General features: G+C 43.2%; 1 protein-coding gene across 1 annotated transcript; it reads left to right on the top strand.

Annotated features, from left to right (window-relative positions):
- Positions 1-10384: 10384 nt before the first annotated feature.
- TMEM135 (transmembrane protein 135) lies at positions 10385-183542 on the top strand. The gene is made up of 15 exons (XM_081002220.1): positions 10385-10710; positions 16260-16387; positions 19502-19594; positions 43791-43824; positions 75467-75532; positions 122725-122771; positions 159682-159723; positions 160347-160493; positions 163537-163606; positions 175341-175508; positions 177441-177504; positions 177972-178048; positions 179636-179734; positions 180254-180321; positions 181656-183542. The coding sequence occupies exons 1-15, from the start codon at positions 10570-10572 to the stop codon at positions 181789-181791; spliced, it is 1380 nt and encodes a 459-aa protein (XP_080858346.1). The 5' UTR covers positions 10385-10569; the 3' UTR covers positions 181792-183542.
- The last annotated feature ends 104816 nt before the right edge of the window (positions 183543-288358 follow it).

The following is a 288358-nucleotide window of genomic DNA, read 5'->3' on the forward strand; positions in this document are numbered from 1 at the left end:
TCTTACATGTGAAGAGTTGCCAACGTTTTAATGATTTTGCTCTTGTTTCTTCAACAGCGACCTGTGCCTTGAGCAGTAGAAAGTGCAAAACCATAGGAAAATGTTTCCCCTCTCCTAATCCCCCCCCCCTTCTGTTAGGTTATAGTTAAAGCCACAGGTACCAGGCCAGTTTTTAAAAGCTGGTAATCCCATGTGTCGATTTAACCAATTGAGTTCCATGCCCACAGGGAGCGAAATGCTTCCCAGGAGAATGGAAAAAACCACCTGCTTGCGTTACAGGAATCAGAGCTCCTCGTCTTTCCATAGAAGAGTTAATATAAACCATGCTCCAACTGAGCATAGCATACCAGTCCACAACGCTTTCGCTGCAGGATGCAGCGAGTGTGTTTAAAGAGCTTGCTTTTAATTCACAGATACGCTCCAATCATTTTAATGAAACAAAGCCGCCTTTACAGCCTGCGCAACCGGCTCGTTTAGCTGGGATTTTATGGTCGCTCTGCATCAGTGGAGCAGTGAAAATCACCTGGAGCACAACAACGAACGTTTACAGTTCCTTCCCTCTGAGGTTTGCTCATATAGTGTGTACCAAGGGGTTGGTACCAAAGGCCACTTGCTTTAAGTCCCAATGCAGCTTGAGTGACACTCCTGGTTTTCAGCTGTACTTGGGGTTTTGGCTGACAAACAGTGCTTGGCATATAGGGCCATAGCCTTTGAGATGAAGGGTCCAAAGAAGCTGTCTTAAACAGAGTATTGGTCTACTCCAGGGGTCAGCAACCTAAGGCCCATGGGCCACAAGCAGCCCATGGGGGTCGTTTAACTGGCCCACAAGCCGTCCCCGAACTGCACTAAACTGGCACAGTGCGGCACGGAGACTTGCTTCCGCGGTGCCGGAAATCACATCTGCGCAGACGCAAAGTCTCCGTGCCGCACTGTGCCAGATGGAAAGAAGTTATGAGCACACGAAGTTCTGTGGACCATTTGGATTTTTGTTGTTGCTGCTGCTGCTGCTGGAAGAGATGAAGCAAATGAAAAAGGATTATATGAAGCAAATACTACTACCATGAATCTGGTTATTCAATATGAATATGGCTGCAATGTGTACTTGAGGTAACTAATGGTGGAAGATGGTAGAAGAATGGTAGAGGAAGGAGAAGATGGAGAAATGTCTGTTGAGGTGGGTGTATTGAAACATGGGTGGGTGTATTGAAACACAGACGCCGGAAATTGCAGGTGCACGCAAGCACACACACACACACACACACACACACACACAATCTGGCCCACGGAGGAATCTCCGCTGGAATGAATCAGCCCAGGCGAGGTAAACCTTGCTCACCCCTGGTCTACTCTATCTAGTCCAGTACTTCCTGCTCTGAACGGCAGCGGCTCCCCAGGGACTTGAGGCAGAGAGGGCATTGCTTTATTTTTCAGGGATTTCTGACCACTGTTCAGATCACACTGCCGCCACAAAGAAGCTTACACAAATTTTAAAACAAGGCAGAACAACCATCAGTTTGAAAACATAAAAGGAAAAAAGCAGCCGCTAAAAAGCAATGCACAATAATAAATGAAACGCAGTGTTCTCTTCCTAGCAGGCCAGAAAGCTGAGCCGCTGTGCCGGACTGGAGGGGGCATTTGCTCTACTGGTAGATCATAGAATGGTGGAGTTGGAAGGGACCCCCGAGGGTCATCTAGTCCAACCCCCTGCAATGCAGGAATCCTAGCTAAAGCATACAAGGCAGATGGCCATCCAACCTTTGCTTAAAAATCTCCAAGGAAGGATGCTGACACGTATATTTGCTAATGCTGGAAATGTGCATAGATGGAAATACGTTAAGTTCAGGGTGGTTTCACTACTGTTTCCAATTGTTGACTTCTCTCTGCTAATAAAAGGAGCCTTTACAGAGCTAGCCGGCAGCTTGTTTGGAGCATGCTTGCCAGCGTGCTTCTGCACTGCTCACCTGCATTCAACCTCCCGTCGATTCCGTTATTCCTACAGAAGGAGAGTCCACAACCTCCAGAGGGAGAGACCGTTCCACTGTCGAACAGTGGAATAATGGTTCCTCCCCAAAAGATGTACAAGCAGTGCTATAAGGAAGTGGGGAGGGGCAAAAGGGGGCATGTGCCCCAGGTGGCAGGCTGGGGGGCATGGCAAAATTAAAGGTAAAGGGACCCCTGACCATTAGGTCCAGTTGTGGCCTACTCTGGGGTTGCAGCGCTCATCTCGCTTTATTGGCCGAGGGAGCCGGTGTACAGCTTCCGGGTCATGTGACCAGCATGACCTAGGTGCTTCTGGCAAAGCAGAGCAGCACACGGACTGGAGTGGTACCTATTTATCTACTTGCACTTTGACGTGCTTTCGAACTGCTAGGTTGGCAGGAGCTGGGACCAAGCAACGGGAGCTCACCCCGTCGCGGGGATTCGAACCGCCGACCTTCTGATTGGCAAGCCCTAGGCTCTGTGGTATAACCCACAGCGCCACCCGCGTCCCTTAAATCCACATAGGTGGTCCTTAAGAATCTCCAGCTGATTCTGCAGCAACAAGAAAAGGGCAGCCCTTTATAGAGCCCAGTACAGTAATCTAGCCTGGTGGTTACCAGCACATGGACTGCAGTGGGAACAATCATTTGTTTAAGGTGCTGAGGTTTGTTAGGATACCCCCGATTCCCCTCACAGAGCTACAGTTAAGGGATGGGTGTCTTCTAACACTCCCAGGATCCTCTGAAGGAAGCCAAGACTGTTTAACGTGGTATGACACTGCTTTACATGTACAGTGCAGACAGAGCCAATGTATAACCTTTCCACAAACAAATCAGAACGAATGTTCAGCCAACAGCAGATGTCATATAACCTTCCCCACAAACTTTGTGCAGACAAATGTCTGGAAAGAACCCATATGGTTTAATCCCATGGCTTTCACATACCAGCCGAAGACGTTTTCATGGAGCCGTTCAAAGCAAGGTTTCGAACTCTCTGCAAAACGTTTTAACAGAAAAGCAATCCGTTTCAACGTTCTGCCGCTATTTATTTTGATGCATGTTAGAATTCCCAATAAAGTATTTATATTTTTTTAAAAATGAATAAGACAGCTTTATTTGTATCAGCTGAGCATCAAAACATCTTGTAAGGCTGCCCAGAAGAATGGCAAACGTTAGGAGCCTACGTGAGTTTTAGTGTTTGCTTTTAATATTTCTCACAGGAATGTTTTAACTCTTCAGGGAGATGTTTCTGCAGCCAAAATAATATGGGAAGTGGTAACTTGGGTCCTGTGTGGTGGAGTTACTGCCAGATCCGCTGCTCCTTAGTTACTTTGGCCCCATAAACAGATCTCTGGGGCATGTGTCTTGTGTGTGAAAGCCTGGGAAACTTGTACATACAAACACTGAGAGACTGAGACACAAGAGTTTTGTTCAAGATTTAAAATGTGTTCACCAAAGTTGAGCCCTAGCTCTCTTCGAGGTGGAAAATCTGGGTCTGGGCTGCCCCAGTTCAGAATGCAAGCAGGAGCTCACTTGGTCGAATGTTTATACATTCAAAACAAAATAATAATAATAATAATAATAATAATAATAATAATAATAATAATTTATTATTTGTACCCCGCCCATCTGGCTGGGTTTCCCCAGCCACTCTGGGCAGCTTCCAACAAAGATTAAGAAAACATTAAAATGTCACACATTAAAAACTTCCCTTCTAAATGTCAGGTAGTTGTTTATCTCCTTGACACCTGGTGGGAGGGCGCCACTACCGAGAAGGCCCTCTGCCTGGTTCTCTGTAGCTTTGCTTCTTGCAGTGAGGGAACCGCCAGGAGGCCCTCGGCGCTGGACCTCAGCGTCCGGGCAGAACGATGGGAGTGGAGACGCTCCTTCAGGTATACGGCATGTAGAAAACTTGAACGTCAAGGAGATGGCGTCTTGCATAGCCTTTCTACCAATATCTAGAGGTTTTTTTGGTTTTTTTACAACGGGACTCACCTGGAAGAATATGCAGCTAACTGGGGCCAGCATTATCCAATCATAGAGCTCAGGTATGGTGTAATTAATACTACAGACTGGAGTCCTTCGTACACCAAGAGATTTGCTGGGGCATGGGGTAGAAAAGGAGCAATGTTTGCTATGTTGTTTAATGTGACCTACATGCCTTCCTCTTCCCTGACCCCAAAAGCTGGGTTTTTGCAAAATCTCACAGCAATGAGTTCCACAGATCAATTGCCCATCTGTGCACAGAAAAGCTCCCTTGCCTCCAAATAAGATTTCCTGTACTTATGTGCTCACAACGTGTCTTCTGCTATGTGGGAACGGGATGTGGTGGAGCAGATAAAGAACCAAGTAAATGATTTAGTCCTTTGGCTTGTTTTATGAGGTTTCTTCCCCCCCCAAAAAAGTGGAAATAGTTATGATTAACTGAGAAAGAGAGAGAGAGAGAGAGAGAGAGAGAGAGAGAGAGAGAGAGAGAAGGGACTCACAATATCTTTGTAAGAAAGGATACACATTTATCGTTGGAGAAAGTCCAGGTTTTTCTACAAAACTGCAGGATATTGCTGTGAATAACAATTCACCCCTTATTTATTTTGGAAAAATGACATCTGGAAAATGGGAACGGCTCCAGTTAATTCCCTTACCTTGAAATATCAGTAGACGCAAGGGTATTTTGAGATCATATTCTGCTTTTAAAAGGGGAGAGAAAAGAACAAACAACTTATAGAGTCACATGCCATAAAGACTGCCTTCCAATAATGTGAAAGGTCTTTGGTGCTTAATGCTATAAATTCCAAGCAAATTCGGAGCAGGAGCTGGAGTTTTGCACTTAAGAGCTCCCTGAAGGCAGGTGCTGCTGCACATATGTCAAGGATATGGGCTGGGTAGGACTTCTCGGCTCAGTGACCCGATCCACACATGCAGCTAGTCCACACAAGCATTTAGATCACTTGAAAACTGAATGTGTAGACTGCCTCCATTTGAATGCCATCTGCATGGGGATTCTTCCCGTCTCCTCCAATGAATGCAAACTGCAAAGGCAGGGCTCCCAATCTGGACTGGTGCTGGCTGACTGCAGTGGGAGGCAATGTGTTTATTTTATTTTATATGCCACCTTTCTCCCACTGCAGAATCCAAAGTAGCTCATGGAATAGATTAAAACAGATACAATTAAAGGCACACCAAAAATATAAACAATGCGAAACAAATTAAGTAGCCCTATTAAAAAGACATCACAGGAAACACTTAAAACCATTTAAAAGCCCACAAATGCAACAGTCAGCCTCAGAAGACCCTGCCGCAACAGCCATTTGTTTTTATTTTTAACATAACTTTATCAAAATTCATAATGTACCGAATGTACATAATATAGGTAAAGGTAAAGGGACCCCTGACCGTTAGGTCCAGTCGTGGCCGACTCTGGGGTTGCGGCGCTCATCTCGCTTTATTGGCTGAGGGAGCTTCCGGGTCATGTGGCCAGCATGACTAAGTTGCTTCTGCAAACCAGAGCAGCGCACGGAAATGCCATTTACCTTCCCGCCGGAGCGGTACCTATTTATCTACTTGCACTTTGACGTGCTTTCGAACTGCTAGGCTGGCAGGGCAATGGGAGCTCACCCCGTCGCGGGGATTCGAAACGCCAACCTTCTGGTTGGCAAGTCCTAGGCTCTGTGGTTTAACCCACAGCGCCACCCGCGTCCCAAATAATATACACACTCTTAATTCGACAAAAGCGAACACAACCATGTACTAATACTGTACTCTTCTTTGGATTCACAAAAATTGAACTTAGTTTAAATTTATACAATCTCTTTTTTCCTATCTTTTTACTAACATAAAATAGACTTCCTATCATTTCCTGATGTAAACTTTCTTTGTACTGTTGAATGTACTTAACATTATGACCTTGCTCTTTCTGTATTTTCTAATACCTCCTTACAACAGTTTGTACTCATTACCTTATTTCTGAACAATTACTTTAAATAAGGGTCATTCAAATGCTGCCATAGATATTATACTACTATTATATTTCTGTAAGTAACTCTTATACATATCCCATGTTTGAATAAATGATTGTCTTGTATTGCCTCTCAGTCTGCTGGTCAATTGCGCCATTTCCGCATATTCCTGTAATTTGCTGCAACAGCCATTTAATAGCCAAAGGCTGGATGGAATGAAAAGGTCTTTACTTGCTGTGAAAGGAAAGCAGAGTGGGAACCAGCATAGTCCGCCGTGGAAGGGACTTCCACAATTTGGGAGCAGCCACCTAGAAGGCCCTGTCTTGTGCCATCACCAAATGTGCCTGTGAAGGTGGTGGGACCAACACAGAATCATAGAGTTTGAAGGGATGCCAAGGGTCATCTAGTTCAACCCCTTGCAATACAGGAATCAAGGCACACAGTAATGGACTGGATTTGTGGTTTTGTCCCCCCTCCCACTCCCGGTATGTAGTTCCCAGGCTGGGGATGCTCCATGATCCATCTTTGTCCCTGGAGGCAGAAGCCCAGAATACTGCACCCAAGAAGCTCAGTTCAGTCAGAACTCTGTACATGCCCCAAGGCTAGGTGTATAAGTCACCCTTGCTCTGTGCAATGGCAACATCATTGCAATCACCAAGGAAACCCTCTGGTGTAAGCTGTAGACATTGGCCAGTTGCAAGCAGGAGGTTACACTCTGCCCCAATTTCCTCAGTGCCTGTGTAATAATGTCAGCAACACTGACAGTTCAACCAGCGAAGAGAGGCTGTTGCACTTGGGTCCTGTTTTCGGGCTTCTCATTTGCGTTGGGTTGTCCTCTGCGTGGACAAGGTGCTTGACTAGATGAGCCACTGGTGTGACCCAGCAGGTTCTCATGCTCTTAATCTTCCCTTGTGAGTAAATGGTTTCTACCTGGCAACCACACCCTGTGCCAATTAAATTCCCATTTGCTGGAAATTGCAGGTGCGCAGAGTGTTGTTGCGCTCATGTGCTGCTAGCAGCCTTTCTCAACCTGTGGATCCCCAGATGTTGTTGAACTGCAACTCCCATCACCCCTAGCTAGCAAGGCCAGAGCTCCGGGATGATGGGAGTTGTAGTCCAACAACATCTGGGGACCCACAGGTTGAGAATGGCTGGCCGTTTTGAGAACAGCATGATGAACCAAATGGGACTTTGACATGGTTCAGCAGGCCTCTCTTATTTTCTTAAATTAGGTATCTGCATTTCTCAAGGACTTCCCAAACGCTCTCCTTTTCAGCGAAGGACAAAACACCTTGCAACCAACCAACCAACCAACCAACCAACAGACCACATGCCGTATTAGCTCCTACACTTTCCGCATTGGATTCCCCTCTAACCCTTTTAACAATTCCCTCACCCCACCCAAACCATGTGTATACACATTCCTGCAAACTCAGGATTGCACTTCATGCAGCTGATGAAGTGAGCAGCAAGATTATGCCAAAATCAATTTGTTATTTAAGGGGCCGCAAGACTCTTATACTTATTTATATTTGCAACCTGCTCTTCATTAAGAACAATCCCGGAGGGAGGATTATTGCAATGGTTGGTTTTGCAAGGCATTGTGTTCTTCCCACTGCTAGTGTCAACATGTTCGGAGTGTAATGTTTATGGGATGGCGGCTTACAAATAAATCTGATGATGGTTTGTTGGCAGGTGGTAGTGTGAGTGCCACATATCTTGGTGGTGTTTTTGTGTTGGGCGTGCAGCTAACAGGGAAAGGGGCTTTAGACTTGTTGCTCTTGCACTGCGGAACCCTGTTCCACTGATAATGAGAGATTCAGCCATTCTGTGTTGTAGATATTTATTGAGGACACCCAGAAAATATAGAATCATAGAATCATAGAATCATAGAGTTGGAAGAGACCACAAGGGCCATCGAGTCCAACCCCCTGCCAAGCAGGAAACACCATCAGAGCACTCCTGACATATGGTTGTCAAGCCTCTGCTTAAAGACCTCCAAAGAAGGAGACTCCACCACACTCCTTGGCAGCAAATTCCACTGTCGAACAGCTCTTATTGTCAGGAAGTTCTTCCTAATGTTTAGGTGGAATCTTCTTTCTTGTAGTTTGGATCCATTGCTCCGTGTCCGCTTCTCTGGAGCAGCAGAAAACAACCTTTCTCCCTCCTCTATGTGACATCCTTTTCTATCTTTGAACATGGCTATCATATCACCCCTTAACCTCCTCTTCTCCAGGCTAAACATGCCCAGCTCTCTTAGCCGTTCCTCATAAGGCATCGTTTCCAGGCCTTTGACCATTTTGGTTGCCCTCCTCTGGACACGTTCCAGTTTGTCAGTGTCCTTCTTGAACTGTGGTGCCCAGAACTGGACACAGTACTCCAGGTGAGGTCTGACCAGAGCAGAATACAGTGGCACTATTACTTCCCTTGATCTAGATGCTATACTCCTATTGATGCAGCCCAGAATTGCATTGGCTTTTTTAGCTGCCGCGTCACACTGTTGGCTCATGTCAAGTTTGTGGTCAACCAAGACTCCTAGATCCTTTTCACATGTACTGCTCTCAAGCCAGGTGTCCCCCATCTTGTATTTGTGCCTCTCATTCTTTTTGCCCAAGTGCAATACTTTACATTTCTCCCTGTTAAAATTCATCTTGTTTCTATGTGTGGATCTGCATCTACAAGCCCCCTCCCCAAGCAGAGAATATGTCTTGAATGGAGGGAAATGATGTCCACATCCTCTCCCAAATCTCAGACACAACAGAGGATGATTATGAATAGTCTGGTGTGATGTACTCTGCACATGGGCAGAAACTGTTACTTCCCATTTTCAAGATTGTCCATGCATTGCAAATATGTTCTGTTGTGCTCTGTGTGTTGGTCCCAGTGAAAAAAAATCATTTTTTTTTTTGTCTATTGGTCCAAATACTTTGTTCCTTTACTTTAGAGAAGTGATAATGAGTTTTTAAATTGATTTTTTTGGGAAGGAAAACCACATGCAAGTTTCCCCCACATTTTAAAAGTTTTTTTTAGTGTGCTTAGTTTATTGGCAACAGATGTACAGGTGTCAACAATACATGAATTCAAAAACTTACGTCATGTGGTATGGCTTAATTTCTAGATAAGAGGTCAGTTTTGCCTGAAAATCATACTTGTGCCGTCTTACAGGGAAGCTCTTTCCCTGTCCATAGATAAGCAGAGAATAATTGATTTCCTGTAGAAAGGAGACAGTGGTACTCTGCACATGCCTAATAGCACACTTTCCTAAATAACTGCTGTTGCGATGAGAACAGCAAGGTTAAAAAATGCACCCCGTCCCAAGTCAAAATGTTGCCAGCTACAACTGGCGCGCGCGCACACACGCATACGGATAAGAGCGTGGGAAGGGAAAGGTTAACAAGTGATTAAATCTAAGCAGCATTTCAGTGCAATGCTCCAGGGCACAAACCTACGAATGGACCAATGGCCTGAAGTTCAAGACAGGCACAAATCGGCCAAGCAGCGGTGTACCTGCCATCCAGGGGAGGCTTACGCGGTTCCTGTACTTCCTTTAAGGGAGAAAGGTTAAGCGCAGTGGATGACTATTTAACCCTCCTACCCAAAGCGGGGGCGAAGGACACAGACATCGCGTTCAAGCCGAAGGGGAGCTGCAGCCAAGCGCTTGCTTATGCAATCCGCAAGCAGATTTCCTCAAAGCTTCCTTCCAGAACAGCTTTGCTTGCCTGTTTCCACCAATGCAAGCCTCAAGGCACGTTTCTTTCCTCTTTGCATGGGCTTGCATTAAGTACAGTGGTACCTCGGGTTAAGAACTTAATTCGTTCTGGAGGTCCGTTCTTAACCTGAAACTGTTCTTAACCTGAAGCACTTTAGCTAATGGGGCCTCCCGCTGCCGCCGCACCGCCGAAGCACGATTTCTGTTCTTATCCTGATTTTTGTTCTCATCCTGAAGCAAAGTTCTTAACCAGAGGTACTATTTTTGGGTTAGCGGAGTCTGTAACCTGAAGCGTCTGTAACCCGAGGTTCCACTGTACTGCAAGGTAAAGGTAAACTAAAGGGCCCCTGGACGGTTAAGTCCAAGGGGGCATATATTTCTTTATTTTGTGCACGGGCTTGCATTAAGTACTAGGCATATATACCCACATGCTCCTTGTTTTTTAATCATTTCCCTGGGCCTGCATTTAAAGACACACAGACCACCTTTGCTCCTTCCTCGGCTGCTCCCCTTTGCAAAAACACCAGCGTGCATCATCGCAGCCCTTGAGTGACAGCCCGCGTGGCCCAAATGACAGAGAGAAGCGGAGAGCGGGGGGGGGGGGGTTACAAAAAAAGAAGAAGAGCGAGAAGGAGCTCGTGCCTCTCAAGCTCGCGCCAACTCCGCCCAATCCGCAGCCCCGGCGGCGAGAATCCGCCTCCGGATTGGCTGCCGCGGCTCACGCGAGCCGAGCCGGCAAACCGCCCCTCGGCCCGGCCGTATACACAGAGCGCGCGAGAGGCGGTTGACCGCGAGTAACCTCGGCGGTTTGGGCCGCCCCGCGCGACCTTTCTCCTGCATTGGCCGTGACGCGCTCGGGGCCTTCCCCTCCCCCCGAGCCCCCCTCCGCGAGAGAGAGCGAGCGAGCGAGCGGCTGCGGGCCAAGATGGCGGCGCTGAGCAAGTCCATCCCTCACAGCTGCTACGAGATCGGGCACACCTGGCACCCCCGCTGCGGACGGGCCTTCGCGGACATCACCCAGGGGGCGCTGCTCGAATCCCTCCGCATCTACGGGACCCTCTACCTGGTGAGGAAGGGCCCACCCCCCTCTTCTCCTGCCACCCCCCCCCCGGGGTGGGGAAATGAAGGGAGCCAAATAAAATATTTGAGGCTCCCCCCAAGTGGATGGGCATTGCCATTCGAATGGTGTATGTGTCTGCCCCCCCCCCCACGCCTTGGCATCGATTATGCGGGGCAGGGCTTGCTTGTTCCTCTCTCCCCCCCCCCCCCAATATTGTATTCAACTTGGCACCCCTGGTATGGGATGGAGGTGGGCCAGTGCCCTTTGGGGTGTGGGAGGCGTTCCTGAAGAGGAGTGGGGTATGGCAGGCTGGTGGCAATGGTGGCATGGTGAAGGGGGAAATGATAGGTATAGGTATATAGGGAGGGGGTGTTCAAATGGCCCCTTGGAGAGGAATGGGGATGGAGGACAGGTAGGCGGCAATGGTGGGAAGGGGAAGAAGCAGCAGGAAGGATTTGTAGGTATGCGCTGTGGGTTAAACCACAGAGCCTAGGACTTGCCAATCAGAAGGTTGGCGGTTTGAATCCCCGCGACGGGGTGAGCTCCCATTGCTCAGTCCCTGCTCCTGCCAACCTAGCAGTTTGAAAGCACGTCAAAGTGCAAGTAGATAAATAGGTACTGCTCCGGCGGGAAAGTAAACGGCGTTTCCGTGTGCTGCTCTGGTTCACCAGAAGCGGCTTAGTCATGCTGGCCACATGACCCGGAAGCTGAACACCGGCTCCCTCGGTCAATAAAGCGAGATGAGCGCTGCAACCCCAGAGTCATCCATGACTGGACCTAAGGGTCAGGCATCCCTTTACCTTTATATATCTGTAGGGAGCATATTCAAAAGGTCCCTTGGAGAGGGATGGGGATGAAAGACTGGTGGCGATGTTGGGGTGAGAAGCAGCAAAGATATACTGTATAGGTATATATAGATCTATAGGGAGGATATTAAAATTGTTCCTTGTCAGACTGGTGGCGATTGGGGGGGGGGGAGAAGAAGGGTAGGTAGGTGGCATTTGGGGTGGGAAGGTATTAAAATGGGTTATTGAAGAGGGATGTGTGGCAATTGCTGGGTAGGGTGTCATTTGAAGGCCGGAAAGGGGCAAAGGGGGAGGGAAAAAGGATACCACTGGGAGTCAAACATTTGATTAATCAGACCACTCCATCCAGCTTTCTGACTGTAAGAGCTGTTTGACAGTGGGATGGACCACAGGTGGTGGATGCTCCTTTTTTGGAGGTTTCTAAGCAGAGGTTGGATGGCCACCTGTCATGGATGTTTTAGTTGAGATTCCTGCATTGCAGGTTGTAGGGCTAGATGACCCTCAGGATTCTTTCTAACTCTACAGTTCTGGTGGAGGGACCTTCCCAGGTCTACATGGAAATGCTGGGGATTGAACCTGGGATCTTCTGCATACAGTACAGTTGTTTGGCTACTGAGCTGTGGCCCAAATGTGTTGGAAGCTGACCCACATCAAGTCAGACCATTGGTCCATCTAGTTTAGTATTGTCCATGCTGACTGGCTGCTGCTGGCCAGGGGTTCAGATGGGGGGAGCTTGTCATTACTGCTAGAGTTGATGTGTGATCCTGGTTAAGATTTTCAGTTTAGGAAGTTGGGGAATGCAGAAGGATGCTTTCAGATCAAACTTATCAGCCCAGCCCAATATTTAGTCCAAGTGGTTCTCCAAGATCTCAGGCAGAGTTCTTCCCCAACCTGCTACCTAATCTTTTTAACTGAAGGTGCAAGGGACTGCATCTTGGATATTTTTCATGCAAAACATCATATGCTCTACCACTGAGCTGTGGCCCCAGTGCATTTGCTCATACAAGCAGAGTTTTGTTCTAACAAATTTTTCGGCAGGTCAAATAGTGGTAGGCATACATGAAGGTTGAAAGATGAAGGGGGAAAGGATCTGGCTTTGCAGACAGAGGATCTAAAGTTCAGTCCTTGACATCTTTGGGTAAAAGGATGTAAGGTGTCAGGGCTGGGAAAGACTTCTGTTGAGGACTGAGCCACTGCTGGTCAGTACTAGATGAAATTGGCCATTAGATTAGATTGTGTTGTTGTTTTTGCTTTTGAAGGATAATAGTTAATTCATTTCCGAATGTATTTGGCTGTTGTAATTAGTCCATGTTTAGATTTCTGTATCTACAAGCTGGATTTGCTATCACTTTTGGTGTCTTGCAAACATTTAATTAGTTTGCTCAAGGCTGTTCGTTATGAAATAGCAAAGAGTTTGGTGCAGTTAGCAGTTAATCCCTTTGAACTTAGTGGGATTTACTTCTGAGTAAACATGCATTGAATTGTGTCCATAAACACATTTAACTGTTGGATTGTGATGTGTAATCTGAAGAAAAGCAGCATGTCTCAAAGGTGTTCTTAGTTGTGTTTTTTTAAAAGACTATTACAGTATGAGCTAGAGCAAGCCAATTCAACACCAGACCCACAAACTGATTCCTTTGCCTGACTGTTCTTCTGGAGGAGTTCACAATATCTAGTGTTTCTGTTCCTTTTCTACTTTTTGTGGGAACCTTGAAGCCTGACAGGTACAAGTGAGAATGGGAGTATTATCCCTTATCTCCCTAGAGATGGAGGCACATGGTCTTTCTGCTGAATCCAGCCACATTGGGAATCTCACTGTGCCTCTGACACTTTTTCACTCTGTGAATTACTGGGGCAGGGCAGGGGTGGGGAGAAGGGGTAGCATGGAGTGGAGAGATCGGTGGGTGTGAAAAGAGAGGTTGAGTAGTGGAGATAGGGGTGGAGAGAGAGAAAATGTATGGGATTTAGAGAAAAAGAATTAATTGAGAAATAGTAAATAGAAATAGGGACCTGTGGTTAGGGTAGCAGAAGGAGGATCAAACAGAAGAGGTTTGTCATGAGATTGCTTGTGAGTCTCTCTCAGCTCTTAGGCAGGAGGGAGGATGCCAGTTGGGTGAAAGAGACTTACAAGTACTGTATTGCTTCACAGTTAAGGAAGTGCTGTACATTATTTAGGATCACACCACAAAGGAGTGTCTCTTCTGTGGCTATGCATGTAGGTGGCATCTTTCATGAAAGAACCAAGATGTTTTCTTGAAAGCAAGATGCATTAAGAAGAATTAATATTGTATATTAATAGGTTGAAGCTAGGTTTCTTTGATAAAACTGGGGTTTCTTCCCAAGTGCTGCTGTTTTCCCCCCATCATTTGATAAACATATGGTAATTTCAGATATCACTGAAGAATACATGGGTGAGAAGATGGAGATTTTTTGTTTGTTTGTAACAATAGTTTTTAAAGAGAGATTTTTGTGTGTGCATGCTAAAAATGGATATCATTATATGGAGAGAGTTATCCTGCGTCTTGACATGACATTCAGATTGAAGGTGGTCTCCATCTTCCATGGATCACAGAAGCTGATTCTACTTCCTTTCACCCCCAGCCTTCCCATTCTTTCAAGAACGCCCAGACTCAGTGTGTGGAGACTGTGCTGTAAGAGCTCTGTCAGACATGTTTCCTCTCTGTGTTCTTTCACCCTAGATCTCTAGGTTACAAAGTCCTTTTGCACCACCGCTTCCTGACTCAGACTATGCACCCATCAAGCCTATAACACACACCAGTTCTCTAAGCCTCCCCACAGCATACCCCATTAGATCTTCAGTTGTGTGTGCAGCATTCTCCATTAACTCCCCACCTGCTGAGATCTGAAGGGCATCTACATGGAAGTCTGTCTCCTTTCACTAGACGCTACAAACTGGGATTATTTGCTTCTGTAGAGGTGACCTTCAGTAGGAGAGCATTCCAGCAAATGCTCGCCTCTCTTAGATTTCATCGCTGACAGTATATTCCTGCTCTATAGGAACTAAGCTAAGGTACATCCCATTAGTGGCTGAATGTCAAAGATAATTTGGGTGAAAGTGCATTCTTTCTGGGATAGAGTGAATGAGGCATCCAGAGCTCCCCCTGCTTGCCAGTGTTATACTTTCATATGTATACTCGTGAGAAGTATACTCGCTGCACTGTTGAATCTAAGCTCGTTTGGGACCTTTTTTGAGTTATGTATGTGTGATTCTGGCGGGCTCTGAATTGCTGGCTTTTTGTTGAAGTCTTACCTCCTTGATATCTGTCTACTAGTGGCTTGGCTGTGGATGAAAACTGGGAAGGGGCCAGCAGGACTGGGATAGTCATTAAAAACTGGAGGGAGGGATTAACCCATTAGTGGATAGATACCTCCTTTATCCCACTAGTGAAAGTACTTTCAAAGTAAATACCCACGCTTGCTTTCTCAGAAGTAAGTCCTATTGACATAGTTAAGGATTGCTTCCAAGTAAGTGTGCATAGGATTACCATATCGAAAGACTGAAAAGTTTGTTCCCTTTAATTCAACTCTATAATTCTATGATTCTAGGACTCTAACCCATTATATTGTAAGTGCCTTGCAAAGGCAGTTGAAACTAGTATAAACTTGCCTGTGGGAATTTAAAGATGATTCTTCAAACTGGAGCACAAAGTACTTTGTCCAGTAATTAATTAGTATGTTCTATGCAGTAGCTGCAAACTGGATTTTGAAGGGCCAGAGGAACTAGAGACCAAAGTGCAAACATGCACTGAATTATGGAGAAAGCTAGAGAGTTCCAGAAAAACATCTACTTCTGCTTCATTGACTATGCAAAAGCATTTGACTGTGTTGACCACAACTAACTATGGCGAGTTCTTAAAGAAATGGGAGTGCCTGATCACCTCATCTGTCTCCTGAGAAATCTCTATGTGGGACAAGAAGCAACAGTCAGAACTGGATATGGAATAACTGATTGGTTTGAAATTGGGAAAGGAGTACGACAAGGCTATATATTGTCTCCTGCTTATTTAACTTAAATGCAGAATTCATCATGTGAAAGGCTGGACTGGATGAATCCCAAGTTCTAAGAATTGATGCCTTTGAATTATGGTGCTGGAGGAGACTCTTGAGAGTCCCAGGGACTGCAAAAAGATCAAACCTATCCATTCTGTAGGAAATCAGCCTTCAGTGCTCACTGGAAGGACAGATCCTGAAGCTGAGGCTCCAATACTTTGGCCACCTAATGAGAAGAGAAGACTCCTGGAAAGGACCCTGATGTTGGGAAAGATTGAGGGCACAAGGAGAAGGGGATGACAGAGGGTGAGATGGTTGGACAGTGTTCTCGAAGCTATCAACATGAGTTTGACCAAACTGCAGGAGGCAGTGGGAGACAGGAGTGCCTGGTGTGCTCTGGTCCATGGGGTCATGAAGAGTCGGACACAACTAAATGACTAAACAACAACAATGCAGTAGCTAAACTTTTAAACTTGTGTCTGGCTAAAATGTTCCCCGTATGATCACAGTTTCGGAATGCCTGATACATTCTGGTCTGGAAGAAGTAGTTTAACAGCTGCAAGAAGTTCTACAAAAATACTCATTTTGTTAGCCAAAGTTCATGAATTGGTTAGGGGTTTAATTCAAATCTCATTCTTAGAGTATGATTTCCATGTATGCCAATGTGAGCTCGTTGGCAGAACAGTGAAATAAAAAATGTAATACATAAATAAACTTGAATTGGATTATCTCTTTCAGATTGCTGCAATTCTCCGGAAACGAAAACTAGATTATTATTTGCACAAACTGCTCCCTGAGATCCTACAATCAACATCCTTTCTGACAGCAAATGGAAGTTTGTATATTGCATTTTTCTGCATTTTAAGGTTGGTTTAACTTCATTTTACATCTTTGCCAAACTTTGCGGATGGTAAAATAGCATTTTCTGTAATTAATGTTGACTTGTGGAATGAATTTATTTATTTGAAAAATTCTTACCTTATTCTTCAGCTGCAAAAAAGATTCGCAGATTGGCATACACATGCCAATAATAAGACTGTCCCTGCCTTTAGGCTTATAATCTAATGCACATAACACAAAAGAAAAAGTGATTAGGAGGAAGGAGGAAAAGAGCATGCTGATAGTGGTTAGAAAATTCTTGTGTTTTCTCTAAAAAGGAAGCAAAATCCTTGCAAACTGCTCCTTCTGTGGCTGATGGATAGGACTAGATTGGTCACCCCTTTAGGTGCAGCATCCCAGTGGTCTTTAGACCCCTGGCTGACATGTTCTGTCCTAATTCTCTATGTGGTTTTTTTAAAAGAGACTACAGCTATTTTGGGAACAAGATTAATGTATCTGCTAAAATGTAACCCTCCCATCATTATTTATTATTATGTTTAGATTGCTATCCCACCCCATCCCTAGGGCTTATTTGCTGAGCTTACATTCACATATAATCGCTATTCTGGAGATGGCAGACAAGTGCTGTTTCCTTTTTGCTAGCTAAAAAGTGCTTACTTGCCATCAAGGGTCATCCTGTGGGATTATGAAAACAAACCCGTTTTTCTGTTCAGGAAATGTCTCTTAACTCTTTCATTTGCACAGATCAGCAGCTTACAACGAAATATTTACCAAGTACACAGTCTTGTTTTGTTCTCTAGGGCATAGTGAGCTTGAGAAGTTTTTTGTTGTGTTATTTCTTCCTTTCCACGCAAACATATTTGCCACTTCAACTGTTAACATTTTGGAACAAAGTGTGGTCATTTGAGGGAAGGAGCAAAGGACAATAATCGGTGCAAGGTACAGCAGTCATGCTTCTTTCCTCTTTCTGACATCATCTAACTGCCAACAACAAAGACACCCCAGATTCTTTAATATGTTGTGAGAGAGCTGCTAATGTGCTGTAAGAATAAAATAAAGAAATGTAAGCCCAAATAACTTTCATTCCAACCATAGTGGTGGACCATAGGTTGGTAATTCTGATGTGTATCCGTCTTGGTTGCATTTGGGCCACTTAATTGACCACAGTGCAAACATGGATGAGAACAGCATGCCTCCTCCAGAGAAGGCTGCCTGCTCCATCTTGGCGTGAGTCACTGTTCTAGATTTGCCTCTTTCCATTCAGGGGGGCAGTTCCACGTGAAAGATGGAGAATGGGCTGCCAGTCCTTACACATCAACCGGGAAAGGGTTAGTTTTAGAGAGTTAGACAGGGAAAAGGTTTTCCTCTGATATTCGCAGTTGTGTTTCCCAAGCCGTGCAAATTTATCTTTGTTTCTTGGAGTGACAGCTGCCACTTCTATAGTTCAAGGTGTGAAACTGGACAACATAGTAGAAACTCATCTTGGGTTCTTCCTAAGAACATCATGATAGTTGCATTGCCCAGAGAAACTTTGTTAAGAAGTTCAGAATCATTCCCCAGCCCACAAATGTTTTTATTAGGTTTCTTGCTTGCATGTGCCTACATTTGTCATTTATGAGCTAAAGGTGGGGGAAAACAACTTTTGTGAAGTTTCACAGCTTGGTTGGTTGTCTGGTTGACATTCCTTCCTTGGAGGTTTTTAAGCAGATGTTGGATGGCCTTCTGCCATACAGTGGTACCTCTGGTTAAGTACTTAATTCATTCTGGAGGTCCGTACTTAACCTGAAACTGTTCTTAACCTGAAGCACCACTTTAGCTAATGGGGCCTCCTGCTGCTGCCGCACCGCTGGAGCACAATTTCTGTTCTCATCCTGAAGCAAAGTTCTTAACCTGAAGCACTATTTCTGGGTAAGCGGAGTCTGTAACCTGAAGCATATGCAACCTAAGGTACCACTGTATATGGTTTAGTTGACGTTCCTGTATTGGAGGGGTTAGACTACATGACTCTCGAGGTTCCTTCCACAACTCTACAATTCTATGATTCTAACTCTTTCTTGTCCCAGGCAGTCACTCCCACTCTAAAAAATGAAAATAAGTGCATGCCAAGTCAGTGGTATAAAATTCCATGAGTGCATTGGAAATGTAATTTACCTATTGATTTGAACTTGAAACCAACTCTTTTCCAAGGACCCAAAGCAGTTGCAGTATAAAATGTGCACAAACAAAATATCTAAATAGAAAACAGACCACACAAAACATATGTTAAAATCTTAACCCTTGTCACCAGAAGCCTGACCAAATTGACATGCTTTGCACTCTAGAGGAGGGGAAAGACATAGGTATAGGGAAGTCAGCTAAAGTGCCTCTTTTTGTGCTGTGGTTCCCTGCTGTTTACACAGAATACCCAGAAGGTAGTATTGATGCTTCTGGGAAATTACAAGGAAGGAGTTTCAAAGAAATACAGGACTCTAGGCATTTCAGTCTTTTAATGTTTAAACAAGCATCTTTTAAGTATGTCCTTTTTATTGGGCACTAGTAAACATTTTCGGCATAGGCTGGCCAGCCAACAGCTTGTCCTGTGATAACAAATATATTTTGTCACTCGGAAAATAGATGTAGTGCCTTGTAACAAAGTAATCCTTTGAAATATAGTGGATGTAAAATTGATGTTCTTCCTTGGGTGTTACAAGAATGAAATTTTATGAGGTTCTTTGATGCTCTTGTTAAGAAGAAACATGAGATGGCAATGGGCTGCTTTTTGCCTGATGCAGCCTTCGTGTCTGTCATACTGGGCTGGATCCAGAGTTTTTGTTTTGCAAACAGCTCCTGCTGTAAGGAGGAAGGAAGAAGCAATTTTTGCTGGTTCTCCATTAAATCCCCTGTGCCCCCTTCCACACTCTCCCGGAGAGTACCCCAACACTGTGGAGCACACTTCTGGGAGGTACAGAGGGCTGAAGGAAGAGGAATTGGTGAAAATTACCTCCCCCTGTGGGGGTTTCCTATGAATGGAATTACTCTGGATCTAAGCCACTGTATATGAACAGATGCACTCTCTTACTAGATGCTGTGTATTAACCCAAGAATATTTCTTTATGCTTTAGCATGCAGAATAACAAATATTGCGCATTTTTTTCCCTCAGGAGGATACTTGGAAAATTTTATTTTTGGACTCCTGGTTTTGGCGCTGCTTTACCAGCTTCTTATGTGGCTATTCTTATTGAAAGGAAGAGCAGGTATGTATTCATATATCCTTTACTTGCTTCCACACTTTAACAGAAGGTGGGAGCCAATTGCATGGAGCCAAGTTGAGAATATATTGTGTCGTATGCAGCTGTCAGATGGGCAGGGTGCAAATAATAAAATTAATATTATTGAGAGTTTGCGGTGTGGGTAGGTAGTATACTTGAAAAAATACATGGTGGTTTTGTTTAGGGTTGCTGGTTTATACATACATGAGTGAAAATGCTCAGCTAGTTGCTGTTAAGATTCTGTTGTTTTCAGGAAGTTTTTCTAGAGGATGAGAATTCTGTGTTGTGTAGGTCCAGGTATTTCCCATTACTCCTAGTCCTCATCCCTCTGCTCTTAATGTATCCTTAGCAATAACTGTAAATGTAATGGTTGCCTGCCCTCTGCTGTGTTTATACTATTGCTCCTCCCAGCGCTTGAAGCTGTCACCACTTAATCTCTCCATGCCTGTCTTTCTCAGGTTTGTGACCCTTCTTCATACAAATAGAAGGGACAGGTGCCTAGTGCCACTCATTATTAGTCTTTCCTGGCATCCTTGCTTTCTGACCTCCTTGCCAAATAGCCACAACTTCATAAGACTGCCAGGAATTCCCACCGGAATAAACTAGTGCTTTTGTGTTCTGCTTGTTCTTGTGCAGAATCTGTATGGAGTTGTGTGACTTCTTCACACAACACATGGGTAAATGATGAATTCTGCTATCTCATGATGTGATGGTTACTGACTTAATGTTTTTTTTTTAATTTTTTAAAAGGAGTTTATCCATGGCTACTTATCACGATAGCTATATGCAACCTTCAGGACTAGAGGCAGCATGTCTTTGGATTGCGGTCGCTGGGGAAACAGCTGCCTGGGAGGGGTCTTGGCCTCATCTCCTGGTTGTGGGCTTCCATTCTGGGAAACAGGATGTGGGGCTAGTTAGACCTTTGGTGTAATCATTTAGGTTCTTACATGTATGTGTTAACCTACTCTCTAATTTAACTTCATCACTTTTTTAAGAAAAGATGTTTGTATAATGGCTGAATCAAAAAATTCTGGGGGGAATTGTAACTCTGTGAGGAGTAAACTGCAGTGCCCAGGATTCGTAGAGGGAGGGGGTTGTGCTTTGAATGAGCAGCCTTACTCTTTATAGTGGTACCACGGGTTACGAACTTAATTCGTTCCAGAGGTCCATTCTTAACCCGAAACTGTTCTTAACCTGAAGCGCGCTTTCGCTAATGGGGCCTCCCACTGCCGCCACCGCGCGATTTCCGTTCTCATCCTGGGGCAAAGTTCTCAACCCGAGATACTACTTCCGGGTTAGCGGAGTTTGTAACCTGAAGTGTTTGTAACCCGAGGGACCACTGTACTTTACTTCTCTGAAGTGGCGGGTTTCACAGAGGACCTTCTTCAAGAACCCTGGCTTTGCAAAAATTCTCAGAACATACAATCTGACTTTCTTGCTCCATGATTTGACACATCCTGCAGCTTTCCCATACATTTCACTGGTCCAGATATCATGAAAGTACTCTTCATATTACTCCATTTGACCTCTACACATATCTGAGACACCCGCCTGCCCTTCTCCAGTCTCCTGCTTCTCCTGCGACTCCTATAGATGTCCTTAGGAATGAAGTCCTCCTTTTCCCCTCCTGCTGTGCTCATGTTGTTCTCATCCATAGCTGCTCTTTACAACTGAAGGAGTCACTAGAGAGGGCGAAAGGGATTAGTGGGAACAGGTGCAGTATTCATGAACTGCCGCTAAGGTCCTTGAAAGGAAATAGGCCTGGCAAGAAGCTGGCATAAAGAGATTGCCAAGAACTGGAGAAGGAAAATGGGCAGACTGTCTACTCTCCCCCTCCCCATACAGTTTGTTTTCGCTCTGTTGGTCTGTACCATTTATCTCTTAAAATATGAGCATGCAAGTATGGGAACCCTGCAAAATTTGCAGGGAGAGTTCATTGCGGGAAACCAGCCCCTTCTCTCCCCATATGGTCCTCTCTATGTAAAGGGAATCAGAGTCCTCCCTTCTCCTTCAAAGCAACTGCAGAGAGCAACGTCTGTGTCCAGTTTCCCCTCTCTCTTCACCCAGACCATTTTGGAGGAGACCACAAGGTCAGATTCTGCCCCAAAGTGACCGTTACAGGGGGCGGTGAGATGACACTTGCAGCTCCTTGTGTTGGCTTGGGGAAATGAGCTGTGCTTTCTTCCTTCATTCAGCACGGTTAAGCCCTTGTCGCTGCTCAGACCTAGTGCCTGCTTACTGCCCTCTTTTGCTGATAACATTTCTGCAAGGGAAGGGGTGTGTTTGGTCTCCTTCTCTGCCCTGACCTCTGCATTAGAACTCCCAGTTTGTTGTTATTTTGGAATATGCTATCTTGAGTTCCATGGAAGAAAAATGGGGGGGTCAGTGAAATAAATAGCCCCGGGAGCTCATCGGCCCCTCACTGCCCTCTTCAGCACGTGCAGAAACAGCCTTCTCTGGATCTCGTCCGCTCCATCTGCTGGAGCATGTCTTCTGACACAGGGGAAAGTTCCTCACTCACCGAGGGTTTGAGACCTATTGGCTACCCTCCCCTGGTTACCCGGCCTCTTCTCCCTCTGACTGCTCATCCTTGTCCCCCCTCCACTTCCTGGGCTCTGAGAAATCTTCCCTTCTTGGTTCCCTGGCTGCTTCCTTGCACCATTCCTCTGTGCCCAACCAGTCCATGACATTGCTCCATCCCTCAGTCTCTGTCCCCACAAGCCGCTTCCTCCTACCTGATCTGGTTTCACAGCTGCTGCTTCCCTTCTGTCCCCATGAAAAGGTGGATCAGGAAGTCTTGCCGGGAAAACCTTTAAATATTCATATAAAAGCAATCCAACATCGGATTGACACCGTTCCAATGCTGTTTTGCTCAGAAGGAAGATAAGTTACCAGAGGAGGCACTTGGGATATGGCTAGGGGCAGCCATCATCCCTAAAGCATGAGACCCCATACACAGCAACCCTTCTGCCTGGGTGGTAATCACTGCCCTCCTGGTCTCTGAGTGCCAGACAGGTCGTCATCTCATGGACAAGAGTGGATCCAACCTACATGGTTTGGGGACTTGGCCAGGACAATAGGGGGTACTCAACTTGGTTAAGAAACAGGAACATGTATATCTTTTCCTTTGTTTTACTTAATGGGTGTAAGGTCAAGGGAGGGACAGGGGCAAACCTGATACTCAGGTTTCCGCCAGAAAAACCCTCCCAGTTTGTGACACAGATGTGATGTATGTATGACGTTTTATTAAAATATGTTGTGGGTAAAATGGGCTTCTTTCTGCTTCTTCCATGTGGTAGTTGGAAGTCCTGTTGCAACAGTTCATTGAATAAAGAGCAGGTCTCTCCAGAGAGCCAAGGCTGTGCAGGAGACCCCAGGACTCACCCCCCCTCCACCAGGAGACGAAGAGAAAGGGAAGGAATGCTACTTACAGCCTGCCCATTTCGTCCAGGAAAAGATCCCACCCTCCTCTCTAAAGTAGCTAACTATCTAAAATGCCCACCCAAGCTTAACTCTGACCCCACCCCACCCCAACCCCTGCCCTAAGCATACACCTAACCTCCACCCTAAGCCTACACAACCCTACTGCTCTATGTACAAAATAAAAATATATAAAATATATACAAAATATGCACAGATGTGCACAAAAAATATAAAATAAAAAACGGAACAAAAATATTAAAATAAAGAACAATAAAATAAGTGTTAAAATAAAAAAGAAAAGAATAAAAGAAAATCAAAATAAATAAAATAAATCAAAAGTAATACATGAAATAAAAATCAAAATAAGAAAATGAAAAAATAACAATTCACTAATCCTCCGCCTAATCTCCACCAACTGCCACTAACTCCTCACTCCTCCACTCGCCTCACTACTAATGGCCTCCTCCAAGTCTGTGGCTTTTAAAGGAGAAGCAAGAGATGTCACAAAGGAGGGTGGGTCCTTGTCACCGTGGCAACCCCCCCCCCCACCTGGACCTGGGCCCGCCTGGCTCCTCCTGAGAGGTGATGCTCCTCTATCAGAACTCAGGCACCTGCTGTTCCACCTGCAGCTGGATTCGTGGATGTATTTCTCCAAACTCCTCCTCCTAGAATCTAAAAATCTTCGGAAGGTGACTACCCATTCCTACTGGTCAATGTTCCTGAAGGGAAAATGAGACAGACTGCTAAGGCCAATTTTTGAAGAGAATACTGCTCCTGCTTGCTCCTGTTTCTAATGGTTGAAACCAATTAAACTTTCCTTTTTTCATTAACCGCTTTTCAGATGGTGGCCTTGATAGGGTTCCTGAAAGTTAACTTCTTTGACGCTATCACTCCAGTTGGCTTTACAGTTTCATTCCTCAAGGAAAATCAGGACAGCTTTCTGCATCTCTGCCAAGGACAATTTGAACTTCTTTTTATTGCACGTCTAAAACTAAGGAAAAAGAAATGTTGCTTGGAAAAATACACACATTGTTAAGAATAAGCCAGAGCTTGGCAGTAGATTTTCACACTGCCTCCCAAGAAGCATTAAAAGAACTGCACCCGTTAACACCCTTTCCCCACCCCTCCAAATGATCCCTCCTTAAGGTGGCTTAATGTAACACGATAACCACTTGGGAGACTGCAATAAATTTCTTCCAGGGTGGCAACTCCGTAACCCATTTTGTCTCTTATTAGCTTTTATAGGGTAACCCCCCTGCTTTGCCCTGGCACCCTTCTTGTGTTTGGGTCAGTGTTTGTTACTTGCGAAGAAATGGAGTATTTCCCCCACTGTGAACTGTGGTCAGGGTAATATGGAAATAGTGGATAATTTCTGGGCAAGCAGCTTGTGGATTTTGATGCAAATGTTCACTTTACTGCTCCTCTTGTGTGGTGTTGAGTAATAGTAATATTAAACTCTGAAAAATATCTTAACTCCAGGGCACTGGTCTCTGTTTAACCATGATTTTGGGGCATTGAAACAAGATTTTTCTCACTTTTGCTTGCAAGGAAATAAGCTGCTTATTAATGAATCCATAATTGTGTTGAAGTCCATTTCCAGACATCTGGTTCAGAAGCAGATTAGGTTCAAGGTGGTTAGCTAAGCTTGTAATTTCATAGAATCCACTTTTGGTCCTCTTTATCCAAGTTTGTGGGTTTTCTTTTCTAAAAAACGTTCAATAAAGCTCCCATCATTACAGCTTTTCAGTATGGAGTTTTGAGCTCTTGTGCAGTGCAAGTTCTTATCTTTTCTGCTCAGGCGCAGAAGTCTGGTTGTCTAGCAGGGAAACATTCAGGCTTATACTTGGGTGAGCTAACTTGTTGTTATTCATTAATAGCACAGACCTTTACACCTGTCAACTGGTCAGAGTTGGGGCTTCTATTAGAAAAAAACTGATCAGAATGAGTGAAGAAGTGCGGGTGGATAGAGGAGGGGAAGGCAAAGTGATGCTGAAGTTGATTGCTAGTTCCCAGTTAGTTATTTGTGAAATTTGAAATGTTGGAAAAAGAACTGGAATGTATATGTCCTTGAACCCAGAAGCAAACTTTGGAATATCCTATCATATATCTCTATGACTGTGGGATAGTTGCTTTCTAATTGCACAATACTTTTCCTCCAGTGTGTTTAGAGGCCTGTATAAATTACACAGATTTATTTGGCAAATAAATGGCTATGCGAATTATGGGAGGAACAAGGAATTATGCAGAGCACTGAAGATTTTTGCCGCCCCCCACCCATTGTACATTTTATACAACCACCCTTCTGGCTACTGAGATTATTGCTTGTGTTGGCCAGATGCTTGCAAACCTACTTTTAAAAGGGCTTAATAAAACAAACAATCTCCATCCCCCACTAATTTTGTTAGGAGGGGGAATTCTCTGCTCATTTCAAATTTGGTGCAATTTCTGTACTTTTGAGAAATGGTGGCTTTCCAGAAGCTATAGGTTGTATCCAGCTAAATTAAAGCAGATCCACTGGAATGAATGGATTTGTGTTAGTAACCCATTTCAGTGAGTCTAATATGTGCAGGACTGAATTGAATCCAGTCCTATGTGAAATCACCAAACATCTTCATATTCTTTTAAATGGCTCTTTCTCTCTCATCATGCCAAATAGGTTGAAAGAGGGGGAAATAAACAAACAGTAATTGTTTTACTTTAAAATTCTTAAATATGTTTCTGGCCTTTTAAACGTATCCAGCAGCTGGTAACAAATAATCACTTAATCTCTTCCCAGTGGGCACTCTATTTTAAGTTCCCTGTAGGCATTTGCTTACAGAGCACCCATATCAGACTGAGTTCAGGAATGAAATGCTTGTAAATTAGACCTCCATTGTAAGTGTTCATGTGTTTAGGTTCTGGGCCAGAGTACTGTATACAAATTGTATCTTTAGGAAAATGTGGGGAACATTGAAGGCAAGCTAGTGAATGGCTAAAAGCCTTCTGTTTTTTCTTCAGTTAGTTGACACTGAAATTGCCACGATTGTCAACATAATCAAAGCTGTTCATAAACCACAGTAATCTGGCAGTGGGTTTGTGCTATCAAATTGATTACCCTGAAATCAGTCAAAATGTTTTATTCTCTTTTCTGTTAAGAAAAAAAAAAGGTGTTGCCTGTCTCTTCATATGCAACTACGTTTATATCATTTACATCATTGTATATTAGCAAAATGTCTGTTACTATGCTGGGTAGGTTATTTTTGGAGGAAAGACTTGTACATTGCAAGAACTAGCATTTTTTTGCTTTTAGGTTGCTATTGAAAGTGTATCTTTGAAAGAGGGCTTTCCTTTAAGACTGATTCAGCCATTTTCTATTGGAAGCTTGTAATTTAATGCTATTAAGGTCTTGCATAGTGGTACCTCGGTTCCTGAACGCCTCCGTTGTCGTACATTTCAGTTTTCATACGCCGTAAACCCGGAAGTAAATGCTTTTGTTTTCGAATGTTTTTCGGAACCCGAACGTGTGACCCGACTTCTGCTGAGTGCAAGAAGCTCTTGCAACCAATGGGAAGCCATGCCTCGGTTTTCGAATGTTTTAGAAGCCAAATGGGTTTCCAGAATGGATTATGTTTGAGAACCAAGGTACCACTGTACTTAATTTTCTCTCCATATGTATTTGTTCTATATATGGTTCCCCGCCCCCCTTTTTGTTTTACTATATATTTTGTTCTTTTGATATATTTGTTGCAACATGGAAACATGTTGGGAAGCACTTTAGAAACCTTTCAATAATAAACCAACCCCTGGGGTGTAGTGCATCCATGCACAGATCCAAGGCAACACATACATGGTGGAATCTGCAGCAGTGAGGACTAGCCCAGTCTACTTGATGTCAATCTTGCAGAACCTATTTTACATCCACTTCAACAGGGGGATGCTTGGGGTGATAGGTGTACCTTGTGATCTCAGCTGTTGAGAGCCATCCTTGCACCTACAGTGGTGCCTCGCAAGACGAAATTAATCCGTTCTGTGAGTATCTTCGTCTAGCGGTTTTTTTCGTCTTGCGAAGCAACCCTCTTAGCGGCTTAGCGCTATTAGCGGTTTAGCGGCTATTAAAGGCTTAGCGGCTTAGCGGCTTAGCTGCTAAAAGGCTATTAAAGGCTTAGCGGCTTAGAAAAAGGGGGGGGGGAAGCGAAAAAAAATCTCAAGACTCGCAAGACATTTTTGTCTTGCGAAGCAAGCCCATAGGGAAATTCGTCCTGCGAAGCGCATTGAAAAACGGAAAACCCTTTCGTCTAGCGGGTTTTCCGTCTTGCGAGGCATTCATCTTGCGGGGCACCACTGTATCTGCACAGCTGCTGCTTCAGTTGGGTTTCTTGATGATGCTAGAGTTTGAAAGACGTTTGGGACCCAGGTTTTCCACTTGTAAATTAAGAGGAAGTGATGAAAATCCTGTTTGCCAATTTCACCTCTCCATTTCCCAGAGAGCCTGGTTTGGAGATGACTGAGTTGGGCCACAAAGGAGGGAGTGCTTTTCTCCTCCTTTTGCTATCAGAGAAGAAGGGTAAAGGCACATCTTCTCTCTGTCTTGGCATTCTAGTATTACGTTCTAGCGCAATTAAAGGTTTGGAAAATATTTGGTGCATCTCTGTGTGTCCCTCTTTCCCCCTGTAAATGAATCATATTAACAAGTCAGGCAGCACCTAGATCCAAGATAGGGGTGCTAAATGTAAGCGTTCATTTTAAATCTGCTACCTAGACCCTGTCATTTTTAGCCTAGCAATGCAAATGGAGTTGCATGTTGTATAAGAGTAAAGTGCTAATTTTAACACAGTTTGAGAAAAGGCAATTAGATCTCTCCAGAAGTTAATTGTGTATTCTTTTGCCTAATGAGCCTAGCCCTTTATGCTTTTCCTTGGTTAATTACACCACTATGAACTGGAGAAAAGAAACCTAATTATAGCTAATCAAAATAAAGATCTAGAGTGGTTTTGAAGGGACCTCTGTGTGTGTTTTCCTTTTCCCTTCTTCAAGTGCCCTGTCCTCTAGGCAGAATTAGTGTTTACTTAGTTGCTGTTAACATTATGGTGGCGCCTGTCTCCTTGCTGTAGAGCAGGCTCTGTCATTGGTGCCATTATAAAGCCCTAAGTTGAGGTTCTGTAATTTGGCAATAAAAATGTACCATAGGCTACTTCTAACACCTTTTAACTTCCTTTTGGGATTGGGGGATGGGTGGGAAGGGAGGATAATGTCCTTAACATTTGCTGGATATTTACAAAGGTCATTCCAGAGTTTGAGGTGCGACCCTCGCAGTTGAGAAATTTAAATGTGTCCATTTTAATACTAGACTGGCATTTTGAAGGTCTGAAGTATGCTTATAATGAGTTTGGCTTTTTCTGTTTAGAATCTTAACTGTGCAGAGTTCTGGTTAAGTCTGTATTGATCACAAACATAAATATATTAAGCACGGTTACCCTGGAATGTTACTAATTGCCTGTGCAAAATTGGCAGGCATATGTATGGATCTTTTTGTACTTTTTAATTTCATTTTAAAGTTGGCTCTCCAGGTGCGTGAATAAACACTTTCTTAACAGAGATTGATTGTATGGCATACTGTTATTACTGATTGTAGTATGTTGCCTATTAAATATGCCACAGTATATGTGCCATAAGCTAAACATGAGAAAATTGCTGTGGCTTTTGTGGATTTGACAACTTAGAACACAAATTGTACATGGGCTGAATGTTATTGCAATTTAATGTTTGTGGCAGCTTGGAATGGTTAAACTTTACCAGCTAATTCCATAAAATGCTTTCTGTTCCCTGGAGCTTTTTCCTGCTTCAGAATGGCCTTATTTTAAGTTCACAAGGCAGTAGTCTGGTTAAAATACATTCTGAAATCCATATTTGGCCTAATAAAAGTATTGCCCTGGAAAAAAAGCTCACAGAATAGTGTGCAAGGTTTTTGAGATTATTGGAACTCTTCATCTGACTGTAAACAAAGCAAGGAGTTGGGAAGGGAAAAACCTGGCTAATGGAAGGCAGTGGAGTCTGCATCTGCTCCCAGCCCCAATAAATGTGGCTTTGGATAAAATAAGTTAACTCTCTGTTGTGTATTGTGACTTATACTTTCCTAAAAAGATGCAAGAGCAGCCTTTAAAGCTTTCTGCCTGCTTGATATGAGCTTTTTTTTTGTGTACGAAAGGAGTTTTGCAATCAGTCTTGTAATTCTTTGGCAAGCAGTAACTGTGGTTGGCATTAAGCACAGTGTACAAATCAGTCATACCTCTTTCATTTTAATAGAAATTTAAGTCTGAAACCAATAAAGCACCAGGGCTCTTGAGAATATGATTTCTGAAAGGCCAAAATGTCCTCCTGTCTTGTTTCGACAGAAGACAGGTTATTTCCCCTCCTTTCTCCGACTGAAGCATAATATCCCGTGTGTGTGTGTGTGGGTTGCCATCTCCGCCAAACATAAATTTAATAGAAGGGCAGGGGTTTTGAAGACAGAGGTAGGACTCAAAATGGCAAAATTAACAGCAGCCATAAGATACCAGACAAATCAGAAACTAAGGCTAGAATGGCAATGTTTGAAGCGTACATGAGTAAACACTGTTCTAAGGAGAACATGTTGGTATGTATAGATTAAGTTTGTAAAGTAGATTTAGGTGAAATTAATATATTTAGAACATTAAAGATGAGATGTATAAGATGCAATGTAAATAAGAACTTAAGGTTTAAGGGATGATGAGTAGTGGAGGAGGGAAGTCATATGGGTGTATTAATTTTACTATTCTTTTTCCTTTTTCTTTTCTCTTCTGGGATATTATTTGTATTTCTTTCTGTGTGAATGATCATTGTTTGTTTGTCTGCTTATGAAATAAGGGGTTTTGAAGACAGAGGTAGGACTCAAAATAAGTTTGCGTGTGTGTGATATGGAAATCCAGTTCTGACATCAAGATATACATGAATAGTTAAAAATATGGCACAACAGCAGTGTTGGAAACTGGGATAGAAAAGCTAGGAGCCAAATGGCTTCGGGGACCTGGGTTATATGGGTGCCAAAACAGACTGTCTAGTCGCCACTGCGGGGGTTGGCAACCCTTTTTTTCCTATTATTTTGGTAAATATGAACTAATACGCAATTCACATAAGTGACACATTGTTAATAGCACTTTTTTAGCAGAAATTGTTAATACATGTTTAATTTGGTGTTTACAATAAAAATATTGAGACCGTACTTCAGTTTTCGAAACTATACTCTTTATTGTTAAACTCCTTAACATATTGTCTATCCTTAACATATACTTCAAAGCACATACATTTCAGTAATCACTGAGTGTCAGGTAGGCGCAAAAAATGGCACCCAGAATTTTTGAGGTGTTCACAAATGGAGAATCTTTAGCTGCAAAATGTGCCTGGCACTCTGCTAATTTCGAACACTGGAGAAATACAACAAATTACATCATGCGTTAGGCAAACATTCCTCAGTTTCCCATTATATTTTGTACAATCAAATAACTTTTCATTTGTTTTGCAGCAATAAAACAATAAAAATAAAATTTGATCTGATGATTAGTGATGTATTTTATTTTATTTTGCTAATATAATTTTTTTTATGCCAATCATTGCCATGTTTTTCCCCCTTAATGTTGGTTGTATAGAATTTTTTGCAAAGTATTTATTGTAAAACATGTCTGAATCATGTAATATTTAAAATCTTTAACGGTGTAAAAAAATAAATCATTAGAATTAGTGAAACAGTATTATCAAAACAGATTAAAATAGAAGAAATCTCTAAGAATATAATCTTTAATAATAAAACAGAAGTCTTGGCCAATGTGTGAAATTTCAGAAGCATGAAGAAAGCATGGTCGCAGAATAGGTATTTTGTGTCAGATATTTATCCTTCTTCATAAATACTAACGGCAGAAGATATGTCCCATAATATGTAAATCCGGATGAGTTATTCAGATATACAACTCATTTCGCAGTGGAAAATTATAGGCTTCTTTTAGGGGGAAGATAGCTACGCTTTTAATGGTTTAGCCTTAGGGAATATCCTGAGTAGTTAGTCTTCAGTGTCTTGGGGATTGTAACTGTCATTGAAGTTATGCTGGAATCATATAGCTCTGGAGGTGAGAAAATGACATTGTGATCCTGGCAAAAAGTGAACCAAATACCAAACTGGAAATGTAGAGTCAAAAGCTCTTCATTTGAATGGACTGCAGAGTCAATGCTAAGTCTTTGAAATTGTGCTTGCTCCCCCCCCCCTTCTCTTTCTAGGGGCAAAAATGATGGATGCCTGCACTTCAGTGAAAATTAAGCTTTGGGAGCTTACCATCAATTTTGCTTGCCTTTGAAACTCTCCCACTCAATGCTCACAAGAGTGCAGAAAGGCTTTGACCACCGAAGCAGTTTCCATAAATGTCCTGGGAATTTTTAGATGAATGCTCCTGTACTAGATATGTAGGAGTTTTATTGTCTCATCTTCCAAGTATTTGAACTCTTCAGTGTTGTTGTAAAAGTGGAGGGGGAAGATTAGTTGTTTCCTCATATTTATTAGGTTGGTTCATGCCTATTTGGTTTCTAACCTTCCTCAAATATCCTTTTATCTCCTTTGTTTGATTCTTATACTCATTTGTTCAAATATAAATGCATCCGTTGGAAGGGATCTCTTCCGCTCAAGGTCCAGAGTGCTCTGTAAAAATCATGTTAATTTTAAATTTGTTTTGAATGATATTTCAGTGTTGCATAGTGTGATGGGACGATGAGCTGCTTGTGCTTAAAATCCAAGTCCCTCAGAGTTTGGTCAAGTTTGCAAACCTCTGTCTGTAACAGAGCCCCTTAAACATGGCTCTGTCAGTCGCTTGCAGATTCCGACAGTGGTTGCTTTCGGAATCGCTTCCAACATAAAAGCTCCTTAACGGAAACACGTCTTCTGGACTCTCTGCGTGACAGTTTCTGGCGAGGAGTGGGTGTCCCTACAGGAGGTCCTGAAACCTCCCCACTGTTTTCGCTGGAAGTGTCTCGGAGCCATCCCTCCTGCTCACTTTCCCTCAGCTCAGCTCTTCTCCCCCTACTGGTTCCCTCTTCAGCTGCTGAGTCTCTCCCAACCTGTGTGAGCCCTTCCACCTCCCTTCCTTCCGATGGCAGTTCCCTGACATCCACCTCCCCTCCAGGGCCCCCTTCACCCCCTCCCGCCCCCTCCTCTATGGGCGGTGAGGAGGCAAACCCCCGGAAGGAACTTCCTTCACCTTCCGATGTCTCGAACACTTCTCTCCACCTGTTGCGGTTCCTGGTCTCGAAGTACTCCTCCTCCTCAGAGTCCATCTCCCCTTCCCCTTCCGAGTCCGTGAATCCTTCCAACTCCTCCTCCTCATCGGTGGTCCCAAAGTATTCCCTCCGGAACCTCTCCACAGGCTGAGGTTTCCTTGGGAACCTTTGATGGAACGTTTCTATCAATACCTCGGCATTGATATCTTCTGCCATTACCCAAGTGTTTTCTGACTCCGGTTCTCCTTCCCACGCTACCAAATACTCCACCTGATCCCCCTTCCACCTGGCGTCGAGGATTTCTGCCACATGGCTGCTGCATTCCCTTTCTTCTATGATCGGTCCCCGAGTGGCCATCCCTTCTCGTCCCCCCTCATACGGTGACAGTAACGACCTGTGAAATACTGGGTGCAGTTTCATGTGGTTGGGTAACCGGAGCCTGAAAGCCACTGGGTTGACTTGTTGAATGACCTCAAAGGGACCCAACCTCCTGGGTCTTAATTTCTTACAACCTCCTTTGAACGGCAACCCTTGGGTTGACAGCCACACCCGATCTCCCACCCTTATGGTTTCACCTTCCCTTCGGTTCTTGTCTGCCTGCCTCTTGTATTCTTCCTTCGCCCTTTCTAAGTTGAGTTGGAGCTGACGATGGATTGCTTCCATTTCTTCTACAAAATGCTCGGCTGCCGGGACGCTCCATCTCTCCCCTCCTCCCCCTGGGAATGCCCTGGGATGACACCCATAATTAGCCAAGAAGGGGCTCATCCCTGTGGACACATTCTCTGCATTGTTGTAGGCAAATTCCGCCAGCGCCAACTTCTCTGCCCAGTCATTCTCTCTGTCATTGACATAACACCTCAGATATTGCTGGAGGACACCGTTTGCTCTTTCCGCCTGCCCGTTGGTTTCAGGGTGCCGGGCAGTCGAAAAGTTGACCTCCACCTGCAGTAAGCTCATGAGCTTCCTCCAGAACCTGGAAGTAAATTGTTTTCCCCTGTCTGAGACCACCCTCAATGGCACTCCGTGCAACCTAAAAATGTGTTCTACAAATAACTTCGCTGTCTCTTCCGCCGTGACTGCATGCGAACAGGCTACAAAGTGGCACATCTTTGTTAGTAGGTCTACCACCACCACGATGGCTGTTTTCCCCTTGGACTTCGGCAGATCAGTCATAAAATCTATCGACACTGCCTCCCAAGGTCGTTCTGGGGTTGGTAAGGGTTCTAATAGCCCCACCGGCGCCCGCCTCTCCCCTTTGGCTCGCTGGCATTGCTCACACCCTCTTACATACTCCTGTACATCTTCCCTCACCTTAGGCCACCAAAATTCCCTGGTGACCAACCACATGGTTTTGTGTTGTCCAAAATGCCCCGCCGTGGGGCTGTCGTGCAACTGCTTGAGTACCCTCCCCCTTAAGTCTCCTTCGGGGATATACAGTGCCCCTTTGTAATACAACGCTCCATTTCTTTCCTCAAAACCCCCTGGTTCCTCTCCCTCACCCCTAAGACCTCTGAGCTTATTCTGGGCATATTCATCATTCTCTGTTTCCTCTACCAGTTCTCTTTGCCCCACCAATGCCGCCCCACACACCCAGCGGTCCTCTGGGATGACATGTCTCTCTTCGGGTCCCCCCTCCCCTTCCAAATATTCAGGTTTGCGTGAGAGAGCGTCCGCCCTAACATTTTCTGGACCTGGCACATAACAAATTTCAAAGTGAAATTTGGAGAACTCCTGGGCCCATCGCACTTGCCGTTGGTTGAGCACTCGTGCCGTTCTCCAATACTCTAAGTTCTTGTGATCCGTGCACACTTGCACCTTATGTTGTGCCCCAATTAATAAATGCCTCCATCTCCTGAACGCTTCATGAATGGCAAGTAGTTCTCGGTCATACACCGTGTAGTTCCTCTCAGATTTGTTCAGCTTTCGCGAAAAAAAGGCACACGGTCTCCACTCTGACTCCTCCTTCCCAGGCTGCAGAAGCACCGCCCCCACAGCCCGGTCTGATGCGTCCGTCTCCACTCGCATCGGTTTTTGTAAATCCACATGCAGGAGCTGTTCTTCCGAAGCGAACGCCCTTTTCAGTTCCTCAAAAGCTCGCTCCGCCTCCGCCGTCCAAACGAATTTCCTCTTACTGCTGAGACAGTCCGTAATGGGAGCCGTCAAGTGGGCAAAATTTCTGATGAACTTCCGATAGAAGTTTCCAAATCCAAGGAATCTTTGCACATCCTTCCTTGTTTTCGGTGTTTTCCATTCCAGTACCGCTTGGACCTTGCCAGGATCCATGGCCAATCCCTTGTCCGACAAGCGGTACCCCAGGAATTCCACCTCCTTGGCATGAAACTGACACTTCTCTAGCTTCACCCACAGCTGATTGGCTTGCAGTCTGCCCAACACTTCCCTGACGTCTTTTACATGCTGCTCCTCAGTCTCTGAATATACTAACACGTCATCTAAGAAGGCCACACAATTCTTGTAAAGCAAAGGCCCCAGGACGTGGTTCATAAACGATTGAAAGCACGCGGAGCCTCCTTGTAGGCCGAAGGGCATAACTAAATATTCAAATGCCCCCAAAGGGGTGAACATAGTGGTTTTCCATTCATCCCCCTTCCTTATTCGTATCAGGTTGTACGCCCCCCTCAGGTCCAGTTTAGTAAAAATCTTTCCCTTCCTAACCCTTGTCAAAATGTCATCAATTCTGGGCATCGGGAAAGTCACTGGTTCTGACACTGCATTTAAGGCCCTGAAGTCCACTACAAGCCTGGGTTTGTCCGTGTTTTTTTTGTCCACAAAAAACACTGGGCTGCCCCCCACCGCCCTGGACTCTCTGATGAACCCTCTCTTCAGGTTCTTGTCAATGAACTCCCTTAGCTCCTGCATCTCTCTGTCTGACATGGCGTACAGCTTGCCTACAGGGAGCTGTGCCCCAGGGAGTAAATTGATTTGACAGTCAAAGGGCCTATGTGGGGGTAGTTTGTCTGCCTCCCTCTCGCTGAAGACGTTGCTCAGGTCGGCGTATTGTTGGGGAACCTTCCCCTTCTCCGTTACTTCCGTCCCTGCTAGAGTGGCTCTGGCCCCTCCTTGAGCCTCCCGCTCTTTGCAGTGTTCTAAACAATGTGCTGACCCAAAGGAGACCACTCTCTGATGCCAGCCCACTAGCGGATCATGTAACGCTAGCCAGCTCATCCCCAAAATAATGGGAGCTCCTCCCAAGGTAGCCACATTAAACGCTATTAGCTCAGTGTGTCTTGCTACCCTCATTATCATTGGGACGGTCTGCTGGCTGACTTCTCCTCCCAGCAGCTCCCTTCCATCGATCGTGGTCACCTGCAAAGGGTTACTTAAAGGGATAGTCTGTATCTGGTGCTCAGCAGCAAACTCCTTACTCATGAAATTGCAGGAGCTGCCTGAGTCCAATAGCGCCTTTATCTTTAGTGGGTGTCCGTTAGGCAGCTCTAGTAACACCTCTATCACTAGGGCGGGTTTAGGAGGTTCCGGCGTGGGCACTTTCACTGCTCTTTGGCCTGGCTGCTGTGCCCCGACGGTGGCAGCCAGGCGTTGGCTTTTACTTGCTCCGGTACCTTTTCCTCCCTCTCCCCAACAGCTCCCGCCATTCCTTGCCATTCCTTTCTTTGGGGGCAGACTCTGGCAAAATGACCTGGCTGTTGGCAGAGATAACATTTCTTGGCGCCCTTCCCCTCCTTCTTCCGCTCTTCACTGGGCTTTGAAACTGCGCGCGCGCGCGCTGTTCCAATTTCCATCGGCTCTCCCGGCGGGAACGGTGGCTCTGGAATCTCTGGAATGCGAAGCTCCCTCCAACGTTCCCCCTTCCCTTCCCGCCTCTCCAAGGCTCTCGCCTCTTGGCGCGCTCCTATGGTCAGCGCTGATTTGGTCAGCTGGTCCATAGACTCCGCCCTGGGCGCCCGGGAAAGTTCGTCTTTCACAGCCGAAGAAAGCCCTTCTTCAAAGAGCATTTGAATGGGTTCCGCCAATAGATCCCACCCCAATTTATGGATCAACATGGTAAACTCAGTCCAGTACTCACACACAGATCGGCTCCCCTGTTTGCACGCCATTAACTGTCTGCGTACCACTCCCTGCTCAATATCGCTGGAAAACATCAAATCCATTGCACGAAAAAACTTCCTCGTATCCTTCAGGATGTCATTGTTTGTTGCCATCAGGGGCCTCACCCAGTCTTTCGCCCCCTTTTCGAGATGCCCAATCACAAAAGCCGCCCGCGATTCCTCGTCGGGAAAGTCATCAAACTGCAGATTAAGGGCATATTGCATCTCTGTCCTAAAGGCATGATAGTCCTTGGCCTCCCCCCCAAACTTCTGCACCAATCCTGGCAACTTTCTGGCGAGCGGGGTGGTTTTCCCCTTCTCTGCATCTTGAGCCCTCCTCTCCTCGAGCCTCGCCGTCTGCATCGCTAGCTGGACCTCCAATGCCCGGTACCTTTCCTCCAGGCTTGGACCCGCTCCAGCTCCTGCTTCTCCGGTTCCGGCTGGGTTGCTCATGATGCCTTCTCCTGCACAAACTGCTCACAGAGACTGTCGGAATGCTGTGATGGGACGATGAGCTGCTTGTGCTTAAAATCCAAGTCCCTCAGAGTTTGGTCAAGTTTGCAAACCTCTGTCTGTAACAGAGCCCCTTAAACATGGCTCTGTCAGTCGCTTGCAGATTCCGACAGTGGTTGCTTTCGGAATCGCTTCCAACATAAAAGCTCCTTAACAGAAACACGTCTTCTGGACTCTCTGCGTGACAGTTTCCGGCGAGGAGTGGGTGTCCCTACAGGAGGTCCTGAAACCTCCCCACTGTTTTCGCTGGAAGTGTCTCGGAGCCATCCCTCCTGCTCACTTTCCCTCAGCTCAGCTCTTCTCCCCCTACTGGTTCCCTCTTCAGCTGCTGAGTCTCTCCCAACCTGTGTGAGCCCTTCCACCTCCCTTCCTTCCGATGGCAGTTCCCTGACACATAGTTTATGAGCAAATTAATATCCAGTTAAATTCCTTGCTTTAAAAAAACTGATAGAGAACTGTGAACATCACCAGAGTGCAGCATTAGCAAATATTTTGATTTTTTTTGTTCCAGCTACCCTGGAAATATTTGTTACTGATGAAGTAAGAACATAAGAAGAGCCCAGGAAAGGTTTTTGAGGAGTGGTTTCAACACTGCCACCTTCAAACAGGCAGAGAACACTCCCTCTCGCAAGGAGGAATTTATCACCTCCCTGGCCCAGCCAGCCAGCTATCCCAATCCTCCTAGTTTTTATCAGCCAAGAGGGGCAAGGGTCAGGTTGCCCTGACCCATCCAAGCATCTTGTCCACATCCTTGAGCCTTACTAACTAAAACTCATCCAGCATAACAGGACTAGTGCTCTGGACACCTCTTGAGAGTCATCTGCTGTCACAGTGAAGGTGCTGCTGCAGGGTCAGCAAACTTTTTCAGCAGGGGACCGGTCCACTGTCCCTCAGACCTTGTGGGGGGCCGGACAATATTTTTTTTGGGGGGGTGGGAAATGATGCAATAACACCACAAGCCCCGATGGCTGCTTACGTGTGTCTTGCGAGCGGCAGGGGCTGGTGGCGGGGGGACGATGAGTGGCGTGCAAAAGGGCTCCATAGAGGGGCGGCTTAAAATGGTGGCCGCTCAAGCGCTGCTGCTGGCACCAACAAAGCCCAGCCCCCTTCCTCCTCTAGGCAGGGGAGGGAGGAGGTGCTGCTGCCGCCGCCGTGTGAGGGAGAGGGAAAGAACGTGCGCTGGTGATCCAGAAGGCTGTTGGGCCTGATCCAGCCCGCGGACCTTAGTTTGCCTCCCCATGTCCTGGTGGATGCAAGCAATGTTATCCTCAAGTGTGTTGGCTGCAGTGTGTAGGTGTGTCACGCAAATCCTCCCTCTGCTCCTCCCGGGATTGGAAAGGGGTTAGTTTAACCTCTGGTTTGCTAGTAAAACTGAATTACTGTGTCGTGAAATGATGTATGTCTAAAAAGCTCTGCTTTAGAGTATAACAGGGAGCCAAACAGGCTCCACAAAGCAGGAGAGTGCACTCAGGGGCCATCATGCCAACGACCCAAGCCATTCGGATGTCAGGTCAGCCAGGGCTTTGACAGGAGTGCCAGTCATATTAGCGGGAAAACATCCCAGAGCCGTCGGAAAACCCATTGGATCCATCAGCCTCTGAGGGCAGACCATAATAGTTCCTCTGCCTCTGCAGAGGGGAAAAGGTGCTGAAAGACTAAATCTCAACAGGAAGTGATCTGACCATGACAAGGGACTGATGTCAATATCCCACACTTTCAGATCACCCTCATTCTGCTCAGTTTTGATAACAAGGTACAAAGTAGAAGTAGTACCCAGCCATCACGGCTGGTAGCCATTATGGCCTTATTCTCCATGAATGTTTCCAACCCCTGGTTAGTATATACCGTATTTTTCGCCCTATAGGATGCAATTTTCCCCCTCCTAAAATGAAGGGGAAATGTGTGTGCGTCCTATGGGGCGAATGCAGGCTTTCGCTGAAGCCTGGAGAGCGTGAGGGGTCGGTGCGGCAGGCTTCAGGAAGCTATCCGCAAGCCTTCGGAGCGCGGCGGGAGTGCCTGCCGGGCTCCCAAGGCTTGTGGATAGCAGCCTGCAGCCCGCAGCCTGGGATGCGCTGCAGAGCGCACTTCGGGCAGATGTCCGCAAGCCTTGGGAGCCCGCGGGAGTTCCCGCCAGGCTCCCAAGGCTTGCGGATAGCAGCCTGTTCTGGGGGCTGGGGTCGGGGGAAGCTCGGGCTTCCCCCGCCCCAGCCCCGCGCCTGGGGGGGGGGGGGAAATAATTTTTCTTCTTTATCCCTCCCCCCAAAAAAACACCTAGATGCGCCCTATGGGCCGGTGCGCCCTATAGGGCGAAAAATACAGTACATCTACCCAACGCTTAAGTGCCAAACTTCTAGAGTTCAAAAAATTACGTGGCTTTTCTAATTGCTGCTATGGGTTTTTCCCCCATCCTATGGGTTCTCTTGGCATCTGTCTATCCTGAGAGATATTGGAGGAAAAGAAACCCATGTCTATGTGGAAAAGGCTTCTACAAGCTATTGGGAGTCATGTCAAGAGTTGTCTTTCCTATGGCAAGCTGCATTGTACATTAGATCTCCTATTGTTTGTCCCATGTCACATATCCTTAGTCATTCATGGAAGCAAGTGAATTGTGCCCCATGAATGGTGCTACGTAGTCTGGTAAATAGGTAGTAAATGCTCAAGCAGGTGAGCTAACTTTGTCAATTGTCATGCTCTAGGCCAGTAAACTAGTTACCTTTTTAAATTAGTTTGGCACAATCAGCTTTTGGTGAACACGAGCCACCCACTTGTTATTTCCTTCCATATTTTTGAATTCTGGCCTCCATAAATATTTGTTCTGTAGTTTTCCTTGAGGTCAAATCAACAGAGGGCTTAGTTCTTCTGTTTTTTCCCTTTTTTATAAACATAGGCACAGTATCAACTACTTTCCAGTTAGAAGGTATCCAAGTTTTTTTTTTGAAAAATGTAAGAGATTGTTATTTCACACATTACTTCAATTAATGTTTTTGGCTGGAGTTCATCTCCATTCCAGATCTGCATTCATAAAGTGCTTTAAATTTCAAATTAAGCGTTGTGACCTCCTTTTCTTGTGAATTAGATGCATCCTTAAGACATGGCACCATTCACTAGCATTTTCTTTTTAAAATAAAAGTGAGTCAGTGTATTCATTAGGATTTTGTGCCGTATATAGTTCCTTTAATCTCGTGGTCCATGGCCTTGCCCCTTTTCAGATTAGCAAAGAAAGATGGATTGATGTCCATGCCACTGCTTGAAATGCCGCCTTGAGAAATGCGTATGAGTCAAATGTTATAGCAGTACATAATGATCAATCTTTCTTCATTAGGGCTTGAAGAGAGGATGTTCCTGGAAGATTGCGGTCATGGTTAGTTTAATTAGTAGTGGATCTTTTGATGTTACAGGTCACTTGCTTTAATTTTAAGGTAGCTATAAGCTGCACTTATAATACATTTTCATAGAATCTTAGAGTTTGAAGGAGCCTCAAAGTACAGTGGTACCTCGGGTTACATACGCTTCAGGTTACATACGCTTCAGGTTACACACTCTGCTAATGCAGAAATAGTGCTTCAGGTTAAGAACTTTGCTTCAGGATAAGAACAGAAATCGGGCTCCGGCGGCGCAGCAGTAGCAGGAGGCCCCATTAGCTAAAGTGGTGCTTCAGGTTAAGAACAGTTTCAGGTTAAGAACGGACCTCCGGAACGAATTAAGTACTTAACCTGAGGTACCACTGTACATCTGTTCCAATCCCATGCCACCTTGGTAAGAATATAATATCTCCACTCTTTAGTTTCATGAGCCCATTAGGGCTGGCAGAGTCATTAATGACAGCATGCAGCAGAACTAAGTAATCACACTTCTGCTAGGTAACAAACCAATTAACATTTAAATAGAGAATCACATAACAGCAAGCAGACAAAATAAACAAACAAATTGCCCATCTATAAAATAAGATTGACAGTTTAGTAAACGTTCCCCAGATGAAGTTTTGGTCACTGTAAAATCATTGTGTCTGAATCCAGATCATCAAATAGACATTAGTAGAAAATGCTAATAGGACTAGTGGATACATTTAAGTACAGGTAGAGTGTGTGTCCAATTGACATGTGATTGCCAACTGACAGGTCCTTTTGAACCCGAAAGAGGGCAGAACAGGGTGGGCTTATGCATTTGGGGACCTGGATTGGAACCCCCGTGCAAAATGGTTTCTGCATGCATGCAACATTTTGGTTTATAAATATGTCCTTTTCTAGTAGTGCAAAATTGTCTGATAATATGCTTAAGCTACAGCACAGGGATTTTTTCTGCCTCCCTCCCCCATCTCCAGATTACTTAAAACAATTTTGGAATGTTTTGTAGTATAGATCTTTTGCTTACTCTTTAGCATTGGCCATTTTGATTAGGCTCTCTCTCTCTCTCTCTCTCTCTCTCTCTCTCTCTGTATGTGTGTGTGTGTGTGTGTTTTCAAGTGAATATTGGTGTTAGACAGCTCTCCCGCTGTATTCTATTTTCAAGTCTACTTTACTCAAAGGCATTTTGGAGATCTGAAATGGTGACTGTACAGGACACTATAAACCATGTGTCATGATAGGTATTTGCTTTCATAACAACTTATGTTTGGGTTCTTTTTATATTGAAAAGTCACTGCTTAAGTCTGTGTTTTGCATTCTCTGTATTATTATGAAAGCTTAGCTGTTCTTGTTGGTTTTAAGTGAACTTTTGCACTGGTATTTCACTGTCAGACTTCTGCTGAAAGTAGGAAATAGGTGGGTGTGAGTGATTAAGCATAACCTAAACATCAACTGTAATGCTTTGTTATTTCAGACTTCCCTTCCATCCCCATCTTAGTTCTAGATCTGGAATTGCAGGATTTTCAGTGCTTGGTAATAGGTGTTACGCAGCTGTTTGGAAGGAAAATTGGTGATTTCTTGATTTGACTATGGGTTTGGATTATGTATATTGGATTTAGTTGTACAGGTTAAGTGGTATGTTTTACTTTTTATATAAAAAGGTCTATATTTGCGGATCAGATTCTACCTTCTGAAGAAAAACAGCTAGGAATAGTTTTATGCTATCACATTTATGGTCAGAAAATAATGGTGATATTAGCTCATGTCTCCAGTTTAAGCCAAATAAATACAGGAATTTGTCCCTGTAGAATGCAAAATGATGTATTGAAATATTGCCAAACGTATTTTATTTTAACTGAAAGATCTTAAAACAAGATACGGTCAAAACCTACTAAGGTACGGTATGGTGTTGCTTGGCTCAGCATGACATTTGGGCGAAGCAGCGCTAGGGGAAGGTAGGCATTGCTTCTGCAGATGGCAGCAGATGGTCCCAAGATCAAGGAAGGGAAGGGTTGCAGCGGCATCCTGTCCTCTTCCTGGCTCACCCAGGCATTTGCTTCTATTCCAGGCTGAGCAGCAGCAGCATTTTCACTTGCCCTTTTGAGCAATTCCCGATGATTCATTGGTAGGGCAGTTTCTACTTGCTTCAGGCAAGTAGCTGAACATTAAACCAGGCATAGGCAAACTCGGCCCTCCAGATGTTTTGGGAATACAATTCCCATCATCCCTGACCACTGGTCCTGATAGCTAGGGATGATGGGAGTTGTAGTCCCAAAACAGCTGGAGGGCCGAGTTTGCCTATGCCTGCATTAAACCATATACCTGGTATAACTCTACCAGGGAGCACTGAGTATCAGTCCATGTGCATGCTGCATGTTTACATATGCTGAGAATATTACTAGATAGAGCTATTGTGAAATAAAGTTACAACATCTGTAACTGGATCATGGAAAGTTGGATAGAGCTGAAGCAGCAGTTCTCATAGCATCAACAAGAGATCGGATCTGGTTTATTGAAGATCAAAGCCTGAGTTGTAATCTGAGGAGTCCTTGTATGTGAGTCCTATGACAAATGTGTTTGAACTGGGGAGAGCTGGGTTCAAATCTTCGCACAGGTTCAATCACTATCTTGCAGCTTAAACTACTTCACTGATAAGGGGGGAAATATTGTTAGATTCCAGCTACTGTCAGCCTCAGTTAGCATGACCAATGGGTTTTAGCCCATAACATCCTGATGGCACCATGTTGCCTTAGAGCAGGCATGGCCAAACTTGGCCCTCCAGCTGTTTTGGGACTACAATTTCCATCATCCCTGGTTAACAGGACCAGTGGTCAGGGATGATGGGAATTGTAGTCCCAAAACAGCTGGAGGGCCACGTTTGGCCATGCCTGCCTTAGAGGAAGGATAAAGATACAAATGCAGTAGATTGATGGCCTTAAAGTTCAAACCCAGCCTCTGAACTCTGTAGTGAACAAGGAGCCATTAGAAATGCAAACGTAATGACAAATCACCTCTTTCAAACTAACAACCAGTGTGGGATAAATACCAAAGCAAAGCACTAGTGTGAATGAGTTCTAAAGCAGAGCTGGTGTTTTCAGCCCTCTGGCTGTTGAGTGTGTAGGAACATAGGAAGTTGCCCTATACTGGCTTGGTTCACAAGTCATTGTAAGCCATCCCACTTTTTCCTCCCCAGGTTTTAAATCAGGGCAAGATGGTAGCTAAAGCAAGGCTTGGCTTGGCTTGGCCTGCCATGTGAACCTGGGATCCTAGGTTCCAAAGGAGAAACATTGGCCGCAGATCATGGTTAAGGATCATGCTGCACTGAGCTAAAAAGGATGGAATGAGGTCCCTTAGGAGGACCAGTCTTCTCTTTGGAAGCCAGCACATTTGTTCTAAGCCAATGAGTTGGACCATTGGTTCATCACTCTTAGCATTATCTATGCTGACTGGCTCTCCGGATGTCAGGCAGGGGTAGAATTTACCATAGACTTAGAGTGAAGTTCTGGGTTTTTGTGTGTGCAATAAATCAGCAGTTAAGCTCAGTATGGCTTAATAATTCTATGTTTTGGTTTCTGTCTCTAGGAGAGGGCTGCTTACAATTTACATGGCGAATTTGGTAAGTAAAACTCTTAACATTTCATCTACATATTAAAATGGAATCATTTTAGAAGCTGTTATGAAGTCGAGTTTCCCTTAAATGTGATACATAATTTACTGGTTCAGTCGGTACCTAGATTTCACCAACTAATTCAGAGATCCTGAAGGTTCTTAGCTAGATGGTGAAGTGGAAAATATGTTATATTTACTTCTAATATTGTAGGCAAATGGATAAACTGTTTTTCTTCCAGATAAATTCTCTTGCATATTGTACTTGCATATTGAAAGATTAAATTTTATGTCAAGTGGGTACTTATTCTGAACAATGTGTTTAACGTGACTTTTTACTTTCCATCATCAGCTTTCTGTATTGAACTTCTTTGAAAATAAATACAATCACAATTCAAAGGCTGTCATTCTTCTGTGTTCTTTTGATGCTCCCTTCTTGATATGCTTCTCTGGAGTCCCTCAGATTCATCAAGGAAATTATACCATGCTTGCTCCAGTAATACAATAACACAGCTGCCTATTAATAAAGCAAAGCAAACTTGTGCTGTGAAGGTCTATAGAGAGGAATAATTTGATCATATTTCCAGATTGTTTCTAAACCAAATGATGGGAAGTTTAGAAATACATATTTGGTAAGCTGCGTTTCCTGTGTTTGTGGACCTATGGTGGCAATAGCCACCATATTTTTAATTTTAATTTTAATTAAAATAATTTATGATAGTAGAAAGAATTGAGGTGTATGGATAACTAATTCTAGTATTAGGATAGGTACTAAATATATTATTATATATACAAGAGCAAGAATAGAATTATCGAAGTAGACTATTATTTTACATAAAAACACCTTTAGCATCAGAGCACTGGGAATACAAATTTAATAAGGCAGTTGTGAATCGGAAAGAATTTATTTAGCTGTCTTCTGCATGGTTGTGTAATTTAACATTCTTCTAGATGTGTGTAGGCTATTCATGGTCAAATTAAGATCACAAGGGGGAGTCTTCAGTGAACTGCCTTATGGTAAAAGATTAGCAAAAAGGACTTTTATAGATCTCCAACTATCTCTAACTATGACAGATTAAATTGGGAAGATTGCTTAGGATTTCACAAGCAGTATACATTATTTTTCATCTGTTATTGTTCCATATACTTGGTTGATGTCTGCGTTACAAACAATGTGATGTAAGGTTGGCTTTTATATATATATATATCAGAACTTTGATTCTTAATTTTTAAGTACTACTCTCTATTGTCACAAGAAGAAATATGTCCGAAGGAATTATATTGCTAATGCGGACTTCCTGCTGAGCCCTGGTATTGTCAGGTGAACATAGGCACCAGGTTTCTGGATACTGAACTAAAATTGAGGTTGTCACCTCTAAACTGACATGGGTGATCTTGTAGTCTTCGGTAGATTGTGGTTCTGAAAATTTCAATTTAACAGTACCCAAACACAGACAGATGAATGCAGATGTTGTACAGCACCATAGGCTTTATTTGTGACATGCAAGTTTAATAACACAATAATTGATCTCTTTGGAAGTTAGTGTAAAAAAAAAGAATTCACATAAAGTAATATGAGACCTTATGTAGCTGAGAATGTGGGCTACAGAATCTGAACCAGTTGCAATCAATGAATCAACATTTCTGTAATACCAAGGAACCGAGAATGATAGTAGCTGGTCCTGGAGGCTCAACAAACATGCACAAGTCTTTCCAGATCTATTTTGGATTGCACATGTTGAAGGCAAGACATTTCTAAGATGGTAAAAGGGGTGTATTGGTAACATATGTATATATAAGACGATCCCTCTAAAGATATATTGGGATCAAAGCGAACCCCAGGATTCCAGCTGGAGGGTGAAAGTGAAATGTGATCACTACAGTTATTTCTGGATAATAAGGTAGGAGAGGACTGTAAATAAGATCCTTCTTAGATTCCTTGAAAGTAAAAGGCACAGTAGATGACAAGTTGGCAAAATGTTCTCCATTTAAATAAAAGTGCTTTGGAGCTAGAAAAATTGCATAAAGCTGTGTAAAATTCTAGACACTTAAACAAGGAAAAATGAGTGGCAGGAGTGGGAGTAATTCAGAAAGCTTCACATGGTGATTACAATACTGAGTAGAATAATTAGTGGTATGCAAATCAGTATTTTTTTTAAACTTAAATTTACATATTGCTTCTTAGGTGAAACTCTTAAGAGTAGTTAACATGAAATATAAAACAATAAGTTGCAAAGAAAGCAATAAAAAATTATAAAATAATGTATGTCCTTGGAGAACTTACAACTAAAGGGAAAGGTACAATTAAAAATGGGTAGTTATGAAACCCAGTATTACCTTTTTGGTTCTTATTTCTCTAATGCTGTTGTTTGAAACTTCCAGCTTTTTACCCAAGCTTCAAACCAGTTACTTACCAAAGTTTTCTTTCCACTTAGAAGAATGAAGTAAAAATAAAAGGATAAAATATTTAAAAGAGATTGTTTTTTTTTTGAGTAGCAATCATGGGGGGAACTAAGGTTACTGAAACAGTAGCAGTGGTGGCTTTCCTTGCTCTCACCCCCCTTTTCTTTTTCTAAGATATTGGCCTAGTTCAGACATACCTCTGTGCCATAGTTTGGTACTACATCTGCGTGGGCCTTGGCCTCAAGTGCATCCCCTCTCCTCTGCTGAGCACTGGAAGAAAAACTGGAAAACCAAAAAGTTACATTTCCTGTGACTCACTCTCATAATGCTAAATTGTGGTTTAGCATTATGTCCAAACAAGGTCAACGGGTTATTTAATTTTTGAAGAAGTCTGCTATATAAAGTACCGTAGACAAGAACCGCATTCAAATACAATGCCAAATACATACATGAACAACAGCGAGACTCGGGCTTCTGTACATGATCTGCCTGCTCCTTTCATGACCCAGTTTCTAAAATGACTGAGTTCTGAGAAAAACAAAGCTTGCGTTACAACACAGCAAATTGCAGTTTGCCAAGGTATAGGTTGTTGGACAAATATAGAATTAGCCATAGCAGTCCTCCCCAACTTGAATCTCTGATGTTTTTGGATTACAACTTCATCATCCCCAATGATGATTCCTGGCTAATTGTAATGGATGAAGAAAGTTAGAAGGCTGTACTATACAAGATGAGGCATAAGTGGGGAAGAAGGGGTTTGTGAACCCAAGGATTGTTGATGCTCATGCACAAAAGACTAAACCATGGCTTGGTCCTAGGTCTGAATACACCTGATGTAAAGAGTGCCCACAATGTTTTAGTTTCATTGTGTGGATATGCAACTCGTTTTGCAAGAAATAAAGCAGAAAAGCCACCTTTGAAGGTGCCTCGGAAACCACAACTAATCCAGAATGCGGCAGCTAGACTGGTGACTGGGAGTGGCTGCCGGGAACATATAACACAGGTCCTAAAGGATCTTCACTGGCTCCCAGTATGTTTCCTAGCATAATTCAAAGTGTTGGTGCTGACCTTTAAAGCCCCAAACGGCCTCAGCCCAGTATACCTGAAGGAGCATCTCCACCCCCATCGTTCAGCCCGGACACTGAGGTCCTCCTCCAAGAGCCTCCCCCACTGCGAGAAGCAAAGTTAACAGGGAATCAGGCAGAGGGCCTTCTTGGTAGTGGCACCCTCCCTGTGGAACGCCCTCCCTTCAGATGTCAAGGAGATAAAGAACTACACAACTTTTAGAAGACATCTGAAGGCAGCCCTGTACCGGGAGGTTTTTCATGCTTGATGTTTTTATTATGTTTTTAGATATGCTGGGGAAGCCCAGCCAGATGGACTGACTCTGAATAATAAATTTATTATTATTATTACATGCTACATATATACGTAGAAGAAAGGAAAAAGTGGAGCATGCTGAAACCCTTGTGCTATAATGCTAATAAACTGATGCATTGTGTCCCTTTGAGCTGTATGAAGACCATAAAATGTTGCAGACGAGTAGCCTCCCTGCCCTGCTTGTGAGTAATTGCTGTTGGAGAACACTCATATCATTATGGGACGAAGAAAAAAAAAGATTTATGGTAGTGAACTGGAATTACACTCATTATTGCTACTCAGTTCAAATCAGCAGGGTAGAAGACTCTATATTAGAATATTTTTGGTTTTCAAAACACTTTCTCGTGTATCCTCAAATTCTGCCTTCTGTCATTCTAATACTTTTTTGTTTGAAAGTCACATGCATATTTTTCACGGCTTTTTAGAAAATAGTTTAGAAATAGGTAACATGCTGTTTGAGGATTGGTTGAACTTAGGTAATGAGTCCTGCTTTGGCTGGTGGAATTATCTGTTGATTTTTTTGAAGACAGTGTGACTACTAATATTCTTCAGAACTTCCTTTATTTTAAAACTTAAGTACATGATTATCTGCCACCTAGGGCATCCAAACAATTTTTTAAAATAACTCACTTTAAGATCTGATTGCAAATCCACAGCCACAGCTACATAAAACGTAAAAATTTGCTACAAGATTTTAAGAAAAGAGTCAACGCAGAAATAATTCTAACAGCTGCAGAACAGCTTTCAAAGAAACCAGGTTTTTATTACTAACAGTAAGGTGTTACCGAGTAGGAGTATGGAGAAGGCTCTCACGTATATCATAGTTGGCACATGAAGGGGTGTTTCGCCATTAGGTTCCAGCAAACAGTGATCTGTGTAGCTTTGAGAGCGTGGTTCTTTAAATATATATCTGCTCTATAATTATGTCTCGATATAATAACCATGTAGGAGTTTGTTTTGCACTGGAGGAGACTACTAAAGATATTCCAAGTGATATGCAGGATATTTCAGTGAAATTGCAGTCCATTTTAATGAACAGTTTCATGAATGATAAAACAGCCTTAGAAATGATGTAAGCAAAGAAAAGGATAAGATGCTTTTTATCTGACTTTATTACCATTGATTTATTAGTTGCCTTCTAAATCAGTTTTTCAAGGCGATTTGCACGCAAGATAATTTAAAAAGGTTAAAAATACAAAAACAGCAAATACTTTAACAAGAAGATTTAAAAACTCTTAACAATTGGACACTTATGAGAAAGACCCATTTATCCAGCTGGGAAAACCCATCAGAACAAAAATGTCTTCAGTCGTTTCCAGAAAGTGCAGATAAGTAGGCTCATCTTGTATCTCGGCAGGAATGCCATTCCACAGAGCAGGGGCAGCCACACTGAGTTACTATGTAGCAGACCTTTGAGAATTTAGGAACTTCCAGGACTTACTTAGTGTCTTAACAATAAATCTGCCCCCCCCCTGAAAGTGGTAGGTAGGCTTTGTGTAGGCTCAAAGGGATTTGCTATTGGTATGTCAGCCTTCTCTGTTTGTTCTAGAGCTACACTTTGTGTAAGCAACTGGTGGGAAAAACAATCTCTGCTGTCTGTGACTTCAGTTTGTTTTGGTGACTTTGCAAGGAAGTTAGTCGAACTTTCAACAATACTGAGATTCTTGTTTTAAAATGAAATGCACATGTTTTAAAGCAATCACAGAACAAGCATGTTTTGTGTTAGCTTGAAAGTGCTCAGTACACTTTGCAAAAATGCATTTCTGCCCTTTGAAATGGATGCCCTCATTGCTTAGCTGTGTATATATTAGGCATCTCATATTTTGTGGAATAAGCAGTTTGGGCTATAGCAAAGACAATACTGCTATAAATTGATACCCTGAAAATAAGAAAGTTATATGAAACATAAGCAAAAGATACATGATAATTCAGATTTTTTAAGGCTTGTAATATAAGCTAATTTGATTAACAGTGCATTATATAATCAGGTTAAAGGAAATGGAGAGTACTCATATTGACTTCTTAAAAGCCGAAATCTAAGGTCGCCGTTGCTGCCACCTCAATAAATCTTTTCGAGGCAAGTTTTAAAATTAGGAGTTATGTGAACTCTTAACATTGCTGATGTCTTCACTTTTTAAAATCATGCACTAATAATATTAGATCCTGGCAGCTGGCATACTTGTGGATTGACATGGCTAATTGGCCATGGCATGTTAGCCCCAGGAAATCTCATCTGTCACTTCAGCACAGAAATTCTGGCAGGAACCAGAGAAAGCATCTCGTCGTGGCCTTTTACAACTCTCCCAAGAAATGCTTTAGAAGCTTGATATGGGAATGCTGAAGTGTTCATTTATATTTTTCTACAGTGTACAAACTTGAGCTGTGTTGGAGAAGAAAAAAATCATGTAAGGGATTTGGCTGACATGTAAGATCAGCCCTCTCAAACAGTGACTTATTCAAGCAGTAAAGAACTTCACATCTGTATTGTCCACCCTACCAAATTGTTTGTTGAGAATGGTGCTGCAGCAGCCTTGTCTGTTATGAATGGATCAGAGCAGCTCTTACCTGGTTCCAGGACAGTGCTGAATCTAGGAGCACTTCTGTGCTGTGCTCCTGACCTTTGTGCAAAACTCCATCCAGGACCATTCACTACACCCTGATCAACCAAACAGTCCTGTGATCTTCAGATGAAGAGCAACATAAAGGTAAAGGGGACCCCTGACCGTTAGGTCCAGTCATGACCGACTTTGGGGTTGCGGCGCTCATCTTGCTTTATTGGCTGAGGGAGCCGGCGTACAGCTTCCGGGTCATGTGGCCAGCATGACTAAGCCGCTTCTGGCAAACCAGAGCAGCGCACGTAAACGCCGTTTCCTTCCCGCCAGAGCGGTACCTATTTATCTACTTGCACTTTGATGTGCTTTCGAACTGCTAGGTTGGCAGGAGCAGGGACTGAGCAACGGGAGCTCACCCCGTCACGGGGATTCAAACCTCCGACCTTCTGATCGGCAAGTCCTAGGCTCTGTGGTTTAACCCACAGCGCCACCCGCGTCCCGAAGGGCAACATAGACATTTACTAAATAATAAAACAACAATAAGTGACTTTTTGTTATTCTACAGTGGTACCTCAGGTTACATACGCTTCAGGTTACATACGCTTCAGGTTACAGACTCTGCTAACCCAGAAATAGTGGTTCAGGTTAAGAACTTTGCTTCAGGATGAGAACAGAAATCGGGCTTCGGCGGTGCGGCAGCAGCAGGAGGCCCCATTAGCTAAAGTGGTGCTTCAGGTTAAGAACATTCAGGTTAAGTACAGACCTCCGGAACGAATTAAGTACTTAACCTGAGGTACCACTGTATTTCTATGCTCCTTTTTATTCAAATAAATCCCAAAGCGGCTTCCAACAAAATATAAAAATAACATAATGGAACATCACAAATACAGCATAAATCATATAGAATACTTAACAAATCATCAGTAAAACAATCATAAATTAAGCAATTGCCATCTATGTAACACTATTAACAAAACAACTAACAAATAAGCTAAGCATCACAGTTACACCAAAAATCATATTATGTATAGGATTCACAAAGTACTACAGTATTCATATCTATAAAACAATATTAACAACATTAACAAAATAGCAATAAAACAAACAAACAAAGTCCTGTTGAAGTTGTACACATGCTCTCCCCACTGTCATGACTCAAAGCTTCCATTCTAAAAAACATTCTTAAAAAGAGCAAACCCAAGGACCACTTCAGTATTTTGCTGTATACAGAATACTTATGGTACATCTTTGACTGCTTGAAGCATGTGACTTTATTTGGTTTGTGCCATCCAGGCTACTGGAGAGAGTTTGTTTGTTTATTGATCTGGGGAGATAAATATTGCCTTTGTAGTAGCATATGGGAGATTGGTAATTCAACAAAACAGATATATACAGTATGTACATATACGCACAGCTAATCCAAATAGGAGACTAGGACCTTAGCAAGTTGCATAGCTCAATGACAAATGATGACAGGATCGGCACATTTCTTCTGCTTCATGGCTGAGCTTGAGCCTGTCACCACAGCATAGCATAGAAAAAATATGCAGCTATAATTGCTCAGAATTAAACTCCAATGTGCTAACAATGAACATGCATATTGAGAAGATCTAATCTGAGTTGCATTTGCAGTTACATCATAATTGCATTCAGAGTCAAAATTCTAAATGGATACTGATAGGGCTGGGCTGGGCTGGGGCAAATAAACTGGAGCTTAATGCAGACAAGGCAGAAACTTCCAAATTGCAGCCTAGTCTTATTCTGGTATTCCATTTTTCTGTTATAAAAGTGTCATAGTGGCAGAAAGGATGTGCGGGGAGAGAGTCTTTGTACTGACCATCTCCAGCGCAAGGATCCTTCAGAAGGGAGTTGCTGCCAGGAGCGATATGTACAGGTGTATTTTGATGCATTGAATAGAATGACTCAAAGCTCCCATCCTATTTACCTCCAGCACTTAAAGGAGAACCAGCCGGATAAAAGGACCTGGGGTGAAAAATAGTACAGTGGTACCTTGGTTCTTGAATGGCTCAGTTGTCAAACAAATTGGCTCCCAAACGCTGCAAATCTGGAAGTGAGTGTTCTGGTTTTCAAACGTTTTTTGGAAGCTGAACGTCCGACACAGCTTCCGATTGAGTGCAGGAAGCTCCTGCAGCCAATCGGAAGCTGCACTTTGGTTTTCGAACGGTTCCGGGAGTTGAATGGACGCCCAGAATAGATTAAGTTCTAGAACCAAGGTAGCACTGTACTTACAACACTACAGGGTTTTTCACAGTTACCATATTCCCTGGACACAATCAGAGATTTGCAGGCTAAAGCAGTAATTCCCAGAATGTGTGTTGTGATGTTTTAGTAAGCTGCCAGAAATAAATGAATAAAAAATTCCTTCAGCCAATCATTTTCACCCACAGAAGAGGCTGCCTGCTATGTCTGCATGATCACTGCTCTGAGCTTATTTTGTTCTAATTAGCTTCTGTGCGGTGCAGTTGATTCTTCCATATCACTTTATTAGATCTGGTTGGAGCATCCAATTGCGCCTGATACAGAAACAAGCAAAATTGCCTGGCTGTTAAAGGAGACTTCACATTGCAGGGCTGCACAAGTTGCTGGTCTGTGCTTTCTTGCTTCTATCTACTCTCCTAAATTCATGCAAACATAGAAGTGGAACTTCAGATAGGTAATTCTCTGTTATAATATACATTTTGCTTTGTATTTTATTACTTTACCCGCAAGTCACTCTGAAAATAATTTAATTAAAGGGTGGCAAGTAACTTCTCAGAATGATGGAATAAATAAATTATTGCAATTCTTAGATGTGTGCACCTTTTGGGTTCAAGAGGGAAATGTAATTTTAACTTTAATTCAGGGGAAAGTTGTCAGAGGTTTGGGAAATGGGCAGCTAGGTGCTTGGTAGAAATGGCAGAGGGAATGTTTTAAATGGAACTTGAGTGTGCTTGAACCAAGGCAGATAACAAACAGAGCCCCTGAGTTGGCATATGGGGGAGGTGGAATCTTGTCTCTGTGATATGCTCCTTATGTCTTGATTAATGGAAGAAAGTGGAGGAAGGTACACTCTAGGAAAGCTTGTAAATGTCAATCTTAATGGAAGGCAGGTCACTTTGCAGACAGGATTGGTGTTGCTAAAAGCCAAAGGAAAAGAAAATTCCCCAAGTTGATTAGTTAAGGGGCAAAAACCAACCAACCAACCAAAAAACCGAAAAAAAACCAGTTGAGAGAAAATTACTGATTTAAATAGAAAAAAAATGTCAAAATAGCTATACAGTCATACCTCGGGTTGAATGTGCTTCAGGTTGAGCGTGTTCAGGTTGTGCTCCGCGGCAACCCGGAAGTGACGGAGCGCGTTACTTCCGGGTTTCGCCGCTCGCGCATGCAAAGACGCTAATGACGTCACACGCATGCGCGGAAGTGGCGAAACGTCTTGTGTTCCGTTCGGGATGCGAACAGGGCTCCAGAATGGATCTTGTTCGCATCCTGAGGTTCCACTGTACAGTGGTACCTCGGGTTACATACGCTTCAGGTTACAGACTGCTAACTCAGAAATAGTACCTCGGGTTAAGAACTTTGCTTCAGGATGAGAACAGAAATTGTGCAGTGGCGGCACAGCGGCAGCAGGAGGCCCCATGGTGCTTCAGGTTAAGTACAGTTTCAGGTTAAGAATGGACCTCTGGAACGAATTAAGTACGTAACCAGAAGTACCACTGTACCTGGAACTACCTGTCATATAGATGGATCTTTTCGTCTTGCCCAATCTGCTTCCTGTAGCTGTTCAAACTAACTTTGTTCCCTGGAAGGGCTAAATCTTAGACATGCAAAGTATGCTGGGCAGCTAGGTAAGTTAGGGAAGAGAATTACTTGAAAAGTTAAGAGGCCAGTTCAGAACTCCGTTTGCTTATGTTCAGAAGCTATCTGAGCTATTTCAAAGTTGCTGGCTGACTTGCATCTTTGCAGTGACCTTTGCATCACATGGATTTAAGTATTTGAGAAGGTATTTGACCACCCCGTCTCAAAATCACCTCACAGGAGAGGAGTAATGGTATTGCATGTAGGATGACTGCATAAGAGAGTCTACATTTCATAGACTTCTTAAGAGTATTCAGTTTTTAATCCTTGATGTAAAGCGAGTCAACTTGTTGAGAAAATGTGTAATGCTTACATGTGCAGCAAAGGGATTCTCTTCCCCTCACACCAAATATTCTTGGAAGACGTAATTGAGTGAGAGACCAAATGCATTAAACGTTCCCCATAAACTTAAAATAATAGAATAGTCGAGAAGTTTTCACTTTGAGGTTGCTTCACCTTTTAAACTTTGGAAAATATTTCCCCAGTTTTGGCTCCCGTCATGAAATGACTTAAATAAGATTGGTGAACAAATTATTGCCATTCTGCATTACTAATGTTTGGATCCCTGTCACGGAGTCTTGTAAGTAAAAGTGTTCTGGTCAGAATTGCCAGATAAAATTATTGTCAGCTGTTGAAAACTGTTTGGCGTTCAGTGTGTTTTTGATGTCAGTGCCCCAGTGAAAGTTTTTAGTAAATTTTACTGGTGATGAGCACGTGATCCCCCCCCTTGCTAACTTCACTACAAGCGTTTCCAAATTTCTGCGCTAAAACTGTTCAGAAGCTGCAGCTGCTTGCTTATATAGAACAGCTTTTGGTACGGGGTGCAAAGTGCAGCTTGGCACCACAGTCTATACAGTTCTTTTGTCCTATTCAATACAGTGGTACCTTGGGTTACATATGCTTCAGGTTACAGACTCTGCTAACCCAGAAATAGTAACTCGGGTTAAGAACTTTGCTTCAGGATGAGAACAGAAATTGTGCGGCGGCAGCAGCGGGAGGCCCCATTAGCTAAAGTGGTGCTTCAGGTTAAGAACAGTTTCAGGTTAAGAACGGACCTCCGGAACGAATTAAGTTCTTAACCCGAGGTACCACTGTATTTCTGTTTCATCCTGATAACCTATTCGACCATGAAAGCTGGCTGCAGTTCTATCAAACTGGAAACCTAAAACAGGCATGTTATAACTAACAAAGCCTTACTCCGACCCATCAAATTTCAGGGCAAACACTGTACCAACTTGCTACCCAGTCTACAAAGAGGCCAGCTGTTCTGAGGAAGCACACAGGAAGGGAATGTTTCATGGCAGGCTAAGGATGGGTTCCTAGAAGGAGGGAAGGACCTGGATTCTAATATCGCCTTTATGGAATGGGAATGGGCATTGCCTCTGTGGCTCCTGTTCCACATATGCAAGGTGAATAGGGTCACTAAGGCACAGAGTAGTACAGTGGTCAAAGTGTTGATCTAGGGTGGGGGAGATCCCATTTCAAATCCTTTCATAGCCATGAACTTGGTCAATGAGCATCTCTCTTAGCCTACTATATCCCATTTTACAGCTCCTTGGAAGAAACACTGGATACAAACACATTAAATAAATAAATACTATGCTTCTCATTACTTAAATATATAAGTACTTCATTTATTTTTTTTAAAGTAGGGAATGTTAATAAAATAGTTGGGGACTATGCTACCTGAATGGCTACCTATGCCTGCCCAAGCTTTACGGTTAGCCTTGCAGGCCCGCCTTTCTGGCCCGTCATTAAGAGACAGGTAGATGGATACTAGAGACGGGGTCTCTATAGTGGTGGCCCCATACCTTTGGAACGCAATTACCCAGGAAGCCCCACAGTTTCTAATTTTATTTTTTTTTTCTTGCATTAGCGTTGCCTTATTGCTGTTCTCTCTCTCTGCTGCTTAGTTGTGCCTTTGCAGCCTATTTTAAGGGGGTTGACTGATGTTTTTAAACCATGGGTGGGAAATCAGTTCTTCAGGTGTTGGACTCCAGTTCCTGTCAGCCCCAACCAGCATGGTCAAAGATTGGAGATGATGGAAATAGTAGTCCAACAATATCTGAAAAGCCATAGGCTTCCCACCCTGTTATAAATTACTGTGTTTATATTCTGTTATGATTTGTATGCCCCCCTTTGGGGGAGCACATTGCCCTAAAAAATGGGATACTTTAAAACAAAAATAAAATTATTAAATAAATAGAAGCAGGCTGGAAGTAGAACTTTTTAGGGAGTGGGGAGACTATCATATAACTACCATAGTCATTCTGGGACTGACTCCTTTCCAGTTGTCACAATTTGAAAGATTAGCTTTCCTGTGGGAAAGAGAGGAAAGCCATCTGATAAAAGTGTGCCTAACATATTTGGGACTGGCTTCTCCTCTTGCAGTATACGGTACATTGATTTATATAAGCATTTGTGTGTGTTTGTGCCTAGCTACCTCTCACTCTTGCACAGAGAGACTTGTGCTTTTGCATGTGTCTTTGTGTGTATGTATGAAAAGAATCCCATGAGATCCCATGGACTGCAAGAAGATAAAAAATATCCATTCTTAAGGAAATCAGCCCTGAGTGCTCACTGGAAGGACAGATCCTGAAGCTGAGGCTCCAGTACTTTGGCCACCTCATGAGAAGAGAAGACCCTGGAAAAGACCCTAATGTTGGGAAAGATGGAGGGCACAAGGAGAAGGGGACGACAGAGGACGAGATGGTTGGACAGTGTTCTCGAAGCTACAAACATGAGTCTAACCAAACTGTGGGAGGCAGTGGAAGACAGGAGGGCCTGGCGTACTCTGGTCCATGGGGTCACGAAGAGTCGGACACAACTAAACAACTAAACAACAACAACAACATGAAAAGAAAGCTAATGATGAAAAGAGAGCTGTGTATCTAAAACTATATACCGGTAGTTAGATGTTTTGTTTCTGCATTCCTAACTAAAACTGGGTTTGTATGATGCCATCCTAAATTTTTGGGATGAGAGATTGTAAATCAAAATAAATACATAATGGAAGAGGGAATTTGTTCGTTTCTCTGTCACAGTGGTACTGCCTGCCTTTAATATAGCTCTTAATCTTCTAATTACTGTAAATCTTTGAGAGAGCCTAGTTACTTTTTCATCGAAGGGTTAACTAATTTTCTTTTGAAGGGATTCAATTAGGAGCTATTACAATGCTTTATTGCTTCAGGGCAGTGAAACTTAGGAGTCCAGTTGTTGTTCAGAAATGAGGCAGCACTCTTTTTAGCTGTCAGTGTTTCAATAACTTTAAAAACCGAGCTTATTCCTTCTGTTTTTGACGAGAGAGAGAGAGAGAGAGAGAGAGAGAGAGAGAGAGAGAGAGGCTTTAAACATGTGGCTTCAATTCGTGTTTTAATCAGAATGTGGAAGTAATTACTGTGACATCTGAAACTGAGGTAGCAATAAAAAAATTATCACAAACAAGACAGCAGACGCAAATTATTTTGTGTTTATTAATGGGTGGCCCTTTGGAAACTTTCCCCCTCAGCTAATTGGTTCCAGATATTTGAAAACTGAAATTGTTTTGACTGGTATTCCTGGCCATATTTAATTTGAGCTGCCTGAATGGGGATGAAGTTGTCAACCATTAATGCCTGTCTTTAAAGATTTTGGTAGTGGTAATCCTACTAGTTGGTTCACCAGGCAGCAATTTGACAACAAAACACTTGTACTTACTGATCTGCAGTAATTATTTATTTATCATATCCTATTATTTATCCTATTGCTAAGGTTTTACAACTAATAAGTGCTGCAGGGTCGCAAAGATGCCAAGACTGATTAAATGCTTGCGAAGGGGCTAAATACAGTGGTACCTCAGGTTAAGAACTTAATTCGTTCTGGAGGTCCGTTCTTAACCTGAGGTACCACTTTAGCTGATGGGGCCTCCCGCTGCTGCCGTGCTGCTGGCGCACGATTTCTGTTCTCATCCTGAAATAAAGTTCTTAACCCGAGGTACTACCTCCGGGTTAGCGGAGTCTGTAACCTGAAGTGTTTGTAACCTGAGGTACCACTGTACTCAAGTAAGGCACACACCCTGTATGTAACCTTAAGTATTCACCCATAACAAAATAACTAAGTAACAATGAGAGGATAACTTAAACAGATTTTTTAAAAATTAAAATTTGGATTCCACCCAAATACCCAAAGGGTATTTAAACTTAATGTGATATAGTCATTTCGAATCAGAATGAGGTATCCTGGAGCAAGGGGTTAGTATCCAAAGACAGCTGTGTAGACCTTTGTATTTGCAGCATTATCAGTTGGGATAAAGAAATGATTGCACCTTCCTTTTTACTAAATAAAAAAATTTGTCTAGTAGCACCTTAGAGACCAATTAAGTTTGTTCTGGGTATAAGCTTTCGTGTGTTCTGGGTATAAGCTTTAAGGTGCTACTGGACAATTTTTATTTTTTTTTTATTTATTTTGACTGCGTCAGATCAACATGGCTACCTATTTGAATTCCTTTTTACTAGTCTTCCTAATTTTCCATGTGATTGACTTTCTATTAGCTCTTTGTTCTTACACAGCCTTTTCATTGCAGCCTTGAATAAAGATTGAGAAATACTTCAATCCATGTATGAGTATTAAAATGTTCCTCATGCTGCCTTTTCTTCTAGATGGGTTTTACTCCCGAATTATATAAATGCATATTAATAGCAAAAGTAGAACAGCCTTTTTGCCAACTTAGATTGCATTCCATTTGGGTTCCCACCTAGACAGAGAAGGCTGGCACATCCATGCTTTGGTAATCTCCAAGTTACTTGTTTGAAGATGGTTCTGAAACTGTACTTGGTTTACAAAATGACTGCTCACCTGCTAATTGAGACTGGTTATAAGCATCCTACACCAATTCCTTTGGTTTCAGGTCTGTTTCTTAGCCCAATTCACAGTGGTCTTTAATTTTTAAAGCCCTTTATAGCTTGGGCCCATGGTACATAAAGATGATCCTGTTTCCAAAGGTGTCTGCCTGTATTTAGATTATCAGCCCGTCTCTGAGTTCTCCCAATCTCAGATATGTGGCTGGTAGTTACCAGAGAAAGGTGGCATCCCAGCTTTGCAACACACTCCTCTAAGAGACTTACCTATTATCCACTCTAATTACTTTTGCTAGGCAAACAGTTTTGTATTTTTTAGGCTTTTAAGCTTCAATTTATCTATTTAATGATAACAATTGTACTTTAATAGATTTGATATTTTCAACTTACGTTTATGTATTTCTCTCTCTTAAATATGTTGTTGTAAGTTGCCCTGCTAAATTATTGAGTAGTGGGGTATAAATCTTAATAAACAGCAACTATTTTTTTAAGTTAAAAAAACCAGGGTCAGTCCTCTTAAAGGAGGAGTCTTTATGTTCAGAATATGCTGTTTTTCCAAAACGGACATTTTTGTGTTTGAAAACGCCTCCTAAATATAGCTAGGATTCAAGTACTGGTGGAAATTTATTTTTGCTCCAGAATTATTGGTAGGTGGTAGGGACATACGGATTGTTGGAGCTGTGACTTAGACTACTATAAGACCGCATTTTGCCAGTATATTTTCAGCTATGTGTCTGGGTACCAAGTTGAATTTTAAGTGATTTATGGCCCAAATAAAAGTCTGTCGCTGAAGGAAGCTGGTGTAGGAAACCGTGTTAGAGAGAGATGGGGGTAGTACTGAAACACCTTAAACGTTTTATAAAAACAGTGATGTGATTGTTTCCCAGTATTCATCTAGGCAGGCTAGAAGTTCATTTACAGTCTACTTAACAACAGCACTGTGCTAGTAAAACAACACTTACTGAGAAGTGTTGGATTGTTTCCAGCCCTGCTCTTTTTTAGCTAGTGACAAATTAATCTGCTCCCTTTTTTGCCCCTAATCACACAAAGAATTCTGTCCTGGTGCCCTGTTTATAAGGCTGTTAAAACTTGTAGTTTGGTATATCGGGATAATGCTTTGCATTGTGGTCAATTAGCACAAATGATGCGACAGGAGTGCCAGTTTATGAAATATACATTTTTTAATTGCTGCAAAGCACACTGAGGGATTCATTCATTCCTGAATTACTAGCTCCATGGGCGCCAGCCTCAGAGACTGCAGCCTCTGGAATCTAATAAGGATTTGTCTTTGCATTGCAGTGACACCACCATTTTGTAGGGAGTAGTATAGACTTTCTGCTTTAAAGCTTTTGGCCATGCCTTTCAGTTTATTTTTGGTTTGGCAATGAGTGCCTGGTGTGTGTGCAATAGAAGGTTTAACCATGGTTGTCTTCAAAATACTTTAAAGAAGGATTGATCCAATATTGGGTAATTCAGAGGCAAAAAAGCATGTTCTGGAGTCAGAATACTTATTGAGATGCCCTGATTCTCAAAGTTGCTCTTCCTTGATACTGCATCTCTGGACAATTTGTGTGTGTGTTTGTGTTGAAGGTAATCAGAGCAGACTTGTGGTGTTTTATGAATAGCACAGCCCTTTCACTGAACATTAGGTTCCTTGGATTCTGCTGCCTTAAGCTGTGTTGTGATGTCTTCTTCCCCCTTCTCTTTCTCATAGTTGGAATAGGAGCAAGCTCTTATCAGCCATGCTCCCCCCCCCCCCCGCTCTCTCTCTGAGCCCCTGACAAGTAATGCTAGGGAACTTTAAATAACAATATATTCATTTCAGCAGGCTGATTTTGGCAGGGCCGCTCTTATTGTTGCCAGAACAAAACTCTTATTTTCCACGAATCCTTCATATCATGGCTTTTTAAGTGAAAAGGGGAATTGAAAGGCTATTCCTCATTTTGGTCTCAGACTTGGCGAAACTTTATAAGGCCTCTCCTCCTCCCAGAGGGGAGGGGTTGTGAATGGGAGCAGCTTCCCGCAGTGGCAGGGAGGCGTATTCGGCTCCCTGCTCCTGATTGCTTCTGCTGCCATGGCCAAGCCTTCAAGCCGACCAATAGGGCCAGCTGGTGGGTGGGGCTAGCCGCATTTAAACAGCCGCGGCAGCACTCAGCTCCCAGTCTGCTCCTGCTTTCTTCGGATCTCCCGCCCTCCCTCCCTCTTAGGTCAGCTTCATTTGCGTATTGACCTTGCTATGGACTTCGGTTGGTTGCCTTGGTTGCCCAAGGGGCCTGGTAGGACTTTTCTTATCCATTTGGCCAGTTGGCACCAGCCTCTTGGTTTTCTCGCCTACCTCATAGCAATTCATCACAGCTTTCTGGTGTTGGCGGTTAGGCACTGGAATATGTGTGCTGTGTTGGAGGATTGGGTATGGGCCATCATCTACCCCTCCTCTTTTGGGTATTCCGTTAAAGGAATCCAGCGGTTGTGGTTCCTGTCCAATGCCTTGCTAGTGGCTAGGGCCATGGTACGACCCTGGTGACGTCATGGGGGAGCTTCCAGTTGTATTTGCATCAACAAGCTCCTCCCATTGGTTGTTAACCCTGATATGACTCCCGGCTGTGCGGGGTGGAGTCTTGTATTGCTGTTTCATCCAGTGCCTAAGCCAATACTACTCACATGCTGCAACCAATAAAAGTTGTGGCCTAATTTTGCCCATTAACCTAAAATAATGTGTCTTTGTGTCTTATTTTTAATCCTATGCGGGTGGCGGGACCTCGAATCACAACCAGAAGCTAACTGCATACTAAGGGTTTGTGTGACTAAGAGTCTCTGCTGGCACAATCTTGCAACTTGCATTTAATTTGTTTTGCACTTTCCTCAAAGGTTGCCCCAAAGCTTAGTCAAAAAGTTATAAGGGTGGATCAAGCTTTGCTTAAGCTACCCTTACAGCTGTTCTTCTGTCCTATGAAAATTGCCTTCATCAGTGGCTTGTGATGTACTTTCAGTTGTATCAAAATGTCTTCTAAATCTAAAACCTTTGCAGGATGTAGACAAATATGTCACCAATATGCTGATGACATTTCCAGGTTTGTCTTTCAGGTGACACTGAAATTGGTGTTTGGGAGCAATGTCAAACTGGATGAGAGTCAATAAATTGAAACTAAAACCTGACAACATACAGGTGCTTTTGGGCCGCCTTCCATATCAGTCTGCCAGTCCACTGAGACTGTAATCTAAAAACTTTCTCTGGGTTCTCCTTCTGTGTGAAGTGTTGCGGCTGGCAACTAGAGAGAGGGCCTTTTCTGTTGTGGCTCCTTGCTTTTGTATTGCCCTTCTTAAAGAAGCCTGTCTTGGGGCCTCATTACTATTATGTAGACATTAGACAAAAATATCTGTTTTCCCAGGCTTTAAAAAGCTGCTAAATTAAGTGTTTTTTTTAAAAATAAAAGAATAGAGCAGTTTAATTTTACTGTTTATTTGAATGGATTGTTTCTGCTTTCAGTTGTTTTAATTTACTGCTTTAGTTTGTATGCTTTATATTAGTTATTATTAGTTGGCAGCAAAATTTATGTTGAAGGTAGAGGATATAACTTATAATATAAAATTAAACTTATAAAATAAAAAAGTCAGTCTTCAAAGCCCGTTACTCTTTGCCTTCCATTACATAACCAATGCACTTTCTAGGGAAAATGCTCAATTTTTAAAATGAAAATATCACCTTTATAGTATATGCCTGAACTTTTAACTGTTCCTATCCAATTAATTATAGGTCTTTGGTTCACTTTGACTATACTCCAAAAGTAAATATTGCACCAACTAGTTCTGTATCATATTACGTGTATCCTCCGTAAGAAATGATTCCGTTCTAATTAGCCATCTGTCTAGACAGGAGGCAGGGGTAACGTCAAGAAATGTGAAATAGGTTAAGTCTTGTTCTGTTTCTGATTAGTTCAGAGGGATTGCATGACATATGTGTATTGGAACAAAAAAGCTTTGTCACCCAAATTAGATGCAATTGGTAATATTTATTGTTTACCAAGGGCTTGTGATAAATCACTGGCAGCCAGGACAGGGTGCATTTTCCACTTTCCTCAAATATGTATAAATCATTGGACTCAATCAATATACATGAAAAACAACTAGTATAGGGATGGTGACGTCTTCCTTTTATAAATATTGCACACATAAACCTGTTTTGGCCTTTGGGGGAATATAAAAGGTAGCGTAATTTTACAAATTGAAACTGTTATGATTGTGAAATATATAAAACATAAATCTTTTGAACCTTATAGCAAGTTTGTTGTCCCACATCTGCCCACTTTACATTTTCTCAACAGGATCTGTACAAATCTGTATTCCAAGTTGGCCTCATTTTGTTCGTAAACCTAATATTTCTCAGTGTAGCTTTGTAAGCAAGAAACGTATCTGTTGCATTATGTTACTGCAAGCAGCCCAGCGTGTGGCCTGTCTTAACACTTTGCACAGCAAGATACTCATCCCTCTAAGGCAGGTTGTGGCTCAGGAACTATTATTCATGAGTGTTAGCCCCTGGTGCTGACAAGTCACTTCAGAAACTTAGCTTGTTCCTCATGTTGAAATGACAAAGTCAGCCGTACATCTGAGGCCCTTTTTGACCTGTAACATCTTGGAGACGTTCTATAAACTTCCTCTGCTTGGGAATCCTGTTGTCTGGTATATTGATCACAAGTTTTAACTCTCGAGCTATGATGGAGCACCAGAATTTGTGAATGAGTACATGCTGTGCTCTACTGCACAGCAGGGACGCGAGTGGCGCTGTGGTCTAAACCACTGAGCCTCTTGGGCTTGCTGATCAGAAGGTCGGCAGTTCAAATCCCCACAATGGGGTGAGCTCCCATTGCTCTGTCCCAGCTTCTGCCAACCTAGCAGTTCGAAAGCACCCCAAAAAGTGCAAGTAGATAAATAGGTACCGCTCCGGCGGAAAGGTAAACAGCGTTTCCGTGCTCTGCTTTGGTTTCACCAGAAGCGGCTTAGTCATGTTGGCCACATGACCCAGAAAAACTGCAGACAAACGTCGCAACCGCAGAGTCGTTTGTGACTGGACTTAACTGTCAGGGGTCCTTTACCTTTACCTTTACTGCAAAGTTACTGTATGCATAGGACATAGCTCCTTGGTTCACATTTTCTAGCTTCTGTATATTATTTACTCATTTTTACCCTGCCATTTTATTTTTAAAAATACACAAGAATGCTTATATAAAATCAGCATCGCTCTAGCTGGATCAGGAATTCCTCTATTCAGATTCCCCCCCCCTTCCACTTTATTATTGTCACAACATACATTTTTCTGTAACAAAAAGTTACCTTGACTCTGTCTTCCTTCTTGATACCTTAGATAAATTGTCAGACCATAGCCTCAAAACCCCAAATGCTGGCTCCAGCAACCGTGTAGAAACCTGTTCTCTTCCTTCAGATCTAACTTTGTTTTCACATAGTTTAGTAAAAATAATGGAAGATGAATTTGGTTAGAGTGTTAGACTACGACCTGGAAAGCAGGGTTGAAATCCCCATTTGGCCGTGAAGCTCACTAGGTGATCTTGGGCCAGTCACCATCTCTTAGCCTAACCTGCCTCTCAGGGTTGTTGTCAGGATGAAACAGGTAGGATAACCATGTACACCACCTTGAGCTCCTTGGAAGAAAAAGATGGTATATAAATGTAACAAATAATTTTTTAAAAGCTCTTTTTTTTTTTTTTTACACCTTGCATTTCAACCACATGGTGAGAAAAGCTGTCCGTCTCTTCTTGATAGTTCCAACACAAATACTGGTAATTGTTAATCTTCTTTATCTTTGTTCATAACTTTGAAGCAATTTTCTTACATCCACGTTTAAGGAAAATTTGTGAGTTGGTTTCAGAAAGTTAAATCTGGGAAAAGGTTGGCTTTAAATTGCATAATTTTCTGGGTCGGCAGTTTTGGCTCCCATGGCTTATTTATGTATGGAATATGGTGCAATACAATGCAAAAAGATGCTCCTGATGTTTGCCTCCTGGTGCAGACCTGCATCTCACTTGTTTGGGCTGGCCTGATGGGCTGCTTATCTGTGGCAGTTTCTGCTGGATTCAGGCAAGTTACCAAGTGTTAAGGAGCATGGCTGACTTAACTCTCATGGAAATGCTTCAGCTGTTCTTTGGGGGTTGAATTCTAACAATAATCGCATATTATATCTCTGTGAAAGATGTGCTGTTAAAACCTTGTTTGATAGCTATGAATACTGGAACTAGAGGTTTTCATGAGTTTGCAAGTTCTTGGTTGAATCCATGCTGTGCATGATAGAAAACTGATATGAGCAAAATAATTGGCATGCTATCTTGCAAAATAATTGGCATGCTATTTAAATGTTATGAGGAAATACAATACTGCAGCCTGCTGTCACATTGTATCTGGTCTGTGATGAAGTAATATGCATTTCTTGGGGGAGAAGCACACATTTTAATTGAATTTAATTATTAACTCCTTGCATGAATCGGGCTGTGGCCCATGAAAACTTATGCTACAATAAACATGTTTGCCTTTAAGGTGCTACAAGATCATTTGTTTTAAATTCAACGATATTTTGTGTTGGGATGAGGAGAGTTAAGAGTTATTTGTTGGGTGGTCTGGCCACTATCCAGGATTTGAAACAGAAGGAGGGGCACTTTAAATCTGGTACTACTCCTATGTGTGACCCATGTTTCCAATCTCTTGGAATGTCGGGTGAGGGAGACTCCTACTCTTTGAGTAAACACTCTAGAAAAAGGATGTGACATGGAACTGGAGCAAAATATACAACTGTTTGTTACATATTATAGAGCTAAAATATATTGCTGTATTTCTTTGGGCTTAAATTTAGTGCTTTTATGTCCTGTTGATTTCACTTGGAAATATTCCTCTTCCACCAGGCCTTTGGCTGATTAATATTCCACAGCCTTTTAAATGTGTCTGTGGGAAGGGAAGGTTATTGTTTTGCTGTTTCATTTTATTTATTTTCATGTTTTTATCCTGTATTTTATAACGTGAACCGCCCTGAGATCTTATGATGAAGGGCGGTATATAAATCTAATAAATAAAATAAAATAGTGCAAGCTGGAGCAAGAAACCACGTCCCCGGTTTAACCTTATATTCAAACCAGGAATTGTGTCTTGTTTCACTCCCAACAAACTATGATTGGGAGGTGGAGAACAAACACTGGCTTCACCTTGGTTTTTACTGTTACATTTTTTATTGTTGTTGTCAGGTGCTGATGTGGTTGCTTGGGAGCAAACAGGCAAGACTCCAACCTGTCTTTTCCAGGCTTTATTATCTGTACAAACTATTTACAGTGCTGATAGTCGCAAGTCCATATCTGCTCAGTCACTAGCAGAATCTGGGAGTGGGCGGTCCTTATACCTTCTCCAGCATAACAGCCGTGTGACCCCCAACCTTCTCCTCCCCTCTCTGCGCCGAAGACTACTGCGCAGAATGGGTGCTGGCAAAGGGGGACTCGACTCGCCTCCCCTCCGCTTTGCTCAGGCTCGGTGTTGAGGCTCTCCCTAGCATCTTCTGATCCTTGCACCCCTTCCCCACTGGAGGTGTGGCTTCCCTCCTCGCCAGAGGAAGAACTGCTTCGCAAGATCTTCGGAGGCTCCCTGTAACACAACAGCCCTTCCACCTCTCGCCTCTGAGCTGATGGCAGTTCCCTGACAGTTGTGGCATGCCTTGGTATCACATGGCTGATGAAGAATGGGATATGAATTCAATAAATAGATAGATAATAGGTTGTGGTTTGCTTGGCTTACTTGGAGTAAAGCAAACTATGAACCTTGGTTTGTTCATAACATGTGTGTCAGGGGTTGTGGTTTGTTGTTCCCACTTGTGATAATGAAGGAAAACATGGGAACAGTGGTGTAGCTAGCTGCTCAGGTGCTCAGGGTGGTGCATGTGCCCTGCCCCCGGGGGTGGGGCGTGGCAAGTTGGGGCAGGGCGCACTGCGCGGAGCCTCCACGGAGTTCGCTGCTGCCTCCCCCCCCAGCTGTAGGGCGACTGAGGGAGAGGCGGCAGGTGGACAGAAGCCCCACGCTGCCATTTTGTCCAGTGCAGAGCTTGCAGGCACCCTGAGCCACCAAGTCACTCCCAGGAGAGATACGTGGCTCAGGTACGCTGCAGGCCAGGCCCCATGGGAAGCGCCCCTCCCCTCAGTGTGGCGCCCAGTGCGCCCCCCCCCAGCTATGCCTTTGCATGGGAACCACCTGCTTCTTCATGGTAACGATTAAATTAGCCATTTTCTAAATTTGATTTAAACCACAGAGCCTAGGACTTGCCCATCAGAAGGTCGGCGGTTCGAATCCCCGCTACAGGGTGAGCTCCCGTTGCTCGGTCCCTGCTCCTGCCAACCTAGCAGTTCGAAAGCACGTCAAAGTGCAAGTAGATAAATAGGTACTACTCCGGCGGGAAGGTAAACGGCGTTTCCGTGCGCTGCTCTGGTTCGCCAGAAGTGGCTTAGTCATGCTGGCCTCATGACCCGGAAGCTGTACACCGGCTCCCTCGGCCAATAAAGCGAGATGAGCGTCGCAACCCCAGAGTCGGCCACGACTGGACCTAATGGTCAGGGGTCCCTTTACCCTTTACCTTAAATTTGATTTTTAGTCTATATAGGATTCTGGTGATACATGGATTCTTCTACCTTGAGAACATGTAAAAAATCTTGGGTTCCTACAACATACTCGCCTGCTGCTTAGCATTGCAGTTAGTTGGCCACCATATCAGTGCTGTTCCCTAGAGTACAGCCATTCATCCCTCTTATAGACCAATCAGAAACAATTTTTGTGCTGTTAGACATTTAGTCTCTTAAACAACAATGTGCTATTCAGTTGTGAAAGATAGGCTTGGAGTCAAATGCGCTCGCATTGTTTGTCATTTTGAAGGAAATTGCCGCCTATAAAATGCATATTGTTTTGGAAAATGCTCCCATTTAGCAGCTTCCATGTGAGTATTATGAGGGCCAATTTATATTGTTCTACAGAATGCACACTTTCGCTGATATATATATAGAGAGAGAGAGAGAGAGTTAGTTAGTTAGTTAGTTAGTTACAAGAGTGTCTGTATAGCCAATGTACTCCGAATATTCCCATATGAAGCATGTTTGCTTTGTAGTTCACTCTTCCCATTTAATATCTTGAATAATACTATCATGGAGTGGGGCTAGTTATTAATAAAGGTAATTCGTAGATGCTTCACTTTACTTTGCTAGGGATTGGCTCATCAGTCTGTTGCTGCCCAGAGTCACTTTTTTGTGTTCACTCAAAAATCTTTTCCATTTCCATTTTTGCAATATTTCCCCCCCACAAAGAAATTGTCCTGGCTTCTGCTGGATGACAGACTTTGACTCAGATATCATTTTCTACTGTAAACTTTATTGCTCAGATCAATATGGTTCTGAAAGACCTACATTGGGTCCCAGTACCTTTCCAAGCACAATTCAAAGTGTTGGTGCTGACCTTGAAAGCCCTAAGTGGCCTTGGCTCAGTATTCCTGAAGGAGCGTCTCCACCCCCATTGTTCCACCTGGACACTGAGGTCCACCTCACTGTGAGAAGTTACAGGGAACCAGGCAGAGGGCCTTCTTGGTAGTGGTGCCTGCCCTTTGGAACACCCTCCCTTCAGATGTCAATGGGATAAAGAATTACACAACTTTTAGAAGACAACTGAAGGCAGCCCTGTATTGGGAGGTTTTTAACACTTGATGTTTTATATTTAGATATGCTGTAAGCCGCCCAGAGTGGTTGGAGAAACCCAGCCAGATCGGTGGGGTATAACAACAACAGCAACAACAACAACAACAACAATAATAATAATAATAGTTACTATTATATGGTAGAAAGGCAAAGCAAGGATCATCAGCACAACAGGTACAGGGCATGGCCATAATAATAATAATAATAATAATAATAATAATATTATTATTTATACCCCAAGCATTTGGCTGGGCTTCCCCAGCCACTCTGGGCGGCTTTCAACAAAATATTAAAATGCAGTAGTGCATCAAACATTAAAAGCTTCCCTAAACAGGGCTGCCTTCAGATGGCTTCAAGCTAAGACATTGATCCAACAGTTGACATGCTCCTTGGGCTCTTGTTATAAAGGAGAGGGGTGGACACGGCTTTTCAGTGTGCAAAGCAGGATTCAGTTTGGGTTTGCATCAGCAAACAGGAACTTCACCTTGGTGTCTGGGCCTGAGCTGTCTGTTTGTGCCAGCTCTGGTGTCTCCATGTCCTACCTAGGTGATAGAAGAGATGACAGTGCCAACTCAGAATCAGAAAAAGGATTGGATGGCTTTGGTGGGGGTGTAGAGGCTCATCAGCAGAGGCTGGTGAGGACAGAGGCTCTGGCGGCTCGGGAGGGGTACCAAAATAGGAGTGGGGCAGGCAGGATAAGCCCCAGCAAGGTGACAACCCACTGGGTTCCTCTCTGGGATCAAACTCCCCACCCCTTGTAGCTCGGATGACTCCTGGGGTTTTAATGTGGCTTTACCAGGGCTGCCATTGGGCATCTCCTTAAACTCCCCCCACCCCTTGTCCTGAAAAGACCAGCCCCTCAAGGACACTTGGGACTCATGACAGAAACCAGTACAGAAATTGCATTTAGCTATGGGTTTTAAGCACATTTCCTTCTGAATTTGTAACTTTCTTGTATTTCTTTGGGAGGTGTGGGATCAGATAGTTCATGGTGGAATTTGCAAAGATCAAATTCCTCTAGCAATCTTAACCAGAATCAGCTTCTGGCTGTTGCGTCATCTTGGCTATATATAGTAATTTTAAAGTGTTTGTGTGCCCCATTATGTGCCAAGTGTAGTTTCATTTATCATATCCTTCATACACTATTTGGGTACGTTCCCAGTCAGTCCCCCATTGAGTTGGCCATTGATTAGATACCACAATGCCTTTTCAGTGCTTGGGAAGGGGTGGGCTGGCATTTCCCAAAGTTTCCGTGAGCTTCCATGTGGAAGCTATTTCACAATTCTAAATTTGGAGAAACTCTGTAAATTGTATTTGTCCACATCTGTTGTTACTGGTTGTTGTTCCTCTTATTCAGTAAGCTTAGAAAAACCCCCAATAGATACATAAGACTAAAAACAAAGAACTGATAAGAATCAGCATCAATACTAAAATACATATAGACCACCGAAAACACTAGGATCTGATAAATAACTATAACTAAACTTTATTAAATCAGCAACCTGATTACAATGCTGTTTAACAAGCAAGTTTTCAGGACCCCTTTAAAGGTCTGCAGTGATGGAGCCTGATGTTTCTCCTCTGGCACAGCATTTCATTGCCTAAATGTATTTCTGTACATTTGCCCTTACAGTGGTACCTCACAAGACAAATGCCTCGCAAGACAAAAAACTCGCTAGAGGAAAGGGTTTTTTGTTTTTTGAGCTGCTTCGCAAGACGATTTTCCCTATGGGCTTGCTTCGCAAGACGGAAACGTCTTGCAAGTTTGTTTCCTTTTTCTTAACACCGTTAATACAGTTGCGACTTGACTTCGAGGAACAACTCATAGAACGCGGTGTGGTAGCCTTTTTTGAGGTTTTTAAAGACTTTGGTGATTTTTGAAGCTTTTCCAAAACTTTCCCGACACCGTGCTTCGCAAGACGAAAAAAACCGCAAGACGAAAAAACTTGCGGAACGAATTAATTTCGTCTTGCAAGGCACCACTGTAATTATCTGAAGGGCGGATGGATTATCCCAGAGCTTTCCAAACTTTTCATGTTGGTGACACACTTTTTAGACATGTATCATTTCGTGACATGGCAGTTCATTTTTACTAGTAAACTCTAGGTTAAACTAACTGCCTTCCAGCCCCTTGAAGAGCACGGGGAGCGTTCCTGCAGCACACCTACAAACTGCAGCTGACACACAGTTTGGAAAGCTCTGGATTATCCAGTGTTGATCTCATACTTGTGGGTGCAGGTTACCTAGGAGTCTGTTGATACAGCAGGCCATTTCAATTTTGCATAGAAAGGACTTTTAATAGAATTCATCTTACTTTATTGATTTTTACAAAGTGGATTTGCTGTTGTATTTGATAATCGAGCAGTTACTTTAATTGGCGTAGGAATGCTACTATGTACATGAAACGGTATATGACAGGCAGTACTTGAAATGTGAAGAACTATTCTTTCCTTTTTCAACAGGAGGGTAATCTGCCAACTGGGATTGCATCCCCTCCTGGCTTGCAAATCCATAGTCATCCAGGAGGAGGGGTTCACACTTGCCCAGACTGGCACCAGATTAGTGGCAGAACATAAATTTATTGGGAGCTCCTGCTAAAGTGGCTCTTCATTAGCTGTTGGTGTGTGTCTTAATATGGAGCTAACGTTTTCTCCTTCCTAATGACCTTGGTCAGGAGGCTGGGAAGGGATTTATTTAAGTTCTAATTGTGAACCCCTTTGGCTTCTTGCTCTTTTTTCCTGGCCGAGATAACAGCTTGAGATGCCATGCCTTTATTTACCGTATTTACTTGAGTCTAATGCGCCGTCGAATCTAATGCGCACCTCAGTTTTCAGAACCTTGAAACCAAACAAAGTATTTGCTGGCAAATGTAAATGTGCCATCGAATCTAATGTGCACCTTAATTTTTGTAATGTAATTTGGCCAAAAAAAGGTGAGCATTAGATTCCAGTAAATAGGATATTTGCAGTATTTTTAACTTGCTATTCAACCAAAAAGGTTTGAAGAGCCGCTTGCATAAAACCACTTAAAGCAAGGCCATCCCTGCCTGTTGGTTTACAGTCTAAAATATGTGACATAAAAGAAAAAAAGGGATGGGGAGAGAGAAGGGGGGGGGGAGCAAACTCCGGCACCAGTTTTCAAATACAGTGGTACTTCTGGTTGCGAATGGGATCCATTCCGGAGGCCCGTTCACAAAATGAAAAGAGCGCAACCTGAAGCGCCGTATCTGCACGGCACGATTTGGTGGTTATGCGCGAAGCGCGATTTAGCGCTTGTGCGCATCCGCGAGCGGCAAAACCCGGAAGTACCACTTTCTGGTACTTCCGGGTCACTGCGGGACGTAACCTGAAAGAATGTAACATGAAGCAAACGTAACATGAGGTATGACTGTAATACTTAAAACAACCAGTTGTTATGTAAACATTTCAGGGACTGGAGGAACCCAATGTAGCTGGTTTTTCAGCAGACTTGACGGTATGGGCCCTGCTTCCCATCTCTCCCTCCCCTACAGCCTGTTGTAATGGTTGCTGCCAGATTAGAGTTGAAGGAGAGTCTTTGAGAAGAAGAGGCTCACCATTGTGAAGTGTGCAGTTTACATGCAAGACAGCAGTTCTCGCATGCAACTCTGATTTGTCTCCCGCCCCGTTTGGATCGTTTGACATTGAAACCTGGATGCAACCTATAATTTGGTACCCCAAGGGTTAAGAAGAAGTATAAGGGTTAAGAAGTATAAAATGAACAAAACTGTCAAATTATATTCTAAAACATATTGAAAAACTAGGATGCAATAAAACCAAACAGGAGAAGTGGGGAGAATGTTTGCTGAGTGAGGGATAGCGAAAAGGATGGAGTTGTACGGAAAAGTGGTCGGAGGAGGAAGGCAGGCTGAGCTCTGAGCACATTTGTAGGTAACACTAAAAAGAATGCAAGTGGGAGACTTGGGGTCAATGGCAGAGTATTAAAGCTCTGCTTTTGCACTGTGTGTAATGAGCAAAGTAGAGTGGGATTTTGTGGGGAGACAACCCAGGAAGAAGAAAAGAGCATAATCAGGGAAATAATGCAAGCTGAAAATGGAAAGGCAGGGTGGGGGCAAGGATAGAAGCTTTAGAGGGAAGAGAGAAGGCAGATTTAATACATGCCCTTGTTCTGCGGGTAGATGTGTTGTAGTTTGAGGTACCTCTTTAGCAACAGAAAGAGAAAGATAATGGAAGGAGAAGGAGGGTGGGGTGGGGGGAAAGTACATAAGAAAGGCCCTGTGCAGGGAGCTGATAGCTCTTTTATACCTTTGTTGGTAAGGAGAAAAGACAAAGCCTCTTAAATACTGTCTTGCTGGCAATGATCAGGTGTTAAAAGTATTGAAATGGTGCCAGCCAGGAAGTATTTGTTCTCAATGTCTGAGAAAGGTCTTTTAAAAAATCATCCTTATTCTGCTTTCCCAGGGGAAAAGGGATCAACATGTCTTTTTGGCTCTTGTGGCAAAAGCCTGGAGCTATTTTAACAAACTTGGTTAGAAGGAGGATGTCCAAATGTCCAAAGGAGTGACATTTTAGGTGATCATATTTTGGCTTAACACTTCAAGGAGTCTGATGCTTTAGTTTCCTTTACAGGGGTATGGCAGAGATTTACAGTGAAGGAGAAAGCAATCAGTGCATTTAAGAGGAGAGGCAGCGTAACTCAGCTTGCTTGAACATGTACCGCCTCAGTTACAGTAATGGAGGCTCTTCCCTTGCTTCTCTAGGCCAAAACCAGAGCTTCCCTTCTCAGGTGCAGGCTACCATGGCAAAAACTGGATTTTTGGAGTGCTCACTAACAGCATACGCTCACCTATTATCGTAGTTTTTTCAGAGTTCAGGGCGCTTTTTCATGAGATTCAATTCAAGCACATGAGCACTTTGGACTGGGCCCAGAAGTGAACTGGCAAATAATGCAGCTAAACACGGGTTATATGGCAAATGCATTCACTTTAACATGTGATCTAGATGCCCAGCCAGCTATCTGACTGCTACATTTTTGACCAATGGAAGTTTCTGAGTCATCTTCCAAGGGCATCCCCATGTAGAGCACATTGCAAAAATACAATCTGGAGGTTATCGGAACATGGAAGTACGGTGGTCAAGTCAATATTCTGATGTAGAATATTAAAACAGTTGGATTCTTTCATGGGAACAGACCTTAAGCGCATTGCAGCTCTAATTCTGTGCAGCAGTAGTGCACTGTTAAAATCTGAAAGACACTTTGAGCAGAACATGTTGAGGTTGTGTATGAAATTTCCAAAGCATTTAAATTTCCGTGTTAATTCAGGTAATTCAACCCAAATTCCACCCCAAATTCAAAATTTTCAGTTTCCCTCTTTATGTTATGAGGTTTTTAACATTTTTTTAAATTAAAATAATTTTTCATAAAGTGAATTTTATAAGGGTAGACTTTATTAACTCACTTAATGTTTTTGCTACAGCCACGGGGGTTTTATGTTAACATGACATCTTCTTATGCTTCCCAGTCTTGTTCTTTGTATTGGCTAATTACATAACCCCTTAAATAGTCAGCTGCTGCTGCCTCTGTTCTTGAAGCTTTTGTCCATGTTAGGCCTTTCCCTCCAGTTTAAGTAGGAAGTCTAGTTCTAATCTTCTTAGCTGCACTCAACGCATGTGAGGGGTGATCCTATCAAGGAATCTGTGGCCCTAGATTCACAAATGATGTGAACACCTCTCTTTTTCTTTTAGGAGCTTTGACAATTTATTTTAGCTGTGTGACTACAAGCATATTAAAAAAGATCTCTTGCCAGTGGAAGAAGAAGGAAAGTCACACACACCACTGGTTTTCAATGGAAACAAAGGGAGCTTAGCAGTCTTGACAGAATGTTCTATTTGGGTGAAACATCCTTAAAATGTTGGTGGAAAGAATGGATGAAAGGAATCAATTCTGAAGAACACAAAAGGTTGCATGAGGTTCTCACCCTTTTAATCTTCAAGAGGCAGAAACAGAAGTAGGTATTGGAGCTGGTATGGACTTACGTGGGTGTAAATGAGCTAATAAATAAAAGTTTGCGAGTAGGCGGGGGCATTCATTGGAAACAAAAAGTTAAAAGTATGAGGAAATAAAATGCTTATAAACCAGTGGAAAGTGCAAGGGACAGTTAAAAGTATTATGCATTCATGCTCACCTCGCTATGTGATTTTAGGAAGGCAACTCACCATGTATGTTGTGCATTTAAAAAGCTATCTGTCATGTTCCTCGCCTTACAATGAATGAAAGGGCATTCCTCTTGTAATGGGATGAGTCTTTCTAATGCCAACTATTTAGTTCATTCAGTCAGAAACACTGATAAAAACGGAAAGCAATTTGTTCAACTATTTTTCTCTTTCTTTGTTTTATCTTTTTAATCACTGCATGATGCTACTGGTGGTCAGAAAAGAGGATTATTGAGTGCCTGCATTATTTTGTGGGTGACCATTGTTGAAAAGGCTTATGTTTTCTTTATAATTAGCTTTCTCTAAAAGCTGTTGCGCTGAGCTACACAGAAGACAGATCTCTTCATTTCATGAGATATATCTGTTAGTACTTTTCTGTAATAAAGCAATCTTTTTAAATGCTGTTTATTGGGTGTGGATGTGTATGTTCATGTTTGTTTTTTCCCATCAGCACGCAAAGTGTCAGCTTTTTTGTGTAAAAATTTCCTTCATTTAGCACTTTCACCTGGAAAGAATACAGTGTACAGAAATTATTTAATAACTGCAGTCCTCTCTGTGTTGACTTGGAAGTAAGTCCCATTGACTTCAGTGGAACTTACCTCTTAAGCTAGTGTGTGTAGGATTGCCATCTAAGTATGATTTTATTTTTGCGGATATTTGAAAAAAGGATTCCAGATTTGACTGCTTTTTGAAATAACTTTACTTTTTGGTACGCAGGCCACCGAAACACTATTTCGCATGGGGGTGTCAAGAGGAACAATTACTCCTTTAAGACACGGAGAGGTAAGACTATGTTTGTTTTCTCCTGCTGTTTATAGTCTTAGAACTGAACTTGGTGCCATCTTGAGCTAAAAATACTTAGAGTTGTTGAAAGATGATGATGATTTAGAAATTGAAATGTTCTGTTCAGGGTGGGGGAGATGCAATTCTTATGTTGTCAAAAGAGCAGGACCCCTCCATCATACACAGGAAGGAGGGTAGGTGACAGGCTAAGGAGAACTTCAACAAATCTTTAGAAGAAAAGAAACCTAATGAGGCACACTCCCCACACTGGTGAGGACTGAGCATGCTCAGTTGCCATAGGATGTTGAGAGTGATGCAGGAGATGGGAAAAGGGAAGAGGAAATGGAGTATATTGAAATAAGATGTGGATGCCTGGAACAGTGAATAGGGACCCTCCAACTGCAACTTCACCCCCTCCCAGATCCCACTTGTATAATGAACAAAATTTGTGACATGACCCTGTTTCATTGTTGAACTTAGTGGTCATCCCTTCTTCGTGGTGACCATAATCCAAAGTTGCAGCTGTGCCATAGTAATCATGGGGAACCCTGACATAGTGAAAAGGTAAGGGAATTCAAGTGGGAGAAGAGAGGTGCTCCTGGTCTCTTAACCAGTATTCCATCTGCAATGGACCTAAGAGAATGTAATCCAGAGTAATGTAGAGGTTATGAGCAATTTTGATGAACATGTGTTATGTTCAGTTTCAGCAAGATTTGTTCCTTTATGTTGTATTTATTTATTTGTTCAATTTATACCCTGCACTTCATCAGTTTTATTGATCTTTGGGCACTAGAACATCACTCAAATACAGCAACTAGCAGGGTTCTACAGACTGTGTAAGCGAGAGCAGAAATTGAGACTTTGAAAAGAAGGGTTCAACTCAGTTTTCCCTGAGTACAAATGCACATGCCCACCAGGCTACCATATAACAATTCAAAGCATATGCCCACCAATCTTTAACCACAACAGGGGATATAATCACCAATCAAAGATGACTCACTGTAACCAGAATTTGCACCTTTGGTAAAAAGGGTCAGTTAAAGGCTTTACCAATGGAACAGGTGAACCATCCTGCAGTCTGTTGTCCAGGGAGTTCTTCAAAAACTCTTTGTCAGTTGACACATTGCAAAGCTGGAATATATGTGTGAGTTGGCTTGCTGCTTATTGAAGTGTGTATGTATTTTAGATGGAACAGAGTTCACAAGATATAGTGTATGAGTTAATGGGGAAGAGTACACCATGAAACGCCATATATTTTGGCCTTTATAAGGAATACCAATATGAACATAGTCACACAAGCATATAGAGGGCTTGTGATTGCCTTTAGATGAATGAACAGTTGTTTAAAGGGTGATGCTATGATCTCCAGGTTAATAAATCAAACTTGCAACTAAAGGATTGCAAGAATATCTTCATAGGTTTGTTCAGCCTGTGTATCTTTCTAGAAGGAGCTTGATGCTGTACTTGCAAGGGTTATCCTGTACTTTGAAAGTGGAAAGCATATATAACCGAGTTCTATAAAAGGACCGAACCTTCAGATTTGTGGCTATGAAGATAATTAATTTGTTTTGTTTGCGATGTATAGTTGCATTTTATTTTAAATTCATTTTTAGGATATTATAACAGATTTGATCTGTTAATGTAAACTGTGTAGAGTTTTTATTATTATGTTAAGTGGCATAAACATTTTAGAAATAAAAAGTAAAAAGAAAAATGCAGATGCTGAGTGTTTGTGTGCTCTTACTGAAAATGCAGTTAAAGCCAGAATTGGAGAGATTAATACTTGGACGTTCCAAGTTTACTTGCTCAGTTCAGAAGTGCTAATCTGGTGGTGAAATCCCCAAAAGCTAAATTGTTGGGAAGCTGAGGAAATGATACAGATTGGATGAGTATAGACAGAAAAGCCTGTGGTCAGATCCTTGGTGGTTTTAACCAGTACACATCACCTAGTATATATTAAAATAATGCATTATTTAAAAACATATTTAAGATAATTTCTGTCAATGTGGTAAGCGCGGCTGGTGCTGGGGACAGGCAGAGAAAAGCAAGACTAGTTCTGAATTAATAACAGACCCTCACATTGCACTGAAGCAAACAGCTTTTTTTAAATAAAAAAAACCACTATTCAAACAAGAGAAGTCACTAAGGACTCTTCATTGTTGGCTTGTTTCCAGGTCCAGATGGATTTGCAGTTTATAATGCTGAATGTTTGAGGGAAATCTTCCCCCTTATTTCCTGCTTACAGCTTTTCTGTATGCCAGGAGAGTCATCTCCATAGCCTTTCTGGCTATGAATATAGTTTACTTTTGTCAACCTTTCCACATAAGAAACCAGGTTTTTGTGCTGAAAGCTGTGTTATTTGCTGTTTACATATGGATTACAGAATTATTGACAAGGTTTTGGCATGAGATTTGGAACCCGTTGCTGCCAAGTGTCATTCATCCAAGTGAGACAGATAATTCTTGGACTGGTTTTCCTGTTCAACAACAGCCACAGGGTTGTGAAAAATTACCTCAGGACTGGTTATGGTCATGAAGTTGACTGATCTCCAAGAAGTCTAATAGTATCAGGGGAGGTAATGAAATTCAAGAATATAATTGCCTTCAGGATTGAGCACATTTCTCTCCTTGTTGCTGAAGTATTTCTATCAAGACCCGCTTTTTGGAGAATGTTTAGTGGTTCAGAGGTCACCCATTTCTCCTCTCGCTCTTAGCCATTATGTTGATGTCTGACTATTTTGTAAAGGTTTTGTCAGTCCTGAACATAACTTTAGAGCACTGGGAATTTAAAGAGCATTGAGCTGCGATTTTATTTCTAGCCATGCCTGCCTTTCTCTATACCCTCTTTTTCTGCCTTTAACAATAGTTGTCATTTGTGTTTTGAGGACCATCTCCAAGGGACCATGAAAGATGCAAGACATCTGTCTTTTAAGTTCCTGCCTCTTGAAGCCTCTCAGGCCCCAAATAAATTAACTGAGATACTTGTCATTAAGGAGGCTTATTTCATAGTGTCACCTGCCTTCTGCCATATTATATCAGATATAGAAAACCTGGATATAATTCTGAAAATAGCACTTTGGGAATAAAGATTTGCTGGACAAAGGCAACTGTGATCCTCTCCCATGTTTCCCAAAATGGTATGATTCTCAGGGAAGTTCTTGGAGGAAATTACACTGTTTGCCTGCTGCTAAGCAACACTCGTCTTATTTACGAATCCAACCCTTTGCTCCCCTGATTTCCACAGGTTTTTACTCAAAGTCTTGAGGTTGTTGGGTTTTTGTTTTGTTTTAAAGACATCCTGGGCAATTTTGTGCTGTAATTCTCAAATTAAACCTGCAAGAATTTGAACGTATTTGCCATAAATACTGTGTGTGTGGAGTATAATTGTTTGTTATGAGGGTATGTATTTTTGTGTTTTTATATTGTAAACCGCTCTGTGATCCTCAGATGAAGGGTACTACATAAATTCAATCAACAACAACAACAACAACAATAATAATAATAATAATAATAATAATAAAAATAAAAATAAATAAATAATGGATGGGTGTTTTTGTCTCAGGGGTTAAACAGTAAGGACCATGTCAGCAAATTTCCCATTTATTGGCTGCAAAAGGGCACTGGGAAGCTGGAGGTATAAAATAATATCCATATGCCAGCAGAAGAGTACAGTCAGGCTGCGGATGGCAAATGATATATGGTTGCTGAGCTAAGGAGCAGTGTGTTTTCCCTAAACATTGTGAAGCCGGTCTTTAGATTCTTCCCAGCATCTCTCTTTTCTCTTAGGGCAAGCTGCCAACTTGGTTTCTACGACTGTCTTACACACCTTTCCCTGCTAGCCTGCAGGGGTGAAAAATGCATCTCAAAATGCTCCTGTTTTCAGCAATAGATTGAGACGGATCTGGCTCGCATCCAGGTTCCTACTGAAAGCTGAATTTCAAGTCTCTCTTACTGCCCATCTATATTCTAATGAACACACAAATAGCTTTGAGATTTCTGCACAGATCATGTTTCTTGGGCAGCCAAACAACTGGGATATGGCCAGGGTTGAAGCAATATCTCAGCAGCTGCCTGGCAAGTGTTGTGAATGAGCTTCTGCCAAGTCCCTAGAGCAGGTACTTGATGGTGTGGAGTTGGGGGGGGGCTGTAAAATGGTTTCTGATAGGATTAGCTCATCTAGTTCCCAGCTTTTCATAATTACAGATGGAGAACATTTCACCTTGTGTGAGTCTCTAGGTCTCGCAAGCCTCTTCCCTCCCAGCAGAAGTAAGTGAATTGGGCTGTGGTGTGTTTATTTGAACTTCTTTCTGGGGATGGATCTGGTCTTCAGGAAGGGAATCATATCCAAATAAATGCAGGCGCAGCCTGTTCCAGTTTCTACTTTGTGGTGAGGGCAGGGATGTATTGGACTTGGCCTGTTCTGAGCTTTCTCCCCTGAATGTAACAAGCGATAAGAGGTCTTATATCTGTAGACTATTCTGGAACTGATAGCATCTGTGTGGTCAAGCAGATGATCTACTTCCGCTGGTTGAAGCAGCTGATCGGACAAGAATGAAACACTCGGCAAGATTTGGGATGTTGCAGGAAAAGGCCTTTTGTGATAGAACATGCTCTTCCACAGAGACATATTTGGAATAAGCTCTGCAATCGTGTCACGTTTGGCTTCCTTGAATTAAGTTGCCATGCCCAGCAAGTTCCACTCATCAAAAATAATGAGAATTTAAAGGGTCTGTGTCAGCAACTTCAGAAGTTCCTAATTTGTCTGAACTCCTGTCCAAGTCAGGATCTATTAATTCTACTTGAAGGGGCCTCAAGAGAGACATTTAGCATTAAAGTAGGGAGAGGTCATAGATTTAGGATGCTGCCTAGCACCATGGTTGGGTGGGTGCACAGGATGCTACATAGCCCTTAGCTCCACTACTCTGGAGTAGGGATGGGGATGATTCACTAAATTTAAAAGTGCCAGGGCAAATCACTATATTGGGACTACAGATATGTTAGCAAATGTCATGAGAGAGGTGTGAATATGACAGCTGAGTGGCAAATGAAGGGGTGGAACTAATAATAGTGTTCACATAAGCATGAAAATTAGGGTTTGTTGTTGTTCAGTTGTTTAGTCGTGTCCGACTCTTCGTGACCCCGTGGACCAGAGCACGCCAGGCACTCCTGCCTTCCACTGCCTCCCGCAGTTTGGTCAGACTCATACTGGTAGCTTCGAGAACACTGTCTAACCATCTCGCCCTCTGTCGTCCCCTTCTCCTTGTGCCCTCCATCTTTCCCAACATCAGGTTCTTTTCCAGGGAGTCTTCTCTTCTCATGAGGTGGCCAAAGTCTTGGAGCCTCAGCTGCACGATCTGTCCTTCCAGTGAGCACTCAGGGCTGATTTCCTTAAGAATGGATAGGTTTGATCTTCTTGAAAATTAGGGTATGTGACTGCAAAAGGAGTGATGCATTTATGTGTATGGGGAGAGGGAGGAGAATGGCTCTAGTGGTGTGCTTGTGAAAGGAGTGAAGGAAGGGTCATACAGTGGTACCTCTGGTTGCGGATGTGATCCATTCTGGAGCTCTGGTCAGATCCCAAGGTTTCCACAACCAGAGGGACCGCGTCTGCACATGCGCACAGGGCGGTAGAGCGCTTCTGCGCATGTGTTCATGGCGAAAACCGGAAAAATTCTTCTGGGTTTGCTTCGTACGTATCCCGAAGGATTCGTAACCAGAGGTGAACATAAGTAGAGGTACCACTGTATGTGTGTTTATGGAAGAGAGCAAAGAATGAAACCAGTTCATAGCTGAAATTCTATTTAAAACATTGCAATTGGAGACAAGACCTTAACCATCACAATTTAATCAGAATCACCAGTTTCCTAAGTCCCTATTTCTAATCATGCCAGTTCATTTTGAAGTGTGCATGAGGAGGATGGGTTTAAAGACATTAAGCTGGCCCTTTTCAAGTCTAACCAGTTTATTACGGCATAAGCTTCCGTGCTCTCAAGCCCACTCAAGTCAGATGCACGAAATGAAATCCAAATTGGCAAGTCTATAAAGGAGAAGCTTGTACTGTGGAAGTTGCATGGTCATGAGATGCAAACATTGCAGACAGCCACAGCTTTAACCTTTTATGTTAGGGAGGATAATTGCTGAGATATTACTAGTAGTGGGGTTGGGAATAATTTACAAGGATCAATAATAGAAATTGTAGCTATCCTGGCATTGGTAAACCAGGTACATCACATCTGTAGAATGGTAAAATACCCTCTGTCTTAATTAATGCCGCTAAAGGTAAAGGTAAAGGGACCCCTGACCATTAGGTCCAGTCGTGGCCGACTCTGGGGTTGCGGTGCTCATCTCGCTTTATTGGCCGAGGGAGCCAGCGTACAGCTTCCGGGTCATGTGGCCAGCATGACTAAGCCGCTTCTGGTGAACCAGAGCAGCGCACGGAAATGCCGTTTACCTTCCCACTGGAGCGGTACCTATTTATCTACTTGCACTTTGACTTGCTTTTGAACTGCTAGGTGGGCAGGTGCAGGAACCGAGCAACGGGAGCTCACCCCATCGCGGGGATTCAAACTGCCGACCTTCTGATCAGCAAATCCTAGGCTCTATGGTTTAACCCACAGCGCCACCCACGTCCCTAATTAATGCCACTACTTGTGTGCTAAATTGAGACAATGTGTGTTTGTTTTTTAGAAAATCAAAATACATGTATTAATTGCCTTACCCATGCCAGGACACCTGTGTTTCATGTGAATATTCTGTTGGAAGCCACCCAGAGTGGCTGGGGAAACCCAGCCAGATGGGCGGCGTATAAATAATAAATTATTATTATATTATTATATAATGGTTCTCTGTCTGACTGTAGGTGTAAGTTCAGTCATCTTAGTAATACAATCATCACCAGGCTGCTACTGTAAAAGGTTAAAAGTGTTATTAAAAGGTTTAAAAAGTCTATTTATTTAAGTTCTTATTATCACTTACAGTAACCATTACTGTTCAATGCCCACCATAAAAGTTTCTCATTTGTATATCTACAAACCAGGATTTCACTTAATGCTTATAGTATGGCAAACTGGACTTGAATCCCCAAATGCTTATGCCAGTTTATTAGCTTTTAAGGCTCCACTGGTTTTCTCTGCAAAAGTCTTATCATTGCTACCCCATGGAAAACATTTAATTAGGTAAAACTTCGTGGAAATTGCCAGCTGCACCCCTCAAAAGTGCAACACATGTGTCACACAGAACACAATCATATGAAACTCAATGGGTGACCTCAAGTAAATCACAATATTTCAACCTAGCTTACTTCAAAAGGTTGTTTTGAGGATAAACACTTGTCTGAGCTCCTTAGACTGATTGGTTGCATGCAAATGTAGTAAAGAACTTTTTATTTTATTATCTGAAAAAAATCACTATTTTAATACCAGGATTTATCTACTATACATTTTGGAAAGTTGTTCACCTGTTCGGTTTGCATTTGGACACCTTTTAAAATATTGTAACCAAAGTTTGCATGATGGTTCCAGAGATCAAGGAGCAGTTTTTTGTCTATGTGATACAATTGGACACTGTTTTGAATCAAGATTGTGGACTAACCTTTCAAAAATGTGCTGATTTAACCACCACTTTTTTAAAAACACCCTTTTTTTGCGGGTGTGGTGGTGTAGAATTCCCAGGCAATGCCAGGCATGAGAGGCTGCTAGAAAGGAAGAATTTTAAAAACACAGTCCAAACAAGGGTAATTCTGAAATGCACCTTTTAAAGCAAGGAATTTCTTCTTTAAGAAAGGAATTTATTCTTGAAACTGCTGAATAATTGTGCTTTTTTGTTTTTAACTCTTGACTTAGCAGCATAATGATCTGTCTGTTTGATAAGATGTATAGTGCATGAAAGAGATCTTCAGTTCACAAACTGCTTTCTGCAGTTTATAGACTGAAAAAGCAGTGAAAGTTACTCTTAAAGCTGATTCTGATTTAATTAATATTGTTTTCGGCATGTTTTCCCTTTTTTTCATGTATAGTTTCAGCTTGAGGGCATGCCAGGCCCCAGTCACAGGCATATTACGGAGCAAAATAGTGATGTGATCCTAGACATCTGATCTCCTCACCCCTCTCCTTCGTATCACAAAGATGTCATTATTATAGTGGGTTCAAAAGTTCCGTTCTCACGGATTGTTCAGTCATCTCTGGTTTCCCTCCTTGTTGTCTGAATGCTTTGCTGCTATCATGTTAATTTGTGGAGAAGATAACAAACTTCCATTCTACATGTATTCTTTTCCCTTTGTACATACAAACACACACTTGTTAAAATTTGAGCATTTTGTATTAGAAACACTAGTTTGATGGTCTAGAGAAATTTCGGTTTTTTAAGAAACAGATGAGTTTAAGAATATGGTCCCGGTAGCTGAAACATCTCATACTTGTTTGTCTCAAATGTGATGTTTGCGGAAAGCTGAGCACAGTAAAGGTTTCCTGGAATGTTCAGTCAGAGTGTGAGAAAATAATGCTTTTCTAGAATTCTGTAACCCTGTAACCCTGTTAACATGTATGCTTGAAGAATGTTAACTCTTGGCAAAATGAAGATTAAGTGCAAGTTAATACTGTGGAATTTCCCCTCCAATTACATCATAGGAGCCTATGACAATGCCAGCTATTTGAAATTGGTTGGACGCCATGCAATTCTTTCTGTGCCTAGCAAAATGCATGCAGCCCCGGAATATGTAGGATTTTATCATTTTTGCCCAGTGAATCCTGTGTTTCCTCAAATCATTTCTACCAGTATTTCACTAAGACTGTAACTGACATTAAATTCTAAAAGTGTGAGTATGTCTTTTTTTCCTAGGAGAGAGGGATTCCATTACATAGTAGTTCAAAGAGATGTTTTAACAAAGAGTAATAGAACAGTAAAGTCAGTGAAACAGACCAAATCCACTATGCTGCAGTTAGTATTACACTATGTTTATTGAAATAGAATTATTTTTTAGGTTCTTTAAATTCTTTAGGTTCTTTGAATTCTTTTGACTGCACATCCTCTTTGCTGCACTGTGGATCAGGTTATTCTAGTAACTGGAGGATCGGACCCTCTGTACCTTTTTTTTAGGTGAAGCACACTGATGCTTTAAAAGTGTATCTTCTGCACCTTTGGGCTGTCTTGACTCTCTTGAAATAGAACAGCTCACCCTTTATGGGAATAATAATAATAATAACAATAATAAATTTTATTTATATCCCGCCCTCCCTAGCCGAAGCCGGGCTCAGGGCAGCTAACAACAATAAAATAGTACAACATTCTAAAATCATTTCATTATAAAATTAATTCAAATCAAATTGATGGCAACCATTAGGCTAAAGTTCTGTGAAGATTGCCAAAGGAGGGAGTCAGGCTGTGCCCTGACCAAAGGCCTGGTGGAACAGCTCTGTCTTGCAGGCCCTGCGGAAAGATGTCAAGTCCCACAGGGCCCTAGTCTCTTGTGACAGAGCGTTCCACCAGATTGGAGCCACAGCCAAAAAAGCCCTGGCTCTAGTTGAGGCCAGCCTAACCTCTCTGTGGCCTGGGACCTTCAGGATGTTTTTGTTTGAAGACCGTAAGTTCCTCTGTGGGACATACCAGGAGAGGCGGTCCTGTAGGTATGAGAAGAAGCTCATACGTACAGGAAACACACACAAATGGGATAAGAGGTGGGAAATTCACAGAGTTACAAACTGGAACAAAGGTGTGCCAATGTGGAAAGTCTGGAGCTCATTTTAGAGCACATGCTCTGTATGCCAAATTCTCTGTCTGGCATCTCCATGATAATGCTAGAATTCAGAGATACTGAATGAAACTGAATGTTGGAGATTCAGGACAGACGAAGGAAAGTGCTTCTTCACACATACATAGTTAAAATGTGGAATATGCTCCCACAAAGGTTGCGATGGCCACCAACTTAGAAAGCTTTAAAGGAGGTTTATTTCTTTATTTCATAAAATGTATATGCTGCCTGATTATAAAATGAGCCTCAAAGTAGTTTACAAAAAATATAAAACAGTAAAATTATGGATAAAAACAATTAACAAGAATTTAAGACGTTGTAAAAATTGAAATAAGCAGTAAACTAAAAGCAGGTTTCTTCTTCGGGGGAAGAAAAGGCCTCCTTCTGGCAACTCCTGCAGCCAAGCTGGTGCCAAAGATACTGCTCTGCTTTCCTTTGGACCACATATGGATCTTCTCTTCTCTTGTCTTCTCTTCGCTTCTCTTCTCTTCTCTTCTCTTCTCTTCTCTTCTCTTCTCTTCTCTTCTCTTCTGTTTCCACAACTTGTTTGAGCAGCCTTTGTGGTTGGCATTCTGCCTGTCCAATAAAGCGAAGGAATAATGGGAAATCAACCGGCAGATGTACAATTACAAGGCCATGTGGGTTTAGAGAATGGGAACTCCTTGTTTCTTCTCCTGGGGAGCAACTGCAGAAAGCATTTCCTGGCATCTCTGAAAACCTGTATCCCCATCTACGTATAGGATGTGCTGGGAAATGCAGTGACCCCAAACATTAAAGCTGAAAGCAAATAAATTTGAATGCTGTGGGGACATTTTAAACTTGCTGCGAGCTTGGACATCTGCAAATGCTTAAAAGTTCCACAGATCATTATTTGGTACCCCCTCAAGAAATCTGCACATGCTTGCTGCACTGTGGAACACAGGAACCTGCCATAGACAGAGACCAGACCACTTTGTCATTTAACTCAACCTTGCCTACACTGACCGGCAGTGATTTTTTAGAGTTTCGGACTGGATTCTTTCCCAGTCCTTCATGGATATGCCAGGGAGTGGACCTGGGAGGACTTTTTGCTTTCAAAGTACAGTGGTACCTCGTGTTACATATGCTTCAGGTTACATATGCTTCAGGTTACAGACTCCGCTAACCCAGAAATAGTACCTCGGGTTAAGAACTTTGCTTCAGGATGAGAACAGAAATCGTGCTCTGGTGGCACGGTGGCAGCAGGAGGCCCCATTAGCTAAAGTGGTGCTTCAGAACAGTTTCAGGTTAAGAACGGACCTCCAGAACGAATTAAGTACTTAACCTGAGGTACCACTGTATGTACTCTGTCACTGAGCTATGACGCTCCTTAAAGTTGGCAACCCAGCTTACAAAAGGAAACCAACTTCTGGTTCCTAATCAGGGCTTTTCGTTGTTAGTCAATAGCTTTTTGTTGGGAAGGTTTTCATGGTTATTGTCTGGGTTATGCCCATCTCTGCTATTTCTCCTTGTTAAAACTGATAGGTTGGGTTGAGGTGTCTGAAAACATGTAGGGAGGATCGCCAACCTGAGACATGAACAGCTGCTTTCTATTTAAAATTTGAAGAACCTTCTCACCTTCCATCTACCACTGTTTTAGCTCTGGAGAGGAATTGAACTGAATGTAGGGAGGACATTTCTAGTGTGGTCTCACTACAATAAGAATGTCATGTCTGTGTTTCCCCTAACACACTCACTCATTCATCCTCTCTCTTTGCCCGTGAGTAGTTCTTTGTTTTAAATTGGGATACAATGAAGTGCACATTTTGTTTCCATTTTGCCTTTCTCAGTCATCTGCCAAACCACTAATTGTGTTTTAAAAACGGTGATGTTAAAACCTCCTTCTGTCGTTTTGGAGAAAGAACGTAACAACAACAAATATATAAGAAAAACCACCAAGCAGGAGGTGCACAACCTCTGTTGTGCTACATTGCTGAATTGGTGCCCTATGTGATGGCATACTGCTGAAACTGGGTAATTTGGTTTTTGGCTACCCAACTCTCTGTTGTTAGACCTTCAAATCCCTCCCCCCATAGAATATAATATACTGGTATATTAAAAATCAGAATATAAAGATATATTAAGAAGAAATCATTGATAACTACTGTTATGATTTGTTCTCTAACTCATTTTTTTCACTTGGTGGTTGTTGTTTTTTGGAAAACTGGAATATGAAGTATTTTCTTACTCTCTGGAACACATCTGGTTTAGTAATTTGCACAGACATATGGCATTAATTAGTCTCCTATATAGAAGCTCCTGTTATAGCTGTGAATCTGTCTTTCCATTCATTACACAAAAATAGAAATGTAAGTATTTCTGTTTTTTGAGAGGACTCCATGTGTTCAAGCTACTGAAAAACGAGTTGCTCTGGGGCTGCTACTGGATTTTGGAATCTTGCAGAAGTGTGGCAAGTATTAAAGTTCCTCATTGCCCTTTCTCCACCTCTTGCTTCTCTCTCTCTCTCTCTCTCTCTCTCTGTGTGTGTGTGTGTCTTTCTGTGGTTCAACAAACCTCCAAATTCAGGTTTTGCTAGGAGGTAGAGCAATCACCATGCCCTATTCCTTCCAACTCCCAAGTTAATAGTTCTTTGGATGGAAGTAACTAGGAATTTCATGTGAATGTAAGCAGGCAGTTTGAGGAGAAACAAAACAATGAGTAAGTAAGCAATGCAACTTAATGAGATGAGACTGAAATATAAAGCACCTCAGCAGTTTCCACTACTTTCCACGTGTGCTTTTGTGGGATGCAGGTTTTTCCCTTTCTTTCCTTGTTTTAGAAACGAGTAAAACGATAGAAGGCTTTTCTCAATGAAGCCTACTCATGGTGAAGGTGGAGGAGGTGGTTGTCCCTACCATGGTCTCTCCAAAAACTTGCTATGTGCAGTAAGCCCTGCAGCCAACTTCTAATAAATGTGAGAAAGGGACCAACAATGGAAGAGGCTGGAGAGGAACAGGGCTCTGCTGGGAAGTGGGAAGGTCCCCAGTCCCTGGCACCCAGAGGAGTGAAAATTCCTCCAGCCCTCTCTGCTGGCACTGCAATTGAAGCTTTCTATATCCTGGCTGCCCAGAACTGCAAAAATAATGGAGGAAAATATTTGGCAGAGATGAGAATTCTGAATTCATCTCTCCAGACTTTTATGGTTTCTGCAGGCTCCCCTTTTTGTGTGTCTTTCTTCTCTGTTGCATAAATTCTATTTTGCCACAGGCATAGCAGAGGCCTCTGCCTCACGCATCTGGTCCTTCAGGCAGGGCCCCAAGGAGCTGGCTTTCCAAAGAACAGCAATGTAGGCACATCGTTGGTTGTTGTTCTTTACATTTCTGTAATTTTTTTTTTTATCAAAGTGATTTAATGCGTGGCCCTCATTTCTTCCTTGTCAATCAGTTGAGGCAGTGCTGCAAAAATATGAAATGGGACTTTTCATCCTTGACCCACTTCCTTACTTTTTCCTGGTTTAATGGAGCCGCTGTGGCACAAGGTAAAGGCAAAGGACCCCTGACAGTTAAGTCCAGTCGCAAACGACTCTGGGGTTGCGGCGCTCATCTCGCTTTATAGGCCGAGGGATCCAGCGTTTGTCCGCAGTTATTCTGGGTCATGTGGCCAGCATGACTAAGCTGCTTCTGGCGCAACGGAAGACCGAAACAAGAGCAGCACACGGAAACGCCATTTACAATCCCGCCAGAATGGTACCTGTTTATCTACTTGCACTTTTGGCGTGCTTTCAAACTGTTAGGTTGGCAGGAGCTGGGACTGAGCAACGGGAGCTCACCCCGTTGTGGGGATTTGAACTGCCGACCTTCTGATCAGCAAGCCCAAGAGGCTCAGTGTGAGCCAGTGTGGTGCAGTGGTTAAGAGCAGTAGTCTCGTAATCTGGGGAACAGGGTTTGTGTCTCTGCTCCTCCACATGCAGCTGCTGGGTGACCTTGGGCCAGTCACACTTCTCTGAAGTCTCTCAGCCCCACTCACCTCACAGAGTGTTTGTTGTGGGGGAGGAAGGGAAAGGAGAATGTTAGCCGCTTTGAGACTCCTTCGGGTAGTGATAAAGTGGGATATCAAATCCAAACTCTTCTTCTTCTCTTCTTCAGTGGTTTAGACCAGTGTTTTTCAACCTTTTTTGGGCAAAGGCACACTTGTTTCATGAAAAAAATCACGAGGCACACCATTAGAAAATGTTAAAAAATTTAACTCTGTGCCTATATTGACTATATATAAAGTAATTCTCTTGAATAGGAATCAAATAAACACAAAGAAAGTATTTTATAATTACTTTATTATGAAATAGTAAGCAAACAGAAATATGAAAAATTATAAAATACTTTATTCAGTGCGCAACCTGGGCCTGTTTGGCTGAACACAAAGCTGATATTCTGGCTGGAATCGAAGAAAGACTCACACGTAGCTCTTCGTCAACAGCTCTCAGTCTCTCTCTGTATTTAGTTTTTATAGCAATCATGCTTGAAAAGCTCATCTCACACAGATATGTAGTGGAAAATGGGAGCAATGTCAAAATAGCTTTGTTTGCCAGAAGGGGGAACTCCTTGGCAGTATCCAACCAAAAACTGTTCAAAGGTAGATCAGCAAATCTTAGCTTGAAACCACGATTTTGTCTCAGTTCAGTAAGTTCCTCCTGCTCCTGTAAAGTCATGTCCTTTCAACCAACTGATGCTGAGCTATAAGGGTCCCTAACCCAGTCAAGGCATTCAGTGGAGACTGAAGAGAAATAAAATGACAACTTCTCCGGTCCTCCTGGTGACTCGAGTCGCGACGTCTTCTTCTCTCCGCTGCTGCGCACACTGTGCTCGGGCGGGAAGGAAGTCGGAAGATGATGTCCTACTGTGATAGGTCCAGGCTGGAGTCTGGACCAATCACAGCCCGGACATCAGAAAAGCGGAGGGTGTCCCCCCGAGGAGCGCCAATCGGCGCCCCTGCTGGCCGAGGGTGGGGTCAAAAACCCCACCCCCCCCATACCCAGGACACAGTCCGGCGCCCGCCTAGTGGGCGAAAATTTGAATATATATTTTTTAATCTTTCGAATTTTTCAATTTTTCCCACGGCACACCAGGCAACATCTCGCGGCACACTAGTGTGCCACGGAACAGTGGTTGAAAAACACTGGTTTAGACCAGTGGCGATAAAAAGGTTGGGGAGCACTGGTTTAGACCACAGCACCACCCGCGTCCCTTTTTAGACCACCCCCTAAAACATCATACATACATCACAGAAGGAGGCGGTCTACAGCAGAAATCCTGCCTGCCAGGATACCTGATAATGGTCCCTGAATGCATTACCTGGGCAGTCTGGCTATTCTTTTGTGATGGTTAATACTTTAGTTCCTTAATCCAGGTCACAGGCTCACCCTATTCATACACAAATACGTCCTTAAGACAGGATTTGCAAGCAAAAAGACATTGGGAAGGCTTTCCCCATTTGCCTCCCTTACTGCAGAGGAATATTTGAGGTCATTGGGAGAGTCAAAATGGCTTCAGGATTGCTCTCCTATACTGTTTCAGACACATGGTTCACATATTTAGATGTGTGTGCATTTATGACTATTTATTCTAAATTTGAGACCTTAAAATTCTTAGAACAGCTGTCATGGCTCTTCCCCATGCCAGTGTTGCATATTTTCAAAACTGGGGCAGCAGGAGTTAAGGAAAGAACTTAGACATGGGCTTCTTCTGATAGCCCGGGACATCTAGTATTGTATTTTGGAGAACAGGAAGCAGCTGTGAATCAATGGCTCCAACGCCACCAGAACAGGGCCTGAATTGCTGACTTCCTTTGCAAGCCCCACATCTCTCAACGGTCTCTGTTCCCACAAGCCCATATTGTATATTTACATAACTAGCACACACAAAGGATTCCGGGGAGTTGTGGAGGACTGGAAGCAATCTCTCCATTGGGTTTCTACCAAGATACTTGACATTTTTGAATTACAGAATGCATTTAGTCACATGGTAAACTTAAAGAGGCACAGTTAGGTTCCTGAATTACATCGCTGAGGAACTTCTGTACAATTCAATGTTCATATTGTATCTTGATTTCATAAAGCTGATGGAACGGCTGCCAAGTTCTCTTGAAGGATTCTGAGTTGTTTACTATCTCTTATATGAGCGTGTACTGCCAGCTGGCTGGCTGAGATATATTTCACAATTTGGAAAACTTTGAAGCTGACACACAAACATCCAGAAAGCAGGAGTTCGCATTTGTATCTCTGCTTAAAAATGCCAGCTGCCTCCCCTTTAAATTATTGCTCTTTCCCCAAATCAAGAAACCAGGCATATGTGGTATGCCTCCCCGGAGTTCCTAGATGCTGGAAATGAGCTACACTCGTAACGTCCAAATGGTGGGAGAAACATCCATACATTTTATTGTTAAATGTTGTGTTCTGGTTAATAGTAAGATGCTCACATATTGAACAAATGTAGCTGTGCTTTCAGTTACTTTCTAGCCCTGCCTGTGCTCTGTTGCCAGCCGCAGTTGCTAATCCTCAGATAACAATTTAATTTCGCCGAAGCCCCCACCCCTTTAAATTCTCTTTTCATCAGTACCAATTCAGCTTGTGGCCACTAATGCCAAAAGTGGGCCTCTAATGAGCAGGCTGGCCTAGCCACCCTCATTGTTGTACAGATTGAGTTAATTATTCATAAATGGCTGTTAATGGATGGATGGAGTATCCTGATTTGAATAGCCCCATTGATGGCTTCTTTTGGAACCTTGTTCCATTGTCTAATGTTTTACAGCAGTGAAATATCTGTTATTTTACCCAAATGCAATTAAGCAGGGTCTTGGAAATGAACAGGATGCCTGTTTACTAGAACATTGACATTAAAATCAGATATGGATACAGGTACAGGCAACTCCCCGTTTACGCATCCATTCCGAGGCACCGCACGTTTAAGTGAAATCGTGTATATTGGGAACACCAATGAAAAACCTGCATACACCCTCTAAACTTCTGGAAACCCTTGATAAACTCAAACTCCCACAAACTCTACTACAGGGATGTCCCAACGGGTCGATCGCGATCTACTGATTGATCGCGGGTCGTTCCTGGTCGATCGCGTGATCCTGATTGACCGCCCAACGAAACAAACAAACAAGCTCCACAACTTTGGGTCTTTCTCCCCCCCAAAAGCTCCACAATTTTGGTCAATTCAACGGGTAGATCACTGCCAGGTTTTTTTAATTGGAGTAGATCACAGTCTCTTGGAAGTTGGACATCCCTGCTCTACTACAATCACTCCCTCCAAATCTCCTTGCTCAAACACCAACTCTCCACAGGCCTCAAAGGTTGGTGCGGAGGCTCCTGGGATTGCACTGGCAAAGACTCACACACATTTTGCCACTTTTCATGCAACTTCCAGGTTCAAGGTGATGTGTGTGTGTGTGTGTGCGCGTGTGCACCTTGAAAATAGGTAACTTACTACAATAGCTCACAGCAGCATCCCAGGAAGGGCAAGCTTTGCATGGCTTTTCCCCTTTATGTATGCAATTGGATTTTAACACCATTTTTTTTTACTAAACATTTCGGCACGAGCTTTTGAAGCATTTGATCCATTCTGAATGAAAAGGCATTTGGTGGTGCGTAGATATAGCCCTCCTAAATTTGGCCATTTTTGTGGCTGCAGCTTGGGCTGTTCCTAGCATAATAACCTTTCCCATATTTATAAATTTGCTGTGCTGGGCTGCTTTGGGAAGGAGGGCGGGATATACATTTAATAGATGAATGAAATAATAAATGAAATAAAAAGGCAGGCTTCTAGGACTCTAATCCATGTCAGAGATATGTCATTGCTCTGTAAGACTTCTTTTTAATTTGAAGTGTGTTGGGAAAGGGGAGGCTGTCATGGCTCAGTGGTGAGGAGAAAAGCACTGTACCATATCTGTTTAAAAATTCTGGGGCATGGGTTCACTGACAAATCTTTTCACTAGTCATTTATTGGGTCCATTATTTTCTGAATGATATAAATGCAGCATAATGCACCTATGCTTGAATGTATTTGGCATGCTGTGTGGCTTCCTCAGTGCTCATCATATAGAACCATCTTCTTTACGCATTTTTCATTCCTGTTTTCTACGTGTTGAATATGGCTTGTGTTTGTTAATTATTATTTATTTGCTTAAAGCATTTTAACCCTGCTTCTCAGCCAAAAAGGTTGCCAGAGCAGATGACATAAGATCAGTAACAAACAGCCCCTGATTTACAAACTAAAAGACACAACACAAGAAAAATAAAGGAAATGGGAGGGAAGAGGGAAAACAAGCAAACTTAAACTTCTTATGATGAGCAAGGCTGGCCCAAGACATTCTGTGCCTGAGGCAAAGAACAAGGTGACACACCACCACCCCAGGAATAGGTGAAATATTGAAGGTGCCAATGCAGGCAATACCAACAAGAAAGGAAAGTGGAAGGTATCTAAAGAAACTGGTGTGGCTGCATAAGGAGCTTACAGATGAGCTGAGAGTTAAGAAGGGCATGTATAAGAAATGGAAGAAAGAGGGAATCACAATAGAAGAGTATACACAAGTAGCCAACAGTTGCAAGGAGAAAGTAAGGTGGGCCAAACCTAAAAATGAGCTGAGGATTGCAGAAGAGGTTTTTCAGGTATGTTTGAAGCAAGAGGAAGAGGAAGCATGTAGTAGGTCCTCTGCATGAAGAAGGCAGAAAAATGCTATTGGGTGACAAAGAGAAGGTGGAACTGCTCAACATCTACTTTGCCTTCACCCAAAAGGAAAGCAGTGTCCACCCTTGTGAAACGGAATACACAATGCAAGGAGGGAGCTGCAGTGCAAGATAGGAAAAGTGGTGGAAAGGGAACACCTAGCTGCTTTAAATTAATTCAAATCCCCAGGGCCTGTTGAGCTGCACCCAAGGGTACTAAAGGAGCTTGTGGATGTAATCTTAGGACAAGTGAGGTCCCTGGAGGTGGGCAGATGTTGTCCCCATCTTCAAAAAGGGGAAGAAATAAGACTCAGGTAACTATCGATCATCTTGATGTCAATACCAAGAAATATCCACTGCATCACTCTGTCTAATGGTAGGGCCAGCCCTGATTACCAGCTTGAATTGAAATCATTCAGGGAGAGGAGAGGCCAAAGGCACCTGCTCTTTTAGTGGTGCCAACAGAGTGGTCCCTGCTCTGCTGCCCTTCTCTCTTTGCTGTAGCCTGGTGAAATGGCTGACCCATTGTTGTCTCCGAGGCCATGGCACTGGGCTGCAAAACAGCCCCTGGCTCTGCCTTCTCATACACAAGAGAGTCTCTGTTTTCATCCATGAAATGTTGGAGGGTATGAATCAGTCCATACTTTTTTTAAAAAATAAAAAGAACATAATTCAAAATAGAAAGCATTCGGTTTGCTTACAAGTATAATGGCATAATAGCATTCCTTTGCTTAGAGCCCTAGGGTAAATGGGCTCCAATGTTGTACGCTTAAAATTACCTGCTCATGACATAAAGATAATTTTGTGGGAAAAGACAGCATTTCTCCCAGCTCTTTTCAGTAACGTGATAGCTCCAAATATCAATTTATATCTTGCACTGATGCAAAGTGATGAAGTATGTCAGCATCAGCATGTGTTACCCGATTCAACAGTCAGACTTCTGGCTGTCTGAAGGCAATGTTCCGCCTGCCTAGGCTGTTCTGGTTTTGTCTCAGTTGTTTTCACTTTTGGTAATTATTCCCTTTGGCCCATAAACATTAGGGTCCTCCTGAGGTCAGGTTAAACCTCAGCTAAAAAAAATATGACACATATGAAGAGTTGTATGGTGTTTCCTGTTTCCTCCCAATGTTTTGAGGTTGATGATTTTTAATGGCATATACTCTCAGACTTATAAAAATAAGGAGCAAAGTTCAGAATTTATCTTTGAGTTCAGACTGGAGTTGCTGGGCAGTTCTTTTTAACGTTACCCATTGTTTAAAATGGGGAAGGGATTCTTGTTTTCCTTATAGGTTTTGCCCATTTCCTTTTGGCACATGTTTTCTTTCAGTGTTTTCAATCAAGTTAGGTTTGCAAACCTGTTTCTAGTTAGGCAGCACCTCAGTTCAAAAGTGTGAAGAGGAAATTAGAACAGCTTGGGAATAATATTGTTGGTTAATTGCTGCTGAGAGCCCACATAGGCAGGGTAAAACGTTTTATTTAGTCGAACACATGTGTTCTGAGAAGTTTTGTGCAACTTTAGCCCTCTGAAATAAAGCTCATTCTCTGTGCTCTTTGGGATTGCAGAGCCGTACAGTGACCAGAAATGCATGGTGCAATTTTTTAGGACAATCCTGGTAAAGGGGTACTGTCTAGCAAGGTAACTAGGGTTCCACTGAGCTCATTTAGCTTGGACTCAAGAGTCTCTTTAATATAAAAGGCTAATAGAACAGTGATTCTGGTGCCCCGCATAATGGATCTCTGTGAGCTTGGTGGTTTGTGTCTACTTTTCTTCTGTTTGAGGTTTCTACACAGAGTAAACCTGTGCTGCGGAATAACTCATTTGTCAATATAAGCCTGTAGGCCAGAGTTGGGGCAAATGTGGGTTATCAAAGTATGCTGCCTCTGGTTCAACTGTTGACCACAACAGATACTTGCAAGGCATATAGTGCTTTACAAGAGGAATCTCACTGTCTGGAATGGAATAACATTGGACTCGCTCCCTCCCCAATTTTCATTTTTTCTTCTTGTTTCTCTTTTCTCCTGTTCGTTTCTTTTTTACTTAAAGTATGGTGTGCATGTGGCGGGGAGTAAGATGAACTCTTGGGATTCTTGGTCAAGTAGCAAAATAGGGTTTGAGAAATCTGTTTAATAATTCTTAATACAAGGAAAGCAATAATGGGATGGGAGAAGGAGCCACCAGTGATTCCGAAAGGTGAGGGGCAGCAGTCCTTTTGCTGGATTCTAATAAGTGGGGCTGGGATAGCAGAACCAAGGGCTTAAAGGCAAAGATTATGTTTCACTTGTGGGTAATCCATTTCTTGGTGGCTCCGTGAAATATTTGAAGTCACTGTCTTAATATTAAGGATATCTGATGACTTCAAATGAGGCTCTTGTTAAGGGTACTAAATCTTCAATTTGGGTTTATTTTATTTCTTACAAACCATGTGAGTGCTGGTTAAACATATAGGAATAGCAAATAAAGTATCAGCTGGGATTTGGAGAAAAAGGAGTGTACCTACCTACTTCAGTGACAGTAGATTGGTAAATTGCCATATGCTCATGTAAATAATGTCTGAGTTCATACTTCACATTAAATTATAGTTAAAACAAACTATGGTTTAATGTGAACATGCAGCTAAAACGTTTTTACTCTGCTTCTCCCTTGCTCTTGCTGCGCTTGCAAAAAGTAAGACTAGGAACCAAAGTTTGTTCTTGGCTTACTGCTTGTGGCTTTTGGGCGGGGCGGGCAGGGGGAAAACTATCGCAATATTGTTAATTGCCTTTTATTGAAGAGTGTTATGAACAAACCAAGGGATGTTTCTTGCAGGAGTAGATAAAATGTCCTCCCAACCAGCAAGGATTTTCATAGATTTGTAGAGTTGGAAGGAACCACGAGGGCCATCTAGTTCAGCCCCCTGCATTGCAGGAATCTTTGGCCCAGCATGGGGATCCAACTCATGACCCTGAGATTAAGAGTCTCATGCACATATTATTCTGGGATATCATAAAGATTAATATAAATCTTCAGCAATGTTGAATGGAATTGTTTACCGCTTTAGAGTTGTAGTGGAATGACAGGATAGTGTTATATGGTCCTTCTGAGGTTTTGAATGCTTAGCTGCTGCTCTCCTCTTGCAGTTAGCAATACATGTTAAAATTACTGACATCTTCTCTCATGTAATTTGGGGACTGATCCTTGAATGAGTCTGGATGGGTCTTAAAAACAGTAAAACTGCTAGACGGTTAAGTCCAGTCAATAGCGACTATGGAGTTGCAGTGCTTATCTTGCTTTCAGGCTGAAGGAGTCGCCGTTTGTCCACAGACAGCTTTCTGGGTCATGTGTCCAACATGACCAAACTGCTTCTGGTGCACAGAATGCCATGACAGAAATCAGAGCGCACGGAAACACCATTACCTTCCCGCCGCAGGGAAGATAAGTATTTATCTACTTGCACTGGTGTGCTTTCGAACTGCTAGGTTGGCAGGAGCTGGGACAGAGCAAAGGGAGCTCACCCCATCATGGGGATTTGAACTACCCACCTTCTGATCGGCAAGCCCAAGAGGCTCAGTGGTTTAGACCACAGCACCACCTGTGTCCCTAGTCATCGTCTTCTTCTTCTTTGGCGATAACTGGAAGCTGAGTAAGATTGTCTTCCATAAACACGGTTTTAACAATGAGTCTGTAAGTGACTGTGGAGGCCAATTCTGGACCCACATGTCCTTCCACAGTGGGGACATTGGTTTCCGGGCGAGAGTTGATCACGGTGTGGATTTGCCAAGCGTGCCTTTCTCTTAGCACATTTCTCCCTTGCGTCCTGAGTTTGAGTGTCTTCAGAGCCCATGACACCTTTGGTAAAGACTGTTCTCTAACTGGAGCGCTCGTAGGCCAGTGTTTCCCAGTTGTCGGTGTTTATACTACTTTTTAAAGATTTGCCTTGAGACAGACTTTAAACCTCTTTTGTTGACCACCAGCCCTCACTCGCTGGATCATCACCTTGTCGTGGTGAGTGGGCTTGCATGTTCCTATGACCCTTGTGAGTGAAGCTGTCAGGAATCTCTTCCCTAGTAGAGCTGCAAAGAGTACTGACGTAAACAACACTGGACATCCCTATAACACGGATAGGACTGTCAAGTATTTTAAAGCAGAATCATCAAAATTTGTATGAAGTTAATAAGTAATGGACATATTGCAGGTGGAGGCCTCTCAGTGGAAATGGCACTGCATGGACTTATTTAAGGATGTGTCCATGAACTCAGGTTCAAGAGAATGGAGCTGGACTGGGCAAGATACATCCAGATTCAGGCAGGTCATATCAGGACCATGGAAAGCTCTCAGTGTGATCTGTTGGTTGTAGCTCTGTTTCTATTGTAGGCAAGGATAGTGCCTCAGCAAAGAGTTGAAGGATTGCAAGGCCTGTTCTGCTATGGACCCCACCTCCCCGGATGAGCTTGACGTGCTCTTTAAAGGGCCCTTCTCTAGTTACGTAATTTTTGGAGGTGCTGAAATTCTTCCTCAGGGCTTGGCTCTTTTGGGGGCAATATTTGAACATTCTGTTAATGCTAACCTGAAAACTAAATAACAGGCTTTTGAAATAGAATGTAACGTAGGTCTAGAAGTGTGGCTGTGGTTCAGCCCCCTGGGCAAAATCTTACTTTTTAAAAACCAAACAAAGACTCAACCTTATCACATGGTATTGTAACAAATGAAACTCCACAGTATAATGAAGACATGGGCCACAAAAGAAGACTTGCACCATGTCAGGTCCATTGAAACCAGGCTAAAGGAAGTCAGCTATTTCTTCGAACTAACTCACTGGGTTATTTGAAATGCACTTGTGTGGGGTTCCTGGGATTACCAGTGTTTGTTGAGTTCTCAGAGTACAAAACACTTCACAGATGAACAAGGGCTTCACATGTGAAATAGGATTTTTTTTTTTTAAAAAAAAATACCTTAATTGAACACCCCAGGGAACTGCAGTAGTTATAAAAAATTCCCTGCTGCTTAGGCTTTAATATTGAAGTACTTTTTACAATAACAACAAGAAAAGCAATATTTTGCTTTACTACTGACATTTCTACAAGACAGTAATTTGGATAAAGCTGTACCTCTCTTTCTTTGCAATGTTGTTTTGTTTGACCTAACCATGCCTGCATGCTCTGGCAGATTTAAAAAAAGACGGTTTCTCGTGTACGTGCCTGAAGCAGTTTTCTTGGGGGGGAAGGGATAGAGGGCTTTGGACTTGGTCGCAGAGGATGTGAACTTAGGGTTGTGCTTTACAGGAGAGTCTACTGAGAGTTCACAGGAAATAGGCCAGAAATATAATTATGCAAAAGCTGCAGACTTATTTAGAACTTCCTGTTCACTGATGAAAGACACAAAGTTTTTAACATCAATTACCTGAATGAAATGTTCATGGGGATTGCCAGTTCCTGAGCTTTCTGAACCTGAAATTGCAAACATGCTAAAATGATAGCATAATTAAACATAGTGTATTCTCCAATGCCTGTTGCCATGTTAACAATACTGTTCTGTCCTGCTACAGGACAAAAAAGGGATAGTTTACTTTGGTGGGTGGTGGGGTGGAAAATCTCATTGTAATGGCCAAGGCTTTAGAATTACAGCACAAAATTAATCAATTGGGCTTTTTCTAGGTCAGACTTTCTCTGGATTTTTTTTTAGCAAACTAAATGTGGGTTGTCATATGTGTATAGAACAAAGAAACTTCTTTCCTTAATTACATTTTATGTAACACAACAGCATCTGGAGGATTGCTGGTTCCCCATTCCTAGTGTAAGATATTCTCTATAGTAAGGTTATAATGAGAAATGGAACAGAATCATTCATATGTAATGTTTCAAGCAGCAGAACACTCACTTTGAAAGCAACTTAGGCACAACTTAGTCAAGTGATGTGGCAGTCCGGTGTGTCCTACAATTAATTTGCTTAACTAAAATTTAGTTTTCATTCCCAAATTTTTGTTCCCAACTTTACATTATTAAATCCATTCTTGTGTCAGAGCGGAACTCTTTTTGTGAGTGAAGTCACACACTACTTCTTATGGAAGAAGTATGGTTATTTTTAGTAAATAGTGTGTTTGTTAAGCAGGTGAAAGGGTTGCAAACTTTGGGAGAGCTTTTGAGTGGGGGTGCAAATTTCTTGCTAGTGGACAGGAAGTGATTGATCATCGAACATCAGCTGCTCCTAATTCTGCTTTCACCTAGCGGGGCCACTTCCAACACTTGATATGAATATACCGTATTTTTTCGTGTATAAGACACCCCAATGTATAAGATGACCCCTATTTTCTTTAACCCAAAATTTAGAAATTAAGTTGTTTACCTTTTGGGGGGTGGGGGTGGGGGAGGTCACTTCCGCCAATCGCTCACCCGCCTGCCCGCCACCACCAGTTGCTTGCCACAGCCACTGCCGATCGCACACCTCGCCGCAGCCGCCAATTGTCTGCCTGCTCGCCGCCACCAGCTGCCCACCTGCTCACTTGCCGCAGCCGCCAATCGCCTGCCCACCTTGCCATAGCCGCCAATCACCTGCTCAACTGCCACAGCCACAGCCAATTGCAAGCTGGCCTTGCCACAGCCACCAATCACCCACCCAATCGCCGCTGTCAATCTCCTGCTTGCTGCTGCCATTAATCGCACGTCCCCCCTCTGCATTCACTATCTGTGTATAAGACAATACTCAATTTTTGCCTGTTCATTTTTTAGCAAAAAGCATTGTCTTATACTCGGAAAAATACGATATATTTGTATGACTGTATGGGCTCCAGGTGGGGTATCATGAAGGGTGGCTGCTCTGGAGGTTTTTCGTCTTCTGGTGTCTATTTGAAACAAGAGAATGAGTGCTTCCATAACTGAGGTGATAAGCTCTACAGAGGTCAGCGGAAGGTCAACTATTCAAGTGTCTTGTGAGACAGGATGCGGTATACATATAGTTGCTTACATTTGCTTTTTAAGAAATACCATTTAAAAATTGATACCATTTTCATGAACTATGAAAATTCATAAATGAGGCTGTCCTTCTTTCCCGTTTCCATTCTTTTGCAAGGCTCAAAAGTTAACAGTTATTCTTACAGCAGATGTATTAAAGCTCAGGAATAGGTTTAGGCATCTTTGCTTAATACTCTTTGAAACTGGCATATTCTACATTTTGTTCAACCCCAGATGAACGTTTAATAGTTGCAAACATTCTGGCTTTGTCATGGTAAAACTCACAGCAACTAATTACTTGGTGACAAATACACTGGGCAACAATTTTTTACTTTTTGAATGTTGTCTAGATTTCTACAACTGATTTAGGGTATTTTTGCACTGCTGAATCAGGAAATGGCATCTGTTTCTCTCCATCAGGTCAGGTTTACTGTAAACTGAATGGTGGGCATTGATAAAGGTAAGTACACGTAAATTGCATGTTGCTTCACCATTTTTCAAACTTCAGGGCTTGAACTTCTGTTTCTTGGAACTCCTGGAATGCTCAGCAGCAGGGAGGTCTCTCTTCAGAGTCCAACAGTAGTCAGCCATCATGACTGCATCCCAGCGACCCTGATACCTGGTCGCCATCTCTTTCGTGTCCTGATGGAATCTCTCCCCCTGCTCGTCACTCATTGAACCCAGGTTCTCAGGAAACCGGTCCAGATGTGAAAATAGGTAGTGCATCTTGACGCTCATGTTGCAGCCCAGGTTTCTGAAAGCAGTCAGCATGTTGTTGACAAGTTCTGCGTAGTTTCTGGCCTTATTGTTGCCCAGAAAGTTCTTCACTACCAGCACAAATGCCTTCCACGCTTCCAGTTCCACTTCGTTCATTGAGTTTCCCAACTCTGGATCTCTGATGAGCTGACGGATCTGAGGACCGTCAAAGATGCCAGCTTTCAACTTCTCCATGGTCAATCCTGGAAAAGCCTGGCACAAGTAAGTGAAGCAGTCACCATCCTTGTCCAGTGCCTTGGTGAACTGCTTGATTAAGCCGAGCTTGATGTGCAGCGGTGGGAAGAGTATTCCGTCTCTATCCACCAGAGGGTCGTTGATGATGTTCCTTTCTTTGCAAGGCACCAATTCCTCCCACACAGGCCAGTCCTTCGTGTAATGCTGAGCACGGTCCCTACTATCCCACATGCACAGAAAACATGGGTACTTGGTGAAGCCAGACTGTTGTCCCAACAAAAAGTTCACCACCTTCAGGTCAACACAAATAAACCACTTATGCTGATCATAACCAATTTTCTCCAGCACATACTTCACCGCTTCATAGTTCTCCTTCAGTGTACTCGAGTGAGCCAGCGGTATAGAGGCAAACTGATTGCCGTTGTGTAGCAGAACACATTTCAGTGATTGCTTGCTGCTGTCAGTGAACAGTCTCCAATCTTTGGGTTCGTACTGTGGCACTCCAAGTTTGAGCAGAAGCTGCGCAATACCTGCACAGTACACCAAGTCCTTCTCTTCGGAGAAAAAACGGAGGTACTCTTGATGCCTGTTGCGGAAGAAGCTGATCCAAGCACTGTCAGAGAGGAGGTTTTTTTCCCTTCAATCTGGATGCCAACAGTTCGGCAGAGTCCTTTGACAAGCTGAGGTTGCGAACTGGATCATTCAACTCCTTTTGGGAAAATGGATGTGGAGCATCATCTTCAAGAACCACTTCTTCTTCTTCATGTCCTTCAACACTGGAGGCATCTTCGTCACTAATGTCAGGAAGTTCTCCGAAGATAGGCACTGGAATTTCATCACAATGAGCTACAGGACGAGGTGCTGATTGAAGATCAGGATACTTGAGGCTGCTCCGGTTCTTTCTTTTGATCCCAGCCACACCAATTTATGGAAGATTTCGAGGTTTTATGACTTCAAACTGATCCCTTTTCAACATAATTACCCAGAACTATCGGACCTGAATACTTCTTGTCATTAAAATAATCATTTCCAATCAAAACAATTATTCGACATGGCATTTTACCCCCACCAACTTCTTCTAAAATGCTCCACACAAGCGTACATGTGAACAAAAACGGGGAAAAAACGACATGTGGCCATAGCTCAAAAACTTGACCTGATTGAGCAAAACCAATGTGATTTTTGGATTCAGTGCATCAGATTCGTCCTAAATCAACTGAAAAAACGCAGACAACAAATTTGTTGTTGACCAGTGATATGAGACATAATGCTACAGGTAATTTTCCAAGCAATGTCTGTGGAGGAAAAGGAAATATGGATTTTTGTAGTCTTGCTGGCGTCCTATATAGGTTTGTTTTGCATGCATTGGACTTTATGCTATGTTTGCTCTGCTTTTCCGATAAATGTTACAAAATGGGTAGATTGAGAGCAGAATGTGAGCTGATGGAGAAAGGGGGAGAGGGTAGCGGACCTGTCAGGAACCTGTGGAGAAATCTGCACATTAGTAGAGATAAAAGCAGCTTCAAATTTCAAGCTAGATAAGTTAAAAGGAGGAATTTTGAAACCCCTTCTTACTGACCTTTGCAAGACAGGGCTATCCTGTCCAGAGCTAATCAGGGATAGCCGCATGATTAATTGTGTGGCAATGCAGAAGGAATGCCTAAAACATTTAATGAGCATAGATATATCATGGCTGGGCCAACCCTGCCGCAGCACCACACCTCCTTGTTCTCTAGCTAATTTGACCTGGAGGGATTTGATTTTTGCAGCAGTCATTCCAAAAGAAAACAGGCGAGTGGCAGTTTCCATGCCACCCAACTGGTGGCTAATTCTGATAGCTCGGAAAGTACTGAGGTGCTATTTGCAGCTTAGCCAAAAACCTTAGCAGGGGTCTTTCCCCAGCCTTACCTAATGATGCCAGTGACTGAACCTGGGACCCTGTGCGTGCAAATTATGTGCCCCAGCATTGCGTGATGGCCTTTCTCCATATTACTCTCTGAAGAAAGCAGGAAGAAGAGGGGGGCCTGTGATCCAGCCTCAGCCTTTATCCTCTCACTGGTGCAGAGGGAGCGAAGCTGAATTTCCACCCTGTTGTGTAGGCTCCTCCCCATCCTTATTCATCCTTATTATCCCCCCCCCCCATAAAAGACAACAGGTGTGGGAGACGGGCTGAGGAGTTGCTTTTGATTTTTAAAATGTTTTGTTTTATGTTTAAGTGCGTAGTGGAAAAGGCTACATCTGTAAAAGGCTAAACGCTGAGCTTTATTCTCCCTAGTGTGTTGCAAAATCAGTCATATTGAACTTCACTCTGAATCATGTGCTTTCATTTTCCCACACTACTAGGATAGATATAAAACTGGCCCTTACATAATTTTAACATAGTCTCTTGCACAATAAGTTTAATAGCCTCTTCTTCTTCTTCTTCTTCTTCTTCTTCTTCTTCTTCTCCTCCTCCTCCTCCTCCTCCTCCTCCTCCTCCTCCTCCTCCTCTTCACTTCAAAATACCCCAATTATTTAGATCATTATATGAAAGCCCTTGCGCCTTTTAGGTCAGATTCAACAAAGTTACACTTCTCAATTTTTCATTCGTCACAAGGAATTATCTTTGCTTTCAATATTTTTAACAATTCTTTTGATTTCGTGGGTTTCCAAAAGTAATCAGCAAGTATAAAATGTTAATTGTTCTGAGGCCTTATTACCCCCAGAAGTTAATTTTATCATATGGTGACAGCTAACGTCAGCTGTACATTACAGAGTTTCCTGTCCCAGGAAATGTGAGAGGTATTTTAGATTTGTGCTTACTCTGCAGTTTGGGATTTTTTTTCCTCTCTCTCTCTCCCTCCCCCCCCCTGCCCATGTTCTCAGGAAGCTGCTGCTTAACGAAAATTGCATGGACTTCATGGCTTAAAAATCTGGTTTATGTTACAAAGGAGGCTTACATGAAACGACTGCAGTTATTTTGTCTGCCTGGTGGTAAAAGTCATATGCCCAATTATTGCATGTAATGAAATATATTTGCCAGCAACTGCAAATAACAGGGATTCTTTGTTTGTTTGTTTTACATGCAAAGTATCATCAGCCTCTGTAACTGAAGCTTTTAGGAGAAATGCATGATAAAAAAGGACTAACAAAGATTTCCAGAAAGCTTTTTTGTATGTTTAATTTTAAATTTAAAGGTAGATCTGATAAGTGTTTTGAATACAGGGATGAGTTTCAGCATCCTCAAAAAAAAAAAAAAAATCTTATCCGTTCAGTATAGAAGGGATATTCTTTTTATTTATGAAAGTGTTCATTTATAAAATATATTGATATGTAAGACTGTTGATAAAAATATCAGCAAGCTGGCAGAATCATTAAATAAGTCCTGTGGAACAAATCACAAAACTACAGTGTTGACAAAAATTTGCAGTAAGGGACGACAAAAATGTGAACCAAACTGAGACAACGAAATCCATTACAACACATTCTAATCTATAGGTGCCTGTGCACATGTAAACAGTTCTGTATGTGTAGGGCCACTCTCTGCAAGGGTAGAAAAGGTACAGATTGTAATAAATTGGGTTCAGAAATCAGCTATATAGGATTATCTACTTTGACCTTTCTCTCTTTTGTTAAAGCAAGCTTACAGTCGTGGCTTGAAGGTATGTAAGCATTGCCAATGGCATGATGGAATGAGATTTCCATTGATTCATGGTGGGCCATCAGGGCTCTTTTTCAGTGAAGAGCAGACTTCAGGCTTGCAGTATTTACTTTTGTGAATACAGGGTCCCACCTGAGATTGGTCACAAAATGGCAGTATGTGTGAAGCTAGTTGCAGTGATTGGGTTATGGAGCCAGTCACCAATGAAGTCTTAGGGAAAAGATCCCGCATTGCAGAGGGTTGGACTAGATGACGGTTGGGGTCTCCTCCAACTCTACGATTCTATGATTCTTGACAACTTCAGCCCATACCCCATTCTGCTCTCCCTGACACTTTAATGGTAAAGCAACATGGGAGGACAACCAGTCCTTGAGTGTATGCAGAAACCAGTACAGCCCAGTGCAATTCAGCAGTTTATTCAAAAAGAGTATATGCACTAAGGAAGAGGGGAAGAAACAGTAAATATGCATATCAAGACTGAATTAAAACATTACATTATATTTCTAATATCCCCAAGAAAACAATGGAGAATATGCAGTACTCAGTGGTCATCTCTGGTGTTGTCAGTGTCTGGCATCAGTTGCAGGTTGGGGGAATCAAGAAAGACAAAGGACTGTTCGGCAGCAGGCATCTTTGAAGGCCTTTGGACCCAGGTGGGTACCGACTGACAGGTGGCTTTGCCCAGCCAACCACAGTCACCTAGCCAGAGAAATGCAAGCAGGGTGATGGGGAGGACTGTCAGCGTGTGAAATGGCAGCCTTTCCTGTGTTGGGAATTTGGCAGGGAGGATGTGACATTTACAGAGAATGGAGAACACAAGAAACTAGGCAATAATAAAAGGGACAGGTGGGCTTGTGTCACAGGCAGCACCAAGCTAAAAATAAAGAGTGATAAACAGGGTTTCTAGACAGTGCCCTAACTGTTCTAGACATTTTTATGGGAAATCAACTAAAGGATTAGGGCTTCCCAGAGGCATCTGGTTGGCCATTGTGAATACCAAGAAAGAAGAAGGAAAACAGAAGACAGCAAATGGATGCCTGCTTTCTCACATTGTTCCGAGTCCTAGAGTGCTTCCCTTGGTGTCTCAGATATTTAAAGCCTCCAGAGAGTACCAAGATTCCAGTGTACTCTTCCTGCTGGTCTTAATGGGCTCATGTCTCTATAAGGCAGGTGTTTATGCAAGTGCCATGCAGAGTGCCACCTGGCATTTCCCTGGGGGAAATGTAGAAGCTACGGTAGTTCCTTTTGTCAGTGGAAGGAGCATTATTTTGATAGGTGGCATGCAATACTACTTTTATGACTACCTGCATCCTGCCAGATACACAAAAGATGGGTGCTCAACTCTGATAAGGAACTGATTGTAGCGCTCTGAACTAGCAAAATAGAATTCATTTCAGCCAAATACAGAATCATCTGCCAATAATAGCCAATCTCACTACGGCAGTTTTAAAAAGCAGTTGTGACAGAGGCAGCAGCAATGAGTGTGCGCTGCTTGACATAACTGAGTTAGTGCTCTGAGAACCGTTGTGTTTTTGAAAGGTACAGCAATTACGTCAAGTCAAAAGTCAAAAGGGAGGACAAGTACAGCAACTGCAATCAAGTTTGTCATGGTATTTGTTGTTTCAGACTCTAATTCTGGGGTCTGGTTACCGTCCAAAACACTCCAACCCTGTTTTGTGGTTTGTGATGTCACTGAGACCTTTTGATGGATTTGTAAGCTTTATTTGTTGTTTTCCTGGTGTGATTTTAAAGGATTTGTTACACCATGTATTATCACAGTGAAAAGAACAATGTGGTTTTAACTATGGAACTGAACTTTCTTTATCCTGGCTGTTCCACTTTCCCTTGTATTAATTTATCATTAATCACCAGGGGAACAGTTATTAGCTAATTATCAATGAACTAATTTTTGTGTGTGTGGTATTTGGATTCACTACTTTTCGACTGTGTGTGAAATCTTTTTGTGTGCGCCTGGAAGGATTTATCCTAACCATAGCCTAAATTTCTTCTCTTTCACTCTCACACACTTGTACACGCCATCCTACTAATACCACACCCACCCCAGTTGTGCTGTCCTTCCAAATGAACACTGTGTTCCTCTAATTATACAAGCCATCCACAGAAGTCCATGTAATAGACAGAAAAGTGCCAATTTCCTCCATGAAGGAAATTATGCATTATATGGCTCAGGGCCCCTCGAGTCAAAAGAGTATTTTCCTATCCATCATGGTTTTGGATAAGACCCTAGAAGCAGCTTAATCCCAGCCACAAATGTTATACATCTTGGATACTAGTTGAATTAGATCCACATTCAATCTCAATTCCCGATCTTTTTACAGAAAATGCTTAGAACTAGCCACACTCCTTACAGTGCCATCCCCATTTCATTAGCGGGAAGGAATGCATGCGAAGGGCAGCTCCCCAAACTGCTAAACAATATGTACCAGGAACCACCTGCTCTCCTTAAGAGCATTTCTCATTAAAGCATTAGTTAAATGAGTCTGTGTTTGACCCACCCCTCCTCCCTTCTGTGTTTTTCAGAGTCTGTTACTCCTTCTCTCCTCGCCAACCCTAATTCTCAAAGGCACAACTTTTAATCCACCTGTAAGAATCCTGCAAAACACAGTCCGGGCAGGGTAGTTCTTTGCATCACCCTTCACACCAATTAGACCTGCTTTTATTGTGAGGGTCTGACTACTAAAAGCTGAAAGAGCTGGAGAATTTCAGTTTGAGTGCCCGACTGTTACAAAAGGATTACATATGACCATATGACTCCACTTCACTCCTAATCATCATCTCAGTGTGAAGTTATTAGCAGTTCTGCCATGCTGAGATCCTGCTTATTCCTCTCATTCCATTTTCTTGGGCAGAGACAACACTGGTATTTGGACGCAGCCAGGCTGACCTTTTACAGTGATGTGAGTGTTTTGAAAATACCCTAGAGGAGATTGTCCACAGGCTTTGTAGAGCCATTTCATCTGAAATGGGTTTAATCTTGAGAATGGCGGGGAAGCCTTGAAAAATAGGCAGGCTTTGTAGTGGTGTGTAGGTCCTGTGAGACTTGCTTGTCCAACACGTGAATGGAGAATTAAAAGAACCACTTCCTGCTTAAAGATGTTTTAATCTGAGAGGCAAAATGCATTGGTTCCCTAGTTTGCCATGACTGTGAAAGGCCCAGCAGCATTCCCTTAAAAACCAAATCACTCCCCATTTTCTCCCTGCCTTTTCCAAGTACAGTGGTACCTCGGGTTAAGTACTTAATTCGTTTCAGAGGTCCAGTCTTAACCTGAAACTGTTCTTAACCTGAAGCACCACTTTAGCTAATGGGGCCTCCCACTGCCGCCGCACGATTTCTGTTCTCATCCTGAAGCAAAGTTCTTAAACCCGAGATAATATTTCTGGGTTAGCGAAGTCTGTAACCTGAAGCGTATGTAACCTGAAGCGTATGTAACCCGAGGTAGCACTGTATCAAAGTCACAAAAAAATATTGAGGTTTCCTCTCATCAAGGAAACACGACATGTTTTACTGTTGTGCAGTTGGTTTTATGATAATGGATGCAAGTTAAATATTTGTTCATAAGTAAAAGCATGGGGCAACCTACTGACAGTTTGACTTGTAGTGTCTTGGGTCATATATTACAGAATTTCCTGCACATAGAGAACCAATGAGGTTTTTTTTTTGTCCATTGGATTACAGCAGCTCTTCCAAACTTTCTTGTGCTATACTGTAGAAATTTATTCATTTAATGTTTGACCCCTACCATAGCCCAAGGGTCCCCACCTACCTCTAAGAAACATCATCATAACAAGGGGAAGATGAACATGGCCCCCCAGTTTCCAAAGAAGGAGCTCCTTCAGTGAGCTTGTTGCCTCTCTACCTGCCAGAAATAATACTTCGAAGAAATTGGTAACTAAGAACTGGTGCCTGAGTTTGCTTATTTCCTCCTCACGTCTAATCCCTTCTCCTTTTGTGTTGTGTCTTTTGGACTGTAAGCCGAAGGCGGGGACTGACTTACTATTGAGCAGGGGGGAAATACATTAAATGAAATGCATATAGTTTCTTAATTTTGTAATATACTGCACTCCCCTCCACAGAGTACCCAAGCAGTTTTATGACATGTACACGTGCAAGTGTTTTGGGTGTGAGAGAGTGGAGGTGGATTGGATGCGCCAAAGATGTTATACAGTATCTCCTTTCTGCTAACCACAGATGTGCACAGCCCCTCTTGAAGACCTGTAGAAGACGGCTTACCACGGCCCGAGTCACAATGGAGATAATTTACCATGCTGAGATTTAAAGCTTGCCCTATCTGCAAAGCTCTTGTCCTTTCAAGCCTTAGTTTGAGAAATGAACTTGCATCAAGGTTCAGCAGAAAGGGACAAAATGAGAGCTTTGTGATCCTTCTCCTGTCATTCTGTTTTATTTATCTGAAGCAAAGAGGACAAAACATATCAGCTTAAAGGCTAAGCAATTAGGTTTGTAGTTACAAAGAATTGATGTAGTACTTAAGCATGTATGTTTATATAGAGTTAGTGAACCATAAAATCTAGGGATTTAATTGGTTTTTCCCTCCACCCTCCCTTCTCTAATGACAGGTGTTCTCTATTTTGGCTCAGCCATGTTCTGTAATTGCCAGTTCTAATAATTTCACTGTGATCAGACAACACTGATTTAACAAGAATCTACACAATCTCTTGTTTAATATCATGTATTAGGCATCCTTTTGATCTTATCTCTCTGCAGTTTGCTTGGGGCTTGTTGGCAGAAATGCTCAAGAGTATCTTAACAGCTGTGCTGGTGTAGGTGTAGCTAACTTGGCCGGGAGCCCAATCTGCGCCTGACAAATTGTTTTATTCATTTCCCATAAAACATGAATTTAAGAGGCAGAGCAGTGGCGGGTTGCTGCTAAATTCCTTGCCCCGGGCCTGAAAAGAGATGACAAATATTTACCGGAGGGCAGAAAGTTTTTTGGGGGGTTGAGGTTGGGATGTTTCCTTACCACCATCACCATTCCTAGACTTTTCTTCTCCATCTGATTGTGATGATAGCAGATGATTTGAAATCTTAACAGAAATTCTCAGTAATAGTACAGATTAACAGGAGAATGAAAAAATAACAAATGTTTATTGAACTACACACAGCTAGTAAAGGTAAAGGTACCCCTGACCATTAGGTCCAGTCGTGACCGACTCTGGGGTTGCGGCGCTCATCTCGCTTCATTGGCCGAGGGAGCCAGCATTTGTCCACAGACAGCTTCTGGGTCATGTGGCCAGCATGACTAAGCTGCTTCTGGCGAACCAGAGCAGCGCACGGAAACGCCGTTTACCTTCCCGCTGGAGCGGTACCTATTTATCTACTTGTGCTTTGATGTGCTTTCGAACTGCTAGGTTGGCAGGAGCAGGGACCGAGCAATGGGAGCTTACCCCGTCGTGGGGATTCAAACCGCCGACCTTCTGATCGGCAAGTCCTAGGCTCTGTGGTTTAGCCCACAGCGCCACCCACGTCCCTAAACACACCAATGTTTGCAATGACTGTGACAAAAGCAAATGGCTATAGTAGCCTGCCTGTAGAGCAAATGATTGACGTGTCATATCTGGACATTGTTGTATCCTATTAAAAAAAATCTCTTCCATTTCTCTGTACTGAAGGAGCATGTCATCATTAGTTCTTTTGAAATACAATTTTTTGTTCAAGTTTTGGATTGCTGAATTCAAAAGCTGTATGAACTCAGAGAGAAAATATTTAATGCACTATACTTCCATCATATTTATGGAACAGTATGGAATCACATTGCCCAAAGAGTGCTTGGAAACTAAGTTTGTTATGCTACCTAATAGCCCTGCAAAAATTGCATGGAAATTCATGATGACTGTGACAAAACTAGGTGTAGAACCTAATACAGAAACTACTTCAGCCACTTAGGCTACCTAGATTTAAGCAATTTTCCTTTCCTTTCCAGACTCCTGAGTTAGGCAGCAGAGGCAGAAAGGGCAGGCTAATATTCTTCTTCCTAGTTTTATTTTTTAACCTTGAAAGATTTGCAGAAGTGAAGACTCTAAAATTCATTGGAATTCTGCAGTTCTCCCCATTGCGCAATTTCATGCAAATGTTCTATACCTCAGTATGAAATGTACATGAACAAACTATGCGCTCAGTGAAGCCTTGCTGGTGTAAATGATACATGAACTGATGTAGTAATTATGCAAGAGAAAGTGCTTTTTGTTATCAGATACCATTAATATTATATAAGGAGAAAGATGTTATCTTCACCTTATGACATCAGTACACTATGAATCAATTTGTAAATTGTATTACAGTGGTACCTCAGGTTAAGAACTTAATTCGTTCTGGAGGTCCGTTCTTATCTTGAAACTGTTCTTAACCTGAAGCACCACTTTAGCTAATGGGGCCTCCTGCTGCCGCCGCACGATTTCTGTTCTCATCCTGAAGCAAAGTTCTTAACCCGAGGTACTATTTCTGGGTTAGTGGAGTCTGTAACCTGAAGCGTCTGTAACCCGAGGTACCACTGTATATACATTAGGTCTTCTGGAGTACATTTACTTACTTAACTTCCTGCTAAATCGCAAAACATATTAGAGTGGTTTACAACATTAAAATGATAACATAACACTTTTTTTTTAAAAAAAGCAAAAAGTTAAAAAACAATCAGTAAACCATTGTCGGAGAAATACTCCTGCATTGGCCTGGCAGAAAAAAAGGGTTTTCAGCAGATATTTAAAAGTTGGCACAGAAGGTGCTTGCTGAATCTCGGTGGGCAGAGTATTCCACAAGAATTTTTATGAGATACCTTGAGATCACTGTTAACTTTTCCTGTAGTCTCTGGCTTCATCCCCCAGCCCAAAGGAAACATGTTTATTCTGTTGAAATTAATGGAGTAGGCAAGCCAAATAAATACGTGTTAAATTTATTTTGCGTTTCCAATGAAATATACCCTAAGCATGCAGATCATTGCTGGAGATACAGCTTGCCGGGAGCTAGCCTATTCCACATTGTGTAGGTTTGTATAAAAATCCAGATATTCTGGGATTTTGTTATATCAGGAATAGAATGATCTTTGGGGTTATGATCTTCCAAGAGGGTGAATGGTGATGTTATTTGGTTACTTTATAGGCTGAGTACAAGAAGATGCCATAGAAATGATAATTTATTTAGTGACAACTGTCAGAATATTAATAGGCTAGAATGGGAAAAATACCACTTATCATTCAACAGATAGCTGATTAATTAAAGCATAAGATAATGGTATGCCTGGTAAGGTGAAGAAACCTACTTATGGGGGTGGGGTGGAGAGCAAGGCATTTTTTTTATTAAAAAGTTGAGTTTGTTTATTTAATATTGGAATAATTGAGTGTAAGCCTCAGGAAATCTATATTTTCTGCTGGGGGATATTTAAGAACATGGTTGTAAAATAACATGCGGCAGTCATGGAAGTGCTTATTTATCTTGTTGATCTTTGTTCTTATTTGAAGACTTGCAGGATTATTAAATCGTAGCTCTGAAAATTAGTTTAATTGATATAGTAAATTGCATTAATAGTTATATATTGTAGTATTATAGCATGCTTTTGGGTTTTTTTTCTTTTAAATATATCTTTTAGAAAGAAATACATTTTAAAAAAACTTAACAAATTAAAAAATAACAATTATAGAAGTGAACCCGATGAAGGTCAGGCCAGCCTTTCATGCAAAGGTCAAGAAGCTCTGGTGAATTGTCTCTTGAGTATCTCCTTTCCCTTGGCATACTGTGAAACAGTATGTGAAATACTGGATGCCAGCCTGCCTGCTGATCTTAAGAAGTCCAAAGAAGCTTCACGATTCTTACAGGGCAAACTCCTGTTACCCGTAGGCAACAGGCATACAAAATATTTGCTATAATTCTGCAGCAGTTAAAGAGTTTCAAGATAGCCGAGGAGATGATAAAGTGGAAAGTACTTAAGAATTTTGACTTGTGTACAAACACATTTCATATGCATATCTTTGCTCGGCTCTTTGAAAGTTAGATCTCGTGAATTTTGCATCCTTGGCCCTGTATACAGTGTACCTTTCCTGTTCTTTTAATATGGTCCAGCCACCTCCACAAATTAAGAATGAAGGTCTGCACCGGGGTGGGGAGCCCTTTTGGCTCCGTGGGCCAGGCACTCATCAGGACCTGTCTTGCTGGTCAAATTCAACAGGTGCGTGAGACCGCTCATCTGTCAATCACATGGTGTCATTATGACATCACAAAAAATCCTCAAAGACCAGAGACTTAAAGGGAAAGGGCTAGACTTGCTAAAGGCTTTAAGGAAGTTGACACTCACAGGTTGGAGCCTCCAGACTAGCAGGGGTCAGCAAACTTTTTCAGCAGGGGGCCGGTCCACTGTCCCTCAGACCTTGTGGAGGGCCGGACTATATTTTTGGGGGGAAAAAAGAAGAAGAACGAATTCCTATGCCCCACAAATAAACCAGAGATGCATTTTAAATAGAAGGACACATTCAACTCATGTAAAAACACCAGGCAGGCCCCACAAATAACCCAGAGATGCATTTTAAATAAAAGGACACATTCTACTCATGTAAAAACACGCTGATTCCCAGACTGTCCATGGGCCGGATTTAGAAGGCGATTGTGCCGGATTCAGCCCCCGGGCCTTAGTTTGCCTACCTATGCTCCAGAGGCTCAGATGGAAGCACAGGAACAGCCAGAAAGCCTTTGCCCCTCTGAAGGGTCTCTCATTCAAGTGCTGCTTCAGATAGTGCTTTTGCAGAGAGCTTTAATCCCTGCTCTGCTAATCTAGCCCTGGCTGTGCAGTTTTCTCCCCTGTGGGGAACGGGTTTGTGCAGCCAATACAAGATTAAACCCTGCCCTCCTGCCTATTAGCTGACATCAACAGTGACGCCAGCTGATGGGTGGCTAGGCGTAGTATGGGGATAGAAGGTATTGTGAGAAATTGGACACCTTGGTGGGCCAGGTTTGGCCCATGGGCCAGAGATTCTACACCTAGTGCCCTCCAAGTCATGCCACCAGCAGTTGTATGGTGAAATCTCTGAATGCCGGCATTGGACACTCCTGTACTAGTGGCACACAAACTGGAAACAAACTGTGGCATTATTCCCTGGATGCCATGCTCTTTGAGTGAGCTGATTTCCCCCACTGAGAGCAGCAAGACCATTGCAATACAGAATGTGCTCTGGTAGGCCTGGGGAGAGGCATTATATTATATTATATTATATTATATTATATTATATTATATTATATTATATTATTATATTATATTATATTATATTATATTATATTATATTATTATATTTTATCATATCATATCATATATCATATTACTATTCATTTAACAAAATTCTTATGCTGCCTGATCATAGCAAAACCTCTTAAGTGACTTACAAGAGAGATTGAAATTAGCACTGAAAGCAGTTAACAACTGTAATTAAAACCATTAATTGAATAGAATGTTGACTCTAAGGCAGTAGTCTTCCAAGTAAAGGCTAGCAGCAAATGAAGCTGTCTGATACCTGGTCAGACAATTTGTCGACAGATCTACTCAAACTGGCAGCACCTCTCTTTCGCATCACCTGCTGCTTGAACATTTTTAACTGGAGATACTGGGGGACTGAACCTGAGACATTCTGCAAGTGAAGCATGTGTTTGATGACTGAGCTGTGATTCCCCTTCACAAACTGGAGGTATCAAAATGACACTACATCCCCATGTCGCGCTAGTGCCTTTTATTTACTGCAGGATGAAATGGTTTTGTCCCTCGGGTCTTCACAATTTTGCCTCCTAAGAATTGCATTCACTGGTACTAAACTGGAGCGTGACGTGGAAATTAGCATACAAAAGCAATCCTGACCAGGCCTCTTAATACATATTGCTTAAAAGGTTTATTGCTATTATTTTTATTGTCATTTAAAAAAGCACCACCTCACTTAAATTAGAATGGTGAGGCCTCATTTCCTGAAAAGCGGGTTTCTTTGTTTCTTGCTTAGTCTCTTACCTTACTCAAGAGTAAATTGCATCAGTACCCTGCATTTCTTCCTTTTCCCTTCATATTTTGTGCTGAAAGAATACAGGAGGTCCCCCTCCCTCCCTCTCTCTTTTTTAAAAAACCGCCAGCACTGAGGTGCTCTGCCTGTTAGTGATATCCAAAACAGCTGTTCCACGATAAACCCAGGACAGCTGCATGACAGTGTGTGAAAAAAAACCAAAAAACCCGGCAGCCTCATGTTCCTAAAACTTGAGCTCGCATTTGCCACGTTTTCTGCAGGGCAGCAATTTAGAGACATTAAAATTCCTTGGCGTTACTTATTAAAAAGTACATGCCTTAGGCAGATAGAAATACAATTAGAAAACATGTAAGTGTTTCTGTTCATTGCTGAGGGCTCCTAGGCCAAACCTTTCACAACAGTCTATTTTGAAACCAGGCATGATGCTAACTCAAGCCAAAACCTGTGCAGTGGGATTTTTGAAGGCCCTGTGAAGTATCTCTGTGCCTTTGGTGGGAAGGGTCAGCATCCTGCAATTTGGAAGGTAGCCTGGAGCACCAGATTTGACAAGTGGGCAAATTATTTTTATTTATTTATCAAATTCGTATACCACCCTTCACCTGTTGATCTCAAGGTGTCTGGGAGAACCTCCTGGCTTTCCTCGGTGACAAGTTGCTGTGACTTAGGAAATGCAGAAGAAATTAGAGAAATGGTGTTGGCATAGAATTGGCTGCTTGATTTCTAATGACCAGGAATATTCTGGCCAGTGTGGTGGTAGTATCCTGACCACAATTGCCTGTAGTTCACACCTCAAAGCACAGTGTCATAGGAATTAAGGACTTGGTGCTTGATGTATAGAGTCCCATGGTACCTATACACCCAAGTAGCCCCCTGTTTTTTCACAGTTATCAATTTTTTAAACAAAACGTTACACCTAGATGTGTGTGCCTTTTATTGTAATTTTATAATTCAAAGAGTTTTTATGAGATCTGGAATGGGGTTTAAGAACTCTTTGTTAAATAACACCTGGAGTTACTGGAAGACACATAGCACCAAACAAAATCATCTTCCTTTAAGTAATTAATTGTAATTTCTCCTTTAATTAGCCATCCTGCCCTTTTAATATTGACAGATAATTGGAGCTTATTACTGGATTAGAGTAGACAGGAATACTGAGCAAGGGGTAGGAGGTTGGTTTTCAGGGAGAACTGTTAATTATTATTTTTTTGAATTTGTGAAAACAAAATTAATTTACACAGGAAGTAACAGGACAAAAACTACAAATACTTTTAAACTCAGTCATTACAAATGACTTAAAATTTGGTTAGGAGTTATTAATAACCAATTAAATGTTAGTTAAACAAGCAAATTACATTGTGCATTCCAGTTTTCATTTGCGTGGAACTATATGACTGATATGAATAGGGGGAAACTATATAGCACTCCTAGAAAATCTAGTTGCTTTGCAGCAAGTTTTGCACCTCTGCCTCAGCTCGATGTTCAGAAATGAATTTTTGATTTTCTACTGTGAAGTTACCAGCAACATTTGGTGCTTTTATGCATGCGATTTGCTGATGTGTGAAATCCAGGTTGTTTAATGAGCATCTAATAAAAACAGCGTAGGGAAAGTAAATGATATAAAAAGAACTCGTCAAACATATATCACTCATTCGAGATACTTTTAGTCTTTCGGCTGGATGTAGTTATTTGTACAGCTGGAAGATTTCAAGCTCTATATGTTGCAGAGCTCCGCTTGTTGACCTTCTGACATCAATCAACTATGAATGGGTCATGGCAAGGCAAAAAAACTGGAGTAGAATTCCAACAGAGTGCAGGTTAATTTACAGCTCTGGTTTCCACTGAACACACAGTTATAGTTTTATATGGTATGAAATCTATTTGTTTTTAAAAATAACTATCAATGTTTCTTGTCCTTTTTTGCCTGTGAGATATAACTTTAGCTTGTTTTGTTTTGTGGGCGTGTGGGGTATTTGGATTTTTATCTTTAGAGCTTAGTGCAACAACACTATTTAGATACAAAAGGGATTTCTGTGTAGAGTGTGAGATAGGAAATCTTTTTCAGCCTCTTTAAGTGATGCCTAAAGGTGGCGCGGTGGGTTAAACCACAGAGCCTAGGACTTGCCGATCAGAAGGTCAGTGGTTCGAATCCCCGCGACGGGGTGAGCTCCTGTTGCTCGGTCCCTGCTCCTGCCAACCTAGCAGTTCGAAAGCACATCAAAGTGCAAGTAGATAAATAGGTACCACTCCGGCAGGAAGGTAAACGGCATTTCCGTGCGCTGCTCTGGTTTGCCAGAAGTGGCTTAGTCATGCTGGCCACATGACCCGGAAGCTGTACACTCCGGCTCCCTCGGCCAATAAAGCGAGATGAGCGCCGCAACCCCAGAGTCTGTCACGACTGGACCTAATGATCAGGGGTCCCTTTACCCTTTACCTTAATCTCTGTATCATAGACTACATTCATTTTTGCTCTTTTCCTACAGAACCTAGGTAGCACCACTATCAGGGAGAGTGGAGAGATGCTTAAAAACGCAGGAGGTGCTGTAGCATCCCTGCTTAAAACACGCCTCTGATAAAAAGCAAGAAGCATCACCATAGTTCAGGGAAACATATTAGCCAGGCAAAAACACTCAAGGAAGGACTGGAGCAGAGCCAGTTAGGCAGTATGGCCAGGACTTGATCTGGGGAGGCTATCCTGGCCAATTAGCAAAACTGCCCTTTGAATCTTGACCATTGTCCGTAAGTGTTGTATTGCTACCAGAAGTGCATACCACTCTCAATATTACAACCCTGTGGAAGAGGATTGGATTTTGTCTCTGGCCACTTTCACACCATAAATTTAAAGCACTATCACACCGCTTTAAAGCAGTCAGCATATGCGCTGCCGTGGTGCAAAGATCCGCTCTGCACACCCAAATTTAGTTTAGCCGCCCCCAAATTAACTTTTATTAAGCTTTTTTGGGGAGGGGGGAACCAAAAGTTGTTGACCTTTTTTGGGGGGGGATCGCTCACCTGTAACAACAGTGCAGCGGAAAATACTGCATTTGACGGAGTAACAGAGTGGAAGAGGAGGGGACAGGGGCTTTTGCTCCATTGCTTTCCACTGCTGCCGATTGAGAGGGACCAGTATACTGTAGGTATTCATTTGGTGCCCTCCAGAATTTGGCTCCCAGGTGTCCTTCACCCCTTGCACCCCGGGTAAAGACAGCCCTGGCAATCAGGGTTCCCTACACCCAAAGAATTCTGGAAACAGAGGTTTCTTAAGGGTGCTGAGAGTGGCTGGGAGACCCCATTTCCACCCCAGAGCCGCAATTCACAGAGCTCTCTGGGCAGAGGGCTTGACTCTTAAACCATTCTGGGAACTGTAGCTCTGGGAAGGGCTAATAAGCTCCTAATAGCTCTCAGCACCCTTAAGAAACTACTGCTCCCAGAATTCTTTGAAGGAAGCTATGGTTGATTAAAGTGGTATCTCAGCGCTTTAAATGTATGGTATGAATGCGGCTTCTGCGTCCCTGAAATTGTCCACTTTTTAGTCACTGAAAAATGTCTTAAGTAGCTACATGAGAAACTTCCTGCCAGTTTCATCTAACTAGAAGTAAAATGTAAAGGTAAAGTAGTAATTTATCTGGTAGAAGATTAAGCCTTAAAAAAACAACTCCTACAGCAAGGTTACCTTCAGGATTGTGCTGATCTGTACAATGCATTGTACTTAATGTTCAAGCCAAGCTCCCTAGTGAGAAGAGTTTGTTTTGTGGAGTTGGCAAACATTAAAGGTTAAGTTTTAGAACGTTATTGTACCTGCAGGTGACCTAGACTTTTGCAAAGGTGCTTTTAAATTTCATCTTCTTTGTCATGAAGTATAGAAACAATACTAATAGTCTGAGTGATTTTTTTAAAAAAATCTGAAAAAACGAACAGAGGCTATTTTTGTGAGGGAGAAAAAACCCAGTGGAGCAAGCTTAGTTTGAATCCAGCCTTTAATCACATGCTCCCAAGTTGGCTGTTAATGATCAAAAAGGCCTTGTAGCAATTTGAACTGCTGCCAGCATCACCCACTGCTGGAAAAATAAAATAATTAACTTAAACCAACATGCTGAGATGCAACTGTGGCCGCATATCTGTGCTGAAATTATGCATGGATCTTTGCCAGAAGGTAGCAATGGAAGCACGTGGAGAAAACTGCAGGGAGTTGCAAGCAGTGTTTATATATGTGCAATTGTAGTTAACTGTTGAAATAATTGTATGTCAGCCCATAATCTGGATGCTTCTGTAGACTTGCTAGTTGTCGCTCGGCCCAAATCCTGATGAATGCCTCCAATGTACATTAACGGTTGGGGAAGGGAACAGAACTGGGAGAATTCTAGCCTCTTTTAGGTTTAACTTAACGTTACCAGACGTCCCCGTTTCCCAGGGACAGTCCTCGGATTTACAAATCAGTCCCCTGACAAAATCCATTGAAGTTGAAAAGTGTCCCCGGATTCATTGAAAAAGATCTGGTAACCTTAGTTTAACTTGCATGTCTGTCGGGGACATGCAGGAGATATATCCCAAACTTTCTTCTTTACAAGCAACCAGCACAATGCTTGTCTTCCCTGCCCACCCCAACTGAAAGATAGAACATGAAAGAGGAAAGAGAAAATAAGAATCAACAGAGAAAGATACAGGAAGGAAGAAAAGACAGGAAATTTGGGGAAGTGAAAAAGACAGTGAGGGAACAAGAAAAATAGGTGTGCCTTGAAAAGAATGGGGGATTAAAGGGATACCCCCCCAGTCGTTTGGAGAGAGATATTATTCCTCATCCTTATCCTGTAGTTTGGTACTGAGGTTCCATTCCACCATAAAGCCGAGCCCCAACTCCAAATTATAATTTTTGTGACCAGGATTTTCTCTCTGTTACAAAGTGGCTATTATCCCGTCAAAATATGCTGAAGTTTCTGTTTTGATTTACTGTTATGTTTTGGTATACTAAGGGTTAATGCGGGATTTTCACAAAATGGCTGCTTGAAAACTCTATACAGGCAACTCCCCATTTACACGGGAGTGCGCTCCAAGGCCCCACATGGGTCAGCATAAGCCTGCCCCGCCCTCTTTTGGTGCCAAAAATGGCGCATGTGTGCTATACAGTGGTGCCTCGCAAGACGAAAAGAATCCGTTCCGCGAGTCTCTTCGTCTTGCGGGTTTGTTCGTCTTGCGAAGCAAGCCCATTAGCGGTTTAGCGGATTAGCGCTACAGTATTAGCGGCTTAGCGGGCTTAGCGGATCAGCTGATAAGCGGCTTAACGATCAGCTGATAAGCGGCTTAGCGATCAGCTGTTAAGCGGCTTAGCCAATCATCTGATAAGCGGTTTAGCGGCTTGGGAAAAAGGGGGGGGAGGAAAAAAGCCCCGCAGGAACTCGCAAGACATTTTCGCAACCACATAGGAAATTCGTTTTGCGAAGCACCTCCAAAACGGAAAACCCTTTCGTCTAGCGGGTTTTCCGTCTTGCGAGGCATTCGTCTTGCGGGGCACCACTGTATGTGCACAAATGGGAAGTTGCCTGTAGTTATTTCTTGACTCGTATATTATTTACAATGCTTTCTAGAATTCAGTCCAGGACCCCAACTTCCTAATATCTGTATATCTGCCCAGTTTGTCTGGTGACTTTGTACTTCTTGGCCAGTCTAGTTCAGTGTGTAAACCCGCCTTCTGCCTGTTGGGCCTAGCAGAGGAAAGAGGCCTTATCTCAGCCTGGGAGATGCTCTCTTCTGTTGACCTGACTTTTCCAGAAGTTTAGTCATTGTGGTGTGAGTTAGCTGTGCTTCCTTCAATGCTGGAGGTTGGACAACCCTTGGGTTCCCTTCCAACCCTACAACTCTACGAATCTTTGAGTCTTCTTCGAGGATCAGTTCTCCAGGACAGGTGTAGGACAAAACTAAGACTAGCAAATGGGAACAAAGCTCCAGGAATACTGGGAACGGCAGTAAGACACAGCAGAGTCCTATCCTGCGCTGTTATACATGAGAAAAGAAAATAGTAGGGTGGGAGAAGGAAGGACAAGGAGTTGAAAGGAGAGTCAGCAGCTTGTCCTGTGATCTGCTAAGCTGCCTGTTGAAAGAGAGAGAATGAACCGTGCTCCCAAGCCAAAGTTCTGCTGAAGGTTGAACAGGAAGGAGTCCCTTCAAGGCCAGAGGAGAACTGCAGCTGCTGGAGGCACTTTTTGGACCACAGGCTGCTGAAACTAACACTACTTTGCTTTTGGCAGAAGTTCAGTGCTGGCTAGGACAAGGACAAAGTCTGTGTCCGTAGGGATGTTTAAATAGAGACAGAGGGTGAAAATTGCTTTCTTTTAACCCATGTTTCATTCCGTCACTTCAGTTGCTAATCATCTGTATATACTTTCAGCGTCAAAGTTCATTTCTCATCTGTTTCTTTTTTTTAAAAGAAACCACTTAGCACCTTATGAAATCCCATATGACCAACTGTACAAAAACATATTTCACACAGGGTTTTTCTTGACACTGCACAAAACATGTCTAGCTAAACATTAGAATAAATCCCAGAGCATTCTCATTTGTGAAAGCTTTGACAAAAGAATGATTCCATAGAAAATTTAAGCTTTTTTTAAAAAAAGGGCTTGGAACCAGAAAGAAAGATGAGGCCATAACAGTATCAAAATGGCAGGGCTCTTTTTTTGCCATAAAACTTTTTGGACTCCTGCTCTGTCATCTTATTGCTCTAGTATTCCATGCAATGTTCCCAAATCCCTTAGCACTTGGATATCAGGAGGCAGAAATCTTCAGAATGTTGGAATCAAAGCACGTTGGAAATAAGGGATGCTTGAAGAGACCCCAAACTTGTTAAATTTGAAAACATTAAATAATGTGGCACTCTTTTTCTGACCCACTGATCCTTTTCCCCAAAATGATGTGTTTGGGAGAGCTGATCTCACAGAATCAGGTGATCTGAAGCAAGTTCATTTCCCTTACAATTGTGCTCTAAGGGAGGATTAAAATTTCATTATTTTATTAATATGCATTATGCAGAGAATTCGGGATAACCATACTGTAGGAGTTTATTTCACTTATACCATCACACTTCAATTATTTTTAAAAAATAAAATAAAATACAGATAATTCTGAATCCTCACTCCTCTTTCCCCCAGGTTTTTTCCAAGCCTTTCACAACCCGGAATCAGTGTCTATACACTTCTTGGTAACAACTATTTATAATAATGTTCTTTTTCCTTTTTGTAGGTCCTTTTGTTCTGCATTACTGCTGCCCTGTTTATGTTCTTTTTCAGGTATGTTGTCCTATATTTTTTCATACTTTATGTTAAAGGGTAATTTGAAAAACCTTGGCCGGTTTTTATAACTTCATGTTTTTCTCCAAATTAAAAAAAGAAGAAGTTTAGATTTATTCCAAAAAACAGGTTTGGTAGTAATTACCTTACACTGCAAATTTTTAAGCTTCTTTAAATCTTATTCTGCAGTACCATCTGCTAAAAAGGCAGTGGAAGAAGGAGTGTCCTGCAAGGATCCACTTATTCATTTGGGTATAAAGAGAAAACGATAATATTTTCATGGACTGCCACCTACTAATGAAATTCTGCAACTGCCTACTATTAGTAGTCTTAAAAACCAGCCAAAATATTCCTAGTACTGGAAAAAGTTGTGATGATGTTCTGAAAAATAAACTTTTCTTGGATTCTCTTTAGGATAATGGCGTCTTACTAATAATTTTTGATTTCTGCCCTAATTACCTTGAGTTATTTTCCATTTGGGGGGTGGGCTAGGAATCCTGACAAGTAAATAAAATAATTCAGGAGCTAACAAATAAAGTGATAATCGGATTATTTGCGTAGCTCAAGATCCACTCTCTCCTCTCACACACAACAGTTGGCTTAAATGTTGGTCATTTCGTTAATGCTGCAAAATATTTTCCCTGCATGCTACAAACACTAGTTCAGGTCTGGTGGTTCCTGGTGCCATGAAGCATTTGAAATCCTTTTTTGTGGCTGCCTTCCATTTCTGGATATTCAGAAAATCCATTTTCTTTGCCACTTATTATATGCTTTGCTAATGAATTAAATCTGATGTAGGCTAGTACGGTGCATGAAATAATACCACAATAATTTTGATAGTCTTTAAGGTGCCACAAGCTTCTTTCTTGTTTTTAAGAACTCATTCCTTAACTGGGCTAAAACTTAATGGCCCTCATAAGTATGGCCATATATGCCTACAATCTTTGCGGCTCATTTCATGTATCTGATGTAAGGACTTCCGCTAGTGTAATGCAGTTTTCCCCCGCTGTCCTTCCCCTGCGCCCATCCCAGATTGGCTTTGGGTGTGTGTGTGTCTAGAGAACCCCAAAAACAATGTGCAGGGGGAGGAGATGGGAGATTGTTCCGTTGGGCATCCAGAAATCCTTGCGCTGGCGAAATGCTTGTAGCAGCATGGCGCTGAATTCCTCTCTTAGTCTCTAAGGTGCCGTGCTAAAGCACCTTTTGACCCTTGATTCCTCCGTTCCCTAAATTGCTTCATTATGCCTTATATTGGGTACTCTGCTAAAGTAACTACAACTTTCCAGCTCTTAAAGGTTTCTGAAGGAAACATGGTTACTTCCATTTGTTAGCTGTGACTTTCCCAAATAGTGGCAAAAACTTGGAAGCTTCTCTTTTATAATAATTCCAGTCATTAAGTAATTTCCAGTTGCTAGTCAGGAACATACTTGGTGCATATGTTGGGGTGGAGCTGGAGAAATTGTTAGAGGAGGAATATGAAGGGGAAATGGCATTTGATACTAGCAGCCATCTCTGTTTTGTTTTTCTGCCGTTACACAGTTGGCGGGGGAGGCCTTCCCAGGTTATCTTGAGGGAGGAGGAAAATAACTGGCCAATAACTTCATAGAAGGTTCTGAATTTGACCAGTTTCTAAGGGTCTTCTCACTGTTTCCTGTAGTTTTGAGCAAAATCATAAAGTAGGCCTGAACACAAATTAGAACATGAATGCAAATATTTACTCAATATAATTCATACCTATCTGTTTTTATTCATTTTGTTCCTTGCCGAGAGTCTAAGCACAAGTATCAATAAATTAACATGTAATACGCACCTCCTAAAACAAGCCCTTCCTTTATTTATTTTTCATGTTATTTATTAACTTCTATACTGCCCTTCATCCTAGGATCATGGGACGGTTTGCAAGATAAAAACACAAAAATAAACAACATAATAACAATCAAAATGATAACACCCCCCCCCCACAAATAGATTGCTTAATTAGCCAGAGACCTGAAAGAAGAGGAGTGTTTTAATAATAAGAATAAGAATAAGAATAAGAATAAATTTATTTATACCCCGCCCATCTGGCTGGGTTTCTCCTGGGTTTTTGCCTGGTACCTAAAGATACGTAATGAAGGCACCAAGCAAGCCTCCCTACGGAGAGCATTCCACAAATTGGGAGCCAAAGCAAAAAGGCACATCAGGTAGGGTCACAGATGAGGAGTACGGGCTCCAGGTCAGTTCATATGGGGAGAGGTGGTCCATGAGGTACAGTGGTTACAGGTTACAGACTCCGCTAACCCAGAAATAGTACCTTGGGTTAAGGACGTTGCTTCAGGATGAGAACAGAAACCATGTAGCGGTGGCGGGAGGCCCCATTAGCTAAAGTGGAACCTCAGGTTAAGAACAGTTTCAGGTTAGGAGCGGACCTCCAGAACGAATTAAGTTCTTAACCTGAGGTATCACTGTACTGCAGTCCTGAGCCGCTTAAGCCTTTATAGGTCAAGGGCAACACTTTGAATTGGGCTCAGAAACCAATTGGCAGCTAGTGCAATCGGGCCACTATCGGTGTAATATGCTCACACTGTCCACAATACTACAAGCCACTAAAATGTTAAAAGATATTTTGCTTTCATATTCCAAAAGCTCTGGGGAATCTATTATGTTGCAAGGTTGACAGAAATGGTAGAGAGTTGTGTTGGTCCTTCAGAAAAAATTCTAAAAGCCAAAATAGGGTAAGTGATATTAGGATGAACCAAAATGCCACGCTGTTGTGACCAAACTACCAAGTTCTCCAGAATTTTTCTTTAGGATCGTGCTCAAAACAGAATGGGGTGTGTGCAAAGAAAGGAAAGCCTCAAAGCATTCAGTGTGTTTGAATTGCTTCATTTGGTGAAGAAGCATAGATATTTTCATTTGGATATTGTCAGCGTTTCTATGATGCTGATTTTGAGAAGGGAGAGCAAGCCCCCAAATCTTGGCGACAAAGCTTGTGGCTGGTAAGTCGTTCAAGTAGTTTAAGTTGAACAAATTGCATAAACCTCTTCTAAACCTGCTCATGGGATCTGTGAAGGAGGAAAACAGTCATAATTCTGTCTGCTTTTTCCTTGGCTAGCTTATTTCTCACTTGGCGTCTTTCATGATGATCACATCGTTTTGTGGCTGACCTTTGCTTTATGACAGCTCTTTTCATTGTCTTAACTTGGCTGTGGTGATGCATGCTAAAATCAGGCATTTTACCAAGGCATCTCCCTTAACCAGTCTGTGATCCCGGCAGTCTAGCAAACAGCTTAAATGAGGTTACAACAAATGTGAGCAGAAAATAAATCCAGCAGGCCGTCTTGCTGGCTGTTAGGTTAGATTACTCAATATTCGAAAGCAACAAGATATTCTGCAGTACTAATGTGATTAGTATGAGATGGTTAATTCTCTCCCATTTCCATTTCCCCCCAATTCTGTATGGGTGATAGCCATCCAAGTCACATCCACAGTATACCCACTAAAATGAAAGGTCTCCACCCCTCTAATTTCCATATGTCTACACTGAATACGACTAACATTGCAAAATGTGTTCATCTTGAAGCCATATATAGCTCTTGTGACAACATAATTTTATATAGTGCTAGCGATGTGTTAGATGCTGTAGAGAACACTGAAATGGATCTGTCCTGGTTTTGAAAGTCACTGCGGGCTAAACGATTGCCCACGCAGCGGTATTCTTTTGTGTTCCAGGTGTGTATGTTTGTGTGTGTGTTGATACTGAATGTTCGGCAGCATAAAATAGCTTGTCGTTCATTAAAAGTGTGGCTTCCAGGCACCCTATGACAGAGGACGATCAGTTCAGTTCATTTTCCAGCTCCCCTTCCCTGGCCATATTCTTGAAGGCATTGCAAGAAGCAGTAGCACCATCATGATATGGGACACCAGGTCAAGAGATCTGCAGGTACTATGGCAAGAAGGCTAACTAGAGAGGGAGAAACAGTAGACAGCCTGGTATAACTGGAAAATGAAATGGGGCTGAGGAAAAGATGGGAGAAGCTCCTGCAGCATAAAATAGTGACATATCAAGAATTAAGCATCATCTGTGGCTGTCAGCCACATGGAACTCTTATATGTGTCCCTTAGACTTTGAAGCTTTGTTGCCTTCATAAATCATGCCCTGATTTTTCTGTGATCTCCTTCATTCTTTCTTTAGATTTTCTCCTGTGTCTAAATTCATCCTTTCCGCTGCATTGGAATATGGTCAATGTGTGCCTTTCAAGTTTTCTGGTTTTTTTAAATTAAAAAAAGAAACTACAAAAAACTACTCAGTAATAGCTGGCTTAGATACGTAGAAGACCAAACAGATAGCTTTACTATCCTATACGTGTTTACCTGGCATTCAGCCCTTCTGTGGTCTAATGGGGCTTACTCTTGAGTATGCATGGTTCAGATTGTGCTATAAATGGTTTCTCCAACTTCTGTTGAATGATGGCAGAGTTTCACAAATGATGGTTTTGAAGGCAAAAGCATGAGTGGTGCTTGGCTTTTATCTACTGCAGCATGAAAAATTATGTTCTCAAAATTGCTGACTGCATGTTTTGGGCTTCTAGATTGATCAACTGTTAGAGACATGGTCCACAAGCCCGCTTCATTTTGAGTTCCCAGAAGCCCTTGACCTCTAATGCTGAAGTGCTGAGTGTATTGAGAGCCTTTAAAAAATCTGGGTTGGATAGCAAGGTCTCTGTTGGCCTTAAATATTTGGCTGCCCCAAAGGTTTACTTTCCAAAATCCAAGTAAAGATATTGCCAGTTTCATTCAGAACTGAATCCTTGCCAGTTCCTTTAATGTTGATTTCTGTAGATCATTTTAAAATGTAACGATCTGGTGCAGAACTGCATTCCTTTTACATGTGTTAAAAACTACTGCGATAATTGTCTAGAGCATTTTTTACTTGTCCCTGCCTTTTTACCAAATCAAATTTGAATCAGTAGATAAGGAGGTGAATATTAAGGAGTAGTGTCTATTACATGTGTATTCTTGAACTCAGTTTAAGGGAGAGATTTCCAAAAATTCCTCCTTCCATATGTTGCCAGTGCTATGCTCTTTTGTAAACAAATATAAATAAAAGGAGGGAGTTAGTTTATTAAATAAAAGGATTCTCATAATATGTGCAGTATCTTCTACTCTAGGTTTTTTTGTCTCTTACGCATGTTACTGTTCTTTTATATAGTCAAAGAATACAAAATTAACTAGGTTGATGTTAAAATATTTACCTCATACAGTGGTAAAAATCCATATAGAGTAAGCCAAACCTTTTGTTCTATTCATGACACATACCTAAATGCCAGCTTACTGAAACATACCTTTAAGAAAATCCAGCAATTTTCTTGATGTTATATGGGCAACGGCTTAGATTGGTTGCTATGGTAGTTAATCCTTACTGGTGATTCACAATGGACATGTCTTAATTCATCTGTTCTAAACTTTGGAAAGGAAAGTGTAAAGCTAGGGTTGCAAGCAGAAACTAGTTATTAAGGATGTAAGAGGTTTCTGTCCATTTATTTCAACAAAAAAGGAAGAGAATGAAACTGGCACCCTGATACATACATTTGTATACCCTCCCCTTTTCTATGCAAACAAGTCACCAAGATTTCAGTTTAATTTTGCTCCCATATTTGAGTGCATCTCAGTTACAGCTCAAGACAAGTCTCCCAAACTTGTACAAAAGGAGTCCTATTAACTTCAGTGATTGTCTGCAAGATCAAAGTCCACGTCCACTTCTGAAGAGATGAGTGCGAGAAATCCCGCAAAATAATGTGTGCCAATTTAGCTACCATTTTTGTTTGGCCTCATTTGTTCTCTGTATTGTGAGAACTCTTTGAAATCTTAATGGAACTTGAGATAGAAGGTATTCTATTTGCTGCATAAATTTATTTGCAGCACTAGGGTTTTTTTTTTTTTGGAGGGGAACGATGATTAGTGAAATATGACCCCAATGCCATTTAGGTAGTGCCTCATAACCTGTGATTCAGGTAATGCAATCTTTTCTCCTCCTTTGTTCCCAGAACAGAATACCCAGACAGCCATCCGTCAGCCCGGACATTCAGCAACGTTTTTCTTTTTGCCCTGAACACCCAAGCTTGTGGAAAATAAAAAGAAAACCATATGTGTTCAAATTCCGCTTCCTCCAACATTTGCATGTTGATCATCTAGGGCAGGGGTCAGCAACCTAAGGCTCATGGGCCAGAAGCAGCCCATAGAGGTCGTTTGACTGGCCCATGAGCTGCCCCCGAACCAAGTTGCCCACTTGCGTGCTGCGCTAAACCGGCACAGCGCGGCGCGGGGACTTGCTTTTGTGGTGCCGAAAATTGCGTATGTGCATGTGCAGATGCCCAAAATTGCAGGGGGGGGGCGCCCACAATCCGGCCCATGGAGGGATCTCTGCGGGACTGATCCGGCCCAGGCAAGATAAACCTTGCTGACCCCGATCTAGGGTATCTCTTCCATGGGGCCGGCATGGCAGTTAAATAGGGGGCTGAAACAGGGTTAGAAAGAGGGTAGGGTTGGGTCCTTCCTGGAGATTTTTGGGGAAATATTGGTGTGAGTGTTTTTGTGAATTAAAGAAAACCTCATTTTTAAATAAAGCCAAATGGGAGGAAAGATTGCTGGACAGTTGAAGGATTCTGATAGCAAACAATGGCGGATGGTGACCTTGCACAAAGGTAACAGAGCTGGGCGGGAGCAGTGGGACACAGAATGCAAGGAAAGTGTCATCCATGTGATTCGTTCTCATTTGATAATACAGTGGTACCTCGGGTTAAGTACTTAATTCATTTTGGAGGTCCGTACTTAACCTGAAACTGTTCTTAACCTGAAGCACCACTTTAGCTAATGGGGCCTTCTGCTGCTGCCATGCCGCCAGAGCACGATTTCTGTTCTCATCCTGAAGCAAACATCTTAACCTGAAGCACTATTTCTGGGTTAGCGGAGTCTGTAACCTGAAGTGTATGTAACCTGAAGCGTATGTAACCCGAGGTACCACTGTATAATACATTTTGAAAAGTTTTAAAGGAAAATAGACAACATTATAGACTATACCCAGCTCAGTTTCACTACGATCCATTGAAATTAATGGACCTAAGTCATGTCCATCAATTTCAGTGGGTCTTCTTTAGGTATAACCTAGCACTGGATACCATCGTATATGAAAATGTGAAGCTTGTTTTTCCACATTTATGAACTCAGAGGAATGTGGGTAGTGTTGAGAAGATGTCTCTACATTATTTATTTTGTTATTTTGCTATTGTTTGCCTTTGCAAATTTTATAAGAACGTGTGGAACATAAACTGAACCAAACAGAATTCCCTCCAGATGACCAAAAAGCAGTTTATGTAAGCTTCCCTCCAGATGTACGCCAATCAAGAAAAAGAGAAACCAATATGTACTACATAGTAAGTTGTGTGTAACACAGGGAGTACATGCATAAAAAGCCATGCCTTGCTTCCATCCAGAAGCTTTGACCAGCAATAATTTTAATTTCATCTTGTGCATTCATTCCTGAGTGGACATCTTCTCACCAGCTGTGTGATTATGTCTCTTTATCTTAATTGAGGGTGACACATCTAAACTCTTCTATTCTTCAAGATCTAGTTGCAAAAGCGTGGAAGTATTATAAGAATTGGAAACAAGCTTGATCATCTGATGTGTATCAATGTAGTGTCTTGTTTTGGAAATGTAGGGTGTCTGCCAGGAACCCTTCTCACACATTTTCTGTGGGTCACATTAATTGTAGGACGTACTGTGTGTAGTAAACTCAACAAACATCATGGTCTTGCAACTTTCCTTCATTTCATTAATTAGTGCTTTGCCCTGTGGCATATTTGTCAATAAATGAGCTCATGACATATATATTTTTTGTCCCTAAAATCAGCTCCATTTAATATTGGTAATTTAATAGATTGGGATTTGAACCAACCTTTAAACATTGTAACATTTTCAGTTAAAGTCAAGACCAGAAGTTGTTTATCTACTTCAGGCATGTCCAAAGTCCGTTTCAGGGGCCCAATTTCTTCCTTCCTTTCTTTTTTTTACAATAATATTTATTATTTTCCATACATAAACATAACAGAAGAAAGAGCCAACAATAATAAAGAAAAAAGAATGAAAAACGGAAAAAGAAAAAAGAACATATAACATAAAATACATCAAATCACCACATAAACAAAAACTTAATTAATTAATAAAAATCCATCTTCATAAACATATTACTTGACTTCCTCAAATCTCTTCCATCTGAGTTTCTTAGTAATTATATATAGCAGTTTCCAATATCATTATCAGGGGCCCAATTTCGGCCCGCCGGTCGGTTTAATCGGGCCCCTGTGGTAGTTTATTTCCTGGGGTAAAATCCTAAACAAAACTTCAACCCTAAAAAACCCTCAACAACTTCAACCCTAAAAAAAGCATCCCTTTCTTATTCAGTCCAATAAGCTTTCATAAAATGAAGTTTGTAGAAACACTCAGTACTATTAAATATTCACATCCATATAGTAATTTTTCTTTTATTTAATTGCAAATAGAAAAGTTCATCCTTTCAATTCCCTTCCCTTTTGAATTGCATATTATATATAATGTATTCTGTGCCCTGAAGGTAGAAATCGATATAATTCACTATACCAGTTCTCATATTTTTTTGTATTGTGGTAGAATTCTCATGCCTTTAGGATTCTCCCCCGCCCTCCCGCCCAATGGCAAGTCCTTACCCATTAGCTTGACATTTTGAAATGAAGGAATGTTAATAGATTTGTATGGTTGACTTGAGTCATTGGTGGAATTTTGTTCCTTGCGGAAGTCAGCAGTGTTCATTCTGGTGTTTAATGAGGATTGATGTTGATTAGTATAATGAAGAAATCAAACCAGAAGAATAAAAAACCTAAATGAAATGCTGGATTTATGGAGCTAAAAATCATGTTGTGGGATTATGAGGGGCAAATGAAATCTGTTATGCAAAAGCAGCATCTAACAAAGTATTTGACAATGGGTCTCTTTATTAAGCCTGTTGGGAAGCACTGGCTGCTCTGCTTACAGATTAGGGGAGTTAAATTCCCAAAAAGGCTTTTAAAATGTAGGCGTTCCGTAAATTCTGGAGACTGACATTTCTTTGATTTGTGTGCGCATAAGCTTGTAAGGCCCCTGAGAAATCACTGCTTGCTAATGCTATGTAAAGGTAAAGGTAAAGGTAAAGGGACCCCTGACCATTAGGTCCAGTCGTGACCGACTCTGGGGTTGCGGCGCTCATCTTGCTTTACTGGCCGAGGGAGCCAGCGTACAACTTCCAGGTCATGTGGCCAGCATGATTAAGCCGCTTCTGGCGAACCAGAGCAGCACACAGAAATGCCGTGTACCTTCCCGCCAGAGTGGTACCTATTTATCTACTTGCACTTTGACGTGCTTTTGAACTGCTAGGTTGGCAGGAGCAGTGACAGAGCAATGGGAGCTCACTGCGTCACAGGGATTCGAACCACTGACCTTCTGATCAGCAAGTCCTAGGCTCTGTGATTTAACCCACAGCGTCACCTGCAAAGTATGTAATAATGCCAGACACAGCTCCAGGAAACTGCACATCAGTTTCTGAGAATTACAAGCCAACAGATCACTGTTGTGCCCATATCCAGATTGTGAGCTTCCCACAGGCACCTGGTTTGCCACTGTGAGAGTAGGATGCTGTTCCAGGTGGGATTTTTGTTCTGTTCAGTAGGGCTCTTTATGTGTTGCTATGATCCACTCTGAAACAGTAGTTGCAAGAACAGGCATTCAGCCATTGCGCCTGGTGATGCATTGGAACATGGGTAGGCAAACTAAGGCCTGGGGGCCGGATCCGGCCCAATCGCCTTCTAAATTCGGCCCACAGATGGTTCCGGGAATCAGCATGTTTTTACATGTGTAGAATGTAAAATTTTATTTAAAATGCATCTCTGGGTTATTTGTGGGGCATAGGAATTCGTTCATCCCCCCCCCCATATAGTCCAGCCCCTCTACAAGGTCTGAGGGCCAGTGGACCGGCCCCCTGCTTAAAAAGTTTGCTGACCCCTGCACTGAAAGCTTTCACTGATTAGAATATGCTGGGTGGCATTTAACTCAGTTTTACTCAGAGTAGACCCATTGAAATTAATGAACATGACTATGGTCCATTGATTTCAATACGTCTAGTCTGAGTAGAACATAGTTGAATATCACCCACTGTGGCCCACCATCTGATGGGGCATTGGAAACTCCTTACAACATTAGCAGAGTTGTAACATTTATGATGGGTTAAATTTGGACAATGTATTTATAAATAAAATTTGAAATTTATAGAGGAAAAATAACGATATGCATGAGGATGATTGATTGAAGTTGGAAGCCAGGGCGGGCGTGGGGGGTGGGGAGGAAGTTAAACAAGATGAATTGGGTGTATAATTGAATGTAAAAATGTTGTTATTCAGAAAAATCTTTTGGAAAATAAAATATTTTTTTAAAAAGAAAACGCCTTACATCAGCGTCAGAGCTAACAAGAGCATCTTCACTTAGTTAGCTGTTACCTTTCAGGCTTGTTCTATTTATCATATACTGAAATTCTAGCTCATCAGTGTATTGTTTTATCTTAATTATTTCCAGTTAAGTTTGTCTTCCCTTTCGGTGACCAGAATGAGCTCGCATGTTGGCCCATTGCTTTTCTGTCTTTTCTATTTAAGAAACTCTGGAATTAGGAATATGTCTTTGATTCTACCTAAATTGTCCTTAACTGTAGCTTTATAATCTCTTCGTATAGCAGTAAATGAAATAAATTCACATTAGGGGAAATAAACACAGCCCATCATTGGGCAAATGCTTTGATTTGCTAGTGACTCACTAAAGCCCAAATGGATTGGATTGATGCCAGCTATGTTCCATTACAAACCTCTAAGCTGATGAGGTGTACTCTCTTTTAAGTGTAGCATCCACATGCCAGATTAGAGTTGCTGGAAGCGTGCAGTGATGTGTGCCCTTCTTCCTGGAGGCTCACCAAAACACAAGTCTAAATATGTTCCAGAAGCATACAATAAATCTTTTTAAAAAACGAATTGGCTTTTGGTGGCTAAAGATAGGGCAGTGTGAAATCGTGTTCATAACTGAATGGGCTTTGTGATTTCATTAAAAAAAATAATTATAAGAATACAAAATACAGAACTGAAGAATAAAAAAGAAAAAGAAAAGGAAGAAGAAGAAAAAGGGAAAAAATAGATACATGACACCAATCCATAATTCTATTCCATCGACTTCCTGTCCATTCTTTCATTGCTCCCTAAAGTTTCCCATTTCTGCTGCATATTCTGTTTTTTCTAACTATTTAAACATTCTAATTCTTCTCATTATAAACTTTAACTACTGAACTTACTCCAAACCGACTCAAGTTCTAACATTTTTACAATGGTTTTTTAGGTAGTCTACAAATGGCTTCCATTCCTCTTTAGAACTTTTCTCTTCTTGCTCTCTAATTTTGCTGGTTAAGCTTGCTAATTCTGCATATTCCATTAATTTCATCTGCCACTCCTCTGTAGGTACTATCTCCTTTCTCCATCTTTGTGCATATAGGATGCTCGCTGCTTTAGTGGCATACATAAACATATTTATTTGTTTACTTGGTAACTAGGACCTCATTATTCCTAACAGGAAAGCCTCTGGCCTCTTTGGAAAATTCTTCCAAAATATTTTCCCCCAATTCATTATAGATCATTTCCCAATGGGCTTTATGATTTCAACCTGGTTAAGCGATCAAACAAACAAGATGTATCTGCTTCCATTTGAGAACCAAGCTGTCTTGATACTTGCTGCTGTTCACACAAGTTGGTGTCAAGTGGGAAAAAACAGCTTTCTTTGTATTTCCAGATTTCAAGTAGTGTCTATTTTCCTTTAAAGATAAGTTTTTAAAATAAGTTACTCTGATATAGTTTATTTTGGAGTTTGGTGGTCCATATGCCTAGTGTTTCCATTTACACACTGTTTCTCTTATTGACAGAGTCAGTGAGAGCGTAATAAGTGTTGGCCTTTGTGAAAACGTATGACTATACCAACATACCACATGGAATTGAAATATATTCTGCAGCAATTACTGAAGTCTCAGTGGGTGAAATTTAATCCCTGCTGTAATTCCATTAGCTGTGCCAGTGAGAGGTACATCTGATATTTTTGAGCCAGGGTCCATTTTCTGAGAGTGTTTTATTATACAAGCTCTAATTTAATAAGCTTCCACTTTCTATACTGAGGCCCCAGTATCATGCAGTAGATGTTTAGAGGTTTTCCTTACTGCAAATAACTACTACTGTGCATTCATTACTGAAAAAAGAGGGGGGTGGGAGAGAGAATTGGAAGCATAATGGGCATGTCTTATGATACCTTAATTTTAGATCCAGCTGACTTCTATTTCTTAAATTTTGGGAAAAATAAAACACTGAGAAGGATGACTTCCTTTCAGCTTGATTCCATGTTTTAGATTAAGTCAGTAAATAAAAGTTATTGCAGCTTGTTGATCGTTATGCTTGGAGTTCTTTCAAAGGACGTCGTCGTGTTCCATAGCTCCATGTGTCTTTTCTGATGAAATTCATGCAGTCAGGCTTTCAATGTTGGAAGGAATCTGAAGAACATCTGGTCCAAATCCTCTGCTTTATGGCCCAAGTCCTGGGAACCAGCAGACCCCCTCAACTGCCTCATGGCCATTGTTAACTTGGTTTGGCCTGGCTTTGGCCCCATCTTTCTGGGTTGTGTTAACTAGGAATGGGCTTTCTAATGGAGATGGAGAAGGGAAGACCTAAGAGGCTTTCCCCAGAGAGGCAGGTTTGTGAGACGTGAGAGCATCCCCCCTTCTCCCCATGCCTAATTTCAGCATCTTTCCGCTGTGGTTTAAGAGGAGAAATGTCAGCGCGTTTCTGTGTATGGAATTGTGCCTCTTAGACACTCAAGGCAGGGATAAATTACAAGTGTGTATACATTCATGTGTGCTTATCTGGAGATGAGAGGGGGAAGCATTTTTTTTTTTAAAAGGTAAAGGACCCCTGGATGGTTAAGTCCAGTCAAAGGTAACTACAGTGGTACCTCGGGTTACATACACTTCAGGTTACATACGCTTCAGGTTACAGACTCTGCTAACCCAGAAATAGTGCTTCAGGTTAAGAACTTTGCTTCAGGATGAGAACAGAAATCGTGCGGCAGCATCAGGAGGCCCCATTAGCTAAAGTGGTGCTTCAGGTTAAGAACAGTTTCAGGTTAAGTACGGACCTCCGGAACGAATTAAGTACTTAACCCAAAGGTACCACTGTATGGGGTTGTGATGCTCTTCTTGCTTTCAGGCCGAGAGAGCCGGCTTTTGTCCACAGACAGCTTTCTGGGTCATGTGGCCAGCATGACTAAAGCGCTTCTGGCACAACGGGACCATGACGTAAGCCAGAGCGCACAGAAACGCCATTTATCTTCCCTCCGCAGCGGTACCTATTTATCTATTTGCACTGGCCTGCTTTCGAACTGCTAGGTTGACAGGAGCTGGGACAGAGCAATGGGCGCTCATCCCATCGCGGGGATTTGAACCGCCAACCTTCTGATCGGCAAGCCCATGAGGTTCAGAGGTTTAGACTTCAGCGCCACCTGTGTTACTATGTGAGAGTTCATTTGCACACAAACTATTTGGCTGTGTCCATTGGTAAATTTCAAATAGACAGTATTACCCCCTGGAAGGTCACCTAGAGATTTGAAACATCTTTTTTTTTTTAATAGTGTTAGCGACTAATAGCATCATTGTTTATTTATTTATTTCATATAATTTATATACAGCTTGATTGTAAAAAAAAAGAGCCCCCTCATTAAATGCTTACAGCCAATTTGGTGCAACAGTCCTTAGTTTCTCAAGCTACCGTATTCATCCCGTTGATCAAAAGTGTAACTTCTCCCCTTGTTGGCTTCCGTGTGGTTGTTTGGGAATTCCTTGATACTGGCTCTCTCCAAACAGTAAAACATATGCTCTCTTTGGTTATATCGTTGGCTCATTTTGCCAGATCCGGTTGCAGGGACAATCCCTCTTCTTTGCCTGCAGACAAGCAGTGGAAAAATTACAATAGCACAACCAGCCACTGATTGCGTGATTTCCCGCCCCCCCCGCTCCCCCACCATTATCAGTTATTAGCGGTGGCTCTATTTCAGATATGTGACTGACTTTCTGAACCAGGAAGGTGCTTACCTGCAAGGTGAGCTGGTAGTAATGAGAGAAGCTTTTAAGGGCTAGGGTTTCAGGCGTCTCTGTCCAGAGCCATTCCTGGGGGAAGAATGAGCGGGTTTCCTTTTTAGGTCCCCTCTGTCAATCACAAAGCTCTTTTGTCCTCTTAATGCATTGATGTGACTGGCCTTTTGGCTGTTAATCATGTTCTTGTCATCCTCAGATGCGAAATAAAAGAGCGGGGAAATAGCTCTTCGGGTTCTCAGGCCTCGTGGAACAAGTTGCTTGGGGCTACAGCAGACCTCTGTGTCCCAGCTGCCCAGAATGCTTTTTCTTTTGTGATTGGATCGCCAACAATGATGTGCATTACCCTCGCAGCTTCAGTTCCTGGGGCATTGCTGAGAACAAGGCTGATGTTACAAGGCTGATGATGGGAAAGCAATTGAGCTTTGCGGATTTGATTTCTCTCTTTGGGCCTGGCACAGAGGCACCACAGTTTGAAAGTGGAAGCGCCCCATGCGTGAAACTTCCGGCAGTCTCAGATTAAATATCCAGCCCTTTTTAAAATTTGCATTTCCAGGCCTGTTTATCTTTTGCTCTTAGTGTATTAGATTTTCCATGAAGCAGAAATAATAATCTATTCTTTGTTATACATCTTGCATTCCTAAACATTTTTACTGCCTGCAAAGCTGCCCTAGCATTTATTCTGTACCACCATATAAACATGTTTTGTGATTTAGTTCTATAGTAGTTGGTGCACGCTGTCTGAGATGTAAACTTGATAACATGGCAGTTCTTTGGCTAGAGCTCTTGGTTTGCAATTTTGTTCACATTTACTTGGGAGAATGCATGCTTGAATTAAGATGGTTTTACTTATGAATAACCCAGCATTGGATAGGGTTAAATATCAATTGCAATTTTACAGTTAACTTTGCTGTTTGAAACATGCATTCTGTCATATAAGTCAGGTTAGGGAACCTCCAGCCCACAACTCCAATCTGGACTGGTACGGACCCTAATTTGGCCTGCACCACTGTTTTCCCCAAACCACACCCACAAACCACACCTGGGGCAGCTGAGTTCCCCGTGAACAGTGTGGGGTAGGTAAAGTCGTGGCTGGATTGGCTGAATGATCAAGTTCCCCACAGAGAAACCCCCCCCATGTAGCCAATCCCTGCAAAAAGCAACCTTGCTAGCTCTATGAGAGGCATAGGCAAACTTGGCCCTCCAGATGTTTTGGGACTACAACTCCCATCATCCCTGACCACTGGTCCTGTTAGCTAGGGATGATGGGAGTTGCAGTCCCAAAACATCTGGAGGGCCGAGTTTGCCTATGCCTGCTCTATGCTCAGCAGAAGGGCCATAACTCAGTGCTTTGCATGTAAAAGATTCCCTGGTTCAATCCCAGGCATCTCCAGACACGGCTGAGAAAATCTCCTGCCTGAATCCTGGAGAGCTGCTGCCACTCAATGTTGACGATACTTAGCTGGATGGACCAATTTGCCTGACTTGACAACAAGTGTGTTTCTATTTCTCTTAAAGGCTGCAGTCCCTGTAATCACTTACTTGAACTAAGTTCAATTGAGTTCCATGGATGTAATTCTGAATAGACAGTAGCCATGGTCAGACAATAGATGAGCCTTTATAATGAAATGATTTTAGAATGTTGTATCATTTTAATGTTGTTAGCCTCTCTGAGCCAGGCTTCTGCTGGGGAGGACAGGATATAAATAAAATTTTATTATTATTTATTATTATTTTCATCACCCATATAGCCCCTTAATTCATCCCTTTGCTTGAGCAAGCAAACAAAGCAGGAGACCTTCCATTAACTATTGCTTCCTGTTTCAACTTGCCAGCCAACTATGGTTTAACAACTCTAGTAAAAACTAGGATATCAGACCATTTTGGTTTGTTCTAAAAGCATTAACCATAGTTTCCTGGTTTGGATAAAACTATTTGAAGGGTTTCTGGCTTGTTCGTTGGCTTGAGTGGAGGGCCTGCAGGCACTATCCATGAGGTTTGCTCATACCTTGGCTTATGAATACTAGCAGGTAATATCTAATTTGACAGTACTATTTATATACTGTAATTTAGCAGAATTAATCAACATGACCAGCACTATTAAAAAGAACAAAATTTCCTTATTTATGCTTTTTTTTTATCCAAATCAGTGTCGTTCCATAGCATTTAAGTATGATGATTTTTCAAAATCATGATACCTAAAGAGTTCTTATATACAGAGGTGTGGACCAAAGGCAGAAGCAGGAAAGACATCACCTGTTAACTGCAAAAAGTCTTTGTTCTATTTGGAACAGTGTGTAAAATTCATGTTTGGATAACACTGTGTACATGTCAGCGCTCCATAGATTTTATATACAACGCAGCATTGTTATATTATCAGCTGGCCTGATAAGAATCAATTTAGATAAACATGTTTCCACTGTGTATTTTCAGAGATTACTGGAAATTGGCACATTAGAAATGCATAGCTTTTACTTCAGACATTGCAAAATACTTAGAATTCTGTTCCTGTGAGCTAAGTTCTTAGCCCAGAGTAGGAAAAGTAAAGCTACTTTGTGGTTAGACGTTTGTGGTTTTCTCTTTGGGCATTTTGCCATAAGATAAGTACAAGATTATTGAAGGGCGAGCAGTACACAAACAGATAATGATATGAAACAGTCCCACACAGTTTCAGACTTGCCAAGTGACTGATTTTCAAAATATTTGCATCCTCTTTTCTGTTTTCCTGTTGCTGTATTGAAATGTGTTGGTGGTGAGGTGACCAGGAAGATGTGAAAAAGTCTGATTTGGCCATCACAGATTTCAGCTGGAACCCTTTCTATACTTTATTTAAAGCCAACCATCTAACCTGTGGATTGTGGTCCATATACAGCCCACCTCCCCGTCCCCAAATATTAGTCAATTCTGGAACAGTTTTTTAGCTTTTGTACCACAGTTTCCTGATTTTGTGATTTGCAAGAGCTATTGGGGATTTCTGATGTTCTGGAGACCAACACATACTGAGGTAGTTCCTGAGAATATGGAAATGCCAGGACCTTTGCCAAGCCTGTACCAGAGTTTGGACATGAAAAGTGTTCTAGCAAGTGCATTTTTACCTTATTTCTTATTTTCTTGAGTAAGAAGGAGCTCTTATGGGTCATCTTTTATGTGTCTTTGACACATTCTTAGATAATGTTAATGTTTTTGAGTAATTATACTTGCTTTAAATATGATTTTATTTTATTTTGAATAGTATTCTTTTACCACTTGGTGTTTGCCTCCCTGGGCTCCTTGGAAGGAAGGGTAGATTAGAAATTAAATAAATAACAACTACCCCTTTGAGCTCCTTGCCTTGTTGGGCGGGTCGCGTTGTTCAGATGCCTGATTATCGTCTTCCAAAGCAACTACTCTATTCCAAACTTAAGAATGGAAAGCAAAATATTGGTGGACAACAAAAGAGTTTTAAAGATGCTCTCAATACAAATCTATAAAGTTGTAGTATAAGCACTGAAAACTGGGAAACACTGGCCTACAAGTGCTCCAGTTGGAGAACTGCCTTTACCAAAGGTGTCATGGACTTTGAAGAAGCATGAACTCAGGGTGAAAAGGAGAAACTCCCTGGGCAGTTATCTTACCACAAGGGCTGCCATTGATGCTGAAATCCAGCATCGCCTGAGCTCTGCGAGTGCAGCTTTCTCCCGATTGAAGTGCAGAGTGTTTGAGGACCGGGACATTTGCAGGGAAACCAAAATGCTTGTTTACAAAGCTATTGTACTACCAACCTTACTGTATGCTTGTGAAACATGGGCCACTTATAAACACCATTTCTAACTCCTTGAAAGAGTCCATCAAAGGTGTCTCCGAAAAATTTTACACATCACTTTGGAAGACAGGCGAACTAATACCATTGTACTGGAAGTAGCAACAATCACCAGTGTCGAAGCAATGATTCTTCAACATCAACTTCGTTGGACTGGCTATGTTGTGCAGATGCCTGATTATCGTCTTCCAAAGCAACTACTCTATTCCGAACTTAAAAATGGAAAGCATAATGCTGGTGGTCAACAAAAGAGGTTTAAAGACTCTCTCAAGGCCAATCTAAAAACATGTTGTATAAGCACCAATGGCTGGGAAACACTTGCCTGTGAACGCTCCAATTGGAGAACAGTCTTTACCAAAGGTGTCATGGGCTTTGAAGAAACTTGAACTCAGGATGCAAGGGAGAAACGTGCTAAGAGGAAGACACACTTGGCAAACCCTCACCATGATCTCCTCCCTCCCGGAAACCTATGTCCCCACTGTTGAAGGACGTGTGTATCCAGAATTGGCCCCCACAGTCACTTATGGACTCACTGTTAAGACCGTTTTCATGGAAGACAATCTTACTCGGCCATGAGTGATCACCAAAGAGGGAAACATATCTAAAACCTAAGTTATCTTTAACTTCAGGGTTTGTTTGTTTTTTAACCCACTATCTGTGGTGTGTGGAACACTGTGTTTGCTGTCAACGCAGCAGCATTTGATTTATTTTTACACTTGTGTACGAAGAAGCAGAAACGTAGACAGCTTGGATTCGTCTGGTTGTGGGCTCAGTTCAGGCCTTGTCACTTCTGACAGTGTTGTATTTTGGTTGTTCAGGCAATTGTCTGGCACATTCATTAAGGAGACATCTAGTGACTGAATCTAAACCCCATGGGAGAGGACGAACCTCTTCCATATGTGAAGAACACTAGATGGTTCCTGCTGGACCGAATAACAGGAAATTGTTTCACGGCTATGGGTTCCCCCCCTTCCTTTTCTTCCTTTTTGAAACTATGCCAGTGAACCCCTTGATTGTACAACTGTAGAGGGGATTAATCTGGAGCTTGCTACTTCCTTTTTTAAAACTTTGGCTGTGCTTGTTATTACCTCAAATTCTTCGCGTGCGCTTTCCTGTAACTTCCATCTGCCCCTACTTAGTTCTAGCTTTGGCGACACCTTCCATAACCTTCCTGGAGAAATTTTCCCCACTTTATCCTCTGGTCCCCTCTCATTCTCTTTGCCTAGAGTTTCTCAGTCCTCAAGACCAGGGCAGTTGCTTTTTTAAAAAGATATTTAATTCTGGGAGGAATTTAAACTCTTGCATAGTTTCATAAAAGAGGACTTCTTTTAAAAATACACAGAATACTACGGTTTTAGCCTCAGATTCCGGCGGTATTTTATAACCCAGGATCAAATGGTATTGTCTCTACTAAACTTCTCAAAAAGAAATTTCAGCAGCATTTCAATATCGCTGCTATGCCAGTGCATTTTCTTTGCCACAGCATATGGCAACCTGGAGTTTTCCCCTGTTGTCCAGCATTCAGCATTGAAAAGGTCCATTAATAGCCACAAATGCTGCTGCAGTTGTGTTCTGGCTTCACAGAATAGCAGGAATTGTGGGAGGAGGGCTTGTCTTTCAAGTCGGCAGTAAAAAAAATGACTCTGCGCACTGTCCAGGCTTATAGTAATGTTTTTCCCTTCTGCATTATGAAACCCTGTACTTGCCATGTGACTAGCAGTAGTTTGCGCTAAAAGGCATGACCTCTTATCTATCTGCTTCGACATTTTAGATGACAAAACAAGATTTTTGTTTGATTTGTATTCAGACTCTGCATAGGTCCTTTTCAACTGTAGAACAGCACGTGTGCAGATTGTTGTGTTAAAAAAGACAGTGTGAAGCCAGTGAAAGACTTTATTTAGGTATGCATTTACTTTTAAATCAAGGACATAGTGCCTTCAAGACTGATGCACTATGCTTAAGCCATCCTGGAGACTTTAAGAAACAGAGCACAATTGAAGTGTACTATATAGAGGTTTCTGAAAACAGGGTTTGATAGGCTTTCAAGATCAAGACATTTGGGAGCGCAGGGGAGAATTAACTTGCACTGCAGTGAATGTGTCTGTTACTGACCTCTGCATAAACGTAAACAGCTGAAAGATGCTTTAAAAATAAAGGATTTGATGTGTCTGTGAAGATACTGAAAGTTGGTTTTCTCGAAGCCCATATGTCATCTTGCTCTTGCAATTGCGGGAAAGAAGCCAGTAACCCTTGCACTTGTACCACAATTGTGTTTAAGCAGGTGTTGTTGCAAATCCAGGTGAGATACCTGCAGTTTTTCTTCTATGTGAAAACAGGAGACAAAACAAAGAGGCTATCTTTTAGGGTTACATGAGTGAGCAGGAGCCAGCTTCAGACCCATGGTCTCCTCTTGCGGCAGAGCTGCAAGGAAGCTTTAGTTTCCAGAGTTCCTTGTCATGGCTGAACTTTGAGGGAACTCTGGTAAAACTCTGGTTTGTTCAAAAACGTCAGAATCTAATCATGGGATAAGATTTTTGTTTGCTTTCAAACCAGAGTTTAAACTCCCCAGAGTTCCTTGAATTTGTACCTAGTGAGACACTCTGGTTGCTTTGAAATCAGATTGTTCTGATCTCCTCATGATCATGCCAGAGGAGAAGAAAGATGGAGAAACACAAAGACCGAAAGCTCACTTCTCCTCATAATCCTTGTTAAGCATTTTACTCAAACCAGACCTGTGGCTCACTTGAACACCATGTGAAACAATGGTTTGCCCAGGTGAAAACTGGACTACTTGATTTGATAGACTTTAAAGGTTGAGCAGGCAAGATGAAGAATTTATCTAGCATTTCATTTAGAAACTATTTTATTTTAATTAACTAATTAATATTAATTATTATTTCTAGTCTGCCTTTGTGTCTTACTTCCTGGAATTCCGAAACAACTAACTTGGCAATCATATAATATTAAAACAACAACATGCATGCAACACTGCCAAGGGGAAAACAGTTTTATAGGCCAGCCATACCAGAAGCCTGCTATAACAATGAGGTTTAAGTTCCTGTATAGGAAACTTTTATCTGTCATGCTTCTGGTTGAACTTGGGATATGAAACAGGGCTTTTCTCAATGGTCTAAGAAGTGCATGAGAATAATACTATTGAAAGAGATGACCCCTTTTAAGGAGACTGTGATATTTAAACTTTGTTTTTGTGATTGTGGAATAATTGGATTGTGAACAAGAGGGGATTGGCTGTTCAAGCAATGGAAAAGAGTTTGGGATCTGTACATTCTTAGGATTTCTGTGCATTTTTGCTTTTCAGCAGGCAAAAAGCAGCAATATTTGACTCTCTTGCCTGCAGTTACCCGAAATAGAGACCAGACGGTTGACTTTTAAAGACACAGCTAAACAACAGTCGAAAGCCTGGTTTCTAGGTTACATTTAAAATTACATTTCCATAGCCACTTTATTAAGTTAGATGTGTGTTGTAATGTCTGAGGCTTTTGTTCAAAGCCCTGCTTGAGTCCCCTGTTGCTTTGCTGTTTGAAGGTGGAAATGAGATCTCTCTACAAGATACACTAATGCTGGGACTGTACCAAACATTGGGTGGTTTATGCAAGAGCAGCAGCAGCTTATTGTAACCTCCTTTACCATTGCAGGGCTAAGAAAGCAATTTCTTTTGTGTGAAAAAAGGAAAATATTTACTTTGCGAGGATGCCAGTTCATATATTCCTGGATGTTATGCAGGCCACCCAGTTCCCAAAGGTTTCTGGTTTATTCACTGGAGATTCTGAATGGGTCCAGAGAAAGCCTGGGCTCTTTGTTTTGCCCAGCAAACTTTTGGAATCTGGAAGTGCAAGGCATAGTATTCATCCCCTTCCCCGAACATTCTTTAAAAGAAGTATTTTGGGGTAGGGTGAGCACAAAGGGATGACAGCAAGGTGAAAATATCCAGTCGGCAAAATTGGTTGCAATCACGCATTCAGTTACACACATTTACGTTTTATTGAAACCAGCGGAGGCTCCTGGCTTGCGGCCGGGTGTAGAGTCGGGATTTTTATTTTTGAATGTTTTATTTGTAATTAGGTCTGTTGAAGTTCTGTGGAATTTGATTCATTTCACTGGAGGTTTATACCTGTAACTGGAAACCTAGCAGGCAGCCACATGCACAGTGTCTTCTCCAGAGTAAATTGAGAGCTGGCAAGGCTATCACCAGATTCAAGGGGACTCTGGGCAAAATGCCCTCTGGTGGACCCTCTGGTGATACTGGGGCGTCCCAGATAGCTAGGACTGGGAGCCACCATATAAATCCCCCCAGTACCCCCAGTGTAGTGTCACTCTGGGGCATTGTGGGAAAACAAAATGGCAGCTTATGGGACCAGACACTTTTTGGAGCTGAAAGTGCTAGACATAGCAGCAGCAGCAGTGGGTCCTAAGCCTGATTCATTGTTGTACATGCACAGATGGGTACTGGTGATTTTCTTTTTAGTCTATTCAAGCCAAGGAAATGATGGATGCATAACCATTTCGTATGTGTACAGTATATATCTACTTAAAACACACACATATATACTGTCTCTATCACGCTTGTGGTCAAACTGATCCAAATCTCTTCCTAGGTTGAAATCAGCTGCCGCTATGAATAAATTTTACTAACTATATATGATAGTAAGGGTTTGACGATCAAGGAAGTTTCAAGATCCATAGCTATTGTGTTCTCTGTCTGGCTTTTGATTTGATGTTAATTTCTGCTAAATGGGCCTGTTTTTGTCATACCTCTGCCTTCTGGAAATTCAAAAATATTCTCTCAACTTTTACTGACAACATCATCTCCTGATGTGACATTTTAAATTCTGTGTGTTTTTTTTATTTTAAAGATCTTTATTATATATCTTCTTTATGATAGTTTCTGTAAGCACCTTCTACTAGCTAGTGTGGCAGGATGGTAATTTAAAAATAAATCTTTGGAAGAACAACTTATTTTAATATGTGGGGGAGAAGAGGCTTGTTCTTACTACAGTTCTGGTGCCTTGGTTTCTTTTTATTTGTAGATGAGCTATGAACTTTTTTTAAAAAAGCAGAAGGTTATAAATGATCTGAAAAAGCATATTAATATCTTCTGTCAATGTTATCTTCACAAATGCAGTAGTGTTCTGTATTTATATATGCATACATCTTAGCATATATATAAATATAAGGAATATATTTTCCTTTTCACACAAGCATTTCCTTTGTGTGTGTGTGTCATTTGGAAATAGCCAGCAATGAAACGCTGCATGTGTGCTTTCTCAATTACCGAAGTGTCTAGCAAATAATTACAAAGGTTTTAAGTGAAGGAGTGGGACCTCTGTCTCTATTATGTGATTGATTGGAGGGCAAAAGGTTGCGACCTTTATTGCTGAGGATATTGTGTGGGGTGTACGAGTACCATAGTCTTATCAGCCAGCTTCATTCAATCTGTGCTTTCCTGTTGAAGCTACAGGACTGGTAAACATTGGTTTCCAGGGATGTTAATGTTCTCTGTGGCTTTGTTTCTTTTTGTCACTTGTGCGCAGTCTTGATCAGTGTTTGAGCCCAACTCCTTTAAGTCCTCTATTGACATAGGCTCCTTGCAATTACCTGAGTCCGATTCCAGCCTGACCCTGGAAGATAGAGCCGTTGCCGAGTAGTATTCATTTCTGTGTGATTTATTGTGTCTATTTAAGCTGGTGTCCAGCTGCTTTCCTACATGTCCCCATCCCCCCAACCTTGGGAGGTATACAAATTGGATAGCATCTACACAGGCAGAGCGCAACAGTGGTGAAAGAGACTCCACATATTTATGATTAAATATACTGGGTAGTATTCCGCTACATTTGCCTCAGCGTAAATCCCTTGAAATTGCCGAACATGAGTAACTTAAGTCCGTTCATTTCAGTAGGGCGACTCTGAGCAAAACCTAGCTGAATACTACCTTAAACATTTCAGTCTGCTGAAATAATTTTGAAGATTTGTCAGAATGACTTTGGGCATAAGAGAAGAGGTTAGTAAATTATTCTCACCACATAATCCTGTGCAGCAACTGGCAAATTTAATACATCTTTTAAGAATAAATAAATAGAAAAATTGCTGTGATATTTTATTTTTATTAATACAGCCTGAGTCCCCCCCTTTAAAAAATAACTCCTGTTGCTTTAATAAACATTATAAAAGTAAGATAAATAAGGGGCCTACTTCAAGATGTGATTATAATAAGCCATTTACATTTTGTCAGACTCGGGCATAATAATTTAGTATGTTGTCAGCCCAGGAGCGTTCACGCTAAAGAATGTGCCCTAAATATAGCTTCTGGTTCAGAGATTAAAATGCCCATTGATACTTAGAAAGACTCCTATTCACATGTCAACTATGATTTGTAACATCCTAATCCATGTTATGAATCCCTTCATTATTCTCAGTATCTGAAACTCATAATTTGGAGTGGGGGGGGGGGAGAGAAATGGTTCATGCTCCATAAAACATCAGCTCCTTATTTTGGAGGACTCTATCTATCTATTTATTTATCTATAAGATTTCTTACCCACCCTTCACCATAAGGTCCCATGGTGGGTTACAACAATATAATCATACCATTATAAAAACAAGTAAACCAGCTCTGATTGAAGGCAAAAAAAGGAAAGTACAGTTATACCTTGGTTGACGAACACCTTGCGAGTCAAATATTTTGGCTCCTGAACGCTGCAAACCCGGAAGTGACTGCTCCAGTTTGTGAACATTCTTTGGAAGCGGAATAGCCAACGTGACTTCTGATTGGCCGCAGGACCTTCCTGCAGCCAATCAGAAGCCACACATTGGTTTCCGAATGTTTTGAAAGTTGAATGGACTTCCGGAACGGAAGAGGTGGGTCCCACAAAACAAAATACCTTAACTGTCATAGGCCAGGGTAAAGAGGTATGTTTTCAGCATGTGACAAAAGCTGTACAAGGAAGATGCCAGGTCCACCTTTTGTACGGAGGGAGTTCCACAATTTAGGGGCTGCCACAGAGAAAGCCCTGTCCCAGGCCAGTTTCTCTAGCTGCAAGTCGCTCCTCCGTTTTCCACATTTCAGAGTAAAGAAGTACAACAGGCCCAGGACAGAACCCTATGGCACTTGTCACTTTTTTTCCAGGATGATGAAGAACTATTACTGAACCCTCTTTGGGTTCAGCCAGTCAACCAGCTACAAACCCACCTAATGGTTACCTCGTCCAGCTCACATTTCACCAGCTTGACTTGGCACGACTTGTTTTTGAGAAACCTATGCTGGGTTTCTCAATCATAGCATCCTTTTCTAAGACCATCCATTTCATTATATGTTCTAGGACCTTTCCTGATATCAACATCAGGCTGACGGGTTGGTAGTTACATGGGTCTCTCCCCCTGCCCCCTTTTGAAGTTGTGGACAACTTTTCCCCACCTCCAGTCTGCAGGGTCCTTTTCAGGGATATTTGCAGGCGATTTCTCCGGTATAATGAAATTCATGTGTTACTTTCACAAATACATGGATTTTTATTTCATACCTTTCCCATACAAATTTTTGTATGCTTTTGTTTGTTTGAGAACTGGTTAGCAAGATTTGGCAAAATGCGAATTTCGAAGAATGGTTCAGGTCACATTTCAGGAAGTACAGATTCAGCAGGCCCACATTTCAGTATGAAGTACAGATTCAGCAGGCAAACCAAACCAAATTTCTCCCCTATCCCTATGTCTGGTCCTTTGAATGTTTTCAATATCTGTCTGTCTGTCTGTCAATAGGCCACCTATTGGAGGCGGTGGCCGGCTGGGCCTTGGAGTTCCCTAACCTATTGGTATTGGGGGACTTTAACATCCATGCTGATGCCACTCCCTCCTCACAGGCTCTGGACCTGGTGTCTTCCATGGCGACACTAGGGCTCTCCCAGTTTGTTTCGGGCCCCACACATCAAGCAGGCCACACGCTGGATTTGATCTTTGGCGTAGGTATAGATGTGATCATGTCTCCTTCGATGAAGGTGCCATGGTCTGATCACTACGCTCTGAAAGCCAGGATTGACTTTCCACCCCCACCCTGCTTAGGTGGCGAGCCGATTTGGGCTCGCCCGCAGAGGCTGATGGACCCTGATAGATTCCGCCAAGCCTTGCGGGACCTTGCTCCCCCTGGTGACTCATTGACTGAGCTTGTTGAGGGCTGGAATATCCAGCTCCTGGCAGCCATCGATGAGATCGTACCTAAGCGCCCTCTGCGCCCCCCAGAAACCGGGCTCCCTGGTTTACCGAGGAGCTCCGGAAAATGAAGCGGGACCTCAGATGGCTAGAGCGAGTATGGCGGGGTGCCCGTGACGGAGCCTCAAGAACATCTTATAGGGCTTTTATGAAAACCTACGAGATGGCAGTGAAGGCTGCTAAGAAGTCATACTTCTCGGCCTCCATTGCATCCGCTAGCTCTTGCCCAGCGAAATTATTTAGTATAATCAGGTCTTTAACGTCCCTTGAGGGACAGCTAAATTTAAATAACAATTTGACACACAGCTGTGAGGCATTTGCGAGCTTTTTTGCGGAGGAGGTCTTGTTGCTCCACCATGACCTCCCTGCCAATTTGGATACAATAAAGGAACTGGAGGCCCCTCGACTGTCCTTGGGTCCAGTATTGGACCACTTTGACCGGATATCCCCAGCCGATGTGGACAGACTCCTCCGAGCTGGAAAGCCCGCCACCTGTCCTCTCGACCCGTGCCTGTCTTGGCTGATTAGAGCATGTCCAGACAAGGTGCAGACCCTCCTGGGGGATATCATCAATTTGTCCCTTGGCACGGGGACATTCCCAGGGGAACTGAAGGAGGCAGTGGTGCGCCCGCTCTTAAAGAAAACATCATTAGATCCTTTAGATCTATCCAATTACCGCCCAGTTTCGAATCTTCCGTTCCTGGGTAAGGTGATTGAGAGAGCGGTTGCTGAACAGCTTGGTGGGTTTCTGGATGAAACATCGGCTCTGGATCCATTCCAGTCCGGCTTCCGCGCTGGTCATGGGACCGAGACGGCTCTGGTTGCCCTAACAGATGATCTTCGTAGACAGCTGGATCGAGGCGGGTCGGGGCTGCTGATTCTTCTAGATCTGTCAGCAGCTTTCGACATGGTCGATCATGAACTTCTGGACCACCGCCTTGCCGACGTGGGGATTCAGGGCACAGTCCTTCAATGGCTGCGCTCGTTTCTCTCTGGTCGGGGACAGAGGGTGGCGCTTGGGGGGGAATTGTCATCGCGCCACTCCTTGGTGTGTGGAGTACCTCAGGGTGCGATACTCTCCCCGATGCTTTTCAACATCTTTATGCGCCCCCTCGCCCAGCTTGTTCGGAGTTTTGGGCTGGGTTGCCATCAGTATGCCGATGACACCCAACTCTATCTGTTGATGGATAGCCATCCTGACTCAGCCCCAGACACACTGACCAGATGTTTGGAAGCTGTGGCTGGATGGTTACGTGGGAGCCGGTTGAAGCTAAATCCTTCAAAGACAGAGGTCCTGTGGCTAGGACGGGGCGATATGGGATTGGGGGGGCAACTCCCATCTCTTGCGGGGGTGCAGTTAGTGCCAGCACCGTCCGTTAAGAGTTTGGGTGTAATCTTCGACACCTCCCTTTCCATGGAGGCGCAGATTGCAGCTACAACAAAGGCGGCATTTTCCCAACTCCGCCAAGCTAAGCAGTTGGCTCCTTACCTCTCTCGCCCTGACCTAGCCACTGTGATCTACGCGACGGTCACCTCCAGACTGGATTATTGTAACTCGCTCTACGTGGGACTGCCCTTGAGACTGACCCAGAAACTCCAGTGGGTGCAGAATGCTGCAGCGAGACTCCTTACGAGGTCTTCGCTGCGAGATCACATTCACCCGGTGCTATACCAGCTGTACTGGCTCCCGGTGGAGTACAGGATCAGGTTTAAGGTGCTGGTTTTAACCTTTAAAGCCCTATACGGCCTAGGACCCTCGTACCTACGGGACCGCCTCTCCTGGTATGCCCCACAGAGAAACTTACGGTCTTCAAATAAAAACATCTTGAAGGTCCCAGGCCACAGAGAAGTTAGGCTGGCCTCAACTAGAGCCAGGGCTTTTTCGGCTGTGGCTCCGATCTGGTGGAACACTCTGTCACAAGAGACCAGGGCCCTGCAGGACTTGACATCTTTCCGCAGGGCCTGCAAGACAGAGCTGTTCCACCAGGCCTTTGGCCAGGGCACAGCCTGACTCCCTCCCTCGTCAATCTTCGCGGAGCTCTGGCCCAATGGTTGCCAGTGGCTTGAATTAATTAATTTTATAAGGAATGATTTTAGAATGTTGTTTATGCTGTACTTTTGTACTGTTTTATTGTTGTTAGCCGCCCTGAGCCCGGCTTCGGCTGGGGAGGGCGGGATAGAAATAAAATTTATTATTATTATTGTTGTTGTTATTATTATTATTATTATTATTATTATTATTGTTATTATTTCTATCTGTCTATCGATCAGCAGAATATTATAAGGAAGGGGCACTTCACTTTCTCTCTAAGGACATTCCTTCCCGGTGTCTTCAAATTAAATTTGTGTGACCAGAAAGTTCCTTCTTGCCCAATTAGGTGAGAAGCATTCGGTGGGAGGAGAGTGGGAGATTTTGATAAGAAAAATAGCTTCCAGAGAAAGTGTTAAGGCACCTCCTGCCTCTCCAGCCCCCCTCATTTCCCACTCCAGAGTGCAGCTTCCCATAGCTATTTTAGGTCTCCCAGCTTGCTCAGAGAACATTAGCAAATCATTCTTGACTGATTGCTTCCTGTTTGCCACAGTCAATTGTTTGCCCTGTCAAAAATGTTTACATTTGTACTTTTAGCATGTCAGAAAGTGAATGGAATATATTTTGTATCTTGATGGATTCATGGTGGAGAAGGTTGAAGTAACTGTCAAAGAAAAAGGTGTGTGTGTGTGTGTGTATAAATGTTACTTAATTCATATGAACTAGGCGGTGAATTGTTTAATGTTTGCTTCTTGTCTATATAAGAGGCATTGGGGTTATGTTTATCACAGTAATAATCTAAAGATACCTAGGAGAGATTTATCTGAAAGATACATCTTAGGCATCCTTTGGATGATTATATGATGCAGGCTAAAAACCATTGCTTTTCACAATTTAACACCTAGGCAACCGAACTAGCCCTATGTAGAAACACTTACAGTAGTCAAATGTTGATGGTACTGAAACAGAAACATCCGAAGTGTGGAATGTTTACGAATGCCATCAACCCTGGATATAGTGCAAAACTACATGTTTCAAAAACATGTTCAGAATGTTTGATGTCATTCTTCAAATGTAAAACACTCCTTGATTTATGTACCACAGGAAGCCTGCAATTGCGCCAAAAGCCAAAATAGTGTGTGGTCAAAACCCATTGAGTTCATTGGTGGGAGGGATTGCCAGTCATTTTTCCTGGAACTCCGCCCCTATTATTATTATTATTATTATTATTATTATTATTATTTTACCACATGCGTAAAGCTGAATGTGCGCAAGTTAAATGCACATAAGTTGTGGGCATATTCACATGCCATAAAACACTTCTGCCCTTAAGTCCGTTGTTAAACACATGAAATTGAAGAAGTAATAATAATAATAATAATAATAATAATAATAATAATAATTTATTTATACCCCGCCCTCCCCAGCCAGAGTGGCTAACACCAATAAAATCACAGGAAAACATAATAGGGGGGAAAGGGGGGGGGAGTAAATACCACAGTGTTTCTCTCGCTCTCCAAACACAAAATTCATTTTTAAAAATCCTAATTGGGTGATGTCAACCAATGTGGTAGACTTTATAATCAAAACAAGGGTTGTTTTGTTCATGCCCTTAACTGTTCATTTGATCAAGTAGCATCTCTAAACAGATTGATATTTCAAATTTCACAGTATGATACAAACAGAACCAAAACAGCTATAAAGTAATAACAGGGTCCTTCAACTCTGTATCCCCAATGGAAACCAGAGTTGGAGGTCATACATTTTCTATTACAGTGGTACCTCGGGTTAAGAACTTAATTCATTCTGGAGGTCCGTTCTTCAGCTGAAACTGTTCTTAACCTGAGGTACCACTTTAGCTAATGGGGCCTCCCGCTGCCGCCACGCCGTGATTTCTGTTCTCATCCTGAAGCAAAGTTCTTAACCCGAGGTACTATTTCTGGGTTAGCAGAGTCTGTAACCTGAAGCGTCTGTAACCCAAGGTACCACTGTACTGGGGAATGATCAGGAGCTCACCAAGTTAGTGGCTAAATATCTCTATTTGGTTTTTTGTCGTTGAAATACACTACAGACGTCTGATCTCCCTGAAGACCTAGAGATGTGACGATAGACTTCTCTGCCTCCTTTCTTTTAGAAAATGTTTTGTGCCACTGGGGAAGTGGTAATTCTGTATTGATTTGTTTTGGATGTTTGTATGTGATGCCAATAAAAGGTTTGATGATGATGATGATGAATAACAGGGTCCAGTATTATTGGTCAGGGAAAGCTTGTCTTTTAAAAGTTACTTTTTTCTAGGCTATCTAAGAAACTATAAAGAAACTAGAGGAAGAAGCTAAATGTAAAATAAACTCTGGTGGAGGAGGCTGTTAAAAATATTAATTTCCCTCCTGTCTTGTGAAATTGCTTTAGCTGATTTCTGGTGCATGGATTGAATCATTGGTTATATCTTATGACCCCCTTAATTATTGTAATGAAACAGCAGATTCTGAAATATCCTGCAAATCATTTGCTTTGGAAAGGGAACATTTCTGGAATGATTTTGATAGAAGCATATATATTGCTAGCAACCTGGTTGCCAACTTGGAGATTTGTTCCTGGTGCAATCCCCCGAACAGTCTTAATGTCTCCTCTTTATTAAATCCTTCTTGAAAATCCGGACAGTCAATTCTTGGCACATATTTCCTAAGGAAAGCTTGTAAAGTGCATTTCCAAAATTTAGACCAAACATGTCAACTTTCAGCTTTCACGTTTTAACTTCTTTGTGGACAGTTAATGAATTCTGACACTTGCTTTTCATTTTGGAAATCTTGGGCTACTGTGACCTGTTTATATTTTTTTAAAGTGGAAGCAGCATCTGCCATGAGTCTGAAGCAGTTGTTTTCGTTTCTTAGTTTGCAGTTGGCTAGTTTATGGTGGCAAGATTCTCTGTGGCTAAAGCTGAAACATTATTTTCTTTGATTAAAGATGAGACCTACTGTTCATCCTGTACCCAGCATGCCAATGAATGTCATTTCCTTGAAACTATTTTTATATTCCGTCTTCATGCGAAAGAGAAGGAAATATTCTTAATTATTTTATTTTTATTGTTATAAAATGTATACACAGCTTCATTGTTTTTTTAAAAAAAAACATTCAAAGCAGTTTACAAAGAGACACCTTGAATTTAACTATTGATATTCCAGCAGATATTCCAGCATTGCTATAACCAGCTAGAGGTGTTTAAAAAAAAAAAAAAAAAAAAAATGCTGGGAACCATCACATTGCTCCTAGCTTTCTCATTCTGACATATCTTGTTTCTGCAGTAACTTTATAAAGATAAACTTGCTGTCTTTTGGCCTTTTGTGACTTTTGAGAAGTTATGTCTGTTGGGGTGGTTTCCAGTCTTAACCAGAGTAACTTAAGTTCATTGATTTTGGTGTGTGTACTCCTAGTATGACTTCATTTATTTACTTACTGAGAAGATTTCTAACCTGCTCTTTAATAATCCCAGTATAAAAAGCATAATGCATAATAAAGCATGTTATAGAAATAGAAAAGAAATACAACTCTAAAACATCAACAGAGGCCAAACACATTGGAGAAGGTACCCCCATTCTCCACCAAGTGATAAATTAAAGTCCTGGGAGCAAAAATGTGGTTATTTGCTGCCAGGGTTGGCACCTATTCATGCTGAGAGGGGCGGGCACTCCATGATTGGGGTGCCATTGCTGATATCACTTGTTGAATTTTTGTCCCTTTCTGTGTTTAACGTAAGAGGTAATTTGTCACTTTGCGATCTACACGTGTGTCAACTAGTCATGGGGACGTGGGTGGCGCTGTGGGTTAAACCACAGAGCCTAGGGCTTGCCGATCAGAAGGTCGGCAGTTCGAATCCCTGTGATGGGGTGAGCTCCCATTGTTCGGTCCCAGCTCCTGCCAACCTAGCAGTTCAAAAGCACATCAAAGTGCAAGTAGATAAATAGGTACCGCTCTGGCGGGAAGGCAAACGGCGTTTCCGTGCGCTGCTCTGGTTCGCCAGAAGCGGCTTAGTCATGCTGGCCACATGACCCGGAAGCTGAACACCGGCTCCCTCGGCCAATAAAGCGAGATGAGCACCTCAACCCCAGAGTCAGTCACGACTGGACCTAATGGTCAGGCGTCCCTTGCTGTAGAAGACCAAAATGCCAAAGGAAAGACTTTCCCCTTCTTTGTGATGTGACATCATTGCATACGAAATCTCCTTGCCCCTGTCCTACTTCATCAGTTCTAATAAAATAGAAATGCGAAGTTTAGGTTGGATTTCGACTTAGTTGTATTTGGGTCCCGTTGACATCGGTGTGAAAAGGTAGCTATGCCTAAGCGAGGTCTTTCTGGTTTCAGTGGGACCTAAGTGCAACTAATTTAGCCTGGATCCAGTTCATTATATGCAAGATAGAACACATTTAGAAATGTGTGCGCTCTAATGACCAGCTTTTCTATAAGAAAAGTTGCTCCCCCATTCCCCCCTCATTTGCTTTTGCTCTGAGGGTTAACTTTGGATGCTGTTATTTTCATCACACGTGGTGATTGTTGTTCAAAACCATAGTAATTAAACCTCATCAGCAGGGCCCTTGTGGAAAGATCATCAGTCAGCCTCTGAATGAGAACCTTTGAGAGACTTTCAGCAAGAAACACTAATCAAAAAAATTAGAAACCTAATTGGTGACATTTAGCCTTACAATGTGGTGTGGAGACCTTTTTGCTTTTCCGCACAATGGCGTGGGGGGAAGATTAGGTATGCCTACATGCACAGCCAGAGAATAATTAGTCTTGGTTTGCGGCTAGACTGAAATTGGGCAGGAGCTGGCTTCAGTAAAAGGGGAGCTCTGCTAACTTGGGGCAAGGGTTGTTCCTGCTTTCGGAAATGTTCTTATACAGCCACAGATTACTCTGTTTTGAATAGAGTCCTTCCTCCCCCTCTTTCTGCTTTTGAATGAGGGCCGCCTCAGCAAATAGCTTCTTGCCTTTGCCAGTTTATTTCTCTTCAAATCCTTGCCCAGATGCTAATTGCTTTTGGTGCTGGAGCATGAACTCAGGTGACCTTCGGATTCCTTTGAGTCCTGCAACTTCATGATTCCTTCTCTTTTGCTTCACTTAATATGCAAATAGGAAAAAGAGTGTAGTGAAGCTGGCCTGCTTGTCAGATGCTCAGGGTATCTGACTCAGAAGTTATGTAGTACAGAGCCTTTCTGAAGTTCGTTTTCATTACAAGGGTATATTGCATTCAGGTGCTCTTCCAAGAAAATACAGTGGTACCTCGGGTTACATACACTTCAGGTTACATACGCTTCAGGTTACAGACTCCGCTAAACCAGAAATATTACCTCGGGTTAAGAACTTTGCTTCAGGATGAGAACAGAAATTGTGCTCCGGCGGCGCGGCTGCAGCAGGAGGCCCCATTAGCTAAAGAGGTGCTTCAGGTTAAGAACAGTTTCAGGTTAAGAACGGACCTCCGAAACGAATTAAGTACTTAACCTGAGGTACCACTGTATGTTGCAGAAAATCATGCCCGCAACATGATTGTGTCTCGTTTTAATGGTCAGGGGATGAACAGGGCTTGAGAGTGTTGCACATGATTTTGAGAATGTTATGGCAGTGTGTTTTTAACCATTTTGGTTCAGAATGAGCATGAAATAATACCCTTGAGTAGAATTTCCTTTGTCGGTTTAAACTTATCCAGAATTGTTACCCTTTCGACTTAAAATGCTGCAAGACAAAGCAATCTCTCCTATACCCCCTATACACACAGTAATTCCCTAACTTTGTTGTGTTCCTTGAAACATGGGAATTATATTTCTAGGCAGCTGCAGTATAATGCTTATTAACCAAGTGATTGGGGACTCGAAATGAACCGTTTCGCTTTGAAGTCTGTGAAGTACACACACTTATCATAGTGGAGGCCAAATGTTCTGATGACTTAAGGTGTGATGGTGATAGTGCCAAACAGCTGAGAGAGAAAAATCATGATACACGCTAACAGCTATTTAAAGGTTGATTGCAGCATGTTATGAGCTCAGGTCACAGATGCAGAGCGCATGGAAACGGCTTTCAAGTCAGTTCTTCTGTCATGGCTTCCCTCTGTTCTCCTTAGAATTGTGATGGTGGCTCTCCCCAGAAAGCCTTCTATTATAAAAATATCATTTGCTTACCTTCTAAAACTACATGATTAACACCTGTACCAATTTGTGTGCAAGTGTTCCTTGATTCCTAAGAGCTAACTTGATTTTCATCACCTTCCCTAGATCAGATACCCTTCAAGCCCGCTTTCTTGAGTTTGCATTGAGTTTAAAATTTTGTTTCTGGTTTTTAAAACAGATTTTAAAATATTTTTAATTGGTTTTAAACTGTATTTTATTTGCTTAGAAATACCTTTATGCTAAGATATCAGGATGGGGAACAATAAAACTTCATTTTAAAATACATTCTATGAAAGTTTGTTTTGTTTTTTGCTTTGTGAGCTGAGCTGCCCAGATAACACACATTTTGGGTTAACTATATAAAAGCAGCTGATAAAAATAAAATAAACAAATAGGTGTGTGTCTGAAACCAGTTCCATTCTGCATGACCTTGTGCTCAGAAACTTAAAACAGATAATCTGATATGAGTTTTGGAGGCCCTTCCCACAGCTGCATTTGCCACAATCAATGTGCTTGTTCTGTGAATTATTAAAACTAATAATTATATTGGGTTCCATGGCAAATCGTTCTCCTTAGTAGCATGCTGATTACCTCTGGTAGGCAAATCCTACGAAAGCACCCTTATCACCCTTTTGCAGCAAAAATCCCCCAGATTCAGATCATACTGCCAGTCGTACTACATGGGACAGGCTACAGATAAGTGCTTAATGGTGTCAACTGGAATCGCAACTGGAGCGTTTTGTGTGCAGAGTTTACTCACACTGTGTTTACACCCCCCCCCCTTTCCTAACGTGTTGAACGTTACTTGTTAGAATACTTGAGAGGTTTATGTCCTGCAAAAGCTTTCTTTAGCTAGGCATTCATAGATCATAGGATTGTAGAGTTGGAAGGGACCCAGAGGATCATCTAGTCCAACCCCCTGCAATCCAGGAATATGCAGCTGTCCCATACGGGGATCAAACATGCAACGTTGACATTATCAGCACCACTCTCTAACCAGCTGAGCCATCCAGTGGCATGTACCACATTTTAAAAATAAATAAAGAATTTTTATTAAAGATTGCATGTACCGCATCTGTGATTTTTTTGGTATTTTTAATGCTGTTGGTGTTATGAGGTCTAAGATATAAATGTTCATAAATGTACCAGGTAAACACATACATAAATATATAAACCACATGTCTGAAACAGTACAGGAAAGAAGTCCTGAAACCATTTTGACTCTCCCAAATTGACCTCAAATGTTTCTCTGCAAGGACAAAGGAAATAGGAAAACCTCCCCATTGTCTCTTTGCTCACAAATCCTGTCTTAAGGACGTATCTGTATGAATAGGGTGAGCCTGTGACCTGGATTCAGGAACTAAGTATTTAGTATCTCAAAAGGAATGGCCAGACTGCCCAAATAATGCAATCAGTGACCATTATCAGGTATCCTGGCAGACAGGTTTTCTGCTGTAGACCGCCTCTTCTGTGATGTATGTATGATGTATTAGGTGTGGTCTTGAGGTACAGGGTTGCAATTTCAAAAGTCTATATATGGGCTTGCACACCATTGTTCTGGGTTCCTCCTTCCTCCTGCATGGGGGGGGTGTGTGTGTGTAAGGACCCTGTTGCAACAGTTTAATAAAGATCAGGCTTACTAGCTGCTTTGCTTCTCAATATTCTCTGATTGGCCTCTGTTTTTTTCTCCTACCGATAGAGAACCTACATAAGGACTCTATATGGGCTCTATAAGGGAAAAGGAGCAGTTTTCTTTCTTATAACAATGGTAAAAAAAAGTCACAGCATTATCGTCTTTTTGAAATATTTACGTGACTAGTCGCCATAGCATTTATTAGGTATAAATTAATGTATGGCCAATCCATTTAGAAGGCTGCTGCTTCTGTGTCCTTTAAAGGGGAAAGTTGTGTCGGAAACTTATTTGCACCACTCAGATGTGACTTGGCTGATGGGGTCACTGGTGTCGTGGCCATGTACGCTGCCATCTGCACTTGAGTATGAAATGCGTTATGAGAAGCTGCCCTTGGCGCTTGACCGACAGAAAATCTGTCTGCCCCTCTTGCTCCTCCTTTGCCAGCAGCAGATTTACCTGTTTGGTTAACTTCCTGGCGTATGCAACAGACTTTTGAATTGCTGCTGATTAGGGACATCTGCTGGCAGAATGGTAGAACTTCTTGGCAAGTGTCGAAATGGAAACCAAACTGGCTTTTTCCGTTGCTGGGCTTGAGGCATTTCTTTCTTTTGCCAAAGCTTACATAAGCTGCTTTTTGGTCATCTGGAGGGAATTCTGTTTGGTTCAGTGTATGTTGCACACGTTCTAATTAAAAAAATTGCAAAGGCAAACAGTAACGAAATAATTACACACCTTAGCTCTGAATTTCTGGCCCTGGACAGAAGAAGGTTGCAAGACTCTGATGCTTTAAATGATCTCTGCTGTTCGACTGCTCTGTGAATTTGGGAACTATTGAATTAACCACACCCAAAATGTTTGGTTTATATTTCAGGTGCAAGGATGGCTTGAAAGGATTTACATTCTCAGCACTAAAGTAAGTAAAACAAAGCAAGTGTTTTTCCTTTGTAGCCCAAAGTGATCAGACCAGATTGAGTGAAATATGTGCAAACATAGATGGAGGAAATTTGACATGCAGGAAACAAAAGCTATTTGCAAAGCATGATTTCCAGCCTTGTTTCTCATTTTCCTTTTCTCTCTTTTTTGTTGTTGATGAAAAACATATACTACTTCCATTTATAGTACTTTCATTCTGTGCTGCATAATCCCCCCCCCCCCGACATCTAGAAGAGAAATACACAAATCAGTTAATTTTATGTTCTGGACAGTGGTATTTTGCCCTTGACTCCTGCACTGCTTAATATAACAGATGCCTCAAGAAAGCACCTGCATTTATATATTGTTTCGTTAATAAAATATGTTTACCTGTTTTGCTTGTTTTTACTTTCCGAATACAATTATTTAATACTGTATTCCAATAGAATGTTAAAACCTGCAGTTTTAGACAATGTGCCATATTTTAAGGAATTGCATGGCTATAAAATTGCTCCAGCAGTAGGCTAGCCAGAGGCAACCGCAATCCACTGTTTGAAAATGGCACTTCAGAAATCAGGTAGTTGGTGACTTGTGTGCATCTCTGTTTCTTTTCTTTTCTTCCAGATTCATTGTAGGGAAGGAAGAAATTCCCACACATTCTTTTGCACCGGAAGCAGCCTTTCTAAGGAGAGGGAGAAAAATAAAGCACAGCGAAGAAATGACACAGCGAATGAACATAGTGGCGGCAACAAAGAAACTTGTGGACAAAGTGTGAGTGTAGAATTTTATGGATTTGTATTTGCCGTGCCAACCAGTTTGCCAAGTCACTGACAAATGAGGGTCAAATGAGATTTGAGCATTTTAGCTTGACCCTTTGTGATACCTGTCCTCTGCTCAACTGTTAGCTTTCCTCTGCCATCCACCCTAGTGGCTCTGAAGTGGAGCAGAAAACTTCCCAATCGCTCCATACCCTGGCTAGCTACCTTGGTGACACCTGAGTTCTGCTACCAGAAGCCTTGGTTCCAGACACCTGGCACACAGTGCTGCCAGTTACCAAGAAGGAGACGAGGGGAGGGGGCAAGACGGCAGGGACCTTGGGAAGGCCATTCTGCTCCCTCGAGCTCCCTGGTACCTAGATAGATAGCAGTGATGCTCATCTTAGGGAGGCCAGGGGAGCAACGCCGACCACTTCTGGTCCAGGGCATTGCCTTTATATATAACCTGTAGGCTTTTTCATGATGTTACAAAGAACAGTCCCTCAAGCCTGAAAATTATATTGAATGTTGTTGTTTAGTCGTTTAGTCGTGTCCGACTCTTCATGACCCCATGGACCAGAGCACGCCAGGCACTTCTGTCTTCCACTGTCTCCCGCAGTTTGGTCAGACTCATGTTTGTAGCTTCGAGAACACTGTCCAACCATCTCATCCTCTGTCGTCCCCTTCTCCTTGTGCCCTCCATCTTTCCCAACATCATGGTCTTTTCCACGGAGTCTTCTCTTCTCATGAGGTGGTCAAAGTATTGGAGCCTCAGCTTCACGATCTGTCCTTCCAGTGAGCACTCAGGGCTGATTTCCTTAAGAATGGATGCGTTTGATCTTCTTGCAGTCCATGGGACTCTCAAGAGTCTCCTCCAGCACCATAATTCAAAAGCATCAATTCTTTGGCGATCAGCCTTCTTTATGGTCCAGCTCTCACTTCCATACATCACTATTGGGAAAACCATGGCTTTAACTATACGGACCTTTGTTGGCAAGGTGATGTCTCTGCTTTTTAAGATGCTGTCTAGGTTTGCCATCGCCTTTCTCCCAAGGAGCAGGCGTCTTTTAATTTCATGACTGCTGTCACCATCTGCAGTGATCATGGAGCCCAAAAAAGTAAAATCTCTCACTGCCTCCATTTCTTCCCCTTCTATTTGCCAGGAGGTGATGGGACCAGTGGCCATGATCTTTGTTTTTTTTTGATGTTGAGCTTCAGACCATATTTTGCACTTTCCTTTCTCACCCTCATTAAAAGGTTCTTTAATTCCTCCTCACTTTCTGCCATCAAGGTTGTGTCATCTGCATATCTGAGGTTGTTGATATTTCTTCCAGCAATCTTAATTCCGGCTTGGGATTCATCCAGCCCAGCCTTTCGCATGATGAATTCTGCATATAAGTTAAATAAGCAGGGAGACAATATACAGCCTTGTTGTACTCCTTTCCCAATTTTGAACCAATCAGTTGTTCCATATCCAGTTCTAACTGTAGCTTCTTGTCCCACATAGAGATTTCTCAGGAGACAGATGAGGTGATCAGGCACTCCCATTTCTTTAAGAACTTGCCATATTGAATAGGAGAGGCCAAGAATCCGAATTTCAGGAGACTTGGTTTGAAGAGCTCATTGTGGTGTATCACTGGATTAATCTAGGTCCGGATAATTCATCTGAGACACATACAAGATATAACGAAAGCTGGCAATGCAGTCACCCCACTAAACGAAACTGCTCATTCCAGGGTTTCTCAAGAAAAGGCCCAAATGATTAACAATTAAGAAGAATGATCTTGTTTTGGTATTTCTATCGACCCACTTGCATATGACCAAAAAAACCATTGAGTTCTTAATCCTAATCCTCTATCAAGTTTCTCTCCCATATGTTTCCTTTCAGATATAACTAAGTCTGAATGTCTGTAACTTGATCACATCCTCATTACAATTTTTGCTACACAAACTGACCTCATGGGTGATTTATGACTGATACGCTTTTGCAGCGCATAATTCAAAGCTTCCAAAAATATTTGGCACAATCGAAAGATTGAGTAATGTTATTTTGTCCTCAAACCGCAAATACTTGACTACAAGAAAATCTAATTTCTAGAACCAGCATCAAATTGATTTTCTTGTAAGTCAGCCTGATATGTCCCAACAACTGGAGAGCCCTCCCCAAAGCATTTATCTTTTTCAAATCCACAACAGTAGAATTTCCACATAGCAGTAATGCTCATGAAAAGTGAAGTCTTGTGAGCTGCAGAATACAAATTTCCCCCTAAGCCTAGAGAGAGGAATATGCAACCTTCCAATCATCTGTGTGACCCCTTTCTGTGGCCTTCCAGCCAGCAGCCCACACTGCCCAATTGCCACAATCCTGGTTGCATCATGGAGCACATGGGCAAAGTCGTAAAGATGAACAAGATGTGGGGGCTCACCTCTGACTTTGTTCTGTGCAAAATGCGCATAAGTCAGAGATCAAAAAATCCTGTTTCTTCTACAAGTTCCAGGTTCAGGCAGCAGCTTCATTCCAACTTGGGTAGGGGGCTGTTACGTTAAATGGAACTATTGCAATGGGTAAAATGATCAAGCCAGGATCAAGTGCCTCTCCACCTGTCCCGTGGTCCTGGTCTGGATCAATGTCCTCCATGGCTTTTTATAATAATAATAATAATGATGATTTTTAAAATCCCATTCATGTGAATATTCATTTAATGTAATGTTTAGTGTGGTTCTGAGGCTACCTAGTGAATTCATGGGAAAGGAAAGATTTGAAAAGAGGATTTCCTGGTTCGCAATTCAATCTCTTAGCTGTGTTAGCTCTCCCTAGAACAAAGGTCTTGCCCTTATTTGTACAGGATCTTTAAGTACTTTTATGTTTTTTATTCTTTTTTGCTTCACACTTATAAGCATTGTAAAAGAATTTATTTTGCACTGCACAAAAGAAGAAGTAGCTATAGAACATTCTGCACATTTTGGTGGAAGTAGATCATTTATGTGTTTGGTATGCAAAAAGCAACTTGGTGGTTAATACTGATGGAGGGATCCGTTTTTGTGTGTTTATTTTCCAGATGCAAACATGGGCCAAGGCACAGATGCTGTAAGCATTATGAAGATAATTGCATCTCATATTGTGTTAAAGTGAGTGGAAAAAATAACATAATTCACCATTAGAAAACTATTTAAAACTATTACTTAGATATAAAAAGTTGATGTAAGTCACAAATATGGATGCAGGGGGGAAAAATTGGTCCACATTTTTAGCAAACTGAGCTAATTTGTACCTCCCAGCTTCATACAGTGGTACCTTGGGTTAAGAATTTAATTCGTTCTGGAGGTCCGTTCTTAACCTGAAACTGTTCTTAACCTGAGGTACCACTTTAAATGGAACTTTAAATGGGGCCTCCTGCTGCCACTGTGCCGCCGCCGCACAATTTCTGTTCTTAACCTGAGGTAATATTTCTGGGTTAGCGGAGTCTGTAACCTGAAGTGTCTGTAACCCGAGGTACCCTGTATAAGGATTGGAGCACAATTATCTTTCTGATTTTGCACTTCTTCAAATTTTACAGTACAGTTCTTGCCTCAAAAGACATACCAAAATGCCTTATAAAAGTTCATATTTTAGGATAGGATACTTTTACCAGCGGGAAGGTAAACGGCGTTCCGTGTGCTGCGCTGGCTCGCCAGATGCAGCTTGTCACGCTGGCCACGTGACCCGGAAGTGTCTGTGGACAGCGCTGGCTCCCGGCCTATAGGGTGAGATGAGCGCACAACCCTAGAGTCTGGCAAGACTGGCCCGTACAGGCAGGGGTACCTTTACCTTTTTACTTTTATAAGTGCATGCACTGAGATAAAGTACCGTATTTTTTGCTCTATAGGACGCACTTTTTTCCCTTCAAAAATGAAGGGAAAATGTGTGTGCGTCCTATGGAGCGGAGACGCCATAGCCCCGCGACCCTCTCCCGGCTGGAGAGGTGACGCGCGGCTATTGAGGCTCTTGCCATAGCCGCCCTTCACCTCTCCAGCCGGGAGAGCACGCGCGGGGCTAAAGCAGCCCCCCGTGACCCTCTCCCGACTGGAGAGGTGACGGGCGGCTATGGCAGGAGCTTCTATAGCCGCGCGTCACCTCTCCAGCCGGGAGAGCGAGCGTGGGGCTAAAGAAGCACCCCGCGACCCTCTCCCGGCTGGAGAGGTGACGCGCGGCTATTGAGGCTCTTGCCATAGCCGCCCGTCACCTCTCCAGCCGGGAGAGCGCGCGCGGGGCTAAAGCAGCCCCCCGTGACCCTCTCCCGGCTGGAGAGGTGACGCGCCATAGCCGCCCGTCACCTCTCCAGCCGGGAGAGCGCGCGCGGGGCTAAAGCAGCCCCCCGTGACCCTCTCCCGGCTGGAGAGGTGACGGGCGGCTATGGCAGGAGCTTCTATAGCCGCCCGTCACCTCTCCAGCCGGGAGAGCGCGCGCGGGGCTAAAGCAGCCCCCCTGACCCTCTCCCGGCTGGAGAGGTGACACGCGGCTATTGAGGCTCCTGCCATAGCCGTGCGTCACCTCTCCAGCCGGGAGAGCGCGCGCGGGGCTAAAGAAGCCATAGCCCAGCGACCCTCTCCCGGCTGGAGAGGTGACGCACGGCTATGGCAGGAGCCTCTCCGCTGCGCCTTTCCGCTGCTCCCTGAACTGCTCTTTGGGGCTGGTGGTGGGCTTCCCCCCCGCCAGCCCCAAAGAGCAGGTCGAAAGGAACCTGAAGCCTGGAGAACGAGAGGGGTCAGTGCACACAGACCCCTCTCGCTCTCCAGGCTTCCAAGGTAGCCGCCTGAACGCACCTTAAACGGCACCTTGTTTTAGAGCGGGAAAACAAGAGGGGGAAAGTTCTCCCCCTCTCTGCACAGCGCCTCCTGCCACTTCGCTGAAGGGGCGCTGGGCAGAGAGGGGGAGAATTTTTTTTTCTTGTTCTCCCCCCTCTAAAACAAGGTGCGTCCTATTGTCCGGTGCGTCCTATGGTGCGAAAAATACGGTAATCAGTACCAAAATGTGTATTTGAATGCATAAATATATATTTCATCACAAAATATGTATTTAGTGACAAAAAGCACATGTAATGATATATTTAAGTACCTTTTAAAATATGAATTTCATACTTGAAAAAAATCTGTCTGCAGATTAATGTGGAGATGGACAGAACAGACTTACAAATAAGCATACACAGTAGAATTGACACAGACCAGAAATAAGAGTGATCCATCCATCTCTAGTCACAAAAAGATTATGGAAACATTTTCCTGCTCTGGGTCCTATTTGTATATGCATGCACACATGTGCCCGGAAAAATGTAGTAGTGGTTTCTGGATATCAATTGCAGCGTTCAGGGCAGAGGGGAGTTGGGAGAGCGCAAAGTGTGAAAAGTGCATCTTCTTTGGGTAATGCAGTGTTCCTCTTTGGTGTCTGTGCTGTATTATCTACAAGGAAACATCAAGATTGTGCATTTTATCCTTTCATGGTCTATTCCATTTATGTGAACGACTTGCTTTATTAAAACAATAGTTTTTAATTACTATTGTTGTGTGGTTGGAACAGGCACACAAGCTTCATAAATGATAGGGGCAGATGGTTCGGTGCAGAGTAAGGTGATAATAATAATAATAATAATAATAATAATAATAATGGTAATGTTATTATTTATACCCCACCCATCTGGTTGGGTTTCTGGACTGCCAGTCTCCCCACTTCCAGACCCCTGGTGATATTTCACCCCCCTCCCCCCTGAACTTGTTCTAAGAGTTGCTTCACACTGTATCTTCCCAGTTCTTTAACAATACCCTCCCAGAGAATGGGCCTTTCCATGGCTACTAGCCACAGTAAATGAATAACATATTCAGTATAGCACTGAATGCTGGGTGCTGAAGACAAACAGCACACTTTCATTCTCTGTTCACAAGTGCTCGGAGTCAGTTGGCTGGCTGCTGTTGCAGACAGAGTGCTGGATTTTTCATGTGATTCTGCAGGGCAACCCTTGTGTTCTTTTAGAAAAGCATTTTAAAAAAGAGAGATGCAACGGGCAAAGGGGATCTCAAAGCTCCCAATATGTCAAGCCTTCTGCGCTGTCTTTTACATAACCGACTCATAGAAAAGGTTCTTCAGTAGACGCCCGTGTCTCTTTATGCGGTAACCACCGTCGCTGGTGTTCATTTAGTGCCTGTGGTAAGCTGCTAAAGTGAGTGAAAAGCGAGGCTCTGAGAGCCTTGTCCGATTTAATTGTGCGCAGAACCGTGTAACAGATCGCACTTGCAGCCGTTCCCTCAACTCAAGTACCAGGAATGTGCTGTTCTCAACAGAGGCGGCACTCATACAGCTGTGACTCCCTGGCACATTGGAGTAGATTTTTTTTGGACTCTCCGAGCCTGCGAATGTATTTTAAGGGTAATGGGAGAAAGTTCACAGTTGTTGCACGAAGGAAGGGCGGTCCGTGTCCATTGATATGAGCTATCCTCTCCCAGAATACGATCGGTCTGGGTTTTCTTTCCCTTGGAAGAGTGAACTGTGCGGGGAGATTGTTTTGGCTGCAGTTAGACTGGCACAGGTGGGAGCACCTGCTCACATTTCCTTTGGTAGGACTCCAGCTCATTTTGGTTTTGCGTTTGAGAAGCGACGTGTACGGGGCGAAGCAGCTTTTCGGGAAGTGTCTGCTGTTTTATAGGCCACGATATTTCTCCCCTTCAGATTTTTGTAGTAAATTGTTATGGCTCTCCAGCAACAAGTGTGAAGAACAGCACGTGAAAGAGAAGGTGCAGCTTGACAGTCTGCATATTTTGACTCGGCCTCCTGCATGTACTGGTCTGCTTTCCGCAGCTGCCATGTGTCAGTGTCCTGAAGTGCATTGCAGCCAGCTGGTTAGCAGCATGACCCAAGCCAGTGAAGCTGTTTTAAGCACAGATTTGGGTTGCCACAGAGACATAAGTACAGCTTTCAGTTCTGTATCAAACATATAACAAAACTTGCAGGATAACTGGGATAGAAATTGCAAATTTAATGGACGCGTCTTTGGCACACAGACAGAATGAAACTTCATTCTGTGTGTTTGGATACCACACTAAGAATTGACACATGAGCAGGCACACAGCTACAGTGGAGATTATGGGCTGGTAAAAGGTAAAGGACCTCTGAACAGTTACACCCAGTCAAAGGCAACTATGGGGTTGCGGCGCTCATCTCACTTTCAGGTCGAGGGAGCCGATGTTTGTCCACAGACAGCTTTCTGGGTCATGTGGCCAGCATAACTAAACCGCTTCTGGTACAATGGGACTGTTGGGATACTGCCAGGGAGATAAAGCCCATCATGGCCCCCACGTCGTCTCCGGACAATCCATCGATCTCCCGTAGATACACAGTATCAGCAATTAGCGACATGAGTTTCCAGAAATAGCTTGCCACATTCCAGAGCTCATGCACACTCTATCAGCAGATAATTCACAGCAGACGTTGCACGCAGGAGAGCATTATTTACAAGTTTTATTCAGCGTTGATCAGAACAAAGAAAAACATGACTGCCTGCATCAGTGTCTCCAGACACAGAGAGAGAAATGAAAGCAACAGAAAACATAAACATCCTGTGAACAGGAAATGCGCAGACTCTGACTCACAAAGCCTGCTCCCTTTTAAGGTGGAACGGAAATATCGTAACAGGGACACCATCACGGAAACCAGAGCACACAGAAACACAGTTTACCTTCCCGTCGCAGCGGTACCAATTTATCTGCTTGCACTGGCGTGCTTTCGAACTCCTAGGTTGGCAGGAACAGGGACAGAGCAATGGGAGCTCACCCCCTCGCAGGGATTTGAACCGCCAACCTTCTGTGGTTTAGACCACAGCGCCACCCACGTCCCTTATGGGCTGGTTAGTCAGCTCATCACTAAAGACCTTGGTTTTACACCATGTTTTAGACCAAGCTTACCCATTCTATTGCCCTTCAGATGTGTTAGTATAAAATCCCAATCAACTCGGGCCAGCATGGGCAAACGCATATTTTAAATAAATTTTAAAAGTGTAATTTCTGCTTTCTAAAGTTTTCCCTGGGTGGTGGTGATTTAAACTTAATTCTGTTGTTTCCCAGTTGTATAGGGAAAAGCTGATTACCTTCAGATTTTTATTTCTAGTTATTTAACCATTTGCATACTGCTTGATCATAAAAACCTGTAAGTGGTTGATCTCTTTTTTTAATTACTCACTAAGCATTCTTGGTTGTCAGGGGAGACAATCAATAAGAGAGGCTGTTGATGGTTTGAGTTACTTATAAATCTGTGCATTGACTCAAGCCCTGCACAAGACAAAAAGTCTTCCACTTGAAGAGTCTTAGCTGGTTTCAATTTCACTGTACATGCATATTTCAAGTAATGACCGCCGTCATAGCTATCAATGCTCACTGGCCCATTTAATCGCACCCAAAATTCTTATACACTGAGCCAGTAAAATGATATTCACACAGCAATCAGCACTATAAATATATCAACGAGATTTCTTCTTAAATGATATATTTAAAATAGAAAGGAGCCTCCCTCGCTAGTAGTAACAGAAGTAGTAGACATCGGTTTCCTAAGAAGTCAGTGCCAAATATTCAGCAAGCAAGTTGAGCAGACATTCATCTGTTTAGATGAACTACCTATTAACTTGAATGGTAGTTTGCTGGTGCAGGATTCAAGTTTCCAGGTAAAGTGGAAACTGGATAGCCCTTCTTTTCCGTGTGATACAGCAACCATATGTCAGGAGTGCTCTGATGGTGTTTCCTGCTTGGTAGGGGGTTGAACTCGATGGCCCTTGTGGTCTCTTCCAACTCTATGATTCTATGATTCTATGGATAGCCCTTCTTTTCCGTGTGATACAGCAAACTGCATCTGATTTCTCTCGAGTTTCTCATCCCTTTTGGTAGCTGGTGAAGTCATTATCCTGTCAATTGTTTGATCTTGGTTAAGGAATATAGAGAAACCAGCCTAAAGACAACTTGTGCCTCCTTTCTTTTAGAAAACAAATACCCCTTTCCTCCTAGCCAGGTTTCTTTTAATTGTTATACCAGCATTGATGTTGTCCATGCCTGATGTTGTCTATACTTAGGTTCCTGCTTAGCCTATGATTTGCAGCTGGGACGGTAGATGAGAAACCTCTGTAATCTGCTCCGTAGGCTTGTCCAGCTCGATTTCGAAGTTGTAGAAGTTCCTTGGTTTTACATTACAGAAGCCGGGCCAGACTAAAGTGGAACACTTTTGAACATTGTTGCTTGGCCTCGGTTTCATGTGATCATGTTTTATATCACTTATATCACTTAAACAGAAGCAAAATCCTGCTATTTTGATAATTTCTTCTGAGCTCGGTGCATGTGCTTTGAGGTTTTTGAGGGAGCCACCAGTATTGTTGAGCTTTTCCTAAGGATGTCTCTGGACAAAATCAGCAGGAGCTGTCTTCTAAGAAAGAACATACGTGTTTTTGTAATTTTCATTATGAAAGGGTTGTGGCTCCCCCCCTCCCCGCAAAGTCTGGGAAGGATGGCTGCCAATGGCTTGACCTATTTGTTAGACGTTCCTTTCCTGCCAAACAGCTTGTCTTCCTTTCGTCATACCTGCTTGTGTATTGCTGTTGTCTGGTTTTCCCACAAAGTGGGCACAATCGGCCACAGGAAAAGTAGAGATAGTGCAGTTGTGGTTAATTCCAGCTTGAGGGCTCTCCATAGGCCTCTGATTGGTCACTGTTAATGAACTAGATAGACCTTTGCTCTGCTCTTTCAGGGCTCCTCCTATGTCCATATGTCTTCCCTGGACAAAATGCACTTAACAAATAAATTCTCCTAATTCAAAAAGTGGCCAATACTTAATATTCATCAGTCTTGGAACAACAGCCGACACAGCCAGTTATTGCACATTAGACATTTCAAGAGCCTAGTCTAGAGAAGTGGGATGTTCACTCAGGGAATAATAATTAAAAAATGAATATAGAGCAGGGGTAGTCATTGTGGTGCCTTCCAGCCCAAGCCAGCATGGCCAATGGTCAGGTGTGATGGCAGCTGTAACCCAAAACCTCTGAAGGGCTTCCTCTGATACAGAGGTTTATCTTTGCTTCCCTCTTGACATTTTACTGGTGTGCAAGTAACTTTGAATGTTTATAGAGAGCCTCAAAGAAGATGGAGGGCTGGTCTGTGTGTTCCTTTTGTGATAGGAAACAGAAGTTCCATCACAAGTTTCCCACTGACCCATCTCTGTTTACGCTGAATTTGCCGTGTGAACAAGGGCAAAGATGTAGCAAATTTCCTTCTCCCTCCAAAGAATAACAATAACAATGATAATAATGGCAAACAATGGTTGGAGGCAAGGGCACTTTTACGTAATGGCTCCAACGCACAAAGTAAGTTTTGCAGGAAGAGGTGGGTGGGAATTGTACTAAGGGGATGTTGATCCCCGTGGTGAGAATAATTCACGGGACAAGCTGTGAGCATTCTCCGGACTGGTTTAGTAACCACTGTGGCACTTAGAGGTAACCTTATCCCTGTACCAAACCACTGGTAAGGTGACATACAATTAATCTGTATGGAAGCTTAGTTTGTGGAACAAATGGAGTATTGCAAGAGCCTGTTTTGTAAAAGTTAAGAAAGGGAACAAGGGATAAACCTTGGAAGAAAGAGAAAAAGACAAACCATACATGTAGAAAAGTTGGTGCTAAATAAGAAACAGGCAATGTTTAGATCTCATGATCCATGCTGATATCATCATTGTTATGACTACAACCTGTACTGAAAGTGCCATGAGTTTATAGGTTGGCTAGGGGAGCAGATACATAGGAGAAAATTAGCCAATAAAACGATTAAGCAGTAAGTCACCCCAGCCTCATTTATGAATGTGTTGCACCTTCAGCAATCTGATTTGTTTCCTCTGTTTTGAATATTTACCTAGTACTGAGTTTCAGTGTGAGAAATGGAGTCAGGTTTTTTAAAATATGTCTGTTGAACAGAATTCATCTGCGTGGTGATATTTGCAAGAGTATACGTGGAAGAGGTCTTTGAAGCCTTTAATCATTTTTCGAAAACCTGTTTCACAAAGTAATCCTTAGCAGAGAGGGCATATCGGGCCATAAAAGTTGGTTAAAATTACTCTGCTCTTTTATATCTCACAGTAGACTTTCTGCACCTGTGAAATCTTTGATGCATGAATTAGAATTATAGCTATTGGCACAATATCGAACACAATAAAATTGATTTTGTTGTGTTTCAGCCCCCATTTACAAGCTCTCAACCTGGATGGCTGCAGTTTATTGCAAAACAGAGTGGTCCCAACTAAAATTGTGCTCAGATGGTTCAAGTTCAAGTTTCTTTGGGAGGAGGGTGAGCTATGATGCAGCCCTTGTCTCAATTGTATCATTGTGGGTTAGCCTGCTCCCCAATGTGTCAGCTGGAAGACTTTGCTGTGGGAATGCTTTCAAATAAGTATGCCTCCAGTGATGGAGCTGGATCCCAGAGCACACCCAGAATGTATACCTGCTCCTTCCGGGAAAGTGCAACCCCATCCAGGGGAGGCAACTGACTTGCTTTCTGGATCCAAGAACCATTCACCCACATAGCTTCTATCTTGCCAGGATTCAGACTCATTTATTAGCCCTCGTCCTGCCTTCCCACTGCACCCAGAGGCTGGTCTAAAATTAACTGGCAGTACATTTAGGAGAGATTACTCAACATGTAATTAACGCAGGGAATCCACTCCTAATATGTGGTGGTGCCTTACAAGGGAGGATAGACAAATCCATGGAGGGCGTGACTCTCAGTTGCTATTTGCCATGATGGTTGGCATTTGAGTGTTCTTAATTCTGGATGCTGAGGACAAGCAACCTTCCCGCTCTTGCCTGTGGGCTTTGCAGAACTTTCTGGCAGGCCGCTGTTGAGAAGCCGGACTAGATGGGGCCTTGGTCTGATACAGCAGGATTTCCCCCATGTTCTTAGCGTCTATACTAATACACCCTGAAGTTGGACTGCACATGGAAACAAACCACATATTGTTAACATTGGCTGAGCAGCTTTAACGGTTCAGTACATGGATTTCCTTTTGCTTTAGTGCATGCTTCGCAAGACACCTTGCAGAGTGGTTGTTGAAAGAACCCAGGAATTGAATACGCTGGAGATTGAATATAGCTGTCCAGTGCTTGCGTTTTCAGGAAGATCTTTGTTTTCAGAGTTCCCACAGTCTTCCAGATGTTTGAGTGCAAGGCATAAGGCTTTCCCCATCTCATTGTTTCCTTTTCTGTATCATTGGCATGAATTTAAGGAGAAAAATAAATATATTGCACATCTGAATGTTTCTTTTCTCCATTAAGTTAACATTCCTGAACTTTTCATGGGGAACCTGCCTTCAAATTAAGTGAAAAAAGAAGGGAGGGAGACATGTGTGTTTATTCATTTGCAGTATTCAGACTCAAGCTACTAACTGAAGTTTTCGATGTGGCATACAATATATTCCAAAAATAATAAAACAAAGAAGAGTTAACCAGGGCAGGGCAAAGGTGTATATGGGTGAGATGCTGGATTTATGTATAAGCTAAACAAGCTATTGCTTAGGGCTCCACTCTCTTGGGCCCCCCAAAAAAATCTAAAGGAAAAAAACCTGGATGTACATTTCCAAAATATAAGATAAGTTCAACAATTACTTTGATAAAATACATGTTTGGTTATGTGCAAATGGCTTTAGATACCTGTTTGGTCCATAAAGTACTATATACCATATATTCAACACAAAAAACAGCAACAATTTGTTGTTGACAAAGGACAGCTGGACATATAAAGGGCCCCATTACCTTCAGTAGCTTAGGGCCTCATCAAACCTAAATCTGGCTCTGCTGGCACCACAACAGTATGTCTGTTTGCCAGGGGGTTGGACTAGATGACCCTCGTGGTCCCTTCCAATGCTGAAATTCTATGATTCTATTATCTCAGTTACATTGCTTGACTTTAGCCTACTCTTACAACAGTTCATTTGCCCCAGTATGCAAGGAGGAGAAACACACACACAATGGAAATGGTATTAACTGGAAATTTTTAAACTGTGGCCTCTGAGTTCTGTTAGGGTGACCTATGGAAAGGCTGCAGCGCAATAGATCTGTACTCAGTCCTACACTTACTTTGCTTGATGTGATGATGGGAGGACTAAGATGCCCAGCAAGGAGTCCATGAGTCACGCGGCAGCACAGGAGCACAAGACGCTCATCTGTGGCTCTGCACGAGTCAGCTAACTCAAAGGAGATGTCAGCTGCCAACCTGGCGCTCGGAAATCTCCACGTAGTTGCAATTGGATCTGCACCAGTGGCAGGACACGCCTGGCACCCAGGGAGTTTTGAACACTGCCCCTCACCAGCCTTAGTTCCCTCTCTCCTTGAGCATTTTTGCATGGCTGGGATGTGTCTTTGAACTCTGATAATGCCTCTTGCTTGCCTGGTTTGAGGATAGAGAAGGGGTGTGGGTAGAAAACTATTCTACTGCACAAAGGGGAAAAAACATGCATTGCTCCGCCTGCTTTTGCCTCTGCCCCCCCTCCACTAGAGACATGTGCCCCCCCCACAAAGGTTGCCGAGATAAGCATGCGGCCCTCATTCTGAAAAAGGTTCCTGCCCCTGCCTTTCCCATAGATCTCTGGCACAGTGTTGTTTTTTCCCAAGGAGTGCTCAAAGGTACGCAGCACCAGCACCTCTTCTTTGTTGTTAAAAAGTGTGGCACTTACTGTAACTTCACGGTGAGCACCTATTTTTCTAGAAAAAAAAGCTCCGATGTCCTGACTCCCATTCTGCAGCTGAATCTCCTAGCCTGGAAATAGCTGTTGGAACAAGCAGGTGTTATGCCCCTCACCTGCCTTCTTCACTGAACTGTTGCTCATGTTTATTGCAGATGCAGGTAGCACTGGAAAATCAGAAATGTTAATAAGTCCCCGCCCACTTCCCCAGCAGGCCTCCAGGCCTCCGATGCTCCTACTGCCACTACGACGTTGGAAAAGTAATTCTCTATTTCTTGCCCTGCGTTGTTATGGTTGTTGTCAGTTTTTCAAGGGCCATCGGCTGACACAAGATGCGAACAGCTGCCATGTTACACCAAAGGGAATGCACAAAGGAGTGGGTGGTCTACCCTTGGTCTAAGGGCCCACTCGACACAGAGAATTTTGGGTTGGGCAGAGAATCAGGCTCAGTCCTCCTGGAGCAGGTGGTTGAATGTCTACAGAGAGCCAGTGGGGCATAATGATTGATTTGTTGGTCTGGCACAGGGTAGATGCAGCCACAGAGGTCACTGGGTGCCCTTCAGATACGGAATCATTGAATTGTAGAGTTGGAAGGGGCCGTGAGGGTCATCTAGTCCAACCCCCAGCGGGGCAGGAATATTCAGGTGGCCCCGTTTGGGGGTTGAACCCATGACTTTCGCCGTTTACCATCCCTCAGCCTAGCCTTCCCTACAGGGTTTATATGAAAATGAAGGTGACCCCCAAGCTCCTTGGATGAAGGGTTGGGTAAAAATGTAATAAGCTATGGTTGGTATTCAGTTAAATTTCACTCAGAGTAGACCCACTGAAATTAATGAACATGGCCATGTTGGGTTCCTTACTTCTAATGGGTCTACTCTGAGCACAACTTTGAATACTACCCATAGGGAGAAATTTTACACTCTAAAACCCTTGGGAATGGAAAAAAAGGAAGAAACTAGATGGACCTTTTGATTGTAAGTTCCAAGGTTATGTTTCTGCGAATGTTTGCACAGCATACCTTCCCAAGGTTTTGTTTTATAAGTGAGATTTATCTGTGAAGTTCCTGACACGGCTGTTTTTCTTTCATTTGCTCTGCCTCCCTCTCTCTAAATGTCACGTTCTTAATATCTTCTCTAGGGCTTCATTAGGATGTTTAGCGTTGGTTACTTGATCCAGTGTTGCCTTCGGATCCCGTCAGCATTCCGGCATCTGTTTACAAAACCTTCCCGGCTGCTCTCGCTCCTCTACAACAAAGAAAATTTCCAGCTCGGGGCTTTTCTGGGGTCATTTGTCAGTATATACAAAGTAAGTTTCTAAAGTGCTGAAAAGTTAAAAAGTTGGAATTTAATTATCCTAAAGTTGCTCCTTTGCAGCAGCAGAAATATTTAACGAGCATCTGTATCATTCTAGGGACTGAGCCACATAACCCACCACAGACACATGCGGACCATCTTATTTCTTTAAGAAATAAATTGCATTAAGGGCGCTAATCAGCAAGTTGAATTGTGGGGGGTGGCTGTGTTTTTTACTAAATGGGGAGCATTTTTATTGAGTGTTAGTAGAATATTGGCTCGTTTGGTCGCAAGTGGGGAGAATCCCCTTGATTTCTGTTTCCTTGACCATGGAGGAATTTTGTAATCACTGCTGGGCGACATTGTTTTGTAACTTAAAAGGGGAAAAAACAAACAAAAAGGAAACAAGCTTAGCTTGAAAAGAGGTGAGGGAGTCAATGTGATGAGCAGTTTTAGAATGCGTCAGTGAACTGGGAGTCTGAAAGGCGTGGCACATATCTTGTTTGCAAGACAGAGAGAAATCTTCATTTATTAGTGCAACACAGCACCATTCACCTACTGCTTGGAGTGGTGTGGTTTCTGCCTTCATGATTTCTCCTACACTGCTCCAGGTTCTATACTAATATTCTACTCATTTTATTATGGCAGATCGCATCGTTCTACTCTTGATCAACCCACTAGACTCTCTGAGAGCAACCACACCACTCGAGGCTATATATAAATGACGCTATAGCCAAGCAAACTTTCAGGTTTACCAGTATGCTCACTCTTTCTAAGGCCAATGTGTTGGGAAACTGTGTACGTGCAGCTACTCACACAGAGTCACTTAAGGTTTGGCAGACAGCCAGAAGGCAATCTGAAGGAGTAAGTCTGCCTGGTGATAACAGAGACATGGAGACCGCTCCCTGATTGGTCAAGCTCTCTTAAGGGAGTGATAATTAATGGCCTACCAAGTGAGTTCGTGAGTTCAGTGGTTCAGTGTGTCAGTAAGTGTAGGAGTTGTGAGTCATGTCAGAGAGAGCTAGCATGAGATCCGTGTTCTGTTCCTGTAAATAGTCCACTGTATATAATAAACACCTAACTACAAGTTCCTGGTTCCTGCTTTGTCTATCCTGTCTGCAGCCAAGTTGCCAATCACTTCCGTGGATTCTGCGTGTACTCTGCTAGGTCTGGCTAAGGTCCTGCAACTAGTCAGAAAGTTGCGAAACACCAAATAGGTTTTGCCAATAGAATGCACTTCGGAACTTTTCCTCTAGAAAGCCTTTTCCTCTAGGCTCTCTTGTATACCTTCTAGGACCCTAAAAGTGCTGGTGGCAGAATTCTGAATTGTACTCTTCAAGTCTGTAGATTGGAAGGCAGGGGATTTCTTACTTTTTAATGCTCTCCCATGTAATTAGCTCCCTGCGTATATGAAGCTAGCACATCTGAGAGGGGAGTCTCTTTCGCTGAAGCACCAGTTTACTACATGCAGAGAGCTTTTTCCACTAGCATTAATATGAACCCCCTCCCCGAAGCAGTACACTCCAGAATTCTTACCACCCCATTCCAAATAATGTGCCGAATGTCTGGAAGCAATTCCTTCCTATTGGCAGTTTTCAAGCAGCCAAGTAGTATATTGACTCAGGTGAGGAGCAGTTTGGGTGAAACGTATAGAAGGGAAGGAAATGATATTTTGAAAAACAAAGAGGCTGTGTATATATGAACAATTTCAGATTGGGCTGAGGCTTTGTCCTTGTTTCAGAATGACCTTCTAGTCTATCTCCAAATACCATGTTGAGATTACTTTATAAATCATCATGCTGAGCAGCTACTAAGTGTTCATCAAGAGCCAGAGCCGTAATCAGAGGGTTTAAGTTGACTTGATTAAATTTTTAAGACATAATTGAGTGCTTTGTTACTAGATTATACCTCTAACAAGATTGATGTGATTATCCTCAAAACACAGGGTACAAGCTGCTTCCTGCGCTGGGTACGGAATCTGGATGATGAACTGCATGCACTTATTGCAGGTATACCTCCATGTTTCTCCAAGGCAGTGGCCCACTTGCCCAGGGCTAGAACTTTCCATGTATTTGCCTACCCGCTAGAGAGATGCTGGTTTGGAACCTGAGCCCTCTGCTTCCTTCTTTCATACGGTTTTGTCAATTTTGGGAAGGGAGCAGTGAGGAAACCTCTGTTGGAGATCAGCTCAGTTCCCGAGATGTTGTAAGAATTGGCCATGAACAATGTCAGGGACAGAATGTTTGCAATACGTCCAGCTTCTGTCAGCAAAGAAAAAACCCCTTAGCCCTGCCTTTGGGCATCCAAACTCATCTTCCTGGCCACTGTGTGAATTTTGATTGTGGACTGTGTTGGTCTCTGGTCTGATCCTGCTGGACTCCTAAGCTGTGTTATCCCTTATTTGGATCATTGTTGCTACAGAATTTCATGTAGCACACGGTAAAAAATGTGACTGATTTGTTTCTTGTTCATCCAGGATCCTTGGCAGGAATGTCAATGATGTTCTACAAAAGTACTACTATCTCTATGTACCTGGCTTCCAAACTAGTAGAGGTAAGTGTATTGCGGCTTTGTTTGTGTGTGTGTGTGTAAAACAATCGGGAGGAAGAAAATTCTGAGCACATCTACTCCTTCGTAGCGGTTTGGAGCCAGTGGGTCTGTTACACCCACATCTGACCTGCATATTTTCGTTTTAGGAAGGCGGAGCTCTGTGTGGATGGGCAACAGAACAAGGATACCCCACATAGCAACATAATAATAATAATAATAATAATAATAATAATAATAATAATGGAAAAGGCACAGACCAGCAGTTGCAGGATGCTTCTTTGAGAACAGCAACCTGAGTGCAATGATGTTTGTATGCTTGCTTTGTTGCTGAGCTGGTATATCTTGTATTTTAAGCTAAAAGGTTGCTTCCACATGTTAATTTTTCCCTTGAGGAAAAGCAGCTCCGATCGAAATAACACCAGGAATCAGCTTGGAAGGATAGCATTTCATGCATCTGTTGGCTTTTCCCTTTTGTATCTTTTCACTTCACTAAATGATGAGGTCTACTGGTTCCAGACTTGCTGTGTAATATTGCACCACACAGCGGCTGCTTATTCTCTCCGGAGTTTACTCCAGGGCACTAGGACGCTGGTGAAAGCAGAATCTCTGCATGAATTGCCACGTCATGGCGGCCAAAAACTAGCCGACCAAAGAGGGACATGTTGCTTAGGAGGAGAAACGGTGCAGATAAAAATAAGCCTCCATTAAAAGGAAAACCAAAAATGCTTCGAAAGAGCATGCCATTTCAAGTAGCTTTTAGAGCGCTGATTAGTTACTGCTCTAAGAAAGAAAGAAAGAAGCACCAACACTATATAGGAGGTAGTTATATTGCTTGGATGTAAAATATCCTCAAATGCAATATGATGTTAGGCAGCTGTTTACACTAGAAATACCTGTATTTTTCTGTCTATAAGACACCCCCATGTATAAGATGACCCCTATTTTTTGAGCCCCAAATTAAGAAATAAATATTTTAAACATTCCATGTATAAGATAACCCCCAATTTTAAACTTAAAAAAATTGGGGGAAAACATAGTCTTATACACGGAAAAATACAATAAGTAGCAAAACTGCAAACATGTAAGTACTGCCCCATATCATTCCTGGAGTTTATTCCCACTCCTGCTGCAACTGATCGTGTCGTCTTAGTACGGTTCCCCTCTTCCTCACTCAGTTCCATGCTAGAAAGAGATGCATTGTAAGCTACGCAAAAACATTTAGGTAGTCTACAATACATGTTTCCTTGTCACAGAATTTGGACATTTTCCCCAGCATTCTGGAGACTCTGTAAAAACTTAGGCCAAATTGGTATTTAGGTCTGGCGCCACCTGGCGGTCAATAGGCAGCACTGCAAGTTTGCAAAAAAAATGAAATAAAGACTTCAAACAGGAAGCTACCGTCTTAGCTCCTCCCTTCTCCTTCCTTCTTCAGTTTCCCACTTTGCCTCGCAGAAATTGGTCCTTTCTTCCTTCGACACCTGGCATTCTTGGAGCAGGAAGGCATAAAGTGGAAGCAGTGGCCACTCTCGGCTCCACTACATCTCTTGCCTTTGTAAGAATACTTTGCTCTGTGTTTCTTTCATTTAACAGGCCATGTATTTCAAAGGCATCGAAGCCGGAAAGGTCCCTTATTTTCCCCATGCCGACAGTATCATCTACGCTGTGTCCACAGCCATCTGCTTCCAGGCAGTAAGTGTTCAATCTTTAGTTGGAAGCTGCTTGATGTGTCTAAATCTATAAATCACAATTGAGTAAAAATATTTAGAAGCAAGGAGACAGTTTGACCCTGCGTACAAAGGTTGGTAGCCTCTTTCCTGTGTTTCCCAATAGCAAGATTGCCAGAGCTTTTTATGCTGTTAGACGAGAAGACTTGCTGAGGCTTTCAGGGGAAGAGTGTGTGTTCCCGGAACATGTAGCAGCAGCTGTCTGCTGACTTGAGCAGCCATTGGACTTGAACCCATCCCTTCCTTTGTGTGACGTTAAAGCTGTGGCTGGTGGGACTGTTCTTCTGATTATTTTATTATTACGCTGTCTGTTTACGCTGTTATGTTTTTTATTATGTCTTTATTACATTTTTTTTATTATGGATGCTCCGTAAAATGTGTTCTTAGTGTTGTACACTACCCTGGGATCTTTTGATAAAGGGTGGTATATAAATTGAAATAAGAATAATAAGAATATGGTTAAATTCAGATTTTGTTGTTGTAGGCCGTGATGGAAGTTCAAAACTTGAGACCTTCATATTGGAAATTTCTATTACGGCTAACAAGGGGAAGGTAAGTAACCAGCAGTGATTTTAATAGAGCAGTTGCAGATTGCAGTTCTGTGAGAAGTTTGGTACTCTTTCTTGGGAGAAAGATCGATAGTCTGCTAAACGAGGCCATCAGAAAGAAGAACCACCCCAAAGTATCTTACTGGCTGTATATTAAAAATATAGGATAGTTGTGGTCAGGAAAGCACCATTCCCTTTGAATTTCCCTGGTTTCTGCTTGTATCTCAATGTTTCATTTCCATGTCTATTACCAACAATGTTTCTTAATTCAGGATTAAGAATGGATATTTGCATTTGCACACCATCACAGATCCTGTGATATGTGGAGTGTAAACATGCATACATATCTGTGGTTGTGTCTTTATTCTAACTTAAAAGGGCCATCTGCATTGGCGCTTCTGGAAGATAATTTCCATTCTGACTTCTTTTTTAAAAAACAGTCAACTACTTACACAAATACACCATAACGCTAAAGCAATCAATTGAAAATCGTGTCATATCTGACAGGCTTCACTCTTTGATTTGCAGTGATTAGGGTAGAATGCAGTTTGCGTGCAATGCCCCAAGTTTTAAATTAAAAGGAAGGGACAGGGTGGGTAGCTTATCTGAACACAGACATAAGTTAAAAATGGAGATAAATAAAAAGAGAAGAAGGCAAACAGGGAAGGAGAAATCTCAAGCTACCCAGGAACACTGTAATTGTTAATGCATTGGACTTAACACTTGGTAAGGTATCATATTGCCACACTTCCTTTAGCTAGAAGGAGGAGCTACAGAATGGAGAAGAGGAGAAAGAAAGGGATTCGTTTGACACAAGACACATGAGTGTGCACCACATTGCAAGCTATAACTGACAGAGTAATGAGCCACTCGAAAAGGGGTTGTTGTGAATATATTCTCAGTCTGCAAAAGATTTTGCTACGTTAGTCCTCAGAAGAGACAATATCCAAAAGTTCTCTGGCCACCAGAGATTAGTCCATTAAAGCAGTTCATTTGAACCATTTAAGACATTGGAGTTCTTGTAAACACTCAAAAGCTTTTATAAAGTAAATAAAAGTTACTTTCTGGCCCATGTATCTAGTATGGGGGAGTTTTTAGTTTGGCCTATCAGATAGATATATTGATATATAGATAGATTTGTTTTGGTCATGTTTCCTTTCATAGATCCATAATTTCAGACTCCGTTTTCAATAAAACAAAGGCAGCCGCAATTCCGTGAGTTTTCATGACTTATTTCAGCAGCGAATGCTTTGCAGGAACCGAGTTTCATTCAGAATCAGAGTTGCCTTATGCTCCCAAGTGATGCAGTGTGCTCAACTGTCGCCTTGTATTTTCCAGGTTTGCTGTCATGAACAGGAAAGTTTTGGATGTATTTGGTACTGAAGCATCTATGAATTTCAAGGACTTCGTACCTGCGCTTGACCCAAGACATACAGTGGCTCCACCAGAGAGGCCCGTTGAGCGATCTTGGTAGTGAGACGTTAGCCTGGGACGAAGTCTGGCTGATGTTTGTGCTGAGAAGTTAAATTAACTTTAACAGTCAAATAGACCGAAGAGGGCTTGTGTTCCACTTCAGTATTGTTTCAGTGAGTTGCGTTATCTTACCAATCAAAACGTTGCTAAAGCACCGTAGCGAGATGCGGCTTTTAATTCTGCCGCTCCCTTAGTAGAAAGTGTCTTTGGATCACTGTGGCTGGTTGACGCAACCTGGTAGATTTTTGACAGAATTATATATCAATGGATTAATATATCAAAAAAAGATCGGGGGTGGTTGGGTGGGTTAAAGTACGTGAATGTACTTAAAATAAAAATAACACCATTTTGAAAACAATTCATTTTAATTCATTCCGGTAGATAACTTAATAACGATATTTTTACATTTAGAAAATGAAAGGGACATTGGAGATATAATGTCAGAATTCTATAAATTTTATTTTGAAAGTCAGATTTTAGTGGGAATGTTTTCTCTGTTCCAGATAGATGGTTAAAAACAAACAAAACATTGTTACTGGAAAATGTTTAAAGAGCCAATGTACCATATTTATGACTGTACTGTTTATATCCAGCTTTGGCTTTGAAAAAGCCCCACCCCCCGCCTCTTCCCTTAAGTCGAATTGCATACCTCGAAAGCTGCCTAGAGATTAAAAAAAAATATAGTGGGCATTTAGGCCTGAGTAATGTAGTTCTTCAGATACGTGTATGAATAACTAGAAAGGACAAGACCACCACAGAATGGAATGTAGTATTGTTCTTCAGGTTTTGAGCTGAGCCTCACAAGATATACTAGATAGTTTGAAGAGCAAAAAATTGAAAACCTATATACAAGAGACTTAAGAAGATGATTGTGCCCTTGAATATGGAATTGACTTGATTTTTGTAAGCTTCCATACTATGTCAGTAATCCAGTGGCCTTCCAAAGGAGTCAAAACCCCAAAGTTTGAAAGGTGAAGCAAAACAGATTGAATTTTTTTTTTGAGAACATTGATGCTGTTTGCTTCTACAGATTTTGTTCTTTTTTTAAAAAAAAGTGTAGCCGACATACAAGAGCCATATTACAAGTATGTTAAATTTAGGGCAAGCTGGTCATTGCTCGAAATCCACTGCCCCTCTTTCCCTGTCTGATCCCTGTGGAACCTTGATGCCCAGATTCCATTTCTATGATCAATTCAGTTGGGTGTGGGCTGCAGTGAAGGAGCCTTTGGATGGAAAAGACATTGTACTTAGAGTCGTCTGATTTGCCAGAAGCTGAAATGTCTGTGCTTCGAGAAACATCAGAAAGATTAGAGAGACTGTTCAGATTCTTCTTTAATTGCCGCAGAGTTGTCGTTTTTTCCAGCTGTGTGTGTATTTGTCCACATGAAAATTACCTAACAGAATAATTTCCAATATAAGAGTGAAATTATATTTCCAAAGAACAGCAGTAGCATAATATCTCTTTAAAACATCCCAGGGAGCAAGCAGTATTTTGAGTTTGTGAAAACTTTCCTTCAAGCTGGTTATAAAGTGCAACACTGGAAGAAAAATATGATTAAAAAGCCTGCAGTTTTAGGTACTCTTGACTTTGGCTTTTTTTTTTTTTTTAAAGCCAGCAAGTTCTTTTTTCCTATTTCTTCTTAAAATTTAACATCGTTCCCAATAAATTTTTCTGGTGAACTCAAAAAGCACACTCACTGTGTCAAGAACTATTTAATTTTAGTTAAAACAAATAAAGGTATTATGCTACCATTGCTGTTTGATTTTTATTTTTTTTAATGGACCAATATATTTGCCTCCGTTTATTTTCTGCTCTAGCACATAAACTTGCACGTTGGCCTTTTAAGTGAGTGCTGGTCATACTTGTTACATGTTGTTGGGTTTTCCTCATGCACTAAATTTTATATCAGGGTTGCCAAATGAATCCATAGCTTCCCTTTGAGGTAGGGGAGAAGTACGATTAACTAACACAGTGAACCGCTACTGTTGCCGAATGATTGTCAGAAGTGTCTTTGAAGAACAAAAATGTCAACAGCTGGCTACACAAAACGTTTTTTGCATACCTACAAGAGATGATGAACAAATCCCCTGACTGGGATAACAGTGGCGGAAAGTTTATTTGGTAAAGACTCTGGAAAGAGTACAGGCATCGAACTCAGGGACATTATGCCACCCACATGCCATATAATATAACAAAAAGACAACCCCAAAAGAAGAGAAACCCCTTGGAAGTGAAAGTGGTCTCCACAACCAACAGTAGTCCCATTGTCTTGACTATTCCATGTAATTCCATGAATAGAAAAGCTCTGGTATGGGTCAAGAACTTAACTTATAGGGCTTAGAGCAGGTGGTTGCAGTACACAGAAGCAACCATGCACTTGGAGCTATATTGACACTATTTCCTGCCCCAAAGTACCAAACCATCCAGACCTTCGTGTGTGAAACTTGGTCTTCCTCCTTGTATGGGCAGCCTCTGCCCAGAGGCCTCAAGTCTCTGGTGCCATGCAGTGGTTGACAAGCCACCAGAAGCTCGCACTTCCTGCTCTCCAGAGTACGAGGGGCCCAGGGTCATGCCTGATGTTACCAAGAGCTGAGTGCTTGGCCCTTGCTTCTTTCTTCTCCAGGACAACGTGGGAAGATCAAGGAAGGAGGCTCCAGAGCAGATGGAGATGGTTTGATCGAAAGACTTTGAGTGAAGATGGTTCCAGGGAAGCATTTGTGATAACCATGAAAATGGCTCAGCAACCAGTGCGTGCCCAGGCGTCTTGAATGCCCGCAGTGGTTCTGAGCTTTGTGGTGGAGCTAACTTGGCAGCAAAGAGTGTGGAAGGGGGAAGGCAAGTACATGGACAGCAAGGGAGAGATTCACCCATCAGAATATGGTAGTCAGATTTTTGGACCATATCTAGGTCTCTTATCTCATTAGTTTGAACACCTTACTGGGCATTTTGGCTTACGCGTCTATAACATGTTTTTCTATTTCAGCCGAGATCTTTTTATACACCTTTGTTCACAACCAAACTTACTCTAATTGTGCCATGGCATCCAAAGTGGTATAGTTTGGCTCAGACCACTGAACCAGCTCTGTCTCTGTACTGGCTTGAAATCCTCTGTCAGACTGAAATTGCCTCGTAACAGAATGTTCCCCCCCAGTTTTACTTAAGCAGAATTGTGTTACGAGTGGAAAATTGACTGTCCCTTTGCAACCCTCAGAAGACAAACCAGCAAGACCTGATGATCTCGTTCACCACTAGAAGCTGTTCATTGAGGCTGTGCCAAATTTTCACGAGGCCTGAGATTTTTCTTTTTTGCAGTGAAAACTGGCATTTCATGGGTCATTACGTTTTGACTGAAGGAATAGCATTCCTGGAGGAGGAGGAGGAGGAGGAGGAGGAGAAAGAGGCATTACTCTTCACTGCAAAACTATCGTCCCCCAAGTTCTCTTGTCCAAAGCACTGGTCAAGGGAGAATGAGACGATCCATACTTTTCTGGACATTACTTTAAAGGACTCGTTCCACAGTAATATGCACAAAGTGTGAACCTCCTTCTCCTCCCTTTTTCTGAGAAGCAAACTCAAAAACAGAGGCCGATCTCCCCCCCCCCCCCCGCTCAACCAAAATGCTGTCCACGTGATTCATGTATAAGGATCTGTAACTTGGATGTCAGATTCAAACACAGAAGGAAGGAAGCTGCCATGAATGTTTGCAGGAAGCAGAGAGAGGGGAGGCACAAGAGCATTGCGTCTTCTTCTCTGTAGACTTCCTGGTCTTTTAAGAAGGCAAGGGATACTAAGTCCCCTCATCAGATGAATGCACATCCATCACTTTGGGCCAGACCTAGCAGTGTGGGGAGAAGCACAACTCACACTTCCTCTTTCACCTCTTTATTTGAACACCAGAAATAGAATCATAGAATTGGAAGAATGATAGAAAAATAGGGTTGGAAAGGGATCATGAGGGTCATCTATTTCAATCCCCTTGCAGGGCACGAATCTCAGCTGAATCATCCATGACAGGTGACCATTCAACCTCTGCTTTAACAAGGAAGGAGAGTATACCACCTCCTGAGGGAGACCATTCCACCATTGAATAGTTCTTCCTGTCTGACTGTTCTTCCTGATGTTTATTCCAAGTTTCTCCAAAATCTGTGGGACTTGGCTTATGATCCAGGGTAATGAGTGTGGGGCATTTTGCGTTTTTCTTCATTAGGATGAAATGGTGAGTTAGGGACTCTGTGGGAGCTCTTATCTCAAACGGCTTCCGCCATTCCTTTTGTCCTCTGTGTTTCATATTTCTTGGTGATCATGGTTTTTGTGTAATGATACATTTAAAAAATATGTTTTAAAGAGCCTGTGATTTTAACTGGAACGGTTGGAAGTAAACAGTGAGCCTTGCCACCTCTCATCTCTGATTATTAAAACATTTCCTTACTGGACAAGTTGCAATGCTTGGATTGATTTAACAGAATAAAATTATTTGATGGAACCTGTTTCTCAGACGCCAGGCTTTCTGACCTAAAGCTTGAAGAGACCATTTTGTCGAAATAATCATACAGAAAAATCTGTTAAATGCACACACACACTGCTGATACTACAAATATCCACAAGAACACCTTTCGTGCATGTGGTGAGGGACCTTTCACACTGAACTTGTGGGTGGCAGAGTGGATGACTCCAAAACAACAGCACAGGGCATGGCCATGAGACCATAAATGTGTGAGGGGGTTCACCTTACACCACTACTGAAAGCAGATTAAATGGCCACAAAACCCTTACGTGATCATTAGAACCTTGTTGGCGTGGGCTGCTTTGGGAGGGAGAGCCAGACAGAAATCAAATCTATCAATAAAATTGCCAACTCTGGCTGTTCTCATGGGCTCCGGCAGCTTCCTGTGTTCCTTCAGCAAGATCAGGGACCTCTGGAATGAAACTCAACTCAGGACAAGTTTGGCTTCATTGCCTGAGGCGAGTTCAGCAGGGCCCACATTGCAGTATTAAAAGCACTGAACCTTCCCCCCCCTGCCAAAAACCAGTGCTTGTTACAGCTTGCGATGGCCAACAGCTGACTTGATTTTCAGAGTGCAGTATGATATTAAGCGAGAAATACTTCATCACAAACGTGACAAAGCAACCATACAACACAGCCAGCTGTTACACATGTTAAAACATTGGGAGGGGGGAGGGGATTCAGTGTTACACATGTCAGCCTGGAGAGAACTGAATTCAGGACACGAGGACAGAGAAATTTTGCAGAAATTCCTACCTTCCGTACACAGAACGGAATGTGTATTGGAATAAAACAAACTGCTGAAGCTATAATTAGCGTCCTCTTCTTAGAAAAGCTGCCCCGCTGAAGAGACTTAACCAGTTTGCTGCAGAAAATGGGAACTGGAGTGGGGTAGCCAGTTTTGCTTCCTTTTACATAACAGACACGTAAGAAGAGTCTGTTGGCTCAGTCCAATGGCTCATCTAGTCCAGTGTTCTCACATGGGCCAACCAGATGCCTTGGGAAACCCTCAAGCAGGATTCCACCACAATATCCTTCTCCCCTCCTGTGGTTTCCAGCAACTGGTATTCAGAGACTTTGCTGTCTGCAACTGTGGAGGCAGAGCACAGCCATCATGGCTAGTAGTCACTGATAGCTCTCTCCTCCACTGATTTGTCTAATCCTCTTTTAAAGCCACCATCGTCTCCTGTGGGAGCAAGATAACGTTCTCCATAACTGGTACCGGTTACTAGACCAGCAGCTGTGTTTTCTGCTCATCTATAATATTTCCAGGAAGTCTTCAAGGGTCACCCTTTGTACAACGTGTTGCAATAGTCTACACTGGAAGTTAGAGCGCAAACTGGCCCCCAGGATATCCCTGACTTGGGGGCGTCACAGCTGCCTCATCAGCCTTAGTTGCACATGGTCCTTCAGAGATGACAGTAGATCCATCCATCCATCCATCCGAAGAAACGCCATGGTACACCTCCATCAGCAGAACCAGACGCCGTCATCCGCCCCAGTTGCAACAAACCATTTCTCTCCCATGTCGGCCTCTACATACGCAGCAGGTGCTGTAACTCTCCAATGGTTTGACTTCAGCCCAAAGGCACACTTTTCCATTGTCTCCCAAAACAGACAGACACTCGCATTATCTCCCTGCTACCTCACCTTTGGCTGCTCAACTCCTTGGCAGGCACCTGGTAAGCATATGCAATCTTTGTGTCAGCTGTTACATATGCAGCCCAATGTTATGGTGTGCATCAAGATCTGTGGCTTGGGGAACGCTCCCAACATTGGTGTCAGAAGTGGACTTGATCAGAGGTTTCCAGACACCCTCTGAAAACTAGTCAGCGGGGCAAGGAAGGCAGCATAGCTGCAGTGCAGTCTTTTTCAAACCTTTTCAGGCCTCTTGGTTCCAAAAAAACTTGTCTCCAGTGCCTGCTTTACAAAGCATTATTCAGCATAGCAGTTTGCACAACCCACAAAGGAAGAAGACACAATAAAATTCAAAGCACTAACAATTAATTGCACATTTATTCAAAATCCAGTATAAACAATGAATGAACCTGGTCCTGTGATACTAGCTTTTCAAAGTCTTCATCGTTACACCTTTAGCATCCCCTGCTGCCCTCTTGCCTCTCAGTGACCCAGCAGGTAATCCCACCATCCCCCAGGGGCAGTACTGCCCACTGGGGGAACTATGGCTATGGCTGTTAAAAGCTCTTACAATGGTACCTCGGGTTAAGAACTTAATTCGTTCTGGAGGTCTGTTCTTAACCTGAAACTGTTCTTAACCTGAAGCACCACTTTAGCTAATGGGGCCTCCAGCTGCCGCCGTGCCGCCACCTCACAATTTCTGTTCTCATCCTGAGGTAAAGTTCTTAACCCGAGGTACTATTTCTGGGTTAGCGGAGTCTGTAACTCGAAGTTTCTGTAACCTGAAGCGTCTGTAACCTGAGGTACCACTATATGCTTCTTGCAGCTTCCGTAAGTATAGCTCAGGGGTAGGCAACCTAAGGCCCGTGGGCTGGATGCGTCCCAATCGCCTTCTAAATCTGGCTGCGGACGGTCCGGCAATCAGCGTGTTTATATGTGAGTAGAATGTGTCCTTTTATTTAAAATGCATCTCTGGGTTATTTGTGGGCCATAGGAATTCGTTCATTTTTTTTCTCTTCAAAATATAGTCCAGGCCCCCACATGGTCTGAGGGACGGTGGGCCGGCCCCCTGCTGAAAAAGGTTGCTGACCTGCAATGAAGGCTGTGCTGAATGTTCTTTGATTTGGGGGTTTAGGATGATGACAGTGCTTGCTGGAGAACCAAATACCAACCACCGCCCCTTGACACCAGTGACAATTTATCCCCCCCAGCTTCAAGCTCCCGTCTCCCAGATCAGTTTCTGCTTTGGCACCAGTGGGGGAGACATTCCTCCTTTTTGCAAGGAGTTGAGACCAGGCAGACACAGCAGGCAGTACCCAGTTTCACTCGACACTGGCTGGCATTTCCCCGTAAATCTTTTGGCAGGTGGATTTTTATTGTCTTTCCCGAATAAAATGCCCCTCGATTCCCAGACGCAATTTCATATGGTGTGGCTTAAGTCGCTGCCCCCGAGACCATAATATTTGATATACCCAGAATGGTGTGTCTTGGCAACTCCTTGGACACTAGATCCCGAAGGGGATTTTATACGATGCCTCTATTAAATTTCTCCCAGATAGTTATCCCGGCCACCAGAATCTGCTGTGCTGTCAATAGAAGAAAAAGTCTTTGTTCAGAATGTGAAGGATATTCTTCTGAGAATTATTGCACGAGGCCAGTCTGCTAACAGCATAATCTTGATCCAGGTTCTGAAAAACACGGCTCATTTATATATTTATGCATCTCATAAAACGTGTACACTGCTTTAAAATATCATTAAAATAAACAATTAAGGTAAAAATCAGATTATATTACATGTTTGGATAAGCCAGCCTAAACAAAAGTGTTTCCAGCAGGCGTTGAAAAGTGTGGAGTCATGGTGCCTGTTTAATATCATCATCATCATCATCATCATCATCAAACCTTTTATTGGCATCACATCCAAACATCCAAAACAAATCAATACAGAATTACCACTTCCCCAGTTGGCAGGACGTTCCAAAGTGAGTTCCTTGGGTTTGTTGAAGAAAAGGTGGGATATAAACGTAGAAATTAAATAAGTAAGTAAATAAATAAGCAAGTTATTGTAATGTCTATATAAAAAACAAAGAATCATAGAGTTGGAATGGATCCCAAGGGTCATCTAGTCCAACCCAGCTAAAGCAACCATGGCAGATGACCATCCAACCTTTGCTTAAAAACCTCCAAGGAAGGAGAGTTTGCCGCCTCCCTAGAAAGTCCTTGCTCTGTGTTGGACTCAATGCAATGGTTTGTGGATCTCCCAGAGAGTCTAATGGGGAGGCAAGATCTGTTGGAGACAGTGCTGTGAGTCCATCCTAGGCTCCAGGTTGCATTTACGTACTATATATCCTAAAGACACTACAGTATCCATTGGCTTTCATTCCAAGGAAATCGGACCCCGGGGAATCGCTGGAACCCTGGAGTCTCTTGCCTCTTGGGGACTGGCATTCATGGAACGCTTTCTGCATGGCAGACGGCAAGCCAACCTCTGTCCAAAAACCTCCAAAGAAGGAGAGTCCAACACCTGAGGGAGTCTGTTCCACTGATGAACAGCTCTTGCCACCAGAAGGTTCTTCCTAATGTTTAGCTGGAAATCTCCTTTCTTTTTTTCCTTTCTTTTATAAATTTTATTTTCAGTGCAAAATAGCAACAAAAATTACAAACATTGAATCCAAAATAAAACTATACAGACAACAAAGAAAAACAGAACAAAAAAGAAAAGAAGAAGCAAAAGAAAAAGCACACATCTACAAATGAAACCGTATCTTCATTCTAATCTAGTCATTACATACATACATATACACATATTGACTTCCTTTGTTCTAAGACCTCAAAAATTTTACTCTTTCTAAATTCTTGTGTCTAATCTTTATATTTTTTACACCATTCATTTAGCTGGAATCTCCTTTCTTGGTGACTTCCTTTCTTGTAACCTCTTCTCTTTCTCATCTGTATATATAATTATAATGTGTATACCGCTTAATGCCAAAGCAGACCATTAGCGATTCTAATATCTGCTGTTGACTCCTGAACAATGTCCCTTGAAATTTAAGCTGAGCATACCTGTCTTAATCTGACAATATGTCGAAGGATATATCCCTTTATACGCTTAGCCGCAGAAACGTTTTAACAATTAACTTGGCCTTGGAAGAGTCTCTGGGAAACCTTGAAAACAAGCCAGTTGTGTGTGTGTGTGTGTGTGTGTGTGTGTGTGTGTGTGTGTTTTGGGGAGGGGGGTTCCCAACAGATTGAAATGCTTCCACTGTATTTATCCTGCTTTCCTTGAATTCTTGCTGACGTGGCTTGGACTCCCTGCTCCCATTTTTAGCTGCCACAGAGCAGCTGGAAAAGGGCGATTCTCCATGCCAGCTGACTTCTGGCAATTTCACTGTGATTTAGAGGGTTTAGCTCTTGGCTGAGTTCCTCGCAGCAACACTTCGTCCCTTTGTTTCTACAGGAAGTTTTCAATCCAACCTCCCCTTTCCCCTCCCCCCTGTTTTTTTTTTTGTCCAGGCAGGAAAATGAGTCATGGTGTTTCCTCCTCCCCTCTCGGAGCCTGTTGAGATATATGAGAGAAATTTCACTTGAAGAATTTTGGCTAGACTTGCAGACCTTCTGTCAGCAGCAAGACCAGACAGCCTGGGAAGTCAGGGAGGGGGCTGGGAATTAGTGGCCCTACAATTGGAAAAAATATATAGGCCAATATCCCATAGTTTCTGAGCAGTTGTTGATCTGTAATAGATTTTATGGGGGCAAAACAATTACTTGGATTTCGGGGCGGGGACGACGGCAACACCATCCCCATTTTTTCACTCCGAGAGCAGAACACAGCTCAAAGCTGTTGCAGCAGCTGCCTTTGTCCACACCTGAGTTTACAGTAGATTTGAAGCTGGGCTCTGTTGAGGTGTCTGCACAAAGTCCCCATCATTCAAGTAGCAACCCGGACTTCCCCTCCTGCTAAATCCAGGTTTTCCCAATTGGCAGATCATCTGATAAGGGAATGTCAACAGTGGGACTCAGATATCCTGACTTGGAACAACAACAACAACAACAACAACAACAACAACAACAACAACAACATAATAATTTATTATTTATACCTCGCCCATCTGGCTGAGTTTCTGCAGCCACTCTGGGCGGCTCCCAATCAAGTGTTAAAAACAGTACAGTGTTAAATATTAAAAACTTCCCTGAACAGGGCTGCCTTAAGTTGTCTTCTGAATGTCAGGTAGTTGTTTATCTCTTTGACATCTGATGGGAGGGCGTTCCACAGGGTGGGCGCCACTACCGAGAAGGCCCTCTGCCTGATTCCCTGTAGCTTTGCTTCTCACAATGAGGGAACCACCAGAAGGCCCTCGGCGCTGGATCTCAGTGTCCAGGCTGAATGATGGGGGTGGAGACGCTCCTTCAGGTATACAGGACCGAGGCCGTTTAAGGCTTTAAAGGTCAACACCAACACTTTGAATCGTGCTCGGAAACGTACTGGGATCTTCCTCAATATCAGGGCAATTGTTGAGTTTTTTTGGGGGGGGGGTTGGGGGGGCAGTCTGCATGGGTTGAATCCCTTCCAGGCCTCTGATCCTGTAACCACTAAGGATTAGAATCTAGTGGAATAGGCTGGGGAACCTGCCAAACCAGTTCCTTTGATAAGGTAATGGATTTAGCTGGCCACCTAAATGTCCACATCAGCCTCCCAAAGAGTGAGATAGGTTACAAGAGAGGGTTCCTCTGTCCCATGCCTAGGAAGCTTGAGTCTGAGAGATTTTTCTGCTTGCTCGTGCTTTTTAGGCACACGGGTGCAAGCGCTTTTCCATTTGTCCTGGAAAACCCCGCTCTTTAACACTGAATCTGAGCAAAAACCACAGAAAACCCAGCTGACTGTTTGCTCTGATTCAGCAGTAAAGAGCAGGTTTCCCCAGGGGGAAGCGGTATGACAAGGGGAAGTGTGGATGAGCCCTAAGCGATGGCGCTCTCCAGCCTGATAGATGGGCTTTTCTCCACCACCACCACACACCCCTGGCACCTAGCTGCTACTTAGGAAAACAACAGGCAGAGTTTTGTGTGAGAGAGAGCTGAACAAGCGTTGGAGAGAGGCATGCTTTTGTTCTGTGCTGGCTCCAAAGCTGTGACTCATGGAGAAGCAAGCTCTGGTTCAGAGTGTTGATGCTGTGAGCCCCTCCATCCCACACTCAGGTTGTAAGGTAAAGGTAAAGGGACCCCTGACCATTCGGTCCAGTTGTGGCCGACTCTGGGGTTGCGGTGCTCATCTCGCTTTATTGGCCGAAGGAGCCGGCGTACAGCTTCCGGGTCATGTGGCCAGCATGACCAAGCTGCTTCTGGCGAACCAGAGCAGCGCGCAGAAACGCCGTTTACCTTCCCGCCGGAGCAGTACCTATTTATCTACTTGCACTTTGAGGTGCTTTCGAACTGCTAGGTTGGCAGGAGCAGGGACTGAACAATGGGAACTCACCCCGTCGTGGGGATTTGAACCGCCGACCTTCTGATGGGCAAGTCCTAGGCTCCGTGGTTTAACCCACAGCGCCACCTGCGTCCCTCAGGTAGTATTTATGTGTAAATAAAACCATATATCCTAAAGGCAGCACAGTCTCTGCTGACCTTTGCTCCAAGGAAACTGAACCCTGGGGAAGCTCTGGAACCGCTGGAATTGTCTCACTGCTTGGAGTGGGGGGTGGCCTGTAACATAATGTTTACCTCTCTTTTGTGCAGGTCTGGTATACTGGATTTTTTTTGTGGGTGTGTGTGTAAAGGTGTACACACACAGCTAAAGAAATACATGTGTACACACCCCACAATGGACCTCATGTTTCTGGAACTTAGGCTGGGGAAATACTACTTGAGGGGAGAACACACAGCTCAAACATACAGTGGTACCTCAGGTTACAGATGCTTCAGGTTACAGACGCTTCAGGTTACAGACTCCGCTAACCCAGAAATAGTACCTCAGGTTAAGAACTTTGCTTCAGGATGAGAACAGAAATTGTGTGGCGGCAGTGTGGTGGCAGTGAGAGGCCCCATTAGCTAAAGTGATACCTCAGGTTAAGAACAGTTTCAGGTTAAGAACGGACCTCCAGAACGAATTAAGTTCTTAACCCGAGGTACCACTGTACCTTGGAAGCTGAACAGAATCCGTTCTGGAAGTCCGTTTGACTTCCAAAATGTTCAAAAACCAAATAGCAGCTCCTGCAGCCAATCGGAAGCCGCAGACACCCCGTCGGGCATTCGGGTTCCAAAAGAACGTTTGAAAACCAGAACACTCACTTCCAGGTGTGTGGCATTCAGGAGTCAAAACGTCCGAGTTCCAGGGCGTTCGGGATCCAAGGCATGACTGTATTCTGTTAAGCATTGCCCACTGCTGTGGATGGAGGGCATTGGGAGACGTTTTGCAGGCATCACACTGAACATGCTTGTGTGTGGATAAAGGCACACAACTCAAAAGGGGACAATCCTATGACAATATTTGCTGGGATGATCCGCTTAGGATGCAGCTGAACTTGGTTTCTCTTGGTGTTAAGTCCCCAACATTTGCTCTGCCAAAGATAAGCTGGCACAACTTGTTCAGCTGTGGGTCAGCTAGCTGAATTGAGGTCTGTTGGGGTGAGATAGGGAGAACTTGGGCTCCATTGTAAACCCATTCAGCTCAGCCACATGACCTGGCAATCCAACATCTGTTAACAGGTCTCCATTTATTGCAATTCAAGTCCTGCTTGATCTAGGTTTGCGGCTTAGCTACTGTTGCCCACGAGGTGGCGCTGTAGCTCCACCATTTGTCTCTTTATTTCCCATACCTAGTTTTAAATAGGGTTCTTTTCACCTTGTAAAAAGGCTGAGGAAAACTGGATAAAAGAAATAAAAATGGTGTCCTGACCTCAGCTGATGAGTTCCCAATAGATTCAGTTAGATTGTTGGAACAGGCAGTCTGTTTGAGAGGAACTGAAGAGAGCAGGAAGAGGCAGAGCGGACAATAAAACACATATTTTGCAAACGATTTATAGGGAAGGCTTGCTGCGCTCCTAGAAAAAACTCTCCAATATTTGAGTTTGGATGAGTTAAAGGAAGTACTTCTCCATTTATGCAATGCTATATTTAAGGCCCCATCTGCACAATGCATTTAAAGCATATTATACCACTTTAAACAGGCATAGCCTCTACCAAAGAATCCTGGGAGCCATAGTTTGTTAAGGGTGCTTGTTTGCCTCCCAATTCCCAGAGTGGAATTAACCATCATTCCTTCTTTCCAGGTCAGTCTGAGAATTGAAGCTCTGTGAGTGGTACAGGGGTTTCTTAACAACCTACAGTTCAGTGGTGACAATGGTGACAGCAGTCATGAAATTAAAAGACGCCTGCTTCTTGGGTGAAAAGCATTGACAAACCTAGACAGCATCTTAAAAAGCAGAGACATCACCTTGCCAACAAAGGTCCGTATAGTTAACGCCATGGTTTTCCCAGTAGTGATGTATGGATGTGAGAGCTGGACCATAAAGAAGGCTGATCGCTGAAGAACTGAATTATGGTGCTGGAGGAGACTCTTGAGAGTCCCATGGACTGCAAGAAGATCAAACCTCTTCATTCTGAAGGAAATCAGCCCTGAGTGCTCACTGGAAGGACAGATCCTGAAGCTGCGGCTCCAATACCTCATGAGAAGAGAAGACTCCCTGGAAAAGACCCTGATGTTGGGAAAGATGGAGGGCACAAGGAGAAGGGGACGACAGAGGATGAGATGGTTCGATAGTGTTCTCAAAGCTACCAGCATGAGTTTGACCAAACTGCGGGAGGCAGTGGAAGACAGGAGTGCCTGGCGTGCTCTGGTCCATGGGGTCACGAAGAGTCGGACACGACTAAACAACAACAACAACAACAACAACAACAACAACAACAACAACAACAACAACAGTTCAGTGGATGCTTGCTTGAATACCAAGTGTTACCATTAGTGTATAAAACCCTTAACTGCTTGGGACGAGTTTATTTGCATGTTCCCCTAACCCACTCAACCACTTTGATCTGTGCAATGGGCATTATTACAGGTGCCACCCAATATGCGTACCACACTTGTAAGAAATCGATCTTCTAGTGTGGCAGCTCCCTTTTGCGTTTGGTATGAAAGGGGCTTGGAAATTCTCTCCATGTGAACCTCTGTGTAGACAGAGAACATCTGAGGAGATCCCTGTAACTGAGCGGATATAAGCAGCCTTCCTTTTGCTTTAGCCTTTCCCTCTTATCCTGCCTGTAAATAAAATCTGCTTATCAAGGAACAGACTCGTTTTGATCTCTGCCTTGCCTGAATCCAAGAAGAAACCCCTGCCTTTGGCGATACAGCGCCACCCGAGTCCACTGAAGTGCTTTCGAACTGCTAGGTTGGCAGGAGCAGGGACCGAGCAATGGGAGCTCACCCCGTCGAACCGCCAACCTTCTGATCGGCAAGTCCTAGGCTCTGTGGTTTAACCCACAGCGCCACCCTTTGACATGCTTTCGAACTGCTAGGTTGGCAGGAGCAGAGACCGAGCAATGGGAGCTCACCCCGTCGCGGGGATTCAAACCGCTGACCTTCTGATCGGCAAGTCCTAGGCTCTGTGGTTTAACCCACAGCGCCCCCCGCGTTCCTGGAGGTATAATAGCCATCTTCAAATATCTCAAGGGCTATCACATGGGAGAGGGAACAAGCTTGTCTCTTGCTCTGGTGGGTAGGACTCGAACCAATGGATTCGAGTTGCAAGAAAGGAGATTCCGGCTAAACATCAGGAAGAATTATGTCAGTGAGAGCTGTTGGGCAATGGTGGTCTCCCTTGGAAACTGATGGACTCTTCTTCCTTGGAGGTTTCTAAGTAGAGGTTGGGTGGCCATCCATCATAGATGCTTTAGTTGAGCTTCCTGCATTGCAAGGGGTTGCACTAAATGACCATGGGGGTCCCTTCCAACTGTATGATTCTATGTTGGACTACACCTCCCTTTATCCCTGACCATCGGTCATGCTGTTTGGGGTTGATCATAGCTGTATTCCCAAACACCCGGAGGGGCACCAGGTTGAGGGAAGTTGCTGTCATCTCTCCCAAAGCCCCACGAAACAACACATTAAATACACAAAGTTTACATCTGCCAAAAACTAATTGCATCCTGATAAAGTGAATGTCAGAACCCACTCCAGGTCCACGATGCATTATATATTCCCCTCTTTCCTTTTTTAAAATAAAAGAATATAACAAATATGTCTCAAGTTTGTTAGAGACAGGCAACATTTGGCAAATGTCAGCTCCTCGCGTGGGTTTTGATTAGGCTGCGGTGTTGGCCCGGCCATTGATTTTACTTATGAGTGTGGCTTATTGAAGAATCTATCATCTTTACACCAAAGACCTGCTGTCAGTGAAGCAAATGCCAGACTCGTGCTTGGACCCCAAGTGACAAATTAATGGAGTTTTTCTCGTATTTCCTCAAAGTCAAACTTGCTTATCGAGCGGCGCAGCAGTGAGGCCTCATCCGGGGTTTGTCATGGCTGTGAAATGCGAAGGACAGCCCTGTGGTCCACGCGCATCAAAAATTGCCGCGGGAGATGCATTGCAAATAAGTATCGACTCATGGAGGGGAGGGAAGCAGAATTCGTTTGCTGAAAACGAATCTTCACTGAAGCTATTTACTATCTGCTTAGGCACCCTTTTAACTCTCGATAATCCAGGGAGGGGAGATAGGGATGCCTGTGGAATGTGATCTTCACAGATTCCTGCATGAAACTGATGCGATAGATAATAATAATAATAATAATAATAATAATAATAAAATTTTATTTATACCCTGCCCTCCCCAGCCAAGACCGGGCTCAGGGCGGCTAACAACCAATAATAAAAACAAGTTGATTAAAATACAATTTAAAAGATTAAGATACAACATTAAAACGTTAGGGTGCAATCTCTTCATAGAAGGAGAAAGGAGAAAGAAAGAGGGGGAGGGAATCAAACTGATTCTAAGCCAAAGGCCAGGTGGAACAACTCTGTCTTACAGGCCCTGCGGAAAGAGATCAGATCCCGCAGGGCCCTGGTCTCATGAGGCAGAGCATTCCACCAGGCCAGAGCCAGTGTTGAGAAGGCCCTGGCTCTGGTTGAGGCTAATCTGACTTCCTTAGGGCCCGGGACCTCTAGGGTGTTGCTGTTTATAGACCTTAAGGTCCTCCGTGGGGCATACCAGGAGAGGCGGTCCTGTAGGTTCGAGGGTCCTAGGCCGTGAAGATGGAAATCCTATGGCAAGATTTGTCTGGATGAGCAGTTTTTGATAACTGGCATTAGTTCTCCTGTCTTCCCAAGTGATGTGTAAAAATTTTCAGAGACACCGTTGATGGAATCTTTCGAGGAGTTGGAGGTGGCGTGATCCAGTAAGGAAGCTGGGGGTAGCACCTTCCCGTTTAACCTCAGGCGGTGAACTAGGAAGGGCCAGCCCTGACGACGACTCTGTAGGGGAAATCTGTGGGCCTCCCTGGGTGCCATGCTGTCTACCTCTGCTCTAGAGCCTTGTGGAGACCCTGTGCCTTCAGCGATGCTTAGGAAAAGGTGGAGGAGCAGCATGGACTGTCAGTGAAGTTTGAGGTCTTCTGACACCCCCAGTCTCTTAATTTAGAGTGTGTGCCCACGAGGTCTGAACTTTCAGAAGGGCTCGATCTTAAAACCATTTCCTATTTATTTTGAGAACAAACTGTTCTGCTTGAGCACATTCTGGTTGAGCCTGCCCATTGCTTAGACCTTTGAGCTTTAACTCCATTAAGGCTTCGGCGGTGGATCAATCGGCTCCCCTTCAACGCCTTAATGGCTCTGCGTCGCCTTGGCATTTGGTTGACCTTTACCCTGTGCTTCCACTTAATTTTCACCTGTATCTACATTAGCTGTGTAGGCTTCTAATAATGCATTGGTGGAGCAATGAACGCATGGGGTCTCTTGGCTGTTTCAAAGCATGTGCCTGAGATGCATGCCATTGAATGCATGCCCTGGGAAGTCGGCAGAGGAGGCCAGGGGTGGATTGCTCCATGTGCAGATATTTCAACATGACCTTCACAGAGCACAAGCCAGAATATTTATTACAGAGCGGATTTGCACAGAAGCGAGGAGGGCAGCCAAGATGACCAGGTGTCTGAAAAACAAGCCTTATGCAACAATCCAACAATATTGTTGGATGTGGTTTGTGTTTTTCTTTGCTCTTTCTTTGTTCTTTTCCTACTTTGTTTTCTTTTGTAACTCTAATTTTTTTTTAATAAATATCATTTTTAAAAAAATGAAAAACAAGCCTTATGAAGAACGGTCGAAGGAGCTGGGTATGTTTAGCCAGGAAAAGATGAGACTGAGATGAAGTATCATAGCCATTTTCAAATATCTCAAAGGCCATCACATTGAGGGTAAAGTAAAGGTAAAGGGACCCCTGACCATTAGGTCCAGTCGTGACCGACTCTGGGGTTGCGGCGCTCATCTCGCTTTATTGGCCGAGGGAGCCTGCGTACAGCTTCCAGGTCATGTGGCCAGCATGACTAAGCCGCTTCTGGCGAACCAGAGCAGTGCATGGAAACGCCGTTTACCTTCCCGCCGGAGCGGTACCTATTTATCTACTTGCCCTTTGACATTCTTTTGAACTGCTAGGTTGGCAGGAGCAGGGACCAAGCAATGGGAGCTCACCCCGTCGTGGGGATTCGAACCGCCGACCTTCTGATTGGCAAGTCCAAGGCTCTGTGGTTTAACCCACAGCGCCACCCGCGTCTTATTGAGCGTAGAGCAAGATTATTTTTTCCTGCTCCATAAGGTAAGACCCAAAGCAATGGCTTCAAGCTACAAGAAAGGAGTTTCTCACTAAACATCAAGAAGAACTTGATGACAGTAAGACCTGTTTGACAGTGAAACAGTCTCCTGTGAGACCAAGATGTTTGGCTCTCCTTCCTTGGAGGTTTTTAAGCAGAGGTTGGATGGCTATCTGTCATGGATGCTTTATAGTTGAGATTCCTGCATTGCAGAGGGTTGGACTAGATGACTCTTGGCATCAATTCCAGCTCTACAATTCTATGATGGGCCATCGACCTGTTCTAGCAAGGCTCTTCATATGCTCTTATGGAATGTTCTTATTTCAGCTGGGTCAGGAGAAACAGACAGATACCGACCACCCTTGGTGCTCAGAAGTCTGCTCAACAGATCGATTCCAAGGTGGAAGGGCAGCCTAAGGAATCAGCAGGCAGGGCTGGATCATGGAGGCCAGCAGATCTAGCCTGGTAAAGTGGAGCCAGAAGCAAATGAGAGCAATGAAAAGACATTTGCTCAGGTTGCTTTTTGTGCGATCAATGCTAAGGCCGCTTCTTGTCTCGTCCAGGGGGAAACTCTTACCCACTCAGTAGCAGTGACCCAGATTTCTCAGAGGAAGGAAGATGCTTTAAAGGAAAGTAGTTTGAGTCGATGGCGCTTGGAAAGTCTCTGCTGAGCAGCCTCCCACCATCCCTCATGCATATTAAAGAGCTTAATTACAGCTGGTTAGAATCTGGGGAATTGGGCTGAATCTCTCTGTGTTAAAATTGCAGAATTCCAGTGACCCATCGGTACATCTTTAAAGAGTCAGCAAATCATTCATTAAAGGGGGAACGCGCTCATTGTACAACTGTTAGTCCTTTGACTGACAAAAGATACTGGTGATTTCAGATGGAAGAGGATGCTTCTGAGAATGGATTTTGAGTGACATGTTATCTTGCATTAGTCTTTTCCCAGGCCCAAAGAGTGGAGAGTTCCTCGGGCAAATTTGGAGCAAACCCAGGTAAGCTGGTGCTTGCATTTCCAGAGCATTTAATTCATTCATTCATCATCTTATGGCTATTTTATAAAAAGGAAGTAAGACGTCCACTCTGAAGGAGCAATTTTGCTGCTGATGTCTTCACTGTGTGTGTGAGAGATCTCCTCCAGATCTAAAAGGCATGTTACCTGGAGACAGGTAAGAACATAAGAAGAGTCTGATGGACCAAGTCAGGGCCTCATCTGGTCCAGCATGAACCATGGAAAGAGAAGAAGGGAAGTCACTGATATTTTAAGGCTGCTTAAATGAATATTCTAAAACGTAAAACAGAAAATTTAATAAAAATTATCGAAAAATAAAATAAAATTAAGCATGGCATGGAGAAAGTGGATAGAGAAATGTTCTCTCTCTCTCTCTCTCTCTCTCTCTCTCGCATAACACTAGAACTCAGGGAGTTCCAATGCAGCTGAATATTGGAAGATTCAGAACAGATAGAATTAAGGACTTCTTCACGCAGTGCAAAGTTACAGTAGGCAGTGATGGCCACCAACTTAGTCGGCTCTAAAAGATGATTAAGCAGAGGTTGGATGGACATCTGTCATGGATGCTTTAGCTGAGATTCCTGCATTGCAGGGGGTTGAACTAGATGAACTAGACAAATTTATGGAGGACAAGGCTATCAATGGCTACTAGCCATGATGGAGATGTTCTCCCTCCCTTGTTAGAGGCAATTGTTGGGAATCGCAAGTAGGCAGAGTGCTCTGTTGCACTCATGCCATAAGAACATAAGAAGAGGCTACTGGATCAGGTCAACAGCCCATCCAGTCCAGCATCCTAGTCTCACAGTGGCCAACCAGATGGGAAACCAGCAAGCAAGATCTCAGCACAAGAGCCCTCTCCCCTCCTGTGGTTTCCAGCAACTGGTATTCAGAAGCATTGCTGTCTCCAGCAGTGGAGGCCGAGCATAACCATCATGGCTGGGAGCTAATAGCCCTCTCCTGCATGAATTTGTCTAATCCAGGCATAGGCAACCTTGGCCCTCCAGATGTTTTGGGACTACAATTCCCATCATCCCTGACCACTGGTCCTGTTAGCTAGGGATCATGGGAGTTGTAGTCCCAAAACATCTGGAGGGCCGAGGTTGCCTCTGCCTGGTCTAATCCTCTTTTAAAGCCATCCAGGTCACCACTGCTTCCAGTGGGAGGGAGCTCCACAGTTTAACAATGCATGATGTGAATAAGTACATTCTATATATCTAAAGCCACATGTTGTTGTTGTTTAGTTGTGTCCGACTCTTCGTGACCCCATGGACCAGAGCATGCCAGGCACTCCTGTCGTCCACTGCCTCCCGTGGTTTGGTCAAACTCATGCTGGTAGCTTCGAGAACACTGTCCAACCATCTCGTCGTCTGTCGTCTCCTTCTCCTTGTGCCCTCCATCTTTCCCAACATCAGGGTCTTTTCCAGGGAGTCTTCTCTTCTCATGAGGTGGCCAGAGTATTGGTGCCTCACCTTCAGGATCTGTCCTTCCAGTGAGCACTCAGGGCTGATTTCCTTAAGAATGGATAATTTTGATCTTCTTGCAGTCCATGGGACTCTCAAGAGTCTCCTCCACACACCCCCTTTAAATCCATATCAATGAAAAGAAAACTCACTCTGAAAATCACCTACAGGTGGTACCTAACACCAAGAAAACTAGCGCTAATACACCCAGGAACCTCACCAAAATGCTGGAGAGGGTGCACCTCCACAGGCACATACCTCCACATGTGGTGGGAGTGTCCCAAAATCCAACTATGCTGGACAACAGTCATACAAAAAATATGTAAAATAACCAAGCAAGGATTAGAAATCACCCCAGAAATGGCCCTACTAAGCATCTTCCAAGACAGCAATGCCCACTTACACCACAAAGAACTCATAACCCACCTACTCTCAGCAGCCAGAAACATCATAACCAGACACTGGAGGAATAAGCATGGACCAATGGTACCAAATAGTATGGGAAACAGCCTTACTAGAAAAATTAACCAATAAACTGAAACTGACACGGGGACAAATAGAAGAAGACGCCTCCCCTTTATCTCATATCTAAAGCCACATTTATAACTATATCTATCCATCAAGGTTCTGGTAGTGCTTTCATTCTGTGCTGGTACTATTTTGTGCTGGTACCCATAGCGATTTTACCAAGCTATGAGTACTGGCACCTCAATTTTATTTTAAGCAACATCTCCTCCACCCCACACAAAGTGTTGCTTTCTGGAAACCTTTGTTGTAACTCAGGGCTAGTTCTCACTGAGGGCGCAAACCCTTCTGGCATCACTTCAGGCTATGGGTGGGGCTCACAATTCTCAAACGTTCCTGCATTAAATATTGCGCCAGTATTCTGATTTTTCACCCCTATTATTGTTCAGATACTAGCATCCTTGTCCCTGTCATTGCTCAGGAATTCTAAGAAGCCGACACATCTCCTGACGGAGGGGGAGCCAACTCCGACTGTATCCATATATTTTAAAAAGTAAATTATGGTTTACAGATGCTTCCTAGGCATTCTTGGTTACTATTCTATTTCAAGCAGAATGTCAAATGCTAGAAGCAAAAATGATATACAGTGGTACCTCGGGTTAAGAACTTATGGTAATTTGTTTTGGAGGTTCGTTCTTAACCTGAAACTGTTCTTAACCTGTGGTACCACTTTAGCTAATGGGACCTCCTGCTGCTGTTTCTGTTCTCATCCTGAAGCAAAGTTCTTAACCCGAGGTACTATTTCTGGGTTAGCAGAGTCTGTAACCTGAAGCGTCTGTAACCTGAAGCATCTGTAACCCAAGGTACCACTGTATAACGCTGAACATGGTCTTGGAATTTTACCTTCCACTAAGGGTGCATCTACACACAGGAAAAAATGCTATAAATGCTATAAAGCAAAAGCAAAAACAAAAAAACACACACACAAAAAACACAAAAAAACCCACTACGGAAAATCACATAGAATTTTCTTTTACTCTCCAGCGCCATCTGGTGTTGCATGTATATAACACATTCAAAACGCTGTTTTTTGACTAATGTAGCTGAGTCTTAATATACAAGCAGAACCCACTTTTCGATTGATTTGTTTGGTGCAAATCCTTTGATATTTCTTTTGCAATATGTTCCGTTTTGTCAACAGAGCTATATCCTATACATTTTCAAACCATTGCATAATGGGCTTACCTTTCCTCTCTTTTTGAGTCGATTTGAAATCCATAAAATGTTTGCGTTCTTTAACAGGGACCTTTCCATAGACGCCTTGTGCTTCTCAGACATTTCTCCAACAGAGTTTGCTCAGCCTTGTCTAGCTCTCAAAGTCCAGCTCTGCGCTTTGGGACCCTCTTTCACGCTGCTCTCCTCCCTCCAAGGAATGGACATGTCAAGAGGGTTGAGAAGCTTTCATTTACCAAGGTTTTTCATTATATTAACCCCAGCAAAAACAAAACAAAAAAACCATCCTCACATGCCAACTTTTGTCCGCCCCTGAAGTTATCTCCCCAGGCTGCTCTCACATATTCACGCTCGGCTTCTCCCTTAGAAAGGGTTATCCCAACACACAAAAGCACACACATTCTCAAAACAATGTGCATTGCAGCATTTTCTGTTGTTTAATTTTAAGGGTGTCAACCATTTGACCCTTTAATGCACTTTCAAGATAAAAGGGGCAAGCACCTTTGTTTATCGTTTATTTTAAAAGGGGTGGTTTGTATTTCTTTCAGTAGGCTTCTCTCGTTGGACCACACAAGGCCTTCTGTATCAGGGCTGGAGTCACATACAGGTCAGCGCAAAAGATGCTTCTCCAGTTTCTAGATCTACCTAGTTGGATGGCTTGAAGGGCATCTTGTTTCCCCTAATGGCCAAACTGCTGCCTCTGGCAAGTCCACCAAAAGGACATGTCCTCCTTGCCATCACATTCCACTAATGCAGCCTTTCTCAACCTGTGGGTCCCCAGATGTTGTTGAACTACAACTCCCATCACCCCTAGCTAGCAAGGCCAGAGCTCAGGGATGATGGGAGTTGTAGTCCAACAACGTCTGGGGACCCACAGGTTGAGAACCGCTGCTAATGGGCTTCTCGGAGGCATCTGTGGTTGGTGCTAATGATGGTCCCCAACTTTTATAGCTTTAAAAGAGGGTTAGAGAAATTTGTGGAGGGTGTAGCTATCATAGAATGGGAAGGGGCCTCCAAGGGTCATCGAGTCCAACCCCTGCAATGCAGGGATCTCAACCAAAGCATCCATGACAAATGGCCATCAAACCTTTGCTTAAAAACCAACAAAGAAGGAGAGCCCACAACTTCTTGAGGGAGTCTGTCCCACTGTCGAATAGCTCTTACTCTTAGAAAGCACTTCCTGATGTTTAGCCAGAATCTCCTTTCTTGAATCTATTGGTTTGAGTCCTACCCTCCAGAGCAGGAGAAAACAAGCTTGCTCCATCTTCCATGTGACAACCCTTGAGATATTTGAAGATGGCTATCCTTTTGGGCTTCCCAGAGACATCTAGTTGGCCATTGGGAGAACAGAATGCTGGACCCACCAGGGCTTTTCTCATGTTCTGATGTCAAGTTCAGAAATTAGGCACAGAACAGGAGAATCGAACGAATAAAGCATTGCACTGCTCCTCTTTTACCACTGGGTGGAACATAAGACTTTGGTTGCTTCTGCCTGTAGCGTCAGAACCAAAGAACTGCATGTGTGAATTAATTTGGTTCTCTTGTTTTGAGAGAAGCTGAGCAGTTGATTTATGCTGACTTCACAAAGGATGCGTGTGTCTTAAGGAAGCTGCTGCATCCCCACTGTGTGATATGAGAGACAACTCTTGGGAGCTCACCTGTGAATAAATTATGGAGATGCAGACTGGAGAGCAAAGTGCCTGCAGAGACTTTGGGGCTGCTTTCAATGCTACCCAGGTGAGGCCTCGGCGTTTAATTTGCAGTCTGGATGAAACGCACGCTCTTTAAACTTGCATACCTACGAGGAAAACAAATAGCTCTCTCGTCTAGGCTTATGATTCCCCTAATAAATGACTTCCTTAGATATCTGTGTTTATCTAAACGGCTTCTCCCCGCAGTCCCACACTGGGAAACGCATCTATGCAAGCCAGCTGGGGAACTGTCCTGGGCTTATCTCAGGAGCCTGAGGTTTGGAAGGGCTGTAGCTCAGAGGCAGAGACCAGGCCTTGCATGCTAATCATGCCAGTATTTCTCGGTAGGCCTGGGAAGTGCATTAGTCTGAAACCCAGGAGATCCACTGACAGGCAAGGCACAGAAAACAAGTCACTGGCCCGCTGACATCCAGATTTTGTTGGACTACGTCTAGGGACAGGGGCAGACCTTGGCAATATGCTGCCCTGTGCAAGGCCATTTGATGCCCTCTCCAAAGCCCTTGCGGCGCCGGCTTAAGCTGGGCTTTGGAAAGGTGATGTGTGGCTCTGGCAGGGTCCTAGAGCCCTCCTGCCTCCTTCCCAAAGCCCAGTAGGTGCTTGCCTGGTTTTAGGAAGGAGGAAGGAGGACTCTATGTGATGGTCCCGAGGGTTAACTGTGCGGCGAGGTCCGAGTCCAGTCCGAGGTCGATGGTGGGGTATGGAGGCTGTCCATCAAAGCTGTAGCTGGGTCCAAGGTGGGGAGTCAGGTGGGGTCAGGAACTCTGGCAGAAGAGCAGGACAGAGTGCAGGCAGGAACAGGCTAGCAACAACGTTGCTCCCGCAACCTGGGACTGACTGGCTTTTATCTTCCCCGAGGCATAGGGCGGCCCTGGTCCACAGTTGACTCGCCTCTCCTGGCCTGGAGGCGAGCACTCCTCCTGCGGGAACTTAGTTCCCTCCACCTCTCTGCCCTGAGCCTCTGCAGCTCAGGAGAGGCTGGAGGGTTACCGGACCCAGAGGCAACCTCAGCCTCCCCTGACGGGGCTGAGAGTGAAGCACCTGCAGGCAATGGGTCCTCCATCATCTCAGGAGCCAGAGCAGACTCAGCTGGTGCCTGCACCTGAGGATCCAGCACAGGTGAGGACCCTTCAGGCTCAGGCTCAGGCCCCAGCCCCAGCTCAGCTGGTTCTGGAGTCGGGGACTCCTGTGCAGGCTGGGATTCCTCAGGTTCAGCCTCTGAGTCCAAATCCCAGGCCATCACACTCTAGGACCCTGCCAGAGTCCTCATGCCTCCTTCCTGTAGCCAGGGAAGTGCTTACCAGGCTCTGAGAAGGCGCCCTCCTGGGTTACATGCCTGGTGTGAATGTACTACACGCACTGCCCTAAATCCACCTCTGCTAGGAATGGGGGAGAAATTGTTGGAAAATGCCCTGAGGTCACCTGCAAATCCCTGGAACTCCGAGCATCCTCCAATGTGCACAGCACTGGAAAAGGCATCTCCCTTCTTCTTCAGGGCGCTCCAGCGACATATATCAGCTTGATATATGCACACTAATCTTCTGGCATAACACAGCAAGAAGAGTGAAACATCGTAGATCCAAGCTACTATTTATTTACACACTATATACAGGCTACAGCATAATGGCGACCGTTCTCTTCAGCTCCGAGAGAACAACCCAAAGTGATAATATGTTACAAAGTACATACAGCGAAAGAGAGATAAGGCTGTCTTCCATTCCCACAGTCTCCACAGACAGGCATGTGAATTATACCAATCACAAAATGCAGCGTCGGAGGAGTGAAATTGCTCACAGAAATTGGATTCAGTTTGCAATGAGAATTTGTGCTTTCCAGATGAACCAAAGCACAGGCGTCCTTCAAAATTCACACGTCTCCGAATTTTGCAATGTAGTTCCCCAACCCAAAGATGTTAACGAAAATGCACATTTTGGGAAGAATTGTGCACAAAGATGAAGATATTAATGAAAATAACATACCAAATAACGTACTGTATGACTGAAAATGGCTTGCAGAAATGCATACATTTGTCAAAACTGCATACGAAAACATGCTTATTAGGAGAAATTTTCACCAATATGCTGATTAATTTTCTTGAGGGAAATATTATTTTTTTGGCAAATTGCTGCAGAAATATGAAGAACTGGGAAAAATGAGAAACAGAGAGAACTTTATCACTTGTGCAACATTGAATGAACACGGACAGCTATTCACAAGCCATTCCAAAATTGGTTTATCAAGTGGGCCAAATCTCTCTTTGGGTTTTTTGCAAATCTGGGAAGATCAGATTTTTGCAAATCTGTGGCACAGCTGCAAAACAGAGTGAAAAAATTCTGAGAAGCTGATCAAAATATGGGTCAAGCAAAATTATGGATGGGTCCAGAGATGTTCTCCTGCGTTTCCTCCATGCCAAGGGGGGAAAGGCAGTCTTCCAGTCATAGGGTGGCTTCCCCCCCCCACTAAGTGGGCCGGTCACCCTGGGATAATGAGCAAGCAAGCCTTATATTTTGTCTTTGCTGAGTTTCAAATTGAAACCCTAGAAGTCTGCATGACAAGTTGAAGAATGCTGGATTGCTTCACTTTGTTTTGATTTCGTTTCAGACATGAAAGCACATTAAGCGAATTTCGTTGAGCTTCTAACCCAGAGATCAAATGCAAGTATAATGCTAAAGAAGGTTAATGACTGAGCGTGTTTTCCTCTTGGGAGGATCAGCATAATAAATGCTATTGACTTCGCTAATATAGGCAAAGCAGAAATAAAAGCGGGAGCTAATGATTTGAAAGCAAAGAGGCCATCATTCTGGGCATGGAATTGTCTCTAAAACTTACTCGTGGCTCTGTTTCCTCTCTCTGTATACATCCCATCAAGCAGTGGCAGCACTGCGTCTCATCGTTTCTATTATGCTTGTTAAAAAATAAATCACCAGTAAGAGGAAGCGGACTCCTAAGCGATGTATGCAGAGGAAGAAGCTAGTCCTCTTGACTTCAAATAAACTTGGTTCATTAATTAAATGAACTGAAATATTTTCTGGCTTTCAAAGCTCTATGGTAGGTTTTTTTAAAAATAAAAATAAAAATGGATAAAACTGAAACACCAGTGAAATCTAGCAATCAAAGCTCAATAGCCAAAGAAGAACTCAAAGCAGAAGAGAATTAAGAAAGTAACTCCTGCGGTCCCTTTGAAAAAGAAAGTAAAAAGATAGCTGCCTTGAATGTTGGAGCTGAATTCCATTTGTTGGAAGCCACAGCAGGGGAGAGCACTCTTGTGCTCAGGTCTTGCTCACAGGTTTCCCACAGGCATTGACTGGCCACTTAGAGCAGGATGCTGCTCCTCACAGGGATGCATTGGCTTGATCCAGCAGATAGATAGGTAGATCTCACTCGCTGGATCATCACCTTGTTGTGGTGAGTGGGCTTGCATGTTCCTATGACCCTTGTGAGCGAAGTTGTCAGGAATCTCGTACTCCCAGCAGGGTCACCCAGTGCGGTAAGGTCAAAGGGAAGGAGCCAGACAAAGAATGATCCAAGAAGTCCTCAACGGCAGAACAGGTGGATAACAAGCGTCATGTTACAATGGCTGTGGATGAAGGCTGTAGCAGATAAGAATCTACCCATTCGTCGTGACTACTCGTCCCATCAGAACGGAGCCTTACTGTGAAGACTGCGTTGGTCAGCATGCACTGATCTACACACATAAAACAAATTCATGCACAGGCATCTTCCAAAAACCCATCCCAAACCCAAACCCTTATGGAAGACAATCTTACTCGGCTACGAGCGATCACCAAAGAAGAGATAGATAGATAGATGATAGATAGATATAATTTTTTCTAATTTTCATTTCAAAATATTCATTTAGACAGCCTTAAATCAATGACTTCCCTTCTTCTCTTTCCATGGTTCATTTTGCATATCATAAATCCCTATATATTTTACATGAACTAAACCATTCAGTAATCCATTGTTACATCCATCAAAACTTATTTACACTGTTGAATTTATCTTAATGCTGCCAGTGTTTTTAAAGAAACAAAATTTCCACCCAGATATTCAGTAAACATTTTCCAGTCTTCTTTAAACGTATGTTCTTCTTGTTCTCTTATACTATATGTTAAATCTGCAAGCTGTGCATATTCCATCAGCTTAAGTTGCCATTCTTCTTTGGTTGGTATCTTGCTCGTTTTCCATTCTGGGCCTAGCAGAACATGGGCCGCAGTAGTAGCATATGTACATAAATAATATTTTTTGACACTTGGGAATTTTCCTCTGAATTATCCCCAACAAAAAGGACTCTGTTTTTTGGGGGGAAGGTACTTTAAAACATTTCCCCCCCAATTCATTATATATCATTTCCCAATACTCTTTTACCCTTTTACAAGTCTACCACATACGGTAAAATGTTCCCTCAACCTCATTACATCTCCAACACTTATCTGATTCATACTTATACATTTTAGCAAGTCTACTTGGAGTTAAATATCATCTATAAATCATTTTCAGGTAGTTCTCCTTCAAAGAATAACACATCCAGCAGCTCTTTTAATGTTCATATGTAGGGACAAGGCTCTTTTAGATATTGCAGAAACCTACTTTCATGCATCTATTTTTACCCATACGTGAAGTGCTGCCACCTTTATTCTAGTTGTTTACATTTTTGTGAGTTTGTGCTGGGGGTATTTACAGTCACACCGACAGTCACACAGAATACCCTTTATGCCAGCTATTCATATTTGTTATAAACATAAAGCCTCCCTTATTTCAGATGTCACTGTTCCAAAGGATTATTTATTTCCTAATGTCTGGCCTGGCAACCCTACGGGAGGAAAGCAATCTTTAATTAAAAAGCAATGCTAGGCTCTTGACTCATTTCTTGGTTTAATAGGATTCCATCTCTGTTTGATATCAAGGAAACTGTAACAAAAAATGTCCAGTGCTTCCATTTTGCTTGCTCTGGGTTTTTCCTTTATATATACCGAAAAGTTTGCAGGAAGTTTGAAAGCTAGTTAGAAGCTAATTCACAGCAGTATTCATTCTAGTATCTAGTCATTCCTTCTTGAACAGACTTGTGGTTCCAGGTCTGTGATTATACAGCAGAGAGCAGTGATGTGTGAAATATGAGTTAATATATTATTTACCTGGGTCACCTTCCGTGGCCAAATCATGAATTTTTGACATTTAAGATACATATCTAAGAAACTACTTCATGCATTGTGTTTGTCCTGCCATTGTGGTTGTCTGCTTTGCTGATGGACTCTTCTGGAACAAATCCTCCACATTAAATAAGATCAGCCCTACTTATTGCTGTTGAAAAATGATTTGCCCTCAAATTTCTGATCCAGTAATCTGAGAGCTGGACCGTAAAGAAGGCTGATCGCTGAAGAATTGATGCTTTTGAATTATGGTGCTGGAGGAGACTCTTGAGAGTCCCATGGACTGCAAGAAGATCAAACCTATCCATTCTTAAGGAAATCAGCCCTGAGTGCTCACTGGAAGGACAGATCGTGAAGCTGAGGCTCCAATACTTTGGCCACCTCATGAGAAGAGAAGACTCCCTGGAAAAGACCCTGATGTTGGGAAAGATGGAGGGCACAAGGAGAAGGGGATGACAGAGGACGAGATGGTTGAACAGTGTTCTCGAAGCTACCAGCATGAGGTTGACCAAACTGCGGGAGGCAGTGGAAGACAGGAGTGCCTGGCGTCTTCTGGGCCATGGGGTCACGAAGAGTCAGACACGACTAAGCGACTAAACAACAAAAACCTGAGGAGAAATGGTTTTGTGAAATCCAGTCATTTCACTGATTAGTTTAATTGATTTGTCAGCGTGTGTCCATGGGAGTACGTCCCATTGAATTTAATGGGGTGTTACAACCAGGGATGGCCTTGTCCTGTTTTGCCAACTGAGGCAAAACAGGGATTGCCACCTCTTGCTCCCCTGACTTCTGCCACAGAAGGATGCTCCACAAAGCATTGCCTCTCAGTTTCTCCACACCGGGGAGAAGGAAGGCAAGCGGTAATGCAGTGCAGTGGAGCACCCAGGTTCTCACCGAACTTTGGTGCAGCTGGGGCATTCTGGAAAGCGTTGCAGCTTGGCTTCTCTGCTCGGAGGTGGGGAAGACGTATGGCAACGCTGTGTGCTGGAATGCCTCTCTCTCGCTAGCAGAGGCAGAACATGTCTTCAGGCTACTTCTCTGTGCTTAGGGGACAGGGTAACAAAACAGTTAGCTAAGATCCCCTGCCTCTCCCCCAAATGTGCTGTCTTTTAAAAAGGTCTAGGAACCTGTTAAAAGCAGTTTGGAATGGGTTGTCTTCTGCTGTCCTTGAAGGTAGGACTAGATGTTGGAATACTGCCGGGGAGATAGGGCATCAGGCAAGCTCCCAGCTGGCTCCAGCCACCGGCCGGCGACCAGGCGATCACCGGTGTCCCTTGGAACAGCTTCAAACAGCGATACGAGCCTCAGATACGTTTAGAGACTCGACACGCTCTATCAGCAGAGTGAATAAATCTTCTCACAACAGAAGTGGCGGACAGAAACACATGTAAGCATATTTACAGCATTATTCAGCATAGTTCCGGAACAAAGGAAAAACATGTCTGCTTCCCTTCATGTCCAGCAAAACAGCAGTATAAAAACACTATACAAACGGAAGTTCCCAGCAAGCCTGTGCTGGAAATGTAAACAGGCATGTGACACACAACAGTCATGCCTGTTCCTTTTGAAGTGGAACGGAACTACATCCTAACACCAGAGTCCCAGTGGTCGGCAACCTGCAGCCCATGGGCCACAGGCAGCTCATGGGGGTCGTTTAAACGGCCCCCAAGCTGCCCCCCAACTGAGCTGCCTGCTCGGCGAGTCCCCGCATGCTGCTCTCAACTGGCTCAGTGTGGAGCGCGGACCTGCTTCCGCAGTGCCAAAAATTGCATCTGCACAGATGCAGACGCCAAAAATCATGTCTACACAGATGTGATCTGGGCCACGGAGCGATCTCCACGGGAGTGAACCGGCTCAGGCGAGGTAAACCTTGCCGACCCCTGGACTAGACCAATAGGTTTAAGTTGCAGGAAGGTAGATTTAGGTTTCAGATGTCCCATGAAGGATGGAAAAAAGAGAAAGCTGCGTTGAGGTGTGGTTGAGCAGTAAGCAGCAAACTATGAGCAATAAACTTCAAAGGAAGAGGAGGGACAATTTCTTACCATACTTGTCCAGGACACTGGACTTTCAATATGCCTCCATGTTCAGGCAAGATGAATGAATGGAGAAAATATAGCTCCAGTGTGGTGCTAGAGGAACAGTTTCTCAATATGTCCCTGGGCCTATTCTAGAGGACAGCCTGTTGTCTGTCTGATAAAGATGATACAGACTGGCAGATGTTAACCAAAATGGAAGGAGTCATGCATGCAACTTTGGACTATTCCTTAAGGCAGGAGAAGGCCCAGTTGCAATATTCAGGAGAGCAGCAGAGACGAGATCAGAATGTTTCCGGAAAATTGCCTTTTCTTCTTTTATTTTTCTGAGAATGTAATAACGAAATAGCAATTATATGTTGAACTAATGAAGGCTTCCCAGCAAAGAGAAAGGAGGGTTTGAGGGTGGAAGATGGTGGCAGAATCGCGTGGTGGAACTATAGGTTCTAAAGAAGAGGAGGAGAGAAGGGGAAAGACTGCAGTAAAACTGAGAAAAAGAAAGAGGCTTTGAGAGAAAGGATTTAAAGAGAGAACTGTTTTGAGATTGGAAAATCAGTGAATTGAAACAACCAATCTGGAGTTAACTGAAACAGCTTTGAAATGATGGTTGTCATTTTGAGCGAAGCCCAGTCCTGCCATGGTCTCAGCAAAACTATATCCTGCCACAGAATATGACCGACAATAATTGATTTCTACCCCACAGTGTGCAGGATATAACACATTTTTGTGTGCTATTTTCATTAGCATTCACTATAATTTTAGTGCAGATCTCTAATGCACACATTTTCATATGCAATTTTGCCCAAAGCACACATTTTTGCAATTGGTTCCCCCTAATGCAATGCATTTATGCATGCCATTTCCACTAATATATGCATTGCACATGTTATCCTAGTGCACATGTGCATCTTGGTACACATTCTTTGGGTGGAGAATTGTATTGCAAAATTCAGAGAGCTGCAGGTTTTGAAGGAGGGCTGCCTCATGCTCCTTGTGTTGTTTCAAGAAGTGCAAAATGGAATCACTGCCCCACCCCCATCCCTACTAAGAGCAAAGCTTTATGGGAAAAGTGGCAAAAGTGGACCATTTTGATGGGAGAGATGGTGCCACACAGGAGTTCTAGTTTGCAAATTCTCATAATTTGCAATATCTGAATCATAATAATTTCCCTTAAGAGAGTTTGCCTTGTTTGTTGTAGTCTGGCCAACACACAGTTTGGCCATTTGTCCTTTCATCTCCTGATTATTTCCCTTCCTCCTTTTGCAGTCGCTGGAGCAATACTGATTTCGGCTGGCTGTGGTTCTGCCCCTCCAGCTGTAGCCATTTGCCAGCTCCAGGCCCTGAACAATAAAACTCATAATTGCATTGTTTTGGCATTTGCTTTGTGCAATAACTATTTTCCAGGATAATAAATCCTTTTGAAAATCTTTTCCCTGGTTGCAAAGATGCACTTCAGCCTTCCAGCAGATGCTGCGTGCTTTTGTGTTAACTCTGGCAAACGTCCACGGAATTTAGCGAAACCGTTCTTTGCAGATATTACTCTTCTGTTCAGAAGAGAAAACTGCAGCAGAGAGGTTCAGAGTATTCAACCGATACCCTACTCTATGTGATCGCCAGTACAGCACTCTTGACAGTCCAGCAACTCTGGTGCCTGTAAAAGGTCTTAGTAAACACCCTTTCAAAAATTCACAACCCTGCACAATTTTGTTTTCCTCCCTCTTGTTCTGCTCATTCAGACGCAACAACCGTGTTGTGGTGTTATGTCACACCCTGCAGCAGCCGTTTTGAGACTGGTGCCCACGGCGCTTTCCTCAAAGTTATAATTGTGTCCATTGGTCCAAAAACATTTGCAACCCCCGATTCTTCAGAATAGTCTGTTGCTAAAGCGTGGCTTATTCCCCTCGTCACAGTTTTGCTCAAAAGCTGTTTCACTTGATCCAGCATGAGCACTATAGATACGCAGAAACACCAGAATGTATTTTCTTACACGTTCCACATTTCTGCAAGCAGCATAAGATTTCCATATCCTCCAACATGTATCTGATGACAATAGGGACATCCTATTCAATAATAATAATAATAATAATAATAATAATACCGGTATTTATACCCTGCCTACCTGACTGGGTTGCCCCAGCCTCTCTGGGCAGTTTCCAACGTATATAAAAATATAATAAAACATTAAACATTCAAAAATTTCCCTATATAGGGCTGCCTTCAGATTGCAACCCCAGAGAGAGGCACCTGTACCTTAAAAGTGACTCCAGTTTACAGCTCGTCTCTCTTTCCCTCCCCGCCACTAATGCCTGTCTCAAAAGCTGCAGGGTCTTTCCCACCCAACTCTTAAGCCCTCTCCCTTAGCTATATTATTGACATCAGTACATAGGAGGGCATTACTAAAAAAGCTTGATCCCAAACGCCAAAGATCTCAGATGAGTCAGCAAAACTGGCTGTTTGCAGCAAAACAAATACGAGTCTTTCAGGAACTGCTGAGTCACAGGTTTATTATTTCCACACACAGCTTTGTGTGATGCAGAACTAAGGAAGAGGCACACACCTTGGCTTAAACACAAGTGCCTAAATGCCACCTATGAAGTTAGGTGAAAGAGACACATTATTATTATTATTATTATTATTATTATTATTATTATTATTAATTATTGCATTTTTACTTTTTTATGCAGACGAATACAAACGAAAATAAATTACAACTGAACTAATTGGCAAAGAACCAAAGATTTTAGAGATTTCACTGGGAACACTTATCAAAAGAGTGCCAGACATGTCTAGTGCTAGCATTTGGGTCAGCTGAAAAGCACCTACAGGTCAATGCCAGTTCTCTTGAGTTTGAGACTGAATGCTTAGGTCATCAGCTGGAGCCCTGGCACAAACTACAGAAACACTGCTTTTGCAAATGCTTCCAAGGCACACTCCAAACAGCCTAGTGGCACAGAGCATGCTGCCACACAAAAAGTGTTGAATTAAGCCTTTAATTCTGCTTGCGGTCAGGGCCACCATGTTCTTTTCAAAGACCTGCTTCTCTAAGTTTGGGCTGGCACGGAGCACAATAAATTAAGGAAGGGTCAGAATGAATCACACGCCTTTAGACTTAGTCTGGCTGATAGCCACTTCTTTCGTGCCACTTTCTGCTGACACGGTGACATATAACAACAATAGCAGCAGCAGCAACAAAAATTTATTTATACCTGGCCCATCTGGCTGGGTTTCCCCAGCCACTCTGGGCGGCTCCCAACAGAATATTAAAAACACGATAAAACACAGGTACCCTCTGGTGACTTACATATGCTTTTCCAGACACAGAGAGGTGCCTGGATTGCACAGCACTGCTGAGTACACTCTCTCAGCAGTTTCTTTGAAGAAACTGGCTCAGTTGCTCTCAAAAGAAGTATGTTCTGCCTCAAAAGGTTGTAGCTCTAATAAACAAATTCTCTTGCACCTTTGCTGGCATCTTGCAGATGGTTTCAAAAGCAACTACAAAGGCTAAAGAGACCTCCTTGAGCTTCTAGCTGGGTTAAGAATTAACTGCTGATGTTCTCTGCTCTTTCAGGTGAGTGTTTAACCTTAGAACACACAATTAAGGTATTCAATTGCAAATCACCCTTTTGAAGGGAATTGCCTTTGTGTTTTGTTATCAGGTACAGTGGGAGAAATATGTGCAAATGAATCTCTCCAGGAGAGAAAACAGTTCCATGCTAACGGAGACTATAGGCAGAGCTTTGATTCCAGATTTGTTTAGAATTGTGTTATGTTATATTTCTATGTTATATTTCTAAGATGATGCTGAGTCTATGCTTGGGCAAGGTTATGTCTTATGGAACTACTTGAATGTATCATTGATTTGTTTTTGTACCTGTTTTGAAGAAGTTCTGGTTAGTAAAGTTTTGAAGCATATTTATCAGACTGGACAATTTTTTATTTCAAAAGGAGTCCATTTTTACGTATCCTGTTGCTTCGAGCTATGCCATATTAATATCTGAAATAGTTGAGTAGTTGGGGAGGGGAGAAGCAACCACAGAGAAAAGCGATTATGGCTGTGCATTACTTCACAGCTTTTTTTTTAAGCATCTGGCTGGTCTTTTAGCAAAGCCACATTGTCTTTTTTTGGTCTGCTTATATTCTTACGTCTTGCAGGGCTGGGCAGTGTGTCCACAGTGAACTGAAAGCATGCCCTAAAACCCCAAGTCTCTGAGTATGCAGGGGTCTCTTAGCCGTGAAGCCCGTGGGACAGTATTTTTGGAATGCTAAACGTTTGGAAGCACCTGGGCTAGAGTTAGGTAGAATGGGAGGTAAGTCACACAGAACACAGAAAGTTATTTTACCCTCAGTCAGACCATTGGGCAGTCATCAAACTTAGTATTATTGACACTGGCTGGCAGTGACTCTCCAGGGTGTCAGACAAGGGACATTCAGTCCTACCTGGGCCCTTCTGCTTTGTGATTGAGCTAACCCCCCTTCCCAGTGTGGTGTAGTGGTTAAGAGCGGTAGACTCGTAATCTGGTGAACCGGGTTCGCATCTCTGCTCCTCCACACACAGCTGCTGGGTGACCTTGGGCCAGTCACACTTCTCTGAAGTCTCTCAGCCCCACTCACCTCACAGAGTGTTTGTTGTGGGGGAGGAAGGGAAAGGAGAATGTTAGCCACTTTGAGACTCCTTTGGGTAGTGATAAAGTGGGATATCAAATCCAAAGCCTTCTTCCCTTTAAAGGTCTCATTTATGAAGGATGTGGGGTGTTGTGATCTCTGAATTTCTAAAGACTGCTCCTTTTCAGTCTGTTGCTTCGTCTGAAATCATGCGTGCTAAATGCAGGCAGATATTTCTCTAGCCTTTGCAGCACGAGAAAAGATTGTTCTTTGACAGTCTTACCAGAGATCTACAGGCGGATCCCTGGGGGGCTGTTTCCTGATGGTAAGCTACCCTGAGGGAGGGAGGTGTTGGATATTGTGAGAACTTCTGTGTACCCATTGCCTTGTGCAGTGCTGCGGATGTGAACCGGTGCCAAAGCAAGCAGATTGCCAAGGGACCCCTTGGGATTGTTGGCACCTGCCATTTGTCATATTGCCAGGCTTTTCAAACCCACAATGAGGGTATGTTTATCCTGAGGCAAGGAGAAGTGTGTAAACAAGACAAAAACAAATTGCCCCTGACTGCGTTCTGCCTTTTTCAGAAGCCTTTTGCGCTAGGTAAGAAACGGCTGTTCCGACTTATTATCGTTTATTATATTTCTATCCTTCTTTGCTTTCACGACGGGCCTCAAGACTCTCAAGCCTTCCTCCTCCCCCTTTTCTCTTCAGAAATTGGAGCAGCAAAACTTCCAGCTTCCTCTACCCATCACTAGGCTGTTGCATCACAGTTTGTCCTAACACTGTTGCCATTCCTAGTCCGGATTCCCAGGCTGGTCCCTCTCCCTGCCCTCCTAGAATTAGAGGCTGGAACGGAACACTTTAAAATGGAAATCTTAAGAAAAAACCCACCACACCCATCATGCTCAAAAATGTATCTCCATTGTCAGAGGTAACCTCAGAAAGGCTAAATCTGGATTAAAGAAGTAGGACACTAGGGAGGAAATTTGAGCTGGTATTTTGATGCCAGTGACCTCATGCGGATGCTGCAAAATCTGTGTGTGCCTGTGGAGTACCCATCTCGCCATAAGCACCCATCTGGCATCACCCGCTGGTTTCGTTACACTCCTTGCCTGAAAGAGGTGCTTCAAAGAGGAGACCTTCACTTTGTGCCCTTTATTCAGATTTGGGGTTTATAGATTTGAAATGGTTCCTCCTCAAGAGAGCTCTACCCTTGGTGGTGCTTTTTCATAATTTCCCTCCTGCCAAGTGAACCGGGTGTTAAACTTTACAAGCACAATTCCAGAGCCGTATTTCTCATTTACTGATATAAATGCTTTGTCTCCGCAAGCTTCTCAGCTGCCCAGTTAGGCAAAGGTTTAACAAGCATGGCTGGTTTATACAGTTACCAGAAAAGAGCCTAATATAATGCACCTGTCCCACAGGAAACTTTAACCAGGGAGCACTCTCAGCAAGCTCTCTTCTTCCTCCTTCTCTCCATCTGCTTCTTCTCCTTCTTTTTCTTCCTCCTCCTCCTCCTCTTATAAAATTTATTACCTGCCCTTCAGCAGCATGTCTCAGGGTCAGTTACCACAATTTAGAGGAGAACTAGCCCTGCTGTACATTGGGGAGGGCTGTGTGGAGAGAGTCTCTTCCTTTAAATTCCTAGGAGTTTATCTCAGTGAAGACCTTACTTGGAAACTCAATACAACCCAGGTGGTTAAGAAAGCCCAACAGAGACTCCATCTCCTCAGAGTATTGCGGAAGAATGATGTCAATCAACATTTGATGATCTCCTTCTACCGATCCACAATAGAAAGTGTCCTTTCATACTGCATCACGGTGTGGTACGCTGGTTTGACATCAACTGATAGGAAGTGCCTACAGAGGGTGGTGAATACAGCACAAGATATTATGGGCTGTCCCGTGAATCCACTGGAGGAAATAGCGGAAGAACGTTGCCTCAGGAGAGTGAGGAAAATTCTCAAGGATGATTCACACCCTGGCCGGCACTTTCTTGATCTCCTGCCCTCACGCAGAAGATATAGAAGCATGATTAGTCGCACCAACAGGGTAAAGAACAGCTTCTATCTGTGGGCTGTTAGGCTGCTGAATGAAAAGATAACAACGGGGCAACTGACTTTTGGGTTTGGTGTGTGTGTGTCAGTAATTAAGGGGAATTAAGACTAAAAGAGCTGAGTGGGGGGTGCTCTTGTAATCTCACTGTATACAAGTTGTACAAGCAACAATAAAGTATTTCAATCTTCAAAATTCAGCTTTAAAAACTGTGAAAACACAGGGATGGGGCATTGCTCCTCAAAATGCACATCTGAAGTGTCAAAGGACATGGTGAAAGGAGTATCTTCAACATACAATGAAAGCTGTAGAAGCACAGGTGCCAGACACACCTCTGCAGGGAGGGAGTTCCACAACTTACGGGGTGCCTCAGAGAATCATAGAGTTGGAAGGGACCCTGAGGATCATCCAGCCCAGCCCCTTGAAATGCAGGAATATGCAGCTGTCCCTCACAGGGATTGAACCAGCAACCTTGGTGTTATCAGAACTGTGCTTTGGCCAACTGAGCTATTCAGAATGCCCTCTGCTAGGCCATCCCTCCAAAACATCTGAGGAACTGCTGATCTTACCACCTAAAAGGGTTTGTAGTAAAAGGAGGTGGTCTCACAGATATTTGGGACATGTCATTGAGGGCTTTAAAAACGAATGTCAGTGCCTCGTATCAGGCCTGGAAAAGTGCAGCTAAAAGCAGTATCCTTTTAAAAAAAGAATGTTTTAGCTCACATCAAACCTTATATAAAATGGCTCAGGACCGCAATACCTCAAGGACCGCCTCTTTCCATATGAACCTACCTGGACCCTGAGATCATCTTCTGAGGCCCTTCTTCGTGTGCCTCCTCCTTGAGAGTTCCAGAGGGTGGCAACACGAGAACGGGCCTTCTCTGCAGTGGCTCCCCGTCTGTGAAATGCTCTCCCCAGGGAAGTTCACCGGGCGCCTTCATTACACACCCCTAGGCACCAGGCAAAAATGTTCCTTTTTAACCAGACCTTTGCTTGATTTGACTGACATTTTATGTCCTTTTAAAATGTGGGGGTTTTTTTGGGGGGGGGCTATTGGGTTGTTTTATTTTTATTACGTATTTTGTGGTTTTATATCTTGATTTTATTCTGTGAACCGCCCTGGGTATAGGTCAGTATATAAATTCAATCAGTAATAATAATAATAATAATAATAATAATAATAATAATGCTGCCATTGTGTTAGAGTCCAACTTGGACCCGCGAGAAAATGTTGCAGCATGGAATGCTCAGGGTTCTAGCCAACTGCACTACTTTCCCAAGCTATTCCATCCCATTCCCTCTGGTTTTTCATATTCCCTTCATTCGTAGGGCAGCTTTCTGTGCCCACTGAGCATGCTCAGTCCTCACTGAGCTAGATGAAGAGCAACCTATATGGCTTTGAAAGAGGATTATACAACTCCATGGAGGGCTATCCGAGGCTACTAGCCATAATGGCTATGCTCTGCTCTCCACTGTTGGAGGCAGCCAGGGCCGGATTTAGGTTTGATGAGGCCTTAAGCTACTGAAGGTAATGGGGCCCTTTAGATGTCCAGCTTTCCTCTGTCAACAACAAATTGTTGCTGTTTTTTGTGTGTGTTGAATATATGCTATAAGGCAATTTATGGACCTAATAGGTATCTAAAGCCATTTGCACATTGCCATGCTACCAGTCCATGCAGAACGGAGGCACCCTATATATAGAAAGGAGCAAAGCAGTGATATTTTAGGGAGCAGGCTAGCAGGCGGGGCCCATTACTTACATCATAGGAGCCTACACAACACAAAACACTGTTGCTGTATGTAGGTTTTATTTTATTTGTTTTTTATATTATATTTTGGAAATGTACATTCAGTTTTTTTCCTTTAATTTTTTTTGGCTATAGCTATAGCTTGTTTAGCTTACATGTAAATCTGGCACTGGAGGCAGCAACTGCATACCAGTTTCTGGATCCTGCAGGATGGGAGAGTTCTTCATGTGCCCGAATCCTGTTTGCTGGTTTCCCACAGATCAGACCTCGTGGGAAGAGGATGTTGGACCAGATGGGCCATTGGCCTGATCCAGCAGACTCATCTTATTTATGTTCAGCAGCAGTCTTCTCCCCCTCCAGCTTCTAACACTGATCAACGTTCAGGGATTTTCAGGGTCAGGATTGCAAGACGGCCTTTGTTGTTCCTTCTCAGGAAATCTTTACACTCTAATCCAAAGGTGGTTGCTAGGAAGTACTTAGCTTTCTGAGATTATGTTGAAAGTTGGCTTTTTGAGCCTGTTTTAAACGAGAGGCGCTTTATCGTGATCTCCGAAGAATAAAGAGGTCACACGTGCTAGCATTTGTCTCAAGGGTCTGGGGGGAAAAGAATGGATGCCACTGGATTTTAATGTATTCTTTCCCCAGCTACTTTCAGAGCACTTTTCGTACGGGGCTGTGGCTCATGCCTATCGACTGCGTCGCACTCGCATTAATTTTGCACGGCAGCATGGCAACCAACCTTTGATTGGTAATTATAACTTTAATTTGTTTGTCATTAGCTATCATTGGTTTTGGAACGCTCGTCTGATAGTCATATGCATCCTGCGGTGAAATTGCTTTTTTTTTGTGTGTGGAAGAAATCAATGGATGGCTTGATGTTAAAATTAATAGGATATATATACACACACACACTACGGCTGGCATTGCAAAATGGGAGTAAGGGAAAGAGAGAGAGAGAGAGAGAGAGAGAGAGAGACCAGCTCACACGCACTGCCACCAAGGGCTCTGAATACAAATGACCCAAAGACTTTGTTGGGTATAAACAAGGTTTATTTCAGGGATGGGGAATGTGTGAACTTTTGAATGGATCAGCAGCCCCAGCCAATAAGGGCAATGGCCCCAGAGGAAGGGAGATGTGCTTAGGAACAGACAGTGTGATGGGGCAGTGCAATGAGCAAACCAGTGATATTTTAGGGAGCAGGCTAGCAGGTGGGGCCCATTACTTACATCATAGGAGCCTGTTGTTGTTGTTTAGTCATTTAGTCGTGTCCGACTCTTCGTGACCCCCTGGACCAGAGCATGCCAAGCACTCCTGTCTTCCACTGCCTCCCGCAGTTTGGTCAAACTTGTGCTGGTAGCTTCGAGAACACTGTCCAACCATCTCGTCCTCTGTTGTCCCCTTTTCCTTGTGCCCTCCATCTTTCCCAACATCAGGGTCTTTTCCAGGGAGTCTTCTCTTCTCATGAGGTGGCCAAAGTATTGGGGCCTCAGCTTCAGGATCTGTCCTTCCAGTGAGCACTCAGGGCTGATTTCCTTAAGAAGGGAGAGGTTTGATCTTCTTGCAGTCCATGGGACTCTCAAGAGCCTCCTCCAGCACCAGAATTCAAAAGCCTACACAACACAAAACACTGTTGCTGTATGTAGGTTTTATTTTATTTGCTTTTTATCTTATATTTTAGAAATGTACATCCAGTTTTCCCCCCTTTAATTTTTTGGGGGGCTCCCAAGAGAGTGGGGCCCTAAGCTATAGCTTGTTTAGCTTATACATAAATCCTGCACTGCCGCAGGCCATCTCAGTAAGCAGCTTTGAACAGCAGTGTAGAGGCAAATCCAGAAGTGCAGGGTCCCTTCCTGAGAGGCACAGCCTCGTCTCACTACTGCTCCTTGCCACAACCCTCCCAAGATTATATAATAATCTTGCAACTATACCATAAAAATAATTGGGGATGCATTGCATACGAAGCTATCTGGACCCTGAGATCATCTTCTGAGGCACTCCTTTGTGTGCCTCCTCCTTGAGAGGACCGGAGGGTGGCAACACAAGAACGGGGCCTTCTCTGCAGTGGCTCCATGTCTGTGGAATGCTCTCCCCAAAGAAGTTCTCCTGGCACCTTCATTATACACTTTCAGGTGCCAGGCAAAAACGTTCCTTTTTAACCAGACATTTGGTTGATCTGATTTACATTTATGCCCTTTTAAAATGGTGGTTTTTTTGGCTATTGGTTTGTTGTTTTTATTTTTATTATGTATTTTGTGGTTTTATATCTTGATTGCATTCTGTGAACTGCCTTGAGACCCCCGGGTATAGGGCGGTTGGTTAAATAAATAAATGAATAAATAAAGTTGCCATTACATCCCATTTCATCCAAGTCATAGAACAGACACACTATGTCCATTTGCGGATCACTTTGGCAGTGTTGGACATCATAAAACAAAGCTTTACGGCTTCTTTTCACCAGATAAGAATCCGACCCATTGCTTCTTTCAGAGACTTGCACAGTCTACAAAGACTTTTAGAGACTTATAAGACTTATGTTTATTTGGTTCTATGTTTTCAAGAGAATCCATCAAGAGTGCATATTTTGTGACTTTCAGAGTTTTATAAGATTTCTGTTTATTTGGTTTTGCAGAGAGTGAATATTTCATACTGTTCAATGTCCTGTATAGATTATATAAAGAATTTATACTGATATCGCATTGTTGTACTTGGTCATCGTGTTGCCTTGGATATTACTGATAATTGCTCTAGACATGTCCAAATTCAAGTAGGCTGTGATCTACTGTCCAGTATAAAAAACTGGCAGTGATCTACCACTCTCTGAAGTATTTAAGGAAAATAGATAGATAGATAGGTAGATAGGTAGATAGATGGGTGGATCTTTATTCCACAGTTTTATATCTTGATTTTATTCTGTGAACTGCCCTGAGACCCCCCGGGTATAGGGCAGTATATAAATTCAATCATCATCATCATCAACAACAACAACCATAAATGCAGATTTCCATGGGCTGCTTTTCTGCTAGATCTACCGTTTTCATTCCGCATACATGGGCAAATGCTCCACTATCTACTTTCAGAGAGACTTCGGTTCTGTTTTCTGGAACGTTCCATTTTTCACATGCACACCGTTCTCTTGAAACCCAAGCACTCTCTGTGTTCGGCGTTCCTAAATGCCTCACTTTAGAGCCTACAGTGGCTTAAAAGCTCCCCCTTTCTGCTAACTGGGCAGCTCTAGCACATGGAAGACAGTGACATGATGCAGAAATAGTAATGGGTCTGGCTGGAATTTTATTTCAGTACTAGTGATAGGACAAGGTCCTCCACCATGCCTAGGCTAGCTAATGGGGTTCCGGGCCCCACTTTGAGCTCCTTAGAGGCAAAGTAGGATATACGTGTGTTGTTGTTGTTTAGTCGTTTAGTCATGTCCGACTCTTCGTGACCCCATGGACCAGAACACGCCAGGCACTCCTGTCTTCCACTGCCTCCCGCAGTTTGGTCAAACTCATGCTGGTAGCTTCGAGAACACTGTCCAACCATCTCGTCCTCTGTTGTCCCCTTCTCCTTGTGCCCTCCATCTTTCCCAACATCAGGGTCTTTTCCAGGGAGTCTTCTCTTCTCATGAGGTGGCCAAAGTATTGGAGCCTCAGCTTCAGGATCTGTCCTTCCAGTGAGCACTCAGGGCTTATTTCCTTCAGAATGGATTGGTTTGATCTTCTTGCAGTCCATGGGACTCTCAAGAATCTCCTCCAACACCATAATTCAAAAGCATCAATTCTTCGGCGATCAGCCTTCTTTATGGTCCAGCTCTCACTTCCATATGTATATCACTTTACGTAAGTGTAAAAACCTCTAAATGTTATAATTAAACAGAAAGTCACTTGCAGCTTTAAAAAATGTTGGCTGTATCCCTGTTGCTGATCATTGCTCAGGTTGGATAACATGTCGGACACTCTTAATCAAAATGATTTGTGACATTAACCAAATGTAGGCAGCAAAGTTCTCTCTTTCTCTCTTCCCTCCCCCCTCAAACCAATTATTTGGGTCATTGGAATCTGGGCAGTGCTAAGCAGAAGAAAACATTTTGTTATTCTATGAAGACAGCAATGGCAATGGATGTGTGCAATGCCTGCACAGAGCGCTCCAATTTCTAGCATCTATGATGAGCAATAAAAAAGTCCGTATTATTTCCTGTCTGGTGGGGTAATGAGAAAACCACCAGCTTTGGGGCATTTTTTCACAAATGAGAAATGACTGTCTGTCAGCATTGCATCTTGGCTCACAAGCTGTCAGTTTTTGGATTTTTTAAAAAGGGGGAAAGGATGAAGGTCAGTAAAGGGCGCACACGACCTCAATAAAAGATACTTGATTTTCACTTGTTTTATCCTCAGAAAAGTTATTTTTTTTTTCTCCATGGGAAGCAGCAACTGCAGATCACTCGGATTCTCTAACGGTCTAGTTACAGAATGCCTCAATAGTCTACCAATCTACACTGTGCCTTCCTGGAATACTATCGACTGAGAAATATTATCCCTTGTGATGAGCTATGTTCAGTTTCATTCAAAATGCTTCTACCTGTTCCATAAATGTAACAGCTTTGCTTTAGAACTGTAGTTGTTATCCGACTCCCGAGCCATCTGAAGGCAATTCTGTATAGGGAAGGGTTTTTTTAAAAAAAGTTTAATGTTTTATTATGTCTTTATATATGTTTAAAGCTGCCCAGAGTGTACTGCATGTAACGCTCTGAAAGAAAATGTAATGAAAATGATTTATAGATGGTATATGACCCCAGTCAAACTTGCAAAAATTTACCACCTGTCTGATAATAAGTGTTGGAAATGTAAAGAGTGTGAGGGAACGTTCTTCCACCTCTGGTGGACTTGCCCTAAAGTGAAGGCGTTCTGGGAAATGATTTATAATGAATTGAAAAAGGTATTTAAATATACCTTCACTAAGAAACCAGAGGCTTTCCTTTTGGGTATTGTCGGCCAAGGGGTGGCAAAGAAGGACCAGACATTTTTTATGTATGCAACAACAGCAGCAAGGATACTTCTCCCAAAACACTGGAAAACTCAAGATCTACCCACACTGGAAGAATGGCAGATGCAACTGATAGACTACATGGAACTGGCTGAAATGACCGGCAGAATTCGTGACCTGGGAGAAGAGAGGATTGAGGAGGATTGGAAGAAATTCAAGAACTATTTACAAAAACATTGTAATTTGAGTGAATGCTAAATAAGATGCTAGACCAAAATAACTGAGCACCACTAAATTTAGAAGTTTTTAAGAAAATAAGTAAGACTGTGAAAATTTAACCCCCTTTTGAGAACTATAAGATTATGAAACATAGAAGGGATATAAGAATCTAAATAAGATGATAAATTGCTGACAAAATGCTATAACGATGAAAGTGGGAGCGGGAGATGTGAGGAAGTCCAAAGAAAATGTGAAACTATGTTAAGACAAATGTCATATTGTTTATTATGTTTATTTCTATTGTAAAACCCAATAAATTGCTTTAAAAAAAAAAAAAAAAAAGCTGCCCAGAGTGGCTTGGGCAACCCAATAAGATGTGTGGGGTTTAAATAGTAACATTATCATTATGGAATGGGGCATCCCTATTTTCACTGGAGAAATGTTGGAGGCTATGCAATCTAGCAATTCTGTTGGTACAATTATAAATTAATTTGCAGTTGTGTTGTTGCCACCCAGTCTGAGAAGGGGACGACAGAGGACGAGATGGTTGGACAGTGTTCTTGAAGCTACTAACATGAGTTTGACCAAATTTATACCCTACACATCTTATTGGATTGCTCCAGCCACTCTGGGCAGCTTCCAAAATATACTAAAACATAATAAAACATTAAACATTAAAAAGACTTCCCTATGCATGGTTGCCTTCAGATGCCTTGGAGGTTGGATAACTCCATACCCTCCAACACTTCTTCAATGAAAATAGGGACATCCTAAGGAAAAGTGAGACATTCTGGGATCAAATCAGAAACCGGGACAGCTTCTTTAAATCAGAGAAGTCCCTGGAAAACAGGGACACTTGGAGGGTCTGCAGATATGGTCAGAGGAGTGAGAGCCATCTGTATTATCTTTCATCCAATCCATGATTAGGATATAATTTCCGAGCTGGGTAATAGAGGATGGCTGGGCCGTCTTCCTAAGGAAACTTTTCTGTGGTTGTGACAAGACATCGGTGCCTGGATAAACGGCATTTATGGATAGGCACCTGTTTCTTAGCAACTGCTGAGACCTTGTCACTTGAATTAAAGGAATACAGTTGCTTGAAAGCCTTATTAGCAGGCCTAAGACAGGCTTTTTTAATTGTAATTGTCCATTTTTGTTTGCTGCACTATTGAAGAGCTGAGCTTTATTGTGTTATTGCTGAAGGGGGTTGTCAGGAGCAGCAGACTGTTTCAGCGATGCCATCTACCATCTTACATGATGCTGGGATTCTCCGTGGCTGAGAAGCGAGTGATTGTGACAGAAGCCACGGAAACTCAATTCACGGAAGCTGTAATGAACTGTAACAAAACGGACCACATGTCACCATGTTCGTGAGGTTGTGTGTATTGAAGTTCTTCAACTCTGTCGGGTGGCTGTAACTGGCAGCCAGAAATCTAGCGGAGGGTTGACTGTACACCCATATCCAGCCCACGTCTCCGGCGCCTGCATGGGCTGGGTCTTGGGACCTTCCGATCACAGGAACGCAGGAACAGCAGCACAGCATTCCCCTGGAATAGGTCCTGGTGCAGTGGACTCACATTTGCTATTGTGAGCACCAGAAAAGCAGCAGAGGAGCGGAAACAAAACTGTGGAGGTTTTGTTGCATACCTAATTTTATTTCTGCTGATTAAACAAATAAAAGAACACAACAAACATGTACGAGAGAAGCAGCTCTCTCATACTGCCATCTTGTCTCTAGACAGATCAAAGGAAACAGACACACTGCTAGGGACGGAAGTCTGGAAGAGTAGTTTCCTTTCTCAGAGACAGAAAGTAAAACAAACACGATCTGGTGATCTTTGCAATGGGAGGGATGAAAATACTGAGAAGGGTTCGGTATGTTTTGTTAGGATTTTTATCTATCCGAGCTATTTTTATCTATCTGAGCTGTTCCAGCGAGTGGTACTAGGATTTGTATACATCATGTGAGTGTCTGGGACACTGTGAGAAAAGAAGTCTGTATTATCTCTTCCTTCTGAGTACTGTTGGAAGTTAGTTTCACTTCTGTGTGTGTCACAGTTCTGGACTGGTGCTCAGAGGGCACAGACATACTGATGGAGTCTCTGCATATAGAACTGTAAATAAAGTAGTTTTAGAACTACGATTGAGTCTTTCTTCTGCTATGTTATGCCAGAAGACTGGCGTGCTCTTTTCAGGAGAGAAGGGTCGCCTATCACTGGTCTCTCTGGACTGAGGGAGATTTACAGCTAGGGAGGACCACTGGAGAGACGCTCCAAAGACTTGGGAAGTTGGTAGCCATTCCCAGGGTGTTTTCAGCCCACTGCAGAAGCCAAACACCATTCTGTGCTTGATCTGAGAGGAGGGCTCCACATTGCAAGGGTTTCAACCACTTACTGTGTACTCCCCACTGACTGGAGCTGCTGGATCTGTGGACAGATGTGGGGAGTCGCTGAACTGCAAGGGGTAGCCTTTTTTGTGAAAGACCTTCAGATCCTGGACAGACTCCGCCCACCCACATTGACCATTGGATCTTACCGGGCAGGAAGATGTTTAAGCAGACTTCCTGTTCCATTTGAGCCTTGTTTGCATAACAAGGATTTTTTTTTGGCACTCTGACATGTCCCTCTATTCCTGACTATTCTTCTATCATGACATTAGTATTATTATTAATTTTATTTCTATGCCAATTTATATTTTTAAGATAAAAGCTCAAAGCGGTTTACAAGTTTCATTAAAGATCAAGTAAAACAACGCAGAACAAAACATCACAGAAGGAAGTCAGACATAAAGTACACATTCCAAGCAACATGAGTCCAGTCGTACCTCAGCTCCTGAACGCCTTGAGAGTCAAACATTTCGGCTCCTGAACGATCGAAAACCAGAAGTGAGTGTTCCGGCTTTCGAACATTTCTGGGAAGTCAAATGTCTGGCGCGGCTTCCGCTATTGTTTCCGGTGCAGCTGCGCAATCGGGAACCAATCGGAAGCTGCGTCTGGGTTTCCAAACTTTTTGGAAGTCGAATGGACTTCCAGAATGGATTCTGTTCGACTGCCGAGGTACGTCTGTAACAGGAACCTAATGTGGGATGTAAGAATCAGGTGCAGTCAAACACAACATTGCTAGAGTAGACATGAAGGTTGTCTCAGTCCTCCAGCTGGAACTTCTTGCTTTCCAGGACTGAGACGAAACTTCCTATGTGTAACTTGAGATGGGCGTGGCCTCTCCTGAAGTAGGAAAGAACCAGAAACTCAGGCTGGCGACCATCTTGTCTCTCTTGTCTCTATCGATGCCATCTTAACAACAGCACTACTAAGATGCACCCTTGGCTCCAGGCCAAGAGAAGAAAGGGGGGGCTTTCTCCCCTAAGGAGATAGTCACCACATTTAAACAATGTTCTAAGCTTTTAAGTCTGCCTTCTGGGAACCTTTGTGTGAACAGATGATTACTTGTGAGTAAACATTTTATACTTTACAGAAGACTGTGTAGCATCTTATTTTAGGAGGGGTTAAACAGGGAAAATACCAGTAAATATTTACAGAGACTCTAACGAGTCTGAGCAAGCTATCTGCTGTGCATGTGTGTTTTTTTTAAAAAGGGGAATGTTAACTCTGCTGATTTTGTTGAACTTGTAAAGACAAGTTGGGATAGGATATCTTAGACAATATATCCTTCCCCGCATTCCTAAACATTCCCACACCTAAAATATAGAATCATAGAAATGTAGAGTTGGAAGAGACCTCAAGGGCAATCTAGTCCAACTCCCTACAATGCAGGAATTACAGCTAAACAATTTCTGCTAGCCACTCTGCTTAAAAACCTCCAATGAAGGAGAGTTGACCACCTTCTGAGATGGACTCAACTTGCGTCTCTCCTGGTTTATGTATCTCTACCTTTATGTACCTTTATGTATTCTGTCCTTTATTTCGCTCTAACCTTAAGCGCAGAGGGTTTGTTGGTTTACAAATAGCAAGCATGTCGTCGTCCTCCAGCCACTACAATCTGAATCAGGATCTGAGCACAGGTGTGTTTAACCCTCAGAGACATACAGTATATATATCTGAAAAGTACTATTCATCAAAAGCAGTCTGTTGCAACAGATGTTCTTTTTGTTGAAAGCGCATCTTCCACTGGGGCAACCCTTTTCATCGGAAACTTCCCTCTACAGACTCCTTGCATTGACCAGCTGGTTTTCAAAAGAGCATTCACAACTTGGTTTTTTTAAAAAAAAGATAAATAGGTAGAATCTCCTCTTTATGGAGCAAGCCTCCTGGTTAAATACTCTACTCTGTCCATTCCCCCTCCAACCAGATCCTTTTGTGATTCTCACTCTAAACCTCAACAATATCACTCCCCAACCCCATAGATGAGAGCAATTCCTCAGGGAGTCAGATCAGTCAGAAAGGTGCTGTCGACTTCAGTGTGATGTGGAGGCACAAAGCAAACTCTTTTGAAAAGCTAAAAGTCGTCTTCTCCCCGAAGACCTGCAGCTGAGCATTGGAACAATACAAATCGTAGCTTGCTTCTGCAGCTATGACTTCGTCTATCTGTAGCTGGAAGAGTAATTGAGACATACTGGGCACATGCTACAGCTTTTCAGAACTCATGTATAAATAGAACCCTAGTGCTATTGGAAAACCTGCAGGGTAAGGCAGAACAGGCTTCAGGGATTGATATTGTTACTGTTGTTGCTGTTATATACCACCCTTCATCATGAGATCTCAGGGTGGTTCACAGATCATCCACTCACGATGTTGGGGTGCTGAAGTGGTAGTCTTGGACCCTTTTGACCAAGTGGGTGTTGGAGTGTTGTGGGCATCAAGGAGTTAACACTCTGAAAATGCTTATTCAGAAGTAAGCATCACGATACATGGGGTGTTGCCTGATTGGTCCATAGCCAGCTAGTATAAAAAGGCAGGATGGACTTCCCCACTTGGGTGAGAGGGTGGTGGCTGTATGTAATCCCACCTGTGCATGCTGATTCCTGGATGTAAGAAGATTGCTTTATGACTCTGCAAGACTGTATCTGGAATAAAGCCTTGCTGAAAATACAGCTTGATTTGATTTATTGTTCTCCTGCAAACTTTGGGGCTCGGGTGTCTTAGCATGCAAGTAGCATGCCCGAAACCGAACACACTAGGATAAAATGTGCATCAAATGGACATTTCAGAGAAAAATAGCATACAACTTAATTATTTTGCAAACTGCTTGATTGTAATAAAGTCTTCCAAGAGATTTACAAAAAGAATAAAATAATGTTTATTTTTTTTAATAAATAAATAAATAAATAAATAAATAAAACAGCAATAAGCTAAAACCAGATTAAAACACATGGCAGCTTTTACATGTCTGGATGGGCTTGCCTAAGCAAGCAAGCAAGCAAACACAACGTATTTAGTTGGTGCCCAAAGTAGTACAGTGAAGATACCTGCCTGCTCTCAATAGGCGGAGAGTTCCCAAGTGTGGAAGCTGCCATGCTAAAAGATGGATTAAAGAGTGATGTGGAGCACTGGATTCAAGATGAGCAAACTGAGAAACTGGGAGAAAACGAAACTGACAGATTTGGGAATATGTAGGCAGCTGCCTACTCGGGTGGCACTGTGGGTTAAATCACAGAGCCTAGGGCTTGCCGATCAGAAGGTCGGCGGTTCGAATCCCCGTGATGGGGTGAGCTCCTGTTGCTCGGTCGCAGCTCCTGCCAACCTAGCAGTTCAAAAGCACGTCAAAGTGCAAGTTGATAAATAGGTACTGCTCTGACGGGAAGGTAAACGGCGTTTCCGTGCGCTGCTCTGGTTCGCCAGAAGCAGTTTAGTCATGCTGGTCACATGACCCGGAAGCTGTACGCTGGCTCTCTTGGCAAATAAAGTGAGATGAGTGCCGCAACCCCAGAGTCAGCCACGACTGGACCTAATGGTCAGGGGTCCTTTTACCTTTACCTTTAAGCAGCTGCCTCATATACTGAGACAGTCCACGTAGCTCAGCATTGTGTACACTGACTGGTAGCAGCTTCCTGGGATGTCAGAGGAGTCTCTCCATCCCTACCCAGTACTTCCAGTATGCAAAAGCATGTGCTCTATCGCTGCCCGTCTGCAGACACCACACACTGTAATTCTAACATTTGCTATGCAATGAGTGCAAGGAAGCCCATTTATTTCTGTGGCTTTTTGTTTTTGTTTTTGGTAGTGTTCTAATACTCCCCTGCCTCCCAGCAGTGGATGCACTGGGGACTTTGCAATCGAAAAGATTGAGAGCACCATTTGTGCCCATTAAAATCAATGGGATGCATGCCATTGACTTTGATAGGGTATGGATGGGCCTCTTAGGATGAGGGAGCGAAGGCCAATAGCAAGTGAACAGAGCAGAAATAAGAAGCCTTTGGGGACCAAACAGCGTGAATAGATTCCCCCAACCACAATTACAGTGAGCAAAAGTAAACACTGGGATGGCAACTACATCAATGCTTCGTAGAGGCCTGTCTACACGTTCAAAATACAGGACGTATTAACAGATGCACGTTGTTGTTGTTGCTTAGTTGTTTAGTCGTGTCTGACTCTTCGTGATCCCATGGACCAGAGCACGCCAGGCACTCCTGTCTTCCACTGCCTCCCGCAGTTTGGTCAAATTCATGTTAGTAGCTTCGAGAACACTGTCCAACCATCTCGTCCTCTGTCGTCCCCTTCTCCTTGTGCCCTCCATCTTTCCCAACATCAGGGTCTTTTCCAGGGAGTCTTCTCTTCTCATGAGGTGGCCAAAGTATTGGAGCCTCAGCTTCACGATCTGTCCTTCCAGTGAGCACTCAGGGCTGATTTCCTTAAGAATGGATGCATTTGATCTTCTTGCAGTCCATGGGACTCTCAAGAGTCTCCTCCAGCACCATAATTCAAAAGCATCAGTTCTTCTTTATGGTCCAGCTCTCAATTCCATACATCACTACTGTGAAAACCATAGCTTTAACTATACGGACCTTTGTTGGCAAGGTGATGTCTCTGCTTTTTAAGATGCTGTCTAGGTTTGTCATTGCTTTTCTCCCAAGAAGCAGGCGTCTTTTAATTTCGTGACTGCTGTCACCATCTGCAGTGATCATGGAGCCCAAGAACGTGAAATCTCTCACTGCCTCCATTCCCCCCCCCCTTCTGTTTGCCAGGATGCACAGATCTATTAAATTTATAGATTCCTGATATGTTTGGTGAAGCGGTCAGGGTGTTGCATCCCCAACCATGAAACTCACAGAGTGGCCCTGGGTCAGTCACAGTCCCTCAGCCTAACCTACTTCACAGGGTTGTTGTTACCAGGATAAAATGGGGAGGGTGAGAAGCGTGAAATCAAAGAGACTCAGATGTTGCCTAACTTTAACCAGAGCACGCCCTCTTATTTGTTTGGTCCCCGTCCCCCTGCAAATGGTGAAGTATCAAATAATTTCACTGTCTCCATTTTTCACTAATAAGTGAATTGAAATAAATATGCAGACGTCAAAAGCACCCACCGTCTACCTTGTTTAGGGAAACTTCTGCTGGCTTATGAGGGCTTGGGGGGGGGGAGAACCTCAGCTGCCCTCCCGGGAACAATCAACAGAGCTCTGGAAATCGACCCGACAACTTTCCAAATGCACGAATTAAATCGTGTAAGGAAACGAAGCAAAAAATGGCGGGTGGCAAATGTAATCAGAGCTCTCAGTATCTAGTCAGCCTTGTGGAAATATGTCAATAATCTGTGAGAAATAATAAGCAATGGCAGGTTTTTAGAAGCAAGGACTCTTACAGAATATAAGCTTGTGTGCATATATAAAAATATTGACGACTAAGTTGTGTGTGTGTGTGTGTGTGTGTGTGTGTGCTTCTTATAAAAAAGCATAAATATTTATACTACGGCAGATAATTTTCCTACAGCACACATCTAAGGAAGCTGTGTGTTTTCTCCTGGTTTTGCTGGTCTGGGGAAAGAGGCAATGAAAGTTATTTATTAGTCTACTAGCAATGATCAAAACAAGCTGCAAGGGGAAGCATCCATCCTTCCCAGGGGAATGCGAAGTGTGGTGGAGGCAATAGAAAGGAAAGCAATCTGCTTCTCATTACCCAAACTCTCTCTGTCTTAGAACGAAATTTTCCAACAGCAATCAAATTAGTTTAATAATATTAATTAAAATATCCACTTTAAAAAACATAATAAAAGGGCAGAAATCCAATTTTTCATTTACCTGCAAACATATTAGAGATGGAGACAGACATTAGCTGGAAGTCGGGTGACAGAGCCTCTCTTTGACATATATCAAGCAAGATACAGGTGAAGTACAATCTCGTTCCAAGCCCAGTGCTAGTTTTGACCTAAAAAGCTCAGGACTTCAAAATCGTCTGGAATTCACCTCCCAAAACTAACTTCTCCAGACCCTTGGAACTGCTTCTGAGGCTGTTCTCCGGGTCCCTTGTCTAAAGGAGGCTTAGAGGGGGATGGCAAGGGAATATGGCTGAATGAGCTGTGGCTGCCCACTGGTGGAATTCTCTCACCAATGAGGTCTGGCTGGTACTTCTGCCGACACCATTTTTGCTCCAGGTAAAAACTTTCTCTCCCAACGTATGTGTTGAGCGGAGATGATGTTTTGCTGTCAGTGTTTTGCCAAAGCTTCTGGTTGCTGTGATGGGGTGGTGGTTTGTGTGTGTCTGTATATCTTTACACACACACCCTATACTCTTTGTCTTAGGATATGTTTTGGATGTTTACCAGTTTTTGCATGATTTGTGTGTCTGTTTGAAAGACAGCACCACCGACATGTTGACTAGAAGGATCCCAAGTTTCATAAAATGGCCAGACTCAGTATAATCGGGGCGGACTTTGGTAATAATATGGCACCCTGAGTGAGGACAAAATTTGGCAAAATATTTCTTATTTTCCCAATAATTCATTTTGGGATAGTTGCTTTTTAAATGGATCTTCTCAATAGGCTCCCTGAAATTTCCCATTAATACAAAACCTGAATTTGTTGCTCTTATTGTTGTGCCCGGCCACACTGACTAGTTTTACCAGGTAGTCTAGCATTGTCCGAAGATCTCAGACAGAAAGACGCCTTTCCCACCATCTGTTACCTGACCCCTTTCAAACTGGAGATACCAGAACCTGAATTTTCACTCAACCACTAAGCTGCGATTCCTCCAATAAACACAAGTGGAGCTGGATTTTGGTGAGGGCTTCTTGCTGAAATGTGTTCCTGACAAAGCACGCCGTCTTGGGGTTTACATGTGCATGCACATGAACACATGTGCTTGATGGCAGCAGCGTGCAAAGTTTTCTGATTGGTATCTGCTCCGCTTATTGATTGCGCTGCCACGGCAGGGATTCTGCGGTGGTCTTTTAATTTTCATTACGCAGCCATGGAAGCGGTGAAATTACATCTGGAAGCCATTCAGCCTCAAATGAAAACGGAGCATCTTCGGAAGCAGATGAGACAACAGGGTGAGAGGAAGAAAGAGAAAGCAATAAGAGACATGGGGTGGTGGTGGTTTGAGTGGACGCTGTGGAAAAACATGGAAAGCCTTTCCTTTCATTTATGTGCCATTCTCCTCATTTCTTCTTATTTTGAGCAGTAAGTGTCTAAAGCTATCTCTAGTGATGATGCTATCTCAGGGCTTCATCTGAGCCCTTGTGGATAATTCATGGAGGATAAGGTTTTCGTTGGCTTGATGGCTATGCTCTGTCTCTATGGCCAGATGCATTGATGCTTCTGAATGCTGGTTGCTTGAAACCACAGGCAGTGGAAGTGTTCAAGGTCCTATGTGAGTGTTTTCCATGGAGGCACCTGCTGGTTGGCCACAGGATGCTGGACTAGGTGGGCCATTGGCCTGATCTAGTGTCAGAGACTTGCTGGATGAGGAAGAGTGGTGGGTGCTGCCTGCCCAGCAATGACACAGAAGATGATGACTTAGACCCAGGACAGTGGTGGTGGGACACGGGGGACCAGTCTGCGGAAGGGACCAGCTGGGAGATGCTAGATGCAGGAGGGTTGAGTGATCAAGGGCGGGGGGAGGGTGTCAGAAGAAGGAGGCCCTTCTAGGATATGGCTGGGTGCTGAGAGTCTCAGTGTGAGCACAGACTCAGGCAGAGACAAGTCAGTGGTTGCTCCTGCTGCCCAACAGCTGGATCGTCTCAGCCTTGCTGGCTCTCCTAACCCCTGACACCGCTTGAGGAGAGTCCTGCGTGTTGCTGAGCAATGGGCCAGGCAGGCCCAGAGGAGAAGTCCATCCCCTCACTGCAGTCTACATCTGCTGGTGGGTGGTGGGTCTGGAATGAGAGGCTAGAGGGGGAAGGCGTCGCCAGTGATCAGTGCCACAATGTCTTCAGCTAGGTGAGATGAACCAGAGGACTCTGCTATGTTGTTATAAAAGCTAATTGCATTCCGTGTCTCAGGTTCTTTCTTGACCTGAGGATTACTTGCGTGCCCCTGACAAGTCCTTGACATCTGGCACACTCCTCTTATGTAATATCCTAAGATGTTGCTTTGAGCTTTCAAAAGGAATAATTAGACAAGTTCTAAGAATTGATGCCTTTGAATTATGGTGCTGGAGGAGACTCTTGAGAGTCCCAGGGACTGCAAGAAGATCAAACCTATCCATCCTTAAGGAAATCAGCCCTGAGGGCTCACTGGAAGGACAGATCGTGAAGCTGAGGCTCCAATACCTTGGCCACCTCATGAGAAGAGAAGACTCCCTGGAAAAGACCCTGATGTTGGGAAAGATGGAGGGCACAAGGAGAAGCGGACGACAGAGGATGAGATGGTTGGACAGTGTTCTCGAAGCTACCAGCATGAGTTTGACCAAAGTGTGGGAGGCAGTGGAAGACAGGAGTGCCTGGCGTGCTCTGGTCCATGGGGTCACGAAGAGTCGGACATGACTAAACAACAACAACAAATTGTCTAATTGTCCTTCTCCTCCTACGGAAGAGAAGTCTATATCAACAGCTACTTTCCAAGACAACTAATTGAACCCTCCAAAATCAGAGGCAGTCTATCTTAGATGCTGTCCCCCCAACAAGGCGATTCTGTATTCTTCTCGGGAGCTGTGAAAAGAGTCGCAGATTCTCCCCCTGCCCCCACTACTTCCGATATTCCTCTGCTCATTTTAAAGGACTCTGCCCCAGATGATTTAGAGGGTTGAGGCAGACAATCCCGAAGGCCTCCATTTGTCAAGATATGCCCCATTTCCCCCTCGACTGGCCTGCTATATTTGCACCCCGCTTTCCTGCTTGTCAACACAAATCCTTTTATGTAATCAAGCCATTTAGCCGGGCACATTGTGTTCGAGGCTGTAAGGTTATCTCCGACAATAATGGCATTTCAATAGCTTGCCCTACAAAGACCTCTTTTTGCTGTGATTGCCTGCATTTTTATTTGGGGAAAGAGGTAAAAGGTGGAGGGAAGGACTGATAAGTCGGGACAAAAATGCATTAAAACTGAATGAGTGGGCAAGCAGGGAGGGAGATAGGGGAGTGTTCCTTTTCGATTCACAAACCATCCATTTTCTTTGCACTTTTCGCGGCTTGTTTATATTTATAAAGCCATTCATCTTGCCTTTGGCCCCCAAAAGAGCCCTCGATTATAAAGACAGTTTAACCAATGGCAGTGTTGTTGTTGTTTTAGATGAGAACACTAAAACAAAGGGCATTTCTCCAGTCAAAGTTATTTGAACTTATTTCCCATCAAACTCAATGGCACAAGTGAGTAATGGGGGCTCATCCAGACTTCCTTTTGCCTCACTGCTTTCCCCCAGGGGAAATCACATCTTTAAACCGGAAATGGAGGAAACATCAACCGGGTTTTGTGCTGATGGACATTTGCTCCGATTCAGCATTAAAGAGCAGCTTTTCCTGGGGAAAGCAGCAGCAAAAACAGAAAACTGTCCCAACTCGTGCCTTCTAGGCACAGGGCAAGCTGAATCATAAACAAGCCCTCAATTCTGAATGGAAAGTGGTGCCCACAGGGTAAAGTATATACACAAAGTATCAAACATGGTGACAGTAATAATAATGCAACAAAACACCACCACCACAAACTGGCTTATAAGTATAAAGCCAAATTTATATAACATACTAAGGTGCCATGTCCAGTCTGTATAACGTTTATTGCACATGTAACTTGTTAAGATACAGTTGTACATTTATCCACTCCATGTTTACAGTATCTCCAGGCTTTGTTTTGCACATGGCACCTTAGTACAGTGGTACCTCGGTTTAAGTACTTAATTCATTCCAAATGTCCGTACTTAAACTGAAACTGTTCTTAACCTGAAGCACCACTTTAGCTAATGGGGCCTCCCGCTGCCACTGTGCCGCCGGAGCACGATTTCTGTTCTCATCCTGAAGCAAAGTTCTTAACCAGAGGTACTACTTCTGGGTTAGCGGAGTCTGTAACCTGAAGCATATGTAACCTGAAGCATATGTAACCCGAGGTACCACTGTATGTTTGTTGCTTGAATGGTTACAAGTCTATCTCTATTCTAGCTATTATTCTAGTAAATTTGGCTTTATACTTATATGCCAGTTTGTGGTGTTGTTGTTTTCTTGCCAACAGGGTAAGCCAGGGTATCCCAATTCTCTAGTGCCAGTCCCGGTTTCACAAAAGCTATCCTGGCCTCGGATTTGATCCTAGAATGTCTCTATTTCCCCTGCCAGTGCTGCCAATGCTGAGTTTAGGGGAGGAGGATAAGCTGGTGCTTGTTCTGAATGATAGCAGCTGCAGTTGTGGCAGCTGAGATGGAGCATCTCGTTGCTTTTCCATGGCTGCCACTGTGGGCTCTGAGGGGCAGCCAGAGGGCAGGGCTGTGCTGGGTGGGAAGAAAAGGGGGAGCAAAGGAGAGCACAAAGGAGTCATGATTTTTTAAAATAAAGATACTTTGTGCATCCATGTCTAATCTTGCCCCTTTCTAAAAAAATTTAGAAGCGTAAAGTTGAAAGGGAACCAAGGGTCATCTAGTCCAACCCCCTGCAATGCAGGAATCTCAGCTAAAGCATCCATGACAGATGGCCACAACAACCTCTGCTTCAAAACCTCCAAGGAAGGAGAGACCACAATCTCCCGAAGGAGAGACTGTTCCACTGTCAAACAACTCTTTGTTACTGTGTGTTTTTCTTTTTGTAAATCTACCATAAAATTAAATTTTGTAAATCGGCCATTTTTTTAAAAAAAATCTACCAAAATATTTAAATAAATATAACTGGGATTAAGGGGTTTTCTCAGGACAGTGGAGGGTGTGTGTGCTGTGTCCCATTGGTGAAGTGGTGGTGGCACTCACCATTTTCAGATAGGAAACGATCTGCGGGGTGGAGGGACATAAAATGGGGGTGGGTGGGTCAGGGATGGTCAGTGTGTGTGTGGGAGGGAGAGCGAGAAATCCCTCCTTTTTCATCTGAGGAATGTTGGATTGTATGATACTGATAGTTGTGCAGTTAGATAGTTTTAAACTCTGGATTTGAGTGTTTTAATGAATGAGATCTCTTACGTCACTTCAGAATGGGGCAAGGCAGCCTTGCAACATTTGGGACTTCTCCTACCCTGATTCATTGCATGATTTATGAAATCCAAAGTACTTCCAGGCAATAAGACAAAGCAAAACTACTGGATGTAGTTGTCAGCTGCCTAAACACAGGAAGGATGGGGGAATGTGGAGCTCAATAAAACACAGTTGGGTTTGCCAGCATATTTAATCTTTACATTGTTCTGTTCCAGACACCTGCTGAGCTATCTTTAAAGTCTTAATTGGCACATACCAGATGCTGGAGGCTTTGCCAATGAAGCCCTCTGTCTTGTTCTCCATATTTTTCCCCCACTAAGATGAAAGCCTGCCAGGTCGTACATTTGCAGTTTTAATCAGGCCCGTGTAAAGCCCACAAGAGGAATTCCATTTTGCAGATTCATTTGCTGATATTTGCACAACTTATTTCCCTGGAAAATCCAGCTGCCAACTGGAATTTTGGCTGGTTCCATCTGCACAGCATTTTCTTCAACATACAGTGCCCAGCTTTGCAGAAGCCCCGGCTGATTTGAGGTACGCAAGTCCCACCTGCAGTTACACAGCCTCATGGTTATTTGAGCCTTGAGGTTGCATAAGCAATCACCTCTCCTGGTTTGTTGTTTGCCCAAATGGCTCCCACACGTACCTGCTTTGTTTGTGGAAATGAAGTCCTTTGGAGGGGGCGTCAAAGAGAATTTCAAGAGCATGAAAATAGTTTTGTGCCAGATCCTTAAAAATAAAAGAATATGGATATTGTTGCATGCCACCAAGTGGTGTGAGATTCCAGGTGCTTACTCAGTGTTTCCCTTTGGAAGTGAGGTGCAGCAGAGATTGTGGTGTCTTTATGATATATGGTTTAGTTGCACAGCGGACTGTCTCGCCAGAGTGATACATGCTCTAGTTATCTCCCGCTTGGACTACTGCAATGCGCTCTACGTGGGGCTACATTTGAAGGTGACCCGGAAACTACAACTAATCCAGAATGCGGCAGCTAGACTGGTGACTGGGAGCGGCTGCCGAGACCATATAACACTGGTCCTGAAAGACCTACATTGGCTCAGAGTATGTTTCGGAGCACAATTCAAAGCGTTGGTGCTGACCTTTAAAGCCTTAAATGGCCTCGGTCCAGTATACCTGAAGGAGCGTCTCCACCCTCATCATTCTGCCCCACTGAGGTCCAGCGCCAAGGGCCTTCTGGTGGTTCCCTCCCTGTGAGAAGTGAGGTTACAGGGAACCAGGCAGAGGGCCTTCTTGGTAGTGGCGGCCACCCTGTGGAACACCCTGTGGAACAGATGTCAAAGAGATAAACAACTACCTGACATTTAGAAGACATCTGAAGGCAGCTCTGTTTAGGGAAGTTTTTAATGTGTGACATTTTAATGCATTTTGTTGGAAGCCACCCAGAGTGGCTGGGGAGACCCAGCCAGATGAGTGGGGTACAAATAAATTATTATTATTATTATTATTATTATTATTATTATTATTATTATTGCATATCTTATAACCTGAGCCTAGGAGGGAGAGATTCACAGCATTAACCAGATTTCAGCTGCTGTGTCTATGTCAATTTTTACTAATATCAACTGAGTTTATGTCAAATTTTCTTTCTTTCTTTCTTTCTTTCTTTCTTTCTTTCTTTCTTTCAGAAAGAGTTAAAAGATAATCAGATCTGGTGGTCTGAAAACATGATGTGAGGGCTGGCAACATTAACCCTGCCGTGTGGGAATCCCTTGTAGCGACTGGAGAAAGTCAGGTCACAAATCCATGGTGGTGACCAGAGGAGGTGACCGCTGGGAGAAGTGCAGAGAGAAAAAACGCCATAGTGCATCTGCAGCAGCACAACTGGATGCCTTCATCTGCCCCAGCTGCAACAAAACATGTCTCTCCTGTATTGTCGCCACAGCTGGCACTGTAACCTCCCAACAGCTTGACTTCACTCCCAAAGTTGCACTCCTCTCTTGTCATCTGAGACAAATGGATGCTAGCAACAATTTGATTAATAATCATTTACACAACAGACTCGTGGTAGATTAATTTTCATTGCAAGTCACATTTAGCCAGAGCTGTATGACCCCATTCCATCCTGCTAGTTGACTGGATTTTTCTTAAGCTGTTCCAGCAGGTGTCAGAATTTCCCCAGGAGGAATTTGTCTGTTTCCGGAACTATAATGTTTCCACCAGTATCTTGCCAAACGTCGCTGTTTGACAGAAGTAATTTAATGTCCCTGCACTTATACACTGTTAACGGCAGGCAGCCGTGTGTGTGAGTCATCGCTAGCACCCCGTCGACCTCAGGACATTAGGCAGGCTTCTAGAGTGTTTAGTCACCTTGTTGTGAGAAGATGGAGAACAGGGTAAGGAGAGATGTTAAGGGCTGTAGCTCAGAGGCAGAGTGTTTCCTTGGCACGTACAATGTCCCATGTTCAACCCCTGACATCTCCTCATAGGGCTGGGGAGATCTCCTATCTGGAAACTTGAAGAGACACTGCCAGTATCTGAGCTAAATGGGCGAATGATCCAACTCTGAACGAAGCAACTTCCTATGACATTACTTTGATGTAAGGTTTATTTATCTGTTGCACAGACTGAGCAGAAAATGGAAAAGTCACAGAATCAACATATCCTCATTAGGTTTCTAAGGGTGCCTCTGAAACTGTAGCTTTGGATTCGGCACAGAGAGTGAGTTGGGCCTCCGAGGCTCTTTTCAAGCTCCAGTCCTACCTGTCTCTGTTGTTCTTTTGCATGCAGATACTTTGATGATATCAATTTTCATCCCAGGAACAAGGGAAGAAAGGCATGCCACAACGACATCCAGCTATTTCGTTTCTGTGACGACTCACCGCCCTACTTTACAAAGCAGACCTGGCTAGGCTCTTTGCCTAACAAAGAAACTGGTTTGTGTTAAGATATTCCATTCCACCTTAAGAGGAACAGGCATGACTGTTGTATGTCCCGTGCCTGTTTACACTCCAGCACAGCACAGCTTGCTGGGAACTTCCGTTTGTGTATAGCTGTTGCTTATGCTGCTTGCTTGGACACGAAGGGGAGAAGACATGTTTTTCCCTTTGTCCTGATGCTGAATAAAATGCCTGTAATAATAATAATAATAATATTATAATAATTTATTATTTATACCCCGCCCATCTGGCTGGGCTTCCCCAGCCACTCTGGGCGGCTTCCAAAAGAATATTAAAATACTGTGATACATCAAACATTAAAAGCTTCCCTAAACAGGGCTGCCTTCAGATGTCTTCTAAAAGTCTGGTATGTCGGAGCCAGCCGTTACAAATGGCGCAGTTTAGCATAAAATAAAGACACAGAGAGCCAGCAATATTTTCAGGATGGTATGAGCAGCTCCTTTCGAACTTCCCTCTCCTCCTGTAGCTTTTTTATTATCCTTTGTCTCTCACCAGCCGCATGGCCGTTTGCCAATGTCTCACGTTACCTCATCCGGTCAAGGCTTTTATTGCCCCCATCACCATATAGGGTCATCACTGCCCAGAGGAAACACAACTCCATTTAAAGTCAATACATTCCAATACATTTAAAGCTCAGAGTGCTGGTCAGCCGAGGTCAGGGGGCACCCTGCAATATTACAAGCCTTTACCGTGGCTTTATGACTCCCACATGCCCTCTTTCTTTATTTTATATCAGAGTCAATACGGTTATATCGAGCGCAATAGGCAACTCTTGTGAGAACCATGCAGTACATATAGAAATTAAAGAAGGAATACATTGGATACAGCAACACAAAATAATGCAAATAACTACTATAATGATGACTAAAATCAATAAATGTCGAAGCCAACTCCCATCTGGGAGCCAAGAATATAAGAATTCTGATTCCAAGCTGCATGGTAGGCTTCCTTTCTAGTTTATTAGCCATGCACTGGTGTCACTCCTATAGCACTGAGATTGGTCACTGTATGTTCCTGTAAGAGAACAAGAGCTATTAAAAGTGAAATTCAATGTATATTGACAGTTTGGATATATGCCCCATGATTCTTTCCCCTCTTTAATTCGAAAATAAATGCGGGCAGGTTCATGGAGGGTCAATTGTACTGGAGGCCAAAAAGTTTGCTTAGGGGATATAATATTAGTAAATTGAAAAGATCCATTGACAGGCACACCATGAAGCATTATGCCGGAATGACTGGCATAGGGCGGCATGTGCATACACAGCCAACACTTAGAAGCATGCAATAAACCGGTAAACATAATCATATCTTGTACAAAAATATTATTCCTCCATATCTTATGATAATTTTCTCCCCTAAAAGTCTTATTCAACAACGCTGTTCTTCTAGTTCGAAAGTGGCTGAGCCGTGGATACTGCCAGCCAGAGTAGGATTCTGGCGACAGCTGCTTGCCAGCCGATGAGGTGAAATATGGCGGTTTCAACTGGACTGGTCGTCTGCTTCTCTTCCTTGTATAACGGTGCAGCAAAGGATGGCAAGGCAAATGGTTAGGAAGGCAAACACTGCCAGATGCAGCTCGTGTGCAGCCCTCTAGGTGGCGCATGCGGAAAGGTTTCAATGCTTCACCCACAAAATGTTGACAAAGTGTAGGGGAGTTCCGCATGCCTTGAGGCAGGACAACCCACTGATATCGCTGGGTGGGCTGCGAATTGTTATATACTGGCAATGTAAAAGCAAACCGTTCCCTGTCTGCTGGAGCCAGTGGGATGAAGATGGTTCAATGTGGCTGAAAGTCAATTGTTCAGAAATAAGCTGGTCAGAGATAGCTGGTGCCGCTGCTGCGGATTTTTCTTTTGGTAGAGGCCACTGTTCTACCCCCACTGGGGTATCGGTGATCCTGGTTTGCCACACTGGAAACAAGTTGTATCGGTGGCTACAGGCTGGTTTTCATTTAGCGCTGTTGCCAGCAGATGAGCCTTGTGGGTGGCTGTACATACAGACTGACAAATGCGAAGCATGGCTGCTGTGTCTGTGGCAGGATTGTGTATTATCGGTTGTAACGCAACCTTACAATCCTCATTGGCATTTTCAAAGGCCAATTGTTTGATAATTATTTGTTTGGCTTCAGGATTTTCAATTTGGCGACTCACTGCTGTAAGCAGCCTATCCATAAAGGAAGAATATGATTCTCTTGCCTCTTGCCTGATTGAACCCCACCTTGATTGAATACTGGGTTCTGGGATTTTTCTCATTGCTTGTTTAGCAGCAAGAGCAGTGTCCCTCAATAAGATTTGCAGCAGTGTGGCTTGCACTGAAGCTTGAGCGAAGGGACCACGCCCCATCATGGCATCTGTGACGTCTGCGAGGGTAACATTTGGATTATTTCCTCTGACTTGTTGTAACAAGGCTGGAGCATAAGCACGGCAGGCAGTTTCCCATTCGTGGGCAAACAAAACAACAGCTGATGGGGGTAACACTGTATGGGCCAAAAGCTTGATGTCCTCTGGAACCAAGAGCTGGGCTAATGTGGCTTCTAAAAGCACCTGCGTATATAGGGCTTGGAGTCCATTGGCCTTTACTGGCTGTTGCAGCTCTCTCAAGATCTTAAAGTCAAAAGGTTGGTGTTGGGCTTGGGTGCCTGCCGGGGCACCAGCAGGGGGCACAATAACAGGGAATGCCATAGTATCCTGAATTAAGGAACAGGCAAGAACTGCACGTTGAAAAGGGGTAGCTGGTTCTGCCGCTGAAAGATTAGGATCATTGCCAGCCAGACCACAGTATTTTTGCAGGATTGGGTCCTCAGGTGAGGAACTGTAGTCCGGAGGTTTGGGGTCTGGTGCTGCTGCTGGCAAGGCGAGTGCTGGAACAGATGGCAGCACAGCAGGCTGAATTAAAGAAGCTGAAGGTTGTGTTGGCAATGCAGCCATGGAGATATTTTTTGGTGATAAAGAGCCCATGGCGTAACGAACCTTGCACCATGCATTTAGAATCCGAACACCTATGCTGGGGTGCCCATGAAAATGTGCCCCAATCTTGTCCCAAAGTTTTAATTCCCAAGTCCCATCTGCAGGAAACCAGGGGGAATGCTCTTCGATGGCCAGAATGAGCTGTATTAAATCACCCTCCGGAACGTCCAATTTGTTGGAGGAGAGGAGAAATTTTAAGTCTTTTAAAAATTTCTGTTGGGGAGTAGACAAAGAGCTGCCCATTTTTCTAAAATCAAGATAAAAGAGGGATCGAACTCACCAGGGATCCGAAGATGATTAGCGCTTGAAGCCCTTGCCGGGCGTGGTGAGCCGATGATATCCTTTGCTTGGATCGAAAAACCTCACACGGTTCTTTTAAAATCCTCTTAGTCTGCCTCAGACTGTTTTCTTTAAGTTGCCTCACACGGTTTTCTTTTAAAAGCCTCAGACGTATTCTTTTATTCTGCCTCACATGGGGCACCACTTGTCGGAGCCAGCCGTTACAAATGGCGCAGTTTAGCATAAAATAAAGACACAGAGAGCCAGCAATATTTTCAGGATGGTATGAGCAGCTCCTTTCGAACTTCCCTCTCCTCCTGTAGCTTTTTTATTATCCTTTGTCTCTCACCAGCCGCATGGCCGTTTGCCAATGTCTCACGTTACCTCATCCGGTCAAGGCTTTTATTGCCCCCATCACCATATAGGGTCATCACTGCCCAGAGGAAACACAACTCCATTTAAAGTCAATACATTCCAATACATTGTAAAGCTCAGAGTGCTGGTCAGCCGAGGTCAGGGGGCACCCTGCAATATTACAAGCCTTTACCGTGGCTTTATGACTCCCACATTGGTAGTTGTTGTTCTCTTTGACATCTGGTGGGAGGGCGTTCCACAGGGAGGGCGCCACTACTGAGAAGGCCCTCTGCCTGGTTCCCTGTAACTTGGCTTCTCGCAGTGAGGGAACCGCCAGAAGGCCCTCGGAGCTGGACCTCAGTGTCCGGGTAGAACGATGGGGGTGGAGATGCTCCTTCAGGTATACTGGACCGAGGCCGTTTAGGGCTTTAAAGGTCAGCACCAACACTTTGAATTGTGCTTGGAAACGTACTGTATATATGCTTTACACAGCCCCTATCTATCTGCCCTTCTGTTGCGAAGAGTTATTTTATCTGCTGGCTTGCGTGCTCAGCCTCTGAAGGTTTCTGAGGCTCGAGTCGCAGTTACATGCTGATCCAAGGCCAGAGATCGTCCAGCTGCTGGCTGGTGGGCTGGAGCCAGCTGGGGGCCTGCCAATTGCCCCCGTTTCCTTGGACGCATCTCAACAGTTTGACCATTTTAACCAATCCTCCCCATACCCTCCAACATTTCTCCGATGGAAATAGAGACGTCCTATTCTACAACAACAACGATTTTATTATTAATACCCCACCCATCTTACTGGGTTGCCTCAGCCACTCTGGGCGGCCTCCAACATATATAAAAACATAATAAAACATTAAACATTAAAAAAAATCTTCCCTATACAGGGCTGCCTTCAGATGTCTTCTAAAGGTTGTATAGTTACTTATCTCCTTGGCTTGGGGGTTGGATAACTCCATACCCTTCAACATTTCTCCAGTGAAAATAGAGACATCCTAAGGTCCCTGCTCCTGCCAACCTAGCAGTTCGAAAGCACGTTAAACTGCAAGTAGATAAATAGGTACCGCTCCGGCGGGAAGGTAAACGGCGTTTCTGTGCACTGCTTTGGTTCAACAGAAGCGGCTTAGTCATGCTGGCCACATGACCCAGAAGCTGTATGCCAGCTCCCTCGGCCGATGAAGACAGATGAGCGGCCGCAACCCCAGAGTTGGCCACGATTGCACCTAATGGTCAGGGGTCCCTTTACCTTTATCTTTAAGGAAAAACAGGACATTCCAGAATCAAACAAGAAACTGGGACAGCTTCTGTAAATCTGGGACTGTCCGTGGAAAATAGGGACACTTGGAGGGTCTGCCTCCCACCCCCAGAGAATCCCACATTACAATTATAAGATCACAGGGTTGAACATACTTCTAACCCTGAGCTCATGACAATATTATATTCTGCCAAGGTCTGCATTTTTCACCAGGTGCCATTATTTATTTACCTACAGATCCTGGTTGCTCTTGACCCATCCTCATGCATGTGATCAAAACGCTGTTCAGAATGCACTGGGCTCACTTCATTCCCAGATGGTCTCCGATAATTACTCGAAACCAGCTGGTCAATCCAGATGGTATAATATACACCAATCAGCCATGCAGAAGTATCCCTGTCTGAGAGCTACTGATGGCAAGCAGCAGACTTTAGATTCATTACATATTGTCAACACTCTGTTCACTCGCGATAAATCTACCAGATTAGGATGACACACTTATCTTATGCTAATGGCACCCAGATCTCCATCCAGCGGAAGTTAACACAAATGTCATTCCAGACGTCATCTATGGCACACCTGCCAAAATTGTGACTTACAGTTTTTTTTGGTAAAAGATGCAATCCATCAATTTAAAGGTGATTTTCAAAAACAAACCCAGAAAGATTTATTGTAATAGCTGCATAGATCTTGCTTGCTCATATTATCCTGTGCAGTTTCGTATTCCTATGCACTATGATGGGATATTGTGGAGAGGAGAATGCTGCTCAGGGCTTGTGAATTCACACAGGCACCTCTGAAACTTACTCGATGAACCCTTTCCAGATCACTTACAACAGGTGTGGGGAATCTTTGGTCCTTGAGGTGTTGCTGAAGTACAACTCCGACTAGATGTAGGTGAGCAACATTTGGGGGACAAATGTTTCCCACACATGATGTATGATGAAGGTGAGTAACTTTCTTCAAACCAACGTTGGCATTCACCTGTGAGCAAACTTAGGTGGCTGAGGGGGCCACATGCCTGTGGTTGGGAGGCGCAGGTCAATTCTGTGTCAAGGGCAGCTGTCTACCAGCCCCATCTGGTACGCAGGCTGAGACCCTACCTGCCCGCAGACTGTCTTGCCAGAGTGGTGCATACTCTAGTTATCTCCCACTTGGACTACTGCAATGCGCTCTATGTGGGGCTGCCTTTGAAGGTGACCCGGAAACTACAACTAATCCAGAATGTGTCAGCTAGACTGATGACTGGGAGTGGCCACCGAGACCATATAACACCTGAAAGACCCACATTGGCTCCCAGTATGTTTCCGAGCAGAATTCAAAGTGTTGGTGCTGACTTTTAAAGCCCTAAATGGCCTCAACCCATCATACCTGAAGGAGAGTCTCCACCCCTATTGTTCAGCACAGACAATGAGGTCCAGCTCCGAGGGCCTTCTGGTGGTTCCCCCACTGCAAGAAGTGAGGTCACAGGGAACCAGGCAGAGGGTCTTCTCGGTAGTGGCGCCCGCCCTGTGGAACGCCCTCCCATCAGATGTCAAGGAAATAAACAACTACCTGACTTTTAGAAAGCATCTGAAGGCAGCCCTGTTTAGGGAAGTTGTTAATGTTTTAGTTTTATTGTGTTTTTAATATTCTGTTGGGAGCTGCCCAGAGTGGCTGGGGAGGCCCGGCGAAATGGGCGGGGTATAAGTATATATCCTGCCAAGCTAGCAGTTCGAAAGCATGCCGGTGCAAGTAGATAAATAGGTACCTGAAAGTGAGATGAGCGCCGCAACCCCATTGTCACCTTTGACTGGACTTAACCATCCAGGGGTCCTTTACCTTTACCTTTTTACATTATTATTATTATTATTATTATTATTATTATTATTATTTTTGGATCCAATGGCAAGACAGGGTGGAACAACAAATGCAAGGTCTACCTTTGTACAGTAGGGTAGTTTCTACTTACTCGCCTATCCATCCTTTGTTCAGTCTAACCAAAGGCATGGTCAGAGTTCAAGGACACATTCCAATGAGGCTGAAACACTCAAAGAGTGTTTGAAGAGAGAGTGGTGAGGGTAGTAGCCTGGGGAAAGAGAATATGACCAGGGTAGAGGGAACGCTCTTGGGGAAGGAAGCTCTCAATGGCCAGATATAGGGCCCTGGAGGGGAGCTTCTCCGCTGCCTGAGGTTCCTCATTCTGACTTACATCATGCAGCTGTTTTGGAATAGACCACTATTTCTGAAACATCAGATAAGCAAGGCACACTTTCCCCCCTGAAATAAATCAAGCATTTATTAATTTGTAAGAAGGTTTATGAATCCTCAAAACTGCTCAGTAACAGCCTACGTATTCTGCGGGAGGAAAGATCCCAGTCTCACAGGTTCAAGCCTTGCTCTAATCTCCAATTAAAATAATCAGAGAAGCCAGAGATGATGTTACCTTTGCATTCATGCCTTTAAGTGCATGGTTTTCTGGTTTTTGCTTTTTTAAAATGAACCAAACTGCTAGCATAGGGCTCCCAATACGGATTGCAATGCTAGCTGGGAGAGGAGAGGGGATTTAAGCTTGACCTCTCCCCCGACACTGGGTCGTGATCCAGATAACCCCTTGCCCTCGCTTGCAATTTAGGGAGCCATGGATTGGCTCTGCCAATGTGCCTGACCTCCTCCCTCCTCCCGCCCTCCTCACAAGTGGCAGTGATTCTGCTGCTGTGGAAGACCAGGTGGGTGACATTGCCCCTCCATCGCTGACTGCCCTGGTCACTTGTACTTCCTGCCTCCAGAGCCCTTGGAAGTTGCAACACCCAGAACTGCTCATAGTGGAGGTTGGTGTGGTACAGTGGTACCTCGGGTGAAGTACTTAATTCGTTCCGGAGGTCCGTTCTTAACCTGAAACTGTTCTTAACCTGAGGTACCACTTTAGCTAATGGGGCCTCCTGCTGCTGCCGCGCCGCCGGAGCACGATTTCATCCTGAAGCAAAGTTCTTAACCCGAGGTACTATTTCTGGGTTAGCGGAGTCTGTAACCTGAAGCATATGTAACCTGAAGCGTATGTAACCCGAGGTAGCACTGTAAAGTGTTTCCATTTCAGCTGCTTTTTCAGGGAGCCTGGGGATATTTTTATTGCTGGCATACTGTCAGCTATGAGAAGCGTCACTATTGTCATGTGTCCTCCTTAGAACATGCGGAACATGTTCTCCTTTACTTTTTGGAAAAGGCAAAGCCCAGCATCTGTCAGCAGATGGTGACGTCGGATCGAAACCCTTTCCAAAGCTGGTTTCCACCAAATCGATAGGGTTAGGATTTCACGCGTGAAATGTGTGTCTGGCATGCTCTGCCAGCTTCTAAATTTCCTTTACCATTGTTATTTCTGCCCATCTCAGAGGCTTCCCAAACATGCCACTTGAGCGTTATATTGTAATGACTTTGCTCTGCCGCCAGCCCCAAAGGCAACGAGGACTCAATGATTTCCCAGATGGAATCCCATTGGTTTTAACACACTGTGTTTAAATTTAGCCTCAGTTTTATGGGAGCACATTTCAAAGAAACAAACACCATTTCTTGACACATTGATGCTGCCAAGGGTGACAGTTTAGTACGGCAGCCTTGGGTCTCTGTTGTCTGAGTCTTGCAACCTTCACTTACAAAGAGAGATCCTGAAGCATCCTCTACATATTTTAACACCCCATTTGCTACGGGCCATAGACTATTCCCATTTGCTTCCGATGAGCCACTTGGGGCAGCTAAACCTCACAAAAGTATTGTCCTCTCAATCAGATGGTGCTGCTGGGGCAGGTTTCAAAGGGTCCTCAGGGGCCATTCTGCACCATCAGGATGCAGATAGGTCCCAGGGCTTCATCCTCCAAGCATGTCAGGCCAATGAGATGAGCGTCCTCTTGCTTGACAATGTCTGGTAGGGGACTACGCAGAGAGAACTAGATAGGAAAAATTGACTCTTGTTATCAGTCAAAGAACACAAATAACAACAACAACTTATTATTTATACTCTGCCCATCTGGCTGGGCTTCCCCAACCACTCTGGGCGGCTTCCAACAAAATATTAAAATACAGTAATGCATCAAACATTAAAAGCTTCCCTAAACAGGGCTGCCTTCAGATGTCTTCTAAAAGTCTGGCTGTTGTTGTTCTCTTTGACGTTCCACAGGGTGTTCCACAGGGTGGGTGCCACTACCGACAAGGCCCTCTGCCTGGTTCCCTGTAACTTGGATTCTCGCAGTGAGGGAACCGCCAGAAGACCCCTGGTGCTGAACCTCAGTGTCCGGGTAGAACGATGGGGGTGGAGACACTCCTTCAGATATACTGAACCGAGGCTGTTTAGGGGCTGTTTAAAGGTCAGCACCAACACAAACATGCACAACAGGTGACAGTGCTAGAGTTGGCCCCCACTTCTCTGAAACTCGAAGCAATGGATTCTGGCAACCAGTCAGTTCCCATAAGCTGTAGTTCTAGGTTTGTCATCTCTCTGGGAACTCCAGGACTACAGCGTCTGGCAGCATATCTCCAGGGTTTCAACAAATAGTTTTTCCCAGCTCAGGGACTGGAGTTTTTAATAGGGAAGTTTTTAATGACTGATATTTTAATGTATTTTAAATCTTTTGTTGGAAGCCTCCCAGAGTGGCTGGGGAAACCCAGCCAGATGGGCGGGGTATAAATAAATTCTTATTCTTATTCTTAACCTGGGACCTCCTGGATGCCAAGCAGATTCTCTACTACAAAGCTTTGGCTTTTCTCCCAAGCTCAAAGACAGGAAAAGGGCTCTTCAATCTCCTTTCTACAGAAATGTATGAAGACAGAGGGAAGCTTTGGAAGAAATATTTATTTAAAGCATTTTCACCCTTTGGATCAATTTAGTTGGTTCTCTTGGTGATGAGGCCTAAGAGGTCCCACCTCCCCCCCGGAAAAAAGTTGGGGGTTGAAGAAGGATTTGAGGAGAGAGAGAGAGAGAGAGAGAGAGAGAGGTACCACCAGTGCTTCCCCCCCCAAATGTTTAGGGGTACTCTCCTTTTCCTACTCATATTGAAATACTGCCCCTCAATGAGGCCAAACTTAGATTCACAAAACGTTTAGGGGTATGCGTATCCCTGCGTCCCCCCCCCGAAAAAAAAGCACTGGCCACCACTATGCCATTGTCCAGGGAGCAAGTATTGGTGATTGCACAATCATGAGGCACAATGTGAACGTTGCTCATGAGCGGCAGGGAGAGGTCCCAGTTGTGGCACAGTTTGCAGTCTTATGTACTACTGAGGAGAACATTTCATGCATCTGGGTAAATGGGATCCAAGCTACAAAGCTGTACGCCACAATGAATCTGTTAGGGCACAACTCGAGGAAACAGCTTGAGATCTATGCTTGGATAGTCCATTTTCTTGTTCTATAAGAAAAGTAAATACAACCAGCCCATGGGAAGGCTTTGCTTGTCACTTTTGCCCTTCTTACTCTCTGCGTTGCTGTGACGGAAAAGTTTTGCTGGGCAGGTTGGGTCAACAAGTGTTTTCTTTTTCTTTTCCCCTGCCAGCAAATGGTTAACAAATGGCAGCTTATGATTGACTGGCGTTCCAGGACGGGGAGTTAAAGAGGAGAGGTTTTGGAGAGACAGTTGGTAGGTTGGGATAGAGGTTGGGAGAATAGGTAGGGAGATAGGAGTCAGGTTGGGTGATAGGGAGTGAGAGGAGAGAGAGTTGGTTCTGGGTAGAAACATCCCCTCTGAGGAATATAGCACAAGCTAGGGAAAGGAGTCTCTGAGCTTAGTGTGAAGGACAGTGTGTGGTGTCCTGTAAGAGTAATAGGCCAGGAATTAACTGGGAGGCTGAGGTTGAGCCAGGAGAAGTAGAAGGATACAGTCTACTTAGGTCTCATTCCAGCCAGGAGGGGAGTGATTCTTCTACAAAAAGAGAATACTCCCAAACCAGTTAAGGGGGGTGTGGTGATCTCCTGGGTCTGTTACTTGGAGTACCTCAGGAATAGGGTTGTCTAAGGGTTGTGTAATTGACAGGAAGTACCACCAAAGTATTAAGCGGCAACAACTGAGAAAGAACTGAAGTGAAATAACATTATAATCTGAAGTATCCTATGATTAACCCACTTTGTGTCATAAACTTCATTTATTTAATAAAATCATTCTTGTTTATTAGATTAAATCCTGCCTGAGACTCCAAATTATTAAGTTTTCCCTCACAAGATAATCTGGGGTAGTTTGTAGGAATTCGTGGAATTGGTGTGCTGTGAGGTAGGTGCACAATATTTAAGTGAGGGCGGGCCCAATGGCGCCAGGAGAAAAAGTGCCCTCACTTAAATATAGTGCACCCACCTCAGTTGCCCTCATGGAACTCAGCAGAGAGGAGGATGATGACAAAACTAGAATTAGCTGGCTCTGCCTGTCATTGGTTTTGGTACCCACTCCTGTTGGGCTCCCAGCCTTCTGCCCTACCAGTTGCAGTGGGCAACAGCCACTACTGCTTGGAACCATTTAGGTCCTGGAGACACCAAGGGAAGCAGGAACAGATGGAGCAGTTCCTGCCTTTGAGTTGAATGCTAAATTGCTCACTAAGGAACAGAACTGCTTGGTGCACTAGGACCACCCAATGTTAGAATTCCTGCTCCATAATTGCAGTCATGGGATTTTTGTCTGTCACATGACGGTGTATGATTTGACTCCACAGAGTGGGAAGTGACGGAGACAGGATGTTTGTGTTACTGTGTTCCGTGAAGTGGGACTATTGTCCTTTGTTCTTTTTTCCCCTTTGCTGTCTGATGCTAGAGAGAGAGGGAACCATGTTGCAGTGCTCCGTGTGTGTTTATATGTAAATAAAGTAGATTAGCCAAAATGCTGAGTTGCTGAGGTCTGTTACGCAACTGCACAAACTCTGCGGATCCCTAAGTGTGCTGGTGTTGGTTGGCATCGGTCGCTGTGATGTTCGGGCTGAAGAAAGCTTATGAAGTTCCCGAACGATCGACCAAGAGGGAGGGAACATGTCAGTTGGGCATGTGTCTCTGCCAGGGTTCTACTCGAGTGTAGGCTGAACTCCTGACACCCTATTCCTTTAAACAGGACAGCAAGTCAGTGTTGGATCAATGTCTAAACCTTGAGTAGACTCATAGACTCATAGAATTGTAGAGCTGGAAGGGAACACGAAGGTCATCTTGTCCAGCCCCCAGCAATGCAGGAAACTTTAGCCCAATGTGGGGCTTGAACCCATGAGCTTGAAATTAAGAGTCCCATGCTGTACCAACTGAGCTGTCCCAGCAGTTGTTTATTGAAGTTGTCTTAACCAGAAAAAGAAGAATCACTATTGTTGGGAACCAGTGTGGTGTAGTGGTTAAGAGTGGTGGACTCATAATCTGGGGAACCGGGTTCGCGTCTCCGCTCCTCCACATGCAGCTGCTGGGTGACCTTGGGCCAGTCACACTTCTCTGAAGTCTCTCAGCCCCATTCACCTCACAGAGTGTTTGTTGTGGGGGAGGAAGGGAAAGGAGAATGTTAGCCGCTTTGAGACTCCTTCGGGTAGTGATAAAGCGGGATATCAAATCCAAACTCCTCCTCCTCCTCCTCTTCTTCTTCTTTTGGGACAGGAGCCTATCAGTGGCAGGAGACAACTAGACACCTGTTGGCTTCTTTCAGTGGCAGCTGTTGAATACAGGTGTGGCGAACCTACTCTGGGAATCTTGATTTCATGGTTTCCTTTGCCACCAAGACAGATGCAATTTTTGAAAAGAGTCTTCATTTGATCATTTGTTCTTCATCAAGGACAGAACAACCGCCATCTGATTAGAGTCTCATTAACCCACTGCGACAGGCAACTTGCCGATAAGCTATCTCTTTGATACGGAACATCTTGCAAGAAAAGGAGATATTTTAAGGCCTCCCAACCTCCCCCCTTCCTGATGTTGACTAGGCATTGTTGAAGATGTTATCTCTGAGAACTGCTGGCAATCTCGAGTGTTGTCCTGGATATCTCAATGAAGATGTCGACCCAGTGTGCAGTGGCTCCGAGAAAGGCAAATTCCATGCTAAGGATCATTAGGAAAGGAATTGAAAATAAAACTGTTGATATAATGGTGTTATGCAAATCTATGGCGCAACCGCATTTGGAATACTGAGTGCAGTTCTGGTTGCAGCACCTCAGAAAAGGATATTATTGTATTTGGAAAATATTCAGAAACAGGCAACCAATGCTTTCCTGTGACAGATATTCTCAATGTCAAGCAGGGATACAGTTCGCCAGGACTTGAGCATCCAGGGGAACTGAGCCCGGGCTGTGAGCCCATTTCCATGAGGATAAAATGGAGGCTAAATTGCAGGTTGTACTTGAGGACCTTTATGCAAATTTAGCTCCTCATAACAGTGAATCTTGATTGGGTGTCCAGATCTTCTAAGATCTTGTGAGATCTATTAGAGTCAAGGCAGAGCAGAGGAAGGCCAGTCTGGATAGAAGAGAGAAAGATTTTTTAAACCAGTAATTTTTGCTTAGCCACTCAGTTTTCTGAGCTATAATAGTAATAATATTTATGCATCTATCATATACACAGAAGTATGCAGTTAAGACATGATGGATTCGCCCATCCTCTCTCTCTAAATCAGAAAACATCCATAAGCATGCTAAATTGCAAAAAAAACAAATAAATTACATTAGTTAAATCAACTTGTTGCCATTTACAACATCTCGTTTAATTAAACATCATGCTACATTAAACTAGCTTGGTGGATTTTTCAAGTCAGATGGGATGCTCTCGAAGCAGGAATTCAGCATAACGGCAGTCGGGGACATTGCAGGCAATCTGCACTAGGCTTGAGAAGAGACCTGCGGAATTGTCATTTAAATCTGTAGGAAAAGAACTTGTGTGGAAGCAATTTAATGGAATCCAGTTTGGGTCTTTGTTTTGTTTCAAGAGAAAAATGTTCTGAGCCAGCTGCTCCAAGGCATGGACAAAGTAATTCTCCCACAAAGAGTCAGTTTTGTGTTTGTTTAGGTTCTTAACCAGCAGCTTGATCATAAGTTCATCCAACTGTTCTGTGGGCTGCTAGGTGTACCTGGGAACATAGGTCCCCTGGACATAGGAGGAGATCTAGGAAGATGTCATATACCAAGCCAGACTCTTGGTCCACCTAGCTCAGTATTGTCCACTCTGACCAGAAGCGGCTCTCCACAGTTTCAGACTGGAGTCCCTCCAAGACCTTCCTGGAGATACCAGGAACAGAACCTTTGGACCTTCTGCATGCAAAGCGGATGCTGGGATAGTACAGTTGGTAGAGCATCAGATTCTTAATCTCGGGATTGTGAGTTCGAGCCCCACACGGGACAAAAAGATTCCTGCATTTCAGGAGATTAGAGTAGATGGCCCTCGTGATTCCCTACAACTCTACAATTATTTGAGTCTTACTCACAGGCCCATCCCCATAGAATAAAGGATGGTCACCTGTGATATTTATTGAAGGATTTACAAACCGCTTCCCGGCAAACGTTTCTGAAGCAGTGTACAATATCAGAACAAAACATCTATAGCAGGCCTGTCCAACTGGTTGATAGCGATCTATAGGTCGATCGCGGGCTGTCTGTGTTTGTTCCTGGTTGGTCGCGTGATCTCCATTGATCGGCAAAAACAATAAGCAAGCAAGCAAGCAAGCAAGCAAGCAAGCAAGCAAACAAACAAACAAACAAACAAACGACTTTGGTGAAGCCCCCCCCCCCCAAAGCTCAACAACTCTGGTCAATCCAGTGGGTAGATCACTGCCAGTTTATTTATAATGGGAGTAGATAGCAGTTTCTTGGAAGTTGGACACGCCTGATCTATAGTATATAGTAAGTACACCTGCGTAATCTGAAAAGCAGATCTTTTAAAGAATCAGATAACACAAAGACATTACAGTGGTACCTCAGGTTACATACGCTTCAGGTTACAGACTCCGCTAACCCAGAAATATTACTTTGGTTAAAAACTTTGCTTCAGGATGAGAACAGAAATCGTGTTCTGGCAGCGCGGCAGTAGCAGGAGGCCCCATTAGCTAAAGTGGTGCTTCAGGTTAAGAACAGTATCAGGTTAAGTACGGACCTCCAGAATGAATTAAGTACTTAACCTGAGGTACCACTGAATTATTATTATTATTATTATTATTATTATTATTATTATTATTTTAAATTTGTATATCCACAGGTCTCAGGGCAGTTCACAGGATAAAATCACAATATAAAAACACCAAATACATAATCACAATAAAAGCAAAAACAACCAACCCAGTAACCACCACCATCCCAACACATTTTAAAAGGGCATTGGATGTCAATCAAAGGGCACTGGATGTAAATCAGCCAAAGTTAAAGAGGAACATTTTTGCCTGGTGTCTAAAGGTGTACAACGAAGGCTCATAGAACCCACAGAATGGGTGAGACACCTTTCAGGGAAAGCCTTCTTAAAAAGGTACGTTTTCAACAGCAAACATGCTGGTTCTGCAGAGCTGGAACTACAGGCCTCTAACAGATTTCTCAGGGGCATCATGCAACTACCCAGGATTCCATGGGGGGAGCGATGAAGGTTCAACCAGTATAGAAGCCACCACCTGTTTCTAGTGTAGATCTGCTCCTTTATAGAGATGTCAAACGTGGCATTTCTATAGATATAACCCTTGGATCAGTCTTGGCAAGGCTCTTGTTTGCTCCAGCAGCAATTACAGCAATCGGTGGTGGATCATTTTAGCTTGACAATGCATCAATGTCCATCCTCGCATTGCTTCCCTCGCTCCAGATATTAAGCAACATCCCCAGTTAGGTTCATGTATCAGAGTTGGATTGCTGCCCGTTTTCCTTCAAAGGCTGCCATGGCAGGCGGATTGGCTCTGTTGGCTGAAGCATAATTCTTGGTACAGGCTGTAATTGCTGGTGTTATTAAGAGGCTCTATTTGTTGTTCCCTTCACTGGGAAAAGGAAGGCTCGAAAGGAAGGAACGATAAGAACTACGTGATGTTGGCGTAGGTTTATTTCAGGCATCCAAAGTCATTCCCAAATGACCTCATCCCTGTCTCCCAATAACAGTATAATAACTGGATGCAGCAACAGAGATTGATGCCCTTGATGCCATCTGGAAATTGATATGAATTGACAATCACAGACCATATAACATCTTTATTACAAAATGTTAACAGGTTAATGTTTTCTTTTCAATATGGAATAGTTAAGCATGCTCTGAAGAGGATCAATCAAATGCTAGCCTTGCTAGGAGACTTAGAATAATAGAATTATAGACTTGGAAGAGACCCCAAGGGCCATCTAGTCCAACCCCCTGCAACCCCCCTGCAATGCAGGAATCACAACTAAAGCATCCTTGATGATGGCTATCCAACCTCTGCTTAAAAACCTCCAAGGAAGGAGAGCCCATCACCTTCCTGTGGGATAACCGGTCTCATATATTTGTGAGAACAAAATGCTGGACTAGATGGGCTGGACTTTGGCAGGCTCTTATGTTCTTATGATCAGGCACTAGGTATTTTTGCACTTGTACTTTTTGCTCACACTCTCACTGCATCATGGTTTTTGTAGCTTTAGCCACTTTGTTGCATGTATCTAGGAAATATGACAAAGTCATGTCTGAATGCACAGTGAGCTAGGGTTACCAGATGTCCCAAGCTCCCGGGGACAGTCCCCGGATTTGCAAATCTGTCCCCGGACAAATTCTGTCCCTGGAATGTCCCCAGATTTGCAAATCTGTCCCCAGGAAACGTGGCAGTGGCAGCCTTCAGGAGCTGCTCACTGCCCGCTGCCGTGGCACCCACCATTTTTCCTCGCCGGAAGTCAGCATATGATGTGTTGTGCACAAGACACATCATATGGGGACTTCCGGTGAGGAAAAATGGTGGGCGCCATGGCAGCAAGCAGCTCCTGAAACCAGCCAGAGCCAACTGTGCTGCCAGGGCGGCTCTGGGCTGCTGACTGCCGCTGCTGCCGTTGCCGAAAGGGAACTGGGGACGTCCAGCGGTACAGATCAAAGGGGGAAGGGGGCAGGAGATTGGGGAAGGCTCGGGAGTCATGGGCTGGTGGCACGCCATTGCCCAGGAGGGGCGCAAGGCACGTGGTTTCTCTGCCAGGCAAGGTGCAAAGCCCTTCTTTTGCACCCTGTGAAACATACATGCGCAGAGTTTTTAAAAGACCGGGTTAAGAGCACGCCACGTGCCTGTGACTCCCAAGCTTTCCCCGATCTCCTGCCCCCTTCCCCCTTTGTTTTGGCTGATCAGGGGAGGCTCGGGAGTCGCGGCTGGCTGGCCGTTGCTCAGTTTTTTTAAAAAAAACTCTGCGCATTTAGGTTTCACAGGGTGTGAAAAAAGGGCTTTGCACCTTTATACAATATGCATGTGTGCTTGGGCCCAGGATCTTTTGCCTCACCATCCCCACTACTGACTCCCTGTTGCTACTCAGCTTCAAAATAATAATAATAATAATAATAATAATAAAAATAATAAAAATAAATAGTGCCCCTGGATTCTCTGAAAAAAATCTGGTAACCATACAGTGAGTCCAACACACTGTTTGTTATGGTAGGGACTTCCTGTTTGGTGTGCTCCTTCACCTTTACTATATAAGCAAATGCACATATTCCTTGACAAGTGCATGGATGTGCATTGTCTTTAACTTGGCTTTAATGGCCCTACTCTCTTAACGAGTCTCTTCTTGCCTAAGTGATCTTGCTAACTTCATCTCCTTTTTCATTAGGAGAGTGGTTTGGTGTCATTACTCCTTCTAATCTGATTCTGAAAGTCAATTATGATTCCATTATCTCTTTGATTGTGCTGCACTCTACACGCATATGATATTTAATCTACGAGTTTGGGGCCCTGTGATGTAATTGCTTCTCATTATTTAGTATTTATTTGGAAAGGAAAGGGTACAATTTAGCACATCACAAATATCTCGATCCTGAAATCAACTTTATTAAAACAAATTAGATGAAATGATTGGTTCCCTCCCCCTTTTTATTTAAAAAGGGCAGGAAGACATTTTGCTCTCCCAGTACCTGCCATGACTGTAGCACCAAGTTAAATGATAGGAAGCCTTACAATAAATTTTAGACTGTCAGGCCACTGGCCCATCTAGCAAGTGTGGCACATCAGCTAATATGAGGAATTTAATTCTGCATGGTTCAGGTGCACTGGGAAATGACTGTTTGGCCAAACCCTGCACAAAGCAGAACTAAACTCTTGTGCATCAGCTGATGCATAGGGAATTCCATCCTGCTTTGTGCGGTATCTTCCCATCGCCTGCCACCTCTATAGGCCAATTTTGACAAGTGAGTCAATCACCTGGCATATATATGACATCAGATGATTAATAGGTGAGTTGTCCTGCACCCCACCTGTCTACGTTGGCCTGCTGGGGTGCAGAATATACAGATGTACCCTGCCATGCCAAAAGGGTTCCTTACTCCTGCCCTAAGGCCTAGCCCTGAGTTTGCCAATGTGGTGCCTTTTGGGGTGAGGAATCTGTGGCTCTGTGGCTGTTGTTGGACTGTATTTCCCATCAGCCCCAGCTAGCAGGTCCATAGGTCAAGGGATTATGGGTGTTGGAGTCCAATGACATCTGCAGGGCCAAAGGTCTCCCATCCCTGATTTACAAAATGTTCCAAATCTTATTATATGATCAGAATGTAGTGTTCCGACCATGTGTGTAATTGCAGGGAGAATGGAGGAAGTTTTCTCTTCCTTCCTTCCTTTCTTTCTTTCTCCCCCCCCCCCATCTTTGGAAGTGAAAGGAATAGTCTCCATTATTGAAGATATTAATATTGTGCAGCTTGAAGCAATAGGATGAATAAAAACCTGACTCCTCTTGGAATAATAATTGTCCAGACCCAAAATATGGTTTCAAAGATTTACTAACAGAACTTCAAACAGACACACACAAAAAAAACAAATAATGATACATCCAGATAGCTGCATAATGTCATATGCTTGTCCAAGCATAGGCTTGGCTTCTTACAGATATGAAATAGCGCCAAACAGACCTGAAATCAAAGGTCTTTCTCTCCATGAAGACTCCATCACAGCCTGGAGCTGTTTTCTCTCCAGGAGAGACTTTAGCACACCTTCCTAGGAAAGCTCAGTTGGCAGAGCATGAGACTCTTAATCTTAAGGTCATGAGTTTGGGCTCCACACTGGGCAAAATATTCCTGCTTTGCAGAGAGTTGGACTAGATGACCCCCATGGTCCCTTCCAACTCTACAGTTCTATGATTCCTTCTGTGGTGGCTTGAGAATGAGGAACTCCCTTGAAATGGTGATTTGCAACAGAATACCTTACTCATGTGATCTAAGGTTAAACACCACGTGAGAGAGCAGAGCAGAGATGCATCAACAATTAGTTATCAACCTGGTGGCACTTAGAGAGCTCCTAGTTTAGCTCAGTGGAATTTCCCCAATGTTCCCTTTAGCAATACACATTCAGACCCATTTTCCATTTCAATGTACAATTAAACAATGATACTTAACATCTATCATGTGGGGAATCTGCAGTCAAAGAACCATCTCACTAAACCTCCTTGTGTAAATGTAGTGGGCCATCATCAGTTTTCACTGTTTTGAGGAAAGAAAGGTAGTTTAGTTGGACTGTTAGAATTTTATCCTAAATTCTGGCATCTGGATATTCTGAAATGTTTCTACATAGGTCCTAAAAGGGAAGGACACCCCACAATTCATTGCTTTCCCTGTTTTATGCCAGACTTAAATAATAGACTTAGCAGAAAGGATCATATCACCATTTGGGGGGTGGGAGGGAGGCATGATAATTCATTGCTGCTAAGCTGTTCTCAAGGGAGCCATATATTATGGCTGCAAGGCTGGACCCGTAAAAAATGGCTGTTTTAAAGACCAAGTACCCGCAAGCTACTTGTGCAGAATTTCAACCAGGCACCAGCTTGCTTCTAAATTTTAATTCAAAATCAATAAAAAGAAGGAAGTGGAACACCTCAGACCTTATGGGAACATTCAGATGCCTCTGGGAAGGTCTCAACTAAGAGTCACTCAAATATCCAGGCATAGTCAGTGTTTATAAAAAGTATGTTCAACAGCAGCAAGGGTGCAATAGTCTTCTGACCATTGCTTAATAGATGGTGGGTATCTATCATTCCAGGTCTGAAGTATTAGTTTCTTAGTGGCCATAAAGGCTCACAAAACCTATTTTTGTTGTCCTGCCATTAATCTGTACACTGCAGGAATATAATTTAAAAGCACATGTTGTTGTTGTTTAGTCGTTTAGTCGTGTCCGACTCTTCGTGATCCCATGGACCAGAGCACACCAGGCACTCCTGTCTTCCACTGCCTCTTGCAGTTTGGTCAAACTCATGCTGGTAGCTTCAAGAACACTGTCCAACCATCTCGTCCTCTGTCGTCCCCTTCTCCTTGGGCCCTCCATCTTTCCCAACATCAGGGTCTTTTCCAGGGAGTCTTCTCTTCTCATGAGGTGGCCAAAGTATTGGAGACATCCACAAATACAACTGATATGGACAGCAACTTCAGAGCAAAAAGAAAATGGGGTGTGCCACTTCTGACTTCAGGTGGGGACTCACATATAATTTAAATGCCCACCTATAAAAAAAACAAGTTTAAAAATTTGTTGGACGTAGAAGATGAGCAAGTCATTTATAAGGGTTTTTGCCTAGGTTTCACCTTGCTAGTTTTCTCTTTGAGGGGAGTGGGTTGCAGGGGAATGCAGTCTATTGTATTAGACCCTCCCTCCCCTGCATTTTGAAGTGGTACAGTCCAGACAAAGGTTTATCACCTCCATTAGAACTAGCGTTCATACTTGATAACCAGGAAGATTTGCTAAAGTCTCAAAGTGCATGCCATTCTTGACAATATGTGAATCATTTCAAAAATGTTTTTTTTTTAAGAAAAAAAAGAAATAAGAAATCCAGCCAAACTTCTGCAACAATCAAGATCAACAAACTTTTCAGCAGAAAATATATGGAGGATTTTTGACACCAACCCTGAGAAGTGTGTCGGCCTCTTGAAGTCACTTCGCTAATGATGCTGGCTTCTTCTTGGCCTGCACTCTGTTCCTCGGTTCAAAGGCTTCTCCACCAGATTGTCTTGCATCTTCCTTGGTTGCATCAAAAGGGGGGAAAGAAATCTGAGCTTGAGAAGAACTCATCTGGAAAGGGTTCACATTACGGCTCCGGTCGCTAGGCAACCGCTTCCCTTTTGTCTTTACAGGTTGGAAATAATAGCCTTGCTCATAATTGGAAGCTTAAACATGGAAGCCCGAGAGCCACTTCTCAACCCTTAAAACAAATGTGAGGGATTGCAAAGTATGTTCCATGGAACTGAATACGTATGAGCAATGGGAGTCGTGATAAGAAGAGCCTTGCTGGGTCAGACCAAAGACCCATATAGTCCAGCTTCCTGTTCTAACAATGGCCAACCAGATGCCTCTGGAAAGACCAAAGGAGGCCTTGAGAACACTATCCCTTCTCTGAGGTTTCCAGCAACAGGTATTCAGAAGCACAATGTCTCTGCTAAGAGGAAGAGGTGCTAAGGGAACACCTAGCTACTTTTAATGAATTCAGATCTCCAGGGTCTGGTGATCTTCACCCAAGGGTACTAAGGGAGCCTTTGCCTATGATCTTTGAGAATTCTTGCAGAACAGATGAGGTCCTTGCAGAGTGGAGGCGGGCAAATGTTGTCCCATATTCAAAAAGGGGGAAAAAGAAGACCCAGGCAACTACCGACTAGTGAGCTTGTCATCAATACCAGGAAAGGTCCTAGTACAGATAATTCAACAGACGGTTCATGAGAAAAGGATACTGTGAATACCAAGACCCAGTGTGGGTTTCTCAAAAACAAGTCATGCTAGATGAATCTTCTTTCTTTCTTTCTTTCTTTCTTTCTTTCTTTCTTTCTTTCTTTCTTTCTTTCTTTCTTTCTTGATAGAGTTACAAACTGGGTGGACCAGGGGAAAGTTGTGGATGTAGTGTATCTTGATTTCAGTAAGCCTTTTGACAAAGCCCCCCATGATATTCTTGTGAGGAAGCTGGTAAAATGTGGGTTGAATGAGGTGCCTGTTAGGTGGATTTGTGGCTGGTTGACTGACCGAACCCAATGAATACTTATTAATTGTTCCTTGTCATCCAGGGGAAAAAAGGAACAAGTGGGGTGATGGAGGGTTCTGTCCCCATCTTCAAACAGGGGGGAAAAGAAAACCCAGGTAAATACTGACTGGTAAATTCGACCTCAATACCAGGCAAGGTCCTAGAACAGATCATTAAATGGTCAGTCTGTGGGAACTTAGGAAGGATGCTGTGATTACTAAGACCCAGCATGGGTTTCTCAAAAACAAGTCATGCTAGATGAATCTCAGTTCTTTTTTTGATGGAGTTTCAAGCTTGGTGGATCGGGGTAATGCTGTGGACATAGTGTATCTTGATTTCAGTAAGACTTTTGGCAAAGTTCACCGAGAGTCTGGCTTGGAGTTTGGGCTACAAAACTCTGGGGGTGCTTTTGTGACTGTGAAATGTGAAATTTGTCCTCCTAAATGTATTAAAGCTTTAATGCTTCACTTTGAGTTTCACGTTGTCTCTCTTGGTGCTCTTGTTCAGCAAATAACTCAGAATGGCAAATGGCAGGCTTTCTCATCATCACCATCAGCTATAATCACCTACCCTCCATTTATTCCTCAGATGATAAGATGTAATGAGCACAGACCAAGATTTGCTCAGACGTAGATAGCAGATTCACCTGGGAGAAGCTCCAAAAGGCACATGAATCTAACCAGCACCATTAACTACCCATCTCCCTTTTGACTTTGACACTAAGTAGAGAGGAAAATCACACTCTTTGTCTTCTAGCCAGTTCGAGAATTTAATGCCATTTATATAAATCTTGCAAAGTGAACTATACCTAAGTGCAAAGCTGATGCTACAATGTTGGAGGAGGCAGCTAATGACACCCTATGGAGTTGCCAGCTTTTCTTCCTCATCTCTAACAGAGGATCTTAAAGAATGGGATGAGAATATTATCAGTTTCAATATTCTCAGCACTGCCCTCGCTCTGTCTTTGTGACTATGTCACACAGCCAGATTTGGGCCTTGGAAATTGGCAGCCTGGGTGACAAATTAGACACAGCAGGGCTTCTATTCTGGCCCACAAGGCAGTTTCCCCCCAAGTCAGGCCCACCTGCCCCACATATGACTTCATATATGAAATCAGGTGTGGGGCAGGGGAAAACTTGGCTGCAAAGGAACAGCCAGGAGTTTCAAAATATACTCCAGTTGTTTGTTAGTACGTTTGAAATTTGGTACCAAATGCAAGCCCCACTGGGATTGGAAACGCAGGTGTGCAGCCAGTCCCTGCCAAAAACAGGGTTTGGAGACATTGCTAAATTGCTGAGCTCTTAGAATAGACCCTGTACCTGCAAAGGAAAAAATAATAATCACCTGACATCATGGTGACATCAGCTGATTTACATGCACATGGTCCTTTTTAAAAATAAATAAATAAAAAGGACATTATTCTGCAATACAGTGGTACCTCAGGTTACATACGCTTCAGGATACATACGCTTCAGATTACAGACTCCACTAACCCAGAAATATTACCTCAGGTTTGCTTTAGGATGAGAACAGAAATCGTGCTCTGGCGACAGGGCAGCAGCAGGAGACCCTATTAGCTAAAGTGGTGCTTCAGGTTAAGAACAGTTTCAGGTTAAGAACGGACCTCCGGAACGAATTAAGTACTTAACCCGAGGTACCACTGTACTAGCAGAATAATGGCCATGTTGCATTGCAGTAAACCCCCCAAAAATGGAGAAAAACTCAACAACTGTGTCACTATAGTGGCATATACAGTCCTCAATTTTGACACTCTGCAAGGACACACACAGCTAGAGCAGTGAGACATGTCACAAGTCTGTAGCACATGAAATTCAGAAATGTCACTATTTACTTCTCCCATCCTTAGCAAGAGCTTTGACAACTTTGGTTAAATTAGGCCACCGTCCTATGCACGGATACTTGGTTCAGTTGGTCTGTCTTCTGACCAGGCTTGAGCTCAAACTCATAGCCTCAATCTCGCAGCCTGAATCGTGCGCTATAGTGTTCCTATATGGTCTGGATCTTTAGGAAACCGTCTTGGACATTCCCTGTGATGACTTTTTGTGCTTCCTTTTGATCTCCCATGGCCTACTTTTCTTTTAAGGACTCCCCAATTGATGTCAATTAATGTCAAAGTGACTGCTCTTTCTTTTCCCACCACATTTCAAAGTCTTTTATGAGAATGCATACATGCTCAGTGGGGCGTAAGACATCTGCCCATATTCACCCAACCCTAAACATTCTTTGGATGTATCTGACATATAAATCCAAGGTATTACCTAAACCACTCCAGCAAAGTGGTAGAGAAGGTTCTATTTCTATAGAGAGTTCCCTTTCTCTCTCTCTCTCTCTCTCTCTCTCTCTCTCTCTCTCTCACACACACACACACACACACAAATACACACATATGAGCATGCATGCAGGAACACCCCCCACACACTTCTTTGGCGATCACTCGTAGCCGAGTAAGATTGTCTTCCATAAACACAGTTTTAACAATGAGTCCGTAAGTGACTGTGGAGGCCAATTCTGGATCCACATGTCCTTCCACAGTGGGGACATTGGTTTCCGGGTGGGAGTTGATCACGGTGTGGATTTGCCACGCGTGCCTTCCTCCTAGCACGTTTCTCCCTTGCGTCCTGAGTTTGAGTGTCTTCAAAGCCCATGACATCTTTGGTAAAGGCTGCTCTCCAGCTGGAGCACTCGTAGGCCAGTGTTTCCCAGTTGTCAGTGTTTATACTACATTTTTAAAGATTTACCTTGAGAGAGTCTTTAAACCTCTTTTGTTGACCACCAGCACTATGCTTTCCATTTTTAAGTTCGGAATAGAGTAGATGCTTTGGAAGACCTTTTACATACACACACACACACACACACACACACACACACACTTCTGATGCTATTGTTTCAAAAAGGAGACTATGTCTTCACTAAGGATGTTGAAGAAATATAATTTCTGTGTAATCTGATGCATAGTGACCTGATTCACACTTCCGAAACTAATGCGTAAACTCTTCAGATTTGGCACTTATCTAATTTTTGCAATGCAATTCATGACTAAGAAAGAAAGAAGGCCCCAAAATGTACTGGAATGCTGCTACCAGTCAATGTCAATAAGATTGAGCTAGATAGTCCAAAATCATAACTTGGTTTATACACACACACACACACGCACACACACACACACACACACACACACACACACCACCCTCCACCCAAGGGTCACAGGGAAGTTAACAATATGTAAACACTCATCCACAGTTTAAATGGCCATGTTGTTGTTGTTTTTAGTCGTTTAGTCTTGTCCGACTCTTCGTGACCCCATGGACCAGATCACGCCAGGCACTCCTGTCTTCCACCGCCTCCCATAGTTTGGTCAAACTCATGTTAGTAGCTTCGAGAACACTGTCCAACCATCTTGTCCTCTGTCATCCCCTTCTCCTTGTGTCCTCAATCTTTCCCAACATCAGGGTCTTTTCCAGGGAGTCTTCTCTTCTCATGAGGTGGCCAAAGTATTGGAGTCTCAGCTTCAGGATCTGTCCTTCCAGTGAACACTCAGGGCTGATTTCCTTAAGAATGGAGAGGTTTGATCTTCTTGCAGTCCATGGGACTCTCAAGAGTCTCCTCCAGCATCATAATTCAAAAGCATCAATACTTCAGTGATCAGCCTTCTTTATGGTCCAGCTCTCACTTCCATACATCACTACTGGGAAAACCATAGCTTTAAATATACGGACCTTTGTTGGCAAGGTGATGTCTCTGCTAGATTGTTTAATTAGCCAAAGGTTGGGAGAAGAGAAATGTTTTCACCTGGTGCCTAAAGATATGCAACGAAGGTGCCAGGTGAGCAAGCCTCCTGATCTCTTGTAGAGGGGGAACACAAAGAATAAGGCAACTTCCTGCATTCATGCCAGTAGAGACCAGCCGGTAGAGACACAAAAGTATTAATAGTGTGTTGGAAGACCAGCAAAGAAAGGCTGGAGGTTTTATTAAATAGCAGCCTTCTACCCAGCATTGAAAGGTTCATTCTGCTACCTTGAGTCAACATGGCAAACATAGATGAAAACCTGCTCCTTCATTGCAGGAACCACCTCGCAAAATGATCTCGAGAGGTGTGATCAAAGAACTTTCCAAAATAGATTGTGATAGTGATGGTGGTGATAAAAAAATAAGAATAATCCATCATGTCTCTGTTAACAAAGGGCAAGCCAATCTCAATTCAATGTGACCATCCTTCGTCTGGAAAGGATTGCAAACTTACCTTTGTCAGTGGGAAGGTAATGAGCACAGTTAGAATTAAACGTCCACTAGGAAATTGCTTTCATGTCAGCACTCCCTCCCACTCCCCAGTTGGCGTTTAATTTGCCTCAGTGCTTTTCATTATTATTCCGTAATTGCTTCACGTTCCCAGAGTCTGAGGGATTTTCTGGACTGACCTGCTAATCCATGGAGATCACAGAGGAAGGAGTTATGAATCCCCACTTTCTTTAAAAACATTTTTCTTCCTGTTTGAAAACCAGCCAATAAACATTGGAAGGTAATGGGGTTAAAGAACGGGCTTTTGGTCTTTACCACATTGTACGGCATGGACAAGCTAGCATAAAAGAGGGCCCTGACCTCTTTGGACGTGAATTTTGACTTCGAAACAAAGGAATCAAAATGAAAGAAGAAATGTAAAACTTACACATATGATTTGATGAGTATTTTAGGCTGTTTTCATTCTTGTTTTTACACTTGCTTTTAATGTTTGCTTTTGTAATTAGCTTTGAGTTCACCTTTCTGAAAAAAGCTATTAATCATAAAGATAATTATAATAATCCTTTTCTGCAGTGGCTCCCCATTTGTGGAAAGCTCTCCCCAAAGAGGTCCAGCTAGCAGCTTCATCATACACCTTTAGGTGTCAGGCAAAAACATTCCTCTTTATCCAGGTCTTCGGCACATTGACATCCGATGCCCTTGTGTTGGGGTGGTTCTTGTTTTTATTTCTGCCATGTATTTTGGGTTCTATATTGCAATTTTATGTTGTGAACCACCCTGAGACCTGTGGCTATAGGGTGGCATACAAATTTAATTAACAACAACAACAACAGGTTTAGTTATCACGGCCAGCAAAATATTTGTAGACCCTAGTACAATACGCATGTAATGCACAACAGGCATAACAGATTAAGGGCCATAAAACTCAACTGATAGGGAACAATAACTCTTGTTGAGAAGGTTGCTAAGGAAACAGGGACATATCCTGCATTGTGACACGTTCTGTTCTGGAAGACCTGTCAGAGGTCTTTTGTGAGAATAGTTCTTTTGATGAGAACCAGAGACTTAGGGTTCAACCCGTGTTTTCTAGGCAAAGGTCTGCACTTCCCAGTCTATGTCCAAGCACTTTTTTTTTTTGCCCAGGAAATCCTGCTCTTTAATGCTGAATCAGACCAAAGAGCAATTTGGGTTTTCTGCGGCTTGCTGAGAATATTAAAGAGCTGGTTTCTGTAGGGAAGAGTGTTGAATTCTGACTGAGTCATTGAGTGTGGATGAGTGAATGGCTGCATGAATGGCTGGCTTAGTGAATGACTCGCTTAGTGGCTAGGTAAGTGACCGAGTGGCTAAAAGAGAGCTGGGCGAAATAAGCGATCAACTGAACGAATGTGTTGTTGACAAAAAGAACAAAGCAACAAGTATCTGGATGAGTGGATGGTGGCATGGATGGCTTAGTGAGTGAGTCACTAAGCAGCTGACCAAATGGCTAAATTAAAGTCACTGGTACAGTGAGTGAATGAGTGACTGGTTGGCTTAGGGAATGACTGACTGAAGGCTTATCCAAAAATCCTCTCTCCCCCCCGGGAAAAACTGCTTCTCAGTGCTTAATTGGAGCAAAAGGCAATTCAGGTTTTCCCTGGATTGCCATTTGTTACGATCTATTGCCAAAGCATGGGTCTTCCCTTGGTACAAGCAGAAGCGTGGGATGAATTGCTGACTTAAGGGACTGAATGAGGGACCAAATGTCTGTGTGACTGGCTTAGTGAGCGTCTGAGTCACTGGATGAATCACTGGGTGCCTAAGCGAGGGACCAAATGTGTGGATGAGAGAACAGCAGCGAGTGATGGAGTGAACGATGGGCTGGCTAAGGGCTGGCTAAGGGCTTATCCACACCATTCCTCTGCTCCTTACAGGCATGGTCCGTGATTTAAAGCTGTGTCTGAGCACCCTGTTTTTGCTCTGGAGTTTCCCTGCAAAAACCCACTCTTCAAAGCTCAATCGGAGCAAACGTCAATCGGCAGGAGAACACAAATTGATGGTTGTTCTGATTCAGCTTTAAAGAGGGTGTGTTTTATTTTTGGTGGCTAAAGTTCAGGGCTAAAACATACACAAACACACACATGTCTCGGTTAGGGAGTGTTAAAGCACAGACCACTGCCTGGAAAGAGTGTGGCAAAAAGAAAGCGTGGATAAGCCCTACATGGCTGAATGGGAAATCAAGGACTCATCTACACCACCATTTTCACTGCCACTTTCCCCTTGGAAAAACCTGTGGTTTACTATTGAATTGGACCAAACAGCCATCAGGTTTCCTCCAGATTGCAATTTGTTCTGATTCAGTGGTAAAGAGTGTTTTTTCCAGGCGAAAGCTGCAGGGTAGGTGGAAAATCACTTGGACCCATAGCCAGAAGGCATGCGACAAGCAGAAAATCTCTTGGATCTGTGCTTTCTAGGCATGGGAGAAGCGGGTGTGTGGATGAGTCCCAAGTGTCTAGATAAGTGAATGGCAGTGTAAATGGTGCTACAGTTGCCTTAGTGAGTGATTGGCTGAGCCACTGAGTGAATATCTGGGTGCCTGAGTGAGAGACGAAATGTAAGGATGAGTGAATGGTTGTGTGGCTGGCTTAGTGAGTGACTGGCTGAGTTGCTGAATGAGACCTGGGCTTAGAATGAGAGTGAAGGCTACAGGGCTGAGTGAGTGGGTTGCTGAATGAATGAATGAATGAATGAATGAATGGCTGAGTGCATGAATGAAGGGGGTGGCTGACCAAGTGGTGAATGCCTGACTGAGTGGTTGTGCAACAGAGTGATTGACTGAGAGACTGAGTGAATGAATGGCTGAGTCAGCGTGTGTTTCTCTGAGTCTGTTTGTGAGTGAGTGCATGATTGGCTGACTGAGTAATTGAATGAGTGAATGAGTTGCTGACTGAATGACCAACTGAGAGACTGTGTGTGTGTGGATGAGTCAATGACTTTGTGAATGATGGAGTGAATGGCTGAGAAGACATTGCTGGAGAGCAAAACCTCTGTTCATTTGCAACTGTGCATTTAATAAAATCAACCCATTTGGAAATTGGGGGTGGTGTAGAAATTGTCTATTTGATTATTTTGGCATGCTTGAACTTGAACTTTTCCATCAAAGCCAAGTTCCAGAGTAGCTGCTGCCAGATCTATAACTGATCCACCGTCCTCCAGTGTTTGGCTATAGTAAGTGCAGCTGCAATTAATATAAATGCAATTAAATTTACAGTGCTACAGCATAAAGTCACACAGTGTTTATTTAAAACTGCTAAACACATAGCATCTCATTTTTTTTTTAAGATGAAGGAGGGGGAATTTACATCCCATATTGTTCGGTTTACCAGCATAGACAATTCTAGTGCAGATCTGGGAGTCAGATTCAAAAGGCAGGAGCCAGGACCTATCATGGAGACACACACACACACACACACACACACACACACACACACTTGTTGTTGTTGGCATCTGTCTGTCTCAAGAGACAATGGAGTGTGCCTCTGGGAGTGAAGTCAAACCTTTGCATTAGCAGCACCAAAGTGACTTCTCTGGGGCACAAGCTTGGGCAATGTGTATGGAAATCCTGGCTTGCCCAGACGACAAGACCCACCCCGCTCGCTGATGTGGCCCAAAGGAAAGCAGAGCAAGACGTTTGGCACCAGCATGACTGCAGAAGTTGCCGGAAGGAGGTGTACAAGATGACATCCAACAGTCTTAGAGACTCCACTCTGGAATTGTGTAGGGTTTGCTCCTCAGCCTTTTTCTTCTCCCAAAGATATCCCGCAAGGTTTAGGATTGGACTTTCCCTTCTCCTAGATGGGTTACCTTCTCAAGTTGATGAGCCCCATCGGCTCATCGCTTCCCTTTACAAACACGCAGAAACTGCCTTCTTGACCACTATTGCTCTCATCATGTCAATCTGCTGGAGCCTGTTTTTTCAATGCAGGGAAGTCCCTAACTCAATGAGGGTTTGAGATCCATTGGCTCTCACCCTCACCTGCTTTAGCCAGCCAGTTGAAGCTGTTTCCCAGGGTGTGGCAGCTGCCTCATGCTGACAGCTTCTAGGAGCCACAGGTGAGAGCCGAGTGCTGGGTGGGGACCAGAGGTGGGCAAACTATCCCAGAAGGAGCACAACACCCACACACACCAGAGGTGCTACATGTTGGACTAGATGGACCATTGGCCTGATCCAACAGGCTCTTCCTATGTTCTTATGCCCTTAGTGCAGTGAATAATAAGCTGAACATCTTGAGTCACAATCTATTTTGAGACCTGTTCAAGATGAGCAAACACTAGAAGAAGACAAATCAACTCATGTCACTTGCACTGGTTAAAAAACCAACACATTTTGTGATGCATTCCACAGGTTAGTCTGAAAAGGGTGGCAGGGAGGAGGAGATCATGCCTTCGTGTTAGCATTTAGCTGTGGGACTTTTTAGCCCTCCGATACTTTTGAGCCTCAGTCCTAATTGAAATTCTATCCACTGCTGCCCGGTGATGCACCATACAAGAACGATTCCAAGAAATAACTCAAGGTCATTTTTCCTCCTGTGCCGCATAAAATAACTTATTTGAAGTGTCACACTGATTAGGAGCATCTCAGGGAGCACACATGGTTCCTCTTCCTGGTGTGATTTATTAAATGGACAACTCTCTCCTGTTCTCAGACAGACCTTGTCAAAGGCAAGGCAAGGCATTCTGAAGTCCATATAAAACTCTGAAAATTCTTCATGAGAAATGTTTGATGGAGACGGGCAATAGGTTTTCAGGGAGCTGAAGCTGGGATCATTTCTCAGTGGGGATAACCAGTGGTCCTCTAATTTTTGATTGCTGAAGTAGCACTGGAAGCACAAATAGCTCTTATGATCTCAAAGAGACACCGTTACTTAGTTTCAGGAGGCAAACCCTTATTTCTAATTGAACTTCTGTTCAGACATTGATCATTGATTGGAAGATCTCCCATGCTGCTTGGAGCCAGTGTGGTGGAGTGGCTGGAGAGAGGGACTTGGAGAAGTGAGACATGGGTTCGAATCTTAATGGGTGACCTTGAGTCAGCTCTCATGCTCTCCCAACCTAACCCACCTCAGAAGAGACCTGAGGAAAACTATGATGCTATCCTGAGGACTATCTTTGGAGGACTATCTGAGGATGCTATCTTTGGAGGACAAAGGGGATGTAAACGTAATAATATCAAACTTCAGCCACTACATTAAGAAGATGGCCCATCCAAGTGTCTCATTCCAGATTTGTGTAGGGTTTACTCCTTAGTCTTTTCTTCTCCTGAAGATGTTCTGCAAGTTTAGGATCAGAGTGTTCCGTCTCCTAGATGGGCTACCTTCCCAGGTTGACAAGCCCCATTTGCCCCTCCCTTCCCTCTACAGTATGTGCAGAAACTGCCTCTTGATTGCTGGACCCACTACTGGCCTCATCTACTCAATCTGCCGGAGCCTTATAATGTCTAAAGAGGCCCTCTGTTTTGTGCCTCAGTGACTCAGGAAGCTGTAATACCCTTTGCTTTCCAACTCTCTGTGCATTGTTTCTAAAATGCTCTGCTTGGAGTGGATTGCCGAGGCAAAAATCCCTACTGACAAGCAGTTAACAAGTTTTGCTGCATTGCAAATAATTAGCAGAAAAGCCCACTTGTTTTTGCAAAATATAAATCTAATTTATCACTTTGTGGGGACTACATTGCAGAACAAGAAACTCTCTCTCTCTCTCTCTCTCTGTGTGTGTGTGTGTGTGTGTTTGTGTGTGTGGCAATATACGCCGGATAATAGGAAAGAGTAGAAAACCTACCAAAATGCATTTTCAGCACGTGACCTGTGGGCAAAATGTTTCACCATCCTTTCCTCCCCTTTTAATAAGAAATTGGGGGTGGAAAGAAAAGCTGAAGCAAATTGTTTTCTCTTTTGTTCCTGTTTGTGGATGTTTCTCCTTTGTTGATGGCCATTAGCCTTTTAAGGCTGAAGAAACCGAGCAATAAAAGCAAAGAAAAAAACCTCTTTTATTGCCGCAGGAGCTCCAGCTCTTTCTGTTGTTGAAAAGCAAGCTGAGACTATCAGAAGAAGCTTGGCACCTTTTAAATTCCACTCTTGTGGTCACATCTCTTAAACTGAGAAGAGGTTTCCCACTGAATTTTCCCAACAAAGACAGCATTGTTGATGTTGTTCTGGAAATTCTCTTGGACAGGTCGGGTGCTGAAACAAAATGTTACAGTGTGGAATGCTGATGTTCAGGATTCCTCTTGCTCCTTTCCTCTTGACCTGACTCTCCCCCCCCCCCCAATTTCCTGTCTTTCATTTTTTACCAACAGGCTACTCTCTAAACACACCCACGCTCCCCTCTGTATTCTACACCCAGGCAAACAAGAAGTAAATGGCCTCAATCCAGTATACTTGAAGGAGCATCTCCACCCCCATTGTACTGCCAGGACACTAAGGTCCAGCTCCAAGGGCCTTCTGGTGGTTCCCTCACTACGAGAAGCCAAGTTACAGGGAACCAGGCAGAGGGCCTTCTCGGTAGTGGCACCCGCCCTGTGGAAAGCCCTCCCACCAGATGTCAAAGAGAAAAACAACTACCAGACTTTTAGAAGACATCTGAAGGCAGCCCTGTTTAGGGAAGATTTTATTGTTTGTTGCATTACTGTATTTTAATATTTTGTTGGAAGCTGCCCAGAGTGGCTGGGGAAGCCCAGCCAGATGGGCGGGGTATAAATAATAAATTATTATTATTATTATTATTATTATTATTATTATTATTATTATTTAATCCAAGGACACTTTTCAGCCAGGCAGAACCACTCAATGAGAGTCTGAAGCAGAGGTGAATGCTGCCTATGAACAGCAGAGAAGCAGACATCCCTTTCCCCCTAGGGGTGCAAAGAAAGGAAGAAGAGTGCTATGTGATTGGGTTATCCCAGGATAGGGCTGGCCAGCTAATAAGGCTGATACGGCTGGCCTCCCTTCCTGGGAGGAAGAAAGAAGCAGACTAGAAAAGTGACTTTGACAACTGTAGAAGACCCTAAGCAGCTCTTAGGATAATAATAATAATAATAATAATAATAATAATAATAATATTTATTATTTGTACCTCACCCATCTGACTGGGTTGTCCCAGCCACTCTGGGCGGCTTCCAGCATATATAAAAACATAATAAAACACTAACCATTAAAAGCATCCCTGTACAGGGCTGCCTTCAGATGTCTTCTAAATGTTATATAGTTGCTCATCTCCTTGGCATCTGATGGAAGGGCGTTTCACATGGCAGGCACCACTACTGAGCAGGCCCTAACGTAAGAAGCCAACCTTCTGTTCTTGCAATGGCCGAACAGATGACTTGTGGGAAGTCTGCGAGGAGAAACCAAGTGCAACAGCAACTCTTCTCAGGGTTTGAAGCACAGTTAGCAAGAGAGGTAACCTGGGGGGTAGAGGGTGTAGCTGGGAGGTAGGGTCTGGCCTAGGGTGTAGGAATGGATTTGGGCACGGAGAGGATTTATTATTTAGCTATTATCCTTTTTTGCTCACGTGACTGAGATCAGCAGAGTACCATTCTTTGCAGCTTTAAACTTGGAAGCTAAGACAAGGCTGATTTTACCTTCTAGAGACAATAATCCAGGATGCTTTAAGACAGACTGGTCCCCCCCCCCCCGGTATTACCCCCTTTCTCCCTCTTAAAAATTAACAATCACACATACACACAGAATTGCTTTGTGAAGAAGTAAAAGTAGTATTTAATTACACAATCTACGTCTTGAAGCGCCAGTTACATCAGCAAAATGAAGGCAGATTTATAACTAATAACTAAGTTACAAAATCTATTTTCAAAATGGTGTCTGAGCTGCAGAGCTCAGACATGCACATTTGGTCAGCTTAGAGGCATGATGAAAAAAGAGAGAGGTTCCCAGGAAGGAAGGAAGGAAGGAAGGAAGGAAGGAAGGAAGGAAGGAAGGAGTGTTGCAGCTTCTTGTGAAGGCAGACAAAGGAAGTGATCTCACAGAGTTCTCTGTAGCAGATTTTACAGGAAAGCCTCATCCTCTTCATGTGCCCATCTGGCAAAACATGAAATGTTGGTTTTGACTGCAATAATGTTCCACTGGGGGAGTCCCAAGGGCTGGACAGAGAGGACTTGAGGGCCACATTTGGCCCCCAGGTTTGAGGTTCCCTATCCTGGTCCGTATATTTAAAGCTATGGTTTTCCCAGTAGTGATGTATGGAAGTGAGAGCTGGACCATAAAGAAGGCTGATCACCAAAGAATTGATGCTTTTGAATTATGGTGCTGGAGGAGACTCTTGAGAGTCCCATGGACTGCAAGAAGATCAAACCGATCCATTCTGAAGGAAATCAGCCCTGAGTGCTCACTGGAAGGACAGATCGTGAAGCTGAGGCTCCAATACTTTGGCCACCTCATGAGAAGAGAAGACTCCCTGGAAAAGACCCTGATGTTGGAAAAGATGGAGGGCACAAGGAGAAGGGGACGACAGAGGACGAGATGGTTGGACAGTGTTCTTGAAGCTACCAGGATGAATTTGACCAAACTGCGGGAGGCAGTGGAAGACAGGAGTGCCTGGTGTGATCTGGTCCATGGGGTCACGAAGAGTCAGACACGACTAAACAACTAAACAACAACAATCCTGATGTAGACAATATTGATCTAGATTGTCTAATGGTGTGATTTGGAATAAGAAAACTGTGTATGTTGCAAAGGCAAGGGATGGAAATCCCATTTTTCCTCATAAAAAGAGATCTGAGCTGTATGTTGTCAAAATATAATTATAGATTTGGGGTGGGTCAGTCTGGCTGATATTTGTGGGTCTCTGTGAGTCTCTGTGAGGTTAGCATCTGTAAGTGGAAACCTGCTGAATCAGTCAAACCAGTTCCTTGGTTAAGGCAACGGTCTTAGCCCATCACCAACATCTTAAAGGGCGAGCTGTGTTGCCACAGAGGCAGACACCTGGCTGGATGCCATGTTTTCCCAGGATGGAGAACAATAAGGCAAGGGGGGTTGTGTATGAGAGAGTTGTGTGCGTTGAGCTGGGATGGTGCTAGAAGCTGGAGACTCAGAAGCTTGTCATTGAATCACAGAACTGTAGAGTTGGAAGGGGCTCTGAGGATCATCTAGTCTGACTCCCCGGCCTTGCAGGAATCTCAACTAAAGCACCCATGGCAGATGGCCATCCAACCTCTGCTTAAAAACCTCCAAGGAAGGAGAGTTTGCCGCTTCCCTGGAAAGTCCTTGCTCTGTGTTGGACCCAATGCAATGGCTTGTGGATCTCCCGGGAGTCTGATGGGGAGGCAAGATCTGTTGGAGCATTAAACATTGTGAGTCCCTCCAGCCTAGGCTCAGGTTGCACTTATGTGTACATAAAACTATATATCCTAAAGACATCACAGTGTTCATTAGCCTTCTTTCCAAGGAAACTGAACCCTTGGTAAGCGCTGGAACTCTGGGGTCTCTTGAGGACTGGGGTGCATGGAACAATATTACAGATTCCATCACACTTTCTGCCGTTCTTTGTACTGAAATTTAAATTGAACACATCAATCCCCCCACACTTCTTCAATAAAAACCAAGCTTTTTGTCCTTCCCCATTTCTCGAATTCATGATTTTCTGAGTCCCTTTTGACCAACTTGGAATGTAAAACTTTTGTGAGCACCATGAACCTCCCAGAATGCTCTGAGTGAAGCATATGGAGCTCAACAGTAATTGAGATAATATCCTGTACTTTATTTTATTTTATTTTTTACAAACCACATCAAATTTGGATCCTAGCAATTTAAAGAACATCTGTTTCTATAACCAGTTTAACAGCTGAAACCGAAATCTTAATTGGGCATAATTGTGAGAATAATGTAAGCAAACGTGGCAAGCTGCTAATGTGTTCTGAGAGGTTGTTCCCCAAACTTGTGGTCTGTGGAGGACTACTCGATATTTAATTGCATCAATTTTGAGGACTCACTATGTGCTCCAAACTGAACTTAAGGAGGGAGTATGTTTAATGCTAAAGAAAATAATTATGTACAGAAGATGGACTTTTCTAGCTACTAGCAAGTAAGGCTGGGCGATATATTGTCCAAAACAGGTTTGAAGTCCATATCGTGATACTGATTTCATAATTTTTGACCTGGCAATATATCACAATGTTTATGTGTGTGTATGCTCTGCAAAGGGTTTGTTGTGCCTCTTATTAAAAAATTGGCATATGGTAACAATTAATGCTGTTCTTTGAATACTGTTCACCTTTAAGGGGATGAGGATTTAAGAAAGAGGCTTGGTTTATCAGCTGTACAACCAAACAATCTTCAAAGGAAAGCAAAAATGTCCCAGTTAACATATTGCAGAGCAGAGCCCTGATATATATTTCTCCGAATTACCAGCTGTGAATTCAAAATGCTATTATACATGAGGAATGTTTTCCTGTAACCTCGTTTGTTAAGCTAAATTGCAGTGAGGTAATTCTTCCTCCCTTGTTACTTAATATGTCACTGTCTTCTCTTTTCCCCTCCACCCGAATAAAGTTAGTTTCCTATACGTTATTATGTTGTGTTGAAATTCTTTCCAGGGGAGAAGTCTGGGAAATAATAGGCATATCAAAAGTGAAAGGCAAGTGATTGGTTGCTCAGGGAGGTTGATAGTAGCAAGTAGCAAGACAGATTTTGAGTAAGAGACAGGCTCTGCAGGACCACGGACAGCTCCAAACTGCAGATACGTTCTTCTAGCAAGGTGCATGATTCACTTTGAAGCCTGGTGCAGACATCAATGAATGTTCAAGAATATAAGAAGAGTCTTCTGGATCAGGCCAAAGGCCCATCAAGTCTAGCATTCTGTTCTCACAGTGACCAACCAGATGCATGTGACAAGCCCATAAGGTGAACATGACTGCAACAGCATTTGACCCATCTGTGATCCCCCAAAACTGGTATTCAGAGGCAGACAGTGAAGGAAGAACATAGTCTCTCCTCCATGAATTGGTCTAATCATCTTTGAGAGCCACCCAAGTTGGTGACCATCACTGCCTCCATAGCTTAACTATTCACTGCATGAAGGAGTACTTCCCTTTTCTGTCCTGGGTCTTCCAACATTCAGCTCCATTGAATGTCCACAAGTTCTAGTGTTATATGAGAAAACTTTTCTCTATCCCCTCTCTCCACGGCATGCATAATCTTAGAAACTTCCCTCTTTCTCTCCTTTCCTCAAACTCAAAGGACCCAAATACTGCAACCACAAGGGAAATCATCTCGTACCTACAGGACCGCCTCTCCCGGTATGCCCCACGGAGGACCTTAAGGTCCATAAATAGCAACACCCTAGAGGTCCCAGGCCCTAAGGAAGTCAGATTAGCCTCAACCAGAGCCATGGCCTTTTCAACACTGGCTCCGGCCTGGTGGAACGCTCTGCATTATGAGACCAGGGCCCTGCACGATCCGATTTCTTTCCACAGGGCCTGTAAGACAGAGTTGTTCCGCCTGGCCTTTGGCTTGGAATAAACTTGATCCCCTTCCCCTCTTTCCTTTTTCCTTTCTCCTTCTGTGATGGAACTCCTATTTGGGGACTTCCCTGGCTTTTTTCTGGCCTAAGTAGGACCAGTCTGGATAGTTGGCCTTGGTGAAGATTTGACGTTTTCATCCCCAAAAAGTTTTTGATTTGAGTTTCTACTGAAATGAGGCTGCATTTTAATGTATTTTAAGCTTGTTTTAAAGTTGTATTTTAATCAATTGTTTTTATACCTGGTGTTAGCCACCCTGAGCCCGGTCTTGGCTGGGGAGGGCGGGGTATAAATAAAACTTCTTCTTCTTCTTCTTCTTCTTCTTCTTCTTCTTCTTCTTCTTCTTCTTTTTCTTCTCTCCTTGATAATTTTACTTGCCATTTTCTGAACCTTTTCCAACTCTACAATATACTTTTTGAGGTGAGGAGGTCAGAGCTGCACACAATATTCCAAACATGGTCATATCATAGATTTGCATAATAGCATCATGATATTGGTGGTTTTATTTTTGATTCATTTCCTGGAGATCTTTTGTGCGGAATTTGCCTTTTTCATAGCTGCTGCACATGGCAGCCTAAAGAGAGCTCTCTTGCTGCTTTGCAAAATGCACAGGGCAGCTCATGAAAGTTTTGGTGTTCCGGTCCAAATGCAACACACCCACACTCTGGTGTTGTGTTTAGCTTTCCTTGGAGTGGAGCCTGCGGCTTAATTTGGCTGCAAAACCCAGCGAACTCATTTTCAGCATTGGAAAGAACAGCCTGAACTTTGTGCTAAAGCTCACACCATCCACATCAATGCAAAAAAGAAATCTTTCAAAGCAAGTTTAAGACACACCCATCATGTTTTAACACCCCTCATGTTTTGCAACTAATCTATGCAAAACACACAAAGCAACAGGTTCAGAGGTCCTTAATGTTTAAGAATCAACTATAAATAGGAAGGTGGAATGTCTCCATAGCGACTATTTTACTGGAATGAAAATATAAAAGAAGACATATGCATGACAGGGGAGGAGGTAGGGATGTATAATTTCTGCAGAGATCTTTGGTGTTAAAGAAACCAGGCCCTTGAAAGGATCAAGGCGCTCTCAGCTTTCTTTGGATATTGTCGTCTGATTATAATCAGATTTGTGGACCGAAAACAATTTGTCCTCCAAGTCTGAACTGGAAGCCTTATTCTCAAACCCAGGATTGTTCTGCCAGAAGCATCATGTCCGCAGGGCCATTCAGATTGTGTGCTACGGAAAACAAAGTCAGTGCCAAAGAAATTAAGTCCAGAAACCAGATTCTCTTTCCCAATGTCCTTAGGAAGGAGAGAGGTTGCTATAGCGTTAACTGCACACTTGGTTTACAATATGGATTCTCGCGCATGACCTTTATGGGAATTCATCTACAATCATCTGGAGAGACTGTGTGCGTACCCCTGAACTCCTTTGGTTGTCTTCAACTGACTGTGTGTGGAAAGAGCAGGCATGGGATCTTTTAGCAGCCTTTGCTAGTCTGGTTTCTGGGAGTTGATGGGAGTTGTCGTCCAAAGCAAGTGGAAGGCATCAGGTTGATAAAGGCTGCCTTATGTCATTCTTCAGCCAAGTTCTAGTTTTTTATGTGGCATGGCTAAGAAATTATTTGGTGTGTCTGCAAGGAGATCAAAAGATCTTCTGTTCCTGTTTACAGCTAACAGTGGTTTGGTGTAATATCCATACTGGTCAAACTGTGGCTAGCCCTTGCTTAGGGAAACAAGCCAACTTCAAACCACGATTTATGACCTTGGCTTGTTTCCCTAAAAAACTCCAACAGTTAATAGTAACCACAGTTCTGGATTCAGGCATCACAACAAACCACAGTTAATTGAAAATGGGAGCAAAAGGTTCTGATCACCTCCTTGTGACCAAGGAAGACATGGGAGAGGAAGCCCATGAGGCCATGATCCCATGGTTCCTCCCATCTAATTGTTCAAGGGGAAAGCTTAAGAATCCCAGATTCAAAGAAAACATTGATGACATGTTGGCTTTAAAGCTTGATCACGTGAGAAACAAAATGATCAAGGGGTTGGAAGTGACTTCCCTATGAGGAAAGGTTACATTTCAGTTCAGTTCAGAGAAAAGGCAAGTAAGAGATATGGCAGAATCCATGCATGGCATGGATTTTTCTTCCTCTCTCATGATACTGGAACTCAGGGACTTCCAATGAAGCCAAATGTTGCAAGATTCAGGATTGATAATCTTCTTTGCACAGGGTTGGGGGGCAGTTAGAAATCTAGACAGGTAGGGCAGTCAGTTTTAATGGAAGCTGCAGAAAAGTCCAGCCATGACCTATGGTCACTAGCTGATGACTGGTCAAATAAATTCAGAAGAACAGGGAATGATGTAGGAAGCAGTCCAAGTGACCCTGGTTAACAAGGTCAACTGGGGATCAAGTTACCTACAAGGCAGCATGAATTTCTCTGCAGACAGGATTGCAGGAAGTTGAGGTGTACAGACAGCTGCTAATCATGCTTTATAAAGTCTAATGGCTTTTAGGGAGTGGCTTCAGTTCAGTAGTAGAGCATCTACAGCCTTGCATGCTGAAAGAACCTGGTTCAAGGTCTGTAGGGCTGGAGCACCCCCTGTCTGAAATCATGGACAGCTGATGTCAGTAAGTGTACTAAGTGGGAAGGAGCAATTGTCCAAGGGGACAGGTCACAGCTCAGTGATGGAACATCTGTTCATCTTGTACAACATCTCAGGTTTAATTCCCAGCATCTTTTGGTAGAATCATAAAATTGTAGAGTTGGAAGAGACCCTGAAGGTCATCTCAACTAGATCATACATTACAGATGCCCATCCGACCTCTGCTAAAAAACTTCCAGTGAAGGAGAGGCTGCCATCTCTCATGGGACTCTGTTCCACTGTCAAACAGCTCTGACTGTCAGAAAGTTCTTCCAGATGTTTAGTAGTTCTTACTGATGTTTAGAAAGCTACCTTTCTGGTAACTCGAATCCATTGGTTCTGGACCTACCCTCTGGAGCAGGAAAAAAACCAAGTTTTCTGTATCCTCCGTGTGGCAGCCCTTGAGATATTTGAAGATGGCTATTATATCTCCTTTCAGTCTCCTCATTTCCAGGCTAAACATATCCAGTTCCCTCAATCATTCCTCATAAGGCTAGGTTTCCAGACCCTGGATCATCTTAGTTGCCCTCTTCCGCACACATTCCAGCTTGTCAACATCCTTCTTAAATTGTGGTGGCCAGAACTGGACACTGTAATTCAGGTGCATTCTGACCAAGGCAGGTAGCCCGGAAGAGACCCCTGGCTGAAACCTTGGAGAACTACTGCCAGACATTGTAGACAATATTAAGCAGTGTGGAACAACTGTTGAACTCACTATAAGGCAGCTTCCCGTGTTCCTAATTTCCTATTGCCTACACTTATTGTATTTTTTGCTTTTGCTTTTTAAATTTGCAATTGTGTTTTTTGTTTCATGCTGAAGAGAATATTTTGTTTTCCTGCTAATTATGTTGCTTTAAATGTGGATCATTATTGCATTTTGTTATTTGATTTTCATTTGTATTGTTTCGTTTTGATATTTTGTAATGCTCTGTTTAATGTTGTAAGATAGGTTGTCAACTGCTTAGAGATTCCCCCCCCCCCCCGGAAATGTAAATCAGCATAGAAATGGTGTCAAGATTCAGAAATGTAAAATGGTAAGGAAATGATTTAATGATTTGGAAAGATGAAGCAGTATAGAAATGACTGAAACAAATGCATAAATTAAGAAGGTGGTAACAGAAAAGAATCTGTGTACTGCTTTAGGGTTTTTGGGTATTTCATATTATTGGTGAAGAATTATTGCCAGTGGTGAATAAAGCACCGAAGAGTGATGGGATTCTAAGTTTTTCAAGCAAAATGTTGAATAGTTCTGGTCAATTACTGGCAGGCTAAAAAATGTTTTTTATGCACATTTACAGTTTCAATCAATCAATCAATTTCTTTATTCGACCGATAGTCAGAATTAAAACATTACACAATAATTATAAACTATAACATCATAAGTTACATAAGGTACATAAGTAAGGTAGGGCCACAGTACTAGACCTCTCACAGATAACCCACGTCAAAGCATTCAATTATACGTTTCCGACACTTGAGTGCCAGGAAAAGAAATTTAGCCACTGACAAGGTTGTTTTCCCAGAAGACTTATTTAGCAGATATGCTGTCTGCTTTCCTCTTTGTCGGGAACTGAGCTGGGGTAAGTATGGAGTTATAAGATACTGTCTTAAATCGTTGTAGAAGGGACAGCTCAATAAAATGTGCTCTGTGGATTCTACCTCACCCAATGCACAGTGGCATAATCTCTGGTCATATGGGACTCCTCCATATCTTCCCTTCAGGACCGCCGAGTCAAGAACATTCAGCCTAGCCGCAGTAAACAGTCTGCGGTATTCCAGGTAGTGGATATCCGCCAGGTAGCGAGCTGGAGCAGCCCGATACAACTGCTCCCCCAGAAACAACCCAGGTTTCACACGGGCTATGTCCTCCTGTCTGGCAATATCCCTTAATCTTTGCGCGATCACCGCCTTTGCGTGGCTATACGTCATGGACTCTATATAAAGGGAGGACAACCCACACTTCTGCACTTCCTCCACTATCTCCCCTTCCCATGGAGATTTAAAGTTATCCCTCAGAATCAAGGGGGCCAAACCCACCGGTCTGAAACAGAGCTTGAGCCATAGCCATAACTTCGCTTTCAGGGCCACCAGTTTCCATACAAACACTGTTTCAAGCCAGTGAATGGCATTCAGCCGAAAATTTTCCTTGTTCCCAATCCCTTCTCCCAAGAACAATGAACTGAATCCTACTACAAACCTTCATGCAACAACAACAATAACAACAACAACAACATTTATACCCTGCCCATCTGACTGGGTTTCCCCAGCCACTCTGGGTGGCTTACAACATATCTAAAAACATAATAAAAACATCAATCCTTAAAAGCTTCCCTAAACAGGGCTGTATTAAGATGCAAGATGCCATTTTGTTTTTTCAAAGTTTATATTGAATGACCCCTTTGAAAAGGAGTTCTCCTGGAAAACCGCTCACCAGATAAATGAATGAATGAATGAATGAATGAATGCCATCAGAGGGTTCTATCCAGTTAAGTCAAATGCCAGGTAGATCCTTTGAGAACAATGGGCAGTAAAAGCTAGGAAATCACTGCTGCAGCCAGTGCTTTGCAGAATTAGCAAACAATTTTCTTAACAAATCTGACTGTCGGGAATTGGGGGAATGTATGGGATTTTGCGAGCAGTACCAATACACCCTGGAAGTCATACCAATACACCCTGGAAGTCAAAATTAATTGCACCACCCACTTAGTTTGGTCTGGTTTTTTCACATTTCTTTTCTTTTTTCTTTCCCCGTTTTGATTAAGTGTCCCCCCCCCCCCCATTTCACCCACTTTATTCTAAACTTTTTTCATTTATTTCCTCCAAACTTTCTCTTCCTACTGATATTCCTGGGTTGTTGTTTTTTTGTATATAAGTATGTGTATATATAAAAACACATTAAAACAATGCTTTGCATAGGAAACCCAGTCGGGTGTTCTCCTTTCACAGAATCAGGGCTCTCTAAGAAGGCAGCTCTCTTTCCTCCACCATGGCTGATCAACACCCCATCTTGCCCAATCTAAGAACTTGCTGCAGTCAGCAGGAAGGATGAGAACGGCAGTGCCTCAGGCTCCCCTTTGGGAAGCCATTTCGCTGACTGCTGTCTCTCAGGGCCAAATGTGATATTCACTTAATGCATAGGCATGTAACTATGTCTCTTCTCTCCTTCCTTCCTTCCTTCCTTCCTTCCTTCCTTCCTTCCTTCCTTCCATTATTTCCCACCTTTCCTTCAAGCAGCTCAAGGTTGCATGGGTGGCTTCAACCCAACCCATAGCAACATTCACACCACACTTTTAAAAGCAGTATGAGGCCAAATGGTCGTGGCCAACAGTCAACAGATTCTGGGAGCTATAATTTGTGAAGTGTGCTGAGAGTTAGGAGCCCCTCAGTCCCCTCACAGATCTACAGTTCCCAAAATTCCCTGTTGACTGTTAGACCACTCTGAGAACTGTAGTTCTGTGAGGGGTTTCCCAACAATTCTCAGAACACTGAACAAACTACAGCTCCCAGAATTCTTTGGTGGAAGCCATGACTGTTTGAAGAGGCATCATCATGGTGTTTTAAATGTATGGTGCGAATGTGCCCCTATTATCTTTACAATGATTCTGTGAGGTAAGTTGCCCTTAGAACAGGTCACTCGTCAGGGATCAGGGAGAAATTTGATTCAGTCTAAAGGTCAAGGGTTTAATCCAGACTTTTCAGAACAGCATGAGAATCAAAACACAGCCATCCTTTGAAAACCACACATCTCTGAATCCTGCAACGCAGTTCTCCAGCCAAGCAGTGCGTACCAAAAATGCACATACTTTGGTAAAGTGTGCATAAAAAGGCGTATATTTGTGAAAATAGCATGCAAAAATTCATTACACCGGGGGAAATCACTTTGCTAATTGCATAGAAACATGCACACACTGATGTGGAAATGTGGAGAACTGGACTTATGACTGGAAAAATGAGCGAGGATTTGAACGCTGGTCTCCCAGCTCCTAGCCCAACGCTCCAACCACTACACCACACTGCTCCCCTTGGTCTCTCATTTCTCCTCAGAAATGTTACAGGGGCAGAAGAGCTTAATTTCTTCTGGGAGGCAATGCCCAGAGAGGGGAGGCTGATCTCGTCATTCGAACAAGTCTATCCTGTGCCTGTAATTATTTAAGGTGAAGCGAGTCATATAGCTGCATGCCACATATTAAGTAAATGTCTTTTTGGGTCCTATGTCACACGACAATACTATGACATGAAAGAGAAATAGAGTGTTTAGGACAGGATATGACAGACAGATAGGTAGACAGACAGACAGACAGACAGACAGACAAAGATACCCACAATGCCTTTCTCCTGGTTTGGACAACTGCTGTCAGGCCACAGGGAAGCTACTTAACAAATGCATGAAATGAGTGAAACTGTAACTTCTATGCTAATAGAACAATTATATGGTGATAGTTATAAAAACTGCTGAGGTGCATGACTGATGGCAAGTTTTACTGCCTCAACACCCACTTCTTACTTAGAAATCTCCATTTTTCATGGGTGATGGGACACAATGCGGTGAAATTAATGTTGAAAAGCTGCACCGCGATGGAATCAATTAGAAATATATAGTGATGAAGCTGACATAAATCTGCCACAGTGGGACTTATTTTTGGAAGCGGCTCTGAAAGCAGGCTTCAGCTCAGCTGCCTCTACAGCTGCCGTAAGAAAAAGTCCTGCTAAATGTGCTCCTCATAGACATTATGGCGCAGATCCTTGAAAGCGGGTGGAGGAGTCATTAGCATTCTATCCGCTTTGCAAAAGGGGTGATTACTAATCTTGCCATGTTCTCAATGTATCAGCAAGGACTAAAAACAACAACCAAAAACCAAGATGAAATTCAAAAATATAGAACGGACCAAAACCGAAAACAGCATCTAGACTTCGGGCTGCAAAGAGACATTTTGATCACAGAGCCCCACAACTGTTTCAGCTACGTCAGTTGCTAATTTGCTTTCAGTCCCAATTCCAAGTGGATGCTCTTAATTGTTAAGATCCTAAAATTCTGAGGAGCAGAATATTTTAGGGACTAACTTCTTCCAGATGATAATCCCAGAAGTGCTTTCTTCAACAACCTTGCTGAATATATCCTCCGGCAACTCCTGCAGCCAAGTTGGTGCCAAACGTATTGCTGTTTTCCTTTGGACCACACCAGTGAGGCTGAGAGGGGGGTCTTGTCGTCTGGGCAGCTTAGGACCTCCATACACACTGCCAA

Source organism: Podarcis pityusensis (genome assembly GCF_964106645.2).
Source record: "Podarcis pityusensis genome assembly, chromosome: 4".
NCBI classification, from domain to species: domain Eukaryota; kingdom Metazoa; phylum Chordata; class Lepidosauria; order Squamata; family Lacertidae; genus Podarcis; species Podarcis pityusensis.

Bases quoted from the DNA above. Each gene is read 5' to 3' on its own strand.
- TMEM135 (XM_081002220.1), top strand. From the start codon at position 10,570: ATGGCGGCGCTGAGCAAGTCCATCCCTCACAGCTGCTACGAGATCGGG. The intron at 122,772-159,681 runs GTATGTTGTCCT...TTTATATTTCAG, and splicing joins CTGTTTATGTTCTTTTTCAG to GTGCAAGGATGGCTTGAAAG. The intron at 175,509-177,440 runs GTAAGTTTCTAA...CTCAAAACACAG, and splicing joins CATTTGTCAGTATATACAAA to GGTACAAGCTGCTTCCTGCG.